We start from the raw sequence: 278,291 nt of genomic DNA, 5'->3' as shown, positions 1-278,291 counted from the left end.
GTGCTGGGGACAGGACTCCACTAGCAAGCGGGCAGGGAGGAGGTGGCCTTCTCTGCTGCTGGACACTCCACCTGCCCCTCCCCCAAGAGGGCAGAGAAGAGGGCAGGGACCAGGACGGTCACATCCCAGAACCTCCTGCCGCAGACCATCCTCAGGAGAGCTGCTCGATGTCCCCACTGCTCTGTTTGTCACTTGTGCAAGGGTCGCTGCCTCACTAGCCCAAAGGAGAAAAGTGAGACCAGCCACGGGGGACAGTGGCAGCTGCGGGAGAGCCGAAAAGAAAACCCAGAGAGACCCCAGAGGGGCAGGGGGGATGGGCCTGTGTGTCGGTCAGGCCTCCAGCGGAGCTGCAGGACAGAGGCAGAGGGTGTGGACAGAGCCACCCGTTCCCAAGGCGCCCTCTGTCTGTGGAAAGATCCCGGCTCCCTGCCAACAAGAGACTTACAGAGCAAAGCCCTGCCCACCTTGATGGCTGGCGGGAGGGTCAGGGCTCCAACCACACCTGCGGGTGATTTAAAACACTGTCACAGCCCTCCCAGGGGTGTGCCCTACAGACAGACGCACAGACGCTTAGGTTACATTCCAGGAAGCTCACTGCTCGCAGCAGGAAACCAGGAGCAGCCTGAAGTCTGTTCGGGAAAGACCAGCTGCAGAAATGACCACCCATGGAACACTGGAGTACCTTCCCATGCGGTCCGGGAAGACCCCCAGGGAGAGGGCCACCTAGGAGAAGCAAGATGTGAACAGCACACTGCCAATCACGGAGGGAAGGAGGCGAAAAGAGAAGCCGTGTGCATCACTAGTGTGTCTATCTGCCTGTCCACCCAGTAGCTGTTGTGAAGGACTGAATTGTGCCTGCTTCCAGCCCACGTCAGAGCCTCACCCTCCACGTGACTGTGTTTGGAGATGGGACCTTTAAGGAGATCAATAAATTAAATGGGACTCTGATCCGTTATGACTGGTGTCTTCAAAAGAAGAGAGACACGGGGGTTCTGTGCTCCCAGAAAAAGAAAGGGGTCATCTGCAAGCCAAGGAGGGAGGGCTGAGGTGGAACCAGAGCTCCCAGTACCCCGGAATGTGATAACACAAATCCCCATTGTCTAAGCCATCCAGGCTGTGGTGCTTTGTTATGGCAGCAGTGGCTAACTGATACTGACTTTGGTACCAGCAAGTGGGTGCTGCTATAACAAATATCTGAAAACATGGAGATGGGCTTTGGGACAGCAGAATGGGTAGAAGCTGGAAGATTTTGAGGTGCATGTTAGAGAAAGCCCAGAGCACCTCGAAGAGACGGCCAGTCCAACACGGAGGTTGAAGGTGCTCTGGGGTCTCAGACGGAGAGCACGTTCACTGGAGGGAGGGAAGGCAGTCCCTGCTACAGGGTGGAAATCGCGGCTGTGCTGTGTTCCAGTTAAAAGTGACGAACTTGGAAATTCACCTGAGGAGACTTCTAAGCAGAGTGTCTTGCCACTTACAGTGACATGAGTAGACACAGGGCCCTGCCCAGCAGACCTGCCAGCCGAGACCAGGAGGGATGGAGTAGAAGGCACGTGGATGAACCAGGGCAGCTCCAGGGCGCGGCAGGGGGACAATCCAGCTGTCGGGGTGTGGGCATGCATCATCTTTTGTGGAAAATGAAGAGTGGCCCCTGGACGACTCAGGGACAGTGGGGCGGCCACTGCCATGTGGGCCCCCAGCCTGGGTGTCAGAGGGCCCAGCTGCCACTGCCCAGACTTGGAAAGGCAAAGCTGCTGCCTGGAGCCCCAGGGCCATGGGGACGAAGCTGCTGCCCACTGGGTCTGGAGGGCAGAGCCCTGAGCCAAGGACAGGGTCCCTGAGGATCAGAATAGAGTGGAATCGGCCTCGCAGGTCTCGGCTGCATCAGGCACCCATTGTCCCCCTCCGCCTCGTCCCTCTGCCTCGTCTCTCCCCTTTGGAGTGGAGTTCTGCCGGCTTCGTGCTGTGGCGGCCCTGGACTCCCCCTGCAGGGGGCTTGGCCTAGGCCTCACCCACCGCTGACCTGGGTGGTGTTCAGATGGGGCTCTGGGCTCAGAGCTGCTGCTGGATGAGCTCAGGGCCCTTGGGACACAGGGAAGTGCTGTGCAGTGTGAGAGTCGGGAACTGGGGGGCAGAGGTGGACCAGGGGCTGAATGGAGCCCCCACTCATGGGTAGAAACCCCAGCTCCCGAAGACCACCTCTGAAGGCAGGCTTTGAGAAGGCACCGAGACCAGGCGAGGTCACTGGGGTGGCCCTCCGTCCAGCATGGCCGTGTCCTCAGAACAGGAGCACCTCAGGAAGGTGAGCGTGCCCTGGGCAAAGGACCGGCAAGGTCAGCATGGGAAGGTGGCCTCCCAAGCCCTGCAGCCGGGTCCCAGGGGCCAGCTGCCAACACCTGGGTCCAGGATCGGGCCTCCAGAACAGAGAGGCAGGTCTCTGTGCTGTGCCGCTGGGCAGCCTCGGCCGACTGACCCCTCCAGAGCACCACGCGTCTCCGCAGAGATCCAAGAGGGGTCAGCAACAGACTGCCTGGCGGCGGGGGGGGGGGGGGTGGTGTCTGGGGATGGGGACAGAGGAGAACTTTTTGTTTTATTTTATCATGTTTTAAGTGTATATTTTTTTTCTTTGCACCTTTTTTATGGGTGCATTACAGTCGTGCATATTGATGGGGTCTGTTGTCACACATTCGCACAGGCACACCTCGTGACCACGTAATTTGGCCAACATCCCTCCCTAGCCCTCTCTGTCCCCCACCCTCTGGTCCCCCAACTTCTACTGATCTCCCTTTGATTTTCAAAAGACCTTTCCTGACCTTTCTTCCGCCTTTTCCTCCTTAGCGACCACATATGAGGGAAAACACTCGGACCTTCACCTTCCAAGTTCGACTTATTTCTCTTGATGGGATGGTCTCTGGTTCCGTCCACTTTCCTGCAAATGGCATGATTTCCTTTGCTTGGGCTGAGCGGAAGTCCGTTGTGTAAACACCACACTGTCTTCGTCCGGTCATCCGCTGATGGACACTGGGCTGCTTCCGCTGTTTGGCCGTCGTGAATTGTGCTGCTACCCACATGGGTGTGCGGGGGCCACCGTGTGAGATGACTCCAACTCTTCAGGGTAGATACCGGGGAGTGGTGCCACTGGGTCGCATGGTGGTTCCACGCCGAGGCTTTTGGCACTGAGCTAATCTTATTGGCCACTTCATGTTAAAGGCACCCATATTCCAGATGAGGAAACAGAGGCCCAGTGGGTGAGGGTCATGCCCAGCAAGCCCCATTCTGCCTGCAGGCTGAGCCCACTCTCAAAGCTACAGCTTGGCTGTCCCCATATGTCAGAAAGGCTGAGGGATGGGCTTTGGGAAGTGCTTCCCTCCTGCCCCTGGCTCTCACAGCTGGGTTGAGTTTGGCAGAAGGGCCCGGCTGCTCTGCTGGGGCCTGGGGCCCCTCCCCTCTGGTGGGCGACTGATGGTTCCAGCCGGGCGCTCTCCCTCCTCCCCGGCTGCTGCGTATGTACTATCCGTCCTATTTATGAATTTGCCTTCCTGAAATGTATTCATAATAGCAAAACGAGGCTACCTGGCTCTTACAGAGCTTGGGTGAACACCCACGTCTCCTGAACGCAGGCCCCGTGGGGGTCACCAGGCCGTGCGCCACCCCTGGACTGCCAGGCTCCTAACACGTGCCCTCCACCAGCTACCTTACGTTTCCCACGGGTTTTGTCCTCCGTGAGTGGGGCTGGCGCAGCTCCTGTTCCCAGGCTGCCCAGTGCCTGAGGAGCGAACCCACCCGAGGGCTGGAACGGGCAGCAGGAAGGGCCGAGGCCTGAGCTGCTGAGAAGCCCCTGGTCACTCAGCTGACTCTGCGGGGTGAGCGTCCTGTTCTAGAACACCTGGGAGCGCCCGGCCTCAGACCCCAGGCTTCCCCCTGATTTGGGACACTTGCACGCTGTGCGCGTGACCAGACGTCTTGGGGGTGGGACGGGTGCCCCGTGGGAAATCCAGTCGTCAGACCTCGTGCCCAAGCCCCGACGGCGATCTGATAGGGTATTTTAACAACGGTGCGTGTGAAGCCCGTTTCTGTGGTGTGGGACTCTCCTCCGGTCTGTGCTCAGTGCCCCTGGGTTTGGGAGTCTGGCCCAGGCATGTTGGACCTGTAGGCTGATTGGGTGGAAAAGCCGTGAGCAGAGGCTCTCAGAACCTGACCCCAGCCCTCCAGGGGCTGTGCCCAGCGCTGGTGGTGACTCCACAGAACACGACTACCGTGAAGAGCGGTATCCACGGAGCTTCTCCCACGGCCCAGGCAGGACGGGGCCAAGGCCCCTGCAGCTTCTGCTGGGCCCTGCCTCCCAGCACCAGGCCAGCTGGTGACCTGTGGGCTGAGCCCGCAGCAGCCGGCTTTGCACTCAGAGGGGCCCCAAGTCCCTCAAGTGGACGCATCAGAGTGGGAATTAAAATTGGCGCCTGCCTCGGTTTCTGGATTGTTCTGGAACCTTCCCTGGTTGCATTCTATACTTTTCCCCAGGGGAAGTGATTGCCAGCCTGGAACCACCGAGAACCCTGCAGAGCCTAGTGCCTGCTTTCCCCCAACAGGACCCCCGTTGACCTCGAGGTTGGGCAGAGACGGGGTCTGCCTGCCCACTTAACTGGCAGCCATCTCTCCAGACTCGGTACCTCTCCTCGTCAGAGCCTGACCTCCCATGGCCCTCTTAACCCTCCCCAGGGGCTGGTGGCACCCGGACTCCCATGTTATGGATGGAGACACTGAGGCCCAGAGGAAGCACCTGTTGCTGTGGCCTCACCTGGACAGGTGAGGCTGGGTCCACCAGAGGATGCCAGACCAGCCCTCAGGCTGCCCAGGACGCACGGCAGTTCCAAGGCTACAACAGACACAGCGTGTGGCCACACGGCAGGGTCCCCAGCTCGGGGGCCACGGGTGTTGGTCACATCTCTCTACACTCTCCTAGTTCCTCACTTAGGACACAATTTCCTTCCAAGCAGAAGAGTGACCTCCTGGGGACAGACCCTGCCTCGCAGCTCCTGTAGCTGTGCCTGGCTCCTTCAGAGACGGAGCCAGGGCGCCCACAGCTCCTCTCTGTAGGTCCCACACAGGCCATGGCTTCCTCCCTGTTCTCTGGAGATATTTTTTCCATTTTAATCTGACCTTGCTTGTAGGAAATCATTCTGGGGCCATGCATAGGGTTTTGGGTAACAATCCAGGAACTGCTCATGAACGTGTCCCCTTTGAGGACCCCAAGTCCCCCTTGGAATGGTGCTGGTCCTAGTTCACGGTCTCGCTGGCTGTTGCCTGCCCAGGGCGTGATACCTACTCAATAAATGCGTGCGGTTCACCTCCCAGCACCTACCACAGGGCTCTGCCTCCTGCAGACTTTCAGCAAATATTTGTTGAAGGACCAAATTTGATTGCGATGCCTGACGCAGGAGAAAGAATCGTCAAGCAAGTGCCTCGATCACCACCCTGGAAACGGCACACAAATCTGGGACCATCTGTTGGGGCTCCAGGAAGACCCAGGGAAAAAGTCATCAATTTCCCCAAAATAGCACCAACAGGATTTCCTGGAGGGAGGGGGCAGGGGCAGGCAGCGTCTGGGGAGAGGGAAACACCCCGCGGGCAGCGTGCATCTGGCCGGGCCACCTGTGCTGCCAGGAGGGCTGCGGATGCTCCCCAGCCCCGGGTGCCTCTTGTCATGAGGCTCAGACAGCAGGGTCCGGATACACTCTCCCCAGAGGCACGACCATGCACGCTGCCCTTTCCCTGCCTCAGTTTCCCTTCCTATGTGATGGGAATGAGGCTGTGGAGCCGTAAAGACACCAGTGACATTCAAGCCTTTATAATCGCACCTGGCACACTCCACGACCGCCAGCCCTGGCTGCTGTGATCTCTGTGGCCAAATGGTGCGTCCTCCCCTCCTCCAGGGCTCCCGGTCCACACTAGGATGTGGCCATCTGCCCTTTTGTCCACCCTGAAGACAGGAGGCTGCTGACCACCCACTGCTAGGAGGCCAGTGTATAGGTCATCCTTTATCTGTGAGGGACTGTGCCAAGGCCCCTGGACACTGTCTCTTGGATCAGAGGACACCCTCCCTTCCGTTTTACACCCCGGTGCCTCCTGTGCCTCCCTCGCAGGTTGGGGCTATCAGTAAGGGCTGCCCCAGCTGCAGCACCCAGATGTGACGAATGTTCTGCGCTTGGACACCATGCCTGGCCGGGGCAGCTGAGATGGCCTCCCCTGTGGGTCTGATCAGCAGCTGGTGCTGGCCCAGGGTCTCTGTGCATGACGTCTCGTCCTCTGGGCCCTTAGACTGGGTCCTCGGGTGGAGATCTCCGGAAGGCATGGCGTGGGCATCTACCAAGACCCCCGAGGCCTTGGCTCCAAGACGACGTCACTTCCTTTGGTCACCAGCCATCCTGATTCCAGGGGGCAGAGAACAGACCTGCCTCTAGGAAGGAGGAGGGCTGTCCCATCACAAGGGGCACGTGTGCCCAGGGAGGGAAGACCGTGGCCAGCGAGGTTCCCTGCCCGGTCCTCGGCTCATCTCCCTGGGCTCCCTCAGCCCTGGACCCAGCCCAGCCCACCGTGCCCGAGGCTCCCTGCCTCTCCCGGGGAGCCTGTGGGAGAGCAGTGGGCCGCCCCGCCCACCCCTGACCCTCTCCACTGTTCCTACATGCACATGCGTGCACTTGTACACTCACACACGCACGCATATACACACACGGGGGGCGGGGTCTACCGGCTGCACTCTGCTCCCCTGTAACCCGCACATATGCCCATTTTCTCCACCAGTGGCGTCACCCACACAGGCCTGTCCTGAGCCCTGGGAGCTGGCGAAGAAGCCTGACTGTAAGTGCCCGGGTCCAGGCTGCAGGCGACGGTCCCTCCCGCGCTCAGTCCCAAATCAGCACGCTGCAGGCCTGGCCCTTCAGAAGCTGAGCCAAGCTGAGCTCCCTGCTTGTTGCCCTGCTTGTATGCCGGGCTGCGAAGACCCACGAGGGGCCCGTGTTCACTTGGGGACTCGGCGCACCCACAGAAAGGCAGCCCCACAGCCCAGAGCCCGCCAAGTCTTCTCAGGGTCCTGAAAACCATCCGGCTTCTAAGGAGGAGGAGGCTGGAAAAGCCTCCCGGGCACCCCCTCCCACAGGGCTTCTCAGGAGACCACGAAGGTCACGGACACAGAAGTGGACAGGCCAGCCTCAGACGGGTCCCACCTCAAAGCACCCACAGAGTCACTTCTTTACCTTGGACTAAGGAGCCCGGGCCGGGGAGGGACCCTGTCAAGCTTTCTAGAAGATTTTAGGAGCAGGCTGGCAGGGTATTGTTCGTCACCCCCTGGTTATTTTGCTGCAGCCGTACTGCGGCAGGTATGGTAGTCTATGTAGCCAACAGGGGACACGGGACAGGCACAGGGATAGGAGGCCTGGGACCCTGCACCAGAGCATGGGGGAGGGGCAGCGGTGGGCTGGGTTCTGGGTCAGGGAGGCAAAAAGAGGTCAAGGAGGGAAAGTGAACAGGTTCCAGGGTCAAAAAACCCATCCACCTGCCCACCCATCCACCCATTCACCCAGACATCAACCCATCCACCCATCCACCTGGGCATCCATCTGTCCACCCACCCATTCACCCGTCACCCATCCACCCAGACATCCATCCACCCAGACATCCATCTACCCACCTACCAATTCACCCATCACCCATCCACCTACCATCCATCCATCCACCCATATATTCATCCACCCACCTACCCAACTTACCATCCATCCATCCATCCACCCAGCCACTCACCCACCCATCGCCCATCCATCCATCACCCATCCATTCATCTACCTACCCACCCATCCACCCACCTACCATCCATCCACCCACCCATCATCCAGCCAGCCATTCACCATCCACCCATCCACCATCTCCCCAACTACCCATCCACCCATCCACCTATCTACCCATCCACTCACCCATTTGCCACCCACCCACCACCCATCCACCAATTTACCCATCCACTCACCCATCCGCCACCCACCCACCACCCATCAACCCATCTACCCACCCACCCACACATCTACCCATCCACCCACCCACTCACCCATTCACCCACCCATCTGCCACCCAACCAGCCATCCATCCAAGGAGTCAGTGTTTGGATCATCTTTTTTCACCCCAAACTCTAAATAGTACCAGACCACCAAGCACAGCACCCAGCACAGGACAGATGGGACTGGCTGCAGGTTTATGGTACAGACACCCACAGCCCCGTGGCAGAGGACACTGTGTGCATGTAGGGCCACCCAGGGTTGCACTCAGGAGCCCAGGGTGTCACTGTGCTGTGAGAGGCAGGCTTTGACCTGTCATCAGATGGGTTGCAAATGTTCATGCAAAACCCATTCTTAGCCCATGGGCCAAACCAAATAGACAGTGGGCAGGTTACGTGGGCCAGAGATGACCAGCCTCTCATCTAGAGAAAGCTTTGCCCTACGTGAGGCAACAGCTCACAGTCTGTGCCAGGGAGAGACTCACAAGTAGATAGCAAGGACAAATCAATGTGATCAGGACAGAGGCAAATGTGCTCCCGACTCTGTGAGGGGATTCTGATGCTATTCCGCGATATCCAAGAAGACTTCTTTCCTTATGAGGGACCATGGGGGCACACTGGTGTTCATGCTAGTGCACACGTGTGTGCGCACACGTGTTCTGTCTTACCTTAAGAACATCGCACTCACAGGTTGCCCAGGATGTGAGTGCAGGAAGCCAGGGGAGACTGAGAAAGGTGACAGAAACAGGGGCCATCAGCAGAGGTCTGCAGGGCACCGTGGGCTTCAGAGGCCTCGGGAGATGACTCGGGGTCGAGAGGGAGGGAGTGGAGCACTGGGGGGCACGGGCAGCTGTGGGGCCTGCGGTTGCAGATGTGGGCAGGTCTGGGCGTGGTCACCCGATCAGAGCAGGCGCTGTCCCTCGAGCTCATCCTGGCCCCCCGGGGCACGTGCTGCTGCCTGCTGGGGACCCCGTTTGGTTTGCTGTCTGTGCCCCTTGCTGGGTGTGAGCACCCTAGAGCCAGGACGGGCTCTGCCTTGGTCAACATCCTAGCCTCCAAACAGGGCCCGGCACTGTCAGCATTTTCTGGAAGTTTCTATTGAACGCCTTCCACCAGCGACCTGCCTCCCATCAACAGAGACTCCATTCTCAGCCACACCTCACACAGGGCCTGTGTACACAGCCCTCCGTCAATATTTGCTGAATGCCTGGTATTTCCGTTTCCCTGCCTCCAGATACAGGGCTGAGCACAGGGGTCTCAAGTTCCCTCCTCCAGCACGTTGGCTCTCGTGGATCAAGGGAGCCGAAGGCAGGAATGCGAGGCGCCCGGAGCCCCTCTGCCCAGCCGTCCACAAAGCTGCTTTCACGTCTTCTGGGGCGCAGCGGGGCCAGGCCCAGGAGCGGGGCGGGCCTTCCCGGGGCAGAAGCCACAGTGGGGCCTTGTTCCCGCGTCCTCTGTGTGACCCGGCTGCAGGGAGCCGCCCTGGGCCCTGGCTCTGGCTCTGCTGCTGGGACTGAGAGCCTGTGTCTGCTTTGTCTCTGGGCAGCTTGGCGGCAGAGGTGTGTGGACGTGTGGGGTGTGGGGCGGGCAGCGGTGCAGAGTGAGCGGAGGAGAATGGGCCATGGTTCCCTCAGTGTCTGCTGCCCAGTCCTGCCAGGGACGCTAGCTGGCCAGGGGGAGCAACACCGAGGAAGCTGGCATCTTAAGAGAGCCGTGCCCTGGCAATGTCCCTGGGACATCGCATGGTTACGCGGACTCACCCCCTGAGCGTCTTGGTCAGACACGCCCTTCTGATCAGGGGCACCTCGGGGGAGCCGTGCCCCCGGAACACCCTGTGGTAGAAGAATCGACATTTATCTCCTTGTTGCCTGGGACCCCCTGGAATCCGAGCACAGGCCCTCTCTGCCTGGGGGAGCCAGGCCAGCACTCGGAGAAGGCCGCGGCCACGTCTCCTGGGTTCTGCTCACTGCCTACAACTCTGCAGGGCTCCCTCTGCTACTTGCAGGACAAGGCTGAACTCTGGGGCTTCCCTTCTGGCTACTTTTGCTGCTTAATGAACCCATGTGCTTATGTTCAAGGATTTAAAGGGCACCGTGAGGTTAGCTTCCCTCTGTCTGGGGCTCCAGCTGGGACCATCAGGATGGCGCAGGCCTGGGATCCCCCGAGGCCCGGCTCACTCCGCCATCTGTCAATCGGGATCAACCCGGTGTCCCTCGGCAGCTGCAAGGACCAGGAACGTGTGGGAGGTACAGTGGATGTTCCTCGGTCACAATAGAGAATACTCCCTGTCACTGGCAGCCAAAAGCTTGGAACCAGAAGACATTCTATACATTGAAGTACTCCAGTCACAGAAAGACAAACGGTGTGGTTACGAAGTCAGCGTGGTGGGTCCTCCTCAGAATCCAAAGCCCATGGGGCAGGATGGACCTGAGAGGGCAGGACAGAAGAGAGCACAACAGAAGATTCTGGAGCGTGGTACTGGAGCACCGGGATGCGTTGGCAGGTGTGACGCGGGTGACGTGTGCGGTCCTCAGAGCCCGCACCCTCTGAGAGCCACCCTCCTGGGATATTCAGAAACAACCAGTTTGGGATGACGGCACGATCACGTTTGTGTTTTCACAAGGTCAACCTGGACCCACAGGCAGGGCGTCGGCCATGGGCAAATGTGACATTGCTCATCAACTCTTTCTGGACCGTCCCTTCCCCTCTGCTCCCCACCCCGACCCCATCCCCTGACCCACAAGTGCCTCAAACCAACAATCGTTGAGCTCCTCATCACACCCTCCACCCAGACCCAGGACAACAAACCTGGCTGCAGGAAAATGTGGCCTTTGCTGTCCCTCCGAGGCCCGGGCTTATTTCAAAGGAAACGAAGAATGACTCCGTAGTGAGAATCAGAAAGGTTCGTGTGAAACAAGAGTTTGACGCCATGGATACGCGGCTTCAGATGTCACCTTGTGGCCTGGACACTGGGCACCCATGTCTAGAGACACCGAAGTTGCTCTGTCTGTGTCTCTCAATGAACTTAAACTTCTCGACCCAGCCCAACCTGGGAGACCAGCATTTAAGAAGTCTGAGCTGGCCATCCTGCCCGCCATGGTAGCTCTATGTGGAGGGGACAGAAGTGACTCCGCAGTGAGAGACTCGAACACAAAATCCTGTGCATGGGAAAGCAGATTCTCTGGCCGGTCATTTTCCACCATTTCCATCTGCTGTCCCAGGCGTGGATATTGCCCAGAGTTGTGCTGATACAACAGTAGCCACATTTCAATTAAATTATTTGATTTAAATTTAGGGGAAAAAAACTACATTTGATCCCCCAGTTCCAGTGGCCACATTTTAATGATTCAGTGGTCACAGGTAGCCAGTGGGCACCACACTGGGCAGAGCAAATCAGGTGCAGCTGTCCAGGCAGAGTGCTTCTGACCACTGCAGGGTGACCTGCAGCTGCTGTGGACTCTCAGCTCTGTCCAATCCCAGGGATGTGCCTGGGGGAAGTCACAGGGCAAAGGGGCAACCAAACGTGTGTCCTCTTAGGCCAGGGCAGGAGGGTCCCAGCGCTGGGTTCCCGGATCCACTGCGTGATGAGCCACTTCTCCAGCATCCTGGCCTCCGTTTCCTGCTGGTGACATTGTTAAAATAAACGTTCCCCTAACCGGTTCCTGGGGGAAAACGGAACACTCTCCAGTGGTCAGCTCTACCAGGTCACCAGAGACCGTGTGTCTTAGGACAGACACAGCTTATGCTTCTCATGAGAGGGGGTCAGTGGGGGTTGCCTGGGCAGTGAGGGTCAGTGGGGGTCACCTGCTCTGCTTAGACCTGCCCCAGGTTTGCTCCTGCGCCATGTCCACTGGCAACCGGTGTGGGTGGCACACTTGGCTTCCCTGGCTCAGGCCCCAGTCTGTGTCTCTCTCCTTCCCTCCAGCCACATGGTGTCCATCACCCACGCCCCTAGATGTAGCCCCAGGTCCCAAGACGGTGGGTGAAAGCTGCCCGGTGTCTTAGAGCCGAGGCCCAGGACTGGCACTATTACTTCGGCCACATTCTCTTGGTCAAGCAAGTCCCCAATAAGCCCAGATTCACGGGGAGTGGGGTGAGGACAGACCCCACCTTTCCACAGGGGCACATGGGTGTCTGTAGCAATGGCAGGGACTGTTGGTGGCTGGACCTTCAGACTTCTACCACATCAGAGCAGCCAGCAGTTCCTCAGTTTAGGACATGAAGGTAGAAAAGCGGAAAGCCCACGGGCCTGGGCATCCTCAGAAACAAAACGGTGTGGAATCTTCTGGAGGGTTCACCTCTGTACGCTTTATTATGGACAGAACGACTGCACCCCCAGATTCAGGCACTGGAATCCTCAACTTCACCACCCATGTGATGACATAGGGAGGTAAGGACACGGGAGGTGATCACGTGATGAGAGACAGAGGGCGGCCAAGGAAAACAACCTGAAATGCTTGACCGTGGGGACTGGCATATCATCAGGACGGACCGACCACACAGGCAGTCATTAAATCTATGTGGCAAAATCCTAATTATCAGGGAAAATATTTCCAATCCTTTGAGTAAGAGAGATAAGTATTACATATAATTTGAGTCTGTCAAAAATGTTCTCTCTGGGACAGCATCAGGAGAACATGGAGAAACAGCTAAAGGCATCGGGAATGTTCTCAATGAGATGGTTACAGAAAAGTTCCCCCGTATCAGAAATGAGACAGACATCAACACTCAGGAGCTTGCAGGAGCCCAAGTAGACAAGATCAGAAGAGAAATTCTTCACGGCATGTCTTCCTCCAAATGCCTTACCTAGAAAATAAGGAAGGAATATTAAAAGCTGTGAGGGAAAAAAATGACATTTTTTTTTTAATATTTAGAGGCAAACCAATGAGGTTCACCTCTGACTCCCCGTAAAATCAAGGAAAGCCTGGAAAGAAATATTCCAAGCTCTAAAAGTAAACAACTTCTGGCCAAGATTTTTTTTTTTAATATCCAGCAAAGCTCTTTTTCAAAATCAATGGGGGAAATAAAAACTTTACATGACGAGAATAAACCAAAAGATGAATTTCTGACTATCGAGTCGGCACCGCAAAGAATACTCAATATTGTATGTAGAGGAACTTCAAAACAACCCCAAAGCCCCAAATAAATGAAGTCACTAGAAGAGTAACCAATTGAATGAAAATTAAGACAGAATTAAATATAGCACACAAATCAAAATGGCAGGAAACCACAAACATGTATCCATAACAACACTGAATGTAAGTGGTCTCAACACCCCAATTAAAAGACATAGAGGCTGGGCGTGGCGGCGCGCACCTGTCATCCCAGCAGCTCAGGAGGCTGAGGCAGGAGGATCACAAGTTCAAAGCCAGCCTCAGCAAAAGCAAGGCCCTAAGCAACTCAGTGAGACCGATCTCTAAATAAATACAAAATAGGGCTGGGGATGTGGCTCAGTGGTTGAGGGCCCCTGAGTTCAATCCCTGGTACTAAAAAAAAAAAAAAAAAAAAAAAAAGACAGATTAGTAGAATGGATCAAAAACCAAGATCCAACTATGTGCTGTTTGCAAGAGAGACTCCTTTCATAGGTGAAAGAATGGAAAAAAATATTCCCTGCAAATGGAGTCCAAAAAGAAACAGGACTGGCTGTTTTTATAATCTGACAAAGCCGACTTCAAGCAAAACTTAATCATAAGAGTTAAATAAAGCCACTACATCCTGATAAAGGGAATAATCCAACAAAAAGATGTAAGGATAGTGCACATACACGCTCCAAAAGTCAGTGCACCTAATTGCATAAAAAATACTTTTTGACGTAAAATCTCAGATAGACCCCAATACAATAATACTAGGTGACTTCAGCACAGCCATATCACCAAAATGGACAGGTCATCCAAACATAAAATCAGTAAAGATATTACCAACTTAAATAGTACTATAGATCAAATGGACCTAATAGACATCTATAGAATATTCCACCCCAAAACAGCTGAATTTACCTTCTGCTCAGCAGCTCATGGAAATTTTCCAAAGTAGACCATATTCTAGGTCATAATGTAAGTCTTAGCAGATACAAAACAATGATATAACCCTAATACAATAAAACTAGAAATAAACAGCAAGAAAAACAATAGAAACCTCACAAACACATGGAGATTCTAAATGAAGAGTGAATCTTAGAACAAATAAGAAAAGAAAGCAAGAAATTCTTAGAAACTTATGAGAGCAGAGATACAACATATCAAAACAAAATAAAAAAAATCTCTGGGACCATATAAAAGCAGTTCTGCAAGGAAGGTTTATGGCATTCAGGGCCGACATTGAAAAAGTGGAGAGATCCAAAATAAACAAGCCTATGCTGTACCTCAAGGCCTAAGAAAAGAAAGAACAAACTAAGTCCAAAACCAGTAGAAAACAGGAAGTAATAAAGATCAGAGTGAAAATTAATGAGAATAAAGATTAATTGATGGGCTGGGGCTGTGGCTCAGTGGTAGAGCACTCACCTAGCATGTGTGAGGCACTGGGTTCCATCCTCAGCACCACATAAAAATAAATAAAATAAAGGTCCATCAACAACTAAATACACACACACACACACACACACACATGAATAAAAAACAATACATAGGATCAATACAACAAAGAGTTGGTTCTTTTTTTAATTTTTTTTAAGTTGTAGATGGATACGATCTTTATTTATTTATTTATTTTATGGGTGCTGAGGATCGAACCCAGTGGCTCATGTGTGTGAGGCAGGCGCTCTACCACTGAGCTACAATCCCAGCCAGAGTTGGTTCTTTGAAAAGATAAATCAAATTGATAACACCTTAGCCAGACTCACCAAAAGAGAGAAAATTCAAATCAACAAAATTATAGATGAAAAAGGAGATCTCACCAGGGACACTCCTGAAATCCCGAGGATCATTAGAAACTACTTTGAAAATTTATATGCCAAATAAACTGGGAAAAAAACGTAGAAGACATTGACAAATTCTAGATACACATGACCTCCCACAAATTGGACCAGGAAGATATAGAAAACCTAAACAGACCAACATCAAGTAATGAAATTGAAACAGCAGTTAAAAGCTGTCCAACACAGAAAGCCCAGGAGCAGAGGGATTCTCAGCCGAGTTCTACCAGACCATTAAAGATGAACTAACACTAGTCTTTCTCAAATTATTCCATGACACTGAAAGTGAGGGAACACTCCCAATTACATTGTATGAAGCCAGTGTCACCCTGAAACCAAAACCAGAAAAAGACACATCAAGGAAAGAAAACTAGAGACCATTATCCCTGATGAACACAGATACAAAAAATCTTAATAAAATATTAGCATAATGCGTTCAAAAAACATCAGGAGATAATACACATGACCAAGAGGATTCATCCCAGGGATTCAAGGTTGGTTCAACGTTTGCAAATCAATAAATGTAATTCACCACTTAGTTGGAATTAGGAACAGGAATCATATAACCATCTCAATAGATGAAGAAAAGACCTTTGATAAAATCTGCACACATTTATGTTAAAATGCTGTAGAAGCTAGAGGTACATGGGACTTATCTCAACATTATGAAGACTGTTTATTTAAACCCCAAACCAACATCATACTGAAAGCATTTCCATCAAAATCAGGAGCAAGAAGAGGATTTCCCTCTCACTATTTTTACTCAATATTGTTCTCAAAACTCGAGCCCAAGCAAACAGGCAAGAGAAAGAAATTAATGGGATATGAATGGGGAAAGACGAAGTCAAACGGGTCACTGTTTGCTAATGACATGATCCTATATCTAGAATACCCCAAAACTCCATCTAGAGCTGATAAACGAATTCAGCAAAGTAGGATACAAGATCCACACACACACAAATTAATCCCTTTCTGATACACCAATAATGAATTTTCTGAGAAAGAAATTAGAAAAACCATCCCCTTTAAAATAGCCCCCCAAAACTACTTGGAAATTAATCTAACCAAGGAGGTGAAATATCTCTACAATGAAAATCATAGAACACTGAAGAAAAAATATTGAAGAACCTTTTAGAAGATGGAAAGATCTCCCACGTTCTTGGATAGGCAGAATTAGTGTTGTCAAAGTGACCGTCCTACCAAAAGCAGTCTACAGATTCAGTACAACCCACATCAGAACACCAGTGATGCTCTTCACAGAGTCAGAAAAAAAAAAAAAAAAAAAAACAGTCCTTAAATTCAGTTGGAAGAATAAGACAAATAGACCAAGAAATACCCACAGCCGAATCTCAGCCAAAGCAAGACTTAGCAAGAAACGAAAAGCAGAAGGCATGGTAACACCTGATCTCAAATTATGCTCTAGAGCTACAGTAACAAAATCAGCAGCACGTTAGAGTCAAAACAGACACGAGACCAGTGGAAGAGAACAGAAGACCCAGAGCTAGACCCCAGGCTTACAGCCTGTGATACTTGACCAAGGTTCCAAATATATATATATATATGTTAGAGAAAAAACCATTTTTAACAGACAGTGCTGGGAAAACTGGTTGTCCATATGTACAAGAATGAAACTAGATCCCTCTCTCTCTCTACATAAAAGTCAAATCAAAATGGATCAGAGACTTAGGAACTAGAATAGAAACCTTGTAACTTCCGGAAGAAAACATAGGGTCAACACTCCATCGGATAGATGCAGGCACCAACGTCCTTACTGAGACTCCCCGAAAGCTCAAGAAACAAAACAAGACTCAGTAAATGTATGCCAGCAAATTTAAAAGCTCCTGCCAGCAAAGGAAATGATTAGAGTGTAATGAGGACGCCTACGGAATGGGAGAAAATCTTGGCTTGCTACTTGGACGGGGGATTAATATGCAGAATACATAAAGAACTCAAGACACTTAACACCGGAAAAAAAATCAATAAATGGGCAAAAGAACGAAGCAGACATTTCTCAAAAGAAGAAACACAAATGGCAACAAATATATGAAAAAAAAAAATGTTCACCATCCCTGGCAATCAGGGAAATGCAAACCAAAACTACACCGTTTGCATCTCCCCACAGTCTGAATGGCAATTATCAAGAACATAAATAATAATAAATGCTGGCAGGGATGTGGGGAAAGGCATGCTCACCCATTGTGGGTGGGACTGCAAGTCAGCACAGCCACTCTGGAAAGCAGGGTGGAGATTCCTCAAAAAACTAGGTATTTATCCAGAAGAACTGCGATCAGCATGTTCTACCAGTACAGCCACTTCAACCTTTATAGCAGCACCATCCACAATAGCCAAATTATGGAATCAGCCCAGACACCCGTCCGCAGATGGATGGATCAAGAAAATGTGGAGACACAATGGAGTTCTCAGACACCCAGGATGAAATTATGGCATTTGACAGTAATCAGATGGAAATAGAGAAAATTGTGGTAAGTAAGGAAGACTTAGAAAGCCAAGGTGCAAATGTTCTCTCCCATAGGTGGACGCTGGAGCGAGTGAAATAAAGAAGGTGGTAGGAAGGGGACCAGAGAGGACAGAGACACAGGAGCTCAGAGGAGCAGGAGGAGGAGAGAGAGGGGAGGGGAGGGGAGGGGAGGGGAGGGGAGGGGGTGGATGGGTACTGAAATCGAATTCCACACGTGTGATTTTGCAGGGGTGAACCCAACTACTATGGGTGACTATAAAGCTCTCATAAAATTTAAAAATCTATATTCTAAGGAACTATTACACACTTACCTCCACTCTCACAAGTACTAATTTCAAAATGAATGAATGCTGAAGGACCACCCTCCGGCACTTTCTTAATGATGAGGAAGCGGAGGGGAGGCAGCCTGGAGCACAGGGGCGTGGAGTTAAAGCTGGGTTTTGAACACAAAAGTAAAATCTGCTTTTAATAAAAAGAAATTTTTTTTTACTTATTATGTGTTATAAAGGGAAAGAAATCTGTGGAAATCAAGTCTCTACTATGACCCACCCTCCCCATGAAAGGGCTGTAAATTTCTTTAAAATGGAGTGATCCGAGCAAACATTTTACAGGTGCATTCTTCTGAAAAATAATCATGGGTTGTGTTTTCTTCTCGCTGTTCTGTAATCTCCACGTATGCTTTTATAATCAGAGGAGAAAACAGTAGCGACACCCCGCCACAGGGTGAAAGAATCCGTAAAATAATGAAATCTGAAATGTGGTTTGAACACTGTGTGAAATCTTGACCTCAAACAAGTGTTTTCCTTCAGCGTGGTGACCTTGGAGTGCTTTACGCTCAGTCTAGCGGTGACATTCTATTAATATCGCCCTTATAAGCCCCTTTTCAAGGTAGTTGTGAATTACACGTGGAGATCCGTCTTCCCGCTGCTCTCTGCTTTAATAATGTCACTGTTAACAAGACGGATGGCCAGCCTGCTGGCCGGGCCGCCCTCTGAGTTAGCTCAGGCTGTTTACCAAAACCCCAGCCACCTCCTGAAAGGTCAGAACTGCGAGTTTCCACAGGAACCTAGAGTGGGTTTGGCATGTTGTTCCAATAAACAGCAGGTGCCAAACACTGGTCTCTCCTCTTCCTCCTACCCTGGACCTGACCCCCATTTGCAGAGAACTTCGCCCTGGAGGAGAACATCCACTAGCCTCAGGCCTCCTTCCCCAGAGGTGACAGGCGCGTGTCAAGTGTCCACTGCAAAGTCCTCTTCCCTGGGTCAGAACCCCCCGGGAGCCTTCTTGTCCCCTTCCAAATCTCCAGCACCAGCCCAAATGGATCTACAGGGAGCTGTTGGCAGGGGTGGGGCAGGGGGCCTCGGCCAGGGGAGGTGGACATGAGGGGAGGGAGGCTGTCCTGGGGCCAGGCTCAGGGACAGGCTCTCGGGGGTCCCCAAGTCGCCGGGGTCCCCAGATTGGAGGAAACCTGTGTCCCACCTTCAGACACATGGTTGGGGGTCCCAAAGGAATATTTGTTGGCAAGTTTCACTGTCCAAGCGGTAACACACTCAGGTTGCCTGTGTTAAGGTCACCAGTGGGGTTTATAAAATATGTGTATTTTTTAAAAAGATATTTATTTTTAGTTGTAGTTGGACACATACCTTTATTTTATTTATTTATTTTTATGTGGTGCTGAGGCTCGAACCCAGGGCCCTTCACGTGCTACATGAGTGCTTTACCACTGGGCCACAGCCTCAGCCTCCAAATTTATGTATTTTTTAAAACTCACTAAGAAAGATAAGACACCCAGTGAGGGAGTCCTGTTTTCTTTTCCCCTAGATTTTTGTCTTATTTTGACTTATTTTATCTTATATAATTTGAAGTTGAAAAATAGCAAAGCAATAACGTTCATGTATGAAAGCAACAATAATCGAATCATCCTATACAAGGTGTCTCTCACCCATCGTGAAATCAAAGTGAACCTAGGATGTAGCGACACCTGCTTAACTCGACCTTCTGAACATTTCCCCTCGTTTCCTGAAAGGCTCGTAGTACATCCTGTGGCTGGACCCTGAGTCCTGGCCCCGTCTCCCGAGGCTGGGCCTGCAGATGGTGTCTAGGCCTTGACCTCAGGGATGACGCTGCATCAAACTCAGGTGCATGCATACATTTTGCTTCTGTTGAATACACTTAATGTGGGTAATTTTTTTTTTTTTGAGAACTACAGACACTCAGCAGGACGTAGCCATGGTCTGATTCATGTTTGACCGGGGTCCCCAGGGCCATGGCATTTGGAGGGAGGGCATTTGGGATGTGATTAGACCACAAGAGTGGAGCCCTCATAAAAATGATTAGTGCTCTTATGTATGTGTCCCCAGAGAGGGCCTTTGTCCCTTTCCCCACGTGAGGACCCATGAGGAGGACACCATCTATGATCCAAAGTGGCCCTTGCCAGATACCAAGCTTACCAGAACCTTGATTGCAGGCTTCTGACTCCAGAACTGTGAGCAGTAAGTTTCTGTTGTTCATGAGCTCCCCAGGCTCAGGCATTTTGTTATAGCACCTGCATGGACTGAGACAGATGTTAAATTCTTGTGTCCACAGTATGGCTTTGGCAAGACTGTCTTTCTGTGTTTGATTTACTGTTTATTTCTTGTGTTTATGCGTGGCCTTGAGAGCACTAATATATGTGATCCACAGTGCCTTGATTTATTCCTTATTGCTATTAGTTTTTATTCTATTCATTCTATACTTTTGTTGAAAGTTTATACCTGCCTTCCTTTTATTTCATTGCTAGTTTTAAATAATTACCAAATTTTTTTCTCAATGAGTTTTTGGCTCTGATCACTGCATTATTAAATACAAATCAGTTCCTTTTATGTGAGTCTGATTGAGAATTATTTGGCGTTATGTTTAGCCTTTCTAGGGAGTCCACCCTCCGCATATGCAGTTTTCAACCTTGGGTTTAACCAACTACAGATTGAAAACATTTTTTAAAAACTCACATCTGTCCCAGACATCAACAGACATTGTCTTTATCATTACTTCCTGAACTAAACAGGGTAACAACATCCGCAGGGCTGAGCAGGACAGTCCACTAGGCCTCTCTCCCAGCCTCGGCGGTGGCAGGGCACCCTGGTGCCCCCTGGCTACAGACGACCATGCGGGTCTCTGCCTCATGGTCAGGGCCCTCTGCGCATCTCTCCCGTCAGCTTCCTTCCGTGCACGGGTGTCTGCGTCCCTCCTGTTGGACCAGGGCCCTCCCGAGTGACATCTCCAAAGACCTCGTTCCACATGAGGCCCCATTCAAGGCGCCAGTCTGGGACGTCAGCACAGTCGAGGCCTAACCGTCTCCCTGTCAGATGCCCCTTCCCTGGGGACACCTCCCTGGGGACACAAGGGCTCCTCAGCCTGGCACTATGACATTTGGGGATGGGTCGTTCTTTGTGGAGGGGCCACCAGTGAGTTGTGGGATGTTCAGCGGCCACCCCGGCCTCTGCCCACAGTCACCAGCACACGTCCCCTCATCACCTCACGCTGAGCCACAATGCCCCAGACACGGCCCCAGGGTGCCCCCAGCCCAGCGAGGCCCCTCCAGGCCCCTTCCTCTCCCCTCTCCTCCTTTGCCCTGCTCTGGAACACTCCCGCCATCGTCACCTGTCATGTGGCTGCTCTTGGTCACAGGGGAAGGTTTCGAAGGTGGCCATGTATCCTGAGGCTCCCTCCCTGTCCCCCACCTGGGCCCCTCTCCCAGCTCCTCCCAGTAGACAGGGTGGGAAGGGCAGGCCGAGGCTCTGTCCCTGGGGACCTGCCAGCCCTGCCTGCTGAGCTCCCCGCCTGGGCAGGTCCCGCTGGTCAGGGGGCCACTGCCCCTCAGCAGCCGGGAGCTGGGTGCTTGGGAACCCAGGAGGGCCTCGGAGCTGACCCTGCAGGACCCGGACCCAGGTGAGGCCACTGGGCCAGGACGCACCTGAGACCCCCAGGGCCTTGTCCATCTGAGGACCTGTGGCCACACAATGGGTTGGACCTCAACGCCTGCTTATTTATTTGTTTTTAAAATTTTATGCTCTACTTTGGGTGTTTTTAAGGTGGGACCCCAGCAGCCATGGGGTGCAGTGGAATTGCTGGCGTTGCCCTCCCTGGGAGCAGGAAGCAGGCCCTTGGTGGTCCCAAGGTTAGCCCCTAAGCCTTGGCCCTGGCCAGGTGGCGCCCACAGGCAGCCCAGGGACTCTCTCTTGCAAAGCCTCATTAGACGGAGCCGTGAGGAGCGTCTGGAAACTTCCGGGGAGCCCACGCTGAGCTGCCACGGGCTGGCTCATCATACCGCCCTCTGAAGGATCAGCGCTGTCCTTGGAAGTGGGGGGACGACAGCTCCCCGCTGCCCTGCCAGAGCCACCGGGGCGGGCCGTCGGCCCACGCAGGAGGGCTTGTTCATTGAAATCCATTTCTGTTCTGCTTGGCTGGGTCCTGCTGTCTTTTAGAAACTCGTGTCCCTTGTCACTGGCACCGGGTGAGGACAGACACAAATGCCACACAGGGAGGCGGTGTCAGGAGTAGAGTGCGCTTGTCTCAGTCCAGGAGCGATGTCAGGGTGCTGGAAATAATGAGCCATTCCAGGAGATGTGTCTGCTCTCGTTTCCAGCCTCACAGCCGATTGTCAGAGTGAAATTCTACTTGTTTTCCTTCGGGAAAACAAGTCCTCAGTCCTGGGGAGCCGGGTCCGTCAGACCTGGCCTGTCGTACACCTCAGGTGACAAAGCCTTTATTCAAAACCCTGCATCTCTCCAAAAAGGAGTTGGAGAAAACTTACAGCAAAGAGTATCTTTAAGTAGTAGAATAAGAGATTCATGTAAGAGAACTGGCAAGTCAGGTCGGCTGAAACAGGGGTGACTACACCAACCAGGGGGACAAACAATTTCTGTGACAAAGCATCTGAGCTTCCTGGTAGCCAGGTCAAAAGGGGAGATGCAGAAGCCTCCTCCCTCTCTCACTCTAGAACGAAGGGCTCGGCAGTTCCTTAGCTTATTTCTGCTTTCTAGTTCTAAAACAAATTTCTCATGTTGGGCATTAGTAAGAGGTGTCAGGTCGCAGTGCTTTTTACAGCCACTTTATTGTTGAGAGCCACAGCCAAGTCAGGATGGCGCCTGGCATTTTGCCAGAAGGAGTGGTTGGGAGGTGACGCCAGCGAGCCATTGGGATGATGGTGATTAAGTTAAGCTGTGTATAATTATTGGGATGGTGACTGATTGCTGTAACTGGATGATGCTGGATTGGGGCAAGCTGTGTATTCAGTTGTGTATATAAACCTCTTTTGTCCGGCAATAAGGCGGCTCCTGCTACTTCGGGTGCCCGGTACTTTTGAGTTCTCGCAGAGTTCCCGTTGGTTCTCGCGGTTTTTCCGTGGAGTTCCGGTTGAGTTCCCATTGGGTTCGGGCAATAAAGTAGTTCCTGTTTGAACCTACAAGTGGCTCGTGACCTCTCAATTATTTGTGCCCCCCAGACTTCGGCACTTTATAGCAAATGCAAATAGAGAATCCCCTCGATGGCACCTTGAAATGACTTTGGCCAAGCTGCTGGAGGTGATTCCTCAAGGAGCTAACCCGACACTGCCTGGGTGTGAAGACTCGTGTGGCCCCACTTGACCTGGTGATGGGCCTTTTGGGGTGGTCCCGTCCCCTCCCCTGTCCCCAGTCGTCCCGTCCCCCTCCCTGTTCTCAGCCAGCACTGGGAAGGCACGTGTTGGCTGCTTCCTTGTCCCTCTGTGACGGCGGCAGGGACGCTGCCGTGACCTCCGCTGGCCCCCAGCACCCTGGACGGGCACCATGCAGAAGTTCGAAGGTGCTGGCTGTGGACTGAGCTGGACCTGGCCAGTTAAGCTCTCGCTGGACCTTCTGTTGGGGTAAGAGAAGGCACAGCACCGGCTCCTCCAGAGTTAAGGCCCCGAGAGCCCTGTGTCCCGAGAAGCCCTCCGGCCCTGGTGACCAGGAGTGTCACTAAATCCACACACAGCCTCCAAAGAGCCAGGAAGCCCAGCGGCCAGGGGACAGCAGCTGGCAGGCCACACCTGGGGTGAGCTCAGAGCTGAAGGGGAACCTGGCCCCAAGCTCCCAGCAGCTCACCGGCCCCGGGGTGGTCACCCCAGGGAGAGAACAGGGCAGGACCGGGGGGGGGGCGGCTGGCCTGTTCCTTGGGGTGTGGATGTAATTTAGAATCAAAAACAAAAGAAAGCCCCCCAGGTCCCCCCCATCACCCCCCACACAAGCCACCTCCTCCCAGGCTTCCAGGTGCTGGACTTCGCTACTACGGGGTGCGCTGCTTCCAGCCGCCAGCCCCCGCGGACTTCACCCTGTTGTCAGGGACGGGCAGTGGTCTCCTCCGTGGCAGGCGGGACTGGTGGACCCCATGGCCTGTTGGGCCAGGAGCCGGGCCACTCCCGGGACACACCCGACGGCCATGAGCACATTTTCACACAGACACAGCGGGACTGTGCGCTGAAGTCACCCAAGGCCCGTCCACAGGTGAGCAGGACGGAGTGGCCTGGCTTGGGGTGGAGCCGTGGCACACAGACCAGCCATGTGCACCCAAGGACGTCCCGCAGAGCGGGGCTCCACCCAATGGGGGTGGGGTGGCTCTGCACGCGGCCTGGAGGTCCCAGGAGGGCACTGGGGGCCTAGGGGAGCCGATCCTGTTCTGCGCCCCGCATCCTCGGGTTGGTCCCGGGAAGACCTGCTGAGCTGCCCGTGACTTTCCACGACTTTTCTGAAAATGTCATTTTCCAAATGACGAGTTTTACAAATGACAAAGGCAGCTGGGGGGCCTCGTTCTCCTCCTCCACGGTCAGAGAGTCGCCATGTGAACTGGCCTCAGTCCCACCAAGGGCTGGCAGGCGGGTGAGCCAGGAGTGTCCTGCGTCCCCTCGGTGGGCTCAGGAGCCCTGACCTTGGACAGCAGTGACTGTGGCTGGCGGTGTGAGCTGCCTGTCCTATCAAGGTGCCCGCGGTCTCACGGCCACTGATGACATCCCAGCAGGAAGTCCAGGCGACTTCCTGGCCCCCAGCCGGGGTGGCCAGCCCCAGAGTCAAGGACAGAGAACTCTTTAGAGGAGCAACTGAGAAACACTTCTGGCAGCTCCTCCCGGCTGGCTCAGGCCTGTGCTGTCCTTGGGGTCGAGCAGGAGGAAAGGTGTTTGCAGGTCATAATTTGAGGTCACGTCAGCACAGAGTGTTTCGGATGTTGGAGCACCTTGGACATCGGATTTTTGAATTAGGGATGTGCAGGCTTAGCAAGTGCTGTCCTTTCTGTCCCCTTCCTTCCCGTGGGATGAGGTGGGGACACACCAGGCTCCTGAGGAGGCCGCGGAGCCCAGCTTGGGTCTGAGGGCTCTGGAGGCCCCTCCTTCGGCTGAGCACCTGACATCTCCAGTATCTGGGTTTATGAGCCCCACAAAACTCTCCAGAGGCCTCTCTGGCTCCAGGAAGGGTGGTTCTGGGCGTGGTGCCTGGCGCCCAGGGCCCTGCCCATGCCCAGCTGTTTGTGCAGCGGGCGGGGCCCAGCACCTGCATTTGCCCTGCAGATCCAGCCTCGGGTCACCGCTGCGATGGTGGCTGATAACTCCTGAGCTAACACCCGCCCTCTGCAGCCAGCTTGCTTGGCCTCTTCCCTGGGTTATCGGCTCTGGCGGGAGGGAACCTGGGAGACCAGAGCTGCCCGGAGGTCCCCTGTCCCCTGGGATCTGGGGTGTCCTCGGGCTTCACGACCTCTGCTGCTTGGTTACCGACTCCTGCCTGCAGGCACAGACAGGCCGGGGACAAGCGGTGGGAGGTTCCCCTGGGGTCCAGATGGCACTGAGCAGGGCAGGGCTGGGCCTGACAGGACCTTTTACGACCATCCAGGTGCCAGTGTGGGGCATGCCCTGCCATCCTCCTTGAGATGCCCCCAGCAGAGGCTTCACCACAGTAACCCGGGCGCCAGCCTGACCGCCACCGTCTCTGCCTCCCCTGCGTGGGATCAGGCACGATGGCTGAGGCTGGCCTGCTGCCCAGGGGGCCGAATCCTGGGGCCTCCGGCCTCTGGGAGGGCGATGGACCTTGACCCCATCTTAGGGTTCGGATGCTGCCCCCCAGAATAAAGGAAACCAAGGCTTCTTGGAAACAGGCCCTGCGGAGGGGCAGCAAGGGGGCTCAGAAAGGGACTTGAATGAGACTGTCACGTGGCTAAGTAGCCGTCCTCCCCACCTCCTCTACTGAGCAGCACCAGGAGCAGAATCAGCCTGGAGGGGGGGCAGTGCCCCTCCCCCTGCCCCTCCCCTCCCTCTCCCCCTCCCCCTCCCCCCCTCTTCTCTTTAATGGGAGGGGGCAGACCTCAGGCTGCAGGGGTCAGTGTTTAGTGACTTGCTTTCATCACATTTGTTTTTTCAGTGGCTCCCTCCCCCTGCCTCGGGTGGGCAGTCTGTGGCTCTGGGCCAGACCCAGCCTGCAGCCTGCTTCTATCAATAAAGCTTCATTGGCCCAAGTGGCCACCTTCACACGTCAGGCGCTCCACAGGGAGGCCCGCTGCAGCCCCAGGGCACACAATGGTTTGATCACTTTATCCTGAGATGCTGCTCTGGTGACCTCAGGAGCTGGCTTCATGCACTAGGTACACCCACCTGGTCACTGGATGCAGCATCTGGGCACCAGGGCCAGAGGTGTGTGTGCCCAGTTCCCCCTCTTTTCCTACCTGAAGGGGGTTCAGTTTTCTCCTCTGCTTGGCCCCAGGCCTCAGCCTGCTCCCCTCACACAGCTCTGGTGCCCGGGGACGTCCTCTCTCCAGCTAATTTGCGAATCGCAGGTGGCCTCCCTCTCTACACACACTTACCCACCTCAGCTCTGAATCTCTGAATCGCAGTCACAAAAGTGGAAGTCAAGGCCTGTCCTTGGAGGCGTTCACATCCCAGGGGGCCCGTCACCCCCCTAATGGCCATCGTCCACACCGCCACCAGGTCAACTCCCTACAGGGCCCACTGAAGTGGGCCACCTGGCACATGCGGAGCACCTGCCTGACTACCAAGCGCTGCTCGTGGGCCATGAGAGCAAACCAGGTGTCCCGGCTGTTCCCCCAACAGGACATGTGTGTCCCCAGGGCCTCGGCACCCTCCCCCCAGGCTTTCCAAGGCTGGGCTTTTCTCGCCGTCAGGTCTCCATCTTAGGCCTTTCCCGGCCCCTCCACCCTCCAAAGTCTGTGGCTCAGCCATGGATGCGCGTCTTCAGGGTGTGCTCCTGGGGACAGAGGCAGCCCGGTGTGTTCCACAGCTGCATCCTCAGGGCTTGGAACAGAGGCCAGCAAGGCTGGGGCTCATGGAGTGTTTGTTGAATGCATGTACAAAGGTGTTTTCTTAAAAATAAACTCAAATGTGTGACCTCTGCCACAAAGAAGAAGAGAAGCTCACAAGCATGTAGACAGAGGGCCGAGGACCACAGCGTCAGGTTGTAAAGCCAGAACTGAAACCCTTTGGAGACCTTCTTTCTGGTCAGTTACCATGCCTGGCTGTCTTCCTGCACTGATTTGATTCTTCATCATCATCATCACACTGCCATGAGGGAGGGCTGGAGTTTGGGGATCATAAAATGTTCAGGGCCTTAGAGAACATCTGGGGTGTGTCCTGCCATGCTCCTGAAGAAATTTTGAGGTTCAAAAAGATGATGTGAAATTTTTAAAAATGTCTTCACCACCATCATAATCACCACCACCATCACCACCATCACCACCATCACCACTATCACCATCACCACCATCACCACCACCACCACCATCACCACCACCACCACCACCACCACCACCACCACCATCACCACCATCACCACCACCACCACCATCACCACCATAATCACCACCACCACCATCACCACCACCACCACCACCACCACCATCACCACCATCACCACCACCACCATCATCACTCCCAACACTACCACTGTCACCAACATCACCACCACCACCACCACCATCACCACCATCACCACCACCACCACCACCACCATCACCACCACCATCATCACCATCACCACCACCACCATCATCACTCCCAACACTACCACTGTCACCAACATCACCACCACCACCACCACCATCACCACCATCACCACCACCACCACCACCATCACCACCATCACCACCACCATCACCACCACCACCATCACCATCACCGTCACCACCATCATCACCATCACCACCACCACCATCATCACTCCCAACACTACCACTGTCACCAACATCACCACCACCACCACCACCATCACCACCATCACCACCACCACCACCACCACCATCACCATCACCATCACCACCATCACCACCACCACCACCACCATCGTCACCCCCAACACTACCACTGTCACCACCATCATGACCACTAACGCAGATGAGCCAACCTTGAAGTACTTTGATGCTTGGAATAGCCCCAGGGTGTCACAGAGGCCCAGAAGTCAAGCTTCCTACTGACCTTTGCAGCTGCCACCTCTCCACAGCACCCCCACTGTGCAATGTCCACCAGATGGAAAGCAACAAGCCAGGGTTGTCCCTTCCCAGAAGATTAATTTCCTGATGGCTCTGCTCAAATTCCCTGGAAATGTCTCTGTGGCTGAGGAGGTTGCGGCTGCATTTCCGAGGTTCATAAGTGTGACTCTAAGCATGTCCTCCCCACTTTCACTTGCTTGCTACTCTCGTTGAGGCTCTTAGAGAAGACCCACACCCAGTGAGCCCGCCCTGCCCACAGCAGGCATGGACACGGGCGTGCGGTGCCAGAGCACCCACTCCAGGGCCCGGAGGCCCCTTGTTGAAATGCCAAGACAAACACTGCCCTGGCACTGCCACCGAGCAGTGGCCTGAGGTGCTCATGCCAAGGGGGGAGTGGGAAAGGAGCCCAGGACAGCAGCACAGAGGACAGTGTCCCCTCATCGACATCTGTGCCCCTCCTCAAGGCAGAGGACCTGCAGATTACATCACGGCCCTTTGGGTTGTCTCCTCAGGACTCAGGTTGACAGGGACCCAGGAAAACCACAGGAAGCCCGTGGATAGGCCGCCATCTTGGCCAGGCTGAATCCAGGTTGGAACCAAGAGCAGAAGGCGATCAGGAAGCCAGCCTGAGGGCCATGCGGAGGAGCAAGGGCAGAGGGCCAGGGCAAGGCCACAGGTAGCCATCGGGGGTGGCCGCAGGGGCCAGGGTGTCAGGAGTTCAGGGTGGTGACCACAGTCACGTGTGGCCAGGGCACTCAGGTGTGAGCAGCTGAGAATACCCCGAGCCTGACCTGATCTGCTTTACCTGAGTCCCACACCCAGTTCCCCGGTGGGAGCCTCTGGAAGTCAGTGTGGGGCGACTTCGGAGGTGCATCTAGAGTTTAGTGGGTATTTTAAGAAATTACAACTTAAAAATGATTTTTTTTAGTTGTAGGTGGACACACCTACAACTTCGTCTTATTGATTATTTCTATGTGGTGCTGAGGATTGACCCCAGGGCCTCGCACGTGCTAGGTGAGCACCCTACCGCTGAGCCCCAACCCCAGGCCCAATTTTTTTTTGGTAAATCATAAAATTTACAAAACTTGCAAAGTGACATCTGCCCAAGTGGAAAGTGCACAACCCATCTGGAAACTCAGTACCAAAAAAGACACGAGATTCCTCTTTACCATTTTTGACCCCCAGAGGCTTGTTGGAAGGATGGGGTTTTGGACACACGGGTTGCATGGTGTGTTATAAAATGAATTCCACCTGCTTCTTTTTGCTCTTTTACTGTGGCCACTGGAGAATCTGAAGTTTCACACGTGGCCTGAACATTCCCGCTGTCCAGCGCTGCCCCGACACCTCAGGAAGCCAGTACGCTGTGGGCACTGGTCAGTGTCATGCTGTCCTCTGCCCCTCTCCCTGCCACACCCTGGGGTGAGTGTCAGCCACCGCTGCTGCTCACCCCGAGGAGGAGCAAGGTACAGGAGTGAAGCCCAGATCCCAGGTTCCCTCTCCCAGCAGTTTATTCTCACCTGGAACAGAATATTTAAAAATATTAAAGAGGTCGTCCCTGGGTGACCGGTGGGGGGTTTGCCTCAGATCACCAAAGTAATTGGATCAAAAGTAGGTACAGGTCTTGGGCCTGAAGCCAACCAGATCCCTCACTTTACGACCCCATTTTTGGTGCTGGTGTGGAAACCCACGTCCTTCCCTATGCTAAGCACATACTGCCACCAACCCGCACCCCAGCCCTCACTTAGCGTTTTTGAAACAGGTCATTCTCCTGGACACACTGGCCCAGGCCTGTACTCCCAATGACTTGGAAGGAAGGAGGATCACATGTTCGAGGCCAGCCTCAGTCACTCGGGACCTCAGGTAATTAGCGAGACTCTGACTCAAAATGAACAATGAAAAGGGCTGGGGACGTGGCTCAGTGGTTAAATGCCCCTCGTTTCAACCCCTGATACCAAAAAATAAACAGGCCGCTCTCCAGCCCCCTGCTCACCAAAATGGTAGCTCCATGTGGCTGTGAGGCACTGGAGATGGGTTGGTCCTCGTTGAGACGTGCCATATGAGAGCGAGAGAAACCGGTTTCACAGGCGTAATATGAAAAAATCATGCAAAACACCTCACTAATAATTTATATGTTTATCTCCAGAGCCTTGTTCACGTGGATGCTACAAAATCTTCCGTATCCAGGAAATTGGCCTCTGGGACTGGGATTCTCTTCCACTGCCCGCGGCCCCAGGGCTCCTCTCTCCATCCTCAGTGGAGGAGGGAGTCCCTGATGGAGGCTGCAGTACATCCTCTTCCAAATCCTCCAGCGTGACCACCAACAGGTCCCCTCCCCTCTGCAAGCCAGGTCCCCATCTGGAAAGGGGGTATACAGTGGCGTCCAGCCGGGGGAGCTTGAGGGTCCAACTGGGCATCTGTGTGAAAGGCTCCGTGCCCCGCCAAAGCCTTCGGTCCATAAATAAGACGTCATCCCCCTCCCGGCCTCCTTCCCCGGCTCTGAGTCGCTTCCCTGGCCTTCTGAGGGGGTCTTGCCATCTCTCTCCTCCACAGTGTCCTTCCCATGAAACCTCCAAAGACCCTCGGTTCCCCCGTCTCGATGCAGGCCGTCTCCTGACCTCTAGTCCCCCGTCTGCAGCTCCTCGCTCTGCCCTCACACCCCAGGCTCCTCGGGGGTCCTGCCCACCTGCCCTGCCCTCACGCGGGCCAAACCACGACGAAAACTCCCCCAGTCCCTTGGTCTCACTGGGCCCAGAACCCCTTGGCCGGCCTCAGGCTTCCCGGCACTTTAGAGAGAGAACAGGGACCTCGAGAGGCTCTTTTAAGTCCTTGCTCACAGCTCCCCAGCTCCCCTAGGGCCCAGTCCCCCCGAGATGGGCGGCAGGAGGGCACCTCCATTTCTCGCCTCTCCCCTCCTTGCCTGTGGGTCTGAGGACCCTCCTGTTTGAAGGTGGCTGTCCTCACCTGGGCCGAGCCCTTCCCATCTGCCCGAGGCCGAGAGGTGCTCTGTGGGGGCAGAGCTCATCCTGGTGCCCCCTATATCGGTCCCCGGAGGGGGACTTAAATCTGCCAAGTCCTGAAGCCATTTTTGAGGCCACATGTGCTAAGCAGCCAGTGGCTCCCGGGACCCAGAGAAGAAGGTCATTATGGGGACAATACAACCAATGCCAGGATCCAACTCAAGGGCACAAACGAGCCCAGTTCCAGAGGCTGCAGGCCACAGATGGACAGGGGCCTGCCGGGATTGGTCCACCAGGAGCGAAGCGGGGGGACACCTGGGCAGCAGGCCGTGGGGTCCCGAGCCAGCTAGTTGGTTTCTACATGGGAGGGCAGAGGACCGTCCCAGAGCTTGACAGCAGATCCCACCTCCAGACCCGAGGCCCGAGCCCCCAGGAGCGAGGCAGGACCACCCTCCCGCCCCAGCCTCCTGCCAGCCCCCGGGTACTGGGCTTCAGGACGCGGCAGCCGAGTCAGGTGAGACTCAGGAAGAGGGGCACAGGCATCCCAGAGCCCGGATGGAGCTGGGGACCTGAGGACGAGGTGGAACCCAGCGCAGGCAACTCTGGCCCTCTGTCCCCGAGGAGGGGGCTTGGCTGCTCTCTTGGCCTCTGTCGCCAGCTCGTGCCGACTCTGCTGACCTTTCCTTACCTCTGCATGTCCTTTCACTCAAAAGGTCCTCTCTGAGTTTCTGTCCCTGGAAGCAGCTGTCCCACTCAGAGCCCTGTGGCACCATGGCCGGCACTGCCTGCTGCCTAGGCCCTGGCCTCACTCCTGCTGGACTAACTGCCCCGTGTCCCTGCTCTGAAACCAGAGGTTGGTGCCTCCCGGGGGAGGAGCACGTCAGGCCACCCCGCCACAGGGCCGTGGACATGGGCACCGGCGTGGCGCCATCTTGGTTGGCCAGATGGCACAGTGCCATTCCTGCAGGAGGAAGCCACCTCTCCACCCATGCCCTCCTGTGACAGGAGGTATTTTCCATGTGCCGATGTGTGGTCACTGAGAGCCACGGGAGCCGGAGCCGCCAGAGGAAGGGACCTGAGAGATCCTGGAGAAGGACGGAGACCAGTTACTGCGGGGCACTCGGCTCCAAGCTGCACAGGACAGAGGGAGGTGTGTTGCGCACAGGACAGGGACCCAGGTTCAGGAGAGGAAAACACCATTTTGACACTTGGACTCGGGTCCCCAGCTCTGGGGCAGTGAGTGTCCCAAAATCCAGAGAGAAGACGGGCTTGCCCCGGCCCCAGGCTCTGTGACAGACGACACCTAAGCTCAGCAAGGACGATGGTGCTTGGCTGGCCTTGATGTCACTGGCACTGGGTGGGGACGGGTCCTGCAGTCCATGGGCATTGTCCAGCAGCCCTACAGCCCAAGCCTGGGGCCATGTTTCAGCTCAAGTGCATGGGACACTGAGACCTGGTCACAGCCTGGCAGGGAACTGGTGACCTCTCCCTGCATAACAGGAGCAGAGCCGTGGGGAAGGCCACTGTACCTCGCTGCCCAGGGGGTCCACCTCTGCTCTGGCTGGCCGTCTGCCTAGAGCCAGACGGGGGAGCCACGCTGCCAGCAGCAGGAGGTCTGAAGAATGGTCCCTGTGTGGGTGCCCAGACACCTCCACCCAGGCGGGGCCCTCGCGCAGGAGGCCTGGGGCGAAGCGGAAGGCAGGTCCCAGGCACGGCGCCCCAGCCCTCAGACTGCTGTGCAAACACCGGGGAGTGGTCCAAATCCAAACTCGGATTTCTAACTTAGGGCTCTTTTCCCTCAATTTAACCCTATGTGCAGCTCTGTGGAAACGTGACCCTCAGGGAATCAGGACCGTGGGCGTGCGTGTGTGTGCATGTGTGTGCATGTGTGTATGTGTATATGTGCATGCGTGTGTGTGTGAGTGTGTGGGTGTGTGCATGTGCGTGCATGGGTGTGTGAGGGTGGGTTGTGCATGTTTGCATATGCATATATGTGCGTATGTATGCATGTGCATGTTTGTGCATATGTGGGTGTGGGTTTGCATGCATGTGAATTTGTGCATGTGTGCATGCATGTGCATTGTGTATGTGTGCATGTGCTGTGTGTGTGTGTGCATGCGTGTGTGCATGTGCGTGCCTGTGGGAGGTCTCCGTGTGGTCCTCTTGGCAGTGGCATAGCAAACAGGGACCTGGGAGCCGAGCATTGAGCAGAGAACCATGAGCAATGGACCCGTCTCAATTTCCACAGCCACTGTACCCACAGGACCCAGCGGGGGCAAAGAGACCCCGCATCGTCTATAATGAGGAGGGGGGTGACACTGTGACTCTGCCCGTGGGTATTGAGGTCCTACTGCCCAGGACCTCAAGGCCCTGTGGGCTCCTTGGAAACAGGCTTGTTGCATCCGCGGTTAGCTAAGGCCAGGCCATACGGGGCAGGGGCGCCCAGGTCCAGCAGGGGCAGCTCCGCTTGGCCGGGGACAATCTGCAACATGGTGCACTGCGGGCCCCCTGGAGCCTGACGCCCTGCTGCCCGAGCCCAGGAAGTGGGGCACCTGGAGGGGGACCTGGGTGCATCTGCCTCGTGCCTCAGAGGAGCTGGCCCTGTCCATAGTCCAGCGTGGACCCACAGCCCCCAGAGCCGGGCAGTGTGCCTTCCGAGCTAACCACCCGGCGCATGGTCCTCGTCACAACAGCCCCAGGAGACAGGCAGAGTGAGGCGTCACTGATTTCCAGGGGTGACTCCCTAATCAGGTGACATGCCCACCCGTGATCCCCCCTGCTCTGGGTGCTGAGGTCGGGGCTGGGATGCGGCCCGGATTCGATCCCCAGGACCACAAGGGGGGGGAAGGTGCCCTCGTTGGTCCTTGGGATGCGTGTGACATTTTCTTCTACGACGTCTTTGGGTGTACTTGTGATTTGCCGGCAGACGTGCGTTCTTTCCAGGTACTTAAAGGATTCCTGGTGACCAATGACTCAGAACCCCGGGCGGGCGGCCCCCCGAACACAGCAGAGCCAGGCCACAGGCACCAGCCATGCCTCCGCAGCTGGGCGCAGAGTGGGGGTGAGAAGCTGGGCCCCCGGGGAGTGAATCAAGGCACAGCGACTCCTTGCCTAATGACCCGGCTCAGGAACGTTCTGGAACGTTTCCAGGAATAGAAAATACGGCCCCATTAATGGGTGGTGGGAGGGAGGCTCGGAGGATCTGAGGAGGGGCCGGCGCTGCTCCGTGGAGCGGATCCAGGCAGGAACCTCTTGTCGGCTCTGCCCCGACCCGGCCTCTGGCCTCACCTACCTGGCCTCACCTACCTGGCCTCCTGTGGCTGGATTGCTTGGTCTCACCCCGCCCCACCTCTGAGCGCCAGCCCAGCTTTATTCCCAGATCTGGAATAAGTGTGGCCCATCTTGTGGGAGCAGAAACCTGATCTGTGATCCTGCCTTGTGTGACATGTGACCTGAGGGTTCTGGGCTCTCCAAGGCTGGCCTCTGGGCAGAGCACCACCCAGAAGTGCAGAGCCCGAGCCCCTGACTGCACAGCTGGCCCTGGCAGCTTAGCCTGGCTGGGGATAAACCTGGGCGCTGGCCTAGCCCGGGGCTCCACATCCCTCCTCTGCACAGGCCACACCTGGTGCCCACCTCAGCCCTGGTGGAGGACAAAGCGAGACCATCCACAGAGCATTTGCCTGGCACCTGCCCACCAAGGCTCCAGGGACACTGGCTTTGTCGTGGCTACAGAGAGCAGAGCACACGCCTGAGCCAGGGGGTGGCCAGGGGCCTCGGGCTTGCAGCGTGCACAACCCACACGCAGGTCCTGAGCTGCTCTCTCCCCTCCCAAGTCAGCTCATGGCACACTGGGCCTCACCCGGGCTCACTGAAGGGCATGTTGAATCTTCCTTCCTCAGCCTCCCCCAACTCTGCTCCGTACCGCCCCCCGTAGCCCGCACTGGAGCGGGCACTGCCGTAGCCCCAGGACCGAGCACCAGGGTACTGACGTGCTGGACGGCGGTGGGCACAGGTGGGCAAAGGGAAGGACCCGCAGCGCTGAGGACTGGTGAGGGTGTGAGAGGGCAGGGCTGGGCTGTGACACAGACGCTGTGTCCCACCGTGTGACGTCCCGGCCCTCCCAGGACTCTGCAGCACCCCCACCAGCAAGATGCCACCCCCAGGCCCTGGACTGTGGCCCCTCCCCCTGAGTAACCCTGTGTTCTTTATAAATGGCCCGGGCTGTGGCCCTCCCGTACAGCAAAGTCGAACGGCTGACGTCCAGCGCCACACTGAGAACTGTGGAGAGGCTTGGGTGAGACCTGCAGACCAGGCCTGTGTGGCTGTCCGACCAAAGGCCACGTCCGACTGTGTGCCCTGTGCTGACCGTCTCTGAGGACCCCACAGACAGCCACGAAAGGGCGAGTCAGGCGGGCCTGGGACGCAGTCAATATAACACGCAGGGACAAAGGTGGCCCTGTGACACTAACCCTTGTGTCCCACTTCAGAAAACAGGGAGGGAAAGGGGGGCTTGGATGGCAGGGACCCCACCCCTGCCGTGAGCCCTGGGACACCAGGGTGCACAGCGGAGCCCAGCCAGGGCGGGACGTGGAGGGACGGGGTCGGGGTGTGACGCAGGAGGGGCCTCCTGGGAGGGGAGGCCTGCTGGGTGCTCAAGCCACCGGAGGGTCTCTGTCATGGCTGCTATTAGTTTGGAGCCTCGGGGGCCACACGACGAGAGACGGAGGCTCTGGTGGCACTGTTGCCACCAGAAAGTCCACAGAAGCCACATCAGGAGCCCCGTGTCCCCTCAGTCCCATCTCAGAATCAAGGGCCAGGCGAGGCGCAGAGCCTGACCTGTCCATCTCCCCGCCCACTGAAAAGGGGGGCTGGAAGCTCCCCAGGTGTGGATGAGGCTGCAGGAGGAGAGGCCGATGCCCCTGGGTCCAGGGGCACTGAACAGTGGGCCGCCCTTGCCCCCTGCACCCGTGGGCAGCATGTCCTCCAGGAGAAAAGCCTGAGCCCCCAGAGAAGGAGAGGGACCCTCGCTCTGCAGCCTAGAGCTCCCCACCCGACCCCCAGGACAGAGGCTGGGTCCCCAGCACAGGAGGGACGGGGACTCTGGGAGGAGGGCTGGGACCGTCTGTCTCCCTTTTCCAACCTCTGAGACACCCACCCCCATGGTGGGAACAGAGGTGACACAGTGAGCAGACCCTGGACCCCACCCCCTGGAGCACCCTGAGACCCTTGCATGTCATGTCACTGCTGTCACAACTGTCTCCAGAGCCATAGAAGGCCTGGCCTGCCCCCAGCATGTGCTCCTCACACCTCCGTAAGGAAGCCGTGTGATCGCGGCCACCTGCGTCTGTCTAGACCAACGATGGCTTCAGTCAGTCGGCTGCTCGGCAGGCCCGTGGGTTTTGTGCTACGTGTCGAAAACATTCCAAGGAGAGGTCCATGGGCTTCGTCCACCTGCCAAGGGGTTTCGGTGGGTCCAAAGGACGATCCTCCCCACCCTAAAGCACTGTGGGGTGTTCACGGTTTCCCGGAGGATGCTCCAAGACCTCTGGCAGATGCCTAGAACTATGGATAGCACCCAACCACGTACTCACAACTCTCACGATTCTTGAAGGAAACCTTTTCCAGTGTCACTTTGGCATGTCCCAACTGACAACATCACTGAGGACTTGCACTCTGGGGCCACTGTTAAGTAAAACAAGAGTTACCTGAACTGAGCCATGGTGACTGCTGACTTGATAACCCAGACAGCAACTAAGTGACTAACGGGAGGGCAGAGTATATAGCACAGATACAGTGGACGAAAGAAATGCCTCAGGTCCCAGGTTGGATGGAGCGGGGCAGTGCAAGCCTTCAGCTCACTCCTCAGAACAGTGTGCAGTTCAAAACCCATGAATTGTGTCTTTCTGGGACTTTCCATTTAATATCTTCAGACCAAGGTCGACCTCAGGTAACTGAAGAAAGCCAAGCCACGGATAAGGGAGAGGACCATACTTAGTTTCATGTTGGTTTTTTCGTGGAAGAAATGAGGTATGTGGGGAGCAAACAGAAGGCAGAAGGGAGGAGACACCTCAGCTGACCTGCACTGGCTGCCTCCTCTCTGGAACCTCCGGAAGGTCGAGGCCACCCCCAGTGCCCTCCGAGACCAAGGCTGCTCCCTGGTCTACCGGAATGACAGTGGCCAGCGCCTGGCCCTCTTCCCTTCCCTCCCCCAACTAAGGGTTTCTCAGAATCTGGCTTCAGATGTCCCCAGCCCACCCCATTGGTCAGGAGTGAAGACGCTGTTGCCAGGCGGCAGGTCCAGTTCAGCCGCACCTCTTACCTGCAGGGATGGGGAGGTAGCCCACGCCTGGCCCTTGCGTTGTGAGGTTTCTCTCGGAAGATGTCCTCTCTTGCATCTTGAGCTCGTCTCTGTCCTGCCTGCTCTGTGACCCTCTTCTCGCTCTTCTGTGACCTTCCTCTCCGTGACCTTCTTCCTGCTCCTCTGTGGGTCCATCATTCATTCAAAAAACGTCTGCCAAGCACTCCACCAGCCTGCAGTAAGTGGTGCAGCACTAGACCGTAAAGCTACAGAGGTGGCCTGGCCGCCCGGTCCCTGCCTTCCCGGAACCCACGGCCAAGCGGAGGACAACCTCAGAGCACTGTCTCACCTCCATAGCTCCTCCCTGGCCCCTCTGTGGCCCCCACGTTAGTTTTCCTCTTCTAGAACCTTCTGCCCCTGGCCCAGGAGCCCTCCTCACCTCAGCTGTGTGAGAACCACACCGCGGACAGTGGCGACGTTCACGCCGCCGAGCCTGGGACTGGCGAAGCTGAGAGCCCTTTCTTCTAGAAGCTTCCTTGCGTCTTCCCGACATCTCTGGGGAGACTGGCCAGCTGAAGGCTAAGGCAAGGGTGGGGAGCCCAGAGCCCGAAGATGCACGGGCTCCTGCTGGCCATGTCCGCCCCAGGTGGACCAGGCCTGAGCAGCTGCACCCCCGCCAAGCCCAGGCCCCCAGAGCTGCGGGTCCTTGAAGTGCGTGAGAACCACTGAGCTGTGTCCAGCTGACTGCCCGTGGCAACCTCCCTCCCTGTGGTCCACTTCTCTTCAGGCGGGTGCCGGCTGGACATGGATGAAGATCATGGGGGCCGAGTCCCTTCAGGTTGGACCACCTACCACTGTCACCATGACCCTCCCCTTGTCCTGTGGAAAGCCTCGGGCTGCCGCAGCAGGAGACCAGAGGCTGGGAGGCGTGGGCAGCCCAAGGCCGGTGTTCCTGGGGGACGGAGGTCCCCTTGTTGGCAGCAGAAGGAGGCCATCCCTCCTGTCTCCCCACCAGGGAGCGAGTCCTGAGCATCAGGTCCCCTCCCAGCTCACACAGGTGCCTGACAGAGGGGACAGGGCCTCCCACCGGGCGCTGAGGGCACCACTTGCAGGGACCCCAGGGAGGGGAGGCCTCACCCAGGTGGGTGGGACTGAGAGGACAGGCTCGCCGGCCACCCTCCCAGAGGGTCAGGGTCCTCGGATCTCAGCCCCACAGAAGCCTCCACAGCCCAGAATCTTGGGAACTTCTCCCAGGACACCTGCTTCCGTGGAGAGGCTAGTCCTGGCTGGACAGGGATTCTCCCTCCACAGAGGCCTCTGGTCTTCTGCTGTCCAGTCCCCTGACCTCAGGGCTCAGGGCAGGTGGCCAGGCCATCAGGGCTGCAGGGGATGTGGGGAGTCATGGCGCTCCAGAGTGGCTGGCTGAGGCCCTTCTCGGAAAGGCCACTGTCAGGACTGGGGACTGGACTGGCCCGGGACCCGAGTCATGGGCAGTTCTGTCCCCAACGGCTGCCTCACTCCACAGGTGACACTGTCTCCCTGCCCTCGAGGCGCTGAACTCAGCCTGTGCCCTGCAGCACTGGTGGGAGAGTCGGGTGGCGTCGGGGGACACCCTGGGGGCCACGTGGCAGCGGCCTGTTCTGACCTCCCGTCCAGGCCAGCAGGGCTGGGGCACCAGGCCAGCAGACCCCTCCCCCGCCCTGCAGTGTAAACGTCCCTGTCTCTGTCCCTGTCCCCAAGCAGGAGAGGAGAAGAAGCCCCGGGCCCAGGACCAGGCTGAGACCCAAAGGGGCCTCTGTGCTGGGAGCCGAGGGGACGGCCAAGGACAGCCAGTGCATCCCCAGCCCTGTGCCCATGTGGGCGGCCGCCCCAGGACAGGCCCCAGCCCACCTCCGAGGGCCACAGATGGAGATAGGAGGGGCCCCGTGGCCCAGGGGGACAGGCAGGTCCTGCCCTGTGGCCAGAGTGGGGTCTGGCCTCCATCAAAGGCAGGAGGGGACAGAGGTGAAGTCTTCCCCGGAGGCCGGGGCAGCCCAAGCAGCCGTCCCGGGCCTCAGCTGCTGCCCACAGGATGACCTTCCTCCTGTTTGAGACATCACGGTCACTTGTAACTCACAGGTAAGAACGGAAATCGTGCTTAATTTGGGGGTCGAGGCTCCAAGGTGTGGACACTTTCCGTCAGGGCAGCCTCAGCATCTTCCTGTGGCTTTATTTAGAGACACAGAGGACCCCTGGGACTTCCATGGGCAAGGGAGGGTGGTCACTTTCCGTCACTCCCATGAGGAAGAACTTGGGGACTTCCCAGAGGCTGAGACTGGCCACAGACTATTCCCTGCCCCTCACCGTGGGCTTCACCAGGTGACCTAACGTCACTGACACAGAGAAGGGTGTTTCTCGTCCCCGCGGGGGGATGGGGAAGTTCTAGATCATTCTGCAGGTCCTGCGGTCAGGACGCTGGTACCTGGGCAGCAGGCTCACAAGACGCCGTGCGTTCCTGGGCCTGCGATTCCCAAACACCCGACACAGGGATCCCCTGACCAAAGGTGGACAAGCTGCCCCAATGTCACAAGAACCCAAGGGCTCTCCTGCCAGGAGGTGACCCTGACATGAGTCTCCCAGAGGCTGAGGGCCAGGCTCAGGGTCCTCTCCTCTCCTGTCAGACCCAGAGGACCCTGAGCCCTTGTCTTTCGAGGGCTCCGAATCTCTGCCCTTTCCCCCAAGCTCCATCAAAGGGGGACGGACAGCTCTGGAGGGAGCCAGGCAGGTGGAGCGTGGGGGGGCTCTCACAAGGAGGGAGGGGGGCCCTGCTGGCCCCAATGGTGGAAATTAGGCCAGACGTGCAGAATGATCCAGAGCATCAGAGAGCCAGGGTCAGCTACCCAGGGCTTCCAGGAAGTGGGCTGGCCTGGACCAGGACTCACAGAACCGAGTGAATGCAGGTGGGCTGCACGCCAAGATGCAGGGTGGCTTGGGAATAGATGGCAGGCACATCTACTGGCAAAGAATGGAGAAGCAAATTGTGGTACGTCCATATAAAAGAGTACTATACAGAGAAGAAAAAGATGAACTACCAACAGACCCAACATCAAGATGGATTTTCAAAACTACCCGTTGAGGGCAGGAAGCCGAAGGCAAAGGCACACACAGCGGGTGGCCATCACATCTCACTGACTTACCCAGGGGCTTTGTCTTTAGACAGAAAAGGTGGGTCTCAGTTCCCCTTCGGGCCCAAGAAACCAGCAGTGACAAAGGTCTGGGTGGTGGTTCCTGGGGTCACTGATGGGGAGGAAGGGAAGGGAGCCCTCTGGTGACAGGCTCAGGGCTTTGACCTGGGTGGTGGGCACTCGGGTGTAAAAGGGCACAGAACTGGACCTTCTCACCCTACGTGTGAAAACCTTGCCCCACATGAGGAGAATAGATGGGAACAGGTGGCCCCACACCCAGAGTCCACCGGGGGCTCAAGAGCCCTCTGGAGGAAGGCGAGGGCACCCCTGCATCCTGGGGTCACCCTGCCTGGGCTCGGGACCGTGAGCAGGTACCTCCAGCACCCTCCGGCTTTCCCAGGGAAGAGGAGCCTGAGTCGGAGTCGAGGACTCAGCAGGGTCCCCCAGCCCCACCAGCACCTCCCGCGGCCCACCCTGGCCATGGCTGAGCCCAGCAGGGAGCTGCCCTTCCCGGTGAGCCCCCACCTCTCACCCCGAGCCCCCTGCCAGCATCACCAGCTGTAGGAGTTCAGTGAGAGCAATGGTCATCCCCGGGCAGTCACCAGCCAAGCAGGCCACCCTCTGCCCAAGCTGCCTGCCAGCTCCTCGGTTTCCTTCCTCCCTCCTCCCCCTCCTCCCCCCTCCTCCCCTCCCCATCTTCCTTCCCCCTCCTGCTTTCCCTCCTCCCCCATCTTCCCTCCCCCTCCTTCCCCCTCCCTCCTCTTCCTCTCTCCTCCTCCCCCCTCCTACTTCCCCTCCTCCCCTCCCCCTCCTCCCCTGCCTCCCATTCCTTCCCCCTCCCTCCCCTTCTTCCCTCCCCTCCCTCCTCCTCCTTCCCCTCCTCCCCTCCCCCTCCTCCCCTCCCCCTCCCCCTCCTTCTCCTCTTCCCCTCTCCTTCCTCCCTCATCTCCTCCTCCTCCTAAGGGAAATGAAGAGACTGTCCTGCCTGTCCCTGCCCTCCTGAGGTCACCCTCAGCCCAGGGCCCTGCACATCTGCCCTCCCCCCCACCCCCACAGGCATCAGAGCCAGAGAAGCCTCCTGAGCTGGCAGGAGCTGAGCCAGCACCAGGATTTGTCACCCCTGGGGTCCCTCAGGGTGGCTGTGGCCTCACATGGCTGCCTTTGCCCCTATATCCAGGGTCATTTGGGCTTTGCTTGTGCCCTCAGAAGGGCCTGGCGTGTTCAGCCAGGTCTGCTCTCCGGCCCTGGAAGTCCTGCTGAGTGTCCCTCCCACTGGTGCTGGGGATCCAGTCCCCTCCGAGGTGGGGTGGTGGGGTGGAGAGGCACGCTCAGGCCCCACCCCCACCTGGAGCCAGGCCTGGAGCACGAGGGTGGTCAGAGGGGCGGCTGCTGCCGACTTTGAACTTGAACTGTTTTGAAATCCAGCTCATAAATTCCCAGCCCCGCAGAAGGGGCTCAGCGGGGTCTGGGGTCTGGGCGTGGAGTCGGCTGAGGCGGCCTCGGGCACAATGCTGCTTTCACAGAGCCTCGCGGGCGGCGGAGCTCGAATGCCTGTGTACCTGGGGACGGCCGCTGCATCTGGAAAGTATCAGGTTTAATGCCCAAAGCCACGGCCAGGCAGCTGGAAGCATATGTTTGTTCCCGCTGCAGCTGTGCAAACTGCGCCCGGGCCTGCTGGGCTCCTGTCAAGTCCCCTCAAGACACTGGCCCTTTGTCAGACTCCCTTCCAATCCCCAGGCCGCCCACGGCCCCAGCAGCTTCAGGGCAGCCTCTGTCTGAGGCTGCGTCCAGCCCCCAGGGGAGGGGGCTTCGTGATGGAGGTCAGCGCTCACAGCAGCCTACCCTCCCGGCCAGCACCAGCCTGGGGGCCGGCACATGGGGTGCGTGTACCCTTTCCCATCAGCTGCTACCTGCCTGCTGGGCGAGGGTGGCCCGTGGATGGTACCCCCTGGCTCCCACACCAGAGGCCCTGCAGGGGAAGGTGCGGAGCTGGACCTGGGTGGCCCTGGCCCCTGAGAGGCCGCCCTGCAGCCTTGGCTGGGCAGACCCGTGGGCAGGGTCCCGCGGCCAGCCTGGTGCAGAGCTCCAGCTCCCTCCCTGGGTTCCCCTGGGCCTGGCTTTCCTGAGGACGTGGCTGCCCTACAGGAACACGCCGAAAATTCACCAGGCACCGGCTCTTCCTCGGCCACAGGTCCTAGGGCTTCAGCCTGGGCCCCTCTCCCGGAGGACTAAAAGCAACCAGAGGCCAGCGTCCCAGTGGGCTCCCAGGGCCATGGAGGAAGCACCGTGGCAATGCTGGTGGTCTGTCGGGGAGAGGGCCCACAGCTGTGTCCCCAGGGGCACCCTGGCTGCTCCTGGGTTCAGGTGACTGGGCCCAAAGCCCACATAGGAGCCACTCAGCCGTAAGGCCAGGGCACGGCTGACGAGGAGGACTGTCTTCAAGGCCCTGGGCTGAGAGGGCCGCTGGGCGCAGCAGGAGGAGGGCCCCAAGGGGCCTGGCCAGACGGGGTCTCCCGGGTGACACTTCAATGGTCCTTCACCAAGCACATGCCATGGCCGGGCTCTGCCCTGAGTGGCCACACAGCAGTCTGCAAGGAGGAACCAAGATGACAGCCAGGCTGGGAGAGACGCAGGGACCTGAGGGCCACACTGGCCATCAGTGGCCAGGCCAGGGTGATGGGAAGCCCGAGTCCGCAGAGTGCTGATGTTTGAGGCATCAGAACTGTCGTTGGTGTGAGAATTCCAGAAACTGTATATTGGGAAATTACCCCAATTTTCCAAAGGGGTGGGAGATGGGTTGCACTGTCCAAATAAAGGTGGACTGAATTCTCATCCAAAGCAGTCACTGCCCTTCTGCAGGGGCCCCACACACGTGCCCCTGTGTGTCCCTGCTCACAGCTCACAGGCTTGGCCATGTGACTTGTTTTGGCCAATAGAATGGAAGCAAAAGATATGCATTCCACTTCTGGCAGAAACCCTGTGAGCCACCACAAGGCCCCCCACTCTTCTCTCTAAATAAGACTGTCCCCAAGAGGAGCAGCCCCTTCACCTGGGTCTCCAGAATGATGATTGATGGGCAGAAAACTTTAGCAAGTCTGTGATGGTCTTGTACTGAGAGCAAGCCACCGAGATCTGGGGGCTGCACGTTACGGCAGCTTAACCTCACTGCAGCTGACTGATACTGTTACAGCAGGATCCATTCTGAATTTAGAAAATAAAAAATAAAACACTAATCTCTGGAAGCCAACAGGGGTTCCTCAGGACAAGTCACAGCTGCAAAATGTCTTTTTTGCTAATTTGGTAGGATTACAAAAGTAATAGATCACACAAGAGGCACCGCCTCTCCCAGCCCAGCCAGGAGGGCAGGAATGAGACGCTCAGGGGGCCCAGCCTCCTGTCCAGTGGCTTCAGAGCAGATGCCTCCCCAGGCCCCCAACACTGTGCAGGCCAGGAGCTCAGAACCCCGGCCAACGTACAAAAGGAAAATCTGAAGCCCCCGCGTGGCCCACGTGGGTCCCTCTCGGGTTTCCTCGCAGGTCAAGAGACCCTGGGAAATTTGTTTAACAAGTGCGCTTGGTATTTCTCAGGTTTTTTTTTTTTTTTTAATCTTCTTTCTCTTTGCCCCTGTTTTTCTTCCTTTGTTTGGGTTTGGAGTAAAAACTTCCTAACCCTTCTGATGTTTTCCCCCATGAATGTCACCAAACTAAGTAGGCTAGAAAAACAGTAGTAGGAAATAGGGTGGATGGCCGGGGCTCAGGGTAAATAGCAGCCTGGGAACCTTCCAGAAGACAGCAGTGTCCGTGGTGCTGACCTCAGCTCCTGTCAGCAGCTGCTCCCGAGTCAGGCTGGCCACAGGCTCCCTCGGGGCCAGCCCTCTCTTTGAGCCCCTTGGGTGGCAAAGCAAATGCCGGAGGTCTCTCTGGCTGTGCCTGGGGGACGGAGGGAGCCACCCACGCGGAACCTTTAGGCTTAGTGGAGCTGATTGTGAGCGTCTGTGTCCCACGGTCACTTGATTTGGGCTGATCCAGAGTCACCAGGGGTAGTGAATCTGGCCTGGATCTGAACCCAGCAAAGACAATGGCTTGAATTTCAAAGGATTAAAAGAAACCCACAGAAATCTTGAGCCCTTGAACTTTCTGGGAGAGAAAGAGAAAGAGAGAAAGAGAGAGAGAGAGAGAGAGACAGGGAGGGAGGGAGGGGGAGAGGGAGAGGGAGAGAGGGAGAGAGGGAGGGAGGGAGTGCAGGGAGAGAGGGGGGAGGGGGGTGCAGGGAGAGGGGTCATTCTGAACCAAAGATCTGCCGAAAAATAAAGAAAAAGTCAAATGTGAAGGGAAGAAGGTCAGTTTTGCCCTTAGAAAAGTTTGTTGGGGAAAAAATAAGGAAAAGAAAATGCAAGATGCTCGTTTTGGGTCTGCTCTGAATTACAGCAGAGCTCTTGAGCCCTGCTAAATGGAGAGAAAAATCAGCTTATTGAATTTGATCACCTCAGGATTACTTCTTAAGATGAGTTCCAGGCCCCCCCAGCTGCTAAACCACCGGGGTCTCCGGGGCTTGACGTGCACAGGGGGCACTGCCCAGCACAGTCCTGGGGACCCAGGCTCCCTTCATCTGGGGCTCCCTGAGGGAGGCTCCACCCAGCCAGTGGGCAGGGAGGGCCCCCAGGGAGGCCGTGGCCAGGCCTGGAGCTACTCATGGGTCCACCCATTCTGGCAGGTAAACCCAGCCCCAGGGCCCCCTGGGCAGTGCAGGAGAGAGGCCCGGGGCTGAGCAGCCTCGCCCAGCTGCCTGCCCTTGCTCATCTGTGTCTGGCCGTGGTCAGCTCAGAGTGCTGCGGGAAGTGCCGGGGGTGGTGTGGCAGCAAGTGTCTGTCCCTTAGCCCGCAGGCGCGAAGGCTGCACTCTGCACCTCGGATGTCCTTGCTTTCTGATGGCAGATGGCTGTCCTCAGGTGCTGCCTGGTGTGGTAGAGAGCAGAGGCCAAGAGCAGGCTCCTGCCTCCACCCTGGTGACCCCTCCCTCCCAAGGCCCCACTTGCTAACACCCCCTCCAAGCCCCTTGGGACCTCAGCCCTGAGTTACGGGAGGGACCCTGTCAGTCAGTCAGCAGCGGACACCCAGCCTTGCCCCAGATGGCAAGAAACCTGCCTCTTCCCAAGTCCTGGGCTCTGCTTGCCGACCTGCTGCCCTCTACAGGGAACAGCCCAAGGGCCAGGAGTGGGCGCCCGGTCCCCTGAGCATGGTGTTCCCCTTGGGTGTGTGTGTGTGTGTGTGTGAGTGCACACGCAAGACATGTACCTAACCCGAGTGAAATCTAAAGGACACGGCTCATTTTAGAGGTGTCCAATTTGAGACTCACTCCATCCATCCATCCCTTCTTCCATCCAAATAATGAGTCCACCATGTACAGAGGCATGACAAAAAGTGACGTGAAGGGGGGGGGAGTGGGGGAGGGGGGAGGGGGGAGAGGAGTGGGGGAGGAGGAGGAGGGATGGGAGTGGGGGAGGAGGAGGAGGGATGGGAGTGGGGGAGGAGGAGGAGGGAGGGGAGTGGGGGAGGAGGAGGGAGGGGAGGAGGAGGGAGAGAAAAAGGAGGGGGAGGAGGAAGAGGAGGAGGGACAGGAGGAGGGGGATGAGGAGGGAGGGGAGGAGGGGGATGAGGAGCAGGGAGGAGAGGGGGAGGGGAGGAGGAGAAACAAAACCAAACTACACAGACCCGCTGCAGGCCTTGGGAAGTCCCTGCTCCAGCTGGGGAACAGGCACTTCAGGCACAGACCCTGGGGAAAACGCCAGGCCAGGGGGCAGGGGTGGGGCAGGCAGAAGCCTCCTGAGGGCAGGAGCACATGGGCTCACCACCTGCCCTGGGCTCCCTCCTCCCTCCACACACCCAGGCACCCCCTCCTTGGCTGTAGGCAACAGCTGTCTTCCCCACCCACCACCCTGTCTGTCTTTCTCCCTCCTCCCTGTGCCTCTCCTCAATGCTTCCCTGTATAAAGGGCTCCTCAACTGTGTGCCTGCCCCAGGGCCTTTGCACCTTCTGGTTCCTCTGCCAGGAAAGCCCTTCCTTACGTTCTTCTCAGAGCTGGTCCCGCTTCACCCTTCAGATCTGGGTTCAAAAATGGCAGCTGAAGGGGCTCCCCTGCCCCATAATGCAGCTCCACCCTGGTTATCCCACCCACCCCTTATCTGTGTAGTATTTGGAACTCTCTAAACTTATCTTGGTTAATCATCTTCTCCTCTCTGCCCACCCAGACTGGAACCCCCCTGGGAATGGGAGCAGGTCTGACTTGCCCAGGCCACATCCCCGTGGGTGGCATACAGTAGGTGCTCAGTTGACACACTGACTGAAGGGAGGACAGATCACAGCCACCCCATGAAACCCGCTGCCTGACCACCTACAGCCTCTCGGGGCCCTGGCCGCCCCACACCTTGCCTGGCGCCCAGCTCTGCCCTTCCAGGGCCCCAGGTCCTGTGCCAGGAGCCCTGTGTCCCTCCTGCATGTCCCGTGTGCGTCCGCTGTCTTCACTTCCTGCTGAGCCCGTGCCAGGGCCCTGCCTGGGCTTGCGCCTTCCCCGAGGGATGGATGACGATCTTGTTTGTTGCCAGACTGTCTGGAGACACACCTGGGGATTGTGAGGGGACAGTGGCCCTGATGACGGCCTCCTCCCGGGGTCTCGGGCCCTGGGGTGCTGAGAAACAGCTCTGTGTCAGGCGTGGGTTGGAAGGACACGTGCTCTCCGTCCTCCCTGGGCTCCTGCCCGCCTGCACTCCCCGTGCCTCTGGTGTGCACGGGTCCCACTCTCCCCTCCCTCAGAGGGAGCGCGGAACCGCTGCCCAGCTCATGGGTCTGCTGCAATCCCTCTTGGAAAGCCGAGAGCTCTTTGGAGGACGCCCCCTCTCCACGGGTGCCAGGCACGGCTGTGATGGCTCTGAGGACGCGGGCACTCAGCCTGAAACCCAACCTGGCAGGGAGACCCACCCTGAAGAGCCAAGGAGTGTGAGGAACAGTGGGACAGCAGGGTGGCGTTGAGAGTCAGCAGGGACTTACCAAAGGCCCCTCCAGAATCACTATCATCTTCTCCAAAGGATGCCCCCTCCCCCCACCTCCTGCCACCCGCTGTGGCCGTGGTCAGCAGCGTCTTCTACTGACCACCAGACTTCTCACGTCTCAGGTCGGCTGACTCTGTGGTCTCTGCTGCAGAGGAGAAGCTGCTGGTCATCGTCCCCCTGACCAAGGCCACAGGCTATTAAGTCCCCTGGCATCAAGACACCTTTCCAGAGGTCACGGATAAATCAGGAAGGCACGAACACCCGTGGTGAGTGCCACCTCCGCACGTGACCACCCTTAGCTTGGCCAGAATAGCAAGACCCCTGACGTGAGGTCCCCAGGAACCCTGCCAAAGGCCTCATCCTAAATCTAACCTGGGAAGCCACAAACCCGGGTCATCAGGTGCCCTGCGGGAGGCCTGGCTGGAACTCCAGCCCCAGCCCCTCGGGAAGGACAAAGCAGCCGCCAGGAGCACGGGACAGGAGCTGCAGGGGGCTGAGGCTTCACCCTGCCAGCCTTGAAGACCTCAGGATGCTGCTGAAGGCACGCGACCCTGGGTCCGAGGCAGGGGACGCTGGCACTCACAGCAGCAGCTGCGGCCAGAGCTTGTCACTTTCTTGTGACACTTCCTGACCCCCACTTTCCACAGGGTCACTTGAAGAGGGCCAGGTGGCCCCTGGCTTGCACTACATGGCAGGACACTGGCAGCCAGGACACCCAAACCTCATAATGGGTGTAAGCATGGCCCCTCGGACCACAGGACGACGTGTCTATATTGTCATGGAGAGGGTGCACGCCTTCCCTTTGACATGAAAGGGTCCTCTCTGTTTGCAAGGGGTACGGAAACACTGGAGACCCACGTGACCCATGTGACCTCTCCCCCGACAATGGCAAGGAGACATTGTGTGCTTGAGCCTCGGCGAAGAAGAAAGCTGCTGTCAAGGACATTATTGGGAAAGCTGGGGACATCTGACAGACCCGGGTCATGTGACCTCCGTCTAGTGGGCGGTGCTGGGTTCAGGGGACCGCCCTTGTTCTGGGAGGCTCTGCTGAAGGACTCGGGGGCCACGATGTCCACAGCTAACTTTAAACGGTTCCTCAACAGCAGGCAGATGGCAAAACAGGGCGCCCATGCCCACGCACGCACACGCCTGTGCCCACATTTGCACACACGTCTGTACGCACACACGCCCGTGCCCACGCATGCACACAGGGGGAGCGGGATGCGTCAGCACGGTCACAACTGATTCTTGGGGCAGAAGCGCTTTGGGTTTTCGCGATCTTCTCCTCCAACCCAAGTTCGGGGTCCCGTCTTCCCCAAGGACACCCAGCTGGCTGGAGGCCCGCCTGGCCGCGGCAGGCAGCCTTCTCCTGATGGGAAGAACTGCGACTTTACGACACTCGGTCACCGGCTGGGTCCCTGCCCTGCCTTAATTAAGCACACCGAGGACATAAATGGGGTTTTGTTCATGTGGCTGGAGGGACCCACAGAAAGGGCCTTTTCAGCTCCAAGGTCCTGAAAGCCCCGAAGTGTGAAGCAGCGAGGGGCGGGGCCCGGCTGTGCCGCCAGGTCTGGGAGGAGGGCAGCAGGGACCTCAGGTCCAGACTCCTGGGGCCGCTGGGTTCTCTTCACTCCTTTTGCTTTTCTCGCCCAGGGGCCAGGTGGACCTCACCGAGGGCCTCTGGCCTGGGTGGACGCTGAGGACCCAGGTCCCAGGGCGGGAGGCCGGCAAGTCTGCCCCCTGTCCCAGTTGCCAGCTGCCCGGCAGAGACCGGCTGGTCTCAGGCCCGAGGACTAAAAATGGAGCCGAGAGTCACTGTTGAAGGCGCATCTGGCCAGGAGCGCTGTGGCTCACAGTGACGCTGAGCAAGGGCACGTGGAGAGGTCCCTAGGGCAGGAGCAGCCACCAGAGGACACCCGATTCCCCGGGGCAGACAGGACATCTCCTGCTGGACACCAAGGCCAGGCCTCGTGGGAACACAGTCCCCAACTCATGGCTGAGCAGTTATGGGACCTTGATGGGACGCTCTGGTGGCCCGTAAGGGCTGATGGGAAAAGCAGCCGTCCCTGTCTGCTCCACCTTCAAGTCCTCCTGGAGGCCACTTTCCAACACCAAGTCAAGTCCCTGCATGTCCCTCTGAATCCCTTAGGTATAGACATCGCCCGGAGCCTCCACCCACAAGAGAGGGATTATCCTGTAGGGTCCAGTAACTGCCGAGCAGGGTGTGCACAGCCCAGCCCTGCCCAGTGGCCCCCGCACAGTGGGCAGGGATGAGGAGAAGCCGAGAGAGGTCACCAGGCCATGTGAGCAGGGTCCTTGCTTTCAACTCAGCCTGGCCTTGGCTCTTTGGCCTCCTCCCCCAGTGGGCCTCCTCCCTGCAGAGGTTTCTCTGCAGGTAAACGGAAGGCCATTCGACCAGGCCTGGGGACCCGGTCCTTTTGTCTCACCTACCTCCTGATCTACTGCCACCCGGGCGGGGGACAGCTGCTCCTGCCCTGACATCCCCCCGCCCCAGCGTGGCACTCCTAGTTGTGTGACCTTAGGCAAGGCGCTTAATCTCTCTGAGGGTCGGGGCTCCATCTGCTTTTACTAATAAAACTCACAGGCAGGCCTCAGGGTCAGGGTGGTCAGCTGGGTTCAGGGGAAGTGATGTGAGTTCAGAGACCTTTGTAGGCTGTGTGGGAACGCCAGCCCTCCCCCCACGACACCCCTCAGGGCCACCGAAACCAGGGGCTTCCCATGCCTTCTCCTCGACCTGCTCGGGCTCCTTCTCCTCTCAGAGCCCAGCTCCCCCCCCCACATCACCTGGGAAATCCCCGGGGCTGGGGTGCTGGGCGTGGCTTGGGGCTCGCTCCCTTTTTCTTTTTCCCTTGGTGCTTGTGACAACAGGTGACATCTCCCTTCCCTCGGGTGTGCAGCACAGGGGTCTCTTTCTCTCCAGCAAGAGACATGCCCTCTAGGACCCTGTCAGGGGTACCTCATGCCCCTCTTTAATAACAGTCTTCTCTCTTTGGTCGATTTTTGTGTCTCCTAACACTCCTCTCGCGGTCCCACGTTGGAAGTGGTCATCGTTCCCGCCAGTCAGGTCATTCTGGAGTCTGCAGGTGCCGCCTGGCAGGCGAGGCCCAAAGTCCTCCGTCAGCCCAAGGCCTCCCCTGGGCTGCTCCTCCAGCCCCTCGAGCACCTGTGCGGCTTGGCGCTCAGATCTTGAGAGACCCCAGTCACACTGTCGAGGTTCCGTCCCCCAGGCCCCCCCCCATGGTCCTCTGAGACCGCCAAGAGCCTCCCACCCCTGGCTAGCCCCAGGCTCAAGCGAATTTATGGAAATTTCGGCCTTTTCTCCCCCTTTGACATTTGCAGACCGTCCACTGCCTCGGGAAAGAGAAGCGTCTACAGTGTTGGCTGTCAATCACCGTCAATCACTGCAGCCCCAGCCTGCAGCGGGGATCCCAATAGGTCAGAGGTCACAGTCACTCAAGTCACCCTGTGGGCTGCCAACCAGGCGTCTGGCGTTTGAGGCGCGGTCCTGCCTCTCCCACCAGGGGTGGGTGCCCCCCACACGGCACTCCCACAAGGCAGCCCTCGCAGGGGGAGCGGCATGTGGACCCCGGGGAGCCCCAAGCAGGCGCAGTCACCAGGGTGCTCCTGGTAGGTGTGAATACCTGAAGAAGAAAGGCACTGCCCGGGGGCCAGAGAGCACCCCGGGGACCAAAGGGCTTCACTGCAGCAAGTTGGAAGTCAAAAGGAACAAGGACACTCGGGGACAGACAGTTTCCTCCCCCGGAGGGTCCTCTCTCCTTGGCTGCTCAAGTCCCATATTGAAATGTCACCTCCAACAAGCCTTCCCTGAACCCCTGGCAGGAAACTGTCCCTCTGATTATTCTTGCAGGCAGCGCCTTCGGTAAACCCCTGACCTCTGATTCCTGGTGTGTCAGACTGGGCGCTCCATGAGGGGAGGGCCCAGTGGTCTGAGACCTGTCCCCAGATTTGGCCAGGCCTGGGGAGACACGGGGGAATGTAACTGGTGTGACAGCCCACACTTCTGTCCCCCTCCTCTACACTCTGTGCCACAATAGTGACCTCCCCCCCCACCTCTACTTGTTAAAGCCATCTGCAGCCTCCTGCCCCCCACAGGCTGGACCCTCTGGGCAGGGGCAGGGAGGGGAGGGGCCTGCCAGGACCCCCAGCCAGCCATCTGTTAGGGAAAAAAGAGGACAGGGAAGGGTCATGCTCTTGAGCACAGCAGGAAGGGGCCACATCAGCAACACCCTTGTCAGTAAGGGAGACAAGGGAGAAGAGATGCAGGAGCGGCCGGGGCAGCCGTGGGCGGAGGCTTCCAGCCGGTGTGTCCAACCTCGGGGTCCTCCCGCACCCCGAGGCTTCCAGCCCAAGGCCCAGGGGTTTGCCTCCGTGTCCAGACGACCCGAAGCACCAGTTAGGGGCGGTGGGCAGCTAGGTGTGGGGAGGAGAGGAGCTCGAAACAGGTCTCCTCCGAGGAAGCGTGTGGGATCTGTGAATTGCAGATCCTCCAAAATGGAGAAGCTCCTGCTTCGGGGGAGACCGGAGACCTCGAGGGGCCCTAGCCTCGCCTTCCGCGGGACGCCCAGGACCCCCAGGTCGGCGCTGGCGCCGCGGGTGCCGGCGGCCGGAGGCGCGGTCGGGGAGGCCAGCGCGGCCGGGGCGGGGCGAGGCGGGCGGAGGCGGCGCCTAGAAAAGGCGGCGCGGGCCGGTGCGGGCGGCGGGCGGCGGGGCAGGGCCGGCGGGAGCGCGGCCAGGCGAGGCCGGGGCGCGGCAGCGCGGGCCGCGGGGCGCCAGGCCTGAGCCGGGCGCGCTGGAGGAGCCCGAGGAGCCGCGGCCCGCGCCCCGCGCCCCGGACATGGTGGGCCACCTACATCTGCGGGGCATGGAGGGCAGCCCGAGGGAGCAGAGCCGCGAGGGCCTGCTGGACAGCCCCGACTCCGGGCTGCCCCCCAGCCCCAGCCCCAGCCCGCCTTTCTACGCGCTGGCGCCCGGCATCCTCGACGCCCGCGCGGGGGGCGCCTCCTCCGAGCCCCCCGGAGCCAGCGAGGCCGGAGCGGTAAGGACGCGCCCTCGCGCCGGGTGGGCCAGGGGGCGGGACCGGGTTCCTCCCTCCTGAGCGCGGTGCCCGGCCGCTGCCCAGCGCCGCAGGTGGGGACAGGGGCCCGGGTGGGGTGATCCAGCCTGACCCCAGACCTGCTCCCTCGCGGGCCTCCTTCCAACGTCAGGGGAAAGGGTCCCGAAGTTGGCTGCCTGGGATGGGCTCAGCGGGACGCCCAGGAGGCAGGACGTCTCTGCCCCTGCCTGGGCTGCCTGTGGACCGGGCAGTGCCAGCGCGAACCTTTTTTTCTAACCAAACCCAGACAGAAACCCTCCTTCCCGGGAGGCTGAGGTGTTGACGTGGAGCTGGGGCCGCTGGGGGAAGGCTGGAGCCCCAGGTCGGCAGGCCCAGGTCCTGCTCCTGCCAGACCCAGCTTAGCTTCCCGCTGCACCGGTAGGAACCCAGCTTGGCGGCTGGACCCAGACTGGATTGCTGGGACAGTGCGGGCAGAGCAGGCACCAGCACAATTTGAGGAAATGGCCAGCCAAAGGGAGGGGAGGTTGCTGCCAGTCCAGTGCTCAGGGGTGCCATCTGTCACCCCCAACCTCTGTTCGGCAGGGTGGGTAATAGCACCGCTCCGCTCTGCTGGCCTGGGATGCTGACCTGGTACCCCACCAGGCCTCTCCCTGCCTCTCCCTGGCAGCAGGCACTTCACTGGCCTCTCTTGCTCTTTCGCTGAGTGGCCCCCAAGGGGGGTCTTTAAAGTAGACCCAGCCCCCGGCCCACTCCCAGGCATCCTGGTTGCACTGATGTAGGGCACAGCTCCCACAGTGGGATTTTAAAAATCCCTCCGGTGATTTCAATGTGCGGCACCATTTGGGAACCAGAGTCGTGCAGTGAACTTGAACTTTGTTCTGTCTTTGGGGGGCTGGGGTAGAAGGGGCACTGGGGATCTCCAGGAATTGATGAAGGGATGAGGCTCTTTGCAGGGAGCTCGGTCTTGCTGTCCTGCGGGCCACTGTTCCACAGTCCCGCTTCAGCCTTGGCATGTCACTCAGCGGGGACTTGGGCTGCACGTGTGGGGATAAGTCCCTGTGGTGTCTTCCACGGGGAGGGGACAGAGGTGGGCCTTCTCCTTGATGCCTGGTGTGACCCAGGCACCCTCTCCCCAGGGCCTTCCTGCTCCCTCTGCCTTCCAGGCCCAGCCTGTGGCGACCACAAGAATGGCCGGGCTTGCTTGCCTGGCCGTTCTGTTGGATTCTATTTTTTCCTTTTCTTGCTAAACCAGATGCCAGGTGTAGAGCAGCGCTGCCCTGGTCTTTTGGCTGCAAATTAAAGCCTGGGGCCCCTTCTGTACCAGTAATGAACCCTAGCAATTGGGCAGCCCTTGCTCCAGGCCAGGTGCTGTCCCCAACCCTGGATCTGCATCATCTCCGGAACCTTCTCAGCATTCCTGGGAGTGGACTCACTCCTTTTGTTCTAGTTTTTCCAGAGGGGACCCTGAGGCACAGAGAAAGTGAGAAACTTGCAGAACTTCAAAGAAGGCTGTGCTGGGCTGGAGCCACCCGGGAGCCTGACTCCAGGGTCCACCCCTGAGCCGAGGTCCCCCTGCCTTTTCACGGTGTAGCTAATTAATTACCTCTTAAAATTTCTCAATAGAAAGACAAATGCGCCTACAGGTTTGAGAAGTTGCATTTAATAAAAAGAGAGGAAGTGGTTGCCATGGGCAACCCCCTCAGCCTCGGGGCTCCCCGGCAGATGTGGCCCCACCCACCACCCTGTGCCCAACCACGGGGCCCCCACCTCTTGGTCACTGGAGTTGCCGATCGGGTGCTCAGTAGCACCTCACTCGCTGGTGGCTCCCAGACCCTCCCAGGCGCAGATGTGGGCAGACTATCTGCTGCTGGGTTCCCCTTGAGGAGGAAGGCACCTAGACCGCCCTGTGTCCCAGTCGACTGTCCCAGGTGCCCAGGGAGGAGGTGGTGAGCCAGCCAGGTTCCTCTGCATCTCCTCGGCCCTGTGTCACTCCACACAGGGCTGATATTAGTTACTGGTGGGCACTGCCTGCCTGATCCAAGTTGGTGGCCCACACCCTGGCCAGGGGAGCTGCTGTCCTGTCCTCCAGCCCTGGCCACTAAAGTCCTCAGCAGCTGGTCCACTGCTTCATGGTGCTGGACGCGCCTGTTAAAGTTGACCGAGCTTCACTTCATCAGTTTCCCCACTGTATTCATTTGTTTGTTTTAAGGTACCAGGGACTGACCCAGGGGCACCTGACCACCGAGCCACACCCCTGACCTTTATATATTTTATTTAGAGACAGGGTCTTACTGAGTTGCTTAGGGCCTGGATAAGTTGCTGAGGCTGGCTTTGAACTTACGATCCTCCTGCCTCAGCCTCCTGAGCCCCTGGGATTATAGGCATGTCTACCTTGCCCTGCCCTTACTTTGTTTTGATAAGCTGGACTTGCCCTCTGGACAGTCCCCTGCTGATCCAGAGCTTCCAGATTGTCCCCAGGACATAGATGGCATTAGGGACCAGGCTGGGGATAAGGGGGCTCCTTCCCTTGTAGACTACATTTTCCTGCTCATGCTGGAAGCACAGATGGGCACCTTCCTGATGACTCCCAAACCAGAGACCTGGGGCTGGTCCTGTGTCCCACCAGTTACCTACTGAGCACCTCAGTGAGCCCTGCGAGGCTCGGGGACATGGCAGTGCACAGGCATTCAAGGTCCCTGCCCTCAGGAACTGGCCTTCTACGAGGGGTCAGATGGAGTGACTTGCATGTCTGTGACAGAAACTGGGTCAGGTGCCACAGTTTTGGCAGGCGGCCAGGGCAGGGACACTTGACTAAACTCCACAGTGGGTTGGGACAGGACTGGAGTGCGTCTCAGTGCAGGACAATGGCCAGGAGGCCGGGTGGCTGGAGGTGAGCTCCAGGGGGTGGGAGACCTCCAGGTTGAGCCGAGGCTGAAATCAACCCCCCCGCGGGTCATTTTGTGTGGTGACTGTGCTCTTTTAAAAGTGTCAGCAGCCCCCACCCCTGGGGGGTGCTGGTGCAGGGCACCTGGGGCTGAGCACTGCGTGCCCAGGACGAAGAGCTGGGCCCGGGGTGTCTGCCAGCTGTGTTTGGATCACTGATGTCCACCCAGCCAGGCAAGGGGCACAGCACCCACAGACAGGCGCTGGAATCCCAGACGGAGTGAGCGTCCCTGTCCTCCCCCACTGCTGCGACCTGCCTGCAGAGCTGCGGGCGCCAGGCTGGCTGAGGAGCCGGGAGGACCCTGGGGCCGATGCCCATCTCCCCACGTCCATGCCCTGTCTCACCGTCCTCGGGGAGACTGCAGGTGGCGCTTGGGATCTGGCCTGGAGCTCTCTGGGGTGCACAGCTCCCCCGAGGTAGCCAAGCACTGACACACCCTGGAGGTGACAGGTGAGCTTCGACCCCCTCTCCGACTCGGAGGCGAGAGTCCTTTCACCTTGGGTTCCTCCAGCTGCTGTGGCCTGGTGTCACCGGGTGCTCTGGTGCACATGGCGTTCTTTCCCAACCCTCTCTCCTCAGGGGTGCACTGAGGGTTCCCCAGAGGACGAGGCGCTGGCTGTCCCCGTCCCTGCCATAGAGAGCGACCTGTGGGTCAGACTAGGGGGAAAGCTGGCGGGGCTGGCGCCCTCCCCACCCTTGAAGATCTCTCAGCTGGTGGCCTGACTGTCACACTCGGGACCCCTGGGTCCCTTCATCCATCCGTCTGTGGCCTGAGATGGCCAGGCCAGGCATGACAGGAGAGGCTAAGGGAACGGGGAGTCAGGGCTGGGATGGGAGGTCAGAGGTGCCAGTGAGCTCTGCCTCCCTGTGACCAAGAGGCCTGACCAGGACAGCACAGAGGAGGAAACGTTGATCCGGGCTCACGGTGTCGGAGGCTCTGTCCGTGGTGGACGGCTCCACTGCCGTGGCCTGGGTGAGGCAGGACATCGTGGTGGGGGTGGGGGGAGCAGCTCAGGACGTGGCACCAGGAAGCAGGGAGAGCTGCGCTCACCAGGGACAGAACATGAGTTCCACAGGCACCTGCAGTGACCCCTTCCTCCAGCCACACCCTGCCTGCCCACAGGTACTGCCCAGGTAGCCGTACCAGAGGGACACCCACGGATTAGGTTAAGGCTCCCACCCCCGGTCATGTCACCTCTGAACATTCTTGCCCTGTCTCACAACGAGCCTTGGGGGGTCACCTCACATCTAAACCAAAACAGATGGCCCATGAGTGGACAAATGAACACAGATGGGAAGACAGATAAAGGGAAGGATGGGTGGATAGATGGGTGAGTAGATGAATGGACAGATGGAATGGACAGATTAACAGGTGAATGGATGAATGGATAGATGGGTGGGTGGATGGACAGATGGATGGGTGGGTGGGTGGATGGACGGGTGGATGGACAGGTGGATGGGTGGGTGGATGGACCGGTGGATGGATGGGTGGATGGATGGACGAGTGGATAGGTGGGTGGATAGGTGGATGGATGGGTGGGTGGATGGACGAGTGGATAGGTGGGTGGATAGGTGGATGGATGGATGGATGGATGGGCGAGTGGATTGGTGGGTGGATAGGTGGATGGATGGGTGGGTGGATGGATGGATGGGTGGGTGGGTAGGTGGATGGATGGACGGGTGGATGGGTGGGTGGATGGATGGATGGATGGATGGACAGGTGGATAGGTGGATGGATGGGTGGATGTGTTGGTGGGTGGATGGATGGTCGGGTGGATAGGTGGGTGGATGGATGGACGGGTGGATGGGAAGACTAAGAAGACAGGAATCAGTCCGCCCCATGGCCCCAGTAGGCCCACAGGGGGGTCCCTGGCCAGCGCAGGTGTCGGAGCCTGCCAGCGCAGGTGTTGGAAGAGAACCAGGTGTATTGGACCCAGGTGGGAGGAGCCGTTTGCAGGAAGGGACACTGTGAAGACGGAGGGGAGGAGAATGGACACTGACGCCTCCTTTCAGCCCGTCTGCTTCTTCCCCGGGGAACTGGCATCCTTTAGGTAGTCAGCCACGTCCCTGACCATCCAGCTCCCTGCAGCAGGCTCTCCTGTCTGAAGCTCGGTTTTATTGGTGGCTTTAGTGTGAAAAGAAGACCGACAGGTCACACTCTGAGGGTGCCCTGGGATGAGGATATGGGCAGGAGCCACTGTCATGGGAACGATGTTGCTGACAGGGCCTGCCCTGACTCTCCGGGCAGGTGTGGTCAGTCCTCCCGGCCTCCTGGCTGGGGGCGACCCCTGAGCCAGCGACACCGTCTGGGCCATATCTGAACCGCAGGGTGCTGAGGTGCCACGGGGCCCCTTGGTGGCAGCAGGTGACGTGCACTTTCTTTGGTGCGAGAAGCGGGCTGTGGTCTTGCAGCCGCCCGGCCACTCCCTTACCTCTGGAAATGGCCATGCTCTGAGTCTTCTGGGAGACTCTGCCCAAGCCCTTTGACCCAGAAGGTGACCCTGGGGCCCTGGGCTGGTGGCCCACCTCTGGCCGGCAGACCCTGCGGGTGCCCATCCCGCTGCCACAGGCTGCTGTCACAGAGTGCCCCATGCTCATGGCTCCAGAGGCCACCAGGTCTGACTCGGGTGGCAGGGCCAGGCTCCTGAGGGCTATAACGGAGCAGGTGTCCCACGCATGTCCTGGTTCCTGGTGGCCACTGGCCATCCTTGGCCTGTAGGTGCACCAAGCCTATCTCTGCCGCCTCCACACGGCCCTCTTCCCTCTGTGTGTCCTTCGGCCAATTTCACCCTGAGCCAATGACCAGTGACGCTGGCCACTGGCTGAGGGCCACTCTAACCCAGGATGCCCTCATCAGACCTCAGTCCCCTCTTCTCAGACTGTTTCCAAAGGTCACTTCTGCAGGGGCTCAGGACCGGACGTACCTTTGTGGGGGTCAGAAAGGAGTGGGCCCTGGGGACATGGCTGTCCCTCTGGCCTGCCTGCCCTGGGGAGCGAGCCCACCCTGGTGCTCCTCCCGGCCCAGGGGTTGTGTGCTGTCTCCTTCCTGGTGTCAGAGCCTGGGGACTTGAGCTCCATATCCCCTGAGGCCTCGAGGCTCTCCGGGTGCAGCATGGTCCTCTGGGCCTCCTGGACTCCTCACGGCCCCCAGTGGCTGCCCGAGGTGCCATGGGAGGGAGAGGAGAAGACCCGACCCCAGGCCCAGGGTCTGTCCACAGCCAAAGCCCTACAAAGGGGGGACAGGGACTTGTGGTGCTTCAGTAGCCCTCCCTTTGCTTCCTTTTCCTTGTGGGGACAGGTCAAGGCCAACTATAGCTCTGCACATGAGCCCTCGGTCCCAAAATACCTTCTGTAGCCGGGCACACGCCTGTCATCCCAGTGGCTCGGGAGGCTGAGGCAGGAGGATAGTGAATTCAAAGCCAGCCTCAGCCAAGGTGAGGCTCTAAGCAACTCAGTGAGACCCTGTCTCTAAATAAAATTCAAGAAATAGGGCTGGGCCATGCGGCTCAGGGGTTACCCCACCCCCCCAAAAGAAATACCTTTCACACATGCCAAGCATGTCACAGTTGATCCCTGTAGCCACGAAGCCATGCTGCCTGAGCAAGGCCACTCGAGCCCTTGCCGAGGCTGCATGTGGCTTGGGTGAGGCCAGGACCTCTGGCCTGGCAGGGCTGTCATTTTGTGGCCTGGTTATGTCCCCTGCTGGCTGTGGCCCGTGGCCTGGGCCCGGCGGCCCGGCTGAACCTCCACAGCCCTGTGTGTGCTTGGACTCCTAGCCACCTGCGCTCTTGTCCTGGGCTGCGGGAGGGCACCTAAGTCACCAGGCCAGGGCACTGGCCCTCAGCCGTGTCCCTGGGGCCCGCTCCCTTTCTGACCTCCCTGGGGCCCCACACTCTCCTGGTGCCCAGGGGGAGGGCAGGCCTGGCTGGCCCAGCCTGGAGCAGGCAGCTGAGACCAGGGTCTGAGCCAGCTGCAGGGGTCCCTTCAGGGGACAGTGGGGGTGGAGGCAGGAAGGTGGCACTGGGGGAGGGGAGAGGGGCCAGCGTCTGGCTGCCGGCCATTTGTTCCTCTATGTCCCTGCACCCGGTGTTGCCCTGGGACGCAGACCCACGAGGGAGCTGGCCAGTCTGGGCCCCATGCCTCTCGCACAGCCCCCCGTGGGTCCTCACGATGGCACTGCCTCCCGTCATGAATGACCAAGCCCCGCTCGGTGGGTGACAGCCAAGGAGCTCAGCAGATTCTCTTCAGGACAGAATAACCTGGCTGGGGACAGGCGCCTGGGCAGGGGTTGGGCTGGGCCTGTCCAGGAGCTTTGGTGCCGCAGCCAGGGAGCAGGGCCCAGCAGGCAGCCCGGGGGTGCGTCCCCACCCTGTGTGGGCCCAACTCCGTGCTCCAAGGGACCGTGACCATCCCCGAGGGGTGTCCCGTTCCAGGGTGGCTGGCTGTCCTGCTGGGGCCTCGGCGTGCCTTCCTGGTCCACTCTGCCCACTGGCCGGGTGGGTCCAGGGGCCCAGCTGATGGGCCACTCAGCCCAAACTCCCCCGAGGCCTCGTGTCTGCCCTTCTCCTCTTGGGGACGGTCCCTGGAGTCCTGAGCGAGGACTTCGGGAGCCGTCTGGCCAGCCGGGCCTCCAGCCTGCGCCCGATTTTCACAGGCTTCTCGTATCTTGATGGCGGCCTCCGGTGTGGGCAGGTCCCAGATGTTTTTCCAGCGGGGGCCCCTTGGAAGGTGGCGCCCAGAGCTCGGCCCCGGGCCCAGCCTGTGAATCGAGCCTTGTCTGCCGGCCTGGCAGCGGGTGGGGGAGACCCAGCCGGCGGGAGGTGGCTGTCCTCACCCAGCCTGCTGCAGCCGCACCAGAGGCACCAGAGGCTTGGGAACGGCCAGTCGCGGCTGACCATGGTGTGACCGTCTGTGGGGGAATCTGCAGCGAGGCCCAGGGAGCCGCGGCTCCGCCTGCACCTCCAACGCCTCTGAACCCCGTTCTCGCCCCACGCCAGCCTGGCCCCTGCCCCTCTCCTGGGGCCACATGGGGCCACTCCCTCTTGCAGGAGGACAGCCCTGGGAGGTGCTGTTCTTTTGGCCACCACACAGGCCCCAGCACGCAGCAGGTACCCAGCGAGCACCTGGTATTTGTGCAATGCCCCTCAGCGGGGAGGGTATGGCTCCCACCTTATAGCCGTGGCTTGGCCCTGACTTACGGGAGCTGTGGTGACCCGTCGGCCTCTACAGCCCTGGGGTGGACACCAGTCAGGAAGGCAGAAGCCTGGAGGAACAGGGTGCCCATGGCCTGGTGTCCCCTCTTCATGCAGGGATGGTGTCTTGTCTTCACCCCTGTGCTGGACACTGCCCGTTGGTGTTGCTTCATTCTCTGATGGGGGCAAGTTGGTCATTCACCCTCTGTCTGCTTCGTCACTTGGGGTCTTCTCTGGCAGAAAACCTGGGTAGCCCTCTCATTGGTCACACGTGGGCCACAGGCCATCGCTAAAGCTAACCTGGTCCTGGAGAAGACACAGGCTCTTTCTGGGAGAGGTGGATGCTGGGTAGGCAAAACCAGAGAGTCACTGCCCAAGACTTCCTACTGGTTTCCTGTGCCTGTCTCAGTGCTGGGGGTTCCCCTGTGTCTTCCCCGGCAGATGAAGCCCAGACACCTATTCAGTGGGGTCCCTACCCCTCTGGAGCCTGCTGCAGCCTCAGGTGGTACCAGGGACACTTGGTCTCCGAGGAACACTGTTCTTGGTCCTCACAGGGTGTCACCCACAGGGCGCCTAAGAGTTGTTCCCGTCCTGCAGGCCTCTGAGCCTGGTACTGGGGCTTGCTGGGGCCTGGGTGGCAGTGGGAACATTACTGTGTCCCCTTTCCTGAGATGTCCAGGAATGGGGTGCAGGCTGAAGGGTGGGTCCAGGTGGGTGTGCTGGGGCAGAGGGACACTGGGGTGACTTCTCAACAGAGCCCACAATGCAGCTTCCAGACCAAGCCAGGGCTGGAAGGGGTCGGGTGGCCAGACTGTGCCCAGCAGGGAGCTGAGGTCCAGCCACAGGGCTGTGGGGCCCCTGCCCATGAACCTTCCGCAGCCCTCTGCCCCCCTGCAGAACCCCCCGGCCCCCGAGATGAGGCCCCGGATGCTGCCGGTGTTCTTTGGGGAGAGCATCAAGGTGGACCCGGAGCCCACGCATGAAATCTGGTGAGTGGGTCACAGCCCAGTGGGGCAGGGGTGCTGGCCCTGGCTGGGGTGGGGTGGGTCCAGGCCAGCCTGGGGTTTTGCAGGCCCCTCTCTCTGGGTGCTGCCCCCTGCCCATGGCCCCTCCTGGAGCCTGTGCTTCTGGCTCAATTCCAAGACGTCTAGAAGGGCAACTGGGGCGGGGGTCAGTCACTGAGGCTGTCACTCCTCTGGGGGCCCCAGGGGACCTTCTGGGACATCTTTGATAAACTCATTGGAAGTTGTGCGAACACCTCGCGCCCCCCCCCCACCCCGTGCTCAGCAGGCCCCAGATTGGGTGTCTTCCTGCCTCCCTCCTTCCAGAGGCATGAGAGAGGGCAGGTCCCACCTTGCCCTGTGACCCTATTCAGGGACACTCCCCCATGACAGCAGCTTTGTTGTCAAAACCAGTAAGTCCAGTGTCCTCAGCCCCAATCACGCTGGTTCATGCCAGTCCAGGATCCACGCAGGCTCCTGTGAGGCGTTGGGTCGTCCCCTCCTGGGGCAGCCGCTCGGCCTGCCTGTGACATCCTCCTGACCTCGGCCTCGCCGGTCCAGGGGTCCTTGGGTGGGGGACACGGGGCCGCCTCCCGGCTCACGCCTCCCTCCCGCCCCCAGCTGCAGCTCTGAGGTCCAGTTCTCCTCCGAGAGGCGCTTCCGCGACAAAGTGTTCTACGCGCCTGTGCCCACGGTCACGGCCTACAGCGAGACCATCGTGGCGGCGCCCAACTGCACGTGGCGCAGCTACCGCAGCCAGCTGACCCTGGAGCCGCGCCCGCGCGCCCTGCGCTTCCGCAGCACCACCATCATCTTCCCCAAGCGCGCGCGCAGCTCCTTCCGCACCACCCTGCGCTGCAGCCTGGGCCGCGCGCGCCGCTCCTTCACCGCCAGCGTGCAGCTGCGGCTCTGCGCCCCGCCCGCGCCCTAGGCCGCCCGAAGCCCGCGCCCAGCCCGCTACGCCGGCCGCCAGCCGAGCAGGAGCACGTGGCGGCCGCTCCAGGGAGGGAGGGGCCACCTGGCTGTCCTTGCGGGGCGTAAAGGTGTCCCCGGCCGCGCAGACGCCGCTCTGGGGCTGTGTGAGGGCACAGCGGTGCCACCCACGCCCGCCCCGCCCCTAGATAGGGCGCTTTCCAACAGGGGCCTCTCAGTGGTACAGCCCACGCGGCCAGTGGCCCTGAGACCAGCCCAGCCCAGCACCAGCTCTGGAGGCCATTGAGCGGGAGATAGAAGAGTCCAGCGCTAAGGCCCAGGCTGGTGCTGGTTCCCTGGGGCAGGGCGTCCTGGAATGTGCCTTGAGCCGCTGCCACCCAGGGTCCTGTGGCCGCCAGTGTGGACAGTCCAGGGCCCTGCCTGCCAAGGAGGCCTTTAGCCTCCATACCCTGAGCCTCACTGCAGGGAGGCCCCAGCCAGCACCTGCCGCACCACCGTCGCCCTCAGCGCTGGGACTTTGGGACCTCAAAGCCATCTGCCAGGTGCCGGGGGAGGCTTCAAGCTCCTGGGAACGTCCTGAGCCCTACCCAAGGCCAGTCTGGACTCCAGGCTCTGAGCGTTGCTGTCTGCTTAAGGTGAAACGCGGGGCCATGTCCATTCCTGCCAAGGCTCCAGCTGACCACGTGATTCTGAAAGCCAGGAGCCCAGCCATGCTGCTCTGCTCCGGCTCCCTGGGACACCTCAGGTGGCATGGGGCCACGCCTGGGCCACTGAACCCACACCCCAGAGGCCCCTGCTGTGGTCACACAGATGTCCCCCTGAACCTTCCTCCCCAGATCTGAAGGCACCCAGTAGGTGGGCGGCTGGCTGCCTGCTGCTCCCCTGGGAACCCCCAGGAGCAGAGGGGAAGGGCCTCTGGGGCTGCAGCCCACCCCCCAGGAGCCAGGAGGGGCACCCGGAGGCGAAGCCAAGCAACCGATGTATTTTTATATATCTATGCAGACAGCAAGTCCCAAGGTACCTCCCTGATTGACAGATAACTTAAGAAGTCAATTGATTATCGTAATAAAACGTGCAAACCCCAAGGGGCTTCCTCTACTGTGTCTGAGACCCTCCGGCAGGCACCGCTGGGGTAGGGAAGGGGAAGCCAGGTGTCCCTGGGTCAAATCTCCCCTGGCCCCACCCAGTTTCTCGGGGACCCTACTCCTGGGGGACAGGAAGCAAGTTCACCCCTATCCTGCTGATAGCCAGCCTCAGTGTCACCCCCACCAGAGGGCTGACCAACAGACGCAGAGGCCAGGTCCCTCCCCGGGAGGGTAGCCTAGGAGTCCTTTATTTTTGCAGTGCTGGCAGCTGACCCCTGGGCCGAGTCGCAAGAGCTCTGGCACACAGCTGCGCTGGGTCTGGGATAGGCTGTCCTCCGTTGCACGTCCAGGAGTCCCATGTCCAGGGGTCCCAGGTCCACGGCTCCTGGGAGCTTCACCCCAGCCCTCCCACTGGGTTGGTTAAATGCATAAGATGCAGGTGGCATTTTTGGAAAACCAGAAAATGACCTCTCTGAGCAACAGCTGGCCCTTTCTTAGAAACTGGGTCCCCCAACTTGGCCGGTATCTGGTCACCTGGTCTCCAAACCGTCCCCACCTGAGCCTCACCTGAGCCTATCCCACACAGGGTTGTCTCAACCCATCTCTCCCCAAGACTGCCACCCCCGGGAGGGCATCCTGACTGCACCCAGCAGGCCCTGGGGCCTGGAGGCCTGTCCACTCCCACACCAGGCCTTCTCCTGCAGAGCCCCGTGCCTTTCCTGTAGTCACCTGCTCAGACGGGGAGGCAGAGGCCAGGTCCCAGGTGAGGGTCTAGCTCCAACCTTGGGCACCACACCCACCGTCATAGAGGGGGCTCCAGACAACCCTCCAGCCCCGCTCCAGACCTGGGGTTCCCTACCGTCCATGTGGGGCAGGAATCTCATTTCTGCCAACTTCCCAATGTCCTAGAATATGGTGACATTTGCCCACAGCTGTCCTCTATGAAGCACTAATTTTCTGTTGTTTGGAGGTTGCAAGAGGTTTGGAGCAAAATACAGGGTCAGGAGGGGAAGAGATGAGCTCTACTCCACCCCCGGGGGTTCTACCTGGTGTGATGGGCACAGCCTGCCCTGTGCTGAGAGGACGTGAGGGGGGCGGTGAGTTCAAGGACATAATGCCCTATTGGGTTTTGAAGTGTGCCTAGGAGTTTTCCTGGGAGACAAAGGTGAGGGGAACTGCATAAGTCTGCATTTTAAAGATGGAGGGAGGAAGAGTCCACAGGGGTTGTGGAATGGCCTCCCGCTGGATGCAGCTGGGAGATAGCCGTCAACCAGGTGGCACCAGATCACTCCTCATCCTGCCCATACACCCTGTAGTGGGTTGGGCCACCGTCCTTCAGAGAAGGCAGATGGAGATGCCCTGTGGCTGGCCTCTGGTCTGTCCCCACACAGCTCTGACTGCAGCCGAGGGAGGTGCCATGGGGTCCCGGAGGCACCACAATGAGGGAGGGGCCAACCCCTGGCAGCTGGTGTGGCCAGCTGGGCCTGACCCATCTGGACCCCTGCAGGGGGCTGGTGTGTGCGGAGGAAGAGGGCCAGGGAGCCCACACTGCCACCTGCCTGCCACCTTGGTACTATAGCTGGGGAGCAGGCTGATCCCCGTCAGGAGGCGTTGGGATCCTCTCTCTGCAAAAGAGAAATAAAGCCCTTGAGGTGGACGCCACACCTGGAGGCCAGGCCTGCATGGGTCTGAGGCCCTCAGGTCCCCACCACAGCAGTGGCCGAAACTGGGCCCGGCATTGAAGGCTGGGGTTGACAACAGAGGCTGGGCAGGGGTGACGATTTCTCTCTTCAGGGGACCTAGGCTCTCCTCTGTGGTCCCCCAAGGCCCTGCGAGGTTTGGTCTCTGTGGGGCCAAATGGGAGGCTGGAGTCAGGAACTGGCACAGGCACGGCCGTCCTCCCCGGGGAGCCTCGGAAGCGGCTTTCCAGCTGCATGACCCCTGACCCAGGCCAGACATGGTGGCCCTGCTAACCAGCCACCGGGCCAGGTGGGCCTCCTTCTGGGGACAGGGGGCCATCTGTCCCCAAGTGGGCTGAGGCTAACATCCTGGGGTGCTTGGGCCTCGGAGGCTGAGGGCGATGGCTGGCTGGGTGCCATGACCTGGGACTCCCGTGCTGGGCAGGAGGAGCAGAGCCACCCCTTGGCGGACACTGCCGGGGTGCTCATCCTCTCAGCCCGCCCTGGGCTTCCCTGGCTGTCCTCTGCCCACGTGCCTGGTCAGTCCCGGGGCAGGGTGGCTGGGCAGGGCTCCACGGAGGCCAAAGGAAAGAGCAAGAGGTGGGCAGAAGCCAGGCTAGGCCGAGGAAGATCGGCGCTGGGGCTGGTTCAGGCTGAATCTGCAAAGGTGGGCAGCTGTGGACCAGGAGCTGGCGGCTGCCCCCCTCCGCCCGGGGTTGGAAGTGAGTGTGGGGAAGGCTGCCCACTCCTTAGCACCAATGCAGCGGGCAGGCGTGACAAGAAGACCTAAGGACCAACAGCCATAGGGGACCTGTCACCACAGCTGACCAAGGTGTGGATGCTGGGCACCTCCTCCAGGGGTCACCCCGGTGTAAACACTTGACACCTCTGCCGTGGGCAAGTGCCATGCGCCTTCACCACGTGACTGCACCTGATGTGACTTTTCAATGCCCCGAGGATGACACCCTTCCCTTGCCTTTCTCGTGGCAAAGGGTGAGTCAAAGGGGATACTCCTAGTGTCCCTTGGCCCCCAGTTGCACGCCCTTCTGGCTGCCCCGTCCAAAGCAGAAAAGACACTTCTGTATCGAGTATGATTCGCTTTTTAATTAGAACAACGTGTGTAAATGACATAAGGCCACCACCATGCGCAGATGGTGGCCACAGAACACGCATCAAACTCGTTCTGCCCAAGGAAGGGAGGGATGGAGGGCGTGGCGGCTGTGAGCCGGCGGCCGCCCCGGGTCCCGTGGACGAGGGGTCACCGGTGGTCGGCCTGCACGCTCCCCAATGTAAGCGGAGATCGAAAGCACAGCAGCATAATACTGGGTGAGTCCTTCCTCGCATAAAACATCTGAATTAATTCATCGAAGGTATCAAAAATATACCCTGTAAACCAACACGTCGCCCCGCCCCCCCCCCGTGGGCGAGAGGGCCACATCCAGGTCCTGTGGTTCTGCTGCCCCAGGCTGCGCCCAGCCCTCTCGTCCTCCGCCTGGTCTGACGTGGTTCCCAGCAGTCTTGTGGGGCAGCCTATGGGGACTGACAGAGCGCTGCAGGCTGGACAGTGCCCGTCCGTCTGTCCCGAGCACTAAGCAGGATGGGGGCGGGGGCTAGCTCAGTTTAGACTTTGGTTCCAAATGGAGAAAGGGGAGGCAGTGGCATGGAGGCGCCTGGTCATCCTCTTTCGGGTCCCTGGTCACCCCGGCTGCGTGCTTGTGGTCACCATGCGCCCACTGTGTCCCCTCCCCGGCCTGCTGCCCTCCCCTCCCCTCCCGAGCACCAGGTGAACGTGCCCTGAGTACGGTCACTGTGCAGGGCCAGCCAGGGTGGGGGGTCTTAGTTAAGGCTTTAGACAGGCAGGATGCCAGCTCCGGGTGGATAGACGGACGGACAGACGGACGCATGGGCAGACTCGGGGCTCCTTCCTTGGTGGGGTGCGTCGCAGCCACCTGTCTGCCTCCTGGGCCGTCCTGCTACGGGCGGGGACCTGCACCGTGCCCACCGGCTCACTCGCTGTCGGAGAGCGTCTCGTACTGCGAGCACAGGAGAGGCTTGGGCTCCTCCTCCCAGGCGTGGTGGGGGCCAGCGAGGGGCCCACTGCCCGCAGGGAAGCCGGGCGGAGGAGGGGAAGCCATGGCACCCGCCTGCAGCCGCACGAACAGGGGGTTGTAGGGGAAAGGCGTGGAACCTGCGGCAAAGACAGGCAGCTGCTCAGGAGGCCCGGCCACTGCCCTGGACTAGGCCTTCCACTGTCTGCCCTCGGCTCCACACTCCTGACCCCCAGGCCTCTACCTCGGTTACCTGGATGGCAGCAGTGACTTGTGCCCCACGGTCTGCTCCCCTGAGGCCCGGGACCCCTCCGGCATCCCCAGACCACCCATTCGCTACTCAAGGCCTGCAGAGCTCCCCGGTGGCCACAGAGGGATGTCCAGCTCCATTGCGGCCTGCCAAGCCCGGTGCCACACCTGCTCCCACAGCCTGGTCTGTGGCTTCCCTGGCAGCCCCAGTTACACTGGGTCCTAGCCTGTGCCCGTCAGCCGCCAGGACACAGCTGGCCAGGCCTGCACCGTGCTCAGTGGCCCTCCCTCCCCAGGCCCCATGGCCGACCGATGCCCACCTGCGGATGAGGGCCGGTCCTCCCACACACGGTTGGTGAGTGGCGTCCGGCGGTTGCAATCTCCCTCTGAGTGCACCGAGGAGACAGAAGGTGGTCGGTCACCGGACGCCAGGCCCGGGGCAGGGGACTTGGCTTTTCGACTGCTGGGTCTGCCAGAGACCTTGGCTTTCCCACCACCACCTACAAGGGGACAAAGTGGGAAGGGTTGTGTTGGACACTGGAGATGACACATGCTGCAGAGGGTGGGGGTGACATCCTGCCCAGGGGAAGCCACCTGCTTCTGGGTCCTCCAAGGAGAGGCCAGGAGCACGATGACTCCCTGCCTCCAGGAGGCCAAGGTCGACCAGATGGCCAGACCCAGTATGGGCCTGCAACTTGGGGATCAGTCTCCACTGAGTCCAGGCTGCTGGCCCCTCAGGCTGCCCTGCACCTCCCCACACCCTGGGGCTAGAACTCTGGGCAGGAAGCCTCCGCTGGACCCTGAACATTGCCCAGAATGGCACTGGGGCTGGGTGGGCTGCAGGCCTCTGCCAAGAAGCCGGACCCTGAGGCCAGGCCTGACCCTAAGAGTCCAGAACCTCCTGGAGCCTCAGTGTCCAGGTTGGACACTGAGCCCAAAGTCCCTGCTCGGCTCCCTGCTGAGAAAGGCAGGTCCTAACAGGGCAGGGAGCTGGCCCTCAGGCTCTTGGGCACGATAGGAATGTGGGTTTCCCTTCAGCCCCAGGACCATCAGGCCACATGCAGGGGACCTGGCTGCTGACCCCACTGTCCACGCAGCACAGGAAGGTCCTCCCTGCAGCCTGGTCTCCCCAGGGAGACGCAAGCTGGGCGCGGGCACGGGCAGAGGCCCAGCGGGGGCGGGGGCAGCCGTGGGCAGCAGTGAGCGTCCGAGAAGCAGCAGGCCCGGGCCTCGTGGGCACTGGGTGCCGCAACCCCAGGTGCCAGCCCAGCTGCAGATCAGCAAATTCCAGAGACATCAAATGCGCACAAAATAGTCACAAGCTCCAAAGCTCAAGGGGGGGGGGGCTCAGAGGATTAAGGACACAGGGACGGGACAGAGGGGCGGGGGGCCTGCAGACCTGGCGAGGCGAGCGTGTGGTCGCTCCGTCCGTCAACAGCGGTTATGGGCATAGCGGCAGCGGGCAGGCTGGCACTGGCATTCAGAGGGTTAAAAGCATTGGCGCCGAGTGGCGGGGGCTCTTCCCACTGATCATATTTACCCATGAGTGCCTTTCTAATAATGGCCTCCAGCCCCATGTTGGTGCTGGCGTGCTCCTGCACGGCCGGACTTCTAGAGGTCATAAGGCCTGGGGGAGACAGACAGACGCACACAGAGGGCGGCCACACACGGGGCGGCCGGGGAGAGACACGTGAGCACATTTCTGCAAAGCAACGCCCTCCACCTCCCGCTCCTCTTGCAGGGTGAGGTTGCCTCCAGCGCCTGGGCAGGCCGGACTGGCAGGGCAGACGGCCCTCGGCCTCGGCTAGCTGGGCTGCTTTGCTGTGACTCCCAGTGGCCCTAAGAGGAAAGGTGGGACTGGGAAGGGTGGGGCCGCGGGGACACTGGTGGAGCCAGAGCCAGAGGACAGAGGACGGGGTGGGGCGGGGAGACCCGGCCTGAGGTCTAGGTGGTGGGACTGAAGGGACCTAGGGAGGGAAGTGACTGGTTGTCCTCCCTGTGCCCTTCCCCTGAGAGGCCTGGGGCCCGCTGTCCCTGCTGATGCCCCCAGCTGGGCCTGACTCTGCCCGCTCCCCTCTCCCCACCCAGAGCCAAAGAAAGAAGGGCAAAGACGGGCGCGAGGAGAGGGGTCATAGCCATGCAGTTATGTGCGTGCGGGGACAGGGTGGAGCTGGGGACAACTGCGGACGGCCTGGCCACCCCACTGGCACAGCCCCCCATGGGACACAATGGCCATCAACACATGGGCTCCAGCGCGCCGGCCACGGAGGCCCTCTGTGTGGTCCCGCTGGGCCTCCTCTTGAGCCACAGGCCTCCCCCCTCCCTCATCCACACGTCCACCTGGGCCTCTGCGTCCACCTGGGGCCTCTCTGCAGCCCCCTGCAGGCACCTCTGTCCTCGGCATTTTGCTTCCAAAAATTTCCGAGGAACCCCCAGTGCAGGACAGGTGGGGCTTCGGCTGCCCTTCACTGGTCTTAAACTAGCTCACAGCTTCCTGAGGTTGGAGCCAAAGGGCCACTTTTAAAGCCCCTGCTCCTGGGGCAGCAGATGGCTGTTCACTTCCCTGTCCTTCCCTGGGTTCAAGGGCGCTGGCCGCTGGGACCCCTTGCAGCTGCTGGGCCTCCAGGTCAGAGCCAGGGCCCAGTGCAGCCAGTTAGGCCATCTGCCAAGGTGAAGCCTGGGCCCAGGGCCCAGGGCCTGGGGAAAGTTGGTTTTGTGGACTAAACTGCTTTTAAGAAACAACAACAAAAAAATAATGATAAGAATGTTTTTAAAACCCTGGTACAGTCTGCACTGTCGGCTCCGATGCTCCACACCTACGGGCCCCGCTTCACCCCACCAACGGCCATGTCTAACCATCTGCTGCTACAACCCTTGTCCCCTCGTGCCTGGGGCACGAGTCTCTAGCAGGGGCAGATGGACACTGTCCCGGGGACCATCCTCTGGAGGCCCCAATGAGCCCCTGGTAACATCCAACACTGTCCTCTGCTCACCACAGTCTAGGGCTCTAGGCCACCAAGAAGGTCAGCACAGCTCCCCTGCCCTCCAGGAGGGTGATACCAGGCAAATGCAGGAACCAACCCCACAGACCCCAGCTCCTCAGCCGGCAGGGGGTCACTCCAGTCTGCCCTAGGCTCAGCCACTGCTCAGAGGTACTTCACCAAAGCCCCACCCCTCTGCCTTCCACAGAGACAACTGCGGATGGCCCAGCCACCCTGCTGGCATGGCCCCCAGTGGGACTCGGACAGGGCCCCACTAGAGGCTAGGGGTGGGGAAGAGTCTATCCAACAAAATATCATAGGAGTCTTAAATTTCAGTGTAAAAACACATGTGAGCTTCAACCCAGCAATTCATACGTGTGCATTTGATTTGGCAAAAGTCCATCCATCGTCCCCTGCCCCACCCCTGCTTGATTTCGTGAGTAAACTGGAGGCTCGAGCCATGGAAAGTGCCCACCAAGACCCCAGGGCTTCGCTCCTTGCCTGGGCCCACACCTGGTCCGGGCGCTGCAGCCTCCACCAGAGAAACCCATCTCCAGGCAGCGCCCACTGAGCTCACGGGACCGTGACCTTGAACTCCAAAGACACCTCATTGCAGCCATAGCTCGAGTGCCTGCCGTGGGACTCTGGACCTCACGGCAGCGGGGGGACTGGGAAGAGGGCCACCCCTGAACTAGGAAAGACTCTTGGTCCCCGTGCAGCAGCTGGGGTGGAGGTTGGGTGGGGAGGTGGGCAGCCAGCGGCCAGCGCAGGGTGTGTTACCTGCTCCAGTGATGGCGGGCATATTGAAGATCTCTGTCCCAGGCTGGCCGATGTCTGCAGTGGGACAACAAGGTGGGTGAGGCTGGCTACTCGCAGTCCTGGAGATGGCCACCCACACCTGTCCCCTGCCTGCGTGGTCTGGCAATAACCTGGGACCATGCTCCTCAGACAGGCTGCAGGTCTGGGGTAGCAGTGACACCCTGCACTCCCAGCGAGCACCCTGGGGCTGGGCTGGGGCCCCAGGACACCACATTGCCAGCCAGATCTGGAGGGACTGGCCTCGGCCGGGCATCTGCAGAGGGGGCTTTGAGGTCCTCTGCACTAAGTGCGGGAGTCCCATAGCACTCAAGGGGGCACTGCCACCCAGCCCCTGTGGGTGGAACCAGCCCCGGTGCCCCGCACCACTCCTGCCACCGCATCTGTGCTGCTGGGCGCCTGCGGAAGGACCTGCGGACAGGACTTCCCAGGGTCCTTGAAGGGGGACCCCAGGAGGGGTCAGCAGTGCTGGGCTTGGCCTCACTGGGGCCCACTACAGGGCGGCCCAGCTCCCTTACTGTATTCCGGCTCGTTCCGGTTGTGCGTGCTCAGCTTCTTGTTGATCTCCTGCTTCTTGGACTTGACCATGGCCGAGTTGCTCTCGGTCAGCTTGCTGAAGAAGGCCGGCGGCTGGCTGGTGTTGCCTGGGGACTTGGAGCCCGTCCTGCAGCAAGGGTCAGACAGCCATCAGCGGCCTGCCTGAGGACATGGCTCGCTCCCCCTTGCTGGAGGCCCACGGCAGAGGGGCTGCCTGAACCTCTGTCTGGCGCCCCCTGACTGGCCCACCACACTTAGCCCACCTTCCAGGTCCTCAACAGGGCGAGCGACACGGGCCTGGTCTGAGCTGAGACCCCAGCTCAGGGCACAGGAACTGCCACCCTAGTCCCCCAGTGAGGGCACACACCCCACCCCCCAGGTTTATGGCATTTGCTTGGCAGGCCTGAGGTCACTCAGCCTAGCCGGCTGACCCCCACTGGCAGGGACCAGCAGAGGACAATGGCGGGGGAGGGGCCAAGTCATAATCTCTGAGGGGCCCTGTGCTGCCAGGGTACCTGGGCTCTGCCGGCTCCCCATCCCGATACAGCAGGGGGTACACGGCACTCCGGGGGTGCCCTGACTCTGACATGCCCTCTGGTGGGGACACAGGTTCAATGCCATCCTCGGTGCCCAGGACTGACGTCTTGCTTGGCTCTGGAGACCTGGGTGAAGGGAGGGTCCCAGCTATAGTTAGCACATTCCTAAAGTGACACCCCTGCCCTCAGTCTCCACTCTGGCAGCCGGGATGCGCTTCCCGCGAGTGGCCCAGGCAGCAGAGTCCATCACCAGCCACCTCTGCTCCTGAGCCACACAGAGCAGGTCCTGGGCTGGATCTGGCCGCAGGCCAATGTGTCTTGACCTCTCCTCTGACCCTGGTGGCACCCACACCCTGCTCCCCAGAGACACCTGCTATCTGCCTCACTTGCAAGGCACGCCCCACTGGGGGCCACCCGCCACCACGGAGACCCGGAGCCCTCGGTGGGAGTGTGCACAGGCCTGTGGTCACACGCATGTGCTGGGGGCAGGTCCCAGGAGCCAGTGACCACTTCCCCAGGCCTCGTCTCCTCACCTGTCAAGGGGCGCGATGTCCCTGCGCCCAGGGGTACAGGGAGGCTCCCAGTCCCCCCACGCAGTAGACCGCTGGCCAGGTGCCCACAGCCCCCACCCTGTGCTCACCTCTTGCCCCCTTCGCTGTGGGGGGAGCCGCGGGCTGGGGCGCCGTGGTCCGGGGGTGGGAGGTAGAGATCACTGGGTGGGCGGCGCAGGTCCAGGACGGGGCAGCTGGCTCCCGGGAAGGAGTAGAGGGGGGCGGGTAGGGGTGCGCTGAGCTGCTGCGGGTGGTGCCGGGTGTAGTCCTGCGTGATCACCTCCTGCAGGCGGGGCAGGGGTTAGGAGGCCCTCCACCAGCCCCTCCGGATGTGCCAGGGGCTGGCTGTGCTCAGTGCTCAGCTTCCTGGGGCTCTGGACCTGCCCCACTGCCTCGGGCCTCCATGCCCTGTGCGCCAGGGAGCGGGCTGGAGGTCTCCAACCAGTGCCCCCGGGTGGGTTGGCCTCAGCTGTCCAGCAACATGCGAAAGCCTAAGGACCTGTGCAGGGTCTTGGCACTTCTAGAGAAGTGGCCACGGGAGTGGCTGGTGTGGGCACTGCCTCTGGGATCTCGCCCCGTTGGCCACCCCACCAGGACTGAAGGGCCATGTGACCTCCCCCTCCCTGGGCCTGGTTCCCACCCCAGGTGCAGAGGGCAGAGTACAGGTAGTTACACTGATGTGCTGTGCCAAGGTGACCACCCGCTGGTGACCTTTGACCCCAGGGGCAGTCTGGAGCAATGGGCTGGATGCAGGCTGGCTTTCAGGCAGCGGCCGCAGGTGTGGGAGGTGGGTAGCCTCAGGGCCGAGCTTCGTGGGGCCTGTGGGCAGAGTCCAGTCAGCCAGGGGCGGGGGCACCTGGGGCCAGCTGAGAGACAGGCCAGGGCTGTTCCTGTCTTGTGGGTGGGACCCACCTGGCTGCTTGTGCCGCAGCTCGGCCTCCAGGTGGCTCTTGTCCAGCTCCTCCAGGTGCTTGGGGAGCCCCTTGTCATGGGTCAGGCTGGGCGAACTCACTGGGCTGACGGGCTCCACCCCATCGGGGCTGTACCCACCGTGGTACCCTGCAGGAGGCAGCTGGACTCAGGTGCAGGCTGCTGACTGGGGTTCAAGGGGAGAAGCTGACCCCCGGCTGGCTGGGCCCCTGGGGTCAAGGGGAGGGGGCGTGGGGCAGGGTGGAGGCCCGAGACAGGGACCTGGGGTCGAGGGAGATAACCCCCCACTTGGGGGATCTACAGGGACCAGTGGACACAAAAACAGACCAAAGTAAGAGCCAAACAGCAGATGCGGGGGGGGGGGGGGGGGGGAAGGTCAGACTCAGGGCAAGACAGAGGGGACGGGGCAGGAGCGTGGGGCGGAGCATGGGACAAACAGGCAGTTGGAGCAACGCCCAGCCCAGGAGCCCTGCCTGGGCCCAGAGGCAGCAGAGAGGCTGCCTGTGGAGGCGCCCCGGCCTCTGGGCACTCGGGGCTGGGCACGGGCTTTCCCGGGCCCCTTCACGACCGGGCAGGACACAGAGCTGGGGTTCCTGACCCTCCTGGACAGTGTGGCCCCCTCCCCTCCCCAGAATCTCCCTCCTGGGCTTCCTCCCAATCCAGCTGAGCCCACGCACGGCACCAGGCCGAAGCCCCTGGCCTCCCGCCCTGCTCCCCAGATGAGGGCGTGAGCGGGGAGATGCAGGCACGGCCCCGGTGCAAACCACAGGTCCATCCACCAAAGGGAAAGCGAAAATCCAAAAAAATATATAAACAAATAAAAATAAAAATAATAAAAAATCATGATAAAACAATGTGCGAATGGTGAGGTGTCCCCAGGTCAGAGGGACAGGCAGCAGCTTGAGGATTGTCAGAGCGTGCAAATCCACAAGAATGGGCTTAAAAACAAAATGCCAAAACCAACAACAACAAAAAAAGAAAAAAAAATGGGGGAAAATAAAAAGCAAAGATCTGAAACGTCTCTGGGCCCCCGAGGTGGCGGGGGCGGGGCCGGGAGCTTACCATCGCGAGGGGAGTCGGCGGCCAGCGAACCTCCTTCTCGCGGCCCTTTATCGTGAGCAATTTGACGCATGATTATCGCGTCTATGAAGGTGGCCGCTGTCAGGGTGGTCTTACCCAGAGAGCGGAGCTCCATTTCCTGGATGGAAAAGGGTTTACTTTGAGTCTTTTCCCGGTGCAGGTCCGAGGCCGAGGCGGACGGCGCCGGCTGGTCCGGGCTGGCGTGCTGGGCTGCGAGGCTCTTGGCTGGGGTGCGGGCGATGGCCGCCGCATGGCTGGAGCTGGGGGGCGCGAGGGGCCGGGGCTCGGAGGTCTTGCCAGGGGAGGAGGCAGGCTCACGGGCCAGGGGCTTGGGGAGGAAGGCATGGCCGGTGTCCGCACGGGGCCGCTCGGGCCGCGCCACCCGGGAGGCCTCCTTGGGCAGCAACACAGGCTCCATGAGGGTGGGGTAGACCCCTTCAAGGGTGCCTCCCAGCGGGCAGTGGGTGGCGGGCGGGAATGTGGCAGCTGGGCGGACAGGCGAGGAAGTGGAGGTGGACCTGGGGTAAAGAGAAGGGGGTCAGGTGGCTGATGGCTGGGACCACTGCCTCACCACGCCCCACTCTAAGTGAGCTCCCTGCCCTGGGGCCGACCTGCAGGAGGGCCAGTCTCAGGGGCCCCACCCGCCCCAGAGCTGGCTGTTTTAACTAAGCACCTACTAGGAACCAGCCCCTTGGAAAGGGCAGGGAACAAGATGGCCAAGGGCACCATGGCTAGCGCCTCCTGCCGAGAGGCCTTCTATAGACCAGCAAAGGGCCAACTGACCGTGGCTGAGGGCAGGGACTGCTCCTCCCCAGAAGGGCAGAGCAGCCCAGAGGGTCTCCGGGGCCCGAGGCTCCCGCACGTCCAGCACCAGGCCCACGTCCCTGTCCTTTGCAAACTCACTCCTGGGGCCTTGGTGTCCGGTTGTCACCACCCCACCCCCAACCCTCCCCTCATGCCCGGCCCCCTGACCCCATCAGGTGCCCGCCCAGCCGCTCTGCTCATCACCTCTGTCCAGCCCCTGCTCACCCAGCCGTCTGCCTGCCCACCTGCCACGGGGCCCTGGCACCACCCACAGTGTCCAGCACACCTGCCGCCCGCCCTCGCCCACCCTGCCCTGCCCGCCCTGGTGCCAACCTGGCCCACCTCAGGACCGTGGGCGTGCTAGGCTCCACAGGGGTGGCGGTGCCCTTCATGCCCGTGTTGTGCAGCACGCTGGGTCTCTGCTGCAGGGCGTCCTGGGTCCGGGGGGAGATGGGCGAGTGCTGCTGGCCATGAGGGTGGGGGGCAGGGCGGCTGCTGTTGGCCCCACCCCCGCTGCCACCACTGCTGCTGCTGCTGCTGCTGCTCTGCTCCGTACCTGGGCACAGGCTATCATCAGGGAGCAGCCCAGGCCCCACGAGGACCCGCAAGCCCAGGGGTGGAGCCCACGCCTACCGGGTCTCCAGATGGGCGCGTGCTCCACAGTTGCCGTGGACGTGAGAATGGACTTGTCCCGCTCCCGCTCTCGCTCTGACGAGGCTGTGCCCGTCGGCTTGGTCAAGGCACCTCCTGGGGACCAAGGCCAGACTCAGCCCTGATCCAGGGAGTGCTTCTCCCTGCTCGCACCCAGTGCTCGGGGACCCGTGGTACCTGGGGACAGTGGGGAGCTGCTGTGCCGGCTGCTGAAGGGCGGGGGCGCTGTGGGCAGGTAGGCCAGGCGGTCCATGGCGGCAGCCGGGGTGCCTGGCGTTGGAGGCACCAGCACGGGCAGGTGTGGCACTTGGGATAGGTCGATGATGCCTAGGGTGGGGACACGGGGCTTAGCCACAGAAAAAGGGGCATGGCGACAGCCAGAAGCCCCGCACCGTCCAGGGAGAATAGACTCACCTTCACGACCCCTTCCCAGAGTGTTGGACGGGCAGCCCCCGCCCCCGCCCTGGAGGGCCACTCCCTGCCTGGGTGGCCTCTGTTCTCGGGGCTGTCCCCTCACCACCAGCCTCACCCAGCCTCACTGTCCGGAACGCCCGTGACTGGTTCTCGCCTTGGCCTGCAGCACTACTGCCAGGCGCCCAGGACACCAGGGATGCCCCCCACAGCCCCAGCAAGCCTGAGTGCCAGGAGAGCACCGTGCACGTGCACACGCCTGTGCCATAACCCCAAACCCCCAACCAGTGGGCGCGCAGTGGCTTCTGCACCCCAGCGAGCCCACAGAGCCAGGGAGAAGCCCACCGCCCACCTCGAGGGCCGGCGGCGTAGTTGAGCGCCAGGGAGGACTCCCGGGGTGAAAGGCCCCTCAGCATGTCCGCGCGCTGGGCCATGGCACTGGCCGCCGCGTTGTGGTGCATCTGCTGCGAGGTGATGTAGTCGTTGATGATGGTCTGGCGGTTCTCCAGCGCCGCTGTGTCCGGGTAGCCGCGGATGAGGTAAGGCGGGTACAGGTGTGGGTACGTGGGGTTGGGCGCCAGGTGTCGCGGCAGGTAATAGGCAGTGGCTGTGTGGAGGGGATCGAGGTCAGCCAGGCCACAGGGCGTGGAGACCCCTACCGTCCTTCCAGGTGACATGGGCTCCCGAGGAACGAGCAGTGCACGCCCGACCAGGCCACACGGCATTTCAGCTGAGGTGCCCATGTGGAGGCTTCAGGAGGGGCCTGCTGACCCCCCAACAGGTCTGTCCTTGGACAAAGGCCCCAACCTGGCCATGTGGCAGAAGCCCCCCGCCCAGCCTGATCCAGCTCAGGTCCAGGGCAGAGCCAGCCCCCAGCCCAGGGTCGCTCCAGGCCCAATGCGCCCACCCGGCGCTGGCTCCTCTAGGCCTCAGCACCCCTCCAGGGAGTCTGGCTGCTGATCCCTGAGGGTCCCTGTGCTGGTGCTGCTGAGGTCCCCGCCCGAGTCCCGCCTCCCAGGGCGGGGGTCCAGACCCGCAGTCACCTGCGTCCAGAGGGATCCCGCGGGGTATGGAGGTGGGGTCGAAGGCCAGCGGGATGTGCCCCCGGTACAGGTCCACGCCACTCACGCCGCGCAGCAGGTGCTCGTAGGAGGAGAGGGGGTGCGGGTGGTGCTCGGGCACCGCACTGTGCGGGGACTTGGCGATCTCGCGGGGTGTTGAGGTCAGCTTCCGGTCCTGGGACGCCTTGCTGGAGGACAGGCTGCCTGCAGTGACAGGGAACACCTTGTTGGAGGACAGGCTGCCTGCAGGAACGGGTCACAGGACCCGGGCAGGGCGGGGGCTGGCATCTGGGGAGTTGTCTCCTCCCCGGGCCGCGGCCCTCTCCCCGCCCCCCTCATTCTCTCTGCAAATCCTTCAACAAAACCCCTCGCCCACTCTTTCCCTCCGGGTTCCTTCATTCAATCTACCAAACATCTGTGCAGCCTCCGCCTGGCACCCAGTGCTGCCCAGAGCGCGAGGCCCCTGGGACAAGACAGACCTACATCCCAGGCCTGCGGAGCTGACGCTTGAATCAGAAGACAGAGACAGACCAGGAACAGACTAGGACTCCAGGACAATAAATGTTCAGAATGAAACGTCAAACTGTCACGGACGTGACCAGAACTGAGAGGAGGGGTGTAAGAGTGTCCCAGAGGCTGGGGACTGAGCAGGGCAGGGGAGGTGCTGCTGGGGAAGGCAGAGGGGTTGGCACGTGCAAAGGCCCTGAGTGAGAACCAGGCAGAGACGCGCTCTGTGGGCGTTTGGAGGGAAGGCATGGAGGGGGAAAGAGCCCCTCCCGCAGGCCCGAGGCCATGGTGGGCCCTACCTCGCCACCCATTCTCACCTTCCTGCAGGCGAGGCGTGGGCTCCCGGGTGGTCACGGGTGAGCCACGGGGCAGGTGGCTGGTGAAAGGTGCCCCATGGTCCTCGTAAGTCAGGGGACTCTGCCGTGGCTTGCCGAGCTCGGGCACGATGACCGGGGCCCCACGGGTGATGGAGCCCCCGGAGCTGCCCACAGCGCCAGGCCGGCCCTTCAGGCTCTCCTCGTAGCAGGCACGCTCCAGAGCCCGTGCGTCCGCCATCACGTCAAGTGGGTGCACAGGCGGGAAGGTCCGGCCAGGGCTGCCAATGATGGAGCGCACGTCGTGCTTCTTGGAGCCCGTGGAGGACGAGCCCGTGTCGTACTTGAGCGGGGTGCCCTGGGGACAGAGGGCGCCAACTCTCACGCCCAGCCCAGGACAGATGCCGGCGTCCTGCCTGCCCGGGCCTGGCCTCATCCTGGCCAGAGCTACCTGGGAGCTGCAGGAAGGGGCAGAAGGCTCAGCTGTCAGTCAATCCTCCCCAGGCAAGTGGTGGACCGTCCACTAGCCCTGGGGCGTACTGGAAGGAGCCCTGCTCACACGGGCCAAGCTTCCTCTGGTCGGCAGGGACCCTCCACGGTGCGCCCAAGACCTGGCTGGGAACCCCGCCCCACCGTCCTGAGCCAGGCCGTGGGTGCTGAGCTTGAGGATGAGGTTCACGTTTGCTCTCTGGCCCAAAAGGGCAGCTGTGGAGCTGACGGTGAACAAGAAGCCAAGTCTCCCAGGAGCAGAGCCTGCTCTGTCCCAGCAGGCTGGGAAGACGGGGTCCATGCCTGGTCCCTTTATTCAGCCATGTTTAACCACAGTTTCCTGAGGAGGAGGAGCGTTCTAGCTTCTGGGAGAATATTCTAAAATCAGACTTGCCCCATCTTGGACACAAGGTGGGTCCTTTCCAATGGCTCCCCCGCTGCCCAGAGCCGAGAGCCAGTCCTTCCCCAGCCTCTGTGCCCCGGGGGGTGTGGACATCTTCACCCAGAGACATGGTGGCTGGGGGTGCCCTTCACCACCCGGGGAGCCCTCCTGACCCTCCTCACAACTGTACACCCAGCCACCTCCGACCATGAGGGGACAGTGCCCTGCAGGGGCTCCACAGACTCCTACTGTCACCATGGCAGCAGGTCCTCCCCGCCCGGCTGGGGCCGCAGGGGCTGCCACTTGCAGGACACAGTCTCGGGTTTGCTGGGACCCTGGGTGAGTCCTTAACTTCTCTGAACACCTCAGTGACTCACCAATAAATGGGGACGGAAAACCACGAGGATCACCGTGATGCCCCACGGCCTGCCACCCCTCTGCCCGTACCTGGGTGATGGAGCCCTCCTTGAGTGGCCGTGGGGCCAGGGGCAGCTCAGGGGTACGCCGGAGCTCCTCGCGGGGGATCTCGTGGATAGAGCGGCCCGCTTCCTTCACGGTGGCCACCAGGCCCTCGTGGGCTGGCTTCAGCTTGAGGGGGCCCAGGGCCTCCAAGGGCCGGGTCTTGTAGGCCTCAGCCAGGTCCCGTGGGGGCGGTGGTGGCGGGGGTGGCGTGCCCTCACGCTTCAGCAGCTTGGCCTCCCTGCGCAGGTAGTCCTCCTGGGCCTCCACATAGGACCGCGGGATCCCTGCCGGGCGAAGGGACCAACCCTCAGCACGCGCCGCACACCCTGCTGGGCCACCCTAGGTCCTCCCCAGCCAGGTCTGGAGCCCAAGTCCACCCGGGTGTGACCTCGTTAACATACGCGGACAGTGTGTGACATCCCAAGAATAGCACAGATCAGGGCTGGGTGCAGCACCTGCCCACCTGTGCCAGCCTGGGCTCCACCCCAGACCTGGGAACAGGCACAGGGCTGGCACCTCTGGCCACGCACACCACCCTCTGCAGGCCCTGCTGGGCCACCCCCGCCCCATAACAGGCCCCGTGAGGCGATCCCCAGAGGCCCGTCCACCCTCACACGCCCTGGGCAAGTGCCTGCACATCTGCGCCCCCCAGCTCCCATCCTGCTGTGCGCAGGGGCAGGGGCCGTACCTTGGGTGATGGAGCCGCGGATGTGGTGCTGCTCCTTGAGGGGGTGGGGGCTGTGCCGCTCTGGGGGCATGGCGCGTCCCATGAGACCTGGGGAAGGCAGGGCGTCACGGCACGTCCCCAGCCAAGGGGGAGGGTCTGCTAACCACTAAACTCACGAGACAGGCGGGGGCACAGGACCTACCAACAAGTGCCCCGTCTTCTGGGCCTCATGCTGCCTCCAGATGGAGTCCAGCCTCAGCCGTCTGTGAATCAGGACCAGCCACCCCACCGCCTCCCTGCGAGGCATCCAGAGACCACTCACTGTCCCTTGACACCCCCCAGCTGGGAAGCCCAGGGCAGGAGCGAGGGCCCACACTTGTGTCCCTGGGGTGGGCAGTGGGCGGTGGGCGGAACCCACCCTCAATGCCTGCTGAGGAAATGGTCCTGCCCACACGGCCCTCCATCACATCGTAGGTGCGCTTGGGGGCCGTCGCCTCATGGGGTGCCCCTGAGCTGCTCCTGCCGTCCTCCTTGGAGCACTGGGACACAGACATGCCACCTGGAGAGCAGACGGAGGCACCTGAGGAGCTGGCCTCTGCCCGTTGTGGGCCTCCCAGCATCCCGGGGCTCCTGGATGGAGAGGCAGAGATGCTGCCTGCTGCCACGGCCCAGGCTCTCCTGCTGGCGAGAGAGTCTGGCCCCACCCAAGGCCCTCAGGAGGCGTGGACACGGGCACGCATGTGCAAATAGTCGTGAGCCTGCCGCAGAGGCCTGTGGCCATGGACAGAGGGGTGACAAGGGACACCCACACAACCTGTCTGTGGGCGCACACAGATGTGCGTGTGCCCTGGGTCAATGCACGTGGGGTGAAGGAGTCCCTGTGGAGAGGTGACTCCTCATCCCCAGACAGGGCAGCATCTGTGCAGAGGGGGCAGAGGTCAGTAGCCGTCCCCTGCCCAGAGCTGTCCTGTTAGCTGCTGTGAGGATGACAAGCTCCAGGCTACAGGGTGTCTCAGAGGCCACCCTGACCACCAGCTAGTCATCCCCCAGACTACCATCCCCCGGGGACTCCACTGGGGCTGCAGCTCATCCCCAAGCCACAAGGCACCAGCTCCACTTCAGGGGTGGGGGGAAGCAACTGGATGCAGTACCCTGGGGTCCGCACCACTGAGTACCCAGGGCTGCCAGGAAACGCCAGTGGCACTGAGCCCCTGCCCACCCTCACCCCAGGGCTCCTGGTTCCAGAATCCAGAAGTGGAGGGGAAGGACTGGGAGGGGCAGGGCCAGTGGGGACTGGGGTCATGGAGCGTGCAGAGCTGGGCCCAGCGGGGAGCGCGGGAACCTAGGCTGGGCCTCTTCCCTCACAGGCTGACCACAGCACTAGTAATAAAGAACTGGGTACTGGGGGAAGGCCCCGGGCCAACCCTTGCCTGGCCTGCGCTGCCCTTCAGACTGCACTCCTAGTCTACTCTACCCCAGCCTGCCCGTGAACCACATCCAGGGGTCAGGCCTTATCCCCTGGTCCTGCTGTCCGTCTCCGAGGGCCAGGAGGACGCCCACATTGGGACCTAGGACCTAGGTAAGGGGCACCCCGTCTCCTCCACCCGGCTCTCAGCACAGGAGCCAACAGGAGGCAACCCCTGCCCTGGCTTGTCCACAGGCACCTGGCTGCTCTCCCATGCCACTGTGGGTCTGGGACACTCCCTTCTTAACCAGGGGTGGATGCACCGAGGCCCGTGGTCTGGTGGACAGGCCTCACGGGAAGGGCAGGTTTCCACAACTCAAAATTAACAAGGGACTTCTGACTCGCCTCTGCCGTGGTGTCCCAGGAGCTAACAGGGTGGGACGTGGCCTGGTCTAGTGTCTGCTCTGACCCCAGCCCTGGCACAAACTCAAGTGACCAAGTGACGAGCTCCCCAGCACCCTTGTCCTCCCAGCAGTGTGCTCTGGGCACCAGAGATCCCTGAGATGGGGGGAGGGGAGGCCAGGGGCTGCCCACCCTGCACTCACCCTCATAGGACAGCACATGGCCCTTCTTGCCCTCATAGATGACGTGGCCCTTGGGCAGGCTGTCCTCCCGGGCCCGGTCCAAACGACTGGGGCTGTCCTCGCCGATGATCCTGGTGATGGTGCCCTTGTACAGGACGTCGGCCGGGGTACCCTGTGGGGACGGAGAGCTGAACACGAAACCCTTGGTGACCTGATCCACACGTGGCCCACCTGAGCACATGTGTGCACACACGTGTGGCGTCTCCATGGGGGCATAGCCCACGGGGACACAGGGCACAAGGCGAGACGCACCAGGACCAGGAGCCCTGCTTTACACAGGGCTGCCACGTAGCGATGGCCTGCCGACACCATCCTGCTCTCTCAGTCCTGGGACTGACCCAGGGTGGACAGGGCCATGTGCTGCCTCAGACAAAGCGGAGGCTCGGGTGAGGTGCTCCGCCCAGAGCTGCCTGGCCCTCGAGGTGGGATCTGGACTTGACCCGAGGCCTGGGCTGCAGCGGTCCCGCCCTGTGCCAGGTGGGGGCGCCACCATCGGGGAGCCCAGGGGTCAGATGTCTCAGGGCAGCTGCTGGCCACAAGACTCAGCTCCGGCCCCGGGTCCTTGACCAAGTGCCATTGCCCAGGCTTCCCGAAACCAGGACAAAGGCTCTGCTCAGTGCTGGGTGTCAGACACTGGCTCCTGAGCCTCCCAACCTGGGGCTGGTGACTCTGGCCCTGGCGAATGGCTGGCAGCGACCCTGGTCTGGACACGCCATGCACACTCCCCAGCCCCTCTCCCCAAACTGTGACGATCCAAAATGTCCCCAGATGCTATCCAGTGTCCCCTGGGGGTACGACTATCCCCAGTGGAGAGCCACCCTTTAGAAGGAGCAAGCCCCTGCGGGGTGTGCTCACGCAGAGGGCAGGCTCTGTTGGGCGATTTCCAGGAAGAGTGGACACGTCAGGACACCACTCTGGAGACAGGTCTTTGGGGAATCAAACAGCAAGCTGACCCAGCTGCTGTGTGGCCTTTTCCAAGTCCCTGTCTGTGTGGACCCCAGTTTGCACATCTACAAAATGAAGCCTCGACTCTGTCTGAGACTCTCAAAGGCACCTGGTACAGACAAGGTGTCCCCAGATCCGCAGCTCCCTCTTCCCTTCTGCGATCTCAGGAACAGACTCAGTGATGTGGAGTCCTACTGTGTTCCAGGCCCTGCCCTGGGGAACTGAGTCTCCTGTGGGACTCTGCTGAGGAGTGCGCCCTAGGGTGGGGACAGTGCCTGGCAGAGGCTGCGAGCCAGGACCCCTTGCTGTGACATGGGTGCAGAGGCGCAGGCGGGTATCGGTCAGGCCAGGTGGCAGCTCAGCTCATTGGGAGAGTCCTCAGCAGGGGATCCGACGTCCTTGCAGCAAAGGCCTTGCAGCAAAGGCCGTACCGGGGTTGCTGGCATTAGTGCACCTGTCACCGTATCTTGGGTGACACCTGGTGGTTGGGGTGGAGCAGTGTCTGCTGGGAGCTCAGGGGCTTCCCCACAGCAAGGTTCACTGGCGGGACCCAGGGGCCTCACATGCGCCCCATGGCAGGGCAGAGGACGGACACACAGCCAGGCTGCTGGCCCTGTCTGGGAGGGTTCGCTGGACAAAGTCCGTGGAATACAGATGCCTGTGCCCAGGCCTGTGGCCACTCGACGTCGGCCCCATGAGCTTGCCCCCAGGTGGAAAGGAGTGTCAATCAGGACGGGGACGACCTCGGGCTTCCAAGCTGATCGTGGGGCAAGGTGTCTCAGCGGCCAGCGCCCCATGGCCAAGCAACGCTTCTGCATATGGTGGGCAAGAGCCAAGTCCACCCTGCCCTCATGGCAAGGCTGGGAGCAGTGTTACCCTCACCTGCCTCAGATTCTCTGGCAGCTGCCACCACGCCAGGATCAGCCAAGGAGTCGGCATGGCCCAGACAGCTTGGTCCTGGCTGCCTGGACCCACGGCAGGTGCAGGTCAGGGGCTTCCACACTGCCCGTGGACCCCTACGACCTCGCAATTGGCTCTCTGGGAGGGTGTGTCCCTGCCCGAGTGTGGCAGGGCTGGGACCCAGCTGCCCTCGGCTGGCCTTTGTCCCTCAACCTTGCTCTCACACCCCACAAGGCTGCTGGGATTTTAAAACCTTCCCTTCCAGAGGCACAGCACTGAAGGGCACCGTGTCCCCTTGGTGGCCACAACTCCACTGAGTGTGCACACATGGCACAAGGCTGGGAGCATGTGGCCCCTCCTCCAGCAGGCGAGCCAGACACGTCCGGCACACTCGGGGGTCTGCCATTCCAGCAGGCCAGAGCCACCACCTCGGCCCTCTGCCTGCGGCCCCTGCCCTGGATTCCGGCTACTCTGGCTCACAGCCCCCCGGTTGCCCACTAAATGACTTTTTGGGACTAGGCCTGCCAGCCGCGGGGCTTCACTGGCTTTGAAGTGCTCCATCCTCTGAAGCTACCCTGCCCGGCTGCCACCTGTCCACAGCCACTCCCTGTGCTACACGTGGGCTTGGAGGGTAGCGAGGCTGCAGCTCTGCCTGGCGTCCCAGCCCGACCATGCTCCAGGAGGCCCACCCTGCCCTGCCAGGACACCTACGTGGGTGATGGAGCCCCGGTAGGCACTGGGGCTCTCGGAGGGCCCCCGCGTGCTGGGTATGCCCCTGGTGATGCTCCCGCCCGCAACGGAGCCCAGAGATGTCCCTGCAAGACATGAAACACGGGCGCTTTGGGTGTCTGCAGCTGCCCCCCTAGGACCCAGGTTGGGGGGGTGGCCCAGGGGCAGATGCTGGGGACCCAGGGACAGAGGCTGGAGACCTAAGGAAGTGATCTGAGGGCAGATGTCGGGATCCATGCTGGGGTGATATGGGGCAGAGGCTGGGGACCTGGGGAGGGGGCTGGGACGGCTGGTGATGGCCCTCACCTCTCAGCACAGACATCTCCTGGGCCGTGGGTGCGCCCAGGCTCTCGGGTGGGCCAGTCTGGCCCCGTGGCGACAGCTGTTCTTGCTTCACCCCACTGAAGGGCGCTGCAGACCAGCGAGAGGGTGGGCCGTGAGGAGCAGCCCACCAGCCCTCATCCCAGGGCTGCTGCCCGGGCCTGCGGGCCCGAGGCCCTCCACAGGCATCCGGCCAAGACTGCTGGGCTGCCCACTGCTACCTAGAGCCCCACAGGCCCAGTCTCCCACCCTCACGCCCTCTGCAAGGCCACCAGGTGGGCAGGCCCAGGTCCTCACCAAGCTTCTTGGGGTCCATGGTGAGGGGCAGCCCCATGCTGATGGGGCCCACGGGGGCCTTGGCGTGCTCGGAGTATGGGACGTGGAGCTGGACCGACATTCCCTGCAGGGCCAGGGTGTGGGGTCACAGTGGCCCTCAGCCAGAGTAGGCCAGCTGACCCTGGCCTGAGGCTGGAGAGGGCTGCAGTCCACCCTGCTGCGCACCTGTGTGACTGCACTCAGGCAGCATCCAGCCCTCCCCTCCCTGGTGCAGTTCAAAGAACACGGTAGGCAGAAGCAGCCCAGGCCAAATGGAGGCCACATTCCTGACCTGGCTACACTGTGTGTGTGTGTGTGGGGGGGGACGGCGGGGATAGCCCAAGAGGTGCTGGGCAGCTGGCCACACACCAAGCGCTCACCCTGGGAAGCCCCCTTCACTTCTATTAATCCACCCACCACTGAACAGAGGGCAAGCTGAGGCCGGAAGCCCTGACTCGCCCGCATGAGGCCACGGTGCGCTGGCTGCCCCACGAGCGACCTCCAAGGACCAGATCCCAGGTGTCCAGGGCCCTACCCCATAGGTGGGCAGACCCAGCTCCGAGGGGGAGGGGCCACACCCGGGCACCTGGCCACAAAGCTGCTCCACAATGCCCCTCACCTGGGAGATGGCGCCCATGTGCCTCTCGAGGACGCCGGGGTGTTTGGTGGAGGAGATGAGGGGAGGTGGGTTGGAGATGGTGGGTGGGCGTGGCAAGACAGGCCGGGCACCGTCGTGGAGGCCCAGGGGCAGCGGGTGACCTGCAGGGCACATGTCTGCTGTGGAGACCCCACAACCCTGGACACCCTCCACCTCCCTTGTCCCGACAGGAGATTCCTGGCTGGCCCCCAAACCCTCTCCAGGTTCTGGACCAGGGCAAACAGCCGGGGCCCAGTGACTGAGGCCAGGCTGAGTAAGTGTGTCAGCCGAGAAGCCGAGACTGGACCAAGCACTCACCAGGTGGTGCGTAGGCAAAGGCTGAGGGGTCCGGGGCATGTGGGGAGGCCTTGATCACCTCCCGAGGGGGCACAGGGAAGGGCAGGCCCGAGGTCCAGCAAGGGGGCTCTGCAGGCAGCTTCTGGCCCTCGGCTGCGAAGGCTGGGAAGAACGCAGGCTTCTCTGTGGAGGGCGTGAGGTGGGCAGTCAGGTGGTGCCCAGCTGCCTGCCTCTGGGACCCCCGCAGCCCTGGCCACCCGGCAGCAACATGGGCTGTGCTGGCCTGGGCGCCCTCCTGCCTGCATCCTGGAGGCTGCACTGTGTCCCTGTGACCTGCTCAGCATGGATGCACAGGAGGTGCCTCGGGGTTGGGGCCACACAGGAACCTCTGGGGACAGGAATGGGCAGTTGGCACTGAGGGCACAGAGCCAATGCCAGGGAGCGAGAGGGCCTGGGGCGCCACCCTAACCAGGGCAGGGCCGCTCACTGAACTCATCCCCCGCAGACTGAGTGGCTGGGCCGAGGTGTCCACAGAGGGGGCTGCGGCTCGCTGACCAGGGTGCCAGTCATCACAGGGCCAGCAATCTGCTGAGCAAAGTGCCAGCACCATGCTGAGCCTGGTCCAGCAGAGGCACCTCTACCAGGGCTAGTGGAAAGTGGGGTCCCCAGTGAGGCCCTCTGTGCCCGCAGCCCTTGGATGGGCAGCTGGCACTGAGGTCCAGCTTCCAGCCTTCCCGAGGTCCCTGAAGGTGCCCAAGGGTGACACCCAGACACAGCAGCAGTCACAGCCAGTAAGCGGCCAGGTCAGGATTTGAACCCGTGTGGCGGTCAATGTTGATAGGAATTGCTGCCCTCGTAGGGCCTCCTCCAGACTGACGCTGAGCACGTCAGCCCAGCTGTCCCCACAGCACCCTCCAGGTACAGTCCCTGTTTCATAGACAGGAAAACTGAGGCCCCAGATACCAGGTGGGAGCTTTGAGGCAGGAGGCTTGGCGCCAGGCCTGGCTCTTCCCCTCCTGGCCACCAGAAGAGCAGCCACATATGACCCTCAACTGACACAGCCAGGGGCCCTGGGCTCAGGTCTGCCTTCACAGAGTCCCCCCACTGGCCCCTGGCCCTTTGCTGAGTCGGTGCTAAGCTCTAGACAGATGCTACGGGGCAGGGGTAACTAGTTCACAGGTGGAAAGGGACACAAAGTGGCAATGATGGAGGTCTGGGGCCCGGGGGCGGGACTGTAGGGAGGTGTCATGTCTTGAGGGCCCGTGGAGTAGGGCAGGGGAGTGCCGGGATGGATCAGTGATGCCTGCTGTGGGCATGGCCTGGGAGGGCAGCCTGCAGGCTGCAGAGTGGACCTTGCCTCCTACGAGACGTGGCGCTTCCCCGTACTGTGTGCTGGAGGGCAGCTGCCTTGGGCAAGGGCAAGGGCACAGAGGGCCTCACTGAGGACCCCACTTTCCACTAGCCCTGGTGGAGGCGCCTCTGCTGAGCCAACCCAGGCCAGGAAGCTCTGAGAATACCCTGGCTGGCCACACTGGCCAGCCCCCGCCCACCTCCTCAGCTGCTCTCCACTCTGGAGGGCGGGGGAGGAGGCCTCCGTCTGGGAGGGACTTGGGGCCCGGCTGGGCAGCCGAGGGCTGGGAGACAACCTGCTCCTCCAGCTGGCCCCAGGGAGCCCCGGTGGGGCTGCTCTGCAGAGGGGCCGGGGCCAGGGCCAGGGGCTGCTTCCTGAGAAATGAGAGGGTCCTGGGGGAGCCAAGCTGCCGACCAGACCAAAGATGCCAAGAGCCTGCGCCAGGTGCGCCATATCCGTGGAAAACCACGCCTAGGAGCCGGCCCAGGCCTGAGCTCATGGAGACCACGGCTGGTGGCTGCTCTTCCCCGGGGGCTTGTGACCCAGCCCAGCTGGCTCTGGCTGGCCCCATGTGGTTCCTGCCCCACTCCAGCTGACACCAGCCCGAGCTGTCCAGGTCCCTGACACACATACACAGCTGTCCCTAGGCTCTTGTCCTGAGCCTGGAATGTCCTTCCAGAGAGCGCCCCGCATCACACCCCTCACCTGTCCCATGCGGCCACCCCTCCCGACAGGCACCCCAGCCCAGGGAGACAGCTTGGCCACACCAGGTGGCCACCAGGTCCCCGGCCTGTCTCTGAAACCAGCTCCAGATCCATGCTTCCTCCTGTGTCCAAGGCCACCTCACTGTGGCCTTGTGCCTCTGCCCGACCCTGTAGCCCTTCCTGCCCCCCAGCAACCTGAGAGATGTTTCCAGCACAGGGGCCTAGCTGTGCGTCCCTCCCCAGCGCCCACTCACCCGAGGCTTTGCTGCTGCGAGACAAAACTCCCGTCCACGGCCCACATCAGGGCCTCCGCCTGAACAGCCCTGCCCACGGCCTCGCAGCTGGCCCCTCACACTCCCCAGAGAGGCCTTCCCTGCCCTGGTTGCTGGCCAGCCTCCCGCTAAACACTCTCCTGCGGTCCTGCTCTGCTCAGGATCCCCTCAGCAGCTCTCAGAGCAGGACATTCAGCCTCTGGCCACCAGATCTCCACTGCCAAACACAACCACAGGCATCCCACACTCCCTGCCCAGGAGGAGGGTCAGGAGGCTCCTGCATGCTGCTAGGGGTGCTTGTCCACCCTCCCCAGAAGTCTCCGCAGCACGTGAAAATGGCCATGGGGAGCACAGGGTGGGCATCCATCACTACCACCTTCCAAGGCCGTCCATGGCCAAGGGCCAGCTGGGCTTCCTCAGGAGATGCTATGATGGAGGCTGGGGAGGACAGCAGGCAGTGGTCCCAGCTGAGACCAGCCTCTGGGACTGCTGCTTTGGACCCCTGCGGCCAGCAGGTGCAACCTGGGGTCGGTCGTGTGACGATCCCCACGAGCCTGTAGTACTTGCTGCCTGTCAGGCCTTGGAAAGGGGGACAGTTTGGGAACAGACTCGGGAGTCCTCGGTCCAGCTGAAACGGGCAGAAACAAGATGCAGAGGGCAGGAAAGCTGGCCTCAGTCTGCCGACCCAGGCCTTACGGTGACAGCGCAGCCGGGGGTCTGCCCTGGTTCCCTGGTGGGCACGGCAACCTCACCCCAGAACAAGGTCCAGGCAAGAGCTGTAGAGGGCAGCACGCCCCGCGAGCTGGGCATCCGGCCTCACCTGGGGTTCTAGAGACCGTGTGTGGACTAGTCACCCCAGCGGGGGCTACGGATGCGGTTCTGCACGGGACCATGCTCTGGACACATGGAGGAGCTGCATGAAAAGACGGCCCCAAGGGCCACCCAGGCCCGACCTGCCCTGCAACGTGGGTGGGCCCACGTGTGCCCACCACGGACAAGCACCAGCTCTCCAGGCGGCCACCATCCCTAGCTGCAGGCCTGGACTTGCCCATTGTCCCCAGAGACACCCTCCGGCCATCCTCGGGGGCGCACTCACCCTCCTTCTCGGCGGGAGGCGCAGGGCTCCTGCTTTTGACTGGAGGACTGGTGCTGGGCGGCTGGGCAGGGCCACCCTCCGGCTGTAGGTGCTGCGGGGTCGCTGGGGCAGAGGGACTTGGCTTAGGGGGCGCTGCCTCCTCCCGGGATGGCTCATGGACCTTGGTGACCTGCTGGGGAGGGAGGGAGAAGTGAGCGTCCTTGTAAAGGGTCTGAGGTGACAGGTCAGTGAGTGTCCTGCATGGGCCAGTCTGGAAGTCAGAGTCCAGAAGGGGCAGTGACATACTTAAGGTCATATGCAGGGTCAGAGAAGAGCTCTAGCACAAAGCATACGGGTCACCACCCAGCTCCAGGAGAAGGGCCCGTCCCAGCTGCTGGGTGGGGTGGGCAGCTAGGGCCCAGCTCCACTCCCGGCCCACCTCCATCCCTAGAACCCAAATTCCAGAGAGATCAGGGCTGGGAAAAGGGCAGTGCTGACCCTGGGGTGTGGCAGTGTGGCCTGGCATGTCCAGTGCCCAACACTCATGAAGCCTGACCAGTAGCCCCACCTGTGGGCTTGGAGCCCCCAGTGCCCATCTCTTGGAAGGAGCACCTCTGAGGCCCACAGGTCTGGCTAAGAGACTGTCCACGGCTGGAGGCTCCCGAAGGGCCCTAGTGAACTAGGGCAGCTCTCTGCTCCCATTGACTAGTCTGGGGCCTCAGGGGACCCATGCAAGGAGGAGTAGGTCGCAGCTGGCTCACGCGGCGGGGGTCTAGGAAGACCTGTGGGCTGCAGGCTCCCGCCTCCCCCGCCCCTCCGGGGGTGGGGGGGGGGCTCCTCAGGAAACAGGAGGCAGGAGGAGTGGCCACAGGTGCAGACTCCAGCCCACCCGCTGCTGGGAACAGGAAGTCAAGGCCAGTGGGGGGGCTCCCACTCACAATGGGGGGGATGGCGGCCGCCCGCTGCTTCAGCTGCTTCAGGTCCAGTGGCTTCTGAGGTGACGTGTTGGCCCTGGGATCACTGGTTGGGGTCAGGAGGCTGGGCCTCGGGGACAGTAGCCTGTGGGGAGACAGGCGTCAGGCCACTTGGGGCTCTCGCTCTGGGCTGGCTCTTCTGATTCCATGGTCTCAGCCTCGGGTGCTGGGGCAGGGAGGCACCGCCAGAGAAGCCCTGAGAGGGACCAATGACCAGCGTCACCCAGCCAAGGCCAACTGTTTCTCCCCAGGAATCTGGCCAGCCCAGAGGGGAAAACTACGCTGCTCCATGCAGCCCTCACTGTGGCCAAGACTGCCTTTGACCCAGCCCAGAGGCCAGGAGGCAAGGCATGGACAGAGGCCCAGGCCAGGACCACACGGCCCGCAGGAGAGCCCCAGGCTGGGACACGCCAGGGGCCCAGACGAGCCGTCATACTGCGCGGAGCCGCCACGAAGCCAAAGGCCCAGGCAGACCAAGGCAGAGGGCGATGGTGACTTATGGAGGTCACTACCCACCCAAGCCTGAGTGATGTGGTGCCGGGTAGGGCCCTGGGCGCGGAGCCCAGTCAACAGGTGGCGGGGGGCTGGACCCCTGCACACCACCCCACGAGCAAACAGGTGAGCCCTGGCTTCCTGCTTAGGAGCGGGCAGTGCGTCCAGCCGGCGGCCACAGCGGCCATCCCGAGGGGCTCAGGACTGTCACCTCCTTCAGCTCTATGAGGCCCCAGCACATAACTGCTGTGTGACTCCCTCCTTGGCAAGGGACATCTGAGGCAGAGTGGCCTCCTCTAGCCGGGGGCATCGGCTGGGCACAGAGCAAGCCCCGCCCTGGCCTGGGCACAGGGGCAGGCAGACTCGTCCCCACCCCAGGACTTCAGAATTGCAGGGTTTGATGACACATGGGATGCGTGAGGGCAGCCACCTAGGGCTGCAAAGCCAAGCTAAGGTGGGGGGTCCCCAGAATCTGCCCGTGGGCAGATGGCCGTGCACCATGGCTGTGCTGGTGATGTCACACACAGGTGGAAAGTCACAGCCACTGCCTCCCAGGAGAGAGCGTGATGACCACGACACAGCTCGTGCCACCCACCCTGCCCTGGTGAGGAGAAATGCCACCTTTCAGCAGAAGGGGTGGGCAGATGCCCGTCTGGGGAAGGCCCCTCTCCACCCCACTGCGGCAGGACCATGGGCATGTGACCAGCCAGCCCTGTGGATACCAGCCTCCTGCCCGCATCTGCCACATGCCTGGCTGAGCAGGGAAAGCAGACAGACCGGGTGACGCCTGCTGAAGCTGCCTGCGGCATGCAGGTGGGGCCAGCCGAGGAAGGTCACCCTGACTCCTGCGGCAGGCAGCCCGCCCGCCCCCGCTCTGTCCAGATCCCCGAACCTTGCTGCTGCCCTTCATGGCTCTGCGGCCCGGGCCCGGAGGTGAGCCCTGCCCTGGGTCCACGCAGGATGCTACCCCCAGCCGTGCACTCCCCGCCCCCCAAATGTCCACACTGCCGAGCGGCTCATTTACCCTCCTGCCTTGAAACTGGCTGGCACTGGTCACCTCAACTCCCTAGCTGCTCAGAAGGCAGTTTGGTGGCTCCTCGAAGGCCTAACCCTAGGTGTCCCTATGACCCAGCAACACCATCTCCAGGTGTGCGCTCCAGGCATGCGCATAGTGTCCACACAAAAGCACCCACCGCTGCCGCGGCTGCCCTCCCAACGGGGTAGCCAGAGAGCAGAGACGGAGGGCGCCCAGCAGCAGGGCCCTTGCCAGCACCCCCGCGGCCCCATCAGCCTCACGAAGAACAGCAGAGAACAAAACGCCGGAGCCCGAATGTCCACTAAGACTGAGCACAAGGACAAGACGGGCCATGTGGGGCACTGCGGGGCCTAGGAAGGACCAGGAGGTGGTGCCTGCCACAGTGTGGGCGAGCCTCCCGGATGGCAGAGCCCCAGGCTGGGACTGCGTGCCCATGAGGTGCCCGGCAGGCCGACCCTGGCACAGGGAGCAGCCAGGGGCTGCTCAAGGCTGGGAGAACACTGGATGGTGACGACGCCATTCCTCAGTGGTGGCGGCTGCGCTAGAGACCACTGGACGGAGTCTGTGGCCTGTCTCTGCGAGGCTGTCACACAAGGAGCCAAGGGCCCCGCGGAGCAGCTTCTTTCCTCTGCAGATGGGAAAGTGGCTCACAGCAGGAAACCCACAGTGTGAACCTCAGAGCTGAAACTCTGACTCCCCGCAGGTCTCAGGGTCCCACCCCGGTCTGTCCCCAGGCAGGGAGGCAGGTCTCCTCCAAGGGCCTCTGCTTTCCGGGGCGGGAGGGGCTGCCTCTCCAACCTGTCAGCAGGCCCTCCTGGGGACACTGGGAGACCCAGAGCCCTCTTTCTGAGCCCCACCCCACAGTGAGGTGGGGACTGGAAGGAACTGGGCTCAGGGGACAGCACTACAGACTCCCAGAGGCCTCCTGACCCCAGCCAGACCTCTCGGGCAGAGAGGGCAGAATCCAACCCAGAGTCTGGGTTCAAAGCTGTGGGGAGTCTGAGGACAAGGCCCCTGGGGAGGGGGGGAGGGAGGAGGGAGGAAGGGAGGGGGGAGGGGAGGGGGAGGAGGGGAGCAGGGGAGGAGGGGAGGAGAGAGGGGAGCCCAGCGGAGGCCGGCAGAGGCCAGGGCTTACAGCCCTCCCCGTGCTCAGGCCCAAGTCCTTCCACTCTCCTCTTTTTCCTCTTGGAAGATGGTGCTTTTAGTCTCCTCCCTGGGGGCTGGGGGGGCCAGGGCCCCGGGGGCTGGCTTGGAGCACGTGACCAATGGGTGCTGCCCATCAGCCCTCCGCTGCAGTGGAGGCTCCCCCTGCAAATTCCTCCGAGCCAAGCATGCCTCAGCGTCTTGGGGTGCCCACAGGAGAGGAGAGGTGGCAGGGCCACCCTGCAGGAGGGAGGCCAGACGCCTGAGGAGGGCTGGGGACCACTGTGGAAGGCCAGGGCAACAGGGGTCAGGGCTCACGGGTGAGGAGCACTGCATAGGGCTGGTGCATCCCTATCCTCCTGGGGCTGGCTCAGATCCCATCATCACTGGGCTGGATCGCCCTTGCCACCAGTCATCCTGGGACTGAGAGGGCACTACCGCTGGCCTGTGAGTGGCATCTGCAGTGGCAGCTCTTGCAACTGCCCGCTTCCTGGGCCCCGAGGAGGGTCCCTGGCTTTCCTCCCCGACTCCACCCTGGGTCCTCCCTGCACTCGCCTCTCCTCCGCCCCACCTACTGAACATGAGCTCATGAAGCCACAGGGCCTTTGCAGGGTTGTCCCTCCTGTCCGGCTGGCTCTCCCCACACTAAGGCTCTGACTGTCTGCGAAGGTCCCCTCCTAGGAGAGGCCTTCCAACAGCCACTCCTCTCTCCACCCGTGTCCCCCATAGCAACCCCGTCTCCTTGCACTCCCGCCGCTTGTGTGGCTGCTGTGAAATCAGGGAGACGCTGGCCCTTTCCCAGCAACCCTGGGCCACACGGCTGTGACTGGCACGCGCTGGTGTCCAGTCCCTGCCTGAAGAATTGCTGCCACAACTCATCCTCACCCCAGGGGCCTGCTGGAGCGGCCGCGAGCATCCCCCTCTTGGGGCGCCCTCTGGGGTCCCGGGGCCGGTCTCTGCAGGGTGCTCTCGTGCTGCCCTGCTGGTCAGTAACTCAGACAGGCTGACGGCGAGCCAACACATGGGGACAGTCTTGCCCACTGTACAGATGGCCAAACCAAAGAAAGGGACCATGCCAAGCTCTCCACAAAGCTGTTCAGGCCCCTTCTCTGGGGAGATGACCAGCAAGGCAGGCAGCCTTGGGCTCCGCAAGCAAAGCCACCACCTCTGGTGTCCACTAAGAGACTCCCAGGCACGGTCACCCTGCAGGAACGTGGAGGGAGGTGGATGGTTTCCCTCAGTCACCAGACAGGGTCTAGGGGCCATGCGAGATGCATACTGCGTCCATCCAGGGCGCAAAGCTCGCTGGGCTGGGCCTGCTGGTGGGAGTGAGGGCGGCCGCGGGCGGGCGGCCAGGGCCTGGGCTTGCCGGGGGCCCACCAGCCTGGGCTCTCCCGGGGAGGCCCTGGCTGCGGGGCCTGCTCTGACGCATCTTGCCTGCGTCCTCCGGCGCCCGCCTGGCCCTGCGTGGTCACAGCTGGCGGAGAAGGGATGGCGGGCTGCCAGCCAGGAAGAGGCCCAGGCTGGCCCAAGTCCAGAGCCATCCGCCAAGAGGACAAGACAGGCCCCAGGGCGGGGACTAGTCCGGTCACACAGGGTGTGACAAGCCAGGTGTCTTGACTCCCAGCCCAGGGCTCCTGTTCCCTGGGGGCTGAACGCTGGCCATGAGGCAGGAAGGGGGATGGCTTCCAGATCCCACTGCAGGAGGGAAGGGCACGTCCCAGGCAGGCCTGTCCGAGGATGGGGTGGGAGAGCACCCCAAGGGGCACCAGGCCCAAGGGCTGCTGGGATGCAACCTCCAGCTGTCCAGCCTGGGAAGGCCACGTGGACCCCAGACACAGCCTCCAGAAGGCCACTTATCAGCAGACTGCCCACAGCTCAGCGCTCTTCCTGGGAGCAGGACTTGTTTCCAAGGCTCTGAACTCACAGCCAGCGGAGCTGGGCGCACAGCAGTCCCCCTGCCTGCTCCCCAGCTCAGGCCCTGGCCTCCGCCCTCCGGGGAACCCGCCCTGCCCTGAGCACTGTTTTCCAAGCCACGCCCGTTGGGCAAGAGGCACAAGAACTTGGTGCCCTCAAAAAACCTGCCAGCCAGGTCTTTGCCCAGCCAAGGGCTACGGTCAGGCCATGGGCACACGTGCGCGGTGAGGTTCCCATCTGTCGGGGCCCCAGGGACCAGGCGCAGGAGGCAGAGACAACAGAGTCACCTCCTTTTGAGGAATGCAGGGGCCCTAGGCGCTGCAAGGATCTCTGTACCAATGCCCCCCCCCCCCACGCCCAGGGTGAATCACGCGGTGCAAAGGCCCTGCATGGACCTTGAGGTCAGCGTTTCCTCCCTTGCGCTGCCCGGAACTTTTCCGAGACTCCAGAAGAGAAAACAGTCCGCACTGTTTTTAGTCAAAACACAATGACCCGCCTGCCTCGCTGGGCATGGTTCCCGTCCGTCCAGAAGCCGCGGCCTCCCGGCTCTCCCTCCAGCGCCCCATGGCCCTGAGCGGGTGGACGGCCCCGGGTGTCAGCACCTGCACTGGAGGGCTAGGTCCTCCGTGTCGGCCAGGGCAGGGGCCCTCAGAGCAAGTGCGCCACGACAGGAAGACCCACTGCCAAGGCGCGTCCCTGGCCAGTGTGCGTCCCTCCAGTTGCCCAGTTGCAGGGCACCCCTCGGGGACACCCCCACCTGCTGCACCCAGAGCCCAGGCTGGGGAGCTGAGTGGCCCCACTCTCCTGAACCCGCGCTTTCCCCACCCTGGTGGCTACCAACTGTGGTGGTCCGTCACCACCCCAGGACACCAGATCCTGACCATCCTGCCTGACCCACTCAGCTCCATGCACGGCAGCTGGCCAGCTGCAGAGGGCAGACCATGGCCCAGGCTCTCGGGCACCTGGAGTCCTCCCACTGCCCTAAATGAGTCAGGCAGCTTCCAGGCCTCTGTACCTGCCATTGCCACCAAGAGCAGGGCAGCAGGGGGTCCCCCAGATGCTCAGGTGATCACCCCGGTACCTGCGCCCGTGACCTTGTGAGGTGCTGCCCAGCTGAGGGCTGTGGGCGGCCACCAGGGCGGGTGGGGCAGGGGGACCCTCCTGCAGGGCTGTCAGAGTAGCAGGTCCTGTGCGCACCTGGGCACAGCAGTGCTCCCTAGGCACAGGAGGGTCCCAGGGGGCCTCCTGCAGAGGACAGGTGACCGCAGGGCTCCTCCCACCTGCTCCTCAGAGCTGCGGGGCCAGCGCTCCCCGCAGCCCCCAGGGCTCTTGCTTTCCAGGTCCCACTCGAGCCCACACCCCTCCCTCCATGGCCACAGGTGCTGGGGACAGGCAGGGCTGGCCTGAACCCACGGAGCTCGGAAGCCTTCGAGGGGGCCGCCCGGGCTACTCACCGGCTCTTGTCCCCTCCCTCAGGCTCGTCCACCTCGTCGGCACTGCAGGTGGCACTGGAGTCACTGTCCTGGGGGGCGCCCGAGGCCTTGGCAGGGGTTCTGCGGCTCCCGCCCTCCTTCTTCTCCACCTTGAGAGGCCCCTCGGGTGCGGCCTCCGTGCTGGCCTCCCCAGCCCTGGCCTTGTCCGGGTCTTCCTCCTCGGCCTCCTCCTTGCAGTCACCCTGCACGGGCTCCTCGGGGACTGAGACAGACTCTTCCATCTTCCCCGCGTCCCCCTCAGGCTCCTCAGCCACGGGGGGCTTCTGTTCCTCCCTCTCTTCTGCTGGGGGTGCCACGGTGGCCTCCTCCTCCTTCTCCTCCTTGGGGGCCGCAGGAGGGGGCACCGCAGGTGACGCGGGAGCAGGTGGGGGCGTGGGGGGGCCACTGGCATCTGCAGCTGGGGTGGGCTGGGCAGGGGCCGGGGCGTCCTCAGGCGGAGGGGTGGGCGGCTCAGCGGGGGTCCCAGCAGCACCCAGGGCCGGCGGGGGCTGGGGCCCACTCTGCCCGGCATCCTTGGTGGCCTCGGTGCGGGGGGAGGGGATGCTCTCCGTGTCAGAGCTGTTGTTGACGGCAGCTACACGGAATAGAGAGGGATGAGCAGGGGGACTGGGCCTGGGGCCAGGAGTCAGGCCCGGTTCTGAAAGGCCTCCAGGCCCCACCCGAGCCCCAGTGTGGCTCTGCCCCCACTGGCTGGCACCCTAGGAGGGGGAGGGACAGGGGCACCTCTCGAGAATAGCGCCTGGCCCACAGGTGGACAAGCCAGCAAGGGGCAGTGCAGGGGACTGCCTGCGGAGGACCACGGCCACCAGGCACCCACCAACACCTGGCAACGTGCAGGGGTCAGGTGCATGAGGAGGTGGTGGGCACACCACAAGGGCAGAGAAGGCTGGGGACTGGACACCACCACCCCATCTTTGGGTCTCAATATCCCCCATTTTCTGTAGCCAAGCAGGTCAGGAGAGCAGGCCAGGCGGGTCCCCAGGGCCAATTCAGGGAAGGTGGGAAGGTTCCTCCCCAGGCAGGATGGGCAGGAGCAGGCCGGGGACAGCAGGGAACAGGGGCAGGCAGGGGCTCGGGGTGGCGGCCCACAACAGCAGCGCTCCCAGGCACAGTGGGGTCCCAGGGGGCCTCCTGCAGAGGACAGGTGATTACGGGCCTCCCTCCCACCTGAGCCCTGCCCCGTGGGGCCAGCCCGCCACATTCCTACCTGGGCCACTGCATTCCCCTCTGGGCACCTCGTTCCCAGAGGCGTGGACAGCTGGAAGGAAGTCAAGACGGTCAGAAGCCAGGTGCCCACCGCGCCCCACAGCCCTGACCCATGACCAACATGTCCCCCGCGGTGCTAGTCACCAGCAGCTACAGGACCTGCAGCAACCCCAGGCAGGCAGGTCCAGGCCTGTCCATGGCTGGGCAGTAACAGGGCCACACAGGATGGGCAGCAAGGTCTGGCCCCTCTGAGAGGCCTTCCATGGGTCCAGGTTCCCAGGACCCCAGGGTGGGGTTTGGAGGGACAGGCCTGCAGGGACTGCTAGGGTCCACAAGCAATCTCCCTTCAGCCTCCTCTGCCCCCACTGTCCCTCGGCACTTCCTGCTTCTCTCCTCCCTCCAGGGCCTAGAGAAGGGCCACCTCCCCTTCCAGAAATGACACCAGTTGACATAGACGCGCGACCACGCTAAGCTGCATGCAAAGCCTGTCACACATGACAACTGAGCTCGACAGCCCCCAGGAAGGACGGCGAGCCCTCCATCAAGATGAGGAGACTGGGGCACAGAGTGGCTGAGCGAGTTGCTCAAGGCCACAAAGCAAGGACACAGGGTGTTGAACCTGGCAGCCAGTGTCCCTGACCACTGGACTTCCTTCCCTGTGTGGTGACTCCCCTTCACAGTGGGACAACAGAGCACAGGAGTTGACCATACCCCATAGACCAGCGTCTAACCCTCTGAATCGTAGTTTGTTCCCCGTTGCTCTGAAGAGGCCTTCACCAGAGGCCCTCAAAGGGGACAGCACAGCAAGCATCCAGCAGGTGCAGCGAGGGGCTGAGAACCAGCACCTCTAGCAAGTGTCCAGGGGCACTGCTGCCTGGGGAGAGCCTCGGCCTCCTCATCCATACCCGGGATGAGCCACCTCCTCCTCCAGGCTGTGTGACAAGGGGGGACCAGCTCAAGACTGCCTGGCAGGGAGCACAGCACAGGTCCTGGGGGAGCCCCCACCCCGCCAGGGCTGCACAGTGCTGCTGGTGCTGGCTGGGTCTTCTGGGAGACTCTGCGGGGCAGCCCGGCCCCCACCCGGCCCTCCTCAGCCCTGACCAGCTGGGTGCCAGGCTGCAGCTGTGGGGGCTCCGAGGTGACACAGGAGCCTCAACCCTGGCAGACGGGTCCTGCCCCGACCCCATGTGAGCTCTGCCACCCCAGCTCCTGGCCGACACGGCGGGGCCTGGCTCCCCTCCACCAGCCCAGCCTGCCCACAGGGAAAGCAGGAGGGGACAGAGGAGGAGGATGCCCCGAGGGCCTGGCTAGCACTCCTGGCTGCCCTGGGGAGCGACCCATAGCAGGGAGGCAGCCAGACCTGTCCCCGCCCCGCCCCAGACTTGGACCCAAGCAGCCGGAGGACCTGATGACCCTGTTCCACCTGGAAGCGGACACCTGGGGCAGAGTGCAGCCCACCTGAGGCCGGGCTGGTGCCTTCCTTCCCCAGGCTCCTGGAGCCCGGGAGACTAAACATGGGGACAGAGAGCAACAGGGAGCCCCCGACAGGTGGCAGGAGGAGCAGGGCTCTGAGGGCTGGCGGGGTGCTGTGGTCAGGGGACTGGGCAGGGGGCCCGGCTAAGCAGCAGGTCCTCAGAGGTGCTCTAGGGGCGGGTGGGGACAGGGCTGCCATCAGCTCCGACAGGGAAAAAGGGGGCAGGGTGGGGGTCGAGGTGGACAAGGCTGTCACTGGGGGCATGGGGTCAGGTGTCAGGGTCTACAGACACCAGGAGCCAGAGCGCGTCTTATAGGGCCCATCTCTGCCACTGAGGGGGTGTGACAATCTCCTGTGACCAAATCCCACCTTCTGAGTGCCAAAGGTTGCCTGGTGGCCTACACTGTCACCTTACTCTGTCCCTATGCTCCCTGCCAAGCCCGTGAGGACTCCACTAGGACAGCTGGCTGGGTGCAGGTGTGACCTGGGGCCCTGAGCTGCCTGCACCTCGGTCCCACGGCAGGAAGCGGCGCCATCATTGCCCACCCGAGTCTGGACTCGGGAATAGACAGAGGCGCAGGCAGCGCAGCTCCGGGATCCGTGTCCACTAAAGCCGCTGACTAGACCCAGCTCCCCCCAGAAACCACCTCAGAAAGTAAATCCACTGCCAAGAGGTGGCACGGGACAGGTGGCAGGTAGCACCGGACAGGTGGCGGGTAGCACGGTCCCGAGTGCGGGGTGTCCTCTGCTGGCCCAGGGGGACGTCACCAGGTATAGGCACGGAGGAGCTGTCACGGCCACTCACAGCCACTGCCCTGGGCTGCCGCGCCAACTCACCTTCAGCCTCCTCAGCCATCTCCTCCTCGTTCCCGCTGACGCCCGAGGCCTCCATCTCCTCATCCTCCACCACGGGCGGGAAGGCCGCCTCCTCGCTGGCAGCGGCCGGGGCTTTCTTCTTCTTCCTCCGGGCATTCCTCTCCTTCTCCTGGGGCACCGGACAGCAGGGCTCAGGGCCACAGCCAGGGCTGGCCGCCCGGGGCCTCCCCAGGCCTAGGACCTGGCTGCAGCTTTTTCTTGCAAGGGATAGGAGCAGGGCCACCTCCCCCACCTTCCACTCAGGGCCACATTCTACCAGGGCTTCATTCGTCCACCATGTCCTTGGCACGACCCCGGCACGGCCCCAGCCACACTGCCCTTCCTGAGTGGGTGAGGACCTGGAGGACCCGCAGCACAGAGACCACAGCCCCGGGGCTCCCTGTGGGCCCACTGGTCGGTGGGCAGCTGGCCCAGGCCAGGCTAGCACGGGACAGGCCTGCAAAGGGGCCACGGGACACAGGGCGTGAGGCAGGAAAGGCCGCTGCCCTCAGGCAAAAGCCCCGGAAGACGCAGGTGCCGGCAGGGCCCTGGGAGGGTCAGGGCTGTGTCCTCTAGGTCCTCACCCACTCAGGAATGGGGCACAGGGTGTGGGCCCGAGGGCTGCCTGAGAGAGGACGGTCAGGGAGGGAAACTGCGGGGAGCTGGCACAAGAATCAAGACCTGAGTGGAGAGAGAACTGGCCGGGAACAGCTCTGAGAGAGCAGCCCGGGGAGGGCACTGCACATGCAAAGGCCCTGTGGTGCCACATATGGGCGCATTCGAGGAACAGAAAGAAGCACATGTGGTGAAGCCTCCCGCTGGCCGTACCACGCTCCATGCCCCCCCCCCGCCTCCTCCCTCACACGGAGCCAAGCCCTCAACCTCCTGGCATGCTTGGGGACAGCTCCTGTCCTTGTTCCTCTCCCAGAGGGACATCTCCCCTCACCAAGCCAGGCCGAGACCAGGAGGCACCTGCCCTGTGACTCACTAGCTTCCAGGCAGCCATCAGCTCGGGGCATGTGTGGAGAGGGCCTGGGGGCCAGGGGCCAGGGACTGCAGGGAGCGGCCTGTGTCCCCAGCCTGCAATGACAGGAGGGACGCAGCCTGAGCACTCCGGGGTCTCCGGGAAAGAGGACAGAAGCTACGAAATGCCTAAGACCACCCTACGCAGAAAGGCAGCACCTGCCCCCGGAGCTGATGCCCGGCCAGGCTGGAGGCAGAACTCAGGGGAGCAGGGGTCAGGCTCCAGATGTCCCCGGGGACAGCTGCAGCCTGGGGTGGGACCCCTTCCTGTCTTGTCCCCTTCCTGAGTGGACAAGGTCCCAGTGTGGCCACTGGGAGGGCCAGAGGGAAGGGGAAGCGTTTGCCTGCCGTTTAGTCAGAGTTTCCGTCACCAACGCTTGGCCAGAGGGCCACAGCCCCACCCTGCCCAACGTCCACAGCCCCATTACAGGGATGCCCAGTTCTGCTGCCCACGCAGGCCCCCAGTGCAGCCTCAGCCCTCCCTCCCCGAGCCCTTCCTGGGAGGGCTCCTGGCGCGAGCCCGGAGGCACAAGAGTCGTGGCCTGCAGTTCTGTGGTGGCGAGGCCCCAGGTCCCCCCGGCTTCCCCGTTCTATTTCTAGCCGACAGGGACTCAGGCACGCGCTGCGATGCACTGGGTGATGTGGGCGACCGCTGCCCAGGCAGCGTGGGCACAGGGCACGCCGCGGCCTGGCAGGAACGGTTCACCGGGCCGGTACAGTGTCCTGGAGACAGAAGACCCTCTCTAGGGAGGTCACTGAGCCCTGGACACAGGTGGTTAGGTGGACGCCCTGAGGGCCCCAGAGGCTGGCCTGGGTGGCCCTCCTGCGGCAGCACCGCAGCTTCCTGAGGCGGGACAGCACAGGGGTGGCGGGCGGCCTGCCACCACCTCTGCACCCCAGGCGGAGCCTACTGTGTGCAGCAGGCACATCCCAGGTGCCAACTCGCTGGACCCACAGTCCTCGCAGAGCTGGTGTCCCACTTCCAACCCTCCAGCCCAACTGTGTCCAGTCCCCACCACCTCTCCCACCCCCGGGCACTGCTGGACGCATGACGTGCCCACCTGGAAGGGCCTGGGCGAGGGCCTTGGCACGGCCGTTCCCAGACAGCCACAGGGCTCACGTCTCCCTACCCTAACAGGCCTCAGAGGCCCTCCCTGTCACACTGAGTGGCCGCCCCATCCCAAACCTGTCATTGTCCACCCATCCCCCACCTCCACACATCCTGAGAGGACCCCTGTGCTCTGGTCTCTAGGGCTACTTCTCCCCCAGGACACGGCACGGCTTGTCTTCAGCTCCCTTCCTCCCATACCAGGGACAGCGCCTGGACAGAACAGGCAACCACAACGGCCAACAGATGAGGACGCGACTCAGAGAAGCAAAGACACCTGCCCGACACCACACAGCTCCCAGGTGAGGTCAGTTCATACCGCCTCTGCCTGGACCTGGTCTGTGCAGCCCATGACAGACCACAGGCGAGGCCTGGCTGGGCCTGGGAGTCCTGGAAGCTGAGCCCTGGGGCCTGGACCCAGATGGGAGAAGAGGGCAACCTTCGGCCATGGGGAGGGGAGGGCAGCCTCTCCGGACATAGGAGCCACACGCCTGCTGCCCTCCCAGCCCTGCTTCCTGCTGACCCTGTGGCGGCCACATCCAGGCCAGGCCTGGGGCCAGGTGGGGGTGCCCGCCGACTCCCTGCTGGCCGAGGGTGACGAGCCACCCGGAGACCTGCCTCTTCCCCAGGGCTAGAGGGTGCAGGGGCAGGGGTGCTGATTTCAGGGGCGTCTGAGGGGCCACAGGGCAGTCACCCGGCCCAAGGGCCGCCAGTCGGGACAGAACTGCGGGCTCTGGGCCTCCCTCAACTCTGTGCCTCTGATTCCCCTGTTCACCAGGCTCCTTCAAGGCCAGCTGGGTGAGAGGACCCTCCCACACTCCTAAGTCACGGTCCTGTCAGGACAGGGTTCCCCTTGGCCATGCCTCCTCCACAGGCCGGAGGTGATGGGCCCAACATCCTGCACATTCCAAGAGGGGGACACAGAGGGCCCTTTCTGATCCAGCTCCGGGACAGTCCACCTTGAGTCCAGCCCTGGGTGGGCTGCTGCTCAGCTCAAGAATCATCAATGGCTCCCCACACCCAGTAGGAAAACCCCACCAAGCGCCTGTCCCTAGGAGACCTGCTGTCGCTTCTGTGGCATACAGCAGGCGCTCAGGAGGGGTCCATGGCATGAACAGTGCTCACCCAGTGCCCTGGGTCCTCTCCTCCCGTCTCTCAGACAGGAACTGAGGCCCAGAGTGAGGCCACGCACCCGAGCCACGGGCCTCCAGACCACACGCCGGCTGTCACGGCATGTGCACGGCTCCACGTAGCACCCCTGCAGACGTCACTAGGGCAGGGCGCTAGTGACCTGCCGGCCCCCTCCAGTACCCACAGGCGTTAACCCAAAGCTGTTGTTTCACAGCCCGGGAGGCAGGTGCTGCGTGGTCCCCGTCACAGGTGGAGAGGCAGAGGCACAGAGAGGGTAAGTCACCTGGTGGAGGCCACAGAGACCCTGAGCAGCAGGGCCCGTGCCTGGGCCTTCTTGGCCTGGAGTTCCTGCCATCTGTCCACCCACACCCTCGTGGCCACTGCTGCACAACACCCACGGAACAGGAGGAGCTGGAAGCGGGCAGTCACCCGGAGTGCCTCCTAGGGACGGACCGGGTCCTCCCCACCCGAGCCGAGGGCAGCAGCGCCCCTGAGGGCAGCACCTCACAGGAAGAGACTGAGGCCAGCCCAGGGCTCGCAGCGCAAGACAGGCAGGCGGGCACTCACCCGAGGGAGCCTCAGGCCCTGGACCCCAAGTCCCCAGGTCCAGGGGTCCATGGGGATGAAGGGGAGGCCGCTGAGGAGGGCTGGAGGGGGAGGCCAGGCTGGGGACAGCCCAGTGGCAGGGTTCCAGAGCCCCGAGGTGGGGCAGGCAGGAGCTGTGGAGGCCGGGACGCGGGGAGGGAGGACAGGAGAATGGGCGGGGGCAGGAGGACGCTGCTTCCAGGAGGGGCTCCAGGCCACCCTCTCCCCTGGGCTGTCCTGTGCTGACCACCTCCAACTCCTGACCTGGTACACAGACATGGCCAGGTCACGCCCCGCCTCGTCAGCCGTCTGCCCTGAAGTCCCTGCGGACCCAGGAGACAAGGGGCCCTGTCCGAAGCCCACTCCCGAGGCACCACTTAAGACCCCATCTGGAGGGCAAGGGCAGGGAGCCCTGCCTGAGTGGAGTGCCAGGGACATGGGACGGCTTCCCCTTGGCCTGGAGCCAACAGCACACGTGGTTCAGAAAGAACCCCCCAGGAGGGCTGGAATGGGGCCCTCAAATTCTCAGTGAGTGGGGCTTGAGGACAGTTCTAATGGGTGATGCTACCCCGGGCCGGCCTCCATGTGCTGTGTGACGTGCACACCCTCTCTGGGCCTCAGCAGGTTGCACTTAGCACACCAGCTGCCCAGAATGTGCTGCACCACCTCAGTCCAGCCAGGTGGGGGGCGCCTTTCCAGCCTTCAGAGCCACAGCAGATCCGCGGGGAGGCGGGTGGGGAGTGCTTCTCACCTGGGGCTCACACCCCAACTTATTGGCCGGCAGCCTGGCTGAGCTTGTTCCCAGCTTTAAAATCGTGAAAATGCTCATCAAATGTATCCAAGGGAGATGAAGAGGGAGGGAGTGGGCAGGAGGAGGGGCAGACAACGTGGCCTCCCCACATGGTCCTCAACTCCCAGAAACAGTTGTTCAGGGAGTCTGGGCCCTGGGAGGCCATCTGGGCCTCCAGCCCTCGAGGCCCCCAGCCCAGCTCCCTCCCACTGAGGCACTGACCGAGGGCAGCGGCCACTGATGGGCTCCTGGGCCTTCTTTCGAGGCTCTGAGGCCGCGGTTTCCTGGCTGAGTCAGCGCAGACCCGTGTGGCTCCTTCCCTTGTTGGGAGCGAGCTGGGACCAGGCTGGGAGCAGCCTGTGGGCAGGCGAGGGCCGCCCCTGGCCGCGTACTCACCATCTTCAGCTTGTGCTGCTGCAGGATCTCGTCCAGGTTCTGCCGCTTCTTGTAGTTGAAGTAAAAGTTCTTACACTGCGACACCGTCTTGGAGCCCACCATCCGGGCGATGGCCGACCAGTTCCGGCCATGTTCCAGGAGACCTGCAGGCAGAGGCGTGGGTGAGGCTGGGGACAGCCTGGGCTCAAGGAACAGGGTGACAGCGGAAGGCATAGGGCCAGGGGCCCCCTTCAGGATCTGGGGGCTGCCCCCCCGCCCCAGCTGCCTGCGGGCCAGCTGCCGAGGCCCCGGGAGACGGGACTGCCTTCCGGCCACACCACGGGCGAGCGGGAAGGGGAGGGCGAGGGCCGGGATGCACCCAGGCTAAGGGGTCACCCAGAGGCCCACTGGCCACGAGGCCCACCTGGCTTGGTCAGCAGCGGGAGTGGATCTGCCCGCAGGCGCCTAGTGCCCAGAGCGTCCCCCAGCCTCCCAGACCACCTGGTGTGAGGAAGGCCGCCACAGCAGTCCCTGCTCTCCCTAGTTTGGGCCACCGCTGCACCTGCCCCTCCTGCCCTGGAGGCTACCAACCTCAACCTCAGCAGAAACACGGAATCTGCACTCAGAGGCCTGGCCGCCCACCTGCCCAACCCGTGTTCCTGCTCCGACGCCAGCAGGGTGACCGCCCTGGCCCAAGCGGCCCTGCAGCTAAGGCTGGCCACCTTCCCAGGGCTGACGAGATGGAAGGGGGTCTCTGAGCCCCAGGGCCACACGGGTCAGGACTATGACAGGAGACCCTGCAGGCAAGCTTTAGGCGGCCTGGCTCCAGTCATTCAAGCTGCCCTTCAGGGGCGGGGCCAGGGTTCCCTCCACCTCCCACCCGATCATTCCTTCAGGCCTGAGCCCGTCTGGCCCACAACCACCGCGCTCCACACGGCGGCAGCACAAACCCAACCGACCACCCCTGGGGGCCGAGTGGGCCTTCTGTGACCAAGCCCTCCAGGGACTTGGTGAGTCCCCTGCTTCCTGTCCAGGCTGTGGCCATGTTCCCACCCCCAGGACGGAGAGCTGGGGCTCAGGGGGTCAGCCACCTCACCAAGCTCACGGCACAGGCCACAGGGCAGAGGAGGTGTGGGGCCCGCTTCCTGCTCTGCTGGCCTCTGGGCCTGTGGGTGGGGGTGGCGCTGGACAGGCCACCTGCTTGCCTGCAGCGGCCACAGCAGCCACGTGGCCCACACCAGCTCCTCAGGGTTCCTCAAGGACAGGCGGGGGGGCCGGGGCGTGGGATCAAGTGTAACTCAGCCCCTGACCTTTCCTGCTGCCCGCGCCAGCAGCAGCTGCGGCCCCAGAACCAGCGGACGGACTTGCGTTTATTTATACTTCCCAGCTGGAGCCGGAGTCCAGGCAAACAGGCCGGCCAAGGAGGACCGTGGGCCTGGAACCCGGGGGCGGGGGCAGGTCTCCCATCTGGGCCTGCAGGGATGGGCCGGTGGGCGGGGAGACCCCAGGGAGGCTGACATTTCTAAACTCCACAAATGAATAAGGAGGTGGCCGGAGCTGCTCCACGCACTCCCCCAATGGGTGGGGGCACCAGGGGCTGCCTCCCTGAGACCTGGTGCCCCAGACCCTGGACGGGCCTGCGCCCCTGTGCCTCTGTGGGGAGGACTGGCCAGGGCCTCTGGGGCATGGACTTCCTGGGGCTTGCTTGGGGCCCCAGCTGATGTCCAAGCACAGAGGGCAGCGCCTCAGGCTCCCGCCACAGAGCCAGCCCGAGTACCTGGGGACATCCGCAGAGCATGCCCGGCAACAGAAGCCAGCCCTCCCTGCAGACCCAGGAGCCCCTCCCTCCAGGGGTCCCCGCTGGACGAGGCTCCATGTCCTCCTGCCACCCCCAGTTGCCCAGCTGCCCTCTCCTGAGAGCCTCATCAAGGTCCTTGTCCCCGGGCACCCGCAGTTCCCTGCCCCTCCCCGGGGCCACTCACTCACATCCTCTTATCCGCGTCTCCCCCTCGGCCAAGTTTTCCGGAAACATCCGGCTGGGAGGATGCTCCAGGGAGCGGGGCTGGGAGCTGGCGGCCACGGAGCTGCGGCTGCTCTGCTCCTCACGGCTCAGCCTCGGCGGCCAGGAGGGGAGGGGTGGGCGGGCGGAGGCCGCTCGGAGGGCGGGCGGCAGCAGCTCAGCCCAGCGCCTGGTGGCCCAGGGCTCCCAGGGAGCGGCCACCTCTGACAATGAGGAGCTGAGAGCGCCTTCTCTGCGGGGGAGGGGGGCAAGGTGCCGTCACTTGTGCGTGCAGGGCGCCCCTGTGCCAGGCGTCACCAGGGTGCAGTGTCCACTGCTCCTCTAGGCACCCACATGCCCCGGGAGGACACAGCCAGGGACACTAGTCAGAAGTCCCCGACACCCAAGCTGGAGAAAACCTCCACCCTGAGCAGCCTGCTGCCTGCTCCCTCTGCTCCTCCTGCTGCCTGACCCAGCGAGCCGCGTCAGGACTGAATGTGACCTCCAGACAAGGCTGGCGGGCGGGCGGCGGGCGGGGGTGCGTGGCAGAGGTCCAGGCCCAGGAGGGGCGGGCCCACTTGGCACGGCCCCTCCTCTCCCCGTCCTGGCGTCAGCCACAGTGAGAACAGACAGGGCTCCAGAGAGGCAGCGCTCTCCCCTGCAGACTGGGAGCACTCGCGTCTCCTGCTGCCCCTCCCCTGCCAGTTCCACCTGCTGTCTGCCCCCCACCTGCCCTGCTACTGGGCCACTCAGGCCCTCCGAAGGGGGCAACCAGTGGGCAGGGGATGGCTTTGTGTTCCAGGAGGAAGCTCGGGGTTTGAGGAGCCTCTAGCTGTTTGGGGTGGGGCAGGTCTGGGGTCCCCTACGGGCCCTGCTGCCCAAGGGTCTAGGGCCACAGCTGCCTCTCCAGTCCTCTGAGACCTGGAGGACTGCCCATGCACGGGGACACCTGCTGAACAGCCCCAGGTGGCTCCGGGAGGCTGAACGGCAACTGAGCTGAACTTTGGAGTGAGATCCAGGTCAGCGCCACCTCTGTGCCTCGGTCATCGACCTGCCCTGCTCCCTCGCCTCAGCCGTGCCACCCTGCCACAGAAGCCAGGGCAGAGGCAAGCAGCAGGTCCCAGTGGGACCAGGCCCATCCTGCTGAGCCACACCATCCACACCATGCAGCAGAGGGCTCGGCTTGGGAGGCCACCACCGTGTCATTCTTCCCATGAGGACCGGAGACTTTGGGGAGGGCGGCCAGAGGCCTCCAGGGCCCAGGACAGGCAGGACAGGCACCGGCCTTGGCTTTGGCTCAGGGCACTACCAGCAGTCCCGGGACATTCACACCTGCTGGAGGTGGGGACCGGCATTCTCTCAGAACCGAGGGGGACGGCCCCCTCAGTTGTAGTATCTTGGTGGCATCTCTCCCCCCTGAAATGGGCTCTTCTGTTCCATGCTCACGGTGGCTGTTCGTCTACCCCGGGGGCATCGGGCGCGCAGGAGGCACTAGGCAAAGAACTACAAGGTGCCAGGCACCCAAGCCTGAGCCTGGGGCAGCTGACGCCCCGGGGGCCCTCTGCTCCTCGCCTGGGAAGTTAGGCTGGCAGGGCACCAGGAGGGTCCCGCTGTAGAAGCCACTCCTCCCCGTAGCACGCCGAGCTGGCCCTGCGGTCTGGATTCCCCAGCTCCACTTCTAATTTCTAAGGAAGGAGTTTCACTTTGAAGAGTTGGGAACTAGGAAGTGAAATCACCCAGACAGGAAGTGAGCAGGGGCCTGAAGAGAAGGTGAGGGGGCGGGGTGCGGGTGAGGGGCGCCCCTCTGCAGGGGTCCACAGCGGTGGGGGGGGGGGGGGGGGGGCCGGCCACAGGGACAGCTTCCTCGCCCACCTAGGGCCTGGGACCAGCTGACTTCCAAGAATCTCGACCGCTGCCCACCCCGGTGAGGCGGTCCCCAGGGCTTGATGCTCCTGCAACAGTCCTACTTGGGTCCTCCCCAAACCTGGGCCAATGGGGCTTCCACAGTCCTGCCTGGAACCCCACCTGGCCCTCCCACTGTGTCCCCGGGGCCAGCTGCCTCCCCTGGAAACCAGCGCAGACCCTAGTCCAGGGCTCTCCCCAGAGTCCAGCCCCGAGGGGCAGCAGGGCAGAAGGGGCACGGCCCCACCCCCACCCCCACCCCACCCCGGCCTGCATGAGAAGCTCATCTGCAAAACAAAACCCCCAGCCCAGCAGCCCTGCCTTAGAGGAGACCCCCACCTGGGGGGGGGGGGCAGCAGCACCAGCCAGGACAGAGCCCCTGGGACCCAGGACAGAGCCCCTGGGACCCAGAACAGGCCCAGGCCCACCTCTGCTAGTCTTGAGGTCCACACCCCACCCTACCGCCCACCTCCCCTCTGGCCTGCCTGAGCCCTGCCCCCTCCTCTCTGGCCTCAGGGTCCCCAAGGCCACCCCTTCCAGGACATCAGGAAGGACACAATCATTAAAATGCAAAGAGGCCTCCTGGCCCGACCTCGCTGGCTCTGCCTGGAGAACCCCAGGCTGCCCTTCCAAGGACAGGAGACAGTGAAAGGGACCCAGGGGACCCAGGCCACAGGGCTAGGCATCTCCTCCGAGGCCCCAGCTTGGGCTCTGCCGCATCACAGCATAGTGGCCAGGGCGCACAGCATGCGGTCACCACTGCACAGGGGCACAGCTCTGGCCCTGCCACGCAGGGACCGACCTGGACACTGACACGTCCACCCCAGCACAGCAAGGGTGCCTGGCCGCAGGATCTCGACTCCTCCTCAGCCCAGACAAGTGTCCCCAGGTGTGGCCCAGGCTGACACGCTCCGGCCCAGCAGCTGACCTGCATCGGTCCCTCCCAGTGCCTCGGTCCCCAGCCCTGCCCATCGGCCTGGGTCACCCACCCCCCAGGCCGGTCGGCCTGTGTGTGAATGGACACGTTGGCCCCCCACGTGTGAGCCACGGCACGAGCCCCAGCTGCCCAGGCCACGGGAGATCAGCCTGGCGGGGCCTGTCCTCAGGGACAGCATGAGCCTCTGACCCAGTGCTGGTGGCCGGGCAGGACTCGGGTCCAGGGCTATCCGCAAGCTCCCGTCTCCCCTCAGTCTCCCCTCAACTCTGTCCACCATGAGAGCCCCCAGGAGGGCTGAGGCCAGCGGGCTCTCCTCCCACTGCCTGGAGGCCAGGGAGGGGCAGGGCAGGGCAAGGGCGGAGCCCACCCCACCCTCCACAATAGGAGGAGCAGCGGGCTGGCCGGGCCTCTAGCACCACAGGGCCACACTCTGGGCCAGGCTGGCTTTCTCAGGGGAACCAGAGTCCTGCATCCCAGCAGCAGGGGCCAGCTCCTCCCACCCAGCGTGGCACTGGGCCCAGGGCAGGTGGCCCTAACCTCCTGTACACACCAGTGACCGTGGCCCCCAGGGCCTCCCATGCTCTCACAACAGCCCAACTCCACCAGTGGCCCTTGCACCTCCTCCTCGGGCTTCCGCAGCCCTCACCTGCACACGGCGGGCCCTCTGCTGGGCCACCCTCCCTCTCTCCTTACCTGGTAACAGTGCACTGGATGAGTCCTCAGTCCTCAGGCCAACCATGCTTTAGAGGGCCTGGTCCCAATCCCAGCCCCAGGACTCCACGGCTGTGATAGAGGTCAAGGAACTCCCCCAGCAGCCACCTCCAAGCCCGCGGGAAGACGCACCTCCCCAACCCCAGTGCCCAGCATCCGGGCAGCGCTACCTGGGGCTGTGGGGCCCGCCCTGGCGCCTTCCCTGGGGAGCCTTCCCTGGCCTTGGACGCCTCAGCGGTTCCCGAACACCTGCTGGGCAGGCGCTCGCCCCAGCTGCCCCAAGGTGCGGTCCCTGTCAGGGCCAGACCCAGAGGGGCGGAGCTGGAGCTCGGACCCAAGAAGGGCGCCACCCAAGCACCTGCTGCATATAGAGGACTGAGCGCACTTGGCTCGGGCCAGGACACGAGTGGCGGGGACCTCGGTGCGCCTAAGCCACCCCTGCCCCAGCTCCTAGGCTAGCACCCCAGCCCCGGGGTAGCCATGCTGGGCTGGCACATCCCCATCCTGCCCACCCAGAACCTGTGAGCCCAATTCAGGTAAGGGGCTTCTGCCAAGGTGGCCAAGACAAGGTCGTCCCTACAGGGAGGCACCCAGACACAGAGACACCACCGGGAGAGGCACGTGCCACAGGAAGCGGTCACCCCAAGGGTGGAGAGATAAGGCAGGCCCCTCTGGGGCTCCAGCAGGAATAGGCCCTCTGACACTTGATCTTGGACTTCTGGCCTCCTGTAAGTTCGAGATCACAGGCACAGAAAGGTCGGCTGACTGGGCCGAGGTCACACAGCCTGGAGGTGTGGAGGCTGAGACTCTTCTCCTGCTGCTCACCCTGAGTCCAGGCTAGAAATCTTTCCAGATGCTTTGGCCAGCTCTGTGGTCCCAAACCTGGGGACACACGGCTGCTGGGCTCCTGGGCTCCCTGACGGGTGGGGACTGGCTTCCACCCCAGTGCCCTGGCTCCATGTGGATGCCATCTGCCTTGGGTACAGCTGGCTCTTGGGTCCTTCTCCCTCTGGGTTTCTGAGGGCCAGGCCGGGGCTCCTGGACATGCCCACTGTGGAGAAGGGACCCCTGCCAGCACCTGGCTCCCCACCCCCACTTGGAACAGATGGCCGTGAGCAGCCACCCAGCCGTGATCGTGCAGATCGCTGTGATTCCCGGCAGCTGGGTACACTGGCGCTCCAGCTTTATCATAAATGTCACTGAGCAGGCCCCGCGCTCAGGGACCCAGGGCCCTCGCTGCATCTCTGCAGGCAGGACCCGGGATGAGCTCACCAGGCTGCAGACCCAACCTTGAGACAGCCGGGGCACCCAGGCCTCGCGGTGACTCATCCCCGCCACCCTCCCGCCTCCAGGTCTGCCCTCCTGGGAACCAGAAGGCGGCCACCTCCCGGTGTCCAGGCAACGGCGGTGGGCTGCGGTGAGGACAGAGACGTGCACATAGGACCCAAGAGGCCGTGGGCCATCCATGTGGAGACCCCCACGCGTGCAGCCGGGGTAGTCCCATGGCCAACAGGTGGAGATCCCAGGACACACCTGTGGTCAGTAGCCGTGAGCCCTTCACCAGAACACAGGAGCCGCCAGGGACGGCCCCCCACCCCCACAGAGGAGCCATCGAATGAGCACATGCGGCCCATCCCGCGGACACCTCGCAGTGAACCTGAGGACACCAAAGACCCCGACATGGCTGGAGCAAGGCTTTCAACAGCGGGTCCCAGGGGCCCAGAGCCATTAGCCCGGGGGTGTGGCCGGTGCAGGCGGCTAATGGGCATGGGACTTGCTCTGGAGAGAGAAGGCTCTGGACTGGGGGAGGGCTTTGCTCAAAGCCACCGCAGGCTTCATTCCAGACACTACCACGAGCACGTGTCCCCCACCAGAACTCAGTGCAAAGGACCGGCCTGCTCAGGATGTGCAACGGGAGCCACAAGGTGGACATAAAGACCGACACAGTAGCCCTGCCATCCCAGACAGCACCTCGATCCTCAAGAGGACGCAGGGCAGGGCCAGGGGTCCTGGGTTTCTCCTCTGAGCCCACCTCTGGGAAGAGGGGCCGGTGTCCAGAAGGCCCCCGAGGGGAAGGGCAGCGGTCCAGGAGCGTGGGGGCAGGAGGGTCCTCTCAGCTCTGTGGCCCCACTGGGCAGTTTCAGCCCCAGCCTCTCGGCAGCTGGGCCAAGGTGTTAGGTGAGGGCGGGACCAGACAGCCGCACCCAGGCCGCTCCCAGGCACCAGCCCTCCAGGAGGCCACCTGCTGCACCGCGAGCCGAGACCCGCACCTCCTGCAGACAAGAGCCCCAGCCTGGCAGAGCCTGTGGACAAGAGCCGGCAGCCAGGGCTGCCCATCCCCGAGCACCAGCTCCAAGCCTCGGAGCAGCCCTTAGCCTCTGCTCCTGTCCCTGTTTATGATGTGGGACGGGGACAGGGCCACCTCCAGGTCAGGGGCAGGTAAATGACAGCCACCAGGCAAAGTGGGGAATGGGGCACTGCCAGCCACCTCAGCACCCGGGAGCAGGGGGAAGGGCAGGGAGTAAGGAGGACAACAGACCTGCCCAGCAGCCTGGACACCCCTCCCACCCACAGACACCTACACCTGGACATCCGTCACCCACAGACACCTGGACACCAGGACATGGACACCAGGACACCTACACCCAGACACCAGGACACCAGGACACCCCCGTCACCCACAGACACCAGGACACCTACACCCGGACACCAGGACACCTATATCTGGACACCAGGACACCCCGTTACCCACCGACACCGGCATGCTTCTCCTATTCACAGACACCTGGACGCCTACACCCAGACCCCCGTCCCCCTGGCAGAAGCCCGGACACCAGTCCCACTCAGATGCACAAGTCAAAGCCCAGAGACCAGCCACAGCCTGTGAGTGGGGCTCAGTGCCAGGCTAGGGCCATGGGACCGGCACCAGGGATGTGAGCACCTGCCACCCAGCCTACCCTGGGGGCTGCACAGGTGGGGACTGGGTCCAAGAGCTGGACGACCTAGATCCATCCCCTGCACATCGCAGGTCACCAGCAAGCTGGGATGGCATCTGCACCACAACCCCCTGGCGATGCCAAATCTCAGTTCCATTTCCAGCTCTTCAGTGTGGGCGTTCCCCACCTGTCCCTGACATGTAGGTGGCCCCGTCCTCTCCAGGACTCGCCCTTGGGATCAGGGACATCTGGCCCTGGCACATATTTCCAGATGGGAGCACCTGTGCGCCCAGGAGGGGTCTCCCGAGCTCCGCACTGGAGCTGGCCATGCCCATGGAGACCAAAAGCCCTGTAAATGTCACTGGCCCATGACCCTGGTGGCCTCCAGCAAGCTCTGACCCCCTGGATCGCCCAGGTCTGCGCTGCCCTGTCCACAGAGATAACAGAAGCAGTGCTGCCCGTGGCACAGCTGGCCATGTGCTCCTGGCTGGGTCTCCACGTCACACGGAGTCACTCAGACCCATTCTCTCTGGACGATGAGGGGCTCGGAGGGGCAGCAGCCCCCACCCTGGCCCTGGGCCAGGCCACGGGCGCCAAGCCCCCCCCCCCCCAAGTGCCAGGGCTGCAGCCCACCTTTCTTGGCTGTCTCCATCTCCTCCTCGGTCCAGCGTGAGCTCTCGTTCATCTCCATAGAAGCTGTGGAGGAAGGCAAAGCGGTCAGCAGGTGCCTGGGAGGCCCTGCCCTGCTTCCCGAAGCCTAGACTCCCTCTCCTCTGAGTCAGGGAAGGAAGGGGCCTTGAGGGTCGCCTCCCTTCTCTGACCCCCTTGGAGAAGCTGCATTTCAGGTGGCCCTTCCCAGCCGGCACCAGCTGCAGCTTCCGACTCTCAAGCCACACACAGGGCAAGACCTGGGCTGAATCAAGCCACAGACCTCCACTCACAGCCTCCACTCAGCGTGCCACACTGGGACAACTGAAACCACTCCCTTCACAGGTGGGAAAACTGGAGTGGCCTTGGCTATGCTGGCCATCCCTGCCTGTACTCTGCCTGAACAGGGTGGCTCCTGGGGATGGCCTGAGGCAGGGGAACAGGGTGGGCCTAGGTGGCAGCTCCCAGGGCCTGGCTTGCACTCGGGCTGGACTGTGCCCTGCTCCTGGGCTCTGCTGTTCCCAGGCCCGGCCTCAGGATGCCCACAGCCCACTCCCGCTGGGACCTAAGGTCCCCACAGGCATGACCACCCCAGGTCAAGGACTCTGGTCCTGGAGAGTGGTCATGTTCTCCCAGGACAAGCCCGGCCCCTGGCGTCACTGAGAAGGAACACACTTCGCCTTGGGCTGGGGCAGAGGTGGCCGCTCATCTGTTGTGGCCTTTTCTGAGCCCCTCCTTGCTCCCCGAGACGTGAGCCCAGCCGTCCCTCCTAGCTGCCCTGAGGGACCACCCACTCCATGGACTCAGCAACAGAAGGTGGCCCACAAAGGCTGGCACAGGAGACCAGTCCCAGCAGGGGTAATGTGGCCAGGGACCTCAATCTGGAGAGGCCACCCCAGCAGCCTCCCTGGAGCCCAGGGTCTCTGAGGCAGGCGGACAGGCCTGAGCCGGACTGGGCTCCAGTGGAGGCTGTCTCAGAGACCAGGGAGGTGAGCCTCCACCACGGGCCTCCAGGCACACCGACACAGGGTGGCAGCGGGCAAACATCCAGGAAGCAGGTAGACCTGCGGCTGGTGTGCTCAGCTCAGACCCCAGCTACCTCTGTGACTTCAAGAGGCCAGAGCCCACCCAGCCTTGAACAGCCCCTGTACAAAGCAGGACCAAACTAGCCTCCCGGAGCCCCCGGAAGAGCCTGGTAGGGCAGACTCCAGGCAGCCTGGAGGCTGAGCCTCTCCCCACTGGCCCACGCCAGGAAGGAGCCCTGGACAGAGGCCGGGCTTCACCTGGTCCCCACAGGGCTGGCCCCAAACACCAAAGGGGAACCGAAGGGACAGACGCGCACCTGCTGCCCCCTGTGGCGGACCTGGGAACTGCCACTCAGGCCTGGTCTCTGGCCACCTGCTGAGCAGTGAGGGCCCTTCCTTTAGCTCAGGAGGGAATGTGGGAGCTCAGGGGCCTGCCAGGGCGGAGGCCGGGCTGCGGAGGGGTCAAGGCCAGGCCCCAAAAGGGGCAGCAACTAGTCACCCTTCAGCTGCTGCCAGGATGTGGACCAGGCCAAACGGCAGAGCTGACCCAGGGAACCGTCCTCCAGCGTCACACAGGGGACACCCCGAGGCCTGCACCCCAGCACCCTCCACGCTCTGCCCACCCGACACATCGGTTACCCTCGCCCCAAAGTGAGAGGCGGCACAGAGGACACGAGGCCCTGGGGCTGAGGAGCTTGCCCTAGGTCACACAGCAAGTCCAGCGGATAATGCTGGGACCTGAACTCATGCTGCACAGAAACCCCAGGCAAAACCCACCGCCCGGCCCTCACCCAGCTCGGCGCTCTGCTGGGGGGTGGCCGCCTCCTCGTGGCTGGCCTCGTTGGCCATTGAGCGGGTGATGCGCCCTTTGCGGCGGCCCTGGCTGTTGGCAGTTTTGCGGCCTTTGGAGGCCACGGCCTCCTTCTCATCGTTGTCCTCCCCAGAGGTGTCTTCGGTCTTCTCCCTAAAGGCCAAGAGGAGAACAGGAGTGAGGCTGGACTCTCTGCGGGCAGTGGAGGGGGAGGCTGGGGCAGGGTCTGCAGCGCCACCTATGGGAGGCCAGCCCCGAAGGTGATTTGAGTGACCTCCCTGGCTGGGCGAGAGGCGATTAGGCACAGCTGGGTCAGAGCTTGCCCCACCCTTCTCAGGTCCGAGGGCTTGTCCGCGCAGAGGCGTGTCTGGCCACTGCCCTGAAGACCCAATCGGCACCCCTGACCTTGGGATGCTGCCCCCCTTAACCTTCATTGGATGGGATTTTCCCTGGAATTTTTTTGTTCCCCAATAAAAGTCCACTCCCTGGCGCGCTCTCTCTCCTCTCTCTGGCCTCCTCAGTAAACCTCGCTACCACATAAGGTGGCTGGAGACTGGAGCTGGGAGGAGCTGTCCTGGAGCTGGCTTAAAGGTAATTAGAGTCTCCTCTCTTTAATTTAAAACTCCCTAGCGTTTTCGTTTTCTCACGACTTGAACCTTCTTTCATGAACCCAGCGCAGGTCGCGGGCTAGAGCCACCCACGCTCATGGACTGCCCAGCGGTCAAGTTGGGCACAGGACCGGCGCTCTTGGTACATGGCCTGGTGCCCACCTGGAAGAGCACTGTCCAGCCATTGCACCCCGCTCTCCTGTACTGAGGGGACAGGGGGGTCCTGCAGGTTTTACACAGGCCTGGCCTGGTGCAGGGGCCTCAACCTGAGCTGGATGCCCTTGGGTTTGGCTCAGGAAGGTGACTGTGCAGGTTGACCACCGTGCCTGCCATTCGTCTTCCTGGACGGCCCGGCTGGGTGGCGTGGGAGGCAGGGGAGGCCAGCCAGATGTTCCCTGAAGCCACGCTCCTGGTGCCTGGCGCCCGGCTGCCCCCTCGCCAGCTGGCTGACTTCCTGCGCCCCTGGCAGGTGGGGAGGTGTCAGGCCCGGCAGGCTATGCCTGGATGCAGCCCAGCCTGACACTGCTGTCTCCAGGGGAGCACACCAGCCACCCCCAAACCCGGCTCCCCAGACCTTCCCCCAAGGAGACTGGGAGCAGGTGGAGGACAGGAGGGTGGGCGGGGGAGGAGGGCAAGGGGAAAGCCGCCGCCTCCCCAAGGATCCCGAGTGCACAGGGCCTAGAGCCTTACTTGACCAGCTCCTCCCTGTCAGTCTCCAGGTCCGGCTTCTCCTCCTCCTTCTCCGCCTCCTTCTCCTTCTCCTTCTCCTCCTTCTCCTCCTGGCTGCTGCGGGGCATCTGCTGCTGCTGCTGCTGTTGCTGCTGCTGCTGCTGCTGCTGCTGCTGCGGCCCAGGTAGGGTGAGTGGGAGAGCAGGATGAGGCAGGTGCTCCTGTACACCTGAGCCCCACCGGTGGTTTTATGCAGTGGGCAGGGACAGGGGCAAGGAGATAGCCAGCAGTGGCTGGGGGGCCGCTGGGCACCACTGGCATGCAGGGGAGGGAGGACCAGGCTCAGGGCCCTGCAGGGGGGTGTGGGAAGCACTGGAGGGGGCACCCTGCCTCCTATGCCCAGTGCCTGTGTGACCCTCGGTGAGAGTATTGACCTCTCTGTGCTCTGGTTTCTACCTGATGGTGAGAAGCACACAAGAGGGCCTTGACCAGGGGCTGGAGGCCCGAGCCAGAGGCCCCTTACGGAGCACCAAGGATGGCATCTGGCATCCAGAGTTGGGGGGGCACGAGGCACCCACCTGAGGGAGACCTGGGACCCACCCGACACTGAGCCCTGCCCGGAGGGAGCTCAGGCCACCTCTACCCCGGTTCTCCAGGTCTGTAACACAGGAAGGTGGGGGATACCCCCTTCCCTAGAGTCCCCCGAAGCCCTGGGCCTGTGTGAGGCAGGTGGCCGCTGAGCCCGGGCTGCGGCGCTCCCTCCTGCATGGGGTCAGGGGTCAGGGAACAGGCCGCTTCATAAGGCGGGTCCAAGGAGCTTGGGGAGGCCGACCTCCTCACTGGGGACTACAGCTTTCAACTTTGGTGTCACTCGCGCTGGCCTGCTGACCTGCCCTCCAGATAGGAACTGAGGGCTTCCTCCCGCACCCTGCCTGCTGCCCTCGCCCTGCTGGTTCCTGAAGGCCACCCTGGCTCTCCTCAGTCACCGGAGGACTCCCTGCAGGTAGTCACCTCGCCAGGCCCTCCCCCTCCAAGAGCCAAGTGGAAAGGGCTGTGTGCCCCAGGCTCATGACGTCAGGCTCGTCACATCGTCACACCGGGTTCCCAACCAGGGAGAGACCCAGGGGAGGAGCATCCATCAGGCAAGGCCGCGCCAACAGAGCTCCGCCAGGTGGGGACAGCACAGGGCCAGGTAGACACTGCACGGCCGCAGGGCCTGACCTGTGCCAGGCCCGTGGGCGCTGAGGCGGCAGCTCTGCCCACCCTGGGCCTTGCGCCTGCCCCTGCCTGCCAACTCGCAGGCTGCCAGGTGTCCTTGAGCCAGCACAGGCTCCCAGGGCGACGCCCAGCAGGCAGCACCTCCGCTACAGCTGTCCCTGCAGGTGGGGGCCAGGACAGTGGCCCTGGTAACTCCACAACATGCCCTGGCTACGGGTGCCTGAGGTGGGCAGGGGGTAAATGGGGTGGAGAGGGGGTGGCAGGACCCAGGGAGGGAGAATGAGGGGAGGCCGCCTCACGGGCCACTTCTGCTGTCTGGCTCCCTGAACACCTGCACCCAGCACCCAGACCCAGGGGCCCCATCACCGGAAGCCTGGCCACTCCAAGGCCGTCCTCAGCTGTGTCTCCCTCTAGAAGCTCTTCCCTCTGACCCTCCCAGTGGGGGCAGTGGCCCTGATGCATCTGCCCACTGTCCCCTAGGCCTGACCGACGGGGCTCACTGACACCTCAGGGCTTCAGCCATGGGCCTGACACAGCGGATGTCCACCCCGCACAGCCAACTGAGTCTCACCTGGTGGCCCAGGGTGGTGAGGGGAGACCCACGGTCCCCAAGCCCTAGCTGGGTCTCCCCTCACCACCCCTGGCCAGGACGTGAGGCATTCCTGTGACCCCTCTCTGCCGTCCACCCCTGGAGGCTCTGCTGGCCCCTGTCAGGCCTGCTGTGTGCCACCGACCACTGGAGGCCAGCAGGACTCCTCCACGTTAGTCTATTTCACAGAAGAGGAAACTGAGGCAGCGGGAGGGTGGGCACTAAGCTGGCCACCAGCAGGGCCAGGGCTCACAGCAGGTCCACATGCCGCCCCCCACCCTGTGTCGCCATAGCTGCTGACAGGGAGAATGGCCAGGCAGCCCCGGCCTTAGGATATGCCCTCCAGGATGTGACCGTGGGCCTTGGGCCTTGCAGTCACCTGGAGGCCTGTTCCCCGCTCCCGTGGACCCAGGCGGCCCCGAAGGCCCCACCACAGTCCCCGTGAGGTGCAGGTGGGCACTGCTCAGGACCCACCAGGTGCAGGTGGGCGCTGCTGGCTCTAGCCCCCGGGCCTGAGGCTCTAACCACGCTGATCATTGCCCCCATGGGACCACAGACGTGCACTGCTGGACACAGGGGCAAGCTGCAAAGTCGGCCGCCCGGGCACACCCCACACCAAGAGCACCAGGGTCCCCATTGGGTACCAACCTTTATTGGTTCCAATTCCCAGGCTATCCCAAGGGCACCCAAACTTGGGAGCTGCGACTCAAGTCCAGGGTGCACACACGTCCTCTAGAAGGACCAGGCAGGGAGAACCTCGGCCTGTGGCTGGGGGGACCCAGCCGCACCTGCCCAGCTCTGCTCTGCTCTCCAGCCTTCAGGCAGCTGCCCCCCCCCAGCAAAAGTGGGGGGGGGGGGCAAACTGCTGGGCACCAGTCCCGCCCCCTGCAAGCCCCGGGAAGAGGCAGATTCCCAGGAGGATGGGGATATGACCACTGCTGGTCCTCAGACCACACTGAGGGTCAAGGACTTCAGGGTGCGCTTCTCAGGGCACACAAGGGACCCTTGCCGGGGCAGCCCTGCCACCCATGGGAGCCTGTATCCCAGCATAAGTGACCCCAAGACAGCCCCAAGGGTGCCACGCCCACGACCCTCTCCAGGCACAGAGGTCATGCCCACCATCAGCCAGGCCGACTGTGGACTGTGTGCCCAGGGCCCGGTCAGGGTGGTCCCCAACCACAGCACAGCTCTGCGGGAAACCCAAGCCGACCCACAGCCTTGGGGATTTCCCCAAGGGAGCCTGCTTCCCGCAAAAAGGACTAGTAGGAGCCAGCACTTGGCATCTGAGGAGGCTGTCACCTCCTCCTCCCAGAATCCTGGTGTCACCCACCTTATGGAGAACACAAAGACCCAGAGGGGCTGAGGAACCTGCCCGAGGTCACATAGCAAGGAGGCCCAGACAGGGGCTTGGCCTCCCACCTCCGCCTGGAGGACTATGGGCTCCTTCCCACACCACTGAAGCCAAAGGACATCACCACCTGGTGACCCCAAGGGGACACCAGGCCTAACCATACGAAGCATGCACTGAAACTGAGCAGGTGGGGGACAGGGACAGGGCAGGCAGAGGTTCCCAGCTGACAGGAAGGGGCTGGGGAACAGGCCTCTGGGCCAATCCAAGGCTCAGGTGATGCCTTCATCAAGGGGTCACTCGGGGAGGGGCCTGCGTACGCAGAGGCCGTGGTGAGGGGATGCCCGCCCCGCTCCAAGTGCCACCCTGGCTCAGGGCGGGCAGAGCCCGGGGGCTTTCAGAAGGTGTGGGGAGGAACTGATCTTCCCTGGGGGGAAGGTGGAGGAGGGGAAGGTGGAGGGAGGGTGGGTGGGTTCTAGGAAACTGAGGAGGGCATAACTTGGTAGGGGCTCCCTGGCAGAGGGCTTGCTAAGCATGCGCCAGCCCTGGGCTCCAGCACCCCCAAAATACAGGGGCACTAGGAGAGCTCCCCAAGCCCATGAGAGCGACACCTCACTACTCCAGCAACACCCTGCTGAGCACCCTGGGGCCTGCCACCCACACAACATGAGTCCCCGGGATCGGCCTCAGAGGGGGAAGGGCCGGGGTGTTGCCGGCAGAGGCAGCTCCAGTGGCTGCCCGGCCTCCGGGACTTGCTCATGCCATCTAGGGGGTCTTTTAATACAGGTGTGATGGAGCCAGCAGGCACCAGCCTGAAGGGGTTAGGGTCCCGGCTGCTGTGTGGCCAGGACAAGGCCATCACTCACAGGAATACCACCTCAGGACCCACATGTAACCATGTCCACCATATGCCATGGACACAGCCCTGGCCTGATCTCTAGGGTGGACGTTTCTTCCTCCTCCGCTCTCCCTGCTCCTCCTAATGCCTCCCTCCCTAATCTGGGGGGGGGGGGGGCGGGGGGCGGGTACCTTTCTTCCCGTCCCAGGAACAAGTCCCCCAGAAGGTCTCAGAAATGACCTTCTCCCACGTCAACAAGTGCATGTCAACCCCAACGGGGTCCTGGAATGCAGTCCTGGGGGTCACCTCTGTGAAAGCCCCTGTTCCTGCTGATGGCGGAATCCAGCCTTAGGGACAGGAGTCCCGGGTCTCTCCTTTCAGTAGCAAAGCAATGAGCCTTCTTTTTCCTTCTCTCAAAATCTCGTCCTCGTTACTGGATTGGCATCAGGGACAAGGCGGGAGCCGACAGCAACAGAGAGCACAGGAGACCAGAGGCGCCCCCGCCTGAGGGCCTGGGCTTGCTCCCAGCCACCTCCCAGGGAGCCCGGCTATTCTCTGCCCGAGGTCCCTGTGCCAGCCCCACCATCAGTGGGACCAGATGTGGAGGTGGCTGAGGTGACCCCTCCCAGCCCATCAGTGATGGGGGGCGTGGAGGGGCCTGGAGAGAGTGTTCATTTACACCGTGCCAAGGGGCACCTGTAGCAGCCGGGGCAGCCACAGGCCAGGCACCAGCATCCCATGAGGAAGGTTCAGCATCCGCCCACAAGATGTGCCAAGGCGCCACCTATGTATTTACTGGCGGTGCCTGGCCAGGCCTAGGGCTACCTGCTGGGCACGTACTCCATTGTAAATTCTAAATCAGATCCTCTTGGAGGCCTGGATGAAATCCCTGGTCCTCACCTAACACTGGGTGCTCTGGCTCCCTATCCTATTCCTCAGGGGTGCTCTCAGGGCTCACCTGCCTCCTGATGACCTCACAGTGCTCCTGCCCCAGGGCCTTTGCACTCCCTGTGGCAGCTGCCTGGCTCTGCCTGTCACTCAGGTCTGAGCCCAAAAACACCTCCTCAGGGCTGCCCTGCCCCCACCCCTCCTGGCTCCGCCTCTTCTGCAGCTCTCACCTCAAAGCGCTACCCTAGCTGCTGCCCCTGCGCTGTCACCCCCTGGGGAATCACCTGGACAGGCCGCCAGCCCCAGGGCCAGACTGCTGCCCATGCTGGCCTGGCAACTGCCAGCTCTGGGCAGCCCAGCTGGCAATGCCCACCTCTGGGCCCTGGAGCTTGGCGGGCCCTGCCTGGCAGCACCCTTGGGCTCCAGCCTCTTCCCTCTCGGCCGTGGTCCACCAAGGACGGGCCTGTGGGGCCTTGGCTGAGCCTGGCCCACAGGAAGGCCACGTCCTCTCAGCCTCTCACTCGGCCACCCCAGCCGCTTGCTATGTCCGCAGGCACGGCTCTCCTGCCCAGAAAGCCTCCCTCAGCCCAGCCGAGAACCAGTGTCATCTGCCCCCCTCAGCCCTAAGGCTGCAGGGTCGGTCCAGTCAGCCTGTGGGCCCCAGCCTGCAGGTTGGAGGCCCACCCTGGCCCCTCCCTGGCCCCTGGAGCTGTCCACAGTGGCAGGCACACTGGCCCCGGCCTGGGAGCTGAGGCCTGGCCCGCCACACGGGTCCCCGCCACCAGCCTTCCAGGGATACAGGGCACTGAGGTGGCCAGGCTCTGGAAACCAACATCACCACAGTGGCCGCCTGCCCCAGAACAGCCTGCCAGGTCACACTGTCCCTGTGTGCTGCCCAGGGCTACGCGAGTGCCACAGCCTCGGGAATAGGGTCACCTGTCCCTGGGCAGGGAACGTGGAGAGGTGGAGGCTGGGTGGGGGAACCGTGGGGCGGGGCTCCTGCAGAGTGACACCACAGGACCAGGACCACAGAGACAAGGAACAGAGGCTGGGGCTGAGGGTCGGGCTGGTCAGTGCAGCCCTGCTCCGCGGTCAGCAGTGGGGAGTGGACAGGAGACAGACACGAACAGGGCGCTGGAGATCAGGGTGTGCGGCCAGACGGCAGCTGGGCAGTGGGCCTCCGCCCCAGCTTCCTCCCTCGGCCAGCAGCCCGGAAGGGCAGGCCAGGACGCAGGAGCCAGGACAGACCTTTCCTGTCCCTGTGTCCCGTCTCTGTGGGAGAGAAGGTCACCGGGAGCTCTGCCACCCCCTGGCCTCCCAGCTGGCCCCTCCTCCTGGGCCACAAGAGAGGGACGGGAACACTCACCCTCAGGGACATGCCACCCTGACCACGTGGCCCCATGGCCGTGGGAAGGCCTCGGTGACTGTCCGGGCCTTCTTGTTGTGAGCAGCCGCCAGGCCTGCTTGGCTCCCTGACCACGGGCTCACTGGGCAGCTCTGGCTTTGCAGTAGGTGGAGTGGCCAGGCCTGGCCTGTGAATCACCAGCTATAAACCTCCGCCATCGCCAGAATGAGAGCTGGCCCACATGGCCTGTGACTCACCACAGACAGCTGGGCCCTCGAGCCTAGGGGTGGCTGCTGGCCCCGGTCCAGCCTGTGAGTTCACTGGCCACTGTCAGGGGCCAGGCTCCGGGGGTGGGCTGGGGATCTCCTGGGGCTGGCAGGAGGGGCTACCTGGGCATGCAGCTCCCTGGGCTGGACAGAGGCTTCTGCATAGTACACTCGCCACTGCCCACGACCAGCCGTAACCCTCGCCTACAGGGCAGTGGACACCATGGCGGGCCTGCTCCATGGGCCAGAGTGCAGGTGGCCACGGGCGGCCAGTGTCAGAAGGCTGAGCTCAGACCACTGCTCACGCCTCAGGGCCCCGCAACCCGGTCCCCACTTGTGGTGTGCAAAGTGGCCCTGGAGTGACGACCAAGAAACTCTGGGGCGGGGCACGCGGGGGCCGGTGGTGGGCTGGCTGTCGAGCTCTGGCCTGGTGGGGACGCCCAGGACAGAAGCCTGTGTGACGTGGTGGCGTCCTGCCGCCCGGGCGTGGCCGAGAGCAGGCCCTGACTGTGCTTGACACACAGGCGCCGTGAGGGACAGACTGGCCAGGCCCCCGGAGGAGGGTGGGCTGCCCATCGGCAGCCTTGGGCCCCACGAACGTCCCTTCTGCCCGGGGCTGCCTCCCTGGCTGGCCACTGCCCGTCAGTGCCCCAGGGGACATCCAGGAAGGCTGCTTCAGAGCCCCTTGGTGGCCAGGCTGGGTGAGGCAGCCAGGGCTCTCCACAGGGCAGCTCTCAGGCCTGGCCTGCAGGGTCGAGGGCAGCTGGCATTCCGCATCGCCCCAACCCCGCAGATGACTCAAAGGACAGATAAGGTCCGCAGGCCAGGAAAGGGCACAGCCCCGGCGGCCCCCGGGGTCACTCCTGCCCCTCAGAGCCAACCACAGCCTCCCACTTCAACCACGGAGCCAGGAGTGGCCAAGACAGGGACCTCAGCCTCTGGGCCTGGGTGATGAGCCAGCCAACTAGGGACATGTGTCTTCCACCATATGATTCAGGGACCACAGCCTGGGAAGGACATCACGCCTACTGTCAGCACCTGGGAAGTCCCACCTGGTATCCGCCTCCTCAGCTCCTGTCCGCACAGTCTGGTGTGTGAGCACGGCTGGGCCAACCTGCGGTGGCCGTCCTAAAACACCACGCTGCTTCTCCTCTAAAGGGGGCGTCTAGCAGCCCTGGCTTGCAGGGTGCCCCGGGTGACTACGCACAGCCTGTGCATGGGACAGACGTCTCTCGGGGTAGGCGGGTCCCCGGGGAGGTAAAGCAGAGGCCCATCCAGTGACACCTGACGTGCTGATGAGCAAACTGAACACTGGTGAGCAGCTTAGCACTGGTGTGGCCTGGGCCATGACCCCTATGTAGCCACTCAGGAGAGGGGACAGGCACAGGGACAGGGCTCTGGAGTCTGAAAAGGAGACACAAGGAGAGACAGAAGGGCAGCCACAGCGGTCACAGAGGCACCTGGGAGCGGAAGGGAAGGAGACGGGCAGGCAGACGCTGCCAGTCACAGGGCCCGAGCTTGTCCTCAAGCACGAAGACGCAGGTGTGGGCTGTGGCCCTGCCACCGGCCCGCTCTACCTCTGTCTTGCCACAGGACACAGCCCGGCCCCGCCCCTCCAGTGGCACCAGCCACCAGCCTCAGCTGTGCTGAATGCCACCTCCCAGGGCGCAGGGCGAAGGCTGGGGTCTGACCCAGGGACAGAGGCCCCCGGGAGCCCCTCCACGCCCGGCCCCACTTGTGTGTGACAGGGTCCTTGCAGCACCTCCCCCGCACACCCAGGCAGGACCACGTGACCAGGACCACCATGACTTCTGCTGCCCCGGTCCCCATGTCACCACTGCAGCCAACAGCGCCCCTTACACTCCCGCTGCAGGCCAGCCTCTGGGACCCACCTGAAGCTGCCAGGTCTCCCTGGACCCCAGCGCCCATGGGGGTGCCCACAGTCCTGGCCAAAACCACCGGGGCCTCCTGCACGGGGAGAGGACATGGACAGAGGGAAGCTGACCTGTGGCGCATCCACCCACCTGCCAAGCTACGTGCCAGGGAGGAGGGCCCCCAGGGAGAGGGGAGAGGGGCCCCCAGGGAGAGGGAGAGGGAGAGGGGGCGCCCTGGCCGCGCCCTGGCCCGAGGCCTCCACGGCTCACCTGCGGTCAGGGGAGGGGGCTGTATCCAGGCTGGAGGGTGCCAGACACGCCGCTGGCCCAGAAGCCCACAAAGGGAGGAGACCACTGGGCAGCAGGAGGCGGGCAGGCAGCCTGTGCCCCACCAACCAGTGCTCAGGCCGCCAGGATGGCCAAGAGTCGGTCAGAAAGATGGGTCGCAGCGCAGCTTGCCTGGGATGTCCGTGCCCACTCATAGGCCTTGCCACCAGGGACGGACAGCCTCACCTCACATTAAGAAGCCGCAGGTGCTGTCACTCACAGCATCAGCCACCTGGAAACCACCACTTCCTGCACCTCCTCCTCATCTGTGCCCTCACAGCCACTATGCCAGGCCGCGTTTGTCCTTCGGGTGCCCAGGAGGATGACCCAGCACGGGGCAACAGCCAGGTCAGCGGATCTGCCTAGCACAAGAGCGGTCCTGGGGTTCAGGTATAGACCTCTGCCCCTGGCAGGACCCAGGTGGGGCCAGCATCTCTACCACAGCCAGGCTGATCAAAAGGGGACACCCCCGAGACCCTCCCACATACAGGGACACAGGCGGGGGCGCTGCCCTGTGTGAGAGGCCAGCCTGGCCTCTGTCTCAGGTCACATGATCCTTGGGCCTGTCCTGGGGGCTGGCGCGCAGTCTCGGGGCTTCCTGTGACCTAAGATTTAAAACCAGCTTCACCTAAACCCAGATTTCTAGCCCACCATCAAAGACTCAGAGACGGCAGCTCAGAGGGCCCAGAATGGGCGCGAGCTGGCTCAGGGTGCAGGTCTCTGGGGAGCCCCTACCTCGCCAAGCCCTGCTACCTCCCCGACACACGGCGAGCAGGAGTGCTCCTGGTCTGCGTCCTGTGGACACCAGCTGATGCCAACGGGGCAAAGGTGGTCCTGTGTCTCCTCATTCACCTGAACCCCAAGAGGACCTGGCCCTCTTCTGCAGCCCTCTGCTCTCCCTCATGTCCCCGTGCCATCTGGGCCACCCTCTGCTCCTTCTGGCCGGGTGGGGGCTGCTCATCAAGCTCATCTGGTCCTCCTGGGGTCCCAGCACCCTGGGGTCCCCCATCATGTCTGCTCTGCACAGCCAGCTCAGAGGCCCCTGGGCCCAGCACACGGCCAAGTCCACAGCGTGGGTAGTCAATGTGAAGGACGTTTCCACAGAGGAGGGGCATCCAGCATGGGAGCCACCACACTACTGGGGCCACCACGTCATGGTTTTCCCCTGCTGGGCAGGGCAAGCAGGCTGGCCAGCACGGCACTGCAAAACCAGCCCAGGAAACCCCAGCCACAGACCACATGCTGCCTTCCTTTAAGGACCCCGAGGACAAGGATAAGGGCTCAGTCCTGAGCATTTCGGTGGGACATTCAGAATGCAGCCAGGGTGGCTAACTCCCTCAAGACTCACTTCCTGCCCGACGCTCTGCTCAGAACGAGAGCGAGTGCCTACTTCACATGGACAGAGATTCCCGCTTGTGAAGGCCAGCTCGATGCCCACACGGTCCTGGGAAGGGAGGTTGGTAAGAGACGCCCGCCCCTGCCTCCATCCAAACACCAACCAACCAGAATCCCCTCCAAATGTGTCGCGGACCCCGAAACCTTGACCGTGTTCACTGAATGTTTTCCAAACCAGTGCTCTTGTCTTCCACCCAGGGCTGCCCCACCACAGGCACCCAGGCCACTGGGCTCCTGCTGCACAGCTGCCATGGCGCCAATGGCCTCAGCCACGTTCCAACAAAACTTTATTCGCACAAATGGGTAACGGGTGGCCCGGGCCCAGCCTCTGGCCAGCCCTGTCCCAGAGTAACCCTCCAGCTCCTCCTAGGCAGGGACCCTGGGGAACAGCAGCCCAAGACCGGCTGTTTTTTCTTTCAAATACACACTAAAACAAGCACAGCAAGCTGTTCACATCTAGAGCGCCTGTTGGTCACCCCTAGATGTCCAGGGATGCTCACTTGGGAATGGGGCCTTTCACCTCAGGGACCTCTCCAGCCAGGAGCCGGGGAACTGGCAAGGCTGAGAATATAAGTGGCCATTTCTCTTGGGCACTCATCCCTGCTGGGGACACTCCCAGCGGGGCAGGCGTCCTGGAGGGATTCTCCCCAGACCCACCGTCACCGAGGGAAGCCGGGCTGCAAGGCTGCTGGGCACAAGCTCGGGCAGGGGTGGCTGCCCAGCAGGTGGCCAGGTCCCCAGGGACGCCGCCCACACCTCCTCTCACCTGGCTCTTGCCTCGGCGCCGGTAGCTCCGCCGCACCAGACTCTTGTAGTTCTCGTTCTTCTTGGTCAGGTAGTAGTAGAGGACACACTCGGCCACTGTCTGCAAGACCGAGGGCACAGGTGGGAACTCAGCAGAGGCCAGAGCCAGGCGCCAGGTCAGAGCATGGCTCTTGCACAGACTGGTGGGTGGCCGCAGGCAGGTTTCCTGGCCCCTTGGGGTCTACACACTTCAAGGGGCCATCAGGAAGACCAGCCAAGCTGCTCGCAGAAGCAGTGCGCAGGGCCGCGCCTGGCCAGGAACAGGGGCCAGCGGGCTGCAGGTGCCTTGTGCTGACCATACAGCTATTAGAGGCCCCCCCTCCGCTGGTGCAGAACAGCCTCCAGCACCTGCCCAGATGAAGCCAGGGCTCCTTTCTCTCACCGCAGCTGCCCCTTCCTGGAGCACCAAGCCACGCACATGGGGTCATGTCACCCTGTCTGCTTCCGACCCACGTGAGCCTGCTTCTGAACCCCAACAGGAGCAACGGACACCCTCAGAGGGCATGGCCAAGCCCCCCAGGCCAGAAGTCCTTCCTGAGGCAGTGCAGAAGTTCCCGGAGGTTCAGGCCAGCGCCAGGCGAGGGTCACCGGGAAAGCCAGTCCATAGGCCTGTCAGGGTGAAGCAGGCTAGACCCCAGCCACCCTAAACAAGAGCCCCCCATAGGCCAGATGTGCCACATAGAGGCTAGCCCCCGCAGCCCCTGCCCACGCTGCCCACCAACGTGACCAGTAGGCAGGAGTGTCTCACAAGCAGCTCCGCACGGCTGGTGGTCCCGTGGCCTGCCCCGTGTCAGGCCAGGCTGTCCACCCGCCTCCCAGTGGGCACCTCCTGTCCTGACCTCTCTGGAAGCTGTCATTGTCATGGGGGGCCGCCATGAGGCCAACTCTTCCCCCAGAGCCCTCCCTCCCAGGAGGGACTGCTGTGGCGGCTCTGGACACCCTGCCCCGCCTCTGCACCCGGACGGGCGCTCCCTGGGAGGGCGGCTATTTATAGGGCGCTCTCTGCACACTGGTTTTTCCGGCAGGCAGAGCTGCCTCCCAGCGCCCATCTCCTCCTTGTATGGTCGTGCGCCATCGGGGCCGACACTGGGAACAACTGTTGTCCTCCAAAATAACTGCCTGGATCCCACACCCAGGGCCGGGCTCCGGCCACCACCCACGAGCCCGGGGCCTGGGAGCAGCATGGTGCGGAGCTGGGGGCGCCGGGTGCCCACCCCCAAGGAACAGGATTCAGGGCACTCCAGGCTCAGACTAGGGGACAAAATGGGGCTCCAGCAGGCTTGTCCATGTGGACTGGGACATGTCAGCCACACACCTGGCCTGGCGTCTGGGCATCAGAGAGCTCACAGTGACCACGACAGGGACCTAGAGAGCCACTCCACCAGGGCTCTGGGAGGCACACGGCCCCATCCACAGGGGGCGCCAGGCAAAGCAAGGCTTCCAAGTCACATCCCCAATTTGCAAGGACACTTGACAGCACTCTTGAGGAGCGGGTGGGGAGGCGGGCACGCAGGGCTGAGGGGACACCCCTACAGGGCTCTCCTGCATTCCCACTTGTGCGGCAGCCGGATGCTCCTCCCCATCCCAGGCCAGGGCGGGGCCTGCAGTGCTGCTCCCTGAGAGGGGGGGGTGGCGGCCTCTGGGCAGGGAGGGTCCTCTGCCTTGGGCCTGTAGTGGCTGCTGGCAGTGTGGAGGGAGCCAACTCACCTTCCTCTCCAGGAAAGAGGCGATCAGGCCAAAATTCTTGGGATGCTGCATGAACCTGTGGGGAGAGGGGAACGGGCGTGAGGCTAGGCCGAGGGGCACGTCCCCGCGGGGCGGCCTGTAAGCACCCAGGCGCCAGCCATCTCCACGGCTGGCGCGGTGGGCACCGCCCCACTCAGAGCAATTAAGTCGGGGGTGTGGGAAGGGCTGGCGGTGGGGTGGGACCCGGAGTGAGTCACAGCTGCAGTGCCTTTGAGATGTGTGTCTGTCCTGGGAAGATGGCTTCCAGGAAACACGGGACGTCCACCGGCTCTGCCAGGTCCCCTTAAAAACCTGCCCTGGGCCCCCCCAGCTGGGCCTGGGAAGCCGGTTGCTTGGGAAGAGGTCACGGCCGCCAGGCAGCGGGCTCCCGAGGGAGGCGCAGTGGAGGCCCCGAGCCTGCGGGAGGCGGGACGGGGCTGGCGGCCAAGGAGGCGGCCACAATGCACTGAAGGCAGCCCGGGAGCTGGCTCTGGGCCCCGGCTTCCTGTGAAGCCGGGAATTACTGGGAAGCGGCTGAGCAGGGAACAGGGACAGCAGGGAACAGGGACGGCAGGGGTGGGGACATGGGTCACGGCCTGCTGGGCCCCAGGGACGCTGGGTGGAGACACCAGCCCCAGTGCCAGCATCCCACGACCTGCCATCACCCCACAGCCTTCCAGGGGGGACATGGCGGTCAGCAAGGCAGGCCAGGCAAGTGCAGGCACTCGTCGTGCCTGGCCACCAGGTGGCTGGGCAGGAAGCCAGCGGGCCTCCCCCGATCCCAGCCAGACACTAGAGACTCTGGAAGCGCCTCTTGTCCTCCTAGAGGAAGTGGCAAGTGGCGGGCCTCCCTGGCCTGGGCTCTGGCCGCCTCGGGCTGCTGGCAGAGCTGGGGCTGTCTCAGAGCCGTCTCTTCCGGGTATGGAGTCCTTTGTAGCCCACCCCGTGTGGGGACCGTCCTGCCCGACTCCCTTCCAGGAATCAATCATGGGAAAACTTCCTAGGCTGCCTGTCCCCGCCCCCGGCCCCCGGCCCCCGAGCTTGCTGAAGAGACCCCAGGGGCAGCTGGGCCTGAGCCCACAGGTGCTGCTGTCTGCAGACAACCGACACAGGGCCAGAGGGTCCCCGAATCCCCACATCTGCCCTGGACCATGCTCATCCTCACACCCTCACTCTCTGAGCAACAGGCACCCAGGAAGACGCACTCAGTCACTGCGACGGGTGGGGAGATGCACAGGTCCCCTCACACCCCCTCCTTATGGGCCCAGGGGGCTGGAGCCGCAGAGCTGGTACCTGAGGGGTGGTGGAACCCATCCCAGGGTGCCAGGGCGACCACGTTGCCACCCCATATGGAAGCGGGGGCTCTGCGGGGGGCAGCCTGCTCCGGGCCACACAGCGGGGACAGCAGACCCTGTGCCCTCTTCCAGATCCTCAGAGGCCCCGAGCACTGCTACGAGCTCTGCAAGTGAGGCCTCCGAGTGACCCGCACTCTGCGGAGGACCCCGTGGCAGCTGCTCCTGACGCAGGAGCCAGGCTGCAGACCCCGGCCCCACGCGGCCAGCTTCTGAACTAACAGGTGGGCGATGTCTCAAGGAGAGTAAAGCCACCGCGAGAACCCACAACCAGCGCCAGGGACACCCAGCCTCTGGCTATGCCCGGCCACCTCCCCGTCTAAGGTACCAAGGGACGTTCAACATGGGGTCTAACCTGATAGGAGGACGCTCCAGCCACCTGAGACCTGGAGTGGACCCTGAGTGAGACCCCTGCACACTGCTACCCTGCCCTCTACCTAGGTGGGTTTCAGAAGCTTCACAAACAAAGGCCGTTCTCTTTTTGGTGCCAGGGACTGAACCCTGAGTGCTCCACTACTGAGCCCCGTTCCGGCCCTTTACACGGTGGAGACAGGGTCTTGCTAAGTTGCTGAGGCCGGCCTCCAGTTTGCAACCCTTCTGTCTCAGCCTCCCACACTGCGCTGAGCCACCGCGCCTGGCAACTGGGTACATTTCTAAACGAGGCTCTCCACCTAAGACCCTCCGGACCGCACTATGCTGTTTCTGCATCCTGGCGTCTGCACCAGCTGACCCGTCTCCGGCATGCCACAGCCCAGGCTGGCCCGTAGGTGGACTCACTTCTCCCGGAAGGTGTCCTTCTCCTGCTCGCTCCACATGTTCATGACCTGGCGGTCCCGGTACACCTTCATGGGGTCGTCCATGAGCCCATTCATGTTGATGAACCGGATACGCTGCTGGTCAGCGTCGTACAGCATGGGCGGGATCACAGCCAGCTGCCGCATCTGCTTCTCCAGGTTCTGGGGCAACAGGACAGAGGGTCGGGTCGGAGGGCATGGAGGGCAGGGTGGGGGACGGCGAGATCCCGGAGAGCAAGGGAGAGGTGAGCAGCAGGCGGCAGTGGCCAGCCCCAGGGAGGCGGGCACCCCGACACCGCAGGAGAGTTCTGCCCTCGGGGCCATCTGTGGGGAAAGGGGAACCTTCCGTGGGGCTAGGCAGGCAGCCAGGCGGTGGGCCTGGGGTCCAGCTGCCCAGGGCACGTGGACACTGACACAGAAGGGATGGGGATGAGCAAGGGGCTCTGAGCCGCACACGGGACCTCACTTCCCCGCAGCCCCATGGCCAGCCTGCCCTGGACATGAGCTGCCCAGAGGGCCCCACCTCCCACATCCGACCTCCCCCTCGAAGCTCAAGGCTTTTGGCCAAGAAGCAAAGGAGGGGACGCAGCTCCCATCTGGCCAGGAGAAGAGCCCACAGAGGCCCAGCGGTCAGCACATGGCCTGCAACCAGCCTCACTGCCCGAGACGAGGGCAGCACCGGAGTGGACGGGGGACCCTCCCCAAAGGGACCCTCCTGCTCCTGGGCTACCTTCCCGAGTGTTCCTAGCAGGGACTGTGCTCTGGCCGCCTAGAGCTGAGGGGGACGGTCAGGGTCCAGCCTCTCACAGACCCTCCCTCACATGGTCCTGGGGACAGCCTGTCCCGACTTCCCCTTCCCACGTCCCTGCCTGGTGCAGGCACAGCAGCCGCAGCCTCATGCGGTGGGACCCGGGGCTCTGGGCTGGGCGTGGGGTCGGCAGGACAGCGCGCAGGAAGGAAGGAGCCAGCCGTGGCCCCCAGCAGGCCAGGGCAAGGCCTCGGGCCGCAGGCAGTGGCTTTCTGTTCTGCTTTCTGCAGGCCGCGTGTGCCTGGAGCTGATCGGCCAGGCGGCCCTGCCACCTCGTGCCACCTCATCAGGCACAGGGCAGCTTGGTGCGGGGGCAAGTCCAGGGCTCTGCCCGACTCCCCGAATCCGCACTGGGGCCAGGCCCAGGACCACTGCCTAGCCAGGGCCCGCTCCCGGGCCACCTGGGTCCCATGGGCCTGAGACGGGCACCAGGGCGCGGCACTGCCCAGGATGTCCTGCAGGAAGAGGTGTGGTCTCGGCACTGCCCACCACCCGGCCACCACCCTCCAGGGCTGCAGGCCACCCCGCTGGGAAACCGAGTCTTCAACTGTATTTCACTTAAAGAGCCACGGTGGCCAAACAGGAACACCGAGGACCGCCCTCCTGAAAAGACCACAGCAGGGGCCAGGGCCCCTCTGCGCATGGCCTCATCCCACCACAGTGTGGGCACAGGGACCCGAGTGCTGGGCTAGACCCCAGAGCCCCAGACCTGGGAGGGGACAGCAGGAACTATAGGACACACACCCCCACCTCCTGGCTGGCCATCCCCGGGCCCAGTGACTATGGTCAGGGCCACCGTGGCTGGCCTCCAGGCGTCCAGTCTGAGGAGAAACCTGGAGCCGGAGGCTGGGGCTGGGAGGGGCCCGGCTGCACTCTCCGACTGTCCTGTCCCCTCCAGTCCGTCAGGATCAGGGCCTACTGCTCAGGGGCTTCCACCCACTGGCTGTTGGGGCTCAGCCCAGGGGGTGCCTCGAAGGGCCAGAGGGGCAGAGCCAGGGGCAGGCCCCACCCCAGCTGCCTGCCTCTGGGCATCAGGGAATTTGGTCAGTGCCCAGCCCCAGCCTCCCTCCCACCCCACAGGCCTGGAGCAGGTCCCGGCTGCCCAGCACTGCTAGTCCAGGGCCTCCAGGCCCCACATCATTCTGCCCCTAACCGTCCAGGGTGAGCCCGCTTCTGACGGGGACCCTCCCCTGCAGCAGGGGACCCAGGGGAAGGGACGCTGAGGCCGAGCCAGGTCTGGGACTCACCTCCTGCTCTGAGAGGCCATCGATGATCTCAGACACCTCGTGCTCACTGCGGGCCGCCGACATGGAGAGCCCGCCGCCCCGCTGGCCCACCCTGCTGGGGGCCAGAGGGACAAAGTCAGGACCACCCCCTTGCCAGCCGGGACACCAGGCTGCATCCCAGGGGCAGGCCTGAGCCCACCACATCCCCACAGGGTGAGGTCACGTGGGGAGGAGGCAGCAGAGGGACAGACCTCCAGCTGCACAGCTGGTCCAGGGGTGGCCTGGGGAAGGCCCAGGGTGGCGTGGTGGCAGGGTGGCCCGGGGTGGCCCGCGGGAGACCCGGGGTGGCAGGGGGGAGACCCGGGGTGGCAGGGGAGGCCTGGGGGAAGCCCAGGGTGGCCCGGGGTGGCAGGGACGGGGCGCCGGGGCTCACCTCTGCATGCGCTCCTGCAGCTCACGCTGCTTGCGGATCTCAGGGAACTGCTTCTCGTAGTACTCGCGCACCTTGCTCTCCTTGGCCCGCCGCCGGGGGTTGCTCTCGATGCGTTCCACCTTCTTCTCCCAGGCCTCCATGAGCTGGTCATAGCGCTGGCAGAACTTCTGCTCCTGGGGCAGAAGGTGGGCGCTGAGGGGCAACTGGCCTCGGCCTCCCCCATGGAGCCCTCCAGGTGCCTGCCAGATAGAGACCACCGCCCCTCCCCCAGCAACAGCCACCCAGCTCAGCCTCCTGGGGAGGCCTCACCCCGCCCGAAGCCACCAGCCCGGAGCCACTGCTGCGCCAAGTCACCAAACCAATCAGATTCCAAGTTCTGACCCTCGTCCGGGCCACGGCTCCAGGGCTCAGCGGACACAGGGCTGGGGCCACTCGACAGCACCTGCTCCAAGCTCTGTGGGACGGCGTGGCTCAGGGGTGTCTGTGTGGCCAGTGGGCCACACCTGGGCAGGACCCTGTCCCCAGGCCCCAGGCCCAGCCCAGCTCCCCAGTGTCAAGAGCTCCTGAGGAAGAGGCTCCGCCCTCCAGCGGGGAAGTCTTTCTCTCCATCAGCCTGACTCACAGCTGCCTGGCCTCTTCCCCTCCAAGGTGAGGGTGGACAGCAGCCAGCCACAGGGCAGACCCCGGCCACCACCTCTTACCCACAGGGCCGGACCTGATGCCCATCCTCACGCCTAGTTGCTCTGCCTGTCCCTGCAGCTTCTGACCAAGGGCAGCTTGTGGCCACACCCAGCCCTGACCAGCCCAACAGCAGTGGACCCAAGGGTGGTAGGTGGCATCCGGTGCAGAGCTGGGCCCCACAAGTGTGTACCCACTCCGAGAACCCCCAGAAACCACGTTGGCTCAGGGACACCAGGGCCACAATGGTAGTGGCAGTGCCTCCCAGCTCCCCACTAGGGACGGGGACCAGCCCAGGCCACCTCAACCCCTGCCAAAGGCAGCAGCATGCCAGAGAGGGAGGAGGCGAGCAGAACTCACCAGAAAACCAGGACAGGAGGACGGGGGGGGGGGGGGGGGGGGGCGGCAGGGGACAGCAGGGCCACAGGCAGCAGCCAGGGCCTGGGCCTCCACCCCCAGGCCCGCTGCCAGGACAGACAGGGTTCCAACAGGACCTCTGGCACTGTGGACCTCAGTGGACACCACAGGAATGTCCCTGAGGAGATACCAGCCACACTCCACAACCCCAGGCACCAGCACCAAGGCCAAAGCCACTCGCAAGGAGGAAGCTCCACCGCCTGCCCAGGACAGGGAAGTGCCCCTCTACATCTAACCACAGAGTTGCCCGTCGGAGCTTACACGCCACGGGTGTGCTCAGGCCTGAGGAGGCGGCTCGGGGGCACCGGGGCGGGGTTGCCAGCCAGGGCAGGAGGCAGAGCTCGCACATACACTCACACACGCACATACATAAGCTCACACACGCACGTGATCACATGCGTGTGCACACATGCTCACACCCACGCATTCACACACACGTTCATAAAGGCACGCTCACGCATGGTCATGCATGCACGCTCACACACACGTTCACACGTGTTCACGCCCACACTCACACGCATGCTCTCACACACGCACATGCCACCCACACACACAAACGTGCATAGGGCTGGGCCAGGCCAGGGTCTCCTGAAAGCGTGGAGAGCTGAGGGCACCTATGTCCCTGAAAGAAACGCCCCTGCTCCTGGGGAAAGGAAGGTCCAGGCCTGTGGGGTGCACTCCCCTGGGGCCTGAGCTCTCCCCTGGGGGAGTGGGCAGGTGTGCCCGCAGAGGGCCAACCAGGCTGAAGATGGTGACAGGAGAGCCACCTCTAAAGGTTCAGGGCTTCCTGTTAAGATGGACTCGGCCTGGCTGCAAAGCACCCCACGTCCTTGCCAGGTGCCCAGTCCCGCCAGCCTCTCTCCATCTGTAAACACCCAAGGAGCCACCACGGGGGGGGGGGGGTGTCTGAGGACCCAAACCCACTAAGGCCACCTCCCTGGGCTCCGCCCCATAGGCACAGGGCCACAGAGACTCTCTGGGTGGCACACCACACCCCTGCAGCAGCAGACCTCCACCCAACAGAGACGCTGGGGACATGGGGGTGAGGCAAGACAGAGAGTCAGTCCAGACTACAAGTGACCTTCAGCATGGTGGGGGGCAGGTCCTGGCCTCTGAGGCCCTCTGACCCGCCTGCTCCAGCACACACTCGGCACACACTAGGCACATGGGGCCTGCAGCCGCGCCCCAGAAGTGGGGCCCCTGCACTCTTGTGCCAACTGTCTGGCATGACCGGGAAGCCCTGCAGCGAGCACTGAATCCCCTAAGAATGCACGAGGCTGCCCGTGGTGCAGAGTGAACCTAGTACTCCTCTGCAGGCCAGCGTCCCGGGGACCTCAGCTGACGCACAGGCCGCTGCCCCCCAGGCACAGCCCTGGCTGGCTGCACTCTGCCCTGCACTGACCGGGCTGGTCCCTACGCAGGGCGCCTCTGCACGCTGCTGTGACCCCAGGTCAGCGCCTCGGCCTGGGGGCAGGCCTCACCACACCCCACACACCCCTCCTGGGGTGTCCTCCCACTAGGCCGCGCCCACCAGCCTGTGTCTCTCCCTCAAAGCCCTGGACGCCTCGCCTGGCGCCAGCTCCAAACCCCAAGCCCCAGGCGGGAGCAGGCTGGACTCTGTCCAGGCCCCAGCTGCTCAGGGTGGCTTGGCTGTGCCTCGGTCTCCCCTCTGGAACTCAGGCTGAGACAGCGCTCACCTCACAGAACGGAACACTGTACGCACAGGGGCACGGGAGTGTGGCAACAAGGAGACGGTGCCATGGGGTCCTGAGCTGTCTGTGCATGTCACCAAGTCCCCACATCCTGGAAGACTTGCATACAGTGGTGCTCAATGATGGTAGCCAAAGGCACCTGACCAGCACACCCCTGACTGCCTACCCCTCTCCACCCCATTTCAGTTAACACAGCACACAGTTGTCACCTGCTGTATGCCACTTACACTGGGAGTGACTCAATCAGCCCTGCAGGTAGACAGAGGGCCTGGGTCCTACAGGCACCCAAGAGAGCCCAGGGGGAATGGGGTGCAGGCGAAAGGAGCCCCACCCACCAAGCCCAGACTGTGCCCCTGCCCCACCTGGAGGCCAGGCTGCCTGTCCCCATGGGTGGGTGTCCTCAGGTCTACCCTAAGGCGCATCCTCCTGCCAGCCTCCTCCTCCTGGCAGCTTGTGGCTTGGGTAGAGGTGGTAACATCATCTCCCCACCAATACCAGTCCTCGTAACCCCAGCTCCTCAGCATGGGTCAGTGCTCAGGGGACCCGGAGCTCAGGGGACCCGGTCCTCAGCTGGCCTGGTCCGAGCTCCTATGAGAGTGAGGTGGGCCGAGAGAGGGGTGGCCAGCCTGTGGGTGTCCTGACCCATGGGCTGCAAGCCACTGCTGAAGCCAGGCCTTCCTCACATCCCGCGCACACCAGTCCCTTCCCTGCTCTGCCCACTGGTGGCCCCTCTCCCCCATCCAGGGTCACTTAGCCTGGCCTCCAGACCCAGCAGGGTCTCCTGATGGGGCCTGGCCACCCGCTGCCTGGGGCAGGATGGAAGGGAGGCGCAGGCCACCTGCTGCCCCCAGGGACTGCCCTCAGGGGGCTGCCCCGTGGCCCTGGCTGTCCTTGGCTGTCCTTCCACAGCCCAGATTCTGGTCGTGAGGTGGCTGCAGGGCCAGAAGGGCCGGCAGGTGTGGCGCGTGGCCTGCACTCTGAGGCGCCCGCTCACCCATTGCTTCCGAGCGTGGTTCCTCCGCTTGAAGTACAGGATCAGCTTCTTGCGCATCGCCTGGTTTCTGCAGGGAGACGGCAGGGACAGTGAGCACGGGGGCCGACCGGGGCCAGCCCAGGTCCCACCCCAGCCCAGCTTGGGTCTGAGCAGCAGCCCAGGTGGGCCCCAGGCTGCGTCTCAGTGAGGGGGAAGACCCCCCGACCAGCGCACCCCCAACACTCAGCCCATCCTGCCCCCCACCAGGGTGCCTGCACCATAAAGCTGAGCGCCGTCAGCAGAAAAAGGGCCTGTGACCTCCTCCCCCTCCTGAGCTGCTGTCACCCCCACACACACACACATAGGTCCCCGTGGCCTGTCACCAAACCTGTCCACAGAAAATCTGCCAGAGAGACACCCACTGCCTCAGACCAGGAGCCAAGGCAGGGAGGAGGCCCGGAGACAGGGAGGCCCGGAGGCTGGGAGGCCCGGAGGCTGGGAGGCCTGCCTGCATAGGCAGGTCCCAGGCTTAGCCCCGGTGCCCGCGCCCCAGGACTCTTGTCCTGTGCTCCAGAGTGGGCACAACATGGCATAGCAGGGCGGGCGGATGGGAAGGGACTTAGCCAGCAGGCCACACACCCTGCAGACAGGGAAGCAGGTCTCCCCCCGGACGATGCAGAGAGGGACAAGAGGAGTGGGGCAAGGGAGGGCCGGAGAGGCCAAGCCCAGAGGAGACAGGGCCAGCAGGGACAGAGGGGACAGGAGAGGCCTCCAACCAGGCAGGTGCCAGGACAGACCTGGGGAAATGGGACAGAGAGAGAGGGAGACAGACAGACAGACAGACAGACAGACAGGAGGAGACCCAGGGTCGGAGGGCAGGGGCGGCTCGCGCAGGGGGGTGGCGATGCTGGCAAGTCCCCAGGAGTCCCCAGGAGTCCCGGGCAGGCCCAGCAAGCTGGGCGGTGGCCCCTCCTGGAGGGTTCCCACTTCCCCTGTCCTCTCAACCCAAGTGGCCAGGCCCCATGCCCACAGCCACTCGCGGGTGCCTCGTGGTGGCTCAGGCCCTGCCTGGCAAGGGGAAGGGGCCCAGGCACTGACCGGCCAGCGGGGCTCCACACAGGTTCACCTCCCAATCATCCTGGGTCCACCTCAAGCCAACCCCCACCACGGCCAGTGCCAGTCCTGGGGTGTCCTTGGGCACAAGGATGGGGACCCGAGCCCCGCCCCATGACAGTGTCTCTGAGCACATCTCAGAGGCTCCCAGAGCCTCATTCCTCATCTGAGAAACAAGACCAACGGCCTCGCAAGCTCATCCCCGTCCACCAACTCTTCACGGACTCTGTGCCTAGCACTGCCCTCCACGAGGGGGCCTCGTGGGCAAGGGCGGATGCAGCCCCAGGCCCACGCAGAGGTGCCACGAGAGGTGCCGGGCCCAGTGGGCAGGACGGTCAGGATACCCAGGGCTTCCAGAACCGAATGGTGACAGCTGGAGAGCACCCAGAGTGGGCCAGGAAGGCCACCCAGGGATGGTGCTGACCCGAGGGACCTGGTTGTGGAGCAGGCACTACAGATGCAAAGGTCCTACGGTGGGCACACATGGTCCCTGCAGAAAGGAGGAGGGAGATCCACAAGGCGGAGACGGAGGAGGAGCCACGGTCCAGGTCGGGGCTGGACAGGCAGCTGGGAAGGTGCGGAAGCAACTGGCAGCCCAGGGCCTTGGGAGAGTCGGGGTTTGAAGGGGCCCAACCATCAGGAGCCCCTGGGCTTCAGGAGGGGGCCTGTGGATGGACCCTGGCTCCTGACCTCTCCCTTCCCTACACCCCAGTGGGGCAGCCAGGCTGCAGGACAGTAAGACAGGGCAGAGAAGGGACCGGCAGCCCTACAGACCCCAGGGGACCCAGGGACCCAGGGACCAAGAACGGCGCCTGCCGGGGAAGGCTGGACGCGTGCGAGGTAAGCCGTGCCCAAGGCCAGGCAGAGGCAGAGGCAGAGGCCAGGCACGCCCAGCACCACAGCTGCCTGTGCCTGGCCGGCCCTGCACCCCTCATGGGGTCTCCACTGGCTCCACAGGACACCAGTGCATGTGGCTAGGACCATCCCAGCACGTCCTGCCCAGGGCCGGGCCCACCCTGATGGGATGACCACCGAGGCCCCTTCCCCTGCGTCCCCAGGTCTCAGAGGTCTGATGCCCACCCTGGTAGCAGGTGCCCATGGCCTGTGGAGAGCCACCCGACACCTCCGGGCAGGTGCACGGGCGGGCAGCACTCAGGTGGCCTCGCCACGTCCGACTGTCATGCAGCAGGAGGCCAAGCGTGAGACTGACTGGACTCCGTGGCCAGCACACAGACACGGGGACATTATAGGGACAGAGACCAGGCCCTGGGGAGGGACAACCACCCACCCTGAAGCAACCCTGGCCGCAGGGACACGGCGGGCAGTGCAACGAGACCGGGAGGGGCTCAGGGCTCCCTCGGACCCCAGCTGGACGGTCTCACCATCCTTGTCACGCCCGTCACATGCCCTGTGCGTGTGGGCTCATGTCCATGTCCCCCACAGAGAGTCAGGCTCAGCCACCGACGTCTCCCCAGGGCCTAGAAGAGGCCTGGCAGCAGGAGGGACTCACGGACATTTGCTGGATGAAGGACCAGGAGTGCCTCCCGCCTCTGCAGGAGACCAGTGGCCAGACCCGCCTCCCCGTCCCACAGGCCGAGAGTGACCATGTGCCACAGGACGCACTCGGGCCGCTGGGGCCTGAGACCTCGGCCCAGCTGGCGGCCCCCAGGGCCACCCACACCCGGCACGCAACTGTCCCTGAAGCCACATGCTCCTGTCACAACAATTTGACTGGCGACACGTGCTGCGGACCTCAGGTGCCCAGCCCTGGAGCTTCCGCGCTGGCTGCTGGTCCACAGGCCCAGCTGGACCCACAGGCCAGCCGCAGGGCTCACCACCCCACCAGGCCGCGACTCCCCAGGGCTCCTCCTGCCCTCAGGGCCCCGCTGCCCCACACTCCTGCCCTGGCTGGACACTGGGAGCCTGCCCCTCCCACCAGGCAGCCTGGGAAGCCAGGCCCCAGGGCTCATCACAAAGCTCAGCCACGATCCCACAGACACCACGGGCCAGGGTGGGGTGGGGGTCCTGTCCTCCACCCTGGACACATGTGGCCTTTCCTTCCAGAGCCTCTGGGCCACGTGGCCCAATCCCAGGCCTCTGGGAGCGCCCAGGCCGGGCAGCCGCCCCCCCGCCCCTTCAGAGCTGGGCAGCCCCACCCAGCGGCACCCACCTGCACCCACCTCCAGCCCACACGCTGTGGGGAGGCCCAGCCAGGGCCACAGGAAACGGGTCTGCGGAGGCGGCGGGCATGCGGGGCGCTGGCCAGGAGCACAGGGCAGGTGGGCGTGCGCGTTCTGAGACGGACGCAGGAAGCACACAGCTCAGCAGAGCCACTGTGCACTTGAGACCCGTGACTGCGGATGGACCCCGACCCAGTGCAGCTGGTGACAAGGACACACCTCGTCTGTCCCCGCCGGGCCTCACTGTCCCTCAGGCTCCAGCAATAGTCCACGCTCGGGCTGCGCACACAGGTCTCCCTGACTCCGGCAGCCAAGTGCTCCTGGTCCCCAACAGGCCTGTGCCACCCACCCTCCCTGGAGAGGTGGCTTTGCCCTTGCCAGTGTCCAGCCCTGACCTGGGCATCCCCTGGGCCTCCACATGTCCCCCGTGGCTCCTGCAGAGGCTTTCCAAAAGTCCCCCTACACCCAGGCCCTTCCTCCCTGTGGCCACCAAAATGAAGTTGGAAACAAAAATCCAAGCAAAACGCTTCAGGGAATACAGCGTGGGGCTGGCCTCTCTGCCCTTTGCCAGCCAGTTTGTGTGGCCCCAGGGCCTTTGCACTGCCTCCCCTGCTTAGAGGCTCCGACCCTGGTGGTCCACACAGCCAGCTGCTGCTCAGCCCCCAGGGTCCCAACTATCCTGCCTGACTTCTCCAGCAAAGTGGCGCTGCCCACTCCTGCCACCGTCTTCTACCTTCTTACAATTCTGTTTAAACTGAATGACCGCACTGACCTCATGACGACCTCCCTGAAACTGGACACCAATGACACTCTTGGTGGAAAACATGAAAAACCCCGAGGTCCTGAGGCCAAGGTCAGTCACTCACCTACTCACAGGCACCCACGCCGCGGCCTCAGGGAGACCCGAGCTACTGTGAGGCCGAGCCTCGTCCACTCTCCTTGAGCAAAGACCAGTGGGCCTCGTGACATTGCCCGGGGCACTGGGCTCCTTTGGGTTTGGATTCCACAGCTGCTCTCACAACCTGTGGTCACCCACGTGATTCCACCTAAAACGTCTCTCACTTTAAGTGACAAAAATTACGTCAGCGCTTTGCCTTAACATTACTGCTATCAAAAATCACGTCAGAGGGGAAACGGCCAGGGACGGGACTCGGGCAGAGCGCATGCCCAGCAAGGGGGACCACTGGTTCCCACCAGGGGATCAGGGCAGAGCTGCAGGGGCACGGCCTGTGTGCTGTCCACTGAGTCTCTGAGACCGGCTGGGAAAGGGAGTGTCCCCGGCCTCCCCACTCCCTCTCCAGTGTACCAGCAGGCAGGGCCCAGGAGGCTGCTGAAAGTCTGGACAGCTGTGGGGGACACTGTGGAGCCCAGGCAGTCCCCACCCCCCGAGGGACGTGGTGTGCGGTGCCACACTGGCCACCCTCCCGACACGGGGCAAGGCGCTGTGTCCTTGTCCACTGCTGCCGGAGCCCCACTGACTGGGAAGGGGAGGCTTCCGGCGGCTCTGGTCCCTGCAGGCTGTAGCAGGGTGGACAGCTGGTGATACCACCAGTCCCACTGGCAGCCCAACTACAAGAGGCCCCACGTCAACAGGCCCAGCACTGGTGGACGCTCTAAGCCATCAGGTGTGCAGCTTGGCGCTTGGCAGCTCGGCACCCGCGCCTCCCCACGGACGAGTGGCACCTCCCTGGGCCACCCGACCCGAACCTCCTGAGGCCACATGTGAGCTCCGTGCGTCCCCTCAGAGATGAACTCTTCAAGTCCCAAAACACTGCAACCCCAGAGACGCTGTCAACCTACCCCCCCACCACTCCCACGGCCACCTGCGCCTCAAACTTGTACTGTATAGGTTCCTGGTGACAGAAGGAGGAAACAGCTCCTCCATGGCCCAGGAGGCCGTGCTCCCATTAATGCAACCGGAGATCCAGCCAGCCTCCGGCACCACGGCTCCCCGGCCGCGCTCTGGCTTGGAGACATCAGCCTCCCGCACAGTCCTGGCCCTGGCCATGTCCAATTTGTGACAGCTGGGAGGAGGCCCTGTCCTGGGGGCCCAACAGGCCTGTGCCCCGGCCATCCCCGCCTGTGGACCCACCCAGGTCTGCAGGCCACCGACCTCCCACACCCACATCTGCTGAGCCTCCCCCGGACCCACCCGGCCCAGAGCTCTGGCCCCATCTGCCTCCTGTCCACCTCCCCAGCCCATGGTCCTGTAGTCACCCCAGCAGGAGCGAGGCCCTGCCCGGCAGACACTCACATCTTGATGTTCTCGTGGTACTGCCGGGTGTCCGAGGGCTGGTTGTACAGCGGCTGCAAGGAGAGAGCAGAGTCAGCCCCAGTCAGCCCCGGGCAGCCCCAGGCAGCCCTGTCCACAGGGCCCAGGGCCCCAGGGTGAGGAACAGCTGCCCACAGGCCCAATGGAAACATGGGGACCTGGCCTCAGCCCGGCCAGGAACAGACCATGACCGGCTCCTCTGGGCCCGGTGACCCCCACCCACCCACAGGCTGACGGCTGCTCTGGAGGGGCCAGGGCCCCAGGGAAAGCCACACACCCTGAGGGGCCAGGGCCAACCATGGCCACCGAGCAGGGGGACGCCCAGCTCCTCGGTCACCACAGAGACCCAAGGCTCCTCCACCAGGAGCCTCCCCTTCCAAGGTGTGCGGGGCCACAGCAAGGGTAGTGCCGGGCAGCCAGGATGTGGGCCAAGGGCAAGGCTTGGGCAGTGGCCGCATGGGCTCGCTGCCCAGAAAGGCGAGGACCCTGCTGCTACCTGGGCACCCCGAGCGCTCCCACCACGAGCCTCGAGGAGCTGGGTGGCCCACGGCACCTCAGAGCACCGAGCTGGATGAGCCAGGCACCGACACTCAGGGACAGCAGGACACGGGGACGCGAGACCACCCAGAGCGCCAGGCAGGCGGCAGGGCTGAGCTGCTGCCCTGCGACCCCAGCGGGGGTCTGCAGATGGGGCAGAGGAGGGCAGGAGGGAGGCAAGCCCTGGGGGCGGGTCCCTTGTCCCATGGCTGCCATCTGCTTCACAGGTAGAATGGGGTTCAAGGTCAGGGTCGCAGTGAAGGTCAAGTAAGGCACTGTCCCGGGCTCTGAGGCTAGCACATGGCCACTGCCAGGCCTGAGGAGCAGCAGTGTCACCATCCGTGTCGGGATGGACTGTGTGAATCGCACCAGTGTCCCGTGTGTCCCCAGCCCCTGGCCTGCAGTGACCAGTGGGACAGAGTGGACAGCAGGAGAAACCAAGCGGGCACTGCCGCCCCATCCAGAGCACAGGCCGCTGGCCAGCTGGAGGGGGACCAGCAGAGCAGGGGGGGCTGAGCCGAAGACCAGCCGTCTCCTGCTGACCGCGGAAGGGAGACAGACCCTCATTGGCACCAGGTGGCCTCTGCGCTGGAGGGACAGCAAGTGGCTGCAGCGTGGCGACGCCAACCTGGGCTGCTCTGTCCCGCGGCATGGCTCAGGGCACCCAGCGGGGAAGGAGCCTGACCAGACCCACAGCCCCTCCAGTCTGTCCCTGTCTGTCCCTCCCGCACACAGCAGGGCCCTCCCAGGGCTTCCACAGATGACGCTCCCCTAGGGGCGACTCTGCCTTTCTGGACCAGAGGGACAAGGTACAGTGGGAGAGGGCAGGCAGGTCAGGTGGCGGAAGGAGACGTGGGGTCTTGGGGCCTCAGGGCAGTGGACAGGGCACACAGGTCCCCAAGGGAGCTGTCCCTGGGGAGGGGCTGAACACTCCCTGGGACACTAACTGTCCGACAACCCCGGAGCCCCAGGCAGCAGGACCACAGTCCCCTCCTCCCCACCCCAGGGCCAGGATTCCTGCTGCCCACAGACAGAGATGGACAGGACGGCGTCAAGGGAGGGGCCTTGTGCACCCTGGGCAGTGGCCACTGCCCCCGCCTGTCCCCATGGCAATCCACCACCACACTCAGGCAGTCCCAGGCCTAGCCACTCCCTGGGGACAGAGGGGGTTCCCTGCAGCTACAGGGCCATCTCCCCATGGCACACAGCTCAAGACCAAGAGGTCCCCAGCCCAAGCCTGCAGTTTTGAATGGGAGGGCAAATGAACAGGGCAGTAGAGTCTGTGGTCAGACATAGTACAGAACTTCCTAGTAGAGAGAAGGGGTAAAACACTCCTACAGAAGGCTGAGGATCCTCATCTCAGGAACGCATGGGGACATATAAAGAAGCTCACGCTGGAACCTGAGTGGCCCTGTGTTGGTCCTTCTGTTCTCCACACACGAATGACGCACAGGCCAGCTAAAGGTGACCAGCAGCTCAAATTGGGTTTGGATTTGAATCCCGCTCCCACGTCCCTAGCTCACACAGTGACGCGGACGAGGGCCTTCCACCCTGGGCCTGTCTCCTCCTTGGGAGGTCGGACGGGGGCACGGGGCGCTCCTGACAGGGACGTTCTGACTGTGGGGTGGTGGTCCTCGGCTGGAGGGGCCAGGAGGGCAACAGGGCCCAAGGTGCAGGGCCCAAGGTGCAGGCCCACAGGAGGGCAGCAGGGTGACAGGCAGCCCCGCCTGGAGAGGGGACAGGTGGCCTGACCCTCGGGGCCCTGTGGCTCAGAGAACCCCATCTTCCCTGAGACGAACAAGGGCCAGGGGACCTCAGGAGCAGCCTTGTCACCTCACCAACAGGGACAGGAGGGACAGGAAAGGACAAGGACTCGGGAGGGCAGGGCCACTAGACACCCCACCACCCTCACCCCCTCAGTAGAGCATGTGACCTTTGGCCAAGGCCCTTGTCCTGTCAGGGCCACTGGCAGCACGTCCCCACAGCCCCAGGGAAGGCGAGGGGACAGTCCCCAGAGGCCCGCCGGCTTCTCTGCAGATGGGGCAGAGGAGGGCAGGAGGGAGGAGGCCCTGGGCAGAAGCAGGCATCCAGGGGGTCCTGAGAGGAAAGCTGGCCCCGCTCAGGTCAGCAAGAGGAGCCTGGGGCCCCAGCACTGGGCAGGTAGGAAGGGCCAGCCCCGCCCGAAGGCCTGGCAACACCAGGTTCTTACAATTACACCTCCGAGCAGAGAGAGAGCAGGCCAGCCACGCTGCCCCTTGCTGCCCGGCCCCCCCGCCCCCAACAGGGTCCCCAGTGCCCACTGGGCACTCCGGGCACCGGGCCCCAGAGCCCGGATGCTACCTCCCAGACTCCTTTCCAGGGCTCGCTCTCTTCCCTGAACCAGCACCTGCTCCAGAGGCCACAGGCCACCTAGCACCAGGCACAGCCACAGAGACCCACAGGGCACAGGCGGGATGTGCCCACGGCCCCGCGGCACCCCACGGTCGGGGGAAGAGCTGGGTCCCAGGGCTGTGGCCCCTGGAGGGCGGCAGGCCAGCCTGGCCAGGCTTCCGGCACAAAGTGGGCACTGTGCCCTGCGGAGCGTCCACCCACCTTGCCTAGAGACACCCCGGGCAAGGCAAGAACAGGCAGGGCACAGCCCGTGCAGACCCCCGGGCATCTCCCAGCCCCACCTCCTGCTGTGCCACCCAGGCCTGGGCACTGTCCTCTGAGGCCAACCCAGGAAACGGGAACAGGGACGATCCACAGGCCCTGACACACAGTGGGTGCCCTGTCCCCAGAGACCAACACAGGGCCCACTGTTCCCAAAGGGACTCAGGCGAACAACCTGGCAGTGCAGCAGCTCAGGGAGCCTGTGCCCGGCCTCGGCCAGGGCTAGCCGGGCTCCCGGGGAAGCTGTGCTCCCAGCACTACCCGCTCAGAGCTTGGGGCCCAGCGACGTCCCCAACAGCCACGCAGACCTGTCCCTGGGTCCTCACCGTGTGCCCGACACCACAGTGGGACGGCCCAGGAGCCCTGGAGACTCGGCAGGAAAGAAGGCGAGCCTGGTGTCAGAAGTGACCACAGTGGCCATCTGGGACACCAAGGCGAGGTGCAGCTCCCAGGCGAGATGCAGACAGTGCAGCCGCCCGAGGCCAGGGGATTCCTGGGGATGGTCAGCTGCACCCAGGCAGAGAGCGGACAGACATGACCCTGGACAGCTGCCCAGGGCAGCTCCGTGCACAGTGGCCAGAGAGCAAGACCTGCTCCAAACGCCAAGCGAGATCCAGGCATGGAGGCCCAGGGCAGTGGCCCAGCCCCAAGGCACAGAGGCCCGGGAAGAGGGACAGGGCCGGGCCAAGGCCACACAGGGCTGCACTATGGGGCGTGGACACACAGAGCCGCGCACAGAGGGCGACCCTTCCACGTGGGGGACATCCACATGGGGACCGACTGGTGGCAGTGTACACTCTGGAGGCACACCAGAGACCTGGTCGCAGGTGTCCTGTCCTCACCTGTGAGTGACCTGTGAATGTGTGCCCAGTAGCAGGAGCAGGGTCCCAGCTCTGGGGATGGGCAGCCCTCACCGCATGACACGGGCCACCAGTAAGAAACCAGGTGCACAGATGCTCTCTGCCCCCTCCATGGCTCAGGCTCATGAAGGCCAAGGTTGTACCCAGAGCCCTCCCAGGCCTCAGCGCTGGACCCTGGGTCCCACCCCTGACCTGGGCCACCCCAGCCCCATGGTGCGGAGGAGCCTGCCCCAGGAGGGGCCAGACCTCGCTGCACTCAGGAGACTCCAACAGGCTCACTCCCGCCCTGGCACAGAGCCCCCCAGCTACCACTGCACGTGGGGCCCACAGCGTCCCCACCCCCACCACCTCCACCGTCGGGTCCCACCAACGGCACCAGGGGTCCCAACGGGTGGAGGCAGCGGGCGCCCGGGGCTCCCCCAGGGCTAGCCTTCTGCTCTCAGCCACCCCAAGCCCAGGAGACCCAGATCTGCACCTGCCCGGCAGCAACGTGAGCCTGACCCTGGGAACAGCAGCCACCTGCGTGCCACCCCAGGTGGGCCTGTGCCACAGTGCCCAGGTGGGCAGCCACCCTCAGGTGCCCAGGGGTTGGTGAAGAGACTGAAGCACAGACAGGGTGAGGCGCCAGCCACAGCCACAGCCATCGAGGGCACCCTGGGAGCTGAGCCCAGACCACGCGCCCAGAGAGGAACCTCGATGCTCGGCCGGAAGCAGGGGCCACTCGAGCCCAGAGGAAGCCCAGCTCGCTCACTGCCCGCACTATCTGCCAGCCTCTTATCAGGAGGGCGCTTCCTGCCTCCCTGACGAAAGCCCGCTGCCCACTGCCCGGGCCGACTTCCTCCTGCCCCAGCCCTGCCACCCGCCCGGCCCGCTCACCAGCTCCACCTGGGGTCCCAAGCCTTCGAGGATCCGGTGGGCAGCCTCGGCCTTCTTCTGCAGGGACGAAAAGGGGTGGGGGGGAGACAGAAGAAACTGTGAGCGAGGCCTCCGGGGCAGGCAGTGCCCCTCCCAGCACGCTGGCCCACAGCCTGGGGAGGGACCGGGACCAAAACCCCAGGCTGGGACAGCAGCGCCCGCAAGCCCACCTGGCCTGGGCCTGAAGCCCCTGCAGCATGCCCACCCACCACCCCTCCCGGGCGGTGGCACCAGTGCGGGTCCTTCCAGCCTCTGCCCAGGGAGCTGGCCAGGCCGCCCTCTAAGAGTCCAGGGCCTTAGTCACGTGACTCCTGGGCCTCCCGCCTCCCTCCGTCACAGCCCAGGACTTATGGGGAAAATGGGGACACGCAGCGGAGAGGGCTCTGGATGCTAATTCAACAGGCTGGCCATGAAGGCCACACTGTGCCCAGGTCTGGCCACCAGCCCCAGCCTGGGACCACAGTCCTGCTCACAGGAGGCCCGGAGCACGGTCAGCCTAGACAGGGAGGATGGAGGAGGGCGGGCAGGGGACCCGGGGAGGCAGCCTCCCGGGCCGTGGGGGACAGCAGGGGCAGCACTTGTCCAGCACTCTGGACAGCAGGTTTGGGACAACAGCCAGCAGCCCCGAGACAGACCCCAAGCATCAGACGTCAGGTCACACACATGAGGACCAGGGGTGTCCCACCCTGTGACTGGGCCAGCCCTGGCAGCATCCAGGTTCAGCATGGGCCAGGAGCACTAGCCACCTGAGCCAGTCAACACACTGTCCCTGAAGACGACAGGTGACGTGGCGCTCCGGGGGACACTGCTGGGAGGCTATGCCTGGGGCAGGTGCACATCAGCGGGGCAATGGGCCTGCAGGTGGCCTCAAGCTGGCATCTGGAATGACATGTCTTGAGCCCAGGCCAGCCCAGCAGGCCCACGGGAAGCCCAAGTCCCAAGAGAAGCAGCCTCCGCAGGCCAAGGCCCGAAGGCAGGGACGGCCTGGGAGGTGACCACGTCCTGCTGAGCCTCCCGCCACCAAGAACACCCAGCCAGGCCCAGAAATGCCACCGCGCCATTGGCGGAATGGGAAACACGCCGGAGGCAGAAGAAAGAGGCCTCGCCACCGGGCTCTGGGCAGGGTGGCCATGTCCTGGGGAGGCCCTGGGCCTGGGAGGCAGGGACCACCCTGAGGGCCCCTGCAGCCCACCTGCCCTGGACACACCCTGGAGATGCGAGATGCACAGAACCCACGGCCAGGACGAGAAAGGCTGGCCAGGGCGGGCGAGTGGCAGGGACAGGGCAGGCCAGTGCACCCAAGCACCGGAGGCTCAGGGGTCAGTGCCACAGGCCTGTGGGGTCTGTGCTCACCCTCTGGACAAAAGGGAGGCCCAGCACAGGGGGCCACACGGCCAGGCCTGCGCCTCAGGGCGCGTACAGAACCCGGGGACTCGAGAAGCCTGCATCCTGTGAGCCACGCTGCTCTGGGCTCCAAACACCATAGCTTTCATAAGGGACAAAGTGACATGAGCACCGTCACTTCCCTCATTAGACGAGGGGAGACACCCCAGTCCCAGAAAGGGACTCCCCTGGGAACAAGGGTCCAGGCCACAGTTACAGCCTGTTCCCAAGACAGCCTCGGCTCCTGCAGCTTCCTGCGAACCTGAGCACGGCCTGCCTGGCGCCCACAGGGCCAGTGCCCCTCCAGTCTTGCCCTGTCCAGGCCTCCACCCCGTTGGCTCTGCTGCATCTTGCTCCTGCAGACAGCGTGTGGATCCCTGTAGGGCCCCCCCATTAGGTCCCATGGTGGGGCTGTGGGACAACCTGCTGTCTCAGCACCTGGCGCAGGGGCACTGGGGACAGGGCACCTGGCACAGGGGCCCGGGCTCTGGGGCACCCTCACTGCTGAAAGGTGCTTCTGGCTCCCAGCCCCAGAGCCCCACCCTCGCCCCGAGGGGCCCAAGCGCAGGACCCCTACCAGGGAGGAGGGGAAACCTGCTGTCTCCCAGCCCTGGCCTGGACGCACCTGGGGAGGAGAGGTCCAGCCCCCATTCACCCGAGCAGCCCTGCGCAGCTCAGTGACTCACATCTGCAGCCCGCCTGCCCCTGCACAGTCCCCCGGCCTCTCAAATGCTGGTCCTGGTATACAGTCAGCACTCAATACTGGCCCTGCTCGCGAGGTGCCAGGATGTGCTGGTCAGAGCTGACCACTCCTCCTGCCCCCGTGAACTAGGACAGGGTGCTCCTGGGCGTCACAGACCCCCACAGGCCACATGAACACACTCACGAGTCCAACCCCATAGTGAGTAGCCCGGTCCCTTGGGATCCCCAGGTGCAGCCCTAGCCTGAGGCAGAGTCCCCCTGGCTGAGCGGGCGGGCTGTCCACCAGCCTTCTTCCTCACCCTGGGATAGCCCAGCCACGTGGCCTGCCTGGATCAGGCCAGCTCCCTTCCCCGTGCCCTCCAGGGAGGCCTCTGCTGCCGCCCCCGGCCTCCCCTTGGCCTCCCTGCGGCCCGAACCCCAAGGGCACCAAGCTGTGGAGAGCCTGGCCCTGGCCCTGCCCCTGCCAGCCCCATCCCACCTCCAGGCCCCACCCGAGCCCCGAGCTGGGGCCTGATACCCTCCTCCTAGCCCACCCACTGCCAGGTTTCCCTGCCCCCGCCATGCAGCCAGGCTCTGCCTCCCTCTCGGCCCCTGCCCCTGTCACCTGCCGCCCGCCTGCCCACACACTCCCGGGAGGCAGGCAGAGCCGGCCAGCGGTGCCCACAGACGTGCTATGAGTGGATGATAAGCCAGCGTCCAGGCTCAGAGAGGCCGGGGGCAGCTGTGTGCTCCGCTGGCTTGGCGTTTAGAGCCGACCCTGATCCTGCGCCACATGGAAGAACCAGCAGGGAGGGGGGGCGGGGTGGAATCTAATCCTGTTGATCCCCGAGGGCCACCAAGCCCTGGCTGCTTCAGCCAAAGGTGGCCGAGGGCCTCCTGCCTGCCAGGTCACCAGCTTCCCAGGCTCGGCCCAGACAGAAAGACCCCAACAGCCCCACACTCCAAGATCAGAGGACTCTTCTAGGGGAGGCCCGGGCACCTCCCACCTTCCCTGCAGTGATCCCACGAGTGTTAGCTGAGCACAGCTGGAGTGAGATGAAGACCCTGCCCTCAGGGAGCTCTGCTCCCCACCAAGAGGAGACACACACACACAAGTGATATCCCGCAGGGACACGGGTTGAGGAGCCCGGGGAAGTCAGGAGAGGAAATGGTGCTGAAAGATTTTCAGGATCAAGCAGAGGGCCAAAGGGACGTCCTTGGAAAGGGCACGCTTGACACGAGAGCCAGAGAGAGTGACAGCACGAGGCGCTGGGCAGGCGCCCAGGCAGGGGACTGAGGGCACCCGTCGCCCCCGACCACAGGCAGCTGCTGGACAGAGCCACCCTGCTGTCCCACCAGGCCCAGGCAGGGCGTGCAAGAGGTGACAGGCTGGGCCCTGCCGGGAGGGACTCCCTCTCTCTGGGCCTCAGGCTCCGTGAGTGAAGTACATAACTGTCACTGTGTCACCCCAAGACCAGAGGGCTGCAGAGGACATGTCCCGACCACAGCACTCCACAGCCAACGTCCACTGAGGGACAAGGGGCCAGGGAGGTGCAGCCGCAGAGAGGACAGTGGGCCTGCACCAGGACAGCTGGCAGGACACGTGGCCACAGCCTTCGTCAATGTGATCTCCGTTGGTGCTGCTTGTGGTCAGAGACCCGGGTGGGAGGGCACGCGGGGCAGCTTCCAGGCCCCCAGGATCAGGCTCACCCTGCATACATGGCGGAGCCAAATGGCGGACACAGAGCAGCAGGAGATGCCCCACCCCGAGCACGGCCCACAGAGGAGGTGACCCAAGGGAGGCCAAGGCTGGGCTGAGAGGAGAGGCAGGGGAGGGCAGGGGAGGGCAGGGGAGGGCAGTACCCACCCCCACACACCGCTGTGTGGCCTCAGGAGGGACGGCTCCCCTGTGAGCCTCAGTCTCCTCATCCGTAGCACAAGGAAGGCTGGGCTCAGCCTAACCCAGCACATCTGGGGTCAGGTGCAGATGAGCCCAGCCTGGCTCCCAGCAGGCGACTAGGACAGCCCAGAGCCCACTGCCCACAAAGAGGAGGCCACACCTCAGGCAGCAGCTCCTGGGCTCCAGACCCACAGACCCCGGCTCTGGGCACCCCCAGCCTCCTGCCAGCACCAAGCCTCCTTAGACACCGGCAGGTGCCCCTCCCAGGGTCCCTGACCCTGTGCTTCCATCACTCAAGGGCTCATCCCGGGGCAGGGACAGTGGAGGCCAAATCACCAGAGGCCTCGCCCAGGGATTCCAACCCCAGACCCTCCACATCCTGGCTGTGTGACTCTGGGCAAATCACTCAACCTCTCTGGGCCTCAGTCTCCATGTGTAAAAGGGAAACAGCAACTGTGCCCACCCTCCCAGGTCCACCAAGGGAAAGAGCGTCCGGGTGGAGGTGGGTGACACAGACTGGCTGTTGTCGCTGACACAGGGTTGACAGTCTGTGCTGCAGGAACTGGCTCTGCAGGGGCGCCCAGAGTGGCCACTGCATGCCCACTGCAGCTGGCCTGGCTGTCCATACTGCGCCCCTCTAGTCACCCAGAGGCTGTGCGAGCTGGTGACCGCTGGCCTCCACCCCCACCCCCAACCTCCGCGTACCCGGTTCTCGTCGTAGATGATCTGCACCAGGCTGCGGTGCTTGGACTCCATAGGCGGGGGTGACACGGGCTTCTCGGGCTCGGGCGGCTTGGCGGCCTCCTCCTCCAGCTGTTGCTGTGGGCGAGAGCGAGGGTGAGCTCAGGGCTGGGCCGGGAACCCAGCAGCGCCCCACGTCCCCCAGGGCTCCTGCCCCTCAGAGCGGGGCCAGGAGGGGAGCGGAGGCTGGGCCCCGCCGGCCAAGCCTCGGTCCCCCACGGTCCCACAGCTGTGGCAGTCAGTGGGCCACAGCCTGAGCCAAGGCCCAGCCTGAAGGCTACTTGCTGTGCAGCCTCGGGGAGTGGCTGGACTTCTCTGAGCCTCTCTTCTCTTTCTCTGCCTCTACCCTGCGCCTGCAGGGCTGCCAGGTGCCGGTCAGGGCCCTGTCCTCTGCCCCAGTCTGCCCAGCACAGCCCCCTGCAAGTACCAGACAGAGTGTCCCTTAGAGCCGCAGGGGAGATGAGGCCAGGGAGCTTGAAGCCCGAGTCATAGCGTCACAATATGGCCCTGCTCTGCTCTAGAGGCCACACAGCTGCAGTGACCGAGGGACTGGCTGTGTGCACCCAGGAGCCCAGGAGAGCAGAGGCAGATACAGCCAGAAAGCCAGCACCCCACTTCACTGGCACAAAAGACCGGGGGAGCCGTGCTGTCCCCGTCCCTCAGAGGCCCCCTCCAGAGCAGCACCAGAGAGGGTGGGCAGTGTCCCGGCCAGCAAAGGCGGCCCACCGCAGGCACCAGAGAGAAGCAGAGGAGACACGAAGGAAGACCCAAGAAGACGGCTCAAGGACACCAAGCCTCGGTCAAGCTGGGCTCCCTGCTGCCCACACTGGGTCTCGGTGACCTGCTCATACAAGTCACCTCCCTCTTCTGACCCTCAGTGTCTTCTTCAGTGGAAACCAGTAGCAGCAGCGCCACCTCAGAGGCTGTTTGGAGGATCAAAGAAAGCAACGCACAGCCCGGGGCAGGGGCCAGAGACCGGCTGCCTCCAGCAAGTGGACCCAGAGCAGAAGAGCCCTGCACACCCCGACAGCCGGAATCAAAGCCTTCTTAAAAAAGAAAATCACAGCGTCGGGCAGGAATGTGGAAAGGCTGGAACCTCACACGGCCGGGGCGGAAAATGGCGCAACTGCCATGGAACACGGCCTGGAAATTCCTCTGAGTTACACCCAGAGGCAGGAGGTGACCCAGCTCCACTCCAGGGCGACACCCGCAGGGACGCACAGCCATGCAGACACACTCCAGCACACTCAGCCCCACCCAGGACGGCCACCTCAGGCCAGAGTCACTGCGTGGGTGGCCAACACAGCACGAGCATGGGGTAGTACTCAGCCATGAAAAGGAGGGCCAGCACGTGCCACAGGCAGAGGGACCTTGGAATGCCCAGAGAGAGAGACCAAAGGCAGGACAGGCCTGTGAGGCTGGCCACGCCACAGAGACAGGGCAGATGGCCAGCTTGGGGGAGGGGCGTGGGGAAGGACCCTGGGGCCGGGTCTCCTGCCAGGAGGTTGGGAACGTCTTGGAATGAGGCAGCGGGTGGCCAAGTGTGCCAAGTGCCACTGGACTGTGTACGTCACAGGGATTGATTTTGTTTAGAAATTTCAGCTTAAAAAAAAATAGTCCAAGTGGAATTTAGGAAACAACCAAAACACAAAACCCAACTGCAGGGGGTTGTCCCCAAGCCACCTGGCTTCCTGCCACATTAGCTGTGGTTCAGCCCAGCCCCAGCCCCAGACCACGCCTGGGAGGAGAGGTGTGGCTTCCAGGGCTGGCGCTGCCCTCCTCCCTCCCGTGCGGAAAACCACTGGCCCCTGGAACCCACTGTCCCCCTGCCTCCCCCACCAAGTGCCCAGCCCATGGGGCTTCTTCCAGGAAGCCCTCTGTCCTCCCACTCCTGCCTGGGACTGGGGAGAGGACGGGGTAGGCCTGGCCCCCACCAGCCCCTGGGGAAACTGCAGCCAGCTGACAGGTGGCCACGGGCCATGGGCACGGTGAAGGCCCTGGGACCACCAGCAGAGCAGACAGAGCGGCCACCCTGCGCCAGGAAGACTTCACTTAGGGCCCTGGGACGCAGGTGGCCAAGGACAAGGACAAGGGCTCCTCAGAGGCCAGTGTCCTCTCTGCCAAGGGGCACCTGAGCAGAGACCAGCTGACTCCGGGGAGAGGACCACGGGAAGCCACAAAAGCCCGCCAGCCGCTCGCTTTGAAGTAAATGTGATTTAAAATAAAATCACAAAGTGAGTCTCACACCGGCTTCTCCTGTGGCTCCCCATACTGGCCCCCGACCTGGGGACCTGCCCCACCCCACAGGGGTCACGCCTGTGCCCACTTCACAGAGGAGGAAACAGAGGCTCCCAGAGGTGGGGCACGGGCCCCGGCTAGCAGGGGGGCAGCTGGGAGGCCCAGAGATGGAGGTTGGCTGTCACCAGATGCAGGCGAGGAAAAGTGCCCCGCAGTGGACCCCAGCCCACCCCAAGGCCAGGGGGCAGGGCTGGGGAGAGCCGCCCACCTGCCAAAAGCCTGCCCTCTGCCTCCTGCCCTCCTACCATCTGCCCTCTGACCTCCTCCCTCTGCCCTCCTGCCCACAGCCCCAGCATGGCACGGAGCCTGAACCGGACTTTCTTCAAACCAGGTCCCAGCTCCTGTCTGGGGGCTCCGCGCTCCTTCCTAAGGATCCCCTGAGCCTGTCTGGGGACCCAGAGCTCCTGTCTGGGGGCTCCGAGCTCCAGAGTCCCCACGTGGGGAGCCTGCCAACTACACTGGTGACCGCCCAGGCCCCCCGGGCCCGCCCACACCTGCTTCTTCTTCAGCTTGGAGATCTGCTGCTCCACCATGCTGATCTCGCGGTCCACGCGGTCCATGTTCTGGATCAGCTCCTCCTTGGACAGCCGGGGGGGCACCAGCTCCAACTCGGGGTCGGCGTGCGGGGGGCTGGGGGGCGACACAGGCTCCAGCTTGCCCGTCAGACCACGCTCCTGAGTGCAGAAGGAGGGTGCAGGTGGGCACGGTGTCGGCACCCCTGCTCCGGCCGTGAAGAGGGCTTCCCACTAGGCCACCAGGGCTGTCACCGCCAAAGAGGGCACTGGCTGGCGCCTACCCAGGACCTCCACACCAGGCCTGCTCCCCCCACGTCAGCATCCTGCCCACCTCGACACGAGGTCACTGCCTACCCTGGGCACACCTGACCCCTCCCCCCGGGCACGAAACCTCCCTGTGCCACACACCAGACCAGGCTCCCGGAGAACAAGAACAGGACTCCGCCTGGCCCCGCAGACTCTCCCTCACGACGTCCAGGGGAAGTGCCCAGTGGGCACTTGGAAACCCCAGCAGGGCGTGGGGGGTAGACAGAGCCCTCCGGGCCGTGGGCAGGGGCACACTGACCCCAGTTAGGCTGCTCTTCAAGGAAGCTTACCCCAGGACTCCGCAGCCCCTGTGCTGGACACCCAGGCTGTGCCGGGCCTCTGGGCTGAGGTCAGGCAGCACCGCACTCACTTCGAGCCAAGCTCCAGCCCCACTAGCAGAGCACCCCGCTCTCCCGCCTGCTTCCTCATCTGTACCTCGGGGACAGACGGTCCCCAGCTCCCGGGCAGCCTTGAGCCTGGTGGGCACTAACATGTGGAAGGCGGGGGCCCTGCATACAGTCAGCGCTCAGCAGGTGCTGGCCCCAGCCTGGGTTTCCAGCTGGCAGCTGCTGGCAGACGAGGTCTGAGGGCCGTCTCCCGCCCCCCACAGCTGCGCACGGACACAGGGACATTGTCCCCAGCACCAGGCTCAGGCCCACATGCGCCCAGGCCTCGGAACCAGGAGCCACACCATCCCTGTCCTCCCTCTGAGCCAAAGCCAGGCCCTGGGGGCTGAGAGCTTGGGACAGTGCTGGGTGTGTCCCCTGGCCTTGATGTTGTCCCCGAGGCCAGGGGACACAGGAGCTGGCCAGATGTCGCCTCCACGGTCCTCCAGGTTTCCTGGCCACAGCAAGCCCAGACCCTCAGCCCAATGCAGCATTACCCCGGGAAGTCCCCGTCCCTGAGAATTATGAGGAGCAGTTGGGGCCAGCAGCCCCCCGGGAAAGAAGTGGACAGCGTCCCCTTGGTCCCCTGGGCAGGAGGTCCAGCAGGCTCCTCCCAGGGCCAGGCACACCGATGGGCTGGGGCATAGGGGGCCCCCAAGAGACAGCAGGACATGGCATGTCCACCCACACCTGGCCCTGAGTCAGCCGGCACCCACTGCGCACGGTACCCAAGAGGGGGAGGCCAAGTGGGGACAGACAGAGCACCACAGCACAGGGGCCCACTGAGCAGAGACGCCAGATGGACGCCCGAGGCGGGAAGGGGGAAGAGACCCTTGACAGTCCCGGTCTCCCAGGTGGCCAGAACATTCCAGAACCAGTGTGGCCGCAAACGCCCATGGGTAGTGCATGTCACAAAAGCCAGCTGCGTGTCCATGGGACGCCCCCAGGAGAGAGCGAGGGAGCTGCTCCCCACACCTGGCCTCCACGCGGCCCAGAGCCTGGAGGATTAGCCAGCGCCCACCCAGGGCCAGAAGTCCTGCACTAGGAGCCCGGGGAGGCGTCACGGTAGTGAGGGAGGAGCTGCCCAGGCCACAGCCCCAAGGCCATGGGGCAGCCCAAGGCCCCCGCAGCATCCAGGAAGCAGGCCTCCACGGGCACTGCCAACAATCCCCCACAACAGGAGGCAGGCAGGGACACGGGTCCCAGGGCAGCGAATCCAGTTCTGCCTGAAGGCAGGAAGGCGGGACTGCAGGTGTGGCAGCCAGGACTGCTGGCGGTGACAGAAGCCTGTCTCCAGCAGCAGCTGAGCCACCTCAGACACTGCCTGTGGGACTCTGATGTCCACCCTCTGGGCCATAGCCTTCAAGGAGAGCTGGGCACACGGGGTGGCGCCTGCACAAGCTCCCCTTGGGTCCATCTCGGGCCTGCGGCTGGATTCCACGCAGCAGACGAGACCATGTGGCCACTCGTGACCACTCGGAGCTGCTCCCCTAGCTCTGCCCACCCAAAACCTGCTCAGACTGTCCACAGGCACCAACGGACCCACCACCCTCCAGGACACCCGCGAGGGCTCAGCAAGGAGGAGGGACAAACTGGGAGAGGGACAGAGAGGGACAAAGAGACAGAGACAGAAATGGAAACAAGGGACTGACACAGAGATTAAGAGACAGTGAGAGACAGAAGCAGAGAGAGCGAGCCAGGCGGTGACGAGTTGAATATAAAGACGGACAGATGGACAGACCAGAGGGGATAGACAGACCAGAGGGGATGTACAGACAGAAGGACAGAGAACCAAGGGGACAGACAGATGGACCAGAGACCCAGAAGGATGAACAGACCTGAGGAAACGAACACATGGGTACGAAGACAGACAGACGGACAGACCTGAGGGGACGGATGGACAGAACCGAGGGGACGGACAGACAGGGACCTGAGTGGACGGAAAGACCCGAGGGGACAGATGGGTACGAAGATGAACACACAGAGACCCGAGGGGACGGACAGGAGGACAGAGACCCAAGGGGGCGGACAGAGACACACACAACCAGCAGAGATGCAGGTGCAGAACCTCGTGGACCCAGGAGGGTGGCGCCAGGACAGGGAGGGTCAGCAGCGAGAGACTCGGGGGCAGACCCAAGACCCGCAGCCCAGTCAGCACTCCGAGGGGCCAGGTTCCCTAGGGACGGCAAGCCCTGGGCTGGCCCGGACCCCCTCGCTATCCTGCCAGCAGCCCAGCTTCTGAAGGCCCAGCCCAGGTGGAGGCCCCACCAGGGAGCCGGGGCCGGGTGGGCAGCACAGCCGCTGCCTGGGACGCCCCAGGCCTGACCTCGTCAACCTCATCTGGCTGGGCCTGGCACTCACTTAACATTACCCTGTCATCGACGTCCCCGTGTGCTGGCATCCCACGGCAGGGCCTGCCTGGGCCTGGAATCCCACCACTCAGCCCTCCGCTCCAACTGGCTGCCTGGGCCGCTTCCTCCCTTGGCCCGGCTCCTGTCCCCAGCGCTGCAGCCGGTCATCACTGACCTCACTGGTGGCTGAGAGGCCCGTCAGTGAGCTCATGAGTGTCCCTGGGGTCGCCAGGAGCCTGAAGGATCTGTCACACACTGGCCAGGCACCAGACAGAATATGGCACCATATGGCACCTAGCCACGGTCCCCACCCTGCTGGGGCAGTCGGACAAAGCTTCTGAGGCAGCTGGGTGACCGCAGAGCCACACCCACGGCAGCAAACTATAGGTGCCTAATCTATGCACACACCCCCTCTCAGTCTTGCTTTATTTTAAAGAGGAATAAACTCTCAAGGTCCTCAGGGCACAGGAGGCAGGGGGACCTGCAGGCTGGACACACGAGTGGGAGCTGCCCATGTCCAGCCATGAGGATGTGTGACTCCCGAGACACTGGACGCCATGGGCGTGGACGGGTGCACGGGGGAGGAGAGGGAGATGGCAGGAGACCACCAGGAGGGTGGCTGGAGGGACAGGAGAGGCAGGGAGGAATGGACGGCTCAAGGACAGACAGGCACTGGGCCATAGGGCACTAGGCCACAGGCTGCGGGGATGGCTGTGGGGTGGGGGGCGGGGGCAGGAAAGGGGCAGGGTGGGGGCTGCCGGGGCTTCAGGGCTGCAGGAGGGGCCACGGGCTGCACGTCCCTGGAGAAGACCCCAGGGCAGTGGCCTGGACTCCACCCCCAACAGAGGCCAAGGGCGTGGGGAGGTCAGGAAGGCAGGCCTTCGGGGCTGGCCTCGCCTCCCACTGTCAGCTGGGCCGCAGAGGGCAGCCATGACGCGCAGGAGGTGGTGGGGAGCAGCTCTCAGAGGCAACAGTCCTGCCCAAGGGCATGGCCACTGATAAGGGCCCAGGCTGGGAGTTCCTGGGATGTCTGAGGAGCTGCAGGACCAAGGGCTGCACGGAGTGGGTGAGGGGGGCTACAGGGGGAGATGGGTCTGGGGGCTGCAGGCCTGGATCATGGCAGGCCTGCAGGCCACTTGGAGAATTTTAACTGCTTCCTGCCTGAGACGGAGGTTTGGTGCACAGGTCTGGGGGCACCAAAGAGGGGCACGAGACCCTCTTGGTTATTGTTTGGAAGAACATAGGCGGGGGCAGGTGAGCGGGATCAGGGCCTGGGGGCTGCTGCAATGGTCCAGGGAGCAACTCGGGAGGCGCTGGAATCCACCTGGAGGGCAGAAGCAGGAAGGACAAAGCTGCCCCTGGGGGACGGGCCCAGGAGGGGGCTTCAGTCCACTCCATCTGTTAGCAGGTTGTTACTGTCCTGTGGCCACTCAGGAGAGGAGAGCGCCTGCCCAGAGGCCGTGAGGCTGAGCTCCGATGTTCCTGGCACCTACCCTCACCTTCCACGCATCAGCGCTGTGGACACCAGGCAGGTGGGCAGGACTGAAGCAAGAGAGCGGGAGGAAGGCCAGCCTCCGGCCGGCCCGAACACACCCAGGGACGCCCAGGCCCAAGTCGCCCTTCTCCCCCGGGAGGGAGGCTGGCCCGGCACCCAACACCACACAGGCCCACGGCAAGTTTGCGTCCAGGTGCCCACGTCCCACCTCTGCCCCATCAGTAAGGAGAAGCGGGTCGGGGAGGCGCCCCAGCCCAGAGCAGCGCCCCGGGTGCACCCAGGCGCGGGCAGCAGCAGGCCAAGGACAGGCCCGTGCAGGGAGAGCTGGGGCCAGACCCACAGCCACCTGGGAAGGAAACGGCCATGAGCTCCCTGTGGTCACTCAGGGAGTGGACTCAGGGCAGCCCAGCCCAGCGGCCAACTTGGACAGCAGGAAGGAACATCTGCTGGCCCCACCAAGACTCTGGGACCCCAGGCCAGGCCGTGCCTAAGCCCTGCTCCCCTCGTACACCCCACCCCTACCCACGAGAACAAGGAGCCCAGGAAGCCCAGGGCCCTGCACTGGCTGCCTCTCAGGCCAGGGCATCCATCTGCCGAGCAGGGCCAGAGAGGGTCACAGACGTCCTGTTCCGTGCAGGCCGTGACCCAAGCAAGCCCACCATGAGCAGGGACAGTACAGAGGATTGACACAGGGCTGCCCTGGATGGCATAGGACCCAGCTCCCTACCCCAAGGATCCCTCTTCTCTCCCTGCCTTGGGCCTTTGCACGGCCCCCTACCACCTGCAACACCTCTCCAGCTCCTCTCATCCCCTGGCACCTGCAGAGACCTCGTCCCTGTGCCTCCCCTGGTGCCCGGGCTTTGCCCACCCTGTGCGCACTCCCACACCCGCACCCCTGCCCGAGTGGCCCTCTCCCTGGGCACAGGCCCCTCCCATCCATCAATCAGCACAGGCTCCCAGCCAGGGCCAGGCCTAACCTTGGTGAGGTCCTCAGAGCCGCTGGGCTGGCCTGTGGCCAACAGCGCGGACGGCCGCAGCAGGGGTTCGGGCAGCAGCTCCAGGCGCGGGCGCTTGCTCTCCATGAACTCCATCTCAGACTTCCCCAGCTCGGGCAGGTACGAGTGGGACTCGGGGCGCAGGTGGAGCTCCTGAGACCTGCAGAGGCCGGGCACACGGTGTCATGCAGGAGGCTGGGACCTGAGGCCCGAGGCCCTCCCCACTGGGCACGGGTCATGGCCCACACCCACTGGTGACAAGGTCACAGGGACTCAAGCACAGCCCCAGCTGCCCTCAGACTGAGGCCCGTGAGGACGTCCACAGGAGGGAAGCGCCAGGGAGGCGAGGGGACACCTGCAGCGACTGCCCCTCCCTGGCCACTAAGTGTGGTCTGGGACCCGCCACGGCAGCTCGGCCAGCAGCTGGCTATTAGCACAGAGCCAGCTCCCCAGATGCACTAACAAACTGCTCAGCAGTTACCGAGGCCCCTGGTGACGCAGGGCTCAGTCAGACCCCACAAGCTCCACACACGGGACACCGCCACCTAGCACCGTCCAGGGCAGAGGTCACCAACGGGCCAAAGACTCCTGCTGTCAAACCTGACCTGGCCCCTGCTCTGCCCAGTGGCCCTGGGAAGAGATGGGAGCTGTCCAGCCTGGTGACTCCTGACCAGCTCGCTGTGACCCTTCTCCCTGGCTTGCCCAGGGGGGGTGCAGCCTTGCCTCCCCACACCCAGCAGGGCTGTGGCTCTGCACCTCCACTTCCCAGGACTGGCCACCCGCCAAGGCCTGGAACATTCTCAAGCTGTTTGCCCACACATGGGGGGAGCCAAGCTCTCGCTCTCACCCACAGGCCCTGCCGGGTCTGGTCCCTGCTTCCCTCACCCACTGTCCCAGGGCCACTGCCTACTCCAGCCCTCTCCAAACTGCCCACCCCTCACAGCAGTGCAGATCAGGTGGCCTCCCTGCCGTGTGCCCCTCACACTTCTCCCTCTGGGCAGCCGTGGTCCCCGGGAACTTGCTGGCCGCCTCCCCACCCCAGGAGGTTTGGTCCCAGGCCCCTTCACTGCTCCTGTCCACTGTAGCATCCCAGTGACAGGGACACAGCAGGTGCTCAGTCAGTGCATATGGACTGACTGAATGCCACCCAGAGCCCCGGGGGCTGGGCCGTGTCTCGCTACACCTGCAAGGAGTCCCCGGGCGCCTGCCCGTCCCTTCCTCCATAGCCGGTCAGGGTGGCCCTCTGTGCCTTCCCAGCTGAGAAATGCACTGGGACCAGGGCCTGGCAGGAGGCACATGGCATCAACCCAAGTGCTGCACAGTGTCCCCTCGTCACTCAGAGACATGACCTGGCTTGGAACAGGGTCTCTGTGGATGTCCTGAGACTAAGAGGAAAGCCGGGGAGCCACCCTGCTGGCCCTGCCCATGGACAGAGGAGAGTCAGGCTGCCCTGTCCCAGGGCAGCAGCAAAGGGAAGGCAGCGAGAGGAGAGGAGGGGCTCCCGGCCCAGGTGGACATGTCCCTGCACCAGCGGCTGGCACCTCCCTCCAGAGCACACACCCATGCGGCCACCAGGTCAAGGGCAGGCAGGCAAGGGACACCCCTCACCTAGCCCGGCCCTGCAGGGGCCCCAGCCCACCCCACCTCCACCCTGTACCCGAGGCAGGGTTCTGGGCAGCCCCTGCTCACCGTTCATTCCCGGGCTGGAACTCTGACAGCAGCGAGGGCCTCCTCCTCTGGGGCTGCATGACGGGGCTGGGCGATAGGTGGGCGGCGTAGTCGCGGGGCGTGCGCTGGTACTCCAGCAACCCCACGTCCTGCAGAGGGGGAGGCGTGAGCCGGCAGGCACAGGGAGCAGGAAGGGGCTGCCCGGCCCCGCCCCGCCCTGCCCCCTGCCCCTGCACCCCCCACCCGCCCGCCAGTAAGGAAGAGTCACGCGAAGGCTGGTCCACCCACTCCTCAAGGGACCATCGGTCCCCCGACTGTGCCCACTTTCCAGATAACACACTGGGGCCAGGCAGGGCTCATGGGGGGGCGCCCATCCAGACCAGCTGCCCAGAAGGCCCCTGCTGCCCAGCCCCTGGCGCAGAGGAAGACTGGGCAAGAGGGGCTCCGGGCCCACCCGCCTCCCTCGGCTGCCCAGCAGGGTGGGCACAGGAAGCAGAGCCTCACAGCCCCAGGAGCGAAGCTGCCCAGGGACCAGGTCCAGCGCATGGGGACCGGATGCTGGACAGAAAGGGAGCTTGGCAGCCAGGCAGGCGGGACTGAGGGCCCGGCCAGGCGTGGCCGAGGAGGGGAGGCCAGCCCGCGGTATGCAGGGACCCGGTGCCAAGCGTGCTGCATGGAGGCCAGGCCAGCAGTTCAGCGGAGGCCAGCCCCTGGAGGCCGAGCACATGCCACACCAGCAGGTCACCAGGCCACCAGGGAAGGCAAGGCGCAGCTTTAGTGAAGGCCGCACTTCACCAGCCCAAGCTCTCCAGGACCCCGGCCGGCTCCCCCGGCCATCCAGAGACAGGACCTCACAGGACCTCGCAGCCCAGTGCAGGGGGCTCCCAGAGACACGGTTTGGAGGACCCTCCCCTCAAAGCCTCCTCATACCCAGCCACCCATGGACCCTCGCTCTGCACTTTTTTTTCTTTTTTTTTGTACTGGGGACTGGACTCAGGGACGCTTAACCACCACGTCACACCCCCAGCCCTATTTTGTATTTTATTTAGAGACAGGGTCTCACCGAGTTGCTTAGGGCCTTGCTGTTGCCGAGGCTGGCTTTGAACAAGATCCACCTGCCTCAGCCTCCCAAGCTGCTGGGATGACAGGCGTGTGCTCTTTTGTGTGTGTGTGTGGCACCAGGTACAGAGCCCAGGGCTGGAGCACGCAAGGCGAGCACCCCAGGGTCAAGCTCCCGTGTCCCACACTCCGCAATCCCTCTCCCCCTGGGGAGAAGTGAACGCTCTCAAATCCCCTGGTAAGGGCAGCCTGGTTTGAGCCTCTCCCCAGAAGACAGATGGCTGTGCTGATCCCAATCCATTCGCACTGTCTGCAGGACACCAGGCCACGCCATGTGCCAATTGATTAGTGATGTCTGGCACAGTCGCGGCAGCAGACACAGGATGGAGAGTGACTTAGTGTCCTCTGGGCATCTTGTCTGGGTTTTCCACACTGTTTCTTGGGAGTGGGCAGAAATACCCAGCCACTCTGTCTTGTCTGGCTTTTAACTTTCAAGCGGTTGTTCTGCAGAGAATCGGGGAGACACCACGTACAGGGTGGATTCTCCCTCAGACCCTCAGGGCCCTGCCGGGAACAGGAGCCTGGACGCAGGGTGGGGCTGGGAGGACCCCTGTCCTCCTCCAGGCTATAAAGCCCCCAGGAAGGGCCTCCCAGGGCAGCCAGGGGGGATCCTGCTACGCAGCTTCAGGCTGCAGCTGCCTGTCCCTTACTGTCCCTACCTCAAACCTCAGGAGGCTCCACTCACAAATGGGCACCACCCAGGGGAGGAGCCTCTACGCCACAGTCACCAGGGCTGGGCAGCTGCCTCCTGGTGCCCCCCACAGTGCCCAGGCACCAGTGCCCACAGCATGGGCAGGAAGCAGCCAGAGCCCTGGGCAGGAGCGAGCTGCCTGGCAGAGACCTCTCCAGGGCACAGGGGCGTGTGAGGACAGTGACCCCAGGCCTTCCCTCGGGAAAGCCAGGTGAGCACAGCAGAATGAGTGGGTGGGACAGCGCTGGCCACAGGGGCTGGGGAACCCACCGCACTGACTCTGACTCTGACCCCAACTTCCTGGGGGGAGCTGGGGTCCCTTCCGTGGGTGTCCACTGTGATGTCCACATCAGGGCTGCCCAGGAAAGCAAGACTGGGAAGAATCAACCAAGGAGGCCCACGGTGGTCACCTAGGCTGGACACGGCCAGGCTGGATCCACCTGACGCCATCTCGGAGCAGACCTCCTGCCGGGCTGCATGGCGTTGACGCCAACACCCTAGACAGCAGCTCCCGTTCACTAAGCTGCCCACTGTGCCCTGCGGCAGGGAAGCCCTGGCCACTCACCCCTCCCTCCGCAGCCTGCGAGGCGGCGATACGGGGCCACGGAGGAAGCAGCGAGGCTCATAGGGAATGAGGGCCTCTCCAGGTGCCACCAAGGATGGGCAGGCAGGATCATGGGCTCACCCTGCCCAGTGGGGCCGGCAGCAGTCCTGAGCCCAGACCTGCCTACTCCCCACGTTTCCAGAGCCACTCCTCAGAAAACGAGGGGAGCCCAGAGGGGAGCCCAGAGAGTGGCCCTCACCCCAGGAGGATCCAGGACACCACGGCTACAAGTCAGCAGAGGAAGTGAGCCCACTCCTGGACCCCGCAGTCACGAGCCCTCCTGGCGAGCCGGGGACCACCCTGCGAGAGTGCCACTTGGCACAGGGCAGGCCCACACTCCTCCAGCCCAGCAGAGCTGGACCCCAGCCCCGGGCCTGCCCGCACACCATGCCCCACACACGTCAGCTCGCTCTGTCCCCAGGCCAGGGGACGCCGGCAGACAGGCGGGGAGACTTGCTGAGGAGCAGTATGAATGGGCAGAGGCCACAGAGTCCTGCCCCAGCCCCAGGGGCCCTCAAGGACCAAAGGACCTCTCTCTAGCCTGCCTCTGAGGGCAACTCCCAGCACCCTGGGCAAGCTGCAGTGGCGGGGACACAGCTAACAGAGTCCCTGGGCCCCACAGAAGTGCCCACGTTTCCAGTGCCACTCCTCAGAAAATGAGGGGAGCCCAGAGAGCGGCCCTCATCCCAGGAGGTCCAGGACACCACGACTGCAAGTCAGGCAGAGGAAGTGGGCCCACTTGGGGGCCTGGCCCACCCCCACCCGGCCCAGGAGGGGCCCTCTCTGTGGCCTGGCACTCCGCCAAGGTCCCCAGTGCCAGTCAGTGGCAAGGTGCACACAGGGGCAGAAGCCCCCAGAGCCCAAGGGCTGGTAGCAATGCAGCGGCCCCAGCACGGGCCAGTGCCCTGCCTGCCCCCCAGGGCCAGCACCCACCTGCTGCCGGCAGGGGACCTCATACCTGTTGTGACAAACTGGAAATCGCCCAGATGGTCCTTTCTAGGACGCCGAGGAGCACCACCTAGGGCAGGGCCAGCCACAGGCCCACGTCCAAGGGCTCCACAGGGCCCGGGGGGTCCCCTGAGAGGCTGCCTCTGGGGGAAATGGGGGTCCCAGACTTCACAGGACCCATGGGTGGGGCCTTGCCCACCATGGCTCCCGCGAGGCCGATACCCACCCACTGAGCGTCTGGGGCTGGTCACAGTACGCAACAGGTGTCCAACAGACGCCAGAGAGGACTCGAAGGCCAGTGAGGAGTGGGGGGAAACTGGCCCCTGCTTGCAGGCGGAGGGGAGCAGCTGGGGGCACACAGGCACACCAAGGCCTCCGTCCCCAGGGCAGTCCACTGCCCAGCCTGGGCCCCACACCGGGCGTCCAGAGACAGAATGGGCTGGGCCTCAGCCTCTCACACGGGGCCTCACCACAGTGAAGTAACGGGGAAGGGAGTGAATGGCCCCCAGGAGACCTCCCCAACCCCAGACGGGAAAGCAGAGGCGGCCACTGCGAGGTCAGGTCAGCCTATGCGGCAGGAACCTCACTCAGGCAAATTCAACTGCCAATCAAGAGGGGGTGGAGCCTCCGCTCAGCCAAGCCCCGCCTCCACCTTCTTAGCCTTCTCTTTTATTTTAAGGTAGGGTCTCACCAAGTGGCTGAGCCTTGCACTGTGATCCTGCCTCAGCCTCCCAAATGGCTGGCACTACAGGGGTGAGCCGCCATGCCTGGCTCGGCTTCCCAGCTTTAAAGATGGGAATAAAGACTTTACCAAACACCCCAGGCCTGGAAGGGCCCTAGGGCATGGGCAGCCTCTGACAAGGTGCCCTGCTGCAGAGGGTGTCCCGAGCCACAGCAGCCTGGCTCGCAGGGGAGGAAAGGAGCAGGAGCAAGAGCCCCAAAGGGCGCCACCCCTTACCGTGTGGGGCCGGGCGATCTGCACCGGGTAAGAGATGCCATGGGGCGGGTAGCGGGCCTCGGTGGCCCTCCACGTCTGTGCCACGGGCTGCGTGGATCCCGACATGGTGGCAGGGGCTGGGCCTCAGGCCCTGAAGAACGCTCTGGTGACCACCACTGAGGACTAAAGGCCAGTCTCTGTCATCTGATCACAGGCCACCGTCACAAGCTCCTGTGGAAACAAAAAAGCAGATGAGTGGGGAGGGCAGGCCCTGCAGGACCAGAACGGCCCGCTAACCGCCCACTGACCACCTACTGGGGCTCCCCCCTCTACTCAATGGCCACTCTCAGCACAGGGCAGGGGACAGAGCCAGGCCCACGGACTCCGCACAGGCCTCGGGTCAGAGGGGGACGCTGCCCCTCCCAGACCCTCGCCCACCCACCCCACAGCTGCGGCTTCCCCACGCCACAGCCGCCAGGACTCTCCGCGTCCCCAGGGCAAGGTTCTCCAAAAGCCCCTGGCAGCTCCCGCACAGCACCAGCCCGGGAGGTGTGGCCAGGGCCAGCTGAGTAGGCCTCTGGTGGCAGCGTGGGCTGGGAAAGGCTGGCCTCTAGGGCCTCCTGTGGCCTCCTGAAGGATGACATCATGACATGGAGAGGGAGGGACCACGCAGGGTCAGGGCCACGCCAAGAAAGGGGCTGCACCCTGGGCAGGTGACGGGGGCTTCCAGGGTCACAAACAGCACCTTCTCAGGCAGAAGCCCCATGGCCATGCCGGAGAGAACCAGAAGGACGGCCAGCCGTCTTCGAGATGGGGCTGACCCCAGCCAGTGAGGGTCGGCCTTGGGCCAGGCCTCTGGCTGGGGGTCAAGCTGGAGAGAGCAGCCTTAGGGCCACCTTGGCCTGCCAGGACAAGGTGCCAGCCAGTAGGAGGGCGGGGCTGCAGGACAGCGAGGCCGACAGCGAGGCCACCCTGGGGACAGCTGGCCTGAGGCAGAGGCACCCTCCTGTGCATCCTTCCTTGCCCGCCCACACGGGGCTCCTGTCACCTGCCACAAGATGGCTGCTCACACAGAGAGAGCAGGAATCAGAGGAGGCCACCTCCACAACAGCAAGGGCCCTCCAGACACTTGGTGCAGAGCCAGAGCCAGGCCGGCCCCGGGCTCTCCCTGGCCACAGGACGGCTGCCCCCTAACTGCGGCCGCAGGAACAAGCCCTGCCCGGCCACCCCCAAGCTGTGTGGCCTGGGGCAAGTGGGTTCCCTTCTCTGAACCTCAGCTTCGGGGCCACATCTGCCCTCCCCACCCTGCCAGACATCCTCACCCATAGCCTTGACAGACAAGGGCACCATGTACAGCCAGAGCCACGGGAAGCAGCAGGAAGAGTTGGTGGACACGCGGGCAGGGCACGCTGGGAAGCTGGGGCCTCTGGGGACGGCGCACATGTGAGAACAGCTGCCCAGAGCGGACCACCTTCCCGACTGGCCCTCCCGAGCGGCCACCCCTCCTGCACTGCACGCCGGAGCTGGACCCCCACCCGCTACCTCCCAGGAGCCCTTGTGACACAGACTGCGAGGGGACCCTGTGGCCATGAAACCCTCGGGCTGCGGCAGCCAGAGCCAGCCGAAGCCCAAGCTCAGGCTCGCCAGCACTGACCAGGGTCGGGTGGGAGTGACGGGGAGCCCAAAGCCTGCTCAGGAGCTCCAGACCGAAAGCAAGTGCCCAGTGACCACGGAGACCATGGCTGGATCAGAGTCAACGGGGCTTGGACAGCAGCGTGTGCAGGGAGCACGGTCTACACGAACCTGGGGGACGGGGTCCTGGCCTCAAGCAGGACAGTGGCAAGCACGGGACTCACGGGCCAGGCAGGAAGAAGGGGAGCCCCAGGCCTGGCCAGGGCTCAGGGACGCAGCGCAGGGCAGGAGACGGGACATGGCCCTGCTACAGACCCAGCCCAGAAAGTCACCGACCCCAGACACAGCCCAGGCCCCCAGGCAGCGACCTGTGGTCAAGACGGGCCACTGGAAGCCATAGTGGGGCGGGGGCCGAGCTGGGGGAGCAGGAGGGTCCAGACGTGAGCGGGCCAGACGACAAAGCCCTGCTATACCAGCAGCTGACCACCTGGGCCCAGTTGTCCAGAAGCCACAGGGTCCCCTCCCCCCAGTGGACACGCTGGTCTGAAGGGAGGGCAGGAGGACCGTAGCCGGCCTCCGGCCTCAGCATGTCAGGAGAGCCACCCATGGGGACAGACACCACTCCTGCCCACTGACACCCGCTCTGCACATCCCACACCCCAGCTCCCGTGGGTGGCCACCCCCACTCCCTCTGTCAGGAGCCAATCAAGCTGCTGGGACACAGCTGCTGGTTTGGGAAGGGCGCGAACCCAAGGCAGAGCCAACAAAACCCTCTCCCGGGAGATTTGCTGGACATCAGGAAAGACGAGCTCTCCTTCCACTGGAGCTCTCCTTCCACTGGAGCTCTCCTTCCACTTGGGCTGTGAGGCGCTGAACACAACAGCACCTGGATCCAACTGTGCCTGAAGCTTTTTTTAGTTACATGAGCCTTTTGTGCTAAACAGGAGGATCAGGAAATCTGCTCGCAGCCAAGAGATGGAAGCCTAAAACTCTAATTTTAAGGGGCTCAGATCTCCCTGGGGTCAGCTCTCCACTCTCTGGGTCTCTCCTGGGTGCAGGAGCCTGGGACAGGCCCAGCCCAGGAGGAAGGGGACGCTCAGAACCCTCACCCCCGGGAGGAGTGGCCTCTCCAGCGCCAGCCCCGCGCTGTCTGGCTCTAACATGGACACAGGCAGTGGCGCCCTGCACGGCCTGACCGGGATCTGGGCCGCTCCCCAGCAGCATGCATGGGCTGTCCAGCAGTAACCGGAGCCCGGTTACCGGGTCCTGGAGGAACACCCCACGCCACACACTGGTGAGCAGAGCCCCGACTCCTGGCACAGGAAGGGGCCGCCCTAGGTGGAGACCCCGGCAGCCACCCACCGGGCTGCGCTGACCTCCCCCGAGGCCCCCCACCAGCCAGGGACAGGGACAGAGGTTTTCCTGGGCAGGCACCAGGCAGGCGGGAAGGCGTGGCCCCCTCTTCCACGCACAGCGCCAGGGGCTTCACAGTCATGAACGTGGCCGCCCCCTCCCACAGCACCACCTGCATCAGGCCAGGTCCCTGTGGCGCAGGCTCGTCACTGTACTCATTCTACAGCAAGTAGACACAGAGGTGAGTGACTTGCCCGAGGCCAACAGCCAGCAGGTGACCACACAGCCTGGGGGGGACCCGGCAGCTGCCCCGACCACTGTGCTCTGGCCGGTGCACCTCGACCTCCCCGCCCAGGCTGGGGGTCCCAACTCCCCACTAGGCTGCAGCCAGGCCCCAGCCCTGCCCAAACCCCTCACAGGTCCAGGCCACGTCCTGCCTGCCGCGGGCGCCCACGAGCTGTGGCAGCAGGCCTGCCAGGAACCACCCAACGGGGTCCAGGAGGAGGCAAGCCACGCCTCACCAGACTTCAGGGGCCACCCACCCACCCCACTTATCGCGACAGCCAGGTAACCCCGACATCAGAGCAGACCCACCGACGAGGCCCCGCACAGGTCTCCGCGAGGCCCGGGGTCCAGGCCGCCCACTGGGAGCTGAAAAGGCCAGCCCTCTGCCGCCCTCCCAGCCTCCTAGCAGCTGCGTGGCCTCTGCCCAGTGGCCTGCCCTCTCCGGCTAGGTTCCTCTGTTCTCTGGGGCTCCTGGCCAGCGGGGGGAACCCTGCAGGCCGATTCTGGCCCACGTCCAGCCTGTGGCCAAGGTGTCGGGGGCCCAGGGAGCCTCTCCCCTGCTGGGTCCCTCGCTCCCTGGCCAGGACTGCAGAAGGTGGAAGGCAAGCAGGGACCAGGCCTGCGGTGAGGGAGGCAGGGTCGGGGTGTCTTCCTTCCTGGAAGGGCTGGACTTACTGACCCTGACCTTGTGCTGGACACTCAGGCTTGGCCAGGGCCCAGCACTACCCAGACCATCCAGGGCCGGTCACCTGCACCCCGGGAGACGGTCAGGGAGGGAGCAGTTTCCCAGGCCACCAGGGAATGACCACGGGGCAGCCTTCAACAGCATGTTTGTTGTCCAAGCAGCCCTGGAGGCCGCCCGTCCCCCTGCAGGGCACCTGGCAGGGCCCGTGCCACCCACCAGCCCTGGTGGCCCCAAGACCCCAGGGCCTACGCGGCTCCATCCTCAGTGGTTCCCATCCTACTGCCCTCGTCTCTCACAGGACACTGGCCACCGGGTGGAGGGTCCCCTAGGAATCCAGAGTGGCCTCACGCAGGGCCTGGGTGCCGGGACGCAGGCATGTCTCTCTGGGGGCCACCCACGCCATTGCACCAGCTGGGACCTCCTCCTGCTGCACCACACGAATGCGGCACGGGGTAGCCTCTGCCTGGCCACCGCGGGCTCCCCCAGGGCCCCTCGCAGCAGGCCTGGCACAGGGGCCACCTGAAGCCCTGCAGGCGGTGACTAGAGGCCGCTGGGAGGTTCCTGGGGGCCCAGGACGTGGAGCCCCAGGGTGCGAAGGGGCCAGCAGGAGCAGACGTCTCCCCAGTTCTCGGGGAGATGAAGCAGGACCCCGGAGGAGCCCTGGCCCATCCAGCAAGCTGGCAGCCCACCCAACCTCTGTCTCCCCTGCAGAAAGGGCCCATTATGATATCACAGGCCAGGAACTGCAGTTAGCCAGAAAGGAGGCCAGGGCCACAAAGGGCTCATTGTCATGCAGATGACCGTGGGAGGGGTGGCTCCTCCCCACTCCCAGCTCCAGAGCTGCCAGATCACTCCCCTGAGCTTCCAGAAGACTGGGCATCTGGGAGCCCCAGATCTGGGCCAAGCGGGGTGCACTATCCCTAACCTGGCAGAGGGCCCTCCCAGGTCAGAGCCAGATGCCCAGCACACAAAACCCGGGAGGAAAACCAAGGGCCTCCTGGAGACAACTGGGACGATGCCCTCTAGGCACAGAAACACCGCACACATCATGATGCCATTTGTCTTTTAATGCTGTGTGTCTTTGGACAAGCCACCTACCCTCTCTGTGCCTCAACAGGGGAAAGTGATTCCAGGCCAAGCCCCAGGGTCAGGTGTGCTGAAGGCCCCTTCCCCAACAAGCCAGCACTATGCACGCCCCTTGCCTGTCCCCCTGCTTTATCCAGAAGGAGGGCAGGGGTCCCACATGGCACTTGGCAGGACAGAACCTTGCAGACCTCCCAGGGCTGCCCAGCCAGGCAGAGGGGCCCGTGCCCCGTGGAGTCCCCAGGGCAGGACCCATCTAGAGGCACCGGGTGCCCAGGAGGCCCACTGGCTGGCAAGGGCAGCCCGGGCACTGAGTCAGGGCAGATACCTACAGCTACAGTGGGCGATCCCTGGGGGTCTGCACTGCCCGCCTGTCTCAGGTAGAAAGCGGGGCCTGGGAGGAGATGGGGTCCCCAGGGGAGCGGGAGGGGTCCTGGGAAGACACCCTCAGGGAACCAGGAGGCGGCCCTCAGCCACCCCAGCCCAAGGTTCTGAAGCCCCCACCTGGGGCACAGTCACACTCAAACATGGGGGGACCAGGGACGTCAGCCAAGCAAGCAGGGGTTCGGCAGGGTCCCAGAGAAGCATGTTCCAGAAAGAGCGCAAGGGTTCTCGGGCAGGACCATGCCCAGGTCCCCCAGGGACAGCCCACAGGCCAGGAGGCAGGGACATCCCCAACCAAGTCCCTCCCTGCCCCTCAGGGCCCTTCAGGGCCGCTCTGGAGCCACGGGCATAAAGCAAGCCCTGACCACCTCCTGGGAGGCCCAGGCTCCAGCTGTCACCTGAACCCCACTTCAGTGAGCTGAGAAGCTGAGCTCGGGTGGCCCAGGAGTGAGGCTGCCAGACCCTCAGGGCTGTGGCCCAGCCCCAGCCCAGAGAATGGAGCAGGGAGGAAGAGGAGACTGGGGTCAGAGAGGGCCAGCCACCCGGGGCAGCTGCCCAGCTGGCTCCTGGCCCAGGGTCTAGCCTCTCGTGGATAGGCCTCGGCCTTCCCAGGGGTCTCGTGGCACCTCCCTTCTGTGACCCTGGCATCAGCCTCCCACAGCACGTGGCAGGCACAGGTGAGGCCCAGGGTTCTCCCCACTCCACAGGGGGCACTGGGGCCAGGGGCCATGGTGGACATGAACCCAGGATGGCCTGGCCACCATGAGCAGGCAGACCAGAGGCAGGCCAGCACAGCGAGGCCCCGGGACCCGGGACCCTGCCCCCCACGGTCCCTGCATGGCCAAGGGCAAGGCAGACACAAAGGTGGGAGCCACTGCAGCCGCCGCCACACCCTCCTCAGGGCTGGCCCTCAACCAGGGAGCGCCCAATCTGAGCACTGGGTTCAAGCACTCCATGGCACCGCAAGACTCTGGTGATGGCCACCAGCTGTGTGGGCCTCAGCCCGGGTCCTGTGGCCTGTCCTTCATAGTGGGCAGCCTCAGCACAGCTCCATGGCCCTCCCAAGGGACAGCAAGGCCTTGGGACGAGGGAAGGGACATGCACAGGGCCCCCACTTCGGGAGCTGTTCCTGAAGTCCCAGGGGGGCCAAGGACACTCAGAAGAGGCCACTGGCAGGGACGGCCCTGCCGCCCACCCAGGGGACTCCCCGCTGCCTCCTGCTGGCCGCAGAGTGGAGGCCCCAAGCCAGCCACCAGCCGGGCATCCGGTGTGCTTTATAGACACGGGACGGCTGCCACCTCAGCGAGCCGGACTCCTGCCTGGCCCGGCCCGCAGGCCACCATGGAGGGGACCTGGCCTGGAGCTGGTGGGAGCTGTCCAGGGAGGGGAGCGGAACGGCTCGCAGGGGGCCCGGGGCCTCGCCCAGCCCAGGAGAGCTGGGTGTCTGCCACGCTCTGCCTCGCCTGAGGACCACAGACTGCAGGGGGCAGGAGAGGACAGGGGACAGGAACCGCCCCGGCCACCGTGCGTCCACACACAAGCAGGCCCCGGGTCCCAGGGCCTGGGAGACTGAGCCTCCTGGAGGCCGGGAGCTGGACCTGAACCAGAGGCTGACCACTGCCCTTCCCTAACATCAGCAGCCGAGAGGCCAGGCCTCCGGGCCTCCCATGAGCCAGAGGCCTGTCTTACTGCCCCTTGGTCACAGTGCCTGTGGGGTGGGGACCAGCCGTGTATCCACCTGCCAGATGAGAAAGGTGAGACTCATCCCGTGAAGAGGCATGTCCAGGGCCACAGGGCAGGGGCGTGTCCAACAGGACGCAGACCCCACTGTCTTCTGCCCTTGTGCCAATGCCTGTGTGGACCCCTTTACCGTCCCACAGCACAGACAAGGAAACCGAGGTCTGCAGCAGCCAGGGGATGGCCTGAGGCCACACAGCACGGGACGGGCCACCACAGGGCTCCACGGGGCCTGTGGAAGCAGCCTGCGCCCCTGGGGTGCAGACCACCACCTGCCAGGCTCAGGGTCCCCAGGGGACGTGCTGCTGCTCCCCACAGCTCCAGGCCCAGGCCTCCCTCGGCCTCCCTCCCTGAGGGCGCCCTGTGCGGGGCCCACCCCACTCTCTAGTATTTACCCCACTGCCAAGGTCCTGGGCAAGCCCGGGCCGGTGGCACTGACTTCAAACCAGACACAGGCACCAAGCCAAGCGCCACCTCAGTGGGGAGCTGGGCGCCGAAGCCAGGCAGCATGGCCACACCAGGCCGCACCAGGCACAAGCCTGTTCCAGACCCCCAGGCCCCCAGGCCCCCAGCGCACCCCGGCCAGGCACACCACTCTCTGGACAATGCCGGTGCACCGAGGTCCAGTGGGGGCGCAAGGCCACCGTGCGTCCACTCCCTGGGGACCTTGCCACGAGCTCCCTAGGACTTGAGCAACTCTGTCCAATAAGACAGCCTGGTCCACCGTCCCACAAGCGTGGGGCCTGACCACATCTTCCCAACTGGCTGACTGCTGCCCAGGTGGCCCCTGAGCCTGGCGACAGGGCTAAGGCTCCATCCAGGTGACTCCAGAGACCCTGGGTGGTACCTCCAGCCCACGGCCCATGAGCTATGGCCCCCCAGCCTGTAGCCGCCCTCCCTGGACCTGGGGCCCAGCCACTCCTCTTACCGACCACATGACCGGTCTTGCTGGCGGCTGGGAGCTCCGCTGGCAGGAGCCCTGCTCACAGGGCAGCGGGCGGGGGGCGGCCGTGCCAGCCGGGGGGCGGCGTGGTGCACGCACAGGGGCGGCCACGGGCCTCCAGCAGACTCCCAGAGGCCAGCCGCAGGCCCATCCTTCCTGCAGGGCTGCCGCCAGGCCCAGGCAGCCGCTCCCTTCCCGCGAGACTTGGGCTCCCACCCCAGCCAGCGGCCCTGCAGGGGCCAGGGGCCAGGCGGACCCCCAGGCTCCTGCACGCTGCCCCCCAACCCGGAGCAGCAGAGACCCTCAGAGACAAGCCACGGGGACCCTGACCCCACGGCCGGGACCCAGACAACGGGCCTCGCGCTGGCCTCGCCTCTGGCCACCGGGCCTGCAGCACAGAATTACATAAGTGATCTCCGCTGGGTCGGAAGCCAGGGTAGGAGCGTCCTCCAGCCCTGGCACCCGGGATAATTCCTCATCGCCATGGAAACCTGGCGGGCCGCCAGCGACTCGCTCAAACACCGCGAGGCCTTTTTATAGCTCGGCTGGAAGCCTCTCCACTCTAGCTCGGGAGCCAGCCCGTCCCCTCCTTTAACCCGTCCCCTCCTTTAACCCGTTCCTCCCAGCTGGCCGTGCAGGCTCCCAGCAGGGCCCAGGTGGACAGGCCCTGCCCACCCTCCTGTCCTGCAGGGTCAGGCGGCCAGAGGGAAGTATTCCTATCCCTTGAATCTCAGGAAAAGAAGACGCGGCACAGAACGCCGACTCAGGTCATCTTGGTGACCGGCACAGGGAAAAACACGCACAGCCTCCAGGCCAGAAACGACGGCCGGTCAGCCAGGAGCCGGAGCCCTGGCCGCGGTCCGCGTGTGACTCACAGACAAGTCTGAGCGCCTCTGGGTGTCAGTCTGCCCCTGGTGGAGGGCGGGCGGGCCTGCCGTCCACAGGGGCTGAGAGGTGGCAGCGGGGGTCAGGGAAAGCTGCCCAAGCTCACGCCACAGTCTCGGGTTCACTCCCATGAGCAGTGGGCACATCTCTGGGCACCGCGTGGGCACCGGCCTGGGGTGCAGGGAGGCACGACCAAGGGTGGTGCACTGACACAGGCGGGCAGGGAGAATCAGGGACGAGACCGAGGGGACTGGACTCGGGACAGGAGGGTGGCACAAGCGGCACCCAGCAGCTCGCACAGGTCCCCTGGGCCACATTAAGCGTGTCACGGGCTGGCGGGCCATGCCCACCCACCACAAGGACCAGATATCCAGGACAGGAAGCACCCAAAGGACAAGCGACCCACCCAGGCCTGGGACCGCCTCTGGGCAGGCCCGTCTGTGCCCTCTGTGCCCGCGGCAGAGCCGGCAAGAAGCCCCCAGGCTTTCATAGACCTGCAGGTGACGAAGCCCAGACTTCGTCATCAGGTCCCCTTGGCCATCAGAGACCACCCCAGGGAGACCTCTAGGCTCCCGAGACCCGTGCCCAGGGCAGACGCGGGCCCGTCCCTCTGAGGGCTTCTCTTCTAGGTGGGCAGCGAGGCCGTTCTCAGCCAGGAGCTCCAGGCGAGTGTCTGCAGCCGGGGACTCACCCAGCTACCGGGGACAGAGACCCAGAGCAGAGGAGGGTCCAGCGGCTGGGCGCACACCGCCAGGCCGGAGAGCACGGGCTGCGCGGTCCTGTTGGTCAGCTTGTTCTGGACAGAGACCCACTGCAGGCCTTCCCCAAAGATGCCCTGGGACCTGGAGGACAATGTTCACCTCACAGTGCCCACCATCGGTGTATCCCTTGTCACTCACAGCCTCGTCCTGCATCTGCCCTGTGAGATGCAGACGCTTGTTGAGTGGCTTCCTGACGAGAGCCACAGGCAGCTGCTTCTGAACAGCCCATCATCAAACCTGAGCTAGTGTCCAGGGCACACTGGCCCGTGGTCAGCACTCACAGACACCACGTCCCCAAGCCCCTGCAGTGACCAGACATGCCCAAGGTGTGCCAACGCGGCCCTCCAGGGACCCGCCTGCATGGAGCACTTTGGGGTGGCCAAGGTCAGCGATGCCACCCGCCAGGGACCAGAGCCATGCGAGCACCAGGCAACGGCTCCAGAGAGGACGGGCCAGGTGGCCCAGGCAGGGTCCCCCAGCCTCCCGGGGTTGGTTCCATGAGTGCGCCTGCCTCTGCCTCTCCCAGGGTCAAGGGAATGCACCCCTTCAGGTGGACAGCACTCAGAGGACCAGACCCAGACATGGCCAGGCCACCGTGGCACACCCAGCACCAGGGAAGAGACCCTGCTCTGCACCCCCCCAGGCTACAGCTTCCTGGCAGGAGGGGCAGGGGTCAGGTCGGAAGGGACAGGGTGAGGGAAGTGGGGGGGGGGCAGGGGCAGCGAGGAGGAGGGAGGCACTGAGCTCAGGCCTCGGGGCGGGCGGCCTCGGCCTCCTCATCTGAGAGGCCTCCGTGGAGCGGCTCGGGCCACACGGCCTCAGGCCTCAGAGGGACACAATTCAGCCACAAGGACGGATGGACAGACATCAGCTAGGATGGCGAGAGGCGGTGCCCAGCCCTCCCCCATGGGGTGAACCCAGAGGTGGAGAGCAGGCCAGGTCGCCAGGGCTGGGTACGGCGGGTGTGACCCCTGGGTATAGCTATCCTTCTGGATGCCCGGAACATTCTGGAAGGAGGAAGCAGGGTGAAGCCACACGGTGGCCGGTGGCCTATTCAGGATGGTCAACTCCATGTGATAGAGAAAGAGTCGCTGCAGAGTGGACCATTCCAGACCAGCGCTGCCCGCCTGGGAGCCGCTTCCAGTCAGGCCTGGGGCTGCTGGGTGCTTGGCCAAGGTGTGCGGCCCTACTGTGTGCCGGAGGCCCTACTGTGTGCTCGTGGCACTGGGACTGCCCAGACAACAGAGTTTTAAAAGTTAAGTGTGATTAAAACAAAATCCACGCTACCCTGGTTTCCAGGGGCTGCAGGGACAGGGTATCACAGCCTGGGCAGCTGAGAACAACGGCCAGCGGCCCTCCCACAACTCTGAGGGCCAGACCTGACATCAGATGTCAGCAGGCCTCCTTGCCTCCCGGGACACACAGGACCCACCTCCCTTCACCCCGTGGCTCCCAGTGTCCCTGGCATATGGCCACTCCATTCCAGCCAGCTCTGCCTTCACGAGGCCTCCGCCTGCCTCCTCAGAAGGACACTGGTTGTCGGACTTGGGCCTCCCTAGTCCAGACCGGTCTCAAGGACCCGGCCTTCATCACCTCTGCCAAGGCCATTGATCCAAGAGGTCATATTCCCAGGTTCCAGTGAGGACCACGTGCCGACCACACCACCACCCACACTCAGTGAGGCATCGCTGCCCTGTCCGCCCTGGCCAACCTGGCCGCTCTGGCCACCGTCCCATCCACTGCAGGCTGGAGCCAGGGCAGGCCCTGAGCAGCTCTGGAGCTGCCCACAGCCCGAGGCCAGCAGCTGGCCCTCTCCTCCCTGAGCCAGCTAAAGACAGACCACAGAAACCCAAGTCCCCTTCCCCAGGAGGCCCCCGGGAGCCCAGGCCCTGGGGACAGGCTTCCCTGATGGGGAGGGGGAAGCAGGCCGCAGACATGCTTCTGTCCCCACAGACATGCTTCTCAGTCAGAGGAGGCCACGCCCAGGCAGGTTGGTGTGGGGCACCCCCCTCCCGGAAGCTGTGGCGGGCAGCTGCGGAGCCAACACTGTCTCCAGACTGGCCCCAACTGCAGTGGCATCGGGGCAGCACTGCGGGCATAGAGCATCGGCGGGAGCAGGGAGGCAGGGCAGGGCCACCTGCTCAGGGACCGGGAGGCCTTGTCCTGGTAGTGGCAAGGGCGGGAAGAGGTGTTGAGAATGCTCCACGGGGCCCGACCAGAGAGGGCACGTTGCACTGGCCAGAGTCACGTCCTCCCATGGCTCCAGGCACCAGCTACTGGACGGCCAAGGCTCTCCGTCTCCCCCGTAGGGGCCCGGCCTACACCTCTGCCCACGGGGCCGCCTGCTCTGCACCTTCCCTGGAAAGACATCTGTCCTTGGATTTAGCGGCCATCCTCGTCCAGGCTGACCCCAGCTGCCTCCAGGGAGTGCTGACTACTAGACCACCCGTCCAGGGCTCGTCCCCAGCTCCTGGAGGAGCTGCCGCAGCCCCGGCTCTCGCCCTCGGGACGGCTTTCCAGAGGTGCCGGCTGACTTCCAGGACGCTCCACGGGGCACTATGCCAGGTCACGGGGGACGTGGCGCTCTGGAGATAAGAGTGGCAGTGAGCCGCGGAGCCACGTGACAGGCGGCCGGGCCACGGCAGCTTTCCGTCCCATAGTTTTTTCTTTAAGAAATCAGGGCCTTGCTTACAAACCCCCGATTTCCAGCTTTTCTGGGAACATAATGGTGGCTGGCGGTCACCCCTGCCTGTCACCCTCCGCACTCCCTGAGTGTGTGACACCCTCTCACCTGCCCTGGGCCACCTGGCCTGCTGTGCTGGAGGCCTCCCTCTTCTCTATAGGAGAAGAGAAGGGAGTGTCTGTCACCCTGGGCTCAGATGCCCGCCCTCTCCTGGAGGCTGGGCTGGGCTGGGGCAGGAATCTGCCTGGGAAAAGCCACACAGAAGGCAGCTCCCTGAGGCCTGTTTGTTCTCCTGGATCCAGCCATGCCTGCACTTGTCCCATCTGAACGGAGCCCTTGTTACTGGACTGGCTCTGGAGGCAAGGGCCAAGTTTTCAGTGCATGCCTGATAACCAAATCCCCAAACCTAGAACAAAGCCAGGAGAGAACCATTAAACCGGATTTCTTCCCTGAGTGTAGGCGAGGCCGACCCCCAGGGCTACAGAGCAGCCTCTGACCCAGGCAGCCCCTCCGGGTCCCCTAGCCCTGCTCCTGGACTGGGCAGCATCCCTGAAAGGTGGTGACCTCAGGGCCTTGGCACCTGCTGACCCCTTCCCTGGAAGGCTCCTCCCTCTTCCCTTCCTGTGGCCACCTCCTGCTCATTGTCCAGACTCCAGCTCAAATGCCACCTCATCAAGCTGACCCTTGAGCCCTGTACCAAAAGGAGCCCTGCAAAGCAGTCACCCTCCTCCCATCCTATGCTACAGCATCCTCTCTCCCCAGTGTCAGGGCCCTGCGTTTTGTATCCCCGGAGGCCATGAGGCCAGCAGGCTGGCTGCTGGAGACAGGAAGCAGGACTCCCTGCCCTGACGACCCCGCTCAGCCGCCGGAGCAGCTGCTGCATGCCTGAGCCCTTACGTGGTGCATGCGGGCTGCCTGCTGCTGGAGGCCCTGCCAGGAGATCCCAGCTGGCTGTGGCTAGAGCAGAGCACCCACGCGGGCACTGAAGGTGGCACCCCACAACTCCACAAATAACAGGTGCCAGTGACTCTGCTGCCTGGGTAAAGTGCCAGCTGTGTGACCCTGGGTGAGTCTCTGAACCTCTCTGTGCCCTCAGCTTTCCTGCCTATAAAACAGGCTGGTGGGAGGGGGCAGGGGGCAGCCATGATGGAGGAATGTGATGGACATCACTGTCCAAAGTGCATGCATGAAGATAGGAATTGGTGTGAACGCACTTTACACAACCAGAGGTCAGGGATGCTGTGCTCTGGGTGTGTAGTGGGAACCATGATGCATCCCGCTGCCATGTATTTAAAAAATAAAAGGAATTTAAAAATTTTTTTTAAAAAAATGAACAGCTGGTGAGAGTAGCAGCTGCCTGTGGGTTCCAGGAGGAGCCCCAACATACGCCAAGGTCACAGCAGACCCAAAGAAAGGCTCGGGAGCCACCGCCCGGGAGACGGCACCGACCCGACCACGCTCTCCCCACCACGCTCTCCCCACGGCACTGGGCAGGGGGCGGGTCAGCTGTGCGGCTTCCGTGGTAGACGTGGCACCCGTGTGCAGTCCCCCAAGGCAGGCTCAGTGCTGTCTACCCGCCTATCCCACCTCTTCCAGGGCCTCCCTTGGCTCCCGACCCCAGGAGCAGTGGCCCCCAGCACCCTTCCCGTGGTAGTCCTCAGCTCCCGCCTCCCAGGGGCCCACAGGGCAGGGAGACCCCGCCCCAGGAGCCTGCAGTCAGCACCGGGCACCCACGCCCCCACCCCAAGCCCCCGTTCGCCGGAGTTCCAGAAACCCAGGGCCACCCAGAACGAGTGCACCCTGGGGGTAGGCGTCCACACGCACCAGGCAGCCGGGGCCCAGGGGCACGGCCACACCACGAGCGGCTCCAGCCAGGAGTCACATGAGAAGACCCCCAGCCCAGTCCCCACCAGGAGAGGAGCCCCTTGCCATGCCCAGCTGTGAGCCGCTGCCGGGCGCCCAGGGCAGGGCCACAGGCACACCAGGAGCAGCGGGCAGAGGCCACCGAGCGGGACGGATCAGGGACTGCCTGGATCTCAGTGAACAGCTCGCTCTGTCACCAAGTGAGACAACAGCATACCCTACGACCCCGGGTGGTCCTGGCTGTGTCCAGAGGTCCCACGGGAGTGAAGCGCTCTCCACAGTCAGGCCTCTGAGCCTGGAGCCACCTTGAATTAGCATCTTCCTCACTGGCACGCAGGAGTCCATGACCCATGGCGTCCAGCACAAGAACAGCACTGTGACATCCCTCCCGGGACAGCCTGAAGGCTGAGGAGCCAGGGACACGGGGAGGAAACTGCAGATGGCCCAGGTTCCAACCTCACTGTCTGTGTGACTTCAGGAAGATACTAAGCCTCTCTGTGCCTCGGCGTCAAGATGCATGCAGACTCCCCAGGAGGATCTGGAGAGTCCGTAAGTCGGGCAGCATCAACACCAGGGGACAATCACAGACCCTGTTATGACAACTGTACTTTTATTGCTGCTGTAGCTTCATCATCATGATTCACAACAACTTCAAATTTCACAAAGGCCTACAGCAGAAAGCCCGCCCAGCTGAACCTGGGGCTGGGAACTGGGTACACCCCCCCGGGGACCCCACCACCACCTAGGCTCTCCGGAGCCCCCAGAGCAGCAGCCCTCCAGCCCCCAGAGGGGGTGGAGATCACCATCAGGTGGAGGAGACCATGTCAGAGCCAAGATCAAAATCAAGTGCGATCATCAGGCCGGCCCCATCCGTAATTACGAATCTGATGTCATTAGGCACCCGCTAACCTCATTACTTATTTATTTAAGGGATTGCTTATTTAATTTATGAGCCTCCTTCCCCGAAAAGTCATCTCAGCCAGCACCCCTCAGGCGAGGAAGAGGAGGAGGAGGAGGAAGGGGCCCCCCCTCTCACCCGCCCCACCCCCATCCTGCTCCTGCTCTGCCTCGGAACAGCTCCCCCCAGGTCTGGTGATGTCCAAGGTGACTGCTGGGCAGGGCAGACCTGGCAGAGCCAGGCTCGGTGCTAGACCCGGAAAGCTCCCACTGTCATCTCCCCAGCACAGAAGACCCTCAGGGCAGCGGGGCTCTGGCCCCACCAGGCACCAGGGCTTGGCATCACCTCCGATCCCTGTGACAAAGGGAGCTGGCCCTTCCTGGCACAGGGGGGAAGAAGCACCAACTTGTGGTCACAAGTTCTAATTCTCATTGTGCTGAGAAGTCACTTGACTCTGAAGGCCCCTGTCTCCTCAAACCTGTAGAAGGGGAGTGAAGAACTCACAGGCGGCCACCCGAGGGCTGCTGCCCAGGGCCACGCCACGCTCCCGGCCAACGCAATAAGACAAGAAAAGCAGGAAGTGGCATGAAGACTAGGAAGAAAGGCAGAGCCAGCGTCGTGGGGGGAGGGGCCACTTCCCCAGGCCGGGGGGCTACACCGGGTGGCCACAGCCTTTCCCAAAATGCAGCCCACAGTGCAGTGTACTTGAACACGCGTGGGGTCCACCAGAACGGCTGACAGGAGTGCCCATGAGGGTGTGCGCCACTGGGGTTCCCAGGTCTGCGGGTGGACGCAGAGCTGGGTGAGAAATCAGCTGGTAAGTCCCCACACAGCCCCCACACGCCTGCAACCCGCCCTCACAGGAGACAGGCGTGCAACGGGCATGCAACGGTGTCCCCAGCACGAAGAACGAGCTATGGGCTGGGGCTGGGGCTCAGCAGGACAGCGCTCGCCCAGCGCCGCAAGGCCCTGGGTGCGGCCCACAGCACCACATATAAGTAAATAAATAGGATGAGGCATCACGTTCAACTACGACTGAAACACAAATATTAAAAAAAAGGAGGAGCCCTGGCGACAGAGGACACAGCGTGAATGTCAGAACGACAGAGTGGCCAGACACGTAACCTCACGTGTGTGCTGTGTGATGATTTCACTATGCACCTCTAGAAGGTTCCGGAACTTCTATGGCAGACACGAGGTCAGCAGTTCTTCTAGAGGGGCAGGGCCTACCCTAGTTTGTGCTGGTGCAAGTGTTAGCGACCAGCGAGATCCAGGGAACCCCGAGAGCTGCGCCTTCCCACAGGCTGGCTGGACCTCCAGGCTCGTTGGCCAGAGTGTAACAGACAAACCCACACGCGGGCAGCGACGCCCCCCACTTCTAGGTCAGGTCTGTGGGTCCCGGAGCCGTCCCTCAAGTTTCCCAAAGGTCCTGACTTATGAAACTCAACAAAATAAGTTGGGGCTGACTCTCAGACCTGCCCCCCTTGCAAGGTCAGGTGCGCAAAGCCCTTGGCCTCTGGGCCTCAGCCTCCCCAGCCGCAGGAGCAGGGGGGCAGTAGAGCAGCAGTCCGGGCACAGGCCAGGGGCCTCGGGGGCTCACCACTACTGCTGCCACAGGAGCAATAGGGCCCCGCGTGGACAGGACTGGCCAGGGTCCTCACGGCCCTCCACAGACAGGGCTCAGGTCAGCAGCACCTGCAGACCTAAGGCCCCTGCCCAGCTTCAAGATGGGGCACTTAACAGGTGCCTGCTCTCCAGGGCTCCAACCACCCTGTCCCCCAGGAAGAGAGAAGAGGGAAGGACGACCCTGGCCCAGGGGCTCCCTGAGGGCCACACCAAGGTATCCTGCAGGGTCATCTCAGGAAGGCCTCAGCAGGACTCCTGGTAAAGCGAGGGCACAGGACAGGGGCACAGGACAGGGGAACACCAGAACCCCTAGGAAAGGGGTCGAGCAAGAGCCCAGCCATTTGTGAAAGGAAAAAGGCGACCATGGCGAAGGGCCAGGAGGAGGCTGCAGGGACAGGGACTCTGCCCGCTCCCGGGGCCTGTCCAGGGTAGCTCCAGACCAAGGGACAGGGAGGGGCTGTGTGGAGCGGAAGCCGCAGCAGGAGGGGCGTCCGCCGGGCCCGATTAGCAGGGTGGCCGCAGGCAGACAAGCTCAGCTGTCAGCAGGGCCATCGCAGGCACCATTAATTGCTGTCATTTGAGGGTGGCCCTGTGGGGAGGGGAAGGAGGGGCAGGGCTGAGCGTCCTGAGCTGAGGATATCCCACGGGCTCTTGGCCCTGGGGACAAAACCAGTCCCACTGCCCAAGAAAGGATGAGTCTCAGAGCTGTGACCCCACAGGCCAAGGACCCGCCACACACACCTGGTCCCCTGTCTGCCTACAGACTGTCCCAATGGGCTTCCTCGGGCAGCAGAGAGCGGCCATCCTGGGCTCACCTTCCAGCCCCACCTGGATTAACCACACCCAGACACCCTGACACTCCGACACCCCGACACTCAGACACTCAGACCCCCGACACCCCAACACCCGCTCTCAGCATGCCCAGCTGCAGGGCCCAGCAGGCCCACCACCCCCAGGACTCAGGCGCCACCCCTCAAGGCCCGGGTCCCCTCCTCCCTCCCAGGGCACAGGGGCCTCCAGGTGAAGACTCGCCCACTTCCTGGGGTGGCTCTGGATCAAAGAGCCCGCTGCAGAGGACCAGAAAGGTCTCCAGCCTGCGCACGGCCTGCCTGTCTGCAACTGTCACCATCCATGCTTGACATCTGCCCCCAGGTGCTGATGACCTGGGAATGGCCCTGCTCCCACTGCCCCTGCCATGGCCCCCAGACAGGCCTCATGTGGGCGGAGCGGCCACCTGGGTCCTGCCAAGAGGGCTCCTGGGAGCAGCAGGCTGCCCGCCCCCCCCACCCACCCCGTGATGGATGCCCAGCAGGGAAGCTAAGTGTTCGCAGACAGAAAGCCCTTTTATCGTCCTCAGGCGGGCCACTGGCGTGACAAGAGATGACAGAGGAAGGCTCCCAGGGGCAGGACTGGATGACGCAGGGCAGACAGCAGAGGAGCACAGCTAGGCCACCCTTCTCTGCGGCCAGCCCCAGCCCCTCGTCAGTCCCCAGCCGTCAGGGGGCGAGGGCTCAGGGCCAAGGGGAGGCCTCCAGGGAGACCCCAGGCCACTCACCCTGAGCTGCCCCCCAGAGGCCAGGACAAGCCACCAGGCCACGCCTGCAGGACCCCACCCCCCGCAGGTCTTTGTTGGAATGCCATCCTCCCAGGGAGGCCCTCCTGGTCCCCACTTGACACTGCAGGCAACCCCTCCTGCAGTCCCTCGCCCAGCGCTCGTCCCCAAGATGCAAATCTTGAGGGTTCAAGGCTCTGCCTCACCCCGGGGCCTGGCATAGAGTAGGTGTTTTACAAAGAAATCCCTCTGCCTGATGAGGACACCTCCCCCAGGCAGCGCCAGCCAGGCGCCTCCTCGCCCCCCTGCGCGCCTCGCCGCGTCCCGGAAACCAGCACCCCCACCCACCACTCCCCCCGGCTCCTGGGCACCTGAGGAGCCCTGGCCACATCTGCCAGGCAGAATTGTTCCCCCAGGAACTCCAGACCCTCTTCCCACAGGGGGTCCCAGCAGCATAAGCCTTGGGGACAGAGGGGACAGAGGTGACCTACCAGAAACTGCCCCCAGCGAGACTGTGTCCGGTGAGACTGTCCTCAGAGGCCAGGGAGACCTGCGGGAGAACACACTGGTTACTGAGAACCTGGCTCCCAGGGTGGGGCCTTGGGACCACATCACCTGAAAGGAGGTGACCATGGCCTGAGCCCTGTGCCTTGTACCAGCCAGCAGCCCAAGGACTTCTCCACAGTGACCCAGTGACAGAGGCACTGCCACCCTCTGAGAAGGGGACACTGAGGCTCAGAAACAGCCTCGCAGCCGGCCCTGTGGCGAGGAGGTGCCAAGTCCGGGCTTCCACAGACGGGGCCCAGGCAGCCCATGCACTGCCCCTCGGCGTCCCTGGCCCCCAGGAGCCCACGCCTGAGAGCTGGAGAACCCACGGCCCCACACCAAGGTGAACGCAGGGCAAGAAAATGAGGGCCTCAGGCTGGGGGTGTGGCTCAAGTGGTAGCGCGCTCGCCTGGCATGCGCGGGGCGCTGGGTTCGATCCTCAGCACCACATACAAAGATGTTGTGTCCACCGAGAACTAAAAAATAAGTAATAAAAAATAAGAACGAGGGCCAGTTACAGGGGGACGAGGCAAAGACAGATATACTTCTCCAGAGGACATGGGGAGGGTGCGTGGTAATGGCTGGCAGCAGGACACAAGCCAAACCAGGAGGGCCCCGAGGGGCCTGCCGAGGCTCAGCCAGATAGGCACTGCCCATTGCTGACAAGGACTTGGAACAACCGACCGACCGTGTGCACGGCTGGCCCCACACCGAAGGGCGCAGCCACCACGGAGGACAATCAGTGAGGCCTCCACCAGGCGGGCTCAGGCTCCGCCGCAGGACCCGCGAACACCGGCATTCAGAGAAACGAAGCCACCTGCGAGGACCTGGCGCGAAAACCCAGGGCGACCCCCTCCACGCCCTCAAGACCAGCCCCTGGCCGCCACCAGGGCGCCCTGCCCAGGGCGCCTCCTCCACAACAAGGCAGAGAGGACAGGGATGCGCGGCCACCACAAGGGACTAAGGCTCGCAGGGAGCCCGAACAAGGCCCTCAGAGGTCACCCGCGACTGTCTACTCGGGAAAGCGACCCAGGCAGAGGCCCACTGCCTGTCCTCCCCTGTCACGCTGACCCTGACCGCACCCTGGTCAGGACATGTGAGAACTTCTGCATAAATAAAAACTACCGTCCTGGAGAGACACTGCAAAGGTCCCCACAAGGCGGGCCCCAGCTGCCCACTGTGGCCCTGGGCAAGGCCCACCTGAGCGCAGCTCTCCCGTCGGGACAGAGCTGGCTGCGGCTGCCTCAGGACGCGCCCTGCAGAGCCCTTGGTCCTAAGCAGACCCAGGCGGCCGCTGCTCCAGTGGAGGTCGAACCCCGAGGACCAAAGCTGCTGTCCAGAGGCCAGGGGCAGCTGTGTGACCAGGTCCCTGGGTTCAACTGGCCTGCCCCTCCTGACTGTGCAACCTGAGCCCGGGAGCTTCACCTCTGAGCCCGTTTCCTTGTCCCCAGAAAGAAAATGACGAACCACCAAGTAGCCGGACATGGAATGCAAGAGCCAGGCCATGCCCTGGGCAAGCTCTCGGGGCCAGCAGTGCTGTGCCCTGTCCAGTGGCTGGCGAGCCGCCCTCTCCAACCCCACCTGCCTGGCAGCCCTCCCACACGCCAGGGGACCCTCAAGAGGGACAGCCCGGCAGCATCTTTCTGCCCTTTATTCTCCAGGAGGCGCTCTCACTGGTGCCGGGCCTGGCACTGGGTCTCGCCATCTGCGGCAGCTCCAGGGACAGGCCCTGCGGGAGGCTGGAGGCAGGGAAGGCCTGGGCGTGGCTCCCAGAGCCTCGGTGGCCAGCCACCTGCAGCCTGCCTGGGATGGCTCCGCAGGGCCAGGCCCAGAAGGCAATCTCCCCGGGGGAACGGGAGGCTCCAGCCTCCGCCCTGGGCACAGCTGGGAATCCCATGCCAACTCTGACTCCAGGCACCAGAGCAGCGGCAACCCCGGACACCCAGCATAGGGTCCAGGGCAGGCGGTCCAGGAGAGGACACCGCGACTCCCAGTATGAGGAGACGCACGCGGGGTCCCCGGTTTAGGGAACTGACCCAGCAGGGACCTCAGGAAGGCAGAGGCTGCTGCCGAGCTGGCCAGAGGCAGGGAGGACTGCGGGGAGGGAGGGGCCTAGGAGGCGGCTGGCTGGACAAATGCCCCAGGGCCCTGGCTGGACCAGGGGAAGCGGGCAGGCAGGTCCCTCCAGTTTGAGAATCCAGCAGGTTCAGTGGAAACAGGCAGCCCTGGGAGGGCCCTGCCCCTGTCCAGACAGCCAACAAGGCAGGCCTGAGGGGCTGTCCAGGTGGGAGGGGGCAGGAAAGACACAGTGCAGCCAAGTCCACAGCAGGCCAGAGGCAGAGCCCAGGGGAGCCAGCCCTGGACAGCTAGGGGCCAAGTGCCCACTTCCTGCGCCCTCTGCGTCCCTGTTCACCATGTCACCCTCTTAGTCCTCACAAGCACTAGTGTGTCCTTCCCCTGCCTAGACCAGGAGCTGAGGGTCAGGGTGGAGGCACCTCACGCAGGCACCATGCAGGGAAGGGACCCTGGCCAAGTCAAACACAGGCCAGCTCTCCAGACCTCAGGAGCCAGGACCCATGGGAGCCAGGGCAGGAGGGACCCTCCTCGGCCACCAGAACTGCTGGGAACCCAGAGGGACAGCGCAACATGGCCCTGGGCACAGCTGAGGCCCACCTCCTGCCAGCTGCCAGCACTCACCACTCACACACACACACACACACACGTTCACGCCCGGGCCCTGCCACCAAGCTCTCCACACCCCCACTTGGCTCAGACAGGCTGTGGGGACCAGGGGTTGTGGGGTCCACGGGACATGGGGTCCGGGGGGGCAGGTCCAGAGGCCGGGAAGACAGCCACCGGGCCTGGCCACAGACAGCTGCAGGAAGGGTGGGGCCCCCAAGGGCCCCTCCCCAGGCCCACCCTCACCAGCCCCAAAGGAGCCCCCAGACCCCTCCTAGCCTGTGCCCTCCCAGGACCCCCAAGAAGCCACCCAAGCACACACCACAGAGGCCAGCTGGCCTGTCCCCGTCCACTCACAGACACAAGGCCACAGGCTCTTCCTGCTTCCACCCCAAGGCCACCAACAGCCTGAAGCCACAGACGTGGGGTGGGAGCCCCACCACAGGCATGAGGTCACGAGGTGGGTCCTGGAGGCGACCCACACTCCCACAGGTGCACCGGCAGCAAGCAGGGGCTTCCAAGAGCAGTAGCCACGGCGACAGGAACCAGGTGACCCCCCCCCATGAAGGTCGGGGTCCTCCCCAGCAGGGCCAGGCACTGAGGTCAGGGTGCAGCTGGCAAGAGCAAGGCCTGAGTGGGGCCAGAGCAGCTGGGGGCTGCTAGACTCACCAGGTAGGACAGCCAGCAGGGCGGCTCCCATGGGGAGGCCACGGCCCACCCCCCACCCCCCACAGGGGACCCAACCACAGGGTGCCGCCCTGACCCTTCCCACCAGGCTGCTGGGCCACCAGGAGAAGGCCCAAGGATGTGGTCCTCCAAGCCCCAGGCGCAGGCCTTTGCCTCCAGGGTCCTGTGCCCCCAGGGCAGGTGGCCAAATGCTGCGAGACATAGGCTGGCATCCCCCACTCCACTGCCCGGCCTCCTCCCAGAGCCCAGCTGGAGGGACACCCAGCAGGACCACTGCACCAAGCTGTGCTCTGCAAGGGTCTCGGACCTCCAGCCAGGTACACTGTGGATCCAGCATGGCCTCCCAGAAGGCACCTCTGCAGGCTGGCCAGGGGCAGCACAAGCCAGATCCAAGTGGGGACGGTGCTGTGAGAAGGCGTCCTCCACCCCCAGGACTGACCTGGCCCCTGAGCCCACCTCTCCACCCAGGAGAGCGGGAGCAGCCCCGGTCCCGCAGGCCTGTCACTGTGTCCTGTCACCATGGAGCCAGCGGCCCTGACAGTGGGGGGAGGGCACCTCCACTGCCTTTCCATTCAGAAGCAACAGGGACATTTAATTTTCCTTCTAAAGTGACAGCTGGGTGGTCACCGCTCTCCCTGAAGCTGAGGGAAGCCTTCAAAGCCTGCCAAGGTCTCGGCTACCACTGCGGGCGGGCGGGCAGGCGGCGGGGGAGCCACTCCCCCCAGAGAAGCAGCAGCCTCCAGACCAAGGCCAAGAGGCGGGCAGACGGTGGACAGGGGCTGGGGGGCTGGAGGGCCAGGAGAGGGGGGCCCATCCACAGGGACAGAAGACCTGTCCAGGGAAACACGCAGTGCGCAGGCCCAAGCTACGATGCACACCCCGCCCCATGCCCACCTGCCCAGGCCCCACTTGAGACTTCCTGGTACAGGGTCCAGCAGGCCCAGCCCCCAAACAGTGCCCATCACCACAGTCACTGCAGGCCCACGGCCACCAGACCCCACACGTCTCCACAGCCTGTGAGCTGCCGCCATCTGGCCCACTTCACAGGTGGAGAAACTGAGGCCCAGGAGGTCCAACCACTTGCCCGGGACCACACAGTCAGCCAGGGTCAGGGAGACGGGACCGTCCATCTGAGGCCACCCCACCCTCTTCCTCGCATGCCAGTGGGTCTGGAACCTGCTCTCAGAAACCTCCGGGCCCTCTTCTGGCTCAAGGGTGCAGAGCCAGCCAGACGCAGCAGCCTGGGGCCATCAGCCACCAGAAAGAAGCCGCAGTTCTGGGAGGAGGGCAGGGCCCTCAGACAGCAGCATGGCTCCCAGCCAGCGCAGGGCAGGGCCAGGACCCGCAGGCCCACAACACAGAGCGCCATCTGCCCATCCACCTGGCCGCCCATCCACCTGGCCGCCCGCCCCAGCCCTTGCCAGCCCACAGGGGTTTCCCAGGCAGACACGGTGCTGGGACCATCAAGCCTAATGCCACCCGTACCCCCCACTGCAGACGGGGCGGGGCAAGAAGGTGCCGGAGCCTCAGCAGAGACGGTCACGGCTTCCAGGTGGCCACGCCACCTCTGCCGCAGCCCAGGCCTGGGGCCCTAGGACAGAGACCAGAGGGGGCTCTGTGGGGACACGTGGTGGGAGCTGCCCTTGGTGGCCCAGCTGCCACCTGGACAGCAGCCACCTCCCCCAGGAACTCCCTGGGGCCCGCCATGGCCGGCCAGTATCCTGCACATCCACTGCCAGGCTCTGCACAGAGGACAGCTCTGCCCAGGAGCCCGGGCCCATGAGGAGGAGGGGCTGGGACTAGGCCATCAGGACCCGCGAGCCACGGGGGATGCCAGGAGGGAAGGGTGGCATCGACCGCCAAAAGCAATTAATGGCCCAGGTCAGGAGACAGTGAAAGAGATTGGTCACCGGGGACCCAGGGGACACTCTAGCACATCCAGAGTCCAGCGTCCAGCACTGGAGGGTGACACGTATTGCCGGGGCTCTGGGGGCAGCCAGGAGCTGGCCATTTGCCCTTCCTCTGACCCCAGGAGCCCCCTCTGCCTGCAAGACCCCCACACCTCTCTCGACAGTGGAGGTCAGGGACAGATGGGGACGTGAGGCCCAGCCCAGGGCCACCACACGGCACCACCAGCCCAAGTCCAGCCACAGCTCCAACCGGGGACCTATGCCCGTCTGTCTCCGCGTCTCTTCTGTGGCAAAATGGAAATAAGGATAAAGGCAGCTGAAACCAGCCCAGCTGGAGCCCGTGCTGCCCTTTGGCAAAGCCAGAGGGAGGAAGTCACTTGGCACTTCTGCACCTTCTACAGGGTCCCCATCGTGAGACGGGAAGATGGCAGGGACACAGCTTCCTGGAGAAACTCTGTCCAGTCCACTTGCCTCCGCAGGGCCTCGCACCCAGAGCCTGGCAGCAGCTTCATCCCCATCACTGAGGGCACCAGAATTAGGGCCCAGGGAGCACAGAGGCGGAGGACCAGAGGGAGCACAGCCGGTCGCCGGCTCTGCAGCGGGCAGGAGGGGCCCAGGCTTGGGGACGGTGGCTGTGGGGACGGAAGCACAGGCACCCAGCGGCCCCCACGACCCTCTTTGAACAGGGCTCCATCTGGGGTGACGGGCCATGGCCTCCCCAGCCACAGGCCCCTGGCACCAGCACCAAGCCCTCCAGGCAGGGGTGCCCCCTGCTCCCTCGCTACCCGACACACGGGTGGGAAAACCAAGGACCTCAGGGAGCCGCAGCCTGAAGTATTCTTCCTGATGTCCCCTGTTCGTGTCCCTATGACCTGGCGTGAGCCCAGCAGGCGCCCAGAAGCCAAGGTCATCAGGCTGGGGGGGGAGAGGGAGAGCAGCAAGTCAGAGCGGAAACTGAAAACTGCCGGTGCCCCACGCATTCCGCAGCGCATTTCACAGGAGCCACGATGATTCAAGGAGTGGCCCTGCAGGGGACATTTCCGCTTCTGTGACCAGGTGGAGGTAGGGACCAGGGGTACACCTCTGGGCCTGGTATCTGCTCCATGACCAGCTCCAATGCCCTAATCACACCAGACACACACAGACCTCTCTCCTATCCAGGCCGCACCCCAGGGACAGGGGTGTGGGCGGGGACAGGGAGGACACAGCCAGACCCCAACCCTCAGGGCGCCTGAGCCCAGGCTCCTGCTCCCCCTCCACTTTCTTTTTTTTTAAAGATAGAGTGAGAGGGAGGGAGAGAGAGAGAGAGAATTTTAATATTTATTTTTTAGTTTTCAGCAGACACAACATCTTTGTTTGTTTGTGGTGCTGAGGATCGAACCCGGGCCGCACGCATGCCAGGCGAGCACGCTACCGCTTGAGCCACATCCCCAGCCCCTTTCCCCAATCTCTTTACTGAGGGGATTCCCAAAACAAAGTCCAACAGTGAGCTACTCGGTTGTGTCCGCACATCCCAGGGCCCGACCGTCACCACATCCGGGTCCAAAACATCTGCGCCTCCCCAAGAAGGGTCCCACTGACATTAAAGTTTGTCCCTAGGTGCCCCAGCCCAGCCCCACAAGCCTGCCCCTGCCCAGTGTCCCTCCTGGGACAACCTTCCTCCCAGCCTCAGGTTGAGGCCTGCCCCGCTGCGGCCCAGGGCAGCACTCTGGTCCTCCTGTGGCCACACTGGGCTCCTGGCTGGTCGCAGGCCCTGCCCACTCTCCTCAGGTGAGAAAAAGGTAAACACATGGAACCACAGAGGGCTGTGGGGGGAGGCGGCTGGACAGCAGAGGGGGTGGGCGGAGGGAACACGGGGTCCTCTGCTGGGCCTCCTCCCCCAACCCCGACATCCTCCTGGGTCTCTGCAGGTGCCAGGTGGAGCCCCAGGGGGCAGCGGGAAGGCAGCCATGGGGGCACCCCGGGCGTGGACGCAAGTGCACAGGCCGGAGGTGGGGAGCCGGGGCCAGCCTGGGCGCGCCTCTCGGGCGGGAAGGGTGGACAGCTCGGCCTCTCCCCCGCTAGGCTGCTCGGGCTGCACCTCTGTGAGCAGTCGGCAGGGACCAGCGCGGGTTCAGGGCCAGCAAGAGGCCACCACGACGTCCATGCCAGATGGCAGTGGGCGGGGCCGTCACAGACCGTCTGCCACTCGCTCCTGTTGTCATTACTACCGAGGTGGGACAGAGGCCCGTGGCAGTGGTCCCCCTGTGTGTCACTACTGCAGCTGCTGCTGCTGCAGTCTCCCCGGGAACCGCGTGGTATCCCAGGACTGTGCTCGGACAGCCGTTAGGACAGTCCCCAGGCAGTGCCCCCACCACCATCCCGGCCACTCCAAAGGCCACTCCACCACCCACCATCAAAGGCTCTGTCGGCCACCACAGCGAGGGGCAGCTGCCGTAGCCTTCCTGACAGCGTCAGTGGCCAGGCCGCGGCTCCCAACCTCGGTCCCTGTGCCCAGAGCTCTGTCGGGGAGTAAGCGCTGGGGCAGTGGGGACTTACTAGAGGGATCTGTGCTGCTTGGCGAAAGGCATTGCCCCAGCAGACGCCACACAGGCCGTCTGGGCCGCTGGAGGCTGGTCGGCAGTGGAGGAAGGCAGGAGCCCGAGCCTGGGGAAAGGGGTCCTCGCTGACCCCCGGGACTGCAGAGGGGTCCAGGCACCACACACACGCCTGCCGCCAGGAGATACGCACAACAAGCACACGTGCTGTCCCACTGCAGCCATTGCAGCAGAGGGGCGGGTGGGGCGAGGACAGAGTCCCCAGGCCGCCTGGGCCTGCCCGCCTGGCCCTTATCTCAGAGGAGATAAGCCGCTCAGGTTCTCATGAGGATCAGTGAAGGCACTTAATCCCCTGGGGATCTCTGCTGAGCCGCCCTGGGGGGGGGGCCCTTGGAGACACCCCCCCACCTGCCCGCCAGCAGCGCCCCTCTGCCAGGGGGTCCTGCACCGCCCCCAAACACCTAGCAAAGGTGAAAGGTCGCTGAGCCCCCACAGCAAGCACAGAGGAAAGTGGCACAGGGTACCCCGATCTCCAGAGGGTCAAGTCAAGGCCAACGTCCAGCCAAGGTGACAGACGGCTCCTTCCGGGGTCACCTACACACCTCAAGAAAACCTCTGTCCCACTTCACACCAGGAGACAAGGCAGGGTCCAGCCTTAGGCCTGCCCTGAGGCTCAATGATGAGCACAGGACAGCCCCCACCGAGGACCTGGCCAGTGGGAACACCTCAGGCCGCAGCTGCGGTTCCCGTGAGCAAGGAGGGACAGCAGACAGCAGGGCTCGGAGGCAGCCTCTCCTGCCCGAGTCTCCCAGTGAGGCAGGGGGAGGCAGCCCGGGAACCCGGTCCCGCTTCACCCCGTCTGAGCCCTGCGTGGCCCCCACGGTGCAGACCCTGGCGCTGGCGTGAGGACGCTCTCCCTTCCTCCTGCGCCTTCTCCCTGACTTTTCAACTCAGGGCGCCCCTTATCCTGCTTCTCAGAACCAAAGCCTGTCTGCGTCCAGCCTGGGGGCAAGGACTCGCAGGGCACTGGCACCTCCAAGAGGGGGGACAGCCTGCTGCAGCCCGGCACCTGCCTGAATCCCACCAGCAACAGCATGTAGGCACCAGACGGCCTGCGTCTGGCTACTGCCCTAGGGCCACTCTCACCACAGCCGCCTCCAGGAGTCCCCAGCCACGCGGCTCACACCAGTGACCAGCCCAATCACACAACATGGCCCCAACGCGGCTTGGCAAAGAGCCAGTGGGCTCCAGACGCTATCACCCCTCATATTCTGCAAAGGGCCCGGAAGGCAGGTCCTCACCTGTCCCCACGTTACCTACAGGGAAACGAGGCCCAGGGCAATGGAATGACAGGCCCAGGGCCCGCAGCCGGGGAGGGCAGCAGAGGAGGGCCAGGTCACTGGGCCCCACTGGGAACCGCTCAGGTATGCGCCCACCTGACCACAGGAGGAGACCACTAGGCGGGAGCATAGAAGAGCCTGTGACAGGTGACCACTGCTGATCCACAGATTCATGAGCTCCCTGATGGCCAACTGTAGGGGATAGGGCCACGTGAACCCCACGGCCCACGGAGGAGACAGGCCACGGCCAGCAGGGAGCACGCGCAGCCCAATCAGAGATGCCTTCATGCAGCTGGAAGGCAGCCGGAGCCTGGGGGACCTGAAAGTCACCTGAAATTTCTTTTCTTAACAAAAGACAATCACTGTCCCAGAGCCAGCCTCAGGCTGCCCGTCCTCCTTGCCCCCAGACCTCACACAGGCCACACTGCAGCCACAGGAGCTGGGGTCCGGTCTCTGGAGCCTCCTCCAGCAGCCACCAGAGAAGCTCCCCTCCTGCACAGGCCCTTCATTTAACTGCAGGCTCCTGGCCGCAGGCCCAGAGCCCAGAGGCCTTGAGGGCAGGAGGCCCAGTGCCTTCCTCCTCTCAGAGCAGCTGGGGAGGAAGCAAGCATGGCCAGCCGCCCTGAGAATCTGGAACACCTGCCCCTGGGGACAGGGCTGTGGCACTGGAGATCACGCCCCAGAAGAGCCACATGCAGCTGGTCGTGGAGGACGTGGGGACACACTGTTTTCCTGGCCAGCGGAGGCAGCCAGGCACCCCCGCTGGATTTGAAAGGATCTTTAAAAAAAAAAAAGAAAAAAAGCAGCCAAATGTCCCCGCCTCACAGGGCCCTTCTCCCCACAGCAGAGCCCACAGGTGCCCCTCCCCCGTCCCCTCCCTGCTGTTCCCGGACAGGAGTGTCTCTCGCACCTCACCTTCCCAGAGCACAGCCGATGCTGGTCAGCAGGGCCGAGAAAGGGAAAGGCCAGCGGACTCCAAGGCCACCTGCAGCAGGCCTGCAGCCTCCTTCCAACAACCCCGCCCGCCGTGGGCTCAAGGTCACGGGCAGAGGCAGCTCTGCAGGCGTCCCGCACTCTGCCACAGCGGTGTCCCAGCACGCTCTCTGCATGGCGTGCCGCGGCTACTGGCACAAGCAGGCGCAGACGGTGCCCTGGCACAAGCTGCTCCCGCGCCTGGCAGACCCGGAGCTGGCCCCAGGGAGGAATCTGGTCCTCACACCACCTGCCTCCCCAAGCTCAGGGACCCTCATCCTCAAAGCCAGCAGGTGGCATCTGCAGACCACGCCTGGAGAACCCCAGACCTCAGCAGCCCGACAGCCAGGTCTGCAGTGGGCACCTCCCTGTGACGTCCATTACGACATGCCCAGCTTCTGGGGATCCGGGAAGCCCTTGGGGACAATCACTGTGCTCTTAGCCACAGGCTCCAACACAAAAACACCTCTGGGACTCCACTGAGCCCCCAGGCCCCATCCCCTGGGCCCTGGTCTCCAGCGGGTGACTTCCAGGTCTACACGGCCCTTTCCACCCCCACAGCACCGTGAGCATACATGGGACTGTCACCTGGGCCACAGGTCGCAGCCTGGCCTTCCAGGGAGCCTGCGACCACCACGCAGACCTCGCTCTGGGGTGGCGATGGGCAACCCCAGGGCAACGCAGTCTTGCTTGGCAGGCACAGCTGCCCCCTGGACGGCCCACTACCCAGGACATCCCACCCACTGGGCCTGGCCCTGTCCACACCTCCAGGGCCAAGACCACCACCGTAAAACGCCCCATGCGCTTTGGCTCCCGCGAAGCCGGAAGGCGCCCGGGGACTGGCAGGGCCTGCGAGGTGCAGGACAGCAAGACGCCTGGAAGACCAGGCAGCAGTCACCCCAGCCATCTGGACATCTGCAGTGGGGGACAGGGCTACTCACAGGTGCGCGACTTATGGCCACTCCACACCCTCATGTGGGTCAGTATCCTCCCCAGTGGCCACCAATGGCCACGCAATCCCAGACCCCAGATCAGTCCAGCAAGGACAAGCCCAGCCCTGCCCTGCAACCACAGAACACAACTGCAACAGTAACCACGGAGGCCCCGGAGATGACCAGGGCCCGAGGACACGCCTTCCTGGCTTCCAAGCCCCTCTGTCCCTCTCCTGCTAGATGTGGGAGGTAACCCTTCTGAGTCCCAGGGAGGTTGTGCAGAGTCGCAGCGGCAGAGGACAGCAGCCTCCCAGGGACCCGGGGCCAGTCCAGGACTACAGGCAGCACGCCCCCAGTCCGGTAGCCTGACAGGGCCCTGGTGCCCTCCCGTCTCCTCCAGGCCACTCTCACTGCAGGTCAAGGGGCCCTCACTGCCACCAAACACCCAGAGGCGCCCTGCACAGCCCAGAGGCGGGCCGGGGGCTCGGCACAGAGAGGCTGCGAGGGCCAGAAGGCCACACAGCAGGCCTGCAGGCCACACCTGGTCTGCCCTGGCCTCCCATCCCAGGGATGCAAGGCTGCGGTGAGGGCAGCAGCAGAGCCCAGGTGCCAGGAGACACCGCTTCCTGCCAGCGGCTGCGGCTGCTATTTATAGCTGAGCCGAGAAGCCGAGACAGACAGGTCAGCACCAGCCCGCTGGCCCGCCTGCCCACCAGCCTGCAGGGCGACCCCGAGGGAACAGCCTGGTCAGGGCAGAGACAGGGGCTGCAGAGCCCAGGGCTGGGCACACACGGGACCCAGGACTATCCCCAGCGAGGTCGGAGGGCCTAAGTCCCAGGGAAGGGACGCTAGAACAAACCAGCCCTGTCCATGCCGGCAGTCCACCAAAGAAGGCGGTGACAGGTCGTGTGCCCGGAGCCAACAGCAACACCAGGCCTGCCACCAGCACGTCCACACCCGCAAGCCACACCTGCCTCCATCCCAAGCCCCCACGCCCTGCGGACCAGAACCTGAGCCCAGCGTCCACAGCAGAGCCTGAGGTGGGCCGGGGGGCAGGGACTGCTGCAAGGGCACTCCTTTTGGGCCCCGCCACGGGGACAGTGGACAGCTGGATCCCATGGACTGTGTGTGCGCGGCACTAACCTAGACCCTGGACACAGCAGGAAGAGAGGTAAAGCACTGCCCCTGCAGATGCCCACTCCAGCACGGCCACGGCCGCAAGATGAGGAACCGGCTCAGCAGCCCAGGGAGGAAGGAAGGAGGGCACGGAGGGCAGGCCCACAGATGGCCCCTAGGGTGGCCGAAGCGTGAGGGACAGGATGTGTCCTGCAGATGCCAGGGAATAAAGTTCTGGGCAGAGCCTGGGCAAAGGCCCTGGGGTGAGAGCGCGTCCGGCGGACTCCAGAGGAAATGGCAGCACGGGGGCGGAATTGCCCACGCAGACGCCCCGGCCAGCGCGAGGGGCCAGGCAGGGCCAAGGCTGGCGGGCTCTGGGCATGGGGACCCACAGTGGCCACATGGGGCGATGCCAGGCTCTGACTCGGGTGCAGCTCCAACAGGAAAGCCCGAGCCCACGCGGGGCCGGGACACACGGCCTTTCCATGGCTCTGGGGGCCACAAGTCAGAAATCAGGGAGCAGGAGTGGCTGGTTTCTTCTGCAGGACAACCTGGCCTGGCCTCTGTCCAGCTCTGGGGGCCACAGGCCTGGGGGCTCTGACCCCTCTCTGTCCCCTGGTGGGCTCCCCTTGGCATCCCCCCTCTTGCAGGACAGCACCACGTGGAACTGAAGCCCGCCCTCCTCCATGTAGCCATCTCTGCCACCACTCCCAAGGCCACATGCACAGGACCTTCAAGGGACATGGATCTGGGTGGGAGCGGGGACGCTAAACCATCCCCCCGGGGCTGAGACCAGAGTGCAGGGAACAAGGTGGAGCCGTGCAGGCAGCACGGGTGGGGTGTGGCGGGCCAGAGCGGTGTCCCCGGCCTCTCCACTGGACCAGCTGACCGTGGGGGCCACCATCACACAAAATCCTGACCTTCTGGGGCTGGGTGTTCCAACCCTTGTGGGCTCCAGAGAGGATGCCCTTAGGCCCTGTGCCCACGGCCACCACCTCCCCTGGCCACCGGCCTGCCTCGTAGCCTAACAAGCCGGCTGGTGCCAGGCAGGTCACCATGACCACAAGAGACAGCACAGCCGCCCAGCCGGCTCCCCCGGGGTCTCAGCGGGCACTTCGGGGTTCAGCCTGAGGACAAAGGGCCCGAGGCAGCTCTGGGCCTGGCTTCTAGGACTTGTGACGAGAGCCCCTGGCAGAGGAAGAGGCCACAGGAATGCGTCCCGCCACCAGGACGGGACGCCCCACACACGGGCACTGGGCACGGCCTGCAAAGGTGGGACCAGGCGCTGGTGTCCTGCTGGGGGCCTGCAGCAGGCGGGGCCAGTCCCCCTGCCGGGGCCCCCCAGTGCAGGCACTGGGGGCCACACTCTGGGGCTCGGGTCAGGAGCAAGGGGACCGGAGGTCCTTGCGGAACCTGCTGAGTCCAGGCCACCGGCCCACGGTCTGCTCCAGGGCCCAGGAGCAGGATGAGGGGGCCTGGGCGCGGCTGTGGGATGAATGACCTGCCTGAGGCCACCACCCACACCAGGGCTCCGGAGCCCAGAGTGCTGCCACTCAATCTGTGGCTCCTCAAGGTGCCCACACTGGCCATGGAGACCCGCCCCCAAGGACACAGGAGGCAGTGACTTAGCCACTGGGCCCAAGAGAGGCCTCCCTGAGAGCCACCGGGCAGGTGCCCCCCCGCGCACGTGCCCCCCCCCCCCCCCCCCCCCGCGCACAGACACAGGCGGCAGCAGCATCCAGTCCCTGGGCTCCTCTCCGCCTCCCACGGGCACCTCCCCCGTTCCGTCCCAGCTCAGAGATACCCCAGGTCCAGAAGAAGCAGGCGTGAAGCCTGAGCAGCGGGTCTGCAGGGGATCCAGGCCTCGGAAGTGACTCCCCAGTCCCGGGACACCCAGGAGTGACCGCCACCTACCTCAAGCCAGCAGGACCCCAGCAGGCCGCTAAGGGACGTCAGTCACCACCCAGTCACCCCCTGTCATTTTCCCAGCCAGACTGGAGGTGGGCATCCAAAGACTGCCCAGTCTGGCCCTGCCGAGGCCCTCCACGGGGCAGGTCTTCCTCCGGAACCCCTGGGAGGAGCACCCACCGCAAAGCATCTCCTGTCCCAGGCTCCAGCCCTGCTGCCTCGACCTCTCAGGAGCCAAGTCGACTCTCGGGAATTCCCACGGTAAGATGCCATCAGAGAGCAAAGCCAGGGCAGAGAGAAAGCAGAGATGCATTCATCTGAGCTCAGGCGAAGCAGGAAAACCACACCACACACCAGTGGTAGCTGCAAGCGGACTACAAACTCAGCTCTGAGACTCCTAGCAGCCAAGGGGAAGAAGGAAATGAACGGTAAACAATCTCAAGAAAACTGTGCAAAAGCTGTGGCTTCACCAGGAGGTGCCCACCAGCCACGTGGCCCTCTAAGGAAGGTGGCGGTGGCCTCCCACAATAGGCAGGAGGCAGAGGGCCGAGTCAGCCAGGGCCGCTGCCTACACGGCGCCCTCTCTCACCACACTCAACCACAGAAAAGCCTGGGCCAGGCCGGGAAGGATGGCCCTGGGGTGGGGCGCCAGGGGCCACCTGGCATGGCCTTCAAACTCACAGGCCTGTCTGGTCCCCAGTTTCCAATAAGACTGTGCGGAGGCCACAAAGCCATGGTGGCGTGGAGGTCGACACCTGCTTCTGCAACAGGCCACTGAGGAAAGAGCCCAGGCCCCGGCTTTCCAGCCCCGCGGCCACTCAGCCCTGCTTCCAGGGCAGCCCTGCACTTGACAGCGGGAGGCGCGGCTGCACCCCAGCGAGACCTCACCTGCGGTCACTGAGAAGCATCTCACAGAGGTCCCCACATCATGAAATGCTAACTCTTCTCCTGGTGCTTTCCTGACCATTAAGAAAGCACAGGAACCCTTCTCAGCTGGGGCACCCTACAAACCCCAGGGGCGGCTTGCTGAGCCCGCCCTGTGCACCCCAGAATAAGCTCCAGACGCAAGATGGCCCTGGACGGGGACTACCGAGGAGGGAGGGGTGAGCCTCGAGGAAGTGTGTGTCTGATTTAAGAGGAATGAACATGGGAGCATGGGCCGGAGCACAGCCAGAGTGTGCAGCCAGAGTGCAGCCACCTGGGGGGGAGGAGGAGGAGGAGGAGGACAAGGAGGAGGAGCAGGAGCAGGAGGAGCAGGAGCAGGAAGATCAGGAGGAGGAGGAGGAGGAGGCAGGGGGAGGCAGGAGGCAGGGGGAAGCAGGGCAGGAGGCAAGAGGGGGAGGCAGGAGGCAGGAAGAAGAGGCAAGAGGCCTGAGGCGGCAAAAAGCAGGAGGAGGAGGAGGAGGAGGAGGAGGAGGAGGAGGAGGAGGGAAGAGAGAGAAGGAGGAGGAGGCAGAAGGCAGGAGGAGGAGGAGGAGGAGGTAGGAGGGAGGAGGCAGGAGGAGGAGCCAGGAGGGAGGAGGCAGAAGGAGGAGGAGGAGGCAGGAGGAGGCAGGAGGAGGGAGGAGCAGGAGGCTGGAGCGGGCTCCCTGCTCTCTGTACCAAACTGCAATGCTTCCTACAGGTCCGTGCGTTTTGTTTAATAAAAGTAAATTTTTGGTAAAGCCCCAAACAATGGGCAGGTTGGGGCATGTTACTTTCTGCTTTTCAAATGAAATTCAGAAGGCCACATCAGCCCCCAAAACTTCCACTGAGCTGCGCCCGCACATGACCAGCTCCTGTGGGGAAAAGGCGCGGCCCACCCCACACAGAGCAAGGGTCCTCTGGCCCTGCTGGTCAGCGGCCGCACCACGGCCTCCATCTGAGCCTGGGCCCTCGGTGGCCTGGGCCCGGCCTGCCCGTGCTGGGGAAGGACAGGAGGTGGGAGACCGAGAGAGGCACCCCGCTCTCAGGGACAGGGCCAGGCAGGGCCAAGAATGAGAACAGGAGACACTCAGCCCAGGCCTGAGACACGAAGGTGGGTCCCTACAGCCACCCTGCCCACAAGGCAGGGCCCAGGAGCCACAGGCAGCTATTTGATGGTGTTAAAATGAAGTGAAATTCAAAGTCCTCCCCTGAGTTGCATGACAGCGTCACAGCTACAGTGATGGCAGGTCAGGGACATGCCCACTCCTGCAGAAAGATCTCAGAAGTGCTGCCCCAGAGCTGGTGGCCACAGAGGGACCAGGAAGAGGGAAGGGGATGGGAGAGGGGGCGGGGCCCTCCTGTGGAAAAGCCCCCGCAGGGCGGCCCCTGGACAGCCCTAAACTGAATCCATAGGGGGAAAGGAGAGGCCGGGGCCAGGCACAGTGCCACTCAACCTGCAGGTCACCAGCCACCACCACCAAGGCCACTTAAACTTAAGCTAATAAAAATTCAATAAAATCCCAGCCAACAGCTCTGCAGTACTGGCCACACCACCAGTGACCAGTGGCCACAGCGTCAGCCGGCACAGGGCTTTCCCACCAGTGGCCGTACGCCGCCAGCCTCCCTCTCAAGGTGGCCTTATTTTTTTTCCCTCCCTTTTAAAGATAAAGAAACTGGGGCCAGAAGGTCAGAGCCGAGGTAGACGCTGAGCTGAAGGAAGCAGGACTCGAACACAGGACTCCGGCTGGCCTCGGAGGGCTCCTTCTGCAGGCAAGGAACCTGGGCCCTTCCAGAACACAGGAGACCTGTCACAGGTGGGCCTCCTCCCCTGCTGTCCCCCAAGCTGCCATACCTCCAATCAAGCCAGGTGTCCCCTGTGCCCAACAGACACCACTGGTTAAAAGGGAACCAGAAAGTCCCCGCCTCCCGGGGCAAAGAACCCACAGGGCACATCCAGTCACCAGCAACACAGGTCAGAACAGGAGCCCACGGGGGGACAACATGTCTCCCTGGGCCCGGGCAGAGACCACCCACTCATGGCCCTTCCCAGCAGCCCCTCAACAGGGAGACAGGTCCTCATGTCCAACCAGCCTGACAGCAAGGGCCCCCCCCATACCTCAGGAGGTCTCCGCTCCCCAGGGTACAAGCCAAAGGATGTGGCCCTGCCTGCTCAACCCCAGGACAGCAGAGTCCTTAGTGCGGCGCTGGCAGCAGCAGGCCTGTCTCAGGATAAGCAAACTACAGCTCAGAAAGAGCAGGTAACCTGCCCAGAGTCCCATCAGGCTCCGCCTCCGGAATCCCCTCCAGAACCGCCAAACCCACCCCACAGGCAGGCCAGGGACCCCAAGTCCCACGGGACAGGGGACCAACCCGAGCAGCACTTGTAGAGAAGTAAGGACTGAGCTGGAGAGGAACCGGCTGGAACTTGAGACCTTGACCTGTCTGCTCTCTTGGGGACTGCCTAGTCTGCTCTGGGTGACTTTTGGTTTTGGTCCTGGGGAGTGAGCCCCGGGCACTTCACTCCTGAGCCAAGTCCCCAGCCTTTTGAGAAGGAGTCTTGCTGAGTTGCCTTGAATCAATGCTCCTGCCTCAGCGTCCCCAGTTGCTGGGACAACAGGTGTGCATAGGGTGGGGGACTCCCCGAGTGAAGGACAGGGGCAGCACGGGAGTGCCTGGACTCACTTTGTGTGGCCACGGAGGTGCCAATGACAATCATTCCTCCACCACAGGCAGAGTGCCACCTCGCCCTCTGCCCTCCATACCACCCGTAAATGGGACAAGGCTGCCGCGGCCCCAGGACCCATTCCAGCCTCAGCCAAGTCCCCAGGCCCGTCCCTGCACGGGCCCTTGCGGCCTGCAGGCCAAACGCGAACTGCTCAACGCTTCCTGGAGCCCCCTTCTCTCTCTCTCTCTCTCTCTCTCTCTCTCTCTCTCTCTCTCACACACACACACACACACACACACACACACACACACACACACACACACGGCGCTAAATAATTCAAAACCATGTTTTCGCTTCAAATAAACACAGCCCTGTCTCAGAGGCGAGGCCAAATCTGCATGAATGTTTAAGATGAAATGCGACTTCAAAGACCTGCCAGCTGCACTGACGCCCCCACTCCCCACACCCTGGGGAGGACAAGGGCAGGGTCCCTGTCCCCCACTGCTCCAATAGGAGTCATCACCTGGGTCGGCACCCCTCCAGAACACGGCCGGGCCAGTCTGCCAGCCTGGCTGCCCCATGAGTGACCCAGATCTTGACATTTAGTCCCACTCCCAGGCTGTATGGCCTGTGCCAGGTCACTCAACCTCCCTGGACCTCAAAGTCACCATCTATAAAATGGGACAATAATGGCACGGACTCAGAGTGCCCGAAGAGTAAGCAGATGACAGGGGCGCACAGGGCCTGGTGGTATCACGGCACAGGGTCCCTGCCTCCAGGTTTCTGGGGCCTCTCCTCCCTGGGGACACAGGCTTCTAGGCCCAGGGTCCTCCCAGCGGCGGCAGCTGCTCAGGGCGGCACCCCCCCTGGGCACCTCAGGCAGGAATCCCGTTCCTGCGGCTGCTCCCTGGGCTGCTCCTCTTACAGGGAGCGGCTGGAGGCGTCACCTGGGAGGCTGCTGTCTGGGGCTGGAGACAGTAGGGAACACAAGGGAGACACACACACACAAATAAAAGCCGCACCCCCACGTCAGCTCTCAGCTCAGCTCGGATGTGGGGACTGGCTCAGGGAGCATCTGCCGTGCGCCCCTCCAGTAGGGTGCCCCATCCCAGCCCAGCACCAACTCCCCCGCCCAGCCCTGGTGGGGGTGGGGACTCCCAGGAGCAGCCCCTCCCCCGCACTTGGGGGACAGGCCAGGATACAGCCTGTGCAGCAGGAGCTGGGCCAGGCCTCCTGGGGCCCCTTCCAAATGCCAGCGGGTGGGCGGCAGCCTCCCGGCCCCAGAACAATCGGGCCTCCCAGGGCTCTGGAGCAGCCAGATTCACGGCTATGCAGCTCCTGGGATCTGGGGAGGTGGTGTGAGTATTAATTGGGGGAAAGATCGGATTATGCCAAATAAATCCTTCCTGCCAGCCCAACCTTCCACCAGGGGAGGGGCCGCAGCCCCAGGAGGGTCTCCATCCCTCAGCGGGGCCTGACAGCACATTACCATTTACATGGATTTATCAATAGTATTGATCTGAGCCAGCATAAATAGCTCAGTGGGAAGAGGCCAAGGCTGAGCCCACTCAGCTCCCGCCCCCCATGTCTGGGCACCCAAGCCGGCCCTGGCAGCGGTGTGGGGAGCCGGATGTCCTGCTCCCTGGCCAGACTCAGTCTTTGCATGCATCCAATGGGCTGAAGGCCCAGGCCCTTCTCCATCCTCTGGGGGCAAGCAGAGGGGGGTGAAGAGGAAGGACCCCCCTCTGCAGGTCCCCACTTCCCCTCCAGGCTAGGTGAGGCAGCCCTGTGCTCCCAGATTCCAAGCCCTTGGAAGAAAGGTCAAGTTTGAGAGTCCGGGGAAGAACACCACCAGTAGTCATAGTAACACCATGCCCCTGCGCATTACTCCACTAGGTCCTCAGACCCCAAGACTGGGTACCATTTTCACCCTCCCCTCTTCAGAGGAGAGCCCTGAAGCACAGAGAGGTTGAGTAATTTGCCCGGGGTCACACTGTCAGCCAAGCAGGCAAAGGAAGACAGAAGGAGAGCAGCAGAGCTGCAGAGGGCCAGGCCCGCTCCGGCTGCCCCTCCTCACATCTCCTCCCCTCTGCGTGCTAGCCCCGGGCCCCCCTCGAAGGCCACCCACGAAGAACACAGCAGTGCCCTAAGATGCCCTCCTGCACGCTGCTGGCCCCAAGAGCCCATCCACCGCGGCGGCCGCAGGGACCCGGAGCTGCTGTAAAAGGGCAAAGTCAAGGCCACGAAGACACATCCCAGCGTGGCCAGAGCCCCCCCCCCAGCCCACAGGGATCCTCGCCGGCCCCCCCGCCTCCCTCCCGCTCTCACATCCTTCCTCCAAATCTGCAAAGAGGAAAAAAATAATAATCATAATAAAACCAGTTCTCACCGACAGGGGGGAGGCGGGAGGCAGGGAGAGGCCGACGCGGCTCGGGCCGCCCCCGCGGCCTGCACCCGCCCCGAGCGCCGCGCCGGGCGGAGGACCGCGCCGGGGAGGACGCTGGGCGCCGGCTGCAGGTACCGCGCGCCCGCCGCAGGGGCCGGGCGGGGACGGCGCGGCGCGGCCACTTCCCACCGGCCCTGGGGAACCGGGCCCGGCGCTGCCCGGTCCAGCCCACGGGGACCCGCTCCGGAGTCCAACTTCCCAAACTCGTGGCACCCAAGTCTGCACTGCCCGGGAGGGACGGGGGCGGCGGGGGCAGGGGAGGCCGGGGACAGAGGCGGCGGGGGCAGGGGCGGCCGGGGACAGGGGCGGCGGGGGACTGGAGAGGGCCCAAGGCAGCCGCCGCCGGGAGGGGTCCCTCCCTGCACCCCGCGCCCTGGGCCCCGCGGCCTCCCCGGGCCTCCCCGCACCCGCGGCCTCCCCGGGCCTCCCCGCGCCCGACCTCCCGGCCTCCCGGCAACCTGGCGGCGGTGCGGGCCTCCGGGCCGGGCGCACGCGGGGGCGGCCTGCGCCCCCGACCCCGCGGGCCGCGCGGAGTTCCCCAAGTTCCGCCCCCGCCCGCGGCGCCGACTCACCTCGCGGCGGCGGCGGCCAGGCCAGGCCGCGCGGTCCTCCGCGGGCCTCTAGGGCGCCGGGGCCCCGGCCCGCGGCTCGGCGCGCATGGCGGGCGCAGGTCGCGGGCGGACGCGGGGTCGAGCGGCTGGCGGCCCGCGGCTGGCGCTCGGCGGCGGAGGGCGGGGCGCGGCGGAGGAGGAGGCTCGGCCGGAGGAGGCTCCGCCGGGAGGAGGCTCCGCCGCCGCCCCCCGCGCCGCGCCCGGCCCGGCCCCTCCGGCGCCTTAAAGGGCCCGCGCCGCCCGCCCCGGCCGCGCGCGCACCCGCCGCCACGCACGCACGCGCGGGCGCGGCGCCGAGTTTCTTTTTGGCAGCGCCCCGAAGCAGGAAGGAGGGGGCGCCCGCCGCAGACGCCCCCGCCGTAGACGCCCGGCCGGAGTCGCGTTTCAGCCATGAAATTATAACTCAGGAGCGGCCGGAGCGCGGGAGAGGGCGAGGGGAGGGCCACCCACGGAGCCGGCGGCGACACGCACAGATGCGCAGGGACATGCACGGCGGTGCTCACCCCGGGCTGTCGCAGACGGGAGGCCTCCGCGGCCGGCGTGAGCACGCTGGGCCTCACCAGGCTGAGATCCAGGCTAGGTGGACGCTGCCGTGGCCCAGGCCCCCGGAGACGTGGGCCGAGCGGCGACCCAGGCAGTTCACGGCACAGCGGGGCCTTGTCCACCGGAAGGTCAGCTTCCGGGGACAGATTGCCGACTTTGTGCACAGCCCATGGCAGTGAGGACTCGACAATACGTCCTTTAGTGGACACCCACTTGGGGACATTCAGGGACACAGATGCAGACTTGCAGCAAGCCGGTGGTCCCACAGGGACACTCACCCAGGATCGTGCTCACGGGAGCCCCAGTGGGAAACACGCGTCACAGACTTGCACACGTGCACACCCCCAGGCACGCTCTGCACACGCCCCGCGCCAGCAGGAACTAGTCCCCGCCGGCCAACGGCCCCGTCCTTGTTTACCTCCCCGCGCCCCCCGCCCCCGCACCCTGCGGCCCCCGCCGGGTCTTTCCAAGCAGCAGTGGGCACTGGGCGCCGGCGGCCCGCCCCCCTCCGCCGCTCTCCCCTAAGATGTTGGAGAGTTTGAGTGTTTTTTTTTTTTTCAGTTCAACTTTCCTTTTTTGGAGTGACGTCTCAGCAGATTCAGTTCTGCCATCTGCCAACATCTGAGAACCCCCGGGGAGACGGGGAAGGGCTGCGTCGGGGAGGCCGCCGTGTGGTTTCCAGGGCCCGCCGCCTCCACCTCCTGCCGGGTCGGCCGGGTGGCCGGGGTCCCTCACACCCCCCACCAGGCTTTGAGGGGGGGGGGCGGTTGGGGCATCTGAAGCTTGGCAAAAATCTGGAAAAAAAGGAAGTGGGGGAGCGGATTGCAGCTGGGAACCGGAGGGGTCACAGGTCAGGAGCCCTCCCTCCTCAGCCTCACCAGCCCAACCAGACCCACGTGCGAAGGGCCAGACCTACAGAAGGCAGGCGGGGGCCTGGAGGAAGGAAGGGGACAGCCCAGCGGGGCAGCCTTCCCGAGCCACCCCCTGGAGTCACCTGAGAACACCCTGGGATTTGCATTTCAATGAGAGGCAGCTCTGGGATTTGTCACTGTAGAGGGAGTGGAGGGGGGCTCTCCTTGTTCCCAGTCAGCTTCCGCCTTGCAAGAGCTGCCCCCAGCAGGGAGGGGCAGGGGGTGTCCCTACATAACACCCAGGGTCACCTGGAGAGTCTCAGGGAGCAGGGAGCCCAGCAGGGCCTCCAGTACCCAGGTGCCCCTTGGATGCTTAGCAGACCCCAGGCCACACCGGGGACTTACCTCCTTGCCCTTCCTGCTTCCTGGCTGTCAGTTGTGGGGCTGCAGGGAGCGGTAGGGGCACTTACGCAAAGGTACTGGGCAGCATGTACCAAATGGGACATACAGCCAGGCGACTTTGGCCCGAGGGGTACTGTGTCCCTTCACCCCCTTCCAGTCATCCTGAGGACTTGGCAACCTAGACAAGCCCATCCCTGCCTCAGGACCCTTGTATCTGCCCTTCCCTCAGACTGAGCCATCAGTCTTCTAGCTCAATGCCACCTCCTTAGACAGTCCCTCCTGACCCTCTAAGGAAGCTCCTCAGGCACCGGGCATTTATATATATATATTTTTAAATTTATGTATTACTTTTGTGGTGCTGAGGATCGAACCCAGGGCCTCGCACACGCTAGGCGAGCTCTCTACCACTGAGCCGCAGCCCCAGGCCCTGGGCATTTTTTTTAATGTGTGTGTGTGTGTGTGAGAGAGAGAGAGAGAGAGAGAGAGAGAGAGAGAGAGAGATGGTTGCTGATGGACCTTTATTTTACTTATATGTGGTGCTGAGAATCGAACCCAGGGCCTCACACATGCCAGGCAAGCGCTCTACCCCTGAGTCCCAGCCCCAGCCCCAGCCCCAGCCCCACCCTGGGCATATCTTGGTCACATGTATTGTCCTTTGTCTCCAGAATGTCTGCCCCGTGAGGGCAGAGAGACCTGCTGGCCCACCGCTCCACTTGCCCCACATAGTAGACATTCAGTTGAACGTGTTGCAGGGACGAGGTCAGTGGAGAACACTGGCCTGGCCTGTGTGAGCGCTGGCCTGGGGTCTGTCCTCAGCATAGCGACTAAGTAGATGCTGAGTCTTTGGGTCTCCTCCAGGGCCCATCTGTGTCTGGGAGTCTCACCTCCTGAGGCCTGGGAGGAGCCCCTGCAGGCCCAAGGTATTCCTGTGGGCAGCCATGATGTCTGATGACCTCTCAGCCCCCTGAGGGGCTCTGCCCCCGGGAGGGGCCTAGAGACCAGCAGCAGCAGGTCAGCACCCACACTGGGGCAGGTACCCTAAGAGGCCTTGACCACCGCCACCTGGCAGGCCCGTGTCACAGTGCTGGTGACAACCCAAAAGATGCCTAAGTGCACATTGGGGGGCTGAGCCGGATGCACCCCGGCCTGTGGGGGTGCAGGGAGGTCACACCCCGACCTGTGGGGGTGCAGGGAAGTCCCATCCGCTTTTCCTGCTTTCCACGTGGTGTTTTCAACAGACTTGAAACCAAAAGCCCAGAGAGAGACCAGTCAGGACAGCGGGGCTCCCCACACCCTGCCTTCCAGGGCCTGGGGCATCTTTAAGTCACAAGTTCAGCAAACCCAGCACCAGCCTCCTGGAGGGAGGGACAAGGCACGGGGCGTGCCTGTTTGTGACCTTCCCAGTGGGAGGGCCCCTCTCCCCAGAAAGCCTAGAGGCTGTGAGTGGGCCACAGGCTGCAGTCCAGTACGCAGTGGGCACCTACTGTGTGCCACGCACTGTGCTGGAGCAGAGGAGACTGGGCCTAGCCAGCAGGGACAGGACCTCCCAGTCCCCAAACTATCGCCAAAGAGTTCACACAGAGCCCTCAGTCTCCCCACTGTCATGCAAGAAAGGGCACCGTCACCGGGCCTCCTGGACACCCACACCTTTCCCTGGGCCAGCTCCACCCTTTGCATCTCACAGAGAGCAAAGAGGGACAACGCAGTCCCTCCCTGACCCCGAGGCACTCTGCACTCCCAGGGCTACGTTTCCAGTGGCCAGGGCCTCTGCTTCATCTTTTCCCTGGGGGGACACAGAGGGACACCAAGGGGGACCTCCACCAGTGGAGCGGCACCCGCAACCCTGCTCTCTGTGGCCATCAGGGAGGGGGCTCCGGCATCCTGGCGTCCCTGTGATGGAGTGTGCCCTGGGAGCCCTGCGGGGACACAGTGCTTGGTGCTTGGTGCACAGGCAGGACAGAGCCTGTGCTGGGCGGTGTCCCTGTGCAAACCGGGCAGGAAAGACCTTTGGGACCTGCTGCCTGTGCAGGGACACTTCCGGAAGACACTGGGCACTGAGAGGATCCCCCCAGCAGCCCGGAGTATTTACATGTGAACAGGGGCCTGGGCCAGCGGAGGGCGGGAGGCTGGGCTCCGCGGGTGAGAGGTCCCCAGCCAGTGTCCAGGCCCAGCGCTGGGCACATGCAGACGCATCCAGTGTAGGTGGACACGCCCTGAGGCTCTCCTGGAGACACAGGAGGAACGGCCAGGGGCCTGGCGGCGGGATGGGGGGGGCCTGGGAACTAGGATGGAGGAGGCGTCCTGCCCAGACTGCGTCCCCTGGGGAGGGCTTCAAGTCGAATAATAAAATTCCTTCTTGTTTCCAGTGTGGACATCTGGTTTTGGACACCCCTGCCTGCACCTCTGGAGAGCCGGGAGGCCTCCGCTCTGACATCTTGGCACCACATTTGCCGTTTCTCAGCCTCCGGAGAATGTCAGGAATGAGCCCCTGGGTGGCCTGACCTCCATGGGCCTGGGAAGCCAGGACAGTCCCCGCCTCCCCGCCCAGGGCCAGCCCACAGACACGGCTGGTGGACAAGGCCACGCCACCCCGGGGCAGCCTGCCCAGGGCCAGGGCTCAGGCCCAGGTGAAGGCGAGGCCAGCGCCCGGGGCCATCCACAGCGGGGAACCTGCAGGCCTGGAACTGCACTGTGTGTCCCCCTGGGCTCCTGCGGCTGAGCCTGCAGAGCCACTAATAAAGGTCATTCTAAGAATGTAAGTGCCCCAGGTCCCCCTTTCAGAAGGGCCCCCAGTGTCCCCAAGCAGCCACAGCTGCACAGTTCCCAGGGTCACAGCAGGAGGGGAGCCAGTAAAGAGGACCCCAGGCCAGCCAGGCAGACCCCGGTCAGCTCCTGTCACTCAGCCAACAGGGAACAGGTGGCCCGGGACCCAGCATGGGAGGGACCCCCAGGAGCTAGTCCCTGGCAGGCCAAGGAGGTGCCGGCCGGTCCTGCTCCCAGCCACCTCTCCTGATCCGCCCCAGTGCCCTCTGCGTCTGCCACCCAGGGTCTAATTCGGATCCGAGTCCACGGGGAGGAGCAAGACCAGCAGGGACAGGCTTGGAACTGGCCTCTGTGGGCCCAGTGTCTCATTCTGACGGTGGGTGCCAGGCCTGGAACCGTTGGTTCATTCACCTCAGGGCACAGGCCACACCCCCGAGTCCCTCCAGCGGCCCAGGGTGGACCTCCCCAGTTCAAGCCCAGCAAGGGGTGCACACTGTCATCCACAGCTCGGGAGGCTGAGGCGGGAGGGTGGCGAGGTCCAGTGTGGCAACTGAGCGAGACCCTGTTTCAAAAAAACAAACGGCAGGAGGGGGGTGCAGCTCAGAGGTCGGGCACCCGAGGTTCAAGCCCCAGCACGCCAAAAAGGAAAAGAAAAAGAACAGGGTTCAAAAATGGCGTCCCTAGGGACAGAGAGCTGGGAAGGGAGGGGACAGCTGGAGATCTGCGGATAGGGAGGGTCTTTCTAAGGAGACAACATTGACAATGGAGGTAGCCGGAGGCAACAGCGTCCCAGGAGAAGGAACAGCATGTGGGAAGGCCACGTGACGGGGAGCCAGGCCAGGTGACACGACTCTCCCACCTTTTGGACACCATTCATCTTACTAGTGAGGCTGTGAGAGAAGACCCGTGTTGTCTTGTGACAGGTGGCTTCGGGGTGGACGGTGACACGGCAGCAGACACGAACACAGCGGGACCGCCCCTCTGACTCCCAGCTCGGCCACACGTGGGGCCTGCAGGCCTCGCTCTGACCTGGGTCTACACACTGGTCACCGAGGCCTGGCCACCACAGCTGAGAGCAGATCCACACACGGCCCCAGGGGCTCAGCCCTTCCCAGAGCGGGAAACTGATCTCGAGAGCTGGCATCCAAGGGCATCCAGCCAGCCCTGCTGGACCCCAGGGGCTGTGGGACACTGTGGGGACCCCAGGGGCCGTGGCGGGGAGAGCTGAGCTCTGCTGCTCCCCCTGGGCGGGCAGCACCTCAGGACGGAAGGAGTAGCCACCGTTTCCCCGTCTGGGTTGGGGCTCCACTGCCCTCTCAGCTTCCAAGCAGAGGCGTGGCCACGTGACCACAGTCCTGCCACGGGCGAGGGCCAGGGCCACGGCCCTGCATGTGTGAGGCCCAGACCTTGAGGCTCCTCCCGCCTGCACCCCTCCTCCACCCTCCCTCTCCAAGCTGAGGTAGAGCCAGGCACACAGGGACCCGGTTCCCAAAGCTCTGCTGGGAGGAGTCCCAGCTGCCAATCACGGGCATCCACTCCGCCTGCTCCGTGAACATGGAGCTGGGGTGCTGGGTCCTCCCTCAGGAGGGAGCTGGGCCTGCCCTGTGGTCCCAGAGAAGCAAGGGCTCTTTGTTACGCAGCGTCACCTCCACAAAATCACTGACTGGCCCGGGAGCACAACGCGGTTTCCTTCCGTCAGCCCCTGAAACGTGGCATCTACCTTCCAGCTCAGTGGACTTTTCTGGAAGGGCCTTTAGAGACACATTTCGATAGCCAAAGGGTGGGCCAGGCCAAGGGAGGAGAACGAGAGGACACAGCACAAGGCCCTCCTGTGTCCCCACCGCATCATGCGGGACCCAGGACACCTGCAAGGGACACAGAAAGAGACGCCGGAGGGCAGGGTGCGGCTGGAGCTGAGACCAGGTGTTTGCCAAGCACCTGCCCAGTCCTGAGGCCCAGGCCCTCGGGGGACAGGCACCCTTGCTCTGCCCCCGAGTTGTCCCCAACATGGCGGGGACACACAAGCAAGGGACAAGGTAGGCGCTGACGGGAGGCCCAGGGGCCCTGGAGCAAAGAGGAGAGGACCCCGCTGGGCCCTACAGGGCAGCAGAGAGGGGCCAGGCTGCTCCCCACCAGCGAGGGACACTCTTCACCAGGAGGCCAGGGACAGAGGACCCAACCTTCCCCCTGGCAGGGCCCATGCCCTCACAGAGCACTGGACGCGGGGCAAGCGTCGTCACGGCATGCTGACCAGGGGAGCAGACACACGGGGTCAGGGAGGGCTCGTGGGGAGGTGACAGTGAGGCACAGAGCCAACCCTGAGGGAGAACCAGCCACTGGACATCCCTGGAAAGGCCCTGGGCAAGGGTGGGCCGGAAGGGGGTCCTGACCTCCCTGAAGGGCTTTTAGCAGGTCTGGGTGGGGCCTGCGGGTGTTTCAGAATGACAGCAGGAGGTGGGAGGCAGGGAGGCCAGGGTGGTGGAGGTCAAGGGTGAAGGAGGCCGCTGCCAGGAGAAAACCTCCACGTGGGTACTGTGGAGGTTCAGAGGCCGGAGGGAGACCCATCCCCAGGTGTCCAGCACAGAGGACAGGCCTGCAGGCCCGCGAGGAGACAGGTTGGGGCCCACTGTACCTGTGAAACAATTCGCTTTGGCAGCAGCTGCGTCCCATCAACCTATTGAAGCTATTTGTGGAAAGGCACTTGACGTTGAGCTAAGGCCCCTCCTGCCCCAGGGCCAGGGCCACGAGCAGCCCACCCCATGTCCACCTCACCTGCCCGACCTTGGTTTCCTCCCTGTAAGAAGGTGTCTTAAGCCCCTTCCCCACAGGGTGGTGGTCCCGTCCAGAGAGTTAAATGAGATACTGTGGAGGCCTTCGCACAGTGTGCGGCCACACCAACGAGCCGGGGTCAGGGAGGACTTCCTGCAGAGGCAGGGCTTGTTCCGGAGTGGACTAGTACTAGATGACTAGTACCCAGGTGACTGGTACCCAGGTGCCTAGTACCAGGGTGGTTACAGCAGGCAGGGCTGGCTGGCCTCTCCCAAGGAGCCGCCTTTGGACGGTGCAGACACAGGTCCTGGTGGCCACGGCACCATTGCAGACCCCCCCCCAGAAGTCCCCACTGCACTGATCCCCCCAAGCCACCAGCCTGTGTAGGTACAGATGGGTGACAAGGGACCCTGGCCCAGTGTATCAATAAAAAATCAAACTAAATCGGGAAAATACTACAAGGCTGTGGCCTGAGAGCCACCCGTTACCCAGCGGCTCCGGAGGTGGGGACGTGAAGGGGCCTCTCTGGCCCTGGGGCAGAACCGCCTCCCCCAGCCGTGGAGGCCACAGCTCTGGCTCAGACCTCGGCCTCCTGTCCAGGGAACCCTTCGGTGGCATCAGACGCAGGAGATAATCCGGGGACCCCTTCACCCCCGGCTGGAAATCCTCAGCCCAATCCTGCCGCAGAGCACCTCAGATCCAGGGCCTGATCTCTGATCGCTGGACCCGACTCGTGCCTAAGAAAACCAGGCGAGGAGGAGCCCATGTCCCCTGACCGGAGCAGGGCCGGGACGTCACCTCTCGGCGGGAGGCTGGCCTTTGGTGCACTTGTTATGGGAACCTGCTGTTGGGTGCTGATCACTCTGCCTCAGAGTTCACTTAACATTGATTGAGCACCTACTGTGTGCACCAGGCAGTGTTTCCAACAGTGGGATCTGTTCTGCCCTCGGCCACGTCCATTAGGATGGGAGGAACAGAGGCTCCAGCCCAATGAGGTCACTATCACTTCACACAGCAAGAGGCCAGGAGGGTCAGCAAATGTCCCCTCAAGGACCCCGGGTTCTTTCCAGCTTTCTGATTTTTCACCCTCAGCTGGGTTCTTATCCCCAGTCCCCTCAGGACCACAAGATAGCTGCCACTGCACCAACCCACATCCAGACACAATGGCCGGCCCAGGCACGAAGAACAAGAGATTTCCCCAAAGTTCACTGCAGTCCTTCACCCATGACCACTGGCCAGCACTGGGACCCCTGCCCTGGGATCAGTTAATGGACGACAGCACCTCCAGAACCCCTCCTAGAAGCAGGCGGGGACTCGCCACCTTCTGGGTCAGTGGGCAGTCCCCGAGGGCAGCCATGAAGGAGGTGCAGAACAACTTGAGAGGTGCTCACCCAGAGTTGGGTGCTGAGCTAAGTGGCTGTGGGAACCCTGTGCTCCTGTGTCGGCCACCACTGGGGAAACTGAACTCAGCAATAGAGCAGTGTGGCTCGGGCCCAGAGAGGTGGGGAGGGCAGCGTCTGGGCTCACCAGCATGGACGAGGGGCTCAGCACCACTGGACACGAGGAAGCTGCAATCAAAACACCTGACACCCACCCACAGGACCGGGAAACAAGAGTGCATCAGAGAGCAGAGACTGGCGCCCGCCGCGTTCCTGGTGGAGCGCAGAGGATTCAGCCTTAGCGGAAACGGATCAGAGGCTGCTCAAAAACTCCAAGGTGGGATTGCCACGTGCCCGGGATCCACTCCCAGGCAGGCGCTGGAGAACGACGCGGGGACTAAGCAGGGACTCCACCCATATCCACTGTGGCTTGATTCACGGTTACCAAGGAGAGAAACAACCCAAATGTCCATCAACGCGTTCAATGGGTGAACCCAGAGGAATGGTCTTGCCTGCAATGGAATATTATTCAGCCATCAAAAGGAACGGGGGAGGACCTGTGCCACCGCCAATCGGAGCCTAGAGAAGTGATGGCTAACTCTACCCGCCCTCGCCTGAAGTCCGCACACCCGGTCTGCTGGCCGCGGCCGGCTGAGGGTGTGGCGGGACCCACTATCCCTGGGGTGAGGGTTTTTCAGGGGATGAGAATGTTCTGGAACCAGCTGGAGGGGACAGCTGTCTAGCACTGAGTATTCTCATGTCACCAACTGTATACTTTCAAACGGTAAAAATGGTCAACCTGGTGTCACGTCTGTTGACCACAATTTCAAATGAAGGTCCAGGTGGGGGAGGGGCCCCTCTGGCCCACTGGCCACTCGCAGCCCCTTCTCTTCCGGCCAGCCTGCCCCAGGTCCCCAAACAGCTCAGGGGAGGAAGGACCCCTGGCCTCAGGGGCTCAGAGAGTGAGGGGAGGAGGAGCCGCCCTATGGGGGGAGGGTCCACTGAGCCGGGAACTGGGCCCTTGGCCCCCCTCGCTGTTGGCCAGGCCTCTGTCCTGTCCCTTCAGGATTCTGCAGGAGGCAGAGATGCCACAGAAGACAGAAGGAGCCGTGACGGTCCCCTGGGGGTCACAGGAGTCGGCTGAGGGCCTGGGTGGCGGCTGTGGGGCCCGGGGTCCTGCCGGGGAAGGCCGTGGAGACCGAGGCTGCGCAGGCCACCTCCTGGCCCAAGACCAGGTCTGGACGAAGGGCCGGGGCCAGGAGGGCCACCTGGAAAGCCCATCGCAGCGGGTGGCCTTTGTCTCGGTGACCTTCCCCTTCTCCGTGTACCAGCCCCCGACCTGGTGCCATCTGTCTGCTGGCTCTGTGCCGGGGAGGGGGCTCCTCCTGCTGACGGCGGCTCGGAATGGCCGGGCTGGACGGAGGCCGGACGGAGGCGGAACTTCGCTGACCCCCGCCTCGCTGGCCTCCCTGGGTCTCTCCGGCTACTTCTCGGGCACTTCCCACCTGAGGGACAGTGGCCTCAGGGCTCAGGCCCCAGTCCTGCCTCCTCTCTGGGCACACGGCTGCTGAGACGCCTCCGCTTGAGCCTGCATCTGGTGGCCGCAGGGATGGACACTTCCCGGAGCCCCGACGGCAGCGCCCCCTCCTCCAGGCCGGTGGATGGGCCAGCGTCCCCCGTCCTCCCGCCCCTCCCCTGGCTGGGGGACAGCGACTCCATCCTTCCTGCCACTCAAGCTCCGACCCTGGGAGGACACTGCGGACCCTGTGGGTCACTCCAGGGGCCCAGGGACCAGTGGTGAGGCCCTGAGAGGGGCCAAAGATGACCAGGCCAGGGCGCTGGTGGCTTCCGGGTCCCCTCTGTGAGTTCTCCTGAGTCGTGTTCTCTTCCTTTATTATTTTTCGGTCTTTTCAGGTGGAGGTGGACACAGCATCTTTATTTCCTGATTTTATGAGGAGCTGAGGATGGAACCCAGGGCCCCACACAGGCCAGGCACGCGCTCTGCCACTGAGCCCCAGCCCAGCCCGAGTCTGAAGGCCCGTTCTCCTCTCTGATGGCTCTCTGGCGGGTGACCTCGTCTGTTGTTTCAGAAACAAGGACACTGAGGCCCTGAGAGGCAAGGGGCCTGGCCTGGGATCAGGACCATGCATGTTCCTCTCTGAAGCCCAAGACTCCTGGCTCGGTAAGGTGCGGGGACAGGAGGCATCACGGGGGATCCTCAGCAGGACACAGGCACTGCGAGAAGACCAGCTGCTGTGGACCGAGCAGCCTAGGGGTGTCCCGAGGACCCGGGGTCTTTCCATCTCCTGCTTCAGCCACCCCTGTGCGCTGGGGACAATGGGGAGGCCAGCTCTGGGGCTGGTTCCAGACCTGGAATCCAGGAAAGAGGCCCAGCCTCCATCCACGGGCCTCCAGGGAGGTCTTTCCAGAGGCCCCGCCCAGCACATTCCAGAACTGAGTCACATGCACAGGCCAGAGCCTGTCCCAGGCCAGGGACTGAACTGCTCTGACCCATCAGAGTCTTCCCTGGATCTGGGGGTGGGCTCAGCTGATGCTCCCTGCTGGGGGGCAGTGGGAACCCCCACAAAATCGGGGTGTCCCGTTGGATGAGAGCCCACGGCATCCACCCCACCAGACTTTCCCCAAGGAAGGTCCACGCTGCTGATGCCCCCTGAGCTGATTTTCAATGGTGATTTTTTTTTTTTGTACCAGGGATTGAATCCGGGGAGGCTTAACCACTGAGCCACATCCCCAGCCCTATTTTATATTTTATTTAGAGACAGGGTCTCCCTGAGTTGCTTAGGGCCTCGCTTTTGCTGAGGCTGGCTTTGAACTTGCCATCCTCCTGCCTCAGCCTCCCAAACCGTTGGGACTGCAACCGTGTGCTACCACACCGGCTCCATGGTGAACCTTTATGTAGGTTTTAGAGGACTCTCTTTAATGGTTATCATTAGCATTAGTTTTATCGCAGTTACTGTAACCTCTTATTTGAGGCAAGTGATGCTGACTCTTTATAACTGGTAAATAAGTTTAGAACCCCTGAGCTGGGGCCGGGGCCAGAGCTCAGCAGTAGAGCAGCTGGCTGGTGTGTGGAGGCCCCGGTGCCGTCCCCAGCACCTGTCCCCCCCACCTCCCAATTAAAGGTAGGTTGTCATTGGCTCAGGTGGGAGTGCAGGTGTCCCAGGCAGTCACCTTGGAAAGCCTGGCCTGCCTGCTCCAGAGCACGCCCACCCCGTCCCCAGCCTGTCCCCAGCCCGTCCCCAGCCCTTCCCACCAGTGGAGCCCACACAGATAAGCAAGGACACCCAAGGTTGGGCATTGCACCCTACCCTGGCCCAGGGACCCTGGCCAGCTGCCAACAGAGACCCCGGCTGTGACAGCAGCCAGACGAGACCCAGCAGGCAAAACCCAGCTGCAGTGAGGACCCAGATGGAGGGACGCAGGGCACAGGGCGTGGAGGGGTCCCTGGCTCCTGGGGTCACACGGCCTGCCTCAGAGCACTGCAGGCTGCAGGCTGAGGCCTGGCCGTCTCCTGAACCTTGGGCAGGCGGAGATGCTCCCGGAGGCCAGAGGCCGGGACTCGGCCTCTGCTGCCCGGCCTCTGTGGCGTCAGAATCCTGCTGATTTGGGTGGTGGGAGTTAAGGGTGAGTCCTTCCCGGGGAGAGCTGCACTGGGCGCCAGATGGAAATGCATCTGTGATCATTTCCTGGCTGGCCTGTGATGTCACCTCCTGGGAATGACCCTGGGGAGGCCCGGGGAGGCCCAGCCTGCTCAGCACCAGGCAGCAGGAACGTGGATCCACCTCTTCTCCTGAGGCCCACATGGCTCATGGATCCAGCACCCGGTCCCCAGCCAGGATCAAGCCTTTGGCTCCCGGCCCCGCAGTGTCAAAGGCAGTTGCTGCCCACGGTGCCCTTGAGTGGCTCCCTCGACCTCCCAGGTCTGGAAGTGGCCTGCAGTTGTGAGGATGCCAAGCCGGGTCCCCCTCTGCCAGGGGCCCACCAAGAGAGTCCCCCTGGACTACACAGAGGCCCACTGCAGCCCGGGCTGCGCCTCCTGGACAGTCTCTCCAGAGAGACCCCCGCCCAGCCACGGCCCCTCTCTGAGGGCCACCTCCCTCCTCCCTCCTCCCTGTCACCAAGGAGTGGTGAGAACACAGCCCTCCTTCGGGACAGAAGGGCCTCACTGGTGGCCCAGGTGGGACACCACAGGGCCACCCCAAGGAGCACCACCTAGTTTTCAGGGCAGGGCTCTGTCTCGAGGTCACAGCTCTGGTTTTCTGAATCGATGGAGGCGTGGCGCCCAGCGGGTAGGACCCGCAGCGGGTCGGACAGCCGGAGGCAAGTGGCGCCCGGGGTAGGACCGGCTCCTTTGGCCTTGGCCCCGGTAGGGTAGTGTGGGCAGCCTGGTTAGCACTGGGTGGTTCCCTGGCCTGTCCCCGTTGCCCCTCCTTATCCTGATAACAGCATATCACTTCCCTTTCAGAAGACGCTCCTTCCAGACTCAGGAAATGAAATGACCTCCTGGCGGCTTGGATGTGGCCCCACCAGGCGGACTCTGCTGATTGATTGGGAGGTGGGCATATGACCCAGGTGGGCCAATCAGGGCAGACCCAGACACTAGAGCTCTCAGTCTAGAGGAGCCCCCTTTCTGCTCAGGTTGCCAAAGTGATAAGAACCGTCTGGAACCATCTTTTCTCCTTTGAGGAAATTCAACCTTAAAATGAAGCCAAACACACTGGAAAGTAGGTCCGGCTGGACACAGGTTCCCAATGATTACATTTAAGCCCCTGGATCCAGCCATGCCTGAAAGCATAGACATGCTTTCCAGACATTTCTGCTGAAAGCCATTTAAATTGGATTTCTATCCCTTGACAAAGACGCTTGCCTGAGACAGGCTATTAGGACGAGTCTGAGCAGCTGACCAACAGACAACCATCAGGGTTTGGTACCTAAACACGTGGTGGGGTGGCAGTAATCTTGCCAGAGAGGCTGATGCAGAAAACATCAGGCAGAGGGTCAAGGAATGGATAGTGACCCCCTAGAAAGGCCAGGGAACCACTGTTTTCTAGATCCTTCCAGAGGGTGGGGCCTGGAGTGGCCATCTGGTCTACCCGGGTGGTCTCACTGGAAGACACTTGTTGACAAGAGGTGGTTCAGGGGACCCCCGTGACCTTCTGGTGATGATCATGTTTTCTCCCAAGTGGCCACGGCCATTGTGTCCTGCTTGGTTCCAGAACCCATCTAGGAGCACGGCTGTCTGACGCATCCCTCGGGGTGTCCGGGCTGCTCCTCGTTCCCCTTGCCCACCTCCCGGGCTCTGCCCACTTCCCGGCCATCTCCTGGGTCCCTGTTGGCCATCTTCCTTCTGTCCCTAGAGCAGATCTTACCCTGGGATTTGAGAGGATGTGTCCTCGGTGACCAGGGCCTCATCCAAGGCAGGGACGCCACGTCTGTCCTGGTGTGGGTCCACGGGACCCGTCTGTCCACACGGCCAGCCTGGACCTCTCCTCACATGGCAGGTGGCCCCCCTCCCACCCCCAGGCCCTGGCTCCCACGGGGGACGGCCACATCACTCTCTGCATGTCACAGGACCCATGAGCACACACGTGTGCCTCTGGGTGGGAAGGAAGCTCCTGGGGCCAGCGGACAGCGTGCTCGGACTGTGGGGCTGGACAAAGGAGGCTGAGGAAGCTCAAGGCTGGGCCTCCCGAGCCTCCTCCCTCCCCTTGCAGCCCCCAGAGGCCCACAGGGGGGTGGGGGGGGAGAGGGGACAGATCGGCCAGGCAGCTGGCTGGGACTCCAAAGGTCAGCCCATGAGGCCCACCTGGGCCTGGCCAGCCGCCTCCTGGGGAGGAAGGAAGTACAGCCTCAGGCCACCTCTGAGCCAAGAGCCTCTGGGAGACAGGGCAGTGACAGGCCACCCTGTGGATAGCGCCCCAGCGCCTGGCCCTGTGTGCTCATCTGGGATCAGGCTGTGGGGCAGAGCCCAGGACGCTGTGAAGGTCAAGGTGACCTTGATGGGAAGCCCCGAGTCCTGCTCACTCACTGACGCCAGGGGCCCCTCGGCGCTCCCCCAGGCTGCCCGTACCCACTGTGTCCACCCTCTGGAAGGGTCCACCAGTCCTGCTCTGCTCAGGCCTCGCCAGGCTGCTACCACAGTGTGGGGCAGAGACTGTCCCCACATGGAGACCCGACTACAGGAGAGTCCCCTTCGGAGCCCCCTCAGCTGTCCACAGCATCCATTTCCTTGACCAAGAGTGAGCAGAAGTCGTGGCCGCTCACTCCTCAGAGCCAGAGAAGCAGGTGCTGGTCTCTCGCCAGAGGCCGTCTTTAAAGGGCTCACCTGGTGAGGGCAGGCCCACCACAGGGACCTCGCTGTGGTCAACGCGCAGCCGGCAGGCAGAGGAACGCTGTTCTGTGTTGCCGGTTCTGTTAGAAGGAGACTTTGGGCCCTGCCTGTGCTTCCAAGGTGGGCACCACACAGTGGGCCACTGGCTCCTCTCGGGGTTCCACCTCCTCTCGGGGTTCCACCTCTCAAAGATCAAGGAACTCTTCATCAAGAGCTGACCAGGGTGCGCCTGCAACCTCAGCTGCTCAGGAGGCCAGGACCTCTCCCGCCGCCTCCCTGCCTCCTCTGCCTCTGCCTTCCTGCCCCTTGAACACACCGAGCCATGCTGCCCCAGGGCCCTTGCACATGCTCCTCCACCCTCCCGGGCTTCTCAGAGCCTCCACAGGGAGGTCTTCCCTAGCCACATCCCTTCCCCAGGCTGACGGGTCTGTCCCCTCTTCCTATTGCGGCAAACGCCATTCCGTGTCCACTTCTGTGCTGACCAGGGTGGGAGCTTGCCTCTGTTCCCGGCTCCCACCTCAGGGCTGCATTTAGTGGTGGCTCAGTGAGCGTTGGTTGAGTGAATAAGTGATCAGGGGCCCACAGGCCTCAGGTGGAACCCAGCTGCTCGCGCTGTGCTGGCTCTGGACCAGTGAGGTGGTGACTGTCACTCTGATAGAAGAGGGTGCCTCTCGCCACGGCAACGGGGACGTCAGCAGGGCTGCATTTGTCTCGCAAAAAGGGGGTGTCGGGGACGCCCACGGGCTGACAGCGGGGCCCAGTGCCCTGGCCTCGCTCCCTCCTGGGACGGTGGCTGCGCCTCCCGGCCCGGGTGGCCCTCCAAGGCACGGTGACGGGTTCCGCTCTCTCCTGCCCTGGACAAGGGATGAGGGGTGGCTGGGGCGGCCCAGGGTCTGCAGGGCTCCAGCCGCCTCCCGGACCCCGGGCCTCTGCAGGAAGGAGGAGAGGAGGCGGAGGCGGAGGCTGGAGATGGAGGCTAGAGGCGGAGGCTGGAGCCCATGAGGCGCGGGCTGCCAGGGCCTGGGGAGGCGGCCTCGGCCACCTCAGCCCTCACGTGGGGCGACAGTCTCCGCGGTCACTCACTCTGCAGGTTCCTAAGTGTCTCCTCCGGCCACCCCGCCTGCTGTGCCCCCAGTGATCGACACCAAGCGTCCCACAGAGTCCCTCCCCAGGCCCCCCCGGTGGCTCTGCCTGCACCACGTTGGGTCCACCGGGTGGCCCCTGGCCGAGGGGACTGACAGTGTCCTCCGTCCACACTCGGGGCTGACCTCGGCCTTAGGGAGGAAGGACGCGCTCACACCTGCGGCTACACGGAGGCTTCTGAAGACACACGAAGCCAGCTGAGTGGACATGGCAGGGTGGACACTGTCCACCTGAATGAGGTCCCGGGAGGGGCTGGCTGCAGAGTGGACAGGGCTGCCAGGAGAAACGGGCCACCGTCCAATGGCGGGAGGGTGGGCAGTCCAGGGTGGGCGGTGGTGCGTGTATCTAAGCCAGACCAGAAGGACGTCCTGGGGGGTGGACGCGACACCTCTTACTGTACCCACGCAGGTGGCCGAGGGTGCACAGCCTCGGGTTACAAATCCAAGGACCCTTCATTTTCCACTCTAATGAACTCGCTCCCTCTTGGGACAGTGGCCTCATGTCCCCAGGTTACCCTGTGCCAGGAATTGAATTCTGTCCCCTGGGCCTGCAGGGAAGGGACCGTGACCCATTTCTGGTTAGTAAAACAAAGGAAAGTCTGTTGGAAAAGAGAGTCTCACTGGAAAACTGAGGTGGAAACATGAAGAGAAACTGGTTCCAGGACTGTCCCCTCACCCCCCACCCTGCTCCCTGTCTTTGGAGGTGGGCACATGAAGAAGCGATATCTGGGGTTGTGGCAGCCACCTTGCCACCATGCGGAGAGGTCAAGAGACTTTACAGATTTCAACTTGCATCATGATACTGAGGAACTAGTGAACCCGGCTGGGTGTGGCCCACTTCCTGGTGACCTCCTAAGTGAACCTCGAGTGGCCCAGTGGCTCAGCCACTGCGCAGGGTTTTGTTACTTGCAGCCAAGAGGTGTCCTGCTGGGGGCATCCGCTCGGCCTCTGCAGCTGGTGAGAAAGGGTGTGAGTCCGCCCTGTGCCCAGCTCTACCTTGAGGGCCTGGTGACTGGAGGAAGCCGTGCGCCCACGGCCTCAGGTTTGCCGGCTGCCAAGTGGGCACGAGAGGGCTGTGGCTTTGCAAGGTGGCAGGCCAGCTCAGAGCGCTGTGGGTGGTGACGTGGGCCGCACACAGAGGGAGGTAATCAGCGCTCTTCTTGGGCAGCAGGACAGCCGTTAGCCCTGAGGACAGCACAGAGCCAGCTGCCGGGCTCCATCAGGGTCGCTGTGGTGGCCAAGGCTGCAGAGGAAGAGAGGTCACTCCAGCCCTGACTGGGCTAGTGTCCCCTCCCCTTAACAGAAGCCCGGGTCACTCACCGAGAGCTCATGATTCCCCCAGGGCTCCGCCTGCACCTGGGAGGGCCAGGCACTGCTCCCCGGTCCGCGTGGCCCCTCCGTCCCCTCCCGGGTCTGCGTGGCCCTCCGTGGCTCAGCAGCTTCCGGAGGGTGTGTCGGGGGCCACCCGTCCAGGGACACACAGGGCTGCTCCCAGGCCTGGCTTCCTCCCTGGGCGCTGGTCAGCGGGCTGCCCTCCCGGGCCTCCTGGCCTCCTGAGAGTGGTTTTTATTTCTGTGTCTTCATTTTAAAAGAATCAATGGACTTTTTAAAAGTACGGTTTCACTTTTCCAGAAAAATTGGTCAGATGGGGCCAAGAGTTGCCTATGCCCCAGACCCCGAGTCCCACGCCCGTCGCTGGCCTCTGCACAGTTCGAGTCGGTATTGGAACGGCATCGTCAACCACAGGCCACGGGTCCCCTCAGGGATCAGTCTCCGTGTGTGGAGTCCCCTGGGTTTAAAGATGTGCATGGGACGAGCCAGGCGCAGCGGCCACACCTGTAGTCCTAGTGGCTGGGGAGGCTGAGGCAGGAGGATTGCAGGTTTGAGGCCAGCCTCAGCAACTCAGTGAGACCCTGTCTCAACATAATAAATGAACAGGGGTGGCGGGGAGTGGCTCGCAGTTAGCTGCCCTGGGCTCCATCCAGTACCAGAGAGAAAGCAGAACCTGCAGTATCCGCTGCCCGGGCAGCTCCGCTGCTGCTCGTCCCCCCAGCCCCGGCCGAGGGCCCTCACTCAGGCTGCTGCCCGGGGGAACCCACTCGGGAGGGTCAGCTTCTCACCCAGGTGGTCTCCATGTGGCTCGGGAACCCCTGGAAGTGTGATTGGCGGGTCCCACCCGGGCCTACAGAGGGGCCCCTGCGGAGCTGACCCCTCCTGGCCGCCCCAAAGATGGGGGTCCCTGGGCTCCTGCATTTTTAATGGAAAAACGAGACAAAAGGAGGACCCCGCCTCACAGCCGCACGTGACCTGAGGGGTAGGTCTCGGTGACGTTCAGAGGTCTGTCCACTCCCAGCCGCCCGCTCAGAGCAGGCCCAGGGCCGGCCAGAGCAGAGCCTCCCCGGCCGGACGCCCAGGTCCTGAGCCAGGTGAGCCCCCGCCCTGGACTCAGCGACGCGATTCCCAGGGCCCTCGGTGCTGTCGGGGACCCGCAGCTCGTCCACCTGTCCTGGGGACGGGCGTGTGGTGGCATGGTCACTGCCCAGTTATCTGCTCACCAGGGAGGGACAGCTGGGCATTGCCAGTGTTCACCTGCTGGACGGGAAGCCCAGCGATGGCCTCCTTGGGCAGTGGCAGCTCCAAAGCCCACAACACGAGGGGCTACTGCTGGCCCCTCCGGTCACCCCGGGCCACCTCTGTCCACTCAGTCAGTTGATGGGCACTTAGTGAGCCAGATCCAGGCCCTGAGGAGGCCCCTGGACACAGGTCAAGGCAGCTTGCAGCAGCCCAGGGTGGAGCTGTCCCTCTCCTGGGCAGTAGGTCAGACCGAGCCAGGTGTCCCCACCCCACCCTCCGCTCCCAGCTACTCCTGGCTAATTACTAATGTTGATCTAAAAAGCAGAATGACAATGACTCACTGGACACCGTCGGAACAAACAAGATGAGCTGGTGGGCAGCGGCAGGGGGCTCAGGCTGGGGGTGTGGGTGATCTGAGCAGGCCACGAGAGGGGTCCCCAGGGGCTATGTGGCCCAGGCTGCCCAGCTCCCCTGGGCTGCTTCAGAAACCCAGGTCGGAGCAGCCAGCCTGGGTGTGAATCCTGGTCCTGCTGTGTGTCCTCGGGGCAGTGACCTCCCCTCTCTGTTTCCCCAGTTTCTCATCCATGAGAAGTGGCCGATGAGTTGTCCAGCTCCTAAAATGCCCATGATGCATGTTGTACGTGCCGGGCACAGCCCTTATCACAGAGCTCGCGCTCAGCAAGTGATTATTGTTGCCATTAATGAGCGAACCTTCCAGCCCCCAGAGGGCCCGCGAGGTGGGGAGGGACAGGGGGACTCCCGTCCGGCACAGCGCTGTCCTTCCTTCCTCTCCTCTCCTCATGGCCCGGCCACACCCAGCTTCAGCGCCAGGTCCCTGCCCCAGGGGAGGCGCCCACACTCCTGCCTGCGGAGCATCCGGCAAGATGGCCCTGGACGGCCCAGAGCCCGGGGAGCCAAGGCAGGCTGGTCACCTGCCGATAAGATGAGTCGGAGGCCTCCAGGAAGGGCCAGCAGCCCGGCCTCGAGAGGAAAGAGGGCGGGAGGGAGGCCGGCCCAGGGCTCCGCACACACCCACCTTGCACACCCGCCTTGCACACCCAGGCCCGGGCACCCCAGGGCCGTGCTCACGCTCAGGCCCGGGCACAACACTGGGTGCCGCCGAGCTCTCTGACCACAGCTGCAACAGGAGGACACTCTGGGCTCCGTGCCAGAAAACCTAACTGGAAACTGGCCGTCAGAGCTGGGCCAGCCACGGACCCCAGGGCTGACCCCGTTTGGTGAATGGTCTCCTTGACGCATGGCCACGCCCATCCATTGCCACAGGGGCAGTGACCACAGAGACCCCCGTGGTCAGCAAAGTCTCTGGACTTGGTGTCACCTGCACAGAAAAGAGTCGTGTCCCAGCCTGGTTGCCAAGGAGCCTGTGACCTCCCGGGGGCACATGCTGGCGAAGGCAGCCACCAGTGACCCCCTGGGCCTGCGGTCATCGTGAGGTCATCGTGAGGACCTCCCAGCTTGCAGCTCGTGGTTTCAGGTGGCTCTTGGGGGGGGGCCGGGGCTCGGGGTCGCAGGCCTTGGTGGCTGACTCTGTGTCACCTGGCGCCCACTCCCTGTACGGCCTCGCACCTGCACCAGGCAGACTCTGCCAGCTGACCCTCTAGGTGACGTCCCCATCCTCAGTGTCCCATCAGAATGGTGGCTGCAGGGGAGGTGGACTCCTCCCATCACGGTTCACGGCTAGCACAGTTCATGGCCAAACCTCAGGGGTCAGCAGCCTGCCTACTGCACCCACGGCAGACAGGGGTCCACCCAGGGGTCCCTGGAGCTGGTCACAGCGCCGGGGACCGTCTTTGGGAGCAGGTGGGGTCCCTGCACCCTCCCAGCTGCCTCAGGGAGGCCGGGAGAGGCCAGAAGAGGCCCAGAGAGGCCGGGAGAGGCCGGGAGCTCTGCACCTTGCCCGGCTCCCTCTGCCACAGGGGCCTGTGGGCACTCGGCCTCCCTGGCCCGTGTCCTGGTCCGAGGGTGGTGTGATGAGGCTGAATATCGTCACAGCAAAGCTGCCATCGAGGCAGCTGCCCCAGGACGTGGCGCTGGGCCGGCTCGCGTCCCCAAGCCCCTGTGAAAACTTGGACTCCCCAGGGGCACTGCCAAGAGGGGCCCTGGGCAGGGGGTGGTCACGGCCCTCAGGAGGGGACCATGCCCACAGCATCCGTTCCTCCAGATCTGGGGGCCAGTCCTCAGGCCAGAGAAGCTCTGGGGCCTCAGGGGAAGGAGGGGTCCGTTGGCCGCCTCCCCGACGGCTCGCCCCAGTGCTCCTGGGTCCCGGGCAGCAGTGGAGTGAGTGGCCCTGGACCAGCCCCGCCCTCCAGGCCTAGGACACGCCCCTTCTGGGCCACGGCCTCCACCTCACAGCCAGCCCTGAACCCGGACCCGCTGGACAGGACCCCTGGCCCCTGCTACCATCCTGCCCAGAACCCTCCATGATCTCGGCTGCAGACGTGACCTGCCATCTCTGAATGGACGCTCCATGTGGACTGCAAGTCTCCCAGGATGGCCACACCCAATTGTCACCAGCTGGCACATGAGAACACTCCCTGGGGTGCCCGTCCAGCACGAAACCCGCGTCCACAGTGGGGAACCCGAGGCCCAGGACAGGAAGAGTGAACCCGAGCTCCTTGACCTCCAGGGCAAGGGGACAGGGCTGGTTTCTGTCCCCACTGGAGATTGACCGAGGAGTCGCACAGCACACGCTTGTGCCTGGGCAGCAGGAGCCAGAGGGAGGGAGGCGGGGAGTGGGCCGTGGGCCGCGGACGGCGACACCGGGTGCCAGACGCCAGGGAAGTTGCTAAGGGAGAGTCGCCGCATCTTTCTTTGCCGAACTCTAAAAATATCCCTGGAGGGAAAAAAAGCCCTGATTAAGCACCGTCTGCCAACGCGGGCGTTAGTCACTCAGCGCTGGTGAGCGCCAACTGTATGCCTAACCGAAGTTGGCTGTGGGATCAAAAAACAGAAATAACTGTCCGAATGCGTGTCCCCCCCCCCCCGTCACACAGAGATCGGAAACCAAGTCCAAGGGCGCGTGGAGGAGGCTGGGGAGGACGCGAGGGACGCACACAGGACCGGGCGCTCAGGGCGGCCGCGGAGGGCAGACTGTGCTGGCCGATCCTCTCTGGCTCTTTCTTTCTTCTCAAGGTTCAAAGTCTGTCACGAGAGAGGGTTCTCGCCCTGCGGCCACCTCTGGTCAGCAGACCCTGGGCCCCGCTGGGCAGCTCCCGGTGTGAGCCCAGGTGGCCTGGAGACAGACCCAAGGGTGGCTCCCCTGGAGCTCAGCAGAAGGACAGGCTCAGGGCAGAAAGAGCCAGGGACAGGAGGCGAGGTGGCCACAGCCTCACATGGGCTACCGTTGGGGACAAGATCCACGGCTTCCGAGTGGCCTGTGTCCTAGTGGCAGGAACTCTGGGGGGCCGTCGGTCCGTCCACCACACAGTCCCGGGCTCCGCAGCCCTGGGGGAGCCCAGGTCCAGGGTCTGGGCACTGGGCAGCTCTGTGCCCAGCAGGTGGACCCTCGTCTCCTGCTCCCCAGAAATGCCACCCAACGTGCGGGAGTGCTTCAGCGTCCCCGTCAGGGTAGCACTTCCACACCAGCCAGGGTCACCGTCATCTCAGGGTTTCAAGGACCCCCATAAGCTGCCTGGCCTGGCACTCGCGACCCTCCTGCCTCAGCCTCCCGGTGGCGGGGACGAGGGTTCTCTTAAAGAGACAGACACCGGCGCCCCCTCCCTCCCGGAGCCCACAGAGAGGCCAGGAGACCACACGTCCCCAGGCCGGGCGAGGGCTCACGGGCACTCAGCGTGGGCACCAGTCTCAGGCTTGCAGCCTGCAGGACCCAAAAAGACCCCCGTCTGCCGTCCAGTCACGCGGCTGAAACTTGGTGGGAGGGTCTTGCCAGGGACACAGCCCGTGAGGACCCCGGCCGGAGGGCCTCGGGGGCAAAGGGCTGAAGGCCAACAAGGTGAAGGTGGCCAGGAGCAGACAGTGTCCTCGAGGCAAGCGCAAGGACAGCGTCACTGCGAGGCCACCCACCTGGGCCGCAACCCCCTGCACACAGGTCCTGCCCGAAGCTGGCCTAGAGCCGCCCAGTCCCCGGGGCAGCCATCCGGCCAGGCCCAGGGAGCCCTGCCTTGGCCTCCAGCCCCGTGGCCGCCCCAGCCTGCGGCCTGCTCTGGAGGTGGCCCCTCCACAGCCAGCCCAGGCCACAGACACTCGGGCGGGTCAGCTGCCACCACATCGCTCTCCCTGTCCCCTCCCTCTATGTCGGCAACTCGCTGCTGGTGACAGAGGAAGGAGAGGAGGCCCCAGGGGCCCTGCGAGCAGGACACAGGCCAGGCATGGTGAACATGGGCCTCCCAGCAAGCCAAAGCCTTGGGCTCTGACCCCCTCTTCCTGTGCCCACACAGGGTCCACCCGCCCATGTCCCCCTCCCAAGGTCCAGGCCTGGCCACCCCTGCCCACTGGCAGCCCAGTCCCTGCTATAACTTGCTGCAGAGTCCAGGGATCAGGACGTGGACATCTTGGAAGGCTGCTGTCCACCTTTTGCCCAGCCCTCCCTGGCTCCAGGCTCTGTCCTCTGTCCTGCCCCTCAGGTCCAGGAGCAGGAGGGCCACATGGCTGGCCCTGGGCACAGCCGTGTAGCCCTCCTGCTGCCCCCAGTCACCACCTCCCCTCGTCTCCACAGTGACCTTCATCTTGGCTATGCCCCTCCCCCCGGGACTGGATGGTGCAGGTCAGGGTGCACCTGCCTCTTGGATTTGCCTGGGAGTCTGGGAGGCCACAAGCCCGCCACGGCCTCAGGAGATGTCCGGCCGCTGTTCCAGACGCCGCCGTCTGTTCTTTGTTCTGCAGGAGGCGTCCCCAAGGGGGGGACCAACACGCTCCATCTCGTCTTCACGGCCCCCAGCCCAGCGTCCAGCATGGAACTTGTGATCAATTATTCATTCAATAAACGTTTATGGATCCCCGACGAGACTCCGGGAGACAGAGGGAGGAAAGCTGGCGCTGGCCCTGGAGAGGGCCACAGCCCCCGGGCCTCAGGCAGTACTGGGGCCAGACTCCTGTCCCCTGGGTGTTCAGGCAGCCCCCCGGGGCTGGTCACTGCAGGAGGCCTAGGGGTACAAGGCAGGGGAGAGCACCCTCGAGGCCTTGGCCGTCCCACAGGAGCCCTTGTGGGTGCTACGGGCACCACGGCTGGCCCTCCAGTGTGACCGCGGCAACCAGCACGAGCCGCGTTGGCAAGACAACCGGCGGAGGCCTCACTCCTGGCCTGCGCTGTCCAGACTCTGTCCGCTCAGAGGAGGGACGAGTCCTGCTGGCTCCCGGACATGAGCTCTGAGCCCCTAGAACGTCCTGCCTGGTGGGAGGGTCTGTGGACCTGGGCCCAGGGCCAGGCCCGCGAGTCCAGCCACCCTGGGGTTTGTGGTGGAAGCCTGTGGCTGTCCGCCTGGGCCCTGGGCCACATGTTGCAGTCTGGCCTCTGGAGTGGGGGTGGGGCTGGAGGCTGACTGGGGCTGAGTGACCAAGGCCAGCCACATGGACACTCTGTGGCTATGTGACTGACCCCCAGTGATATCCTGGGCACCAGGGCTCAGGTGGGCCCATTGGCTGCAGGACACCTGGTGTGAGAACTGAGCACCGTCCACAGACTCCACAGGGCAAGGACGGCTGGGAGCAGGTGCCTGGCCTCTCCTGGACCCGCCTGTGCCCTCTGCTTGGCTGACTCCAGGGCCACCCCTTCTCTGTGATGAGCTATGGCCCTCACACAGTCCTTGCAATGCCCACTAGCTCCTGTGTGTCCCTCCAGCCGGCTGCTGGGCCTGAGGTGGCCTGGGGGACCCCCGAGGGGGACTCTGCAGGACTCTTGTTCCATGGCAAGGAGGCCCCCAGGGGACCACGGCCCAGGGCATGGCCACTGTGTCTGAGTCTCTGAAGAGCAGGACTTGCCCCGCAGCACGGCCGCCTGCCTGGCCTCTGAGTGACACCTGGTCCACAAACTGTGGGTAGGACAGAGTGTCCACTCTGCCTGAGCATGGGGACTACCTGGGACAGGGCAGATTCTAACAGACCTTTAAAAATAGGCCATGGTGCCTGTGTTCCGGGGTGCAGATGAGACACGTTTTCTTTTTCTTTTTTGGGGGGGGGTCACTGGGGACTGACCTCAGGGGCACCCCACCACCGAGCCACGTCTCCAGCCCTGTTTTGTCTTTTATTTAAAGACAGGGTCTTACTGAGTTGCTCAGGGCCTCGCTGTTGCTGAGGCTGGCTTTAAACTCACGATCCTCCTGCCTCGGCCTCCTGAGCCGTGGGGATCACAGGCGTGGCCACGGCGCCCGGCTGACATTTTCTTTAATGGGAAAATTCAGGTAGGAGAGGCGCAGCGGGCAGACTCCACCCCAGGACGGTGCCCGATGGTCGGCAGTGTGTCCTGCGGCAGGTTCCTCAGTGACACACTCGGGCTCAGCCTCCCGTTCAGCCTCCAGGTCATGACAAGCCACCGCCAACCTGGTGGCTCACACAGGATGTCCTGCTCCAGTGGCCTGAGGCCCATGTCAAGCCACCTCGCTGGGCAACGTGGAGGCCTGGAGGCTGCGGCTTTGCTCTTTCTAACTTCTGGGGCCCTCCTGCCTCCCTTGTCTTGAAACCCTCCAGCCTCCAGCCATGGAGGCCACATCCCCTGCCTCCCCTTCTTCAGTCACCCCCCCCTGCCTCCCTCATGAAGGACTCTGGCCACAGGGAGGGCCCATTCAGATGGATGGTCCAGGGTCCATATCCCCTGCCTCCCCTCCTCAAGATCCCTGACGCAGTCGCAGCGGAAACTTCCTGGTGCCATGGAAAGTTCCAGAGAGGACCACCTTTGGGAGCTGTGCCCCGAGCTCCTAGCTGGGTGTCCTGCAGCCCTCTGGGCCCCGCCTGCTCTGTGCGCAGGTGACCTCATTGCTTGGGCTGTCCGCCCTCCTTTGACCCCCTCAGCCATCTGACCCAGGGGTCGTTTATAGGTCAAGGTGGAGGTTCAGAGAGGTTAGGCACCTTGCCCTGCGGCACACAGCCAGGAGGCAGCAGGGCTAGCTGCATAGCTGCCATCAGAGGCCAAGAACACAGAGGCTGGAGGTTCAGGGTGGGGGTTGGGATAAGTGGGTGCTTCTCGGCTCTCGGCAGGGGTCTTGGGCCCAGGGCCTCATGTCCATCTGGTCACCTAAGGACTGCTCTCCAGCTGGGGGCTGAGGGGCCTCCGCCCACTCTAGCCCGTGGGAGGGATCTGTCTGGACAAGGCGTGTCCCCTTCCTCTTGGCTCGCACTGGCTGGTGGCCTGGGCTGCCTCCGCCATCTGCGGTGACATCATCTCATTAGAGTCCTGGGACGGCCGATGAGGTCATCCTGGTGGGCTCAAGCCAGCCAGTGCCTGCTCCCACCTGCCTGTCCCCAACCCCGACCCTGGGGGACCCTGGGGCCTGGGGAGGGAGGGTGGCGTGGGCGGCGACCCCCTTTCCCCTCCCGTCCTAAATAAGGTGAAAACTGGGCAGGGGCCACCAACTCCTGGCCTGCCCAGGACTGTGCCCGTCCAGCGCCTGGCCCTGCTCCCCAGGAACCCCGTGGGGTGGGGCAGAGGGCGGTGGGCAGGGGGCTGTGGGGCCCGCGGAGCTCAGCTTCCCTGTTCCTGCTTGGACGAGGCCCGTTCCTGCTCCCTCCTGGAGACGCCCATTCTCCAGGGGACAGCTTGTCTTGAGGCCTGTGGACCCTTCCACCTGCCCTGCGTCCGTCCTCTGTAGAAGGCAGAGAAGACGTCACCTCCGGCCACGCTGCCCAGAGGCCCGAAGGAATCGGGGGTGTAAGGGCTCAGCGCACAGTAGGTGCCCATCCCGGGGGAGCGTGGGCAGCAGAGGGCAGAGGCGGGCAAGGGAGGGCGGCGGTGGGCTGGGGGTTGTGTCCCCCAAAGGGCCAGGCCCAGGGCCACTCTCTGCACTCTTCAGGATGGGGACGGCCACCGTTTTCCAGACAGGAGCTGAGTCTGGAGTAGCTGGCAAGCCCCTGACGGTGCCCTGTGCCAACAGCGTCCCCCGGGGAAGGAAGGACCGAGTGTCCAGGGCCTGCCCTGTGCTCACCCCATCCGAGGCCCCCCAGGCCGCAGGGGCAGCTCCTGCAGGGACTCCTGTGACCCGCAGACCTGGGGCTCGCCACTCCTGGGCCAGAGGATGTTCCGAGGACCCCGGGGTCTGAGCCCAGGAGGGCTCCACACGGTCCTCCGTCCCCAGGGGCTAGCTTTCCTCTGGTCCTTCTACCCAAGCCACATGGCAGACGCGGCTGACCTGAGCTGCAGCTGTCCCCAGCCCCGGGCTCTGGGCCGCTCCGCTCCCTGGTGGCTTGGGTTGTGGGAGGACAGTAAGACTTTCCATGAGAACAGGCAGCTGGCGTCACCCTGAAGGGGACGTTGTGGGTTTTGGAGGGATCACACAGGCAGGTTGCCAGTTTCAACCTGCCACCCGATGAATACGGACAACAGACAACGGAACCGGATAAGCCACAGCTCTCAGGGACCAAGCAACACTTAAGAGCGTCCCGGGGATGGCTGCCTGCAGCTGTGGCCCTACTCTGCTCCTCAGGTTGGATAGCGGAGGCCCCGGGCGCTTTCCTGTGGCACCACACAGTCTAAGGTGGATGTTCACTTGCTAGCTCCATCCCCTGCCCCGGGTCCTGACTGACCTCACCTGGCAGAGGGGAAGTCCCTGGCAGGGTGAGGGAGGGGACAGAGAGGTGGGGGAAGGGCCCAGCCACCCAGAGCCTCACTCACTGGGGGGCAGGCTTGCTGTTCCCCAGCTGGGACACTGTTCCTGCCCTCGGGGACCTTCCTCTCAGTTGGGCCATCCCTGGGGCTGGTGTGACAGCAGAGCCCTGCCACCCCACGCCCTCCTGGGGACACCTGCTCAGGCTCAGGGACTCCACGCCCCTCTCCCCTGTGGGAATCTAAACCCGCAAAGGCCCCGGGCACAGTGACAAGTCCCCGGACCACAGACTCGGTGATGAATGAGCAGAGAGGCCCTGGCTGACCTTGGCCGTGCTGGACGGCTGTCCAGTCTCACTAGACCTGGGGTTTTCAAAGGAAGCTGAGCACACAGATTTTTATTCGAAACCTCGGTTTTTCTTTCTTTTTTTGAACACATAGCAACTTACCCAAGTCAACAAAGAGGAGAAGCGTCTCCACGCGCAGCCCTCGTGCTGCCCAGCTCGGTCACGTTTGGCAAAGTGGCCTCTTCTGGGCCAAGTGAGGGGCATCGAGCCAGGCTGGGAGGACGGGGAGTGGACGGAGGCCCAGGCCAAGCAGGGGAGGGGACAGGGTCCTGTGGGTCTGGCAGGTGGGGCTTGAGCCTGCACCCCAGGGTGGGCGGCCCCTCCGTCCTGCCCACCGTCCCCCCGCCGGGGTCCAGCCCGATCCCTGGGTGCCGTGTCCTTGGCACAGAGCGCTGCCCTCCGTCTGGCTCTGCTGCTCCCTCGGCCAGATGGTCCTGGCCGCCCCCAGCCGAGGCCGGCTTTGTGATGCTCCGTCCTGCGCGAGGCCCTCTCCCGCCTGCCAGGGCCAGGAAGCTCTCTCCGGCGGCCCGAGGATTTTCTTGGCGCATGGACAGGAAGGCTGATTCAGCTGGGGACCTTCTGGGTTCGTAGCCCCCTGGGCCACCCCCGGTGACCGGGTGACCGAGCCCCGTGATGGTGTTTACTGCTGATTGATTTCAGACAGATGGCTGGTCCTGAGTGCAGCCCCCAGCCAGGGGCCAGGGGGACCCCGGGGAAGGCCTTGACCTTGACCACGGGCATTCTTGAAGAGATTGTTCAGCTGGGGCTGGGGGCGGGGGAGAGGACAGGGGAGGGGACAGGGGAGGGGCAGGGGAGGGGACAGGGGAGAGGCAGGGGAGGGGACAGGGGAGGGATAGGGGAGGGGGCAGGGGAGGGGCAGGGGAGGGCTTGCACAGGGGAGCGAAGGGGCTTTGGGAGGGAAGGGAGGGGCTTTGCAATGAAGGCGCCCACTCTGGAGACCCCAGGCTGAGTGGCGGGGACAGCGCCCCCTCCAGGAAGCCTCTGGGGCTGCAGTGTGGGAGGGAGGACTGACCCCCGCTGAACCCCTTTGGGTGGCCTTTGGAGGGACGTAGAGGTTTGTGGGTGGGGGAAGACCCTCCCCAGCCCGGCACCCCCACTTTTCAACATGATTACGGTGGAAGTCGAAGGCTTCCAAGGCAGGCGTTCGGCAGACCCCATGAGCCTGCCCAGCCTCGACCAAGACTCCAGGTCACAGGTGAGGACAGGCTGTGGCCAGCCCATGGTCACTCATCCAGTCCAGGGGGGATCCCTTGAGTGCCTCTGTCTGGTGCTGGGACACACCGCAAGGCAGGGGACCAGTGGGACAGGGCCGTGACCTTGAGGCCTCTGGGTCTGAGAGCAGACGGGCATTCCTTCAGAGGACAAGGTTCAGAACTGACCAGGCCAGGGAGACGGGCAAGGCCCTGGTGACTGGCCACCCCTGGAGTTTGGGGTGTGGAACCCCCGATTTTCTCCTGGGCTGCAATTGGGTGGGTGGCTCCCCCCAAATCCAAATAGCCCCCCAGACAGGGAGGCAGGGAGGCTGGGGCCAGAGCAGGCACCGTCCACCAGGAGAGGGGACTGGCCCTGCCTCCTGTGGCCCTGCAGGGCTGGGGGCTGCACAGTGAGCCACCCCTGCCCCAGCAGCCTACGTGCCAGGGTCCTGCCCCAGGAAGGCTGGTAGGTGACAGGTGGGGTGGGTGGAGTTGGCTGGAGGGGTCCGGGGATGGTCCCTCTGCATCCCCTTTGACACCATGCCCCCGAGGCCTGAATCCCTCTCTGGTAACTTCCTTTCTTGACACCCCTTTGGGGGAGAGGCAGGGATTCTCAGTGGTTAGAGCAGAGACGCGCCTGGGTCAAACCCTGGTCCCCAGCAGCGGTGTCACCTTGACCGGCCTCCTGTATGACCTGATGAGAGTGACCTGCCCCCAGGGTTGTGTGGGGGCCAAAGGACATCACACACGCCCAGGCCTGGGTGAGGCCCGTAGCCCTGGAGCTGCTGCCCCGTCCCCTCCCCACCAGGCTGTGGCTCAGGGGGGCCGAGGACACGGTCTGCAGATGGGCATGGTCAGCACTGGGCACAGTGGGACCTGCTGGTCTGAGTCCCGCACTCCCTCCAGGAGCGGGGCGCTGCTCCCCTAGGCCCACCTGGCCAGCCCGGGGGGCCGAGCCTGAGCTGGGGAGCCCTGGAGGCCGAGGAGGCCGGAGGAGGCCCTGCAGCGTCAGCCTATATATTTTTAATCTGCCATTAATGTGATTTAGGACGGGCCCCGCCGGACAGCAGGGTGGAAATTAAAAGTCTCCATCACCTTGCGCCTGGCGGCTGGCGCCCGAGACAGGACCAGCCCCCGCACTGCGCTCCCCGGGGACAGGGACACGTTGTCATTGAGTCAGCCACGTCTGCAGAGGAGCGGGGGCTGCGCTTCACCAACAGTGACATCTGCTCAGCCCTTTAATTAACGAGCCCTCGCGGTGCGGTGGCAGGACACGTCCTTGTCCTCGGCGCTGCCGGGAGGGGGGACGCTGGCTGGGCGGAGCCGCAGACCCCAGAGCCCCATCTCCCTGCCCCTCGGCCAGGCCATTTCCCGGCCTGGAGAGCCGGGGGCCTGTCCCCTGCTCCAGCCACCGTCTCCTGGGTCCTCAGTCCTCCGCACGGAGCCTCGGCTCCAGGAACCAGCCATCGTGAATGCACTCACCTGCCAATGCACCCGGCTGCCCTGGGAACAGCGCTGCCACCTACCAAGGCCCAGGACACCGAGGGGTCCTGTCCTGGGGGCCACAGGCCTGAGCTCTGGCTCTAGCCTGAGACCAGCTACGCACCCCAGGGGCGCCCCTGCCTGCTTCCCACGCATTAGCTGTGGGCAATTTTGTTTTGCCAAATAACTGTCAGAATCAGAGGCGTCTATTTAGCGCTGACTGTATGCCAGGCACTTGGCAAACTGCCCACGTGCAGCAGCTTCCGCACCAAACCTGTGGGGACAGGAGGATGAGGACACAGGGAGGCACAGTGAGGGCAGGGACTTGCCCGAGGCCACACAGCCTCAGGCGGAGGTGGAACGGAGACCCACAGTTGGACTCCATCCTTGTCCTCTGCACCACACTGTCCAGACGGAAGTTGACGCGTGGCCCAAGGTTGGCTAGGCAGCGGCTCGGCCGGCTGATGGCTCGGATCTGGCTCGGGCACTGCAGGGGTGTCTGGGGGGTCACACGTGCCTGCCTGTCTTTTGTCACCCAAGAAAGCCTCTGAGCACCCGCACAGGTCAGGCCCTCACGGGGTGCTCAGGCTCACAGACGACCAGGCCTGGTGTCCCCCAGGTCCTCCCGTCCAACAGAAAGGAGGGGGCATCCAGTGGACTTGGGCGGGTGATTGCTGGAGTGGTTGTCCTGCAGGGAGACCCCGGGCACCCCAGGCAAGCCTGCTGCAAGCCAGGGCCCAGCCTGGGCCACACACCTGTGGGGGTCCTATTCCAAGCCCCCCACGGGCAACCCCACTGCCCCCTCCAGCCCCCGCTCTGACCTCTTTGGCCCTGCGGCTCTGTGAGCAGAGGGCTCCATGACCTCACCCTGCCCACTGCCCATTCCCACCCTCGCCAGCACCTCCCAGGGGCTAGCCCCCAACCCAGAGCCTCTGGACGGACAACCCACCACACAGCTGCTACAGCGCTGCTGTCTCAGAGGCCACGTCCAAGACCATGTCCAAAGCCACGTCCGAAGCCACGTCCGAAGCCGTTCCCACCTGAACCGCAGCCGCTCTGTGGGGTGGAGGAGGGTGACTTCTGTGGGCGCTGTCCTAGGCCTGCCTGGGGGAGAGTCCCTCAGGGGGCACTCGACAGCCTGCCCACCCCTGTGCCCCCCCCACCAAACTGCCCTGCAAATATGCCGGGGCAGGTGTGTGGCCACCTTGGCTCCTGCCCATGAACACTGCAGTTCTGCAAGGACAGGGCGGCTCTGACCTTCTCCAACTGGCTCAATTCCCTCACCTGCTGTTTATGGAGCACACACAGTGTGACAGGAGCTTGGGCACAGTGGTACCAAAGACAGGGACGGAGCTCAGAGGCTAGTCGGAGGGAAAGACATGGAGCCGGGCAGCTAAGAGACCAAGCGACTGAAGGGCAGTACAGAAAGCACAAGACCCTGACCGAGCACAGAGAAGACATTGGACACCAGTGAGGAAGTGACAGCGAAAGGAGGACCAAAGGTTGGCCAGAGGCAGCTGCATCCAGAGGTAGATGAGAAAGTTTCAGGTGAAAGAACAGCGTGTGCAAAGGCCCTGAGGTAGGAGGGACAGAAGGATTCAAGGTGAAGGCTGGAGCCACAACAGCAGACTCGCCCAGCTGGCTCCCGGCCCCCAGCCCAGCCCCGGTCCCTTCACTCGCCTCTCAGGTAGAGATGGAGACACAGAACGCATGCCTTCCGCCTCCTGGACAGATGGCAGTGGTCACAGGACGTGGATCCTGAGGGCCAGCTGCGAGGTGCTTCTGCTGACCCGACAAGTGGGACAGATGTTGCTGGTGCTAGTTGTCCTGGGTGGGGTCCCTCAAGATCCACCCCCTCATCCAAAGGAGCAACTGCAAGGGGCTGATGTCAGGAAGCTCGGCAGGGAACGTGGGGAAGAGAGGAAGTGAGACGGGAAAGGCAGGAAGTCACGAAAGGGCAAGTCATCGAGCACGTCACCGTGGCTGCCAACCAGAGCTGGCTCTTCTGGGGGACCCTGAGAGGCAGTGTGGATGACCCACCCAGTTCCTCCTCGTCACTGGTGAGGGGATCAAGCTCCCCAGCAGGCTCAATGGGCACTCGCCTGCCCCCTGCACATCCTTGTCTCAGATGTTCCAGAACTTTCCGGCTCTGTAGCCACCACAAGAGACCTTTAAGAAAACAGCGGAGGCGGTGACAGCTGCTAACATACACCAGCAGCTGCCGGCGCTGCCTGGCCTCTCTGAACATCCCATGCCGCTCGTTCCTCATGGATATTTGTATATTTACCTTGTATCTTGCAACCTCACTTCTTGATAGAAGGTTTTGAGGTTGCTGTTGGTGTTTGAATTGCTTGTTCCTTGGGGTTTTCTCCACGAACATTCGTGTCCTCTATGAGGAAAGACAATCTGTGTAACCTTCCCAGTCTGTGTAACTTTTATTCCCTTTCTTGTCTTATTGCATTAGCTAGTGTTTCAAGAGGCTGACAGGACTCTGTAGCAAGGGACACGGCCCTGCCTTGCTCCTAATCTTGAGGAAGAGGATCTGATTTCTCCCTGTTCAATGAGGTGCTAACCACAGGACTGAGTCGAGGAAGTGCCGCTCTCCCCGCCTTGTCGAGTCTCCGTCCTGCATACAGTGGAGTCTGTTGAATGCTTTTTCTGCAGCTGTGGATATGCCCATGTGGTTTTTAGCCAACTCTCTCTTTGGAGGAGAAAAGCAAACCCTGTCCGTCCAAGCCCTGGATTGTCCTGCTCTCTGCAGCTCGCAGCTTCCCTAACTGACATGAGGTGTTACAGGAGATGAGGAAGTGGAGAGCTGGGGTCTCAGCTGCCCTTCATTAGGTGTCCCCATCCCTGGGATTTGGGTGGACTTGTTTCCTGCAGGTGCCGTAACACTGCGCCACAGTCCAGCTGAAACTGCACGACGTCCTCTCTCATGGTCTGAAGCCCAAAGTGTGCAGTTGGGGTGTCGTCAGGGCTGGTCCATTCTGGGAAAATCCGTCCCCACTGTCTCCCCTGGAGGTGGCTGGCCATCATGGTGTCCCTTGGCTTCAGCTGGGCTGCCCTCATCTCCACCTTCAAGTTCCCGGGCGTGGTCCCACCTGTGTGCACACCTGGGCGTGTGCGTGCATGTGTGTGACTGTGCTTATGCACGTGCGTGTCTGGGCTCCAATCTCTCCTTTTCAGAAGCCACCCGGCCCCCTGCAGCCTGGCCTCATCGAAACTTAAGTAGTCACATCTGTGAGGACCTCGTTTCCAAACAGTCACACTCAGGTCCTGGGGTGAGGGCTTCATACACCCGCTGGGCAGGGGCGGGGGACTCTCTAGGGCCCATGACGTCAGGATGAGGCGGTCCTCTGTGAGTGAGGGCACCCGGGCTCTCGGCCAGCAGGGAGGGCCTGGCTGGGAAGAGCCCCTCCAGGTCCAAGAGGCGGAGAGGAAACGGGGCTGCACCATGGGGTGGACAGGAGCGAGTCCAGCCCAGGGCAAGGGGCGGCAGCTGTAGGGCCCCACAGAGGACCTGGGATGGGCCTCCTCCTGGGCAACTGTGTCTGGCTGTGGCCTGGGCAGGGGCAGAGCAGCCCCGGAAGCATCCTGTGGCAGAGCTGGGGTCCTGCCTGCAGCTGGCCGTCCTCTGGCAGGTGGCCATGGCCTGCACAAGGGCCCAGTGTGCGTCCTGGGCAAGGGCGTGGCTGGCGGCTCCCGGGGCCTCTCCATTGCCTGGGAGACAGTGAGTGCAGCTCAGTGCCTACGTCCAGTGTCCAGCCAGGGCCAGCAGGGCCAGGCCAGGGCAGGCTCCCTCCTGTCCAGGGCCAGTGCCCACCACCAGCCCCACCCCACAGTTCTATGACACCTCCTCCTGGTGTCCTCCTCTGCCACCAGCCTTTCCCGCAGCTCCCAAGGCCACTTTAGGGAGGTGACACGGCTCCCCTGGGACAGCTCCGCCCTGTTCTGAGGAGGCTCAGGCCGCAGCCGGGTGCAGCCCATGGCCAGATCAACTGTCAGGTGTGAGAGGCAAGGTGACCGGCCCTGGTGGCCACGTGACTATGCCCTGCGAGAGGCCCTGCCCAAAAGCTGCCATCTGGCCCTGTCACAGGGTCCCGGCAGGAGACCAAGCTTTTGTGGCAACGGGGACTGGATGGGAGGAGGGACGCAGGCTGGAGTGGCCCGTGGCCAGCAGGGCCTGTCTACAGAGCTGCCTTGTCACCGCCAAGACAAGAAGGGTGGCCGCTGCCCCAGGCAACCCAGAGCCGACCGTGTGCCTCGGGGCCTGCGTGTCCCTCCAGGGGACGTGGCGGCTCACGGGGTGGGACAGCTGGGGCCTGGTCCTCCCAGAAGCGCAGGCCCAGCCGGGCTCCCGCGGAGCAGGGCAGGACTCGGCCCTCGAGGAGGACAGCCAGGCCTCTGGAGATGCGGGGCGCCTGGCCCACGCCTGTTGTCTCCGTGCCGTGGGAGGCTGAGGCGGGAGGGTCACATCGTGAATTGCGCCTGGTGGCATCTGCACAGGTGGGGAAATAATCCCCGGGTCCCCAAGTCCCCCCACCCCCTTCCCCTGTGGACGCAGACCCTTCCAGGCCCCGCGTGCTCAACCCGCCAACCGACCACCTTCAGCAGGTGAGGAGGGAGGCCCAGGTAGCCTCTAATCAGGAGACTGACGTCACCTGCTGTAAACAGAAGGTGACTGTGGAGGGAAACAAAGGCTGTCACCTGAGCCTGCTCCTCTCTGCAGAGGCTGCACAGCCTTGGCAGGTGGAGGCCGGAGTGGAGGCGGCCCAGCGGTCAGGCCTCTGTCCTCGAAGCCCTGGGCGTGGAGAGAAAGGGGGAGGCGGGGCTCCCTCCGCGGCAGGGTCTGTGGTCACCCAGGTCTTCCCAACTTTTTGGGGACAGTCACCAGTTAAGGTGACAGCAATGTCTGCCCAGGGCCTGCTGGGGACTGGGCCCAAGAGCTTCACCTGCAGGGTCTCATTTAATGTTACTGACAGCCCTGCGGGTGGGCGCTGGTGTCTCCCTCCCAGGGGCACAGAGAGGCGAAGTAACTTTCCTAAGGTCACACAGCCAGTGAGCGGTGAAGCCTGGATTTGAACCAGCCCCTCACCAGAGCCTGTGCCCCTTACCACCTGTCAGGCTGCCGTCTGGGAGGACAGGTCACACCAGGGTCCAGGGTCTCAGCCCCCGAGTGCGTGGTGTCCCCCAAAGCTCTTGTCCCCCTGGGTACCTGTGGGTGCCCCCTCCCTCCACCTTTGCAGGTGTGGTGGACTCAGGATGAGGTCGGAGTGGACCAGGCTGCCCTCGTAAGAAGAGGGGGACCTGGACGTGGGCACCCAGACGAGGAGGCCCCCGGGACAGAGGCAGAGGGGCGGGTGATGCTACCTCAAGCCTGGGACACCAAGGACTGTGGCCACCACCAGAGCCGGAAAAGGCTTGGATGGACCCTTCTAGAACCTTCCACGGGGGCGTGGCCTCTGACACTTCTGACCTTCAGCCTCCACAACAGGAAGGACCAGACCCCTGCTGTCCAGCCCCTGTGAGGTGACCTGGTGCAGTGGGGACTGTCACCTTGGCCTGTGTGTGGGGCCGTGTCTCCAGAGGGCAGGTGCTGCCCAGGCAGGGCCCGAGTCTGCAGGCAGAGCCTCTGCCCTCCCGCCCAGGGACGGCGCAGCCTGCTTCCCCCTGGCCTCCCGTCCACCCCTGTGTGACATCAGGCAGGTGTCTTCACCTCTCTGTGCCTCTGGGTCCTGTGAACATGGCCAGCAAGGAGCCCTCGGGCCCTGTCCCTGGAGGCAGCTCCGCAGACCCCGGGCAGCTGGGCCAAGGTGGTGCTCCTGGAGCACCCCTCTCCTGCGGCTGCCCCCTGAAGCCCTTGCCGACGACGTGCCCGGTCCAGCTGCCTGGAGCAGCCCTCGCCACAGGGCTCCCCGTGATGACAGACGCACCACGGTGCTACCAGGGCTGGGGTCCTGGAAACAGCACGGTGGCCTCCCAGTCCCCGAGGCCAGAGCCTGACATGGCCTCCGGGGCTGAGGCTGGGCCGGCCGAGCCCCTTCCTGGAGGCTCCAGGGCCTCGGCCTCTTGCCTTCAGCCGCTCAGGCCCCGCAGTCCAGCCCGCTGCCCGTCACTCCTCCGTGTCCCTGCGTGACCTCTGACCACCCAGGCCCCCTGGAGGGCCCAGGGACATCCCGTCTCACACCTCGACTGAGTCACATCTATAAAGTCCCCATGGCCACCTACGCCCCACGGTCACAGGGGCGGCTCAGGGGGTGGCTTCTCCCAGGGGTTGGTGGCTCCTGCGGCACGACCTCTGCCCCGGGTGTCACGGCCAGGCACGGGAGGGGGTGGGGGTGGGGGGGTGGCAGTCGAGGCCTCCGTGGGTGAAACGTGACAGGCTGGGCCTAGATTCCAAGTCTGAGCTGAACTTGGCAGAACGGAGACCTTGCTGTGCCGCCTCCAGCAGGACCCACCGCAGGCCCTGGGCAGCAGCGCTGTTCCCAGCTCGCTGTGTGACTTTAGGCAACCCTCTGTGCCTCTCTGAGCATCAGCTTCCTCATCCAAAGAGGGCGGGGGAAGAAGCCCCCTGTGGAGGCACACAGCCCTCGGGAGGGCTGAGGAGCAGGCCAACACGGCCACAGGCACACCCGCACGCTCACTCGCATGCTCACACCGCCCGAGTGCTCGGTCACGGGCTGCAAACCGCGTAGCTCAGCTGTGTGGATCTGGGCCGTCCAGGGAGTCCACCTGGCCACGTCTGCGGAGCCGCACAGCCTCGTGCACCCGGCACACACCCGTTCCCACCCCCACCCCATGGGCTCCAGCACCTCCGTGAGGCCTGGCGGACACCAGTGTCCTCTGGTCGGATGACCTTGAGGGGAGACAGGACAGCTGCCTGGCAGGGAGGAGGGAGTGGGCGTCCTGAGGGGGCCGCTGAGAGCAGGAGAGTCCAGTCCCGGCCCTGTCCTCGGGGGCCCCACCTGAGCAGGCCCTTGACACCCTGATCACACTCTTCCTGATGCCTGAATGCCGTGCCGGGCACCAAGGCCAGAGGCAGACCTGACACATCTGGGGTGCCCAGTGACTCCTGGAAGTCACCACAGGTCCCAGGGCCCTTGTTCACCCCAAGCCCTGCCTGGCCCAATGAGCAGGGAGGAAGAAGACGGCCTGTACAGGCTGCTGGGGGCTCCGTCCAGCCTCCCGGGCAGCCAGGTGGCCAGCCATCTGCAGCCTTCCCTCGATGCCTCTGGCACGGCCAGGCCTGGTGCTGGCCATGTGGGGGCCGTGTGCCGGTGGCCGGTCTGGCCCGGCAGGCTGCCTGGAGGCCATCTTGAGGGGGCATCTGCACACAGCCAGGTCTCGGGCCGTCCCCCGCTGTCCTGGTGAGTGGCAGCCCTGCTCTGGGGACCTGGGGCTTTGGGATGAGAGCCGCCTTCCCCACCCATCGTCCTTGGTAAACAGCAGGTGCCTCCTAGTGCTGGTTGGGGCGAAGCCTCGAACACAGCACGTGTTTTGCCGAGTGCCTCCCGGGGCTGAGGACAGCCATGCTGGGCAGACCAGGGCGGCACGCCTGCTGGCCAAGGCTGGTGACAAGTGACCACCAAGGGCTCAGAGCGCCTACTGTATGCCAGGGGCAGGGACAGAGCAGTGACCGAGGAAGACATGGTCCTTGCCCACAGGGTGCTCACAGCTTCAGGCGGGTGGGGGCCGGTGACAGGGGTTGCTGTCCCCTGAAGCAAAGTGGGTGGGGGTCCCGCCGTCGGCTCAGAGGGGCGTCCAACGAGGGCTTCCTGCCAGGGGGTGTGGGGACCTGGACAGGGGAGGCCCCTGCGGGTGGCCGGGCCAGGACACTCTGGGCAGAGGGGTCACCTGGGGGAAGGCCCGGGAGGTGCAGGGTGCACAGGACTGGGCCTAAGCCTCAGGAGTGGGGACGGGGGCGTCCCTGGTGAGGGGTCTGGGGACACGGGCCCGGGGGGCCTGGGGGACTGGTGGGGGAACAGAGGGCACGTGGTGCGACCATGTCCTGCGTGTCCCCATTGGGGACTTCAGGACCTGAGTCCAGCCGACTCCCAGGTCGTGGACGGGCAGAGCGAGGCTGGGGGCCGCCCGGGGCCTGGCCGGCCGCTGTCCCGACCTGTGAGACCCAGCAGAGCCCCAAAGCCACCTTGGGCCCAGGGCGCCATCCCCGTGTCCCCTCTGCCTTGGCCGAGGGCTGAGGCCAGTGTCCCCAGGCGACCCCTCTGTTGGCGCCTGGAGCTGTTAGCTCTGCTCCCAGCGGGGCTTTGTCACCCCACACAAGTGACATTTATTTATTCCCTCACAGGGAGCGTGGCGGGAATTAATTATTTAGCGCCGAGGAAGCACTTTGAACACGGAGGACCCGGCAGCCTGGGGAGCTGCTCTGGTGCCGCCCACGGGGACGGGGCTGTCAGCTGCCTGCGGGGACGGTGGGGGGACAGGACTGCCGTGGGGACAGGGGTGAGGGAGCGGAGGAGAGGAGGGGGCCAGGGAGGGGCAGGAGGGAGGGAGTGACAGAGGAGGTGACGGCGCGCGATGACGGCTGGGCACGGGCAGGGGACGCACCTCCATCCACGCAGCCTTTGCCAGGGGAGCCCCGTCCTGCTGGGAGGGCAGTGGAGGCCAGCAGCCCAGGGCCCAGCGTCGTGCCCAGGGAGAAGTCGGCCGGCTGGGCGGAGGTGGGCAGCGCAGTCCTGGGCTCCCCAGCTTCTTCCTGCACCGGCCCCACCTCTGCCTCCGTCCACCCCCACAGCCCTGGGGCCAGACCACATGCATTCAGCAGGTGCACAATAAGTGCCTGCCCAGGGGACCGGGATGTCACCAGAGGCCTCTGTGGAATGAGCCAGGATGAGGGAGGGGCTGGGAGAAGCAGAGGAGCTGCCTCGGTCTCCCCACCTGGAACCCGAGAGCAAAGGCACAGAGCCACAGAGACAGGTGGGGACGCCAGGGCTCGTCCCCAGAGTGCTCGAAACCCACCCGCACCTGCCATCCCAAGGTCCAGCGCTGGGCAGAGCCCTGCGGCCTGTGACGCTCTTGGCCACCCGAGGGGCAGGTCCCATGGGGCCGTTCTGTATTTAGATGCTGAACTGAGCCCAGAGAGGTGAAGGGCCGTGCCCGAGGACACACAGCCAGAGAGGGGCTGAGCTGGACCCAAGCCCACCCCAGGCCCCTGCTGGACGGCAACGGCTGGGGAAGGAGGACCGGGCTCCTGGAGGAGGGGGAGGCCGACCCAGGCCCTGCAGAGGCTCAGCCTCCAGGGCACGGCCACCCTGATCCCCACGAGGCCCATGTGTGCTCTGAACCAGAAACCGCCCCCGCTGTCAATCAGGAGGCTGTGGGGGGCACCGAGGCCCGGCCACTGTGGATGCCCAGCCGGGAGGCGGGCAGACAGCGAGCCGGCCACTGCGGGCTGTTTCCATGGCAACGGTGCCAGCTGCCCTCCCTCTGCGTGGGCCGCATCCTGCCTCTGCCAGGCACAGAATGGGCTGTGTCGCACTGCCCCCTCTGCCAGGCGTCCTGGGGTCCTCAGGTGCCCCAGCTCATCTGCCACCCAGCAGAGCTGACCAGCCAGACGCCCGCCCAGCAGCCAGCACCAGCAGAGGTGTTTGAGGATGTCACCTTCACAGATGTCAGTCACTTAATTCTCCTGACGACCCATTTGATAGAGAAGACGGAGACCTAAAAGGCAAAACCGCGTGTCCAGCATCTGGGACAGTAACGAGCAAGGTTGGGGGTCCCATGCGCTGTGCGACCTAGACATTTTGCTTGACCTCTCTGGGCTTCCAATTCCCCACTGGAAAAATAGGAAAACAGAACCTGCTTCCCAGCATCCTCAGGGACTCAGTGAGTCCAGGTGCACTGGTGGCTGGGGACGTCCAGGGGCCAGCTGGGGTCCCACAGGGCAGGAGGAGGCCCTGTACCTGCCCCGCCTGGGCTTGCGGGGCCTCACTGCCCTGATCCTGCAGAGCCCTGGCCGCCCTGGCCGCGGGAGCCCCAGGCCTGTCCCTCCCTTCCTTTCTCACTTGCCGTGTTGGGACACCGACCCCAGGAGCACAGACCCCGTGAGTCCGGTTCTCATCCACCTCGTCCTCTGCTGGGTCCCACAGTTGGCAAGGGCCCGGGAGCAGTGGGTGCTCAAACAGGCATCTGTGTGAAGGACTGCGGGCACTGTGGGGAGTGTCCAGCCCTGCAGGCGCTCGAGTACCGCGGAGACACTGGGGACCCAGGAGGGGACCAGGTTCTGGCCCCCCATGTCTCTCCCTCTCTCTCTGTCCCCACCCCTCCCTCTCTCCTGCTCCCCTCTTGTCCCCCCCCCCTGCCTGCATCTGGTCTCCTCGCTGTCCCAGCCCTGATCCTGGCCACCCCTGCCCCGCTTCCCACATTGCCTTCTCCCCGTCCCGCCTCCAGCCTGTGATCTTCCCGCCAACGAGGAGCAGGACCCACGCGGGACGGGGAACTGGACACACTGGCCCCACGGGTACTTCCCCGCCGTGGGACAGGGTGAGTCCGCCCCTGGTCAGGAGCCTCATTCTCCTCATCCATACCCGGGCAGAGGGAGCCCAGCACTCGTGGGAAGCCCGTCATGGGGGAAGGGCTGGGCCTCTGGGCTGCCCGGGGACCCGCCCGCCTGCTGCCCACAGGGCCCACAGCTGCTCCCGGCTGCTGCTGCGAGCCAGGAGGGGCCTCAGCTGTGAAGGCCCAGCTCCCTGGAGGCGGGAACTGCTGCTCCGTTGTCCCTGGCTGGCCTGGGCTTGGCGAGTCCTGAATTAACAGCAAGAATGTGGCCCCACTGCATACCATCCCAGGCAGCAATCACTCCCGCCCTCCTGGAGTCCAGGCCTGGACCCCCCCCAGGACTCAGCCAAGCCGACGCCCCCCCTCCACGCTGAAGCCCCCTTTCCTCCTGGATCTTCTTCTATTTCATAAGGTTCGTTGTCCCCGAGTCCTCCAGACGAGCCGGATGCAGGGAATGGTCACTTCACAACAGGCCGGGCTGCTTCTGCCTCCAAGGGTGCAGGAATCCTGTTGCCTCCCTCTTAATAACAGCAGGTGCAGGACGGGAGCAGCCCCTGGGCACGTTCTGTTTTCTGTTTTCACCCTAAGGAAAAGGCGTCACCTGCATTCCTCATTTACAAACCAGGTGACAGAGGCCCAGAGAGGGTGACCTGCCCAAGGTCACACAGCCAGCAAAGGAGGAGCTGCAATTTGAGCTCAGACCTCTGGTGACCAAGAGGCCTTGCGGAGGGGAGGGCAAAGGCAGGCGAGCAGCGGCCGAGGCTGGTTCCTGAGTGAGGCCAGGGAAGGACAGTGACCTTTCCCCAGGAGACAAGACATGACATTTCATGGACCCTCGAGGTCCAGAGGGCTTCAGGCACGCTGAGATCTTTCCTAGTTCTTGGGCCACTCCACCAGGCTGGCCTCTCTCAGGCCACCCAACTGTGTCCCAGCAGCTGCCAGCTGTCCCAGGTGCTTTCAGCCAAAGTCCCAGGGAAGATGCTCATTGGCCCAATCTGGGTCACATGACCATCCCTGAACCAATCACTGTGGTGGAACCAATCACACCAGGTACAGGGTGAGGAACAAGGGAGGAAGGCATTCAAGGGGACACAGGAGGTGGGCCCAGATGTCCACCGCAGGGGCTGAGGAGGGAGAGGGGACTGGGCGGCTGCAGGCCAGAACTCAGAGCCCCTGAGCGGCTGTGCTGGGCCGGCCCTGGAGCTGCCTGCAGAGTGGGCGCAGAGAGGCCGATGAGAGCCTCAGGTCCCCGTTCTGTGAAGGGGCTGAGAACTAGCCACGCAGACTGCGGAGGAAGGAGTGGCTCGTGGTGCTGGCTCAGGCCAACACGGGCCAAAGACGCAGCGGGTTCCTGCTGATGGCGCAGACCCCACGTGGCTCCACTACCACTGCTCAGCCTGGCCTCCCCTCCGCGCCTCCTCGGCCTCACTGGCCTCCTCCTCTTGGAGCCTCCTGGATTCCCGGAGTGCTCCGACCCTCCCAGGCCCTGATGGCTTCCCATGGGGGCTAGCTGCTCTTCTGGAAAGTGTCACCACTTTGAGACACCTGGACAGGAACTAGTGAGTCCCGAGCTGTGGTCTCCCTTCCTTGGCAGCTTCAGGAGTCTTGGGGACCCCGTCTGCAGGCTCAGGTCAGGGGCCCACAGTTCAGAGCCAAGCCCACAAGCTACCCCAACAGGCTGTGTGACATTGGGCAAGTCACTCTGCCTTTCTGGGCCTCAGTCTCCTCTCAGAGCAAGCTTGAGCTGAGCAGGAGCCTGGGGCAGCTCCAGGGAGAGGCAGGTCTGCAGCCAGCGGCACCCCTGTCCCCGGCACAAGTCACACCCCTCCAAGCAGCAACCCCTGGGGCCGCGCCCCCCTGCACAGCCAGATCCTCGGAAGTTCAGGCAAGGCCCGTGTGTCTCTGGAGTCCCCGTCCCTTGCGCACAGAGACAGTATTCTAAGGACCCTGGGTGGCCACTGTGACGACGCTGACGGCAGAAACATCCCTGGGGGCCTCCTGGGCTCCGTGATCCTTCTCTCCACTGGCCTAATGTGACCCACAGTCTTCCTGCAGTGACCTTTCTCAGGGAGGCAGATGGAGACAAGGTTCTGGGCCCAGCTGGACCAGGCAAGCCCTTCTTCCAGCCTCCTTGGCCCCTGGCCTTCCGTGCAAGACTCCTTAGAGCAGGGCCTCCTAGACGTGAGGTGACTGGCAGGCCACTCAGGAGCACCCACGGCAGCTTGTGTACTTATTACAACTAGGAATTGCATTTAGCTGCATATGTCAGAAAACACAAATAGCCATGGCTTACCCAACGAGAGGCCTCTGTTTCCTAACACGCTCTCTGGAGACGGCCTGTCCTGGTCTGGGAAGGCAGCTGCCCCGTGACATCGAAACTCAGGGTTTATCTGCCCATTCGAATCTCATAGTCATCTATGGTCACAAGACGGCTGCTGCACCTCTAGCATTGCATCTATGTTCCCGGCATGAAGAGGGGAAGGAGCACAGGGCAAGAGGCCTGCACGAACTAGAAGTCCTCCGCAGTGACGTCCACTTCTATCTTACTGGCCAGCCTGTGTATGGGGCGGCCCCTGTTCCTCTGTAGAGGAAGTTGGGAAAGGTGGGGCTTATACTGGGAATGCTCCTGTCCTGAGTAAATCCGAAGGAAGGAGGAGCACGGAGGCTGGGACCGCAGCCGGCAGTGTAGACCACACACCAGGCCTGCCTGCCGCTGGCAGTGTAGACCATACACCAGGCCTGAGGGTGGGCGGCCATCATCTCTTGGCCCACGGGACCTCATGCTCAAGACCATGTCCCCTGGTGAGCTGTGGAGATGCATGTGGCAGGGACGCCCTCGAGGGTCTGCCGCAGGAGTCAGGGACTGAGGGTCTGCTTTCCTCGCCAGCTCCTGCGGGGCTCTGAGGTGCTGGCCTGGAGCCCTGCCTCGCGGGGGCTGCTAGCCTGGGATGAGGCCGGCGCTGAATTGACTTTGAAAGAGTCGGAGCCCAGCACTGACCTATGGTACCCCCCAGGGACCCCAGGAACACAGGGGCGGGTCCTGAGAAGCGCCAATCACCGTCTATGGGGGCTTCCCCACCAGGGAGCAGGAGAGGGTCCCTGGGGACAGTTGCAAAGAGGTAGGAGCGCAGAGAGCCTGCTGCACAGGGACCGTCCCTTGTTAGGGGACACCACCAAGAAGCCCCAGCCCTGCAGGTCATTCTGGGCCATGCAGAGTGGAGGGCTGCAGAGGGGACAAGGCCAGCCGGGATGCCCCACACCCAGCAGGAAGCCAGGACCCCACTACTGGGGCAGGGAGCCACCGGCCACCGGGAACAGGCAGTGCGTCCCTGGGTCTGGCTGGGTTCCAGGTGCCAAGGATTTAGAGCTGATGTCACTGTGACCCCAGCAGACTGGACACTGTGTATCAGCAACCAGGACACCGGAGAGGGCATCACATGTGCCCTGGCCGCAGCCCACCCCGCCGCCTCGCGGAGCCTCCTGCACACCCTGGGTGGCCGTCACTGGGGCTGGGCTGAGAGCTCAGCTTTCATTAAAGTCACTCTGGGGGGGGGGTTGGGGCTGGGGAGTCTTCTGCTCCACCTCAAACCACAGGTGCTAAAAGGGGGCTGGGGGGACAGAGGGGATTTGGCTGGGATGAGGGACAAAATGAATTGATACCACTGGGTGCCCACACCATTCTGGTGACCCTGGTGACCCTTCCTGCCCTTGCACCTGGACAGGAACTGACCCTTATGGTCTTTCATCTTCCAGGTGGCCAACAGACCCTCAGCCTTCCGGCCCCTCTTCCCGCTACGTCCGCCTCAGAGCAGCGGCTGTCCCTGGGCTTGGTGGCCAATGATGAGCCAGGAGGAGTCTGGCGCAGACGCGGTCACGGCTCCGGCTCCCTCCCAAGAATTTAAATGGCTGTCTTGAATGACTGCTGTTGACAAGATCAATAAAATTGAGCTACCGTTGTCTCGGCCCTTGGCAGACACGCAGCGCGCAGGAGTGGGGCTGGTGGCCACGGCGGCCCGGGCCTCCTGGCAGGCTAGGCTGGCCGGGGCTTGGGAAGCAGGAAACGCAGATGAACTTGAATGTCTGACCTCCCCGTGGACTTCACTTTCCCCCGACAAAGTGAGCGAACACTGGCCCGTCCCGGGTCCCCTTTCCTCTGCTTTTTAAGATGGCAGCTGGCCACCGAGTACCCTCGTCCATGCTCAGAGACTGGAGGGAGTCCCTTAGCACCAATTCCCACCTTCTGGGAAAATCTTCTGTGTTCACAATGGCTGTCACCACAGCGGTGACCCTGGGGCCACTAACGACCAGAACGTGACTCCAGCAGTGGAGTTGAGAGAGGAAAGGTTCAAGACAAAACCCAAACACACAACAAAACCTTCAAGTAAAATTCGCGGGGGGCTGGGGATGTGGCTCAAGTGGTAGCGTGCTTGCCTAGCATGCGTGAGGCACTGGGTTCGATTCTCAGCACCACATAAAAATAAAATAAAGATATTGTATCCACCTAAAACAAAACTGAAAAATAAATATCAAAAAAAAAAAGTAAAGTTCGCGGAAAGAATGATATTGGCCACATTGTGTCGTTCTGCTGTGTGCAGGCACAAATGTCCAAGGACAGGTCCCCCAGGACAGGATGCCCACTATGCACAAGTGGAAACCCTGGGGAATCACGTGACAAAGTCATCACCATTTCAGAGCAGAGCTGAGAGGAGATGGCCCAGGCCCCACGTCCACCTCGCCCGAACCATGCTCGGCAGCCAGCAGCGTGCGTCCCTGGGCACTGGCCCTGGGGTCAGCCACCATGAGCCTGGCCTTCTCACCCTGCAGCAGGCATTTGGGCTGTCTCAGCCACTCAGGGGCTGTGAGGACCCTCAGCCCTCGGGAGGCGCAGGGTCTGAGGAGGCCCCCGGCTCAGGTCCACCCAGAGCCAGGGTCTGTGATCTCATCTGGAAGTTGCATCTTTGCAGATGGAATTAAGATGAGGTCATGCTGAAGTAGTGCAGGCCCCACGTCCAGTGACTGGTGTCCTTATGGGATGACGAGGTGACACATAGCGGGAAGGTAGCCAGGAAAGTAGCCGCAAGCCAAGGAGTGACAGTGTCCCTGCAGCCCCAGGAATGAAGAGACAAGGGTCCTCCAGGGTCTCGCGAGGAGCTCGGCTGGCCAGCACCCTGTCGCGGCTTCTGCCCCAGGACCGTGAGCTGTGTGGCCGTGTCCAAGCCCCCCATGGTCAGGGAGTGGCTCGGATCCTGAGCTCTTCCTCGCTCCTCCCAGGGTGACGGGTGCCCCAGGGACGCTCAGGACAGCAGGCTGGGGCAGGGCACCCAGGAGGCTGAGTGGCTGAGAGAGCTCTGCAGGCTCCTCGGGGACCCCAACTCCCCAGGGGCAGCCCTGCCAGGCCCCACCTGCACCCCCACTCCGTCACACCCCGTCACCTGCTCTGCTCCTCCGATGGGGCCTCCTGTCCCTCCCGCCTCTCTGCCTGCTGCTTCCTGTGACCTGGTTTACCCCCCACTAACACAACTGGTCCCAGCTGAGTATGTGGCCCTCAGCAGGTCAGTCCCTTCACCGCTATGAGGTCAGAACTGTTATCCCTGGTTTTCACATGAGGTAAATGAGCTCAGGACCACACAGGTTGGGGTCTGTGCCACGTGAGCCTAGCACCCATTTCTGGGTCAGGCATACTGTAGGTGCTTAATGAATGCTCATTAACCAAGTGTACTCACATCTACTCTCCATGCCTGAATTCGTGTTTACGTATTTTGAGGCTCTGGGGGTGGAGATTTGGGGCTCCTGCGGGATGAGTTGATACTCCACCACTGAGCCACACCCCTCTGAGCCACACCCCCAGAGCCATGCCCCATGGAGACACCTCCACCAAGCCACACCCCTCTGAGGCTCTCCCCCTACTAAGCCACGCCCACTGACCCACGCCTCTCCGAGCCACTTTCTACACCGAGCCACGCCCATCAGGGCCACGCCCCCAATGAGCCATACCCCTCTGAGCCACACCCACAGAGCCACTCTCCATGGAGACAACCCCACCAAGCCAAGCCCCTCTGAGCCACGCCCCTCAGGGCCACGCCCCCAATGAGCCACACCTTACTGAACTATAGCCACAGAGCCACACCCTCTGAGCCACTGCCCACTATTAAGCCACACCCACTGAGCCACGCCCCTCTGAAAGACTTCATACCACCAAGCCACGCCCCCTCTTAGCCACGCCCATTTACCCACACCCACTGAGCCATGCCCCAGGAGCCATTCCCATCCACCAAGACACACCCAGCTCCTGGGTAGATCTCTGGTCACTGTCATGACACATGCAGCTGGCCTATCTCCGCCATGTGGAATGTGTCGCTGAGCCCCGTCCAATGTGAAGCCACTATTCCTTTTGTCCTTCTTTGTTGCACTGGAAAGTGCCAACTGGGTCCTGTGGGCGGGGACACTGGGCGTTGCGCGTTTCCAGTGGCTACTGCAATAAATGACCACAAAACTTCCCACCCGCTCTCCCTGTGCCCCAAGTTTGGGCTCTGGAAGTTTCATTTCTTGTTAGAAACAGTCACCTTCCCAAGAGAGACAGCAGCAGAGCGAAGACAGCCCAGCAGGGAGGAGTGTGGGGTCTGACTGCGGTTTGCTCTTCCCACCTATAGGATCCGCACTGAGAGCCCAGGGCAGCTGGCCAGGGCTGCTGTGTTCTGGACAGCACTCGGGCCCCCTTCTGTGGGTTGACAGTGGAAAATTGAACACCCTGTCTGCTGCTGACCAAGAGGTCTGGCCACCCTGGGGCTCCCAGTACCGCCGGCTCACGCCCACACCTTTCTCAGTTTGCTAAGGCTCCGGGGCGCCTGGGGCCAGCGACTCCAAGCCAGGTGAGATCCCCTGGGGCCAGCTCTGCCCGCGTCCCCTGGGAGTCCCTGGTGGACAGATGACGTTGCAGACCTGGTCTCTGCCAGGGTGAGACATGGCCCAGGAGTCCTCAGAAGAACGCTGTTTGTCCCTCTGGAGCCAAAGCCAGCGGCACCCAGAAGCACTTCTCTGTCTCGCTCCCGGGGTAGGATCCCCACCCCCGAGGGCCCAAAGCCCACCCAGCGTCCCCGTGGCCCTCTGGCCTCCCTTGGAGAGCCAGGCAGAGCTCTCCAGCTCGCGCCGGGAGGCAGGAACGGGGTGCATTTTCCCTCAAACTCCTCTTCTTTTCTGGATTCCTGGAAGCTCTGTCCTAATATTTTGCCCGCGGACATCATTGCACCTGGTGAAGGTCGAAGCACCTGTCCAGCTGCAGGCACCTCTGGCTGCCCGGGCCACAGAGCGAGGCTCTCACTGAGGGGAGCCGGTGTCTCCCTGTGTGGCCTGACGGCTGGGCCGATGCCCAGACCTACCTGCTTAGTCCCTGGATGCCACCACACACCGGGCATCCACCATGACGGCAGCTCCTGCTGCGGGCTGGGAAGGACAAGAAGAGGGGGTGCTTGCTCCTTGGTAGGTGCCACAGAGGCCCCCATTGTGCTCCTGGCCTGCCCTGCACAGCTGGGCAAGTATGGCTGGTTCCTGCACCTCTTGGGGGTCTCAGACCCTCTCCCTAAAGGCAGAGTAATAACAGGAGCCTGGGCGATGCCCATTAGCGGCCATGGGGGAAGATGTTTGTACTCTACTGTCCATGAGTCATTCAACAAACCTTGGCCGGGCACCAACTGCATGCCAGGTTCTGTTCTGGGCACTTAGGAGGTGGCAAGGACATGCAGGCAGCGGATGTTCCAGAAGACAGGCGGGCTCCTCCTCGAGGCCCAGGGAGCCGTTTCTGACTTACTCTGGAAGCTGCCCAGGCTCTGCAGTGCTTGATGCCCAGTAAACCACTGGCCTTTTTCTGTTTTTAACGGGCAGTGGGGACCCGGAGCCTGGAGGGAAGGGCCAGAGACAGCGTGGGCAGGGAAGGGGCAGTCCCTGGGTAGCAGAGGTGACATCCTAGGCTTCCAGGCACCAGTGCTGACAGGCCCCAGGAAGGCCCCTCGGTCCCCTGGGCGCTGACCACTCACCCTGAGAACAGCGAGCCGGTGGCCGGGCTTCCCGGTGCAGCCTGACCTGCAGCCAGCAGAGACACTGGCGCATGGAAGTCCAGGGCATAGCTCTGCCACGCAGCGGACGGGCCAATGCAGGCGGGCGGGTGTGCAGACAGTGGGGTGAACACCAGGCTGGGGCTGGCTTCCTCGAGACTCAGCGTCCACCAGGACAGGGGCAGCGTTCCCGCCTGGGCCTCTGTGCCCCTCGGCTCTGCCCTCGACTAGGTGCCAGGTGGCCCCTGTGGGGCGTGCTTCTGTCCCTGGTTTAAGTAGAGCCCCTTCCCTTCACGTTCCCCGCATCCTTCCCGAACCTGGCCTGCTCTACTTAAACCAGGCTGGGCAGGCGCGGGCAGCAGGAGGCAGCCGGGCTTGGGAGCCCAATGGCCCCCATCTCCAGTCCTGGCTCCACCCTGGGCCCAGCAACCTTGGACGTGTGGGGAAGTGGGGACGGGCATGGTGTCCTCGCAGCCCTGAGGACATCACTTGGACATGGCCAGGGCGAGGCCACAGATAAACAGAGGGGGGCTTGGGACCCCTCCATACCTGTGGGCACTAGATGGGCCCCTAACCCAGTGGGCCCCTGGTGTGGGAGGGGCGAGGGGACAAGAGTGTCCCACCCATGGGAAGCCCAGTTCCCTCCAACTGGTGTCCTCACCTGTGACAGCAGGGACCGAGTTACAGAAGCCAGAGTTGACACCTGGTACCTCCTGGCCTCAGACGCCAGTCAGTTGTTGAGGAGCGGCAACGCCCTGTGTAGGGGCCACCGGGCGCATCTGAGGGCCATCCTGGGCCACCGATAGGTCCGCGGGGGCTCCTGCTGTCGGGGGCCGGGGCCCGAGGACACTGCTGCTCAGGCTGGGATCCACACATGAGGTGGGAGGCACAGGTCGAGGGACGCGGAGCCGGAGGGGGCGGCGCCCCAGGGTGACCAGGCGGTGGGGGCTGCGGGCGGGGGAGGGACACTGTCCTCTGCGAATCTGAAAGGTCCAGCATGGCATGGACGCCGCTGCTGCTCTGGTGCTCACTCGGATGGGAGCGAAGGGCGGTGCCAAGCTCAGGGGCCACCAGAGGCAGAGGGGCACACCAGGCCACCGAGACCCTGTCCCCATGGACGGACTGGCGTGCTGGCTGGAGGACCCACTGTGGGGAGCTCCCGGGACTCTGCTGCCAGCCTGGCCCTGCCCGCCCTTCCCTGAAGGAGGGTCCCTGGAAGGTCACTGGACGTCCCTCTGTGACCATGGGGAGGCCTGGCACATCCCCGAAGAAGTGGAGTCGGGGGTGGGGTGAGAGCAGAGGGTCCCAGAGACCCCTGCCCACTCCAGCCTCCCGCGTATGGTCCAGGTCCCCCTCCTGCCCTCTATTGCCTCACCCACCCCAGCACCCAGCACCGGGGAGTCAGGGCAAGTTCAAGGTTGAGCCTGTTTGTCTATGGGCACCTTTCTGCACCGGGCCCGGGATCCCTTGGGAGGCAAAACTGGACGTGACCTCTCTGCAGTGACTGTCACATGGGAACCCCCCTCTTCTCCACTGAGAATGTTCACATCAGGGCTGTGCATACAGTCAGCGCTCCATAAATGCACACCCCACAAAGGGCGTCTCTAAAGAGGGCCGGGGTGAGCTGGGCTCTGAGACGGCCTGCGGAGCCTCCCCGCGTGGGAGACGGCGGGCCTCGGCCGGGCTCCCCGAGGACTCTGGGAAAGAAGGATATTAACGTGCTGGACCCTAATCAAATCTGGATGATTTCACTGGAAACCTTTCCGCGATCCCATCAGCGCTGAAGGATCACAACAGCAACAAATTAGACCAACAGGCTCGGGAAAATGTGCCCGATTTAGAAACGGATGTTACAGTTTATTAACCAGCTAAATTAATTCGATTTTGAACCACTGTTAAATATACATTAGGATGTATCGCCCAGGAGCCCAGCGGGCGGGGGGAGGGCGGGGGGAGGCTGTCCTGAACTCCCTCGGGGCCTGTGCGAGGGGTCCACGCTGGGGTTCCGGGCAGTGCCGGAGCTGGAGAGGGAGGGAGGCCCAGGGAAAGCCCGGGCACCGCAGGCTCCACCCCAGGGCGGGAGCCAGGAGCTCCGTATCTCGTATCTGAAAGTCTCAGACATTCCTCCTTCAAGTACAGCTGGATCCAGGAGCTCAAGGTCAACAGGAACCGGCTTTTGGTTTTTCATGTTCTTCTACTGTCTGCAGGGCCAGGCCTGCTGTGAGAGCAACCCGGGACCCTCTGGCAGCCAGGACAGGCCTGGCCGTGGCCCTGCCCTCCGTCACTGCACAGAGAGCTCCCGCCGTGGGCTGAATGCAGCTCTGAGGCCACACTGTCCCGCTGGGTCCCGTTGGTGGCCAAGGAGCAGGAAATGTGGTGCTCACCGCTCTGGAGGCTGAGGCCCAAGGTGGAGGCCCCAGAGGTCCCACTCTGGTGAGGGCTGCTGCTCCCCAGATGTCCTCACGGGGTGGAAACTGGCCAGGGAGTTCTCTGGGGTCCCTGCTTGAAGTTAACACCCCCCGTGGGGGCCCATGTCATGACCTTGTCCCCTCCCACAGGCTCTGCCTCCCGACACCATCACATGCAGGGTCAGGACCTCAACCTATGAATGTGGGGGAGACACAAACACTTAATCTGTAACCCACGCATTGGAAGACATAGCCGGCCTCCCCTACGGGGCCTTTGCACCTGCTGAGCTGGTGGCCCAGAATGCTTTGCTTCCCCCACCAGCAGCAGCGCATCCCCAGGGACCCTGGAACTCCCGCTGGGCCTGCCCTGCCTTCCGGCTGGTACCTTCCCTACTGCGCATGCCCAGTGCTCAAAATGGAAGCCCATTTACATCATGGAAAGGGCAGGAAGCGAGGGACTTCTGGCCCCGGCCACTGCGTGGATGAGCCTTGAGGGTGTTATGCCAAGGGCAAGAAGCTGGCAGCCAGGGGTGCCCATGAGGAGACCCAGCTTAGAGGAGAGGAGGGCTAGGGCGCCATGGCCAGGATAGGGGAGTGGCAGTTACTGCTCCACAGGGCCAGGGACAGGGCCACTGTTCAGGGTGACAGGAGCCCCAGGAACCGGCTCGTGGCGAGTGTCACTAACACCAGACCTTGGACCTCACAGTGGCTAATGCAGTGGTTTTTATGCAATAGATAATTTACCACAATAAAAATGAAGAAAAGCTGTGTCTGTAACACCCCCCCCCCCAGCCGGCCTGGCTCCCGATGAAGATGAGGTGGAGCAGAAAAGGAAGAAAGGACAGAAGGAATCCGAGGAAGGACAAAGGGACCAGGACGGAGCCCAGACCTGAGCACCCATCCCGGCCCCTGGCCCTTCCCTCCTGACGGTCACTCCCAACTTCCTGAGAAATCTGTAAATCCTCGTGCTATGAGACCTCGCTGGTCTATGAAAATCACCCGGTTCGCCTGCTTACGAGAGCTGGTCGGCTCCGGGATGGACTTTCAGATTAGATAACGCAGCAATATATTTTAAGAAACCTATGATCCGGGCGCGTACCTGTTGATCAGATCAAGGAGACAAGTGACATCCTGAAGATCTCAGAGGCCAGGCCTCCACCAGCACCACGAGTGCCCGGCTGATGCTGTTCCCACATCCTTCCCGTGGCCGCCCCACACCAGGTTTCCTTTAGAGGAAGAGCCTGAGATCCCAGAAGCCCTCTGCAGGACGGACGCAGCCGCCACCTTTCACTTTCTAACCAGCCCTTCCTTCCTCTTGCTGAGCCCTGACTTAAGTAGGGGCCTCAGGGAAGCCTTTCAGAGACAGGACCCTCCCCGGTGCAGTTCAGGGCCCAGAGACCCTCCAGATGGCTCTGTCCCTGCTCCCAGCCAGCCTGTCCTGTGAGAACCGTGTCCCGGGCTCTGCTCCAGGTACTGTCTGTGCCGGGGAGGAGGGGACCGGCTGAGGGGAGAGCCGGCAGGAACCGTGGGTGGCCCTGTGGGTCGGCGAGATAGGCCATGCTGTCGGAGGCAAGGGGCCGTGGACAGACTGGGACCCAGCTCTGTCCTGCCAGGAGTCCTGCCGCAGCCGTGGAAGGGCTGGCTGGGGGCCAGGGCCGGAGCCGCAGGCCCAGGAAGCCCTGCCCCCGGATCTGCCCGGGCCAGCTCGGCCCAGTGAACCCGGCCGTGAGCGCCACTCCCACAGGGTGACAGGATGCCCCCTGGCCGGTGTCCGGCTGGCCCCGGCCCGGGAGCCACCAGGCCCACATGCTTGGCGCACAGCGGAGACATTGACTGAGCACTTGCACGCCGCATGGCGATGACCCCTGGACCCCAGGGCCCCGGGGCACAAATCACCAGCTCTGTTTGGCTCATGGTGGGCAGCAGGCTGGTGGCACTGGGCTGTCCTGGCCACACATCTGCTGGGCTCTGCTGGCTGCCCCTGGACACGCCCCTGCAGCCGAAGGTCAGCCAGTCCAGCCTCAGCCCTGCCGGTCCAGCCTCGGCCCCTCCACACGCCTCCTGCTCCCTCCAGGCCCCGAGGCTGTTCCAGAGCACAGAGGAGCTAACTCCGGGGTCCCGAGAGCCCCTCGCCCCCTGCACGCTCCCTCACGTCCGCCTCGCGCTCCTGGAAGCCGGGGGTTGGGGGGCAGCGGGTTCCATGATGGGGCGGCTGCTCAGGGGGCCTGGTCTCTGTGACCCACCAGGGCCACCTGCAGCAGGTGGGGGCCTCTCCCGGCCCTGTGGGACCCCTGCCCCAGGTCACAGAACCAGACAGGCCACTGCCCACCCCTGGGTCCCATGGTCAGGGAGGGGACGGGAGGCTGTACCCGTGACCCAGTGTGGGGGGCTGGCGACTGTGAGGGACCACCAAGGGGCTGGTGCTGGGTGAGTGACAGGGCCACAGGTGGGAGATGAGGACAGACGGGGAGGGGGCGGGCTACAGGGGGCTTGTCACTTCACACTCTGGCTTTTTCTGGGGTGGGAGCCGCGGGGACCCTCGGGTGGAGCCTCCCTGCCGCAGGCCTGGGGCTCTGACATGATCCCCCTGTCTGATGGTGACCAAGGGACTTAAGGGGCCACGTGGCCGCCAGGAGCCCGGGGGCTGGACCGCTGCACCGTCCAGGTGTGCCACCATGGCCAGAGCCTGGTGAGGCTGGGGGTGTCTGGAAGCTGAGGCAGGGGCCACCAGGGGGCTGGACACACACACAGGACAAAGAGCAGCAGGGACTCCGGGGGCTCTGGGGCCACCACAGCAGGTGGCCCTGTGCTGGGGGACAGAGGAGCAGTCCAGTCCACCGTCCACACGGGGCAGGTCCAATGGGCCGGGAGCCGTCTGTCCCCAGCAGCCCGCTGTCTGCAGGAGCCCTCGAGGCCCTGCCCGGTGCCCGCCTGGTCCTGGGGACACAGTGAGCCAGCCAGACCCTCCCGCGGGAGCGGATGGCAGGCAGCCCAGTGCCATAGATCACCAGGACGACCCCAGGGCCTCCAGGGCATCTCCTGGAACGAGGCTCAGCCACAGAGGTCCCTGCAGAGCAGCTCCCTGGACCCGTCCTTGGTCATCACCGTGTCACGAGCCCGGAGGGGGGCTCAGCCCGCGCTCCACGCCACCCTTGCCGCACTCGGGGCGGTGCACACGTGTGAGCGTGAGTGTGTTCACACGCGTGTGTGGCTCAGGTTGGACCATAAACCAGGCCTGGGGAGGAGGATGGGGGTGTCCTGAGCACATGGGAGACGCCTCTGCTTAGCTGCTTGAAGCTGTGGGTTCTTGAGCAAGACTCCTAACCTCTCTGAGCCTCAGCTTTCTCCTCTGAAAATGCAGGTGTCACTGTGCCCATCTTGTCACACAGCGGGTGGGGGTAGTGACTGGGTTCTCTAGGTGATGAAGCTTCAGCGCGGGTCATGTACATCTTACCTCTGAGTCCTGAGTCCACACGCCTCGGGCACGTTACCCCCGAGCAGCGTCTCTGGCCCCTCCAAACTTTTTCCTTTTTCTTTTCTTTTTTTGAGACAAGGCCTCCCTAAATTTTTCGGAGCCTTGCCAAGTTGCTGAGGTTGGCCTAGAGCTTGCGATCCTCCTCCCTCAGCCTCCTGAGTCCCCGGGATTGCAGGCGTGGCCACCACACTGGCATATGACTCATTTCAAGATCCTGTGAGCAACTGGCTGCCGCCCAGTGGTGGCCATTCTGTTTACCAAGAGCACTGAGGTCTGCGTGACCCACAAAGGAAAAGGGAGAAACCGCGGTTGTTTGTTTAGCTGGGATTTGGGGTCATTCGTTACTGTGGCAAAACCTAACCTCTCCTGACTGGTGTACCATGGACTCGAGAACACGTGATGTCCAGGTGCACCGTGGGGGCCACAGTCAGCCTTACTCTTACTTAAACAACCTCCCAGAGCAAATGAGCAGGTCAGGACACTGAGTGGGGTGGACGGACTCTGAGGAGGCCCCACAGTCCCCCTCCTGGAATCTGCAGACCTGCTCCTCCCTCCTGCTGAGCGTGAGCCAGGCCGTGGCATTGTCACTCATGCCGTGAGCGACTCTGTGTCTGTCCCATGGGAAGAGTCCTCTGCTGGCCTTGGAGAAGTGAGGAGCCGTGCTGGGAGGCCCGGGGCACAGACGGACTGCAGGGCCACCGCAGCCGCTTCTCCCACCTGGCTCTGGGCTGACGTCCAAGGGCAGGGTGTGGCAGGGCTGCGGCCTCTGACTTCTCCCTGCCTGGCTGGGTTCCAGCTTGCCCAATGTCCTCACGTGGACACCAATCAGGCTGCGTCAGGGCCACCCCGGGGGCCCCTGGTAGCTTAGTCACCCCTTCAAAGACCCTGTCTCCATGCGGTCGCATTCTGAGGTCCTGGGGTCTGGGCCTCAGCTCGGGAACCCTGGGGAGAGCGGCCAGCCGGCTCCATGGCCAGGCCCGGGTCCTGCCCACGGCCAGGTGAGCGGGAAGCAGACCCCCCAGGAGCCCCGGGAGCCCCCGGCCCCCAACACTGAGCAGAGAACGCCCTGGGCCAGGCAGACGCGTGTCCAGGGAGGACCCGCAGGCTGTGATGCCCCTTGGCCTCTGCTCCTGGGGTCCGGGACCCTTAGGGGTGAGGACCTGGTGCCAGGGTGCTGCCCCAGGAGCTGCCCCGAGCCTGCTGCCTATCCGTGGGGCTTCGGTCAGCTGCTGGGCAGCTGCCATCTTCTTTGCAGCCTGAGTGGTAGCAGCTCCTGTCCCCCTGCAGCTGGGGCGTGGAGGCCAGAGAGCTGAGGTAACCATTGCAGTGGACTCGGCCACCTTCACGGTCAGCGTCACTAACCCAGGATGCCCTGCAGCGGAGTCACCAAAGCATAGGGACGGGAGGAGCCCACGGAGAGCTGCCATGTCCCTCGGGGCGGGAGGAGTGGCCACGCTGCCCTCCGAGGCACGATGCTCCCACGCTTGCCATGATGCTGACCAGGATGTGGATATGTCCCCATGTTCCCCAGGGGACCACGGAGGCTCCTACATCCCAGGGCTTTCCCAAGGTGCCCCCGCTGCTGTGCCAGGCTGGGTAGAGCAGGCTGGGAACACCAAGGCTTGCCCCGCGGTGGCCCCGTGTGACCCCCGCGGCCAGGCAGGACAGAGAACGGGGCCCCGGCGTGTCTCAAGGGACTGGCTAAGCTGAGAAGTTTCTGGAACACGGTGGGATGCCCGGGAGGGCTGAGGTGATGTTTTTCAGCTGAAAATGTCCCTTGGGTAAAATTCCAGCCCTCTCCCTCCGTCTGCAGCAGGGACCTGGCTCCCTGAGACCCCAGCACAGGGAAGGGCGCTGCCCGGCTCCGTCCTGGAGTGGCCCCCAGCCTCCCCGGGGAACTGGGGCCAACGGCAGTGCATGGGTACTGCCCCGTACGTGCTGGGCCACAGCACACCCTGCCCAGCCTGGCCGGGGGCTTTCCTGGGACCCGGGGGGCAGGCGGGAAGGAGGAGCCCGGGTGGCAGATGTGGGAACGAGGCTCAGTGACATGGGACGCTGGGCAAGAAGAAGAGTGGGAAGCAAGACCCCTGGAGGGGCGCCAGGGCACCGCATGCCAGCCGGGCATCGCGGCCACGCAGCCCCTCCTCCCCCCTGGGCCCGGCTGACGCAGGTGCAGAGGAAACGCTGTCGGAGTTGGAGGCAGAAGGCGGCTCGTGTCCCCACATCTGCCGCTTGCTCAGCGATCCTGTGAGCCGCTGAAAATCCCTGAGACCGGCATAACCGGGCTGTGGCCCACAGTGACAAAGAGAAACGAGAAAACTGACAATGAGAGGGACCTTTCTTGCCGGCCAGCGAAAGTCAGGCCTGTGCAAGCGGAAAGGGAGAGTCCTGGCCCCAGGAAGCAGAATTCCAGGAATAGAGTCAGCTTCAGGCACAGCCAGATCCAGGGACTTGAGTCATGTCACCAGACCTTGGTCACACTCCCTCCTTGGCCTGTCCACTCCTCCATTCACATTCTCCCCGAGGTGGCATGCTGGCTGCCAGGAGTCCTACGATCGTCCCTGTGATCCGAGACAGAGAAGGAGCTGCCCCTTCCACGTCCCTGGCAAAGGCCGCAGCGCAGGCTGGATCGGCTCTCCTAAGCCCACAGCGGATCGGAAGGCCAGCTGCGCCCACCCCTCCCAGCCTGGAGTCGGGCACTGTCTGCGGAGTGCGAGCAGAGGCCAATCCCCAGTGAGGACTAGGCTGGTGCCCACGAGAGGCAACAAGAGTCAGCTCCACCGGTGCCCGTCCTTCCGCCCAGATCCTCCCCTCCCCCCCTCTGTCCCCAGGCCGCCCCTGGGTGGCAAGCTGCCCTGCCTTCTGGCCTTGGCAGTGGGCCCTGTGGAGACCAAGGACGGGAGGCCAGGAGCTGCCCTGGCCCTAGAGCGGGCGCTGGCTTCTCAGGGTGCCCCTGCCCTGCCCCTACAGGGGTCTACCAGGCTGGACGGCCCTCCTGGTCTTGGCGCAGGTGGGAGGCTGGGGCCACTGCATGGTGCGCGACCCTGTGGGCCCCTCCAGGCCCTGAACTGCGCACTTAAAGAGCACCCACAGCGAGCCGGGCACCGTGGCCCACGCCTGTAACCCCAGGGGCTCGGGAGGCTGAGGCAGGAGGATCAGGAGTTCAAAGCCAGCCTCAGCAATGGTGAGGCCCTAAGCAACTCGGTGAGACCCTGTCTCTAAATAAAATACAGAATAGGGCTGGGGACGTGGCTCAGTGGCCCAGTGTCCTTGAGCTCGATCCCTGGAACCCTCCCTCCAAAAAAAAAAAAAAAACAACAACAACCCAAAACCCAGCTACGGCTGTGAATCTCCTGCTGTCAGGCCTGGGGCCAACCAGGGTGTCTCAGGGTTTAAATAAATCTCAAAGGCACCGTGTCCCAGCAAGGTCTGGGTCTGGTCCCCCTGGCCCGGATCAATGTGTACTCAGGGGTACTCAGGACGGAGCAGGGACGTCCCCAGGCCTCGAGCGCTGACGCTGCAGCTGGTGACCGGCCTGGGGGCAGGGAGGGCAGGGAGCCGGGCACAGGGAAGCGAGGCAGAGTGGAGGACGCCCACTCCCCCTTCCGGCTCAGGAACTGAGTCATTGGGCAGCTGCCGGCCTCCTGCACCGGGGACGCCGGGTGAGGCCAGTGCCACGCTCTGCACATGGAGGACCGGAGCTCGCGGGAGGAGGGGCTGCGTCCCCGTCCCAGGAGCTGCACTGGGCCCCTGTCTGGGCAGAGGATCCGCAGGCCGCATTAAAAACTAAAGAAAAACACAGGTGAGGCTGATTCTCGATTCTCATTGGCCCCAGTTGACCCAAAATGTCATCACTGTAATCCACATTAAAAGTGGTCCCTGAGATACTCATGGCCTTTTCACCTTGGGACTTCTGGAGTCCACTGGCAGCCCTCTCCATGGCCACGACATCTCCACAGCAACATGATGTCCCCTGGTGTCTGGAGACTGTCCCAGGCCCCACCTGCCCCTCAGGAGAGGCCTCGGGCGCAGCCCGGCCTCCCGCCAGCTCAGACCAGGGGACAGAGAGCCTCGGCCACTCGTGCAGGGTGGACATTTCTCTACTGGGTGGGCCGAGCCCTCGGGCCAGGGAGCCGGGCCTGGTGACGAGGAGGGCAGGTGGCCACAAGCTGCCCTTGGCCTGCCGCAGCCCCGGGTGAGTCTCAGGCCCTTCCCTGGACATCCCGCCTGCGGTCAGCACTGCCCCGGCTGCTAATCGAGTCCAGGTCGGTTCCCATCAAGTCAGTGAGAACGCGGCCCCTGGGCTCCGGCCATGCGCGGCTCCAACCCAGGTCGGCACAGGCCCAGGGCAGCCGGGGAGGACACGCGGAAACGGAGCCGTTCTGTTTGGAAGGACGGTGCCCAGGGGCCTCTGCTGGGTCCCTGTGGAGCTTCTGTTTCTTCCTCTGGTCCAGGGCGGCCACTGTGCCTGGCCAAGGGCGCGCCACCACCAAGCCATACCCAGGGGACCAGGGGACAGAGGCCCGGAGCAGGCTGGGCATCCAGGGAGCGGAGCCCGGGCTGGAGAGGCCTCCGGGGGCCTCAGGCCAGCTGGGTGACCTGGTGGAACACTGTGAGGAAGCCCGGCCAGAAGGCCACGCACCTCTTCCAACGTCCAGTCACCAGACGGAGATTCCCAAGCACCGAGAAAGCAACGTGCCACCCGGCCCAGAGCCCCAGGGCTGCTGAGCGCAGGGCGCAGTGTCCAGGGTCCTGGGGGCCAGGAGCTGGCTAGCTCAAGGCCAGGCCATGCTGAGGAGGATCCCCACCGCAAAACTCAAGGCTATGTCTCTCAGCCCCATCTCGTAGGTGAGGAAATGGAGGGCCAGAGAGGTCGCACCACCCACCCAAAGTCACACAGCTCAGGACCAGAAACTGGGCTCCACTCAGGTCTGCTGGGCCCATGTCTGGCGGGGATCGTCCCCCCCACCCAGTACAGTTGACGTGGTGCCTTCACTGGAACAAGAGGGCAGAGTCAGCCTCAGTAGAGTCCCAAGGTTGGGACGGGGTGGGAATCACAGGCCCTCTGGGGTGGCAGCCTCTTCAGAAAGAGGCCAGGAGAGGCCCGGACTGGAGTCCTGGAGAGGCCTGACCTTCCTGGGCAGCCAGGGGCTCCGCGTCCTCAGCCGGCACATCCCAGCCAATCCCAGGGTGACGGCCACAGCCCCCCACCAGCAAGTGTCCTGGAGCCATTTCTTGCTGGTCAGGAAGCAGCTGGTAAATGAGGGTCACAGCTGTCCCTGTTGCCACCCAGGCAGGGCGGACCCCACGGTCAGTAGCGCCTCGGGGGCTACACACCAGGAGAGGAGGGGGCCAGGCAAGGGGACTGTGGAGTGGGTTGCTGGGACTGTCACAGGCCCCAGGGGGGCGGCCGCGCCTGCTGAGATGGGAAGCCCCAGGCCTCCTCCCCCATGGAGATGTCATCCAGCACCCAGAGGGGACGCAGGAGGGACCCGAGCACGAGTCCCACGGAGACAGCGAGCAGGTGACATCCAGCCTGGACTCTTGACCCCAGAACCTTCCCAGGGCAGTCCTGCCCCAGGAAATAAAGAGAAGGAGGGGGACAGGGAGGAGGGGAGGGACAGTGAGGAGGGGAGGGGACAGGGAGGAGGGAGGGGACAGGGAGGAGGGGAGGGGACAGGGAGGAGGGAGGGGACAGGGAGGAGGGGAGGGGACAGGGAGGAGGGGAGGGGACACGGAGGAGGGAGGGGACAGGGAGGAAGGGAGGGGACAGGGAGGAGGGGAGGGACAGGGAGGAGGGAGGGGACACGGAGGAAGGGAGGGGACAGGGAGGAGGGAAGGGGGACAGGGAGGAGGGGAGGGGGACAGTGAGGAGGGGAGGGGACAGGGAGGAGGGAGGGGACAGGGAGGAGGGAGGGGACAGGGAGGAAGGGAGGGGACAGGGAGGAGGGGAGGGGGACAGGGAGGAGGGAGGGGACAGGGAGGAGGGGAGGGGGACAGGGAGGAGGGAGGGGACAGGGAGGAGGGGAGGGGACAGGGAGGAGGGGAGGAGGACAGGGAGGAGGGGAGGGGGACAGGGAGGAGGGAGGGGACAGGGGGGGGGGGAGGGGACGGGGAGGAGGGGAGGAGGACAGGGAGGAGGGGAGGGGGATAGGGAGGAGGGAGGGGACAGGGAGGAGGGAGGGGACAGGGAGGAGGGGAGGGGGACAGGGAGGAGGGGAGGGGGACAGGGAGGAGGGAGGGGACAGGGAGGAGGGGAGGGGGACAGGGAGGAGGGGAGGAGGACAGGGAGGAGGGGAGGAGGACAGGGAGGAGGGGAGGGGGACAGGGAGGAGGGAGGGGACAGGGAGGAGGGGAGGAGGACAGGGAGGAGGGGAGGAGGACAGGGAGGAGGGGAGGGGACAGGGAGGAGGGGAGGAGGACAGGGAGGAGGGGAGGGGACAGGGAGGAGGGGAGGAGGACAGGGAGGACAGGAAGGGACATGGAGGAGGGAGGGGACAGGGAGGAGGGAGGGGACACGGAGGAGGGGAGGGGACACGGAGGAGGGGAGGGGACACGGAGGAGGGGAGGGGACAGGGAGGAGGGGAGGAGGACAGGGAGGAGGGGGGGGGGACAGGGAGGAGGGAGGGGACAGGGAGGAGGGGAGGGGGACAGTGAGGAGGGGAGGGGACACAGAAGTGGGGAAGGGGCCAGGGAGGAGGGGGGGACAGGGAGGAGGGAGGGGGGGACAGGGAGGAGGGAGGGGGACAGGGAGGAGGGAGGGGGACAGGGAGGAGGGGAGGGGACAGAGAGGAGGGAGGGGGACAGGGAGGAGGGAGGGGACAGGGAGGAGGGAGGGGACAGGGAGGAGGGAGGGGACACGGAGGAGGGGAGGGGACACAGAAGTGGGGAAGGGGCCAGGGAGAAGGGGGGACAGGGAGGAGGGAGGGGACAGTGAGGAGGGAGGGGGACAGGGAGGAGGGGAGGGGACAGGGAGGAGGGAGGGGGACAGGGAGGAGGGAGGGGGACAGGGAGGAGGGGAGGGGACAGAGAGGAAGGGAGGGGACAGGGAGGAGGGGAGGGGGACAGGGAGGAGGGGAGGGGACAGGGAGGAGGGGAGGGGGACAGGGAGGAGGGAGGGGACAGGGAGGAGGGAGGGGACACGGAGGAGGGGAGGGGACACAGAAGTGGGGAAGGGGCCAGGGAGAAGGGGGGACAGGGAGGAGGGGTGAGGGACAGGGAGGAGGGGAGGGGGACAGGAAGGGGGGAGGGGGACAGGGAGGAGGGGTGGAGGACAGGGAGGACAGGAAGGGACATGGAGGAGGGGAGGGGGACAAGGAGGAGGGGGGGACGGGAGGAGGGGAGGGGACAGGGAGGAGGGGGGTCATGGAGCCTGCGGGGCCATCTTGTGGCCTATTTCTGTGCAGCCTGCAAACTAAGGATGATTCTTACGTTTTTAAAAAGATGTAAAAATCAAAAGCCAAGCACAGGAAACAGCAGCACCCACCACGGACCTCTCAGCCCCAGAGCCCCCCCATGCCCCCCTGCCCCCCCATGCCCCCCTGCCCCCCAGAGCCCCCCATGCCCCATGGAGCCCCCTGTGCCCCCCATGCCCCATGCCGAGGCCTTGCTCGGCTCTGTTTGCTTTCAGAACCTCGCCGTCCCGGGTCCTGCTGGCTTTGGGTCACCAATCCCCCAGCCTGGGCCAGCTGTGAAGCCCAGAAGGGCGGCCAGGCCAGACACAGCTGCCCCCTGTGCCCCGGGCCGCCCAGCACCAGCCACCAGAAGCCCTTGGGAGCTGGGCTGGGGGTCAGGTGGTCCTGCTGCAACTCAGGCCAGGTCAGGCCAGCAGGAGGACAGACGTCCTCCCCGGGGCGGGGGGGAGGGCACGGCCCAGACTTGCTTCCTCTGGCATCAGCTTTTAGAAAGCAGGGAGATTAATTTTTCTGTTCCACACCCGTGGTGGTGGGGTTTCTGTTTTAGGAAATGGAGGGAAGGGAAGGTCTATTTACCAGTCAGAGCCCTTGGCTGCAGGTGACAAAAATCCCAAGTCAAAGTGGCTGAAGCAACAAAAGTATTTATTGGCTCATGTCACTGAAAAGTCTGGGAGTTGGATGAGCTTCAGGCAGAGCCTGATCCAGGGGCTCAATATGATACCACCAGGACTCAATCTTTCCATTTCTTCTGGGTTGGTTTTACTCTCAGGAAACCTAGGCGTGCATCCCATCCGCTCACCAACCCCAACCCCATTAGCAACAGTTGTCTCCTTCAGTGGGTCCCAGACTGAACGTCACTGAGCCCTGCCTGGATCATGTGACCTTCCTCTGAACTAGAGGCTGTGACCAGGGGGATGGGATGGTCTGATTGGCCAACCTTGGTCACATGCTCCTGGAGTGGGTGGGGTCAGCCACTCTGGACCTGCAGATGCTGAGAGAAGAGAACCATCCCCCAGCAAGACCAGGGGGGTCAGCAGGAAGGACCTGAGTCCTCGAGATCAGCAGCTGCCCACAGAAGGGAACTGGAGTCTGGGCTCCCCGCCAGGCCTCGCCGCCCCATCCACAGCTGCTGGCCTGCGGCCCTGCAGGACACAGCCCCAGCCACACCCAGCGGTGGGGGGGCCTTCCCAGCCTGGCCTGGGCTCCGCTGCCCTCCCTGGCCACCCCCAGGCCCCCAGCCCTGCCCATGGCTGGCGCGCAGTGAGTGCCCACAACACCTGATTGTCAAACTTCTGTCGCCTGCTGGACCCTGAGAGGCTGGAGGGCAGAGAAGGTGTCTTGCTCCTGCAGGGTCCCCAGCACCTGAGGCCCAGGGGGTCCCCCAGATGCTTGGTAACCAGTGAATGTCCCTCGGTGCACAGTGGGTCCCCAGACACTTGGAAAGCTAGTAAATGTCCCTTGGCCCACAGTGGGTCCCCATATATGTGGTAAATGAATGAATTTGCTCCACAAATATCTGATGAACAGATGAATTCAACCGGGGGAGTGGCCAGCCCGGGGAGTGGCCGGCTGTGGGACACTTGCAGGTCATGGAGGAGCTGGAGGGGTAGCCGTTGGGAGGGGGATGAAGGAGGGATGGGGGGATGGAGGGCAGAACTTCCCTGGAGGAGCCTCTGAGGAGGATCACAGTCCTGAGGGACACCTGGGCAGGGAGCGGTCAGTTGGCTTGAGGCCCAGCCCAGCCGGGAGGGGCGGGGTTTGGGCAGAGCAGGAAGCCAGGTCAGGCCTGGCCAGGCGAGCGGTGCCAGGGACACTGTGCCCCAGGCGGCCGGGCTGCCTGCTCTACGGCCCTGGCCTGCGTCCACTCCACAAGAGAGCCTGCTGTGTTGGGGGCTGACCGGGTCTGGGCCGCCCGCCCTGCAGTGCAGACCCAATCTGTTCTCTATCTGTCAGGGCCGTGAGGAGGGGCTCCCTGCCCAGCCTCTGCCCTCCACGGGAGCCACACGGTGACATTCCTGGGCCTGGGCTGAGCGGGGGTCAGAGCTGCCTGCCCCTCCCTGGAGAACCAGACATAGCCCAGGGCCGCTGGCCGTCCACAGCCCCCTCCCACCCCCCCGTGGGAGTTGCCTTCAGCCCATCTCAGCGGAGAGGACACTGGAGCTCAGGCCCAGGAGCCCGCAGGCAGGAGGGAGGCCACGAGCCCACCAGGCCTGCCAGCCCACGGGAGACCCCAGCCCAAGGGAGACCCCAGCCCGGCTGCCTGGGAGACACACCCTGCTTCTGAGCTGACCTTGGGCACCAGCCTCCGAGAGGCCTCCCAGGGCCCCAGAATGTCCTGTGACGGGGCAGCCGAGCTCCAGGCTGTCTGGACGCCTACACACACAGCACAGCCTCTCCTCCTCACACCTGGCCTCCCGCCCGGTCCTCCTTGCTGCCCTGTGCACAGGCTCCAGGGGGAACCGCAGGCCAGGCAACACGGAGAGCAGCAGCCCTCCCGGGCCGCAGAGGCAGCCTGGCTCCAGGCCCTGGTTCTGTAATGGCCTTGCTGTGTGACCTGGGCAGTGACCTGACCTTCTGAGCCCATCTCCTCACTTCATGACGCAGGCATCAGAGCCCAGGTGTGCAAGGCAACAGCCGGAGGGCCTCCTGGGGCAGGAACACAGCTGGTGCTGGACACAGGGCCCTGCTGGTCGGACGCCACCTCCCACCTCCGTGCACACCAGGGAGGACCCCAGGGTCCCCTCCCCTTCCCGAGACCCCCAGTGTGGATCAAGTTCCGACTCCACTTCTGCTGGGCCTCGGGTGACAGGGACAAGAGGAAAGGACCCAGTCCTCAAACAACGGTGGCGTGGAGCTCGGGGTCCCAGGCACAGCCGCCTGCCTGGGCTCCTCCGTCAAACCCACCTGCATCTGCTTAACCCGTGCTCATCGGGGCATCCCTGTCACCGCTGCGGAGCACGGATCCTGACAGACACTCAGGTCTCCAAGTGGCAGATGCAGATGGGCTGTCTTCTAGAAGCTTCTAAATTTCTGTTGCAAAAAGAGAAGTCCAGCAGCCTGTCCCCAGGATGCCTCCAGGGGCAGCAGCTTGAAGGACGAGGGATGATGCCCCCAAAGCAGATGACTGAGAGGCAGGGCACCTGGTGGGCGGTCAAGGCCATGACCAGGGCAGCGCTTCGTGTGAGGTCCTCCAGGGCATGTGAGGACGCCAAGCCATTCACAGAGGCATTATGAAATTATTGGGCACTTACTGTATGCCAGGCACTGTTCTAGAAGCCGGGAGAGCGGGGGTAGGAAGCGCTGGCCCAGGCCCTCTGAGCTGGCCTGGCTCTCTTGCGAGGCACTGGCCTGGGGTTCTCTGCATGCCAGGCTGGCCGTCCCTCTCTTAGCAGCCTAGAGTCTGCGGCACATGCAGTGACGTGGCCAGGGCTGGGGACGATCGCTGTGGCCAATCACTGTGGCCGGGGAAACAGCGTGGATCAGGACACGGTCAGCACCCCAGGGCAGAGAAGAGCCGCATCCCATGCCAAGCAGAGCTGCTCGCTCTGAGAGGTGATCCTGCTCCTGGCTCTCCCGCTGGCAGCCACGGGACGGGCTTAGCACGCGCCTCTGGCCCAAGTCAGGCATGGCCTTGTGATCTGCTGGACCTAAGGTGTGAGCAGAACCCAGACCTGGGGCCGTGGGGACAGTGGGCAGGAGACCAGCCAGGCCCCTCCTGCGCTCTCGCCTGGTGGCCTCCAGATCCCTGACGCTCCATCTGTCCAGGTCCCAGGGCGAGGGGCAGGTGCAGAGCCCCCGCTGACCCTCGCGCTCACGGCACATGAGACGCCAACCCTGCAGTCTGAGGCCGTGGGGTTGCGGAGCTGTTTGTCACAGCAGCAGGGCTGTGTCCGAGCCCACTGCGTCTCCACTGCACAGGCAGGGAGACGGTCGGGGCAAGCACAGAGGGGACACTGGGGACAGAGGACACCCTCCCCCCAGGACAGGAAACCCCTCCCCCATGGGACAAAGAACACCCCTTCTCCAGGGCACAGTGGACACCCCTCCCCCAGGGGACAGTGGTGTCCTCCCCCAGGGGACAATGGACACCCCTCCCCCAGGGGACAGAGGACACCCCTCCCCTATGGCACAGTGGTTTCCTCCCTCAGGGGACAGTGGTGCCCTCCCCCAGGGCACAGTGGACACCCCTCCCCCGGGGACAGTGGTGCCCTCCTGCAGCCTTCGGGAGGTGAGCCCCTCCCCCACAAGCCCGCCAGGCCTGGCTGCTCCCCCTTCAATTAAAGCCAATTTCAAGGTCCCCTGGTTTCCCGTGCGTCCCTGGTCGTGTCCACCAGAGGCCCCGTCTGCTCGGCTGCCCATCTTGTCCGAGCCGCCAACAAGACAAATGGCCTGTGACTTACTGTCCGCTACGGCAAGTGGCAGCGCAGCCCAGGAATAAATCACAGCTGGTCTCCCAGAGCCGCCCAGAGCTCCTGGAGGGACACCGGCCAGGGAGGGGCAGGGGGAGGCTGGGGGAGGCCAGGGGGGTGGGGAGGGGGAGGGGTGGGGAGGGGGAGGTGGGGGGGCGGGGGGCGGGGAGGCTGGGGGAGCGCGGGGAGGCTGGGGAGGGGGCGGGGAGGCTGATGAGGCTGGAGGCTGCACAGAGGCTGAGGACTGCTGGGGCTCCACTGGGCCAGGGGTCCAGTGGGCACTGTTGGTGCTCCTGTGGCCAGCACCCACCCCCTCACCAGTGTTCCCTCTTCGGAAACCGTCTCTCTGCCCCACTGTCCTTGTGCTCGGGGAGGCTCCCTGCTCAGCTCCGGGGGGGACCCTTGGCTCGCACCCAGCCACCACTGCCATGAGGCTCGCAGGCAGGTGACCACACGGCCCACTGGCCTCATGGTGGACCTGCACTGACCCTCTAGGACAGAGATGCCTTCTTTCGGGCAGCTCATAGGTGGAGGGTCGTGTCCACTGGGCATCTCCAGCTTCCAGCCCAGGCACATAGTAGATGCTCAGGAAAACTGCAAGGGCAGCCAGCAGGGCTGGGGCCCATGGGGCTCAGCCACAGGGCAGCTCAAGAAGATCCCCGTCCACTTGGACCTTGGCTTTTGCCTGTGGAAGGAGGCACCGGGAGCTGTGTCTGCTAACTACTGTCCATCCCCCCCCCCGTGCTGCTGGACGAAGACCCAGCACCCTCACCTCCATCATGACTTCCACAGCTGCCGCCCGGCGGAGCCTCCCTGTGAGCTGGGCTTGGTGGTCCTGCCATTTCTCGTCCCCCTCGGATCCGAGGGAAAGCTGGGCTGGACAGACCGCAGGACAGCGCCAGGGCTCTCGGGGTAGGCAGCAGCCCAGGGTGCAGCAGCCCAGGGCCCACCCACCCACGCTCCTTAGGTCAAAGCAGGTCCCCCGGCAGGGACAGAGGCAGGCAGGACGAGGAGCCGGCCTCCCTTGGGCAGAGGGGCCGGGGTGGACCCAGGCCTCGCAGATCAGCCCGGCCCTTCCCGCCACGTCTCCACGGGGCCTCTTGACTGCACAGACTGGGAGCGTCCTCAGCATGTGACACTCGGCGATGTATGACACAGGAGGACAAGGACCCAAAGCTGTCTGCACCATGACAGGACCTTGCGCCTGGACCTGCGTCTCCCGGCCTCATCCCCAGCAGCGGGCCTGGGGCAGCCCTGATCGGCAGACACCGAGGAGCCGTCCCTAAGCTCCCATGCCGTTGTGAGGACGTGGCCAGCCCTGGTGACAACACCACGGTGGGGCCTCTGTAGCCCTTCTGCGGTCATGGCTGGACATGCTGTGGCCCTCGCACCTCCAGTGTAGGACAGCGCCCTCCTCTGTTCCCTGGTAACCAGCAGGGCTGAGGTCCAGGTGGGCAGGTGTCATCATACCTGGGGACTCGCGTCCCCGCCCTGTAGCAGGCACAGCTGACTGCAGAGGCCCTAGGAGTGGCCCAGGGGCCCAGGAGAGATGGACAGACCACAGTGGCCTGTGCTCAGCCTGCCCCAGTGTCCCCGTCTGTGTCCTCCTTCCGTCTCTGGGACACAGCAAGTCACCCTGCTGTCCACCATCCCCAAGGACCACCCGTCCAGACCCACGGGCTGCCCCACAGGGAGGAGCCCAGGCCCCACCAGGGCCTGCCCAGGGAGGTGCCCACAGCCGAGGGTCCTCCCGCCTGAGATGGCCAGCCCCAGCAGAGGACACGGTGTCAGCGCCTGTCAGCCGGGGACACTAGCTCCCTGTCCTGGGGTTGGAGATGAGCTCCGGTGGGTTTTGGCAGAAGAGCCGTGCGCCCATGGCCACCTGGACAAGGACACGACTGCAGGCTCCCATTGGTGTCGGAGACCTGGGACGTCTGAGTGGCACCGGGGGCTGTGTTCCATTTTCATTGTTCTTAGCCATAGGGGACAGCAGTGGCATAGGCCAGTCCTGGCTGAGGTGGCCCCGGCCTGTGCCCACTGCCCCCCCTGCAGGCTTGCCCGGGCACAGGGAGCTGCTGGCCGCTGTGGCCTGGAGGGACGCATCCCCTGGGCCCGTGTGCTGAAAGCTGCGTCTCCTGGTGGCAATGCCAGGGTGGGGATGGCAAGCACAGGGACCGTAGGGATCAACCCACCGTGACTCGGGCTAACGGCCTGAAGGACGGGTGGAGCCTCAGGAGCGTGTCCCTGGGGACTGTGCCTTGTCCAGGTCCCGTTCTCTCTCCCTCTCTGCTCCCCAGCCACCACGGATGGACAGCTCTGTCCACCACGGTGTTACCCCACCTTGGGCCTAAGCAGTGGGGCCTCTGGACTGAGAGCCGCAGTCACCCTCTGTCCACTAAGTGGCTTTCTCATACCGGGTCACAGTGATGCGGGCTGACACACTGTTCCTGCTGACGTTCCCCCGGAGCAGCCGACAGCCAGCACCACCGTGGGGCAGCCTGCCCTCCATCGCTGGCCTGTGGACACAGGAGCCCAGTGGATGCTCACTGTCAGAGTCACTGGCTGGTGGCGTGTGTGATCCGCTAGCAAGTGACAGCAGGGAACGCCACCCAACAGGCCCCGGTGGAAACGCTCAGCTCAGGGAGACGGGGACCCAGGGCTGAGGACCATGGTGAGGGCCCCGGGGGACTTCCTGGGGGAGACGCCCGGCCGGGTTGTGGGCAGACAGGAGCCGGGAGGCGTCCCAAGGGGAAGGGGCAGGCTGGAGGCCCTGGATGGTGGCCGGCAGTGGGACAGAGCCCTGGGCAGCGGAACTGGAGCCCGGTCCCCGGGCACCTGAGCCTTCGCTCAGAGCAGGACGGAGCTGGGCAGCTGCCAGAGCAGATCTGCACCCAAGAAAGACCCCGAGCAGTGGGTAGCAGAGGCCTCGGCCGCGTCAGCCACCAAGCCAGCTGTGTGTGCCGCCTGGACAGCGAGGCCCCTCTCCATGCCCCGCCGGCCACTGCAGTGGCCGGCGCCTCCCTGCTACCTGCTTCTTGGGTGGCGATGCGGAAACTGAGGTTGCCTAAGGGTGGCC

At 63.4% G+C, this 278,291-nt stretch overlaps 2 protein-coding genes and 2 long non-coding RNA genes across 24 annotated transcripts; 2 read left to right on the top strand and 2 right to left on the bottom strand.

The window, feature by feature from the left end:
• Nucleotides 1-52,158: 52,158 nt before the first annotated feature.
• Nucleotides 52,159-63,613, top strand: Rflna (refilin A). Of its 2 annotated transcripts, none has more exons than XM_046446284.1 (3): nucleotides 52,159-52,440; nucleotides 61,492-61,583; nucleotides 62,217-63,613. In XM_046446284.1, exons 1-3 carry the CDS (start codon nucleotides 52,240-52,242, stop codon nucleotides 62,524-62,526), a joined length of 603 nt encoding a protein of 200 aa, XP_046302240.1. In that variant the 5' UTR covers nucleotides 52,159-52,239; the 3' UTR covers nucleotides 62,527-63,613. The 2 variants fall into 2 exon arrangements, with proteins under 2 accessions (XP_046302240.1, XP_046302239.1); XM_046446283.1 differs by having other exon boundaries at nucleotides 61,474-61,583.
• A 2,763-nt stretch (nucleotides 63,614-66,376) lies between these two features.
• On the bottom strand, nucleotides 66,377-209,232 carry Ncor2 (nuclear receptor corepressor 2). Of its 20 annotated transcripts, none has more exons than XM_058579774.1 (49): nucleotides 209,215-209,232; nucleotides 187,630-187,688; nucleotides 168,790-168,999; nucleotides 164,491-164,618; nucleotides 162,784-162,961; nucleotides 157,248-157,427; nucleotides 154,420-154,533; nucleotides 149,712-149,768; nucleotides 144,769-144,821; nucleotides 139,243-139,309; nucleotides 135,442-135,614; nucleotides 135,030-135,123; nucleotides 132,958-133,136; nucleotides 130,811-130,865; nucleotides 129,066-129,164; nucleotides 118,233-118,384; nucleotides 116,915-117,087; nucleotides 115,084-115,146; nucleotides 105,987-106,129; nucleotides 100,936-101,083; nucleotides 98,626-98,676; nucleotides 97,380-97,992; nucleotides 91,302-91,422; nucleotides 90,385-90,556; nucleotides 86,983-87,144; nucleotides 86,647-86,786; nucleotides 86,010-86,112; nucleotides 85,698-85,802; nucleotides 85,374-85,477; nucleotides 82,779-82,929; nucleotides 81,187-81,327; nucleotides 80,790-80,876; nucleotides 80,087-80,385; nucleotides 78,772-79,126; nucleotides 77,930-78,151; nucleotides 77,239-77,493; nucleotides 76,653-76,802; nucleotides 76,458-76,571; nucleotides 76,158-76,380; nucleotides 75,003-75,538; nucleotides 73,923-74,069; nucleotides 73,684-73,829; nucleotides 73,100-73,293; nucleotides 72,439-72,585; nucleotides 71,905-72,050; nucleotides 71,351-71,404; nucleotides 68,989-69,216; nucleotides 67,910-68,089; nucleotides 66,377-67,480 (listed from the first exon to the last, which is right to left on the bottom strand). In XM_058579774.1, exons 3-49 carry the CDS (start codon nucleotides 168,892-168,894, stop codon nucleotides 67,299-67,301), a joined length of 7,689 nt encoding a protein of 2,562 aa, XP_058435757.1. In that variant the 5' UTR covers nucleotides 168,895-168,999; nucleotides 187,630-187,688; nucleotides 209,215-209,232; the 3' UTR covers nucleotides 66,377-67,298. The 20 variants fall into 20 exon arrangements, with proteins under 20 accessions (XP_058435757.1, XP_058435758.1, XP_058435756.1 ...); XM_058579775.1 differs by lacking the exon at nucleotides 209,215-209,232 and adding an exon at nucleotides 208,897-208,914; XM_058579773.1 differs by lacking the exon at nucleotides 209,215-209,232 and adding an exon at nucleotides 208,355-208,433.
• Nucleotides 209,233-247,506: 38,274 nt separating this feature from the next.
• On the top strand, nucleotides 247,507-253,953 carry LOC131424232 (uncharacterized). The gene is made up of 3 exons (XR_009226930.1): nucleotides 247,507-248,671; nucleotides 249,353-249,445; nucleotides 253,214-253,953. It is a non-coding gene; the product is annotated as an uncharacterized LOC131424232 (long non-coding RNA).
• Nucleotides 253,954-259,344: 5,391 nt separating this feature from the next.
• On the bottom strand, nucleotides 259,345-262,868 carry LOC124093679 (uncharacterized). The gene is made up of 2 exons (XR_006852028.2): nucleotides 261,016-262,868; nucleotides 259,345-260,010 (listed from the first exon to the last, which is right to left on the bottom strand). It is a non-coding gene; the product is annotated as an uncharacterized LOC124093679 (long non-coding RNA).
• Nucleotides 262,869-278,291: the final 15,423 nt, after the last annotated feature.

The sequence above is a fragment of the Marmota monax genome, unplaced genomic scaffold (assembly GCF_021218885.2).
Source record: "Marmota monax isolate L192 unplaced genomic scaffold, Marmota_monax_Labrador192_F-V1.1 WCK01_AAM20220418_F8-fsc00092, whole genome shotgun sequence".
In the NCBI taxonomy this organism is placed as follows: domain Eukaryota; kingdom Metazoa; phylum Chordata; class Mammalia; order Rodentia; family Sciuridae; genus Marmota; species Marmota monax.
Note: the sequence above shows the minus strand (reverse complement) of the source record. Positions and strands in the feature narration are given on the sequence as shown.

What these genes read in the sequence shown, in the direction of transcription:
- Ncor2 (XM_058579774.1), bottom strand. Translation starts at nt 168,894, where the DNA reads ATGTCGGGATCCACGCAGCCCGTGGCACAGACGTGGAGGGCCACCGAG. An exon ending in AGATCGCCCGGCCCCACACG is followed by an intron (nt 164,619 to 168,789) that starts GTAAGGGGTGGC and finishes CCCCCTCTGCAG; the next exon opens with GACGTGGGGTTGCTGGAGTA. An exon ending in ACGGTCCTGAGGTGGGCCAG is followed by an intron (nt 75,539 to 76,157) that starts GTTGGCACCAGG and finishes TCTTTACCCCAG; the next exon opens with GTCCACCTCCACTTCCTCGC.
- Rflna (XM_046446283.1), top strand. Translation starts at nt 52,240, where the DNA reads ATGGTGGGCCACCTACATCTGCGGGGCATGGAGGGCAGCCCGAGGGAG. An exon ending in GAGCCAGCGAGGCCGGAGCG is followed by an intron (nt 52,441 to 61,473) that starts GTAAGGACGCGC and finishes AACCTTCCGCAG; the next exon opens with CCCTCTGCCCCCCTGCAGAA. An exon ending in GAGCCCACGCATGAAATCTG is followed by an intron (nt 61,584 to 62,216) that starts GTGAGTGGGTCA and finishes TCCCGCCCCCAG; the next exon opens with CTGCAGCTCTGAGGTCCAGT.